Source organism: Mobula hypostoma, chromosome 14 (assembly GCF_963921235.1).
Source record: "Mobula hypostoma chromosome 14, sMobHyp1.1, whole genome shotgun sequence".
NCBI lineage: Eukaryota > Metazoa > Chordata > Chondrichthyes > Myliobatiformes > Myliobatidae > Mobula > Mobula hypostoma.
The window spans coordinates 41,804,826-42,014,413 of record NC_086110.1 but is presented as its reverse complement, the minus strand read 5'-3'; the positions used below and the strand labels follow the sequence as shown (position 1 = coordinate 42,014,413).

At 40.3% G+C, this 209,588-nt stretch overlaps 2 protein-coding genes and 1 long non-coding RNA gene across 5 annotated transcripts; 1 reads left to right on the top strand and 2 right to left on the bottom strand.

Moving 5' to 3' along the window:
* Positions 1-54,038: 54,038 nt before the first annotated feature.
* On the bottom strand, positions 54,039-188,270 carry jph3b (junctophilin 3b). Its single transcript, XM_063067001.1, has 5 exons — positions 187,856-188,270; positions 155,603-156,377; positions 75,713-75,837; positions 60,463-61,346; positions 54,039-54,716 (listed from the first exon to the last, which is right to left on the bottom strand). The coding sequence occupies exons 1-5, from the start codon at positions 188,235-188,237 to the stop codon at positions 54,636-54,638; spliced, it is 2,247 nt and encodes a 748-aa protein (XP_062923071.1). The 5' UTR covers positions 188,238-188,270; the 3' UTR covers positions 54,039-54,635.
* LOC134356228 (uncharacterized) lies at positions 108,197-143,344 on the top strand. Of its 2 annotated transcripts, none has more exons than XR_010020303.1 (3): positions 108,197-108,274; positions 142,748-142,868; positions 143,001-143,344. It is a non-coding gene; the product is annotated as an uncharacterized LOC134356228 (long non-coding RNA). The 2 variants fall into 2 exon arrangements; XR_010020304.1 differs by lacking the exon at positions 108,197-108,274 and adding an exon at positions 139,459-139,543.
* An 8,069-nt stretch (positions 188,271-196,339) lies between the features above and the next one.
* On the bottom strand, positions 196,340-206,005 carry zgc:77439 (uncharacterized protein LOC378987 homolog). Of its 2 annotated transcripts, none has more exons than XM_063067004.1 (4): positions 205,265-206,005; positions 201,205-201,286; positions 198,933-199,072; positions 196,340-198,386 (listed from the first exon to the last, which is right to left on the bottom strand). In XM_063067004.1, the coding sequence occupies exons 1-4, from the start codon at positions 205,474-205,476 to the stop codon at positions 197,567-197,569; spliced, it is 1,254 nt and encodes a 417-aa protein (XP_062923074.1). In that variant the 5' UTR covers positions 205,477-206,005; the 3' UTR covers positions 196,340-197,566. The 2 variants fall into 2 exon arrangements, with proteins under 2 accessions (XP_062923074.1, XP_062923073.1); XM_063067003.1 differs by having other exon boundaries at positions 201,148-201,286; positions 205,265-206,000.
* Positions 206,006-209,588: the final 3,583 nt, after the last annotated feature.

Sequence of the window (209,588 nt, the reverse complement as noted above, 5' to 3'; positions counted from 1 at the left end):
GGCCAAAGTTGATTGGAAAGGGGCACTAGCAGGAAGGACAGCTGAGCAGCAATGGCTGGAGTTTCTGCGAAAAATGAGGAAGTGCAAGACATATATTCCAAATAAGAAAAATTTTCGAATGGAAGAAGAACATTACTGTGGCTGACAAGTGAAGTCAGAGCTAAAGTAAAAGCAAAAGAGAGGGCATACAAGGAAGCCAAAGGTTGTGGGAAGATAGAGGATTGGGAAGCTTTTAAAAACTTGCAGAAGTAAACTAAAAAGGTCATTAGGAAGGCAAAGATGAATTATAAAAGGAAGCCAGTGACTAATATCAAAGAAGATACTAAAAGCTTTTTTAAGGGTAAAAGAGAGTCGAGGGTAGATATAGGACCAATAGGAAATTGTATGAGAGACGCAGAGATGGCAGAGCAACTGAATGTGTATTTTGCTGCAGTCTTCACAGTGGAAGACAGCAGCAGTGTCAGGGAAGAAGTATGTGCAGTGATAATTACTACTGAAAAGGTGCTCAGGAAGCTTAATGGTCTGAGAGTGGATAATTCTCCTGGACGTGGTGGAATGCACCCTTGGGTTCTGAAGTAGCTGCAGAGATTGCGAAGGCATTAACATTGATCTTTCAAGAATCAATAGATTCTGGCATTGTACCGGATGACTGGAAAAATTGCAAATGTTACTCCACTATTTAAGAAGGGTGGGAGGCAGAAGAAAGGAAACTATAGACCTGTTAGCCTAACACCAGTAGCTGGGAAGCTGTTGGAATCAATTGTTAGGGATGAAATTACGGAGAACGTGGAGGCACATGACAAGATAGGTCAAAGCCAGCATGGTTTCCTGAAAGAAAAATCCTGCCTGACAAACTTACTGCAATTTTTTGAGGAAAATACAAGCAGGGTAGACAAAGGAGATGCAGTAGATGTGGTGTACTTGGATTTTCAGAAGGCCTTTGACAAGTTGTCACACATGAGGCTGCTTAGCAAGATAAGAGCCCATGAATTAGAGGGAAGTTACCAGCATAGGTGGAGCATTGGCTGATCGGTAGAAAACAGAGAGTGGGAATAAAGGGATCCTATTTTGGCTGGCTGCCGGTTACCAGTGGACTTCCACAGGGCTCGGTGTTGGGACTGCTGCTTTTTATGATGTATGTAAATGATTTGGACTGGGATTAATGGATTTATGGCTAAATTTGCCAATGAAACAATGATAGGTGGAGGAGCAGGTAGTGTTGAGGAAACAGAGAGCCTGCAGAGAGACTTGGATAGTTTAGGGAAATGGGCAAAGTGGCAAATGAGGTACAATGTTGGCAAGTGTACGGTCATGCACTTTGGTGGAAGAAATAAATGGGCAGACTATTATTTAGATGGGGAGAGAATTCAAAATGTAGAGACGCAAAGGGACTTGGGAGTTCTTGTGCAGGATATCCTAAAGGTTAACCTCCAGGATGAGTCGATGGTGAAGAAGGCAAATGCAATGTTGGCATTCATTTCTAGAGGTATAGACTATAAGAGCAGGGATGTGATATTGAGGCTCTATAAGGCACTCATGAGGCCACACTTGGAGTACTGTGTGCAGTTTTGGGCTCCTTATTTTAGAAAGGATTTACTGACATTGGAGAGGGTTCAGAGAAGATTCACGAGAATGATTCCAGGAATGAAAGGGCTACCGTATGAGGTACGTCTGACAGCTCTTGTATTCCCTAGAGTTCAGGAGAATGAGAGGGGATCTCATAGAAGCATTCTGAATGTTAAAAGGCCTAAACAGTTTAGATATGGCAAAGTCATTTCCCGTGGTAGGGGAGTTTAGGACAAGAGGTCACAACTTCAGGATTGAAGGACATCCATTTAGAACTGAGATAAGGAGAAATTACTTTATTCAGAGGGTGGTAAATCTGTGGAATTTGTTGCCACAAGTGGCTGTGGAGGCCAAGACATTGGGTGCATTTAAAGCAGAGATAGATAGGTTCTTGATGAGCCAGGGCATCAAAGGGTATGGGGAAATGGCAGGGGATTGGGGATGACTGTAAGAATTGGATCAGCCCATGATTGAATGCCGGAGCAGACTTGATGGGCTGAATGGCCTACTTCTGCTCCTATATGTTATGGGCTTATGGACATAACAGAGGAAAGCCACAGCGGTCAGTTCTCTGATTCTATGACTGAGATTTGGGGTGGAGAAGAGGCAAACGGTAGTGATAGAACATTAATTGGTTAGGGAAACAGACAGGAGCTTCTATGGATGAGAACAAGACTCCCAGGTGCCAGAATGAGAGAAATTTTAGTTTGAGTCCACAGCATTCTTAAGGGGGAGGGTGTGCAATCAGAGGTCATGGTCAACATCAGTACCAATGACATAGGGAAAGTGTTGAGGTCTTGCAAAGTGAGTTCAGGGAGTTAGGTGCTAAGTTAAAAGACAGGATCTCCATGGTGGTGATCTCAGGATTGCTACCTGTGCCATGTACTAGTGAGACAAGAACTAGGAAGATAGTGCAGTCTAACATGTGGCAAAGCAGAGGGCACATAAGGGAGGGCTTTAGAGTTTTGGATCATTAGGCTCTCTTGCAGGGTAGGTGGGACCGGTAGAAATGGAAGTTTGCACTTAAGCAGGAGGGGGGATCAATACCCCTGTTGGCAGGTTTGCTAGTGCTGCTCGGAGGGGTTTTAAACTGGAGTTATAGGGGGATGGGAACCAAAATAGCAGGACAGCCAGTGAAGTGGTTGTGGGGAAAGTAGACAGAAATACTGAATCTCCTCTTAGGGAACAAGACAGAGCAGTTGACAGAAGTGTGTGTTGGGGAACACTGGATCTAGTATTTCAAGATAATTATGGAGAAGGATAGGACTAATTCTCAGATTGAGATTCTCAATAGGAGAAAGTCCGATTTTGATTGTTTCAGGAGGGATCTGGCAGACGTGGACTGAGACGGGCTGTTGAGGTGCACTGAGAGTACTGGATATCTGCATAAAAGACAAGGCTAACAGATTTGGGGAACCTTGGTTATCAAGAGATGTTGAGGCCCTGGTAATGAAAAAGGAGGCACATATCCAGCATATGCAATTAAGATATATGAAGTGTTTGAGGAGTAGAACAAATCCAAGAGAACACTTAAGAAAGAAATCAGGAAGGCCAAAGGTGGACAGGAGTTTGCTCTGGTAGCAAGGTGAAACACACTCTCAAGGGTTTCTACAGTGGTGCTAGAAAGTTTGTGAACCCTATAGATTTTCTTTATTTCTGCATAACTATAACTAAAAATGTGATCAGATCTTCATGTAGGTCCTAAAACTAGATAAAGAGAACCCAATTAAGTAACACAAAAACATTATACTTGTTCATTTATTTATTGAGAAAAATGATCCATTACTGCATGTACTTGTTGGAAAAAGTATGTGAACCTCTGGGGTAGTGCCTTCTACAAAAACTATTTGGAGTCGGGTGTTCCTATCTATGAGATGAGATTGGTGCTGTGGGTTGCAGAGGTGCCCTGCCCTACAAAGAAGACACACAAAGTCAGGTTAATGACAGGGCCTGCTTTTCTCAAGAAAGATCTGTTTATGTGCACCATGCCTCAACCCAAACATCTTTCAGAGGACCTTAGAAGAATTGTAGAGATGCATGCAGCTGGAAAAGGCTACCAACGCATTTCTAAAGACCTGAGTGTTCATCAGTCCACAGGAAGAGAAATTGTCTACAAATGGAGGAAACTCAGTACTGTTGCTACTCTCCCTGGGAGTGGGCATCCTGCAAAGATCACACCAAGAATACAACGTACAATGCTGAGTTCATGATTTGGGGCTGATTTGCTGCCTCAGGGCCTGGACAGCTTGGAATTGGTGAGGGAACAATGAACTCAGATTGTATCAAGATACTTTACAGGAGAATGTCAGGGTAGCAGTCCATCACCTGAAGCTTAATAGAAGTTGGATAATCAACAAGACCATGATCCGAAAGACAAAAATAAATCAACGACAGAATGGCTTAAAAAGAAGAAAATCTGTGTTTTGAAATGGTCAAGTCAACAGTAGCACAACAGGCAATTAGTTAAAAATACATTGCCAACCTGGTTCCGTTATTGATAAAGATCAGCAGAGAATCCAGTAAGAATAACCATGTGCGTTTGCTTACATGGTCCATCTGTCCGCTGTTGTGCTAGTAGTGGGTGTGGTGCCAGTCACACAAGCTGCTTTGTTCTGGATGGTGTGACTGGAATGCCACACATCAATGCAAGTGTCAAGATTTCTATCCTGCTGTTGACTTGTGCCTTTAAAGGTGACAGAGAAGCCGTGGGTAGCAGGACGTCTCTTGCCGCAAGATACCCAGCCTCTCAATTACTTCAGTAGCCTGAGTCTTTGGCTACTGGTGACCCCAAGAATATTGATGACGGAGAATGAGTGATGGTAAATCTCTTGATTATTCCGAGCTGGTAGCTAGACTTGCTCTAGTAGTTGATAACGGTCATTGATTGGTACTTTTGTGGCACAAATGTTACTTGTCACTTACCAGCCCATGCCTGAATGCTGTCTTGGCATTGCAGCACACACTCATAGACTGGTTTATTTGCTAAAAGTGTTAAATAGAACTGCAGTCATAAACAGGCATCCCCTTTGGGACCTTATGATGGAAGGAATGACATTAATGAAGCAAGAAGTTGCTCTGAGGAACTCCTATAGTGAACTCTCAGGGAATGGGTGATGAAACACCAAGAACTGCAACCATCATGGCTGGGAGTTGATATCCAGCCATGAGAGTGCTTTCTCCTTAATACCTATTGACTGTTTTATCAGGGCTCAATGCCACACTAGTTTAGTTGCTACCTTAATGTTAAAGGAAGCCACTCCCACATCTTCCCTGAAATTCAACTCTGATCTGTGTTTAGTCAAGGGCTGTGATGTGATCCGGAGACTTATTCACACCCACTCTGGCACTCAGGCTAATGGTGAGTTAGTGCCACTTGAAGGTCCTATCAACACTCACCTAGTGATTGAGAGCAAAGTGATACATAAATATGTTCGACTTGCCCCGCTTCTTGTAAACTGGACGTGGTCAGTCACTTGTCCACAGTGTTGTATCGACCCCACTGTTGCAGGTACATTGCTCTACTTGTAGCTTGTTCCCAAGCACAGGTTTTCAATGCCACAGCTTGGTACATCGCTCAGTTCCACAGCATTTTCCGTATCCACTGCCATCAGACAGATATAATTTACTATGCCCTGGAAAATTAGGTGGAATTGCACACACTAGGCACACAAAAGAAAAGTCTGACTTTTCTGATAATTTGCAGGAGGAGGGGGTGGGTGCAGAGGTGTAACATTGGTTCATGGTGCTTAGGGCGCCCCGATACTCGAAACAACTTCTGTGCAGGCTCCGAGACGCGCGACACAATGCCACCAATAAAGCTACCCCACCCCGCTACCAGGTGAACCGCTGTCTGTAACAGCAGCAGACATGCGCACTCTGCAGAGAGTCAAACCCTAGAAGGCAGCTGACACAGGCGACATCCCAGGTTGAGTACTCAGAGACTGTTCACATCTGGCTGCCATCCCCACTTGCTTCAAATCAGCCACCATCATCCCTGTATCAAAGGACTCTACTAAACAATGGCACTGATCACGAACTCCATTCCTGCCACACTGCACACTCACCAATATGCTTACTGACAGAACCACCTTACAGCATATGCCATGGCGTCTGTCATGCACTCACCCTGACACACCAAGAAAGTGAGGACACTTATGTCAGAGTGCTGTTTCTGGATTTCAGTTCAGCAAGCAACAGTACCATCCCACAAACCCTGATGAACTCCTCAGTCCAAATACACCACTGTGACTTTCTAACCAACTGACCTCAGATAGTCAAGGTGCACAGCTACTCCCCCCTCCCGATCATCCTCAACATGGATGCCCCTGAGGGCTGTGCCTTGAGCCCACTGCTACACACTCTGCTCACACAGAACCGCAAAAAATCACATTGTCCAGTTCGTCAATTACGTGTCAGAGGTGGGGCTCATCACCAACAGCAGTGAGACGGCCTACAGAGAGGAGGTGGAAGAGCTCCAGGCCTGGTGCCGGGCAAATAACCTCTTCCTCAATGTCAACAAGACAAAGGAGATGGTTGTCGACTTCAGAAAGTCCCCGCCACTCACACCCTCTTTATATCAGTGGCACAGCAGTGGAAACCGTGAGCAGTTTTAAACTCCTGGGAGCACATATCTTGAACAATCTCTCATGGTCCCAGAACACATCCTCTACGAGGAGGCTGAAGAGAGCTGGACCGTGCACATCCATACTCACAACCTTCTACAGATGCACAGCTGAGAGCGTGCTAACAAGCTGCATCACTGTGTGGCACAGAAAACAACACTGTGTTGGACAGGAAGGCTCAGCAATGAGTAGTCAAACCTGCCAACACATCCCTGGCTCCACCCTCAAGGGTGTACGTATATAGAGTAAGATGCTGTAAAAATATTCTGAAGGATCTCACTCACCCTAGACTGTTTGTCCCACAAACAGAGAAGTGCCAGGACCAGCAGGCTCAAAAACAGGTACTCCCCCAATCCCAAGCCATCAACACCTCCATCCGTTACCCACCCCACCTCACTCCTTACCACAATGCTTCATCATTTCCTTTCAAAGACACGTTACATACAGATACTCCTGTACCTAGCATCGCTTTATGTACAAACTATCAGTCTATGTATGTCAGCCAATCTTGTGTATTTATATTTATTGCGTTTTTAATGTGTTCTTTGTGCTTTTTATGCTACATTGGATCTAAGTAACAATTATTCCATTCTCCTTTATACTTGTGTGCTGACGAATGACAAACAATCCTGAATTTTGAATGCTCTGATCAATGAAACAACAGTTTATGCCTTCAACAGGAATTCTGCAGATGCTGGAAATTCAAGCAACACACATCAAATTTGCTGGTGAACGCAGCAGGCCAGGCAGCATCTGTAGGAAGAGGTGCAGTCGATGTTTCAGGCCGAGACCCTTCGTCAGGACTAACTGAAGGAAGAGTGAGTAAGGGATTTGAAAGTTGGAGGGGGAGGGGGAGATCCAAAATGATAGGAGAAGACAGGAGGGGGAGGGATAGAGCCGAGAGCTGGACAGGTGATAGGCAAAAGGGGATATGAGAGGATCATGGGACAGGAGGTCCGGGAAGAAAGACAAGGGGGGGGGACCCAGAGGATGGGCAAGAGGTATATTCAGAGGGACAGAGGGAGAAAAAGGAGAGTGAGAGAAAGAATGTGTGCATAAAAATAAGTAACAGATGGGGTACGGGGGGAGGTGGGGCCTTAGCGGAAGTTAGAGAAGTCGATGTTCATGCCATCAGGTTGGAGGCTACCCAGACGGAATATAAGGTGTTGTTCCTCCAACCTGAGTGTGGCTTCATCTTTACAGTAGAGGAGGCCGTGGATAGACATGTCAGAATGGGAATGGGATGTGGAATTAAAATGTGTGGCCACTGGGAGATCCTGCTTTCTCTGGCGGACAGAGCGTAGATGTTCAGCAAAGCTGTCTCCCAGTCTGCGTCGGGTCTCGCCAATATATAAAAGGCCACATCGGGAGCACCGGACGCAGTATATCACCCCAGTCGACTCACAGGTGAAGTGTTGCCTCACCTGGAAGGACTGTTTGGGGCCCTGAATGGTGGTAAGGGAGGAAGTGTAAGGGCATGTGTAGCACTTGTTCCACTTACACGGATAAGTGCCAGGAGGGAGATCAGTGGGGAGGGATGGGGGGGACGAATGGACAAGGGAGTCGCGTAGGGAGCGATCCCTGCGGAAAGCAGAGGTGGGGGGAGGGAAAGATGTGCTTAGTGGGGGGATCCCGTTGGAGGTGGCGGAAGTTACGGAGAATAATATGTTGGACCCGGAGGCTGGTGGGGTGGTAGGTGAGGACCAGGGGAACCCTATTCCTAGTGGGGTGGTGGGAGGATGGAGTGAGAGCAGATGTACGTGAAATGGGGGAGATGCGTTTAAGAGCAGAGTTGATAGTGGAGGAAGGGAAGCCCCTTTCTTTAAAAAAGGAAGACATCTCCCTCGTCCTAGAATGAAAAGCCTCATCCTGAGAGCAGATGTGGCGGAGACGGAGGAATTGCGAGAAGGGGATGGCATTTTTGCAAGAGACAGGGTGAGAAGAGGGATAGTCCAGATAGCTGTGAGAGTCAGTAGGCTTATAGTAGATATCAGTGGATAAGCTGTCTGCAGAGACAGAGACAGAAAGATCTAGAAAGGGGAGGGAGGTGTCAGAAATGGACCAGGTAAACTTGAGGGCAGGGTGAAAGTTGGAGGCAAAGTTAATAAAGTCAACGAGTTCTGCATGCGTGCAGGAAGCAGCGTCAATGCAGTTGTCGATGTAGCGAAGGAAAAGTGGGGGACAGATACCAGAATAGGCACGGAACATAGATTGTTCCACAAACCCAACAAAAAGGCAGGCATAGCTAGGACCCATACGGGTGCCCATAGCTACACCTTTAGTTTGGAGGAAGTGGGAGGAGCCAAAGGAGAAATTATTAAGAGTAAGGACTAATTCCGCTAGACGGAACAGAGTGGTGATAGAGTGGTAGAACTGATTAGGTCTGGAATCCAAAAAGAAGCGTAGAGCTTTGAGACCTTCCTGATGGGGGCTGGAAGTATATAAGGACTAGACATCCATGGTGAAAATAAAGCGGTGGGGGCCAGGGAACTTAAAATCATCGAAAAGTTTAAGAGCGTGAGAAGAGTCACGAACATAGGTAGGAAGGGATTGAACGAGGGGGATCAAACCGTGTCGAGGTATGCAGAAACGAGTTCGGTGGGGCAGGAGCAAGCTGAGACAATAGGTCTGCCAGGACAGGCAGGTTTGTGGATCTTGGGTAGGAGGTAGAAACGGGAAGTGCGAGGTGTGGGTTTATGCCTTCAGCCTTCTTCCAAACATATAGTTGCAACCACCACTACATTGCCTTCTGTAATTTCTGTTGCTCAGTTAGTTCATTGTCTCCCTACACCTTAAAAGTTGCATTCAAGATCATAGAGGTGAAAACAATTATTTGACATGAATGTAAAGAACTTTCAGATGCAGCACCACAGCCTGAAGGCTTCACCACCCACTGAAAAGACAGGTACTTTTGAGTCTTCTAAAGGTAGAGGAGGTGGAGTATGCTTTATAATTCACTCATTGTGGTGCACAGACGTGGCAGTTCTGTCTCAATGCTGCTGACCCGACCTGGAACATCAACAGTCAAATATCTTCCATTTTATCTGCCGAGGGAGTTTCTGGCGTCATCCTGGTAGCGGTGTACATTCCACCCCGGCTAAGCAGGCACCGGAGGAGCTTATCACCGTGATCAGCTGACACCAAACTGCACATCCCAATGCCTGTCCTATCATTGGGGGGCGGGGGCGGATTTCAACCGGGCCAGCTTGTTGATGGCTCTGAACAACTACCATCTATATATCTCCTGTGGAACCAGAGGAGTCAACATGCTGGACCACTGTTATACCACCACCAAGAGCGCCTACCGTGTCATCCCACATGCATGCTTTGGAAAACCCGATCACCTGGCTGTCCTTCTGCTCTCAGCGTACAGGTAGAGACTGAAGACTAAGAAAGAACGGTCGAGGGAGGTGGAGGAGTGCTGACAGTACTGCCTTGAGTCAGCGGACTGGATGATATTCATCTTCAAATCTGAATGAATAAGCTGCAGTTGCAGTCGACTTCATCAAGACCTGTGTGGAAGAGAGAGTGCCTTCGAGAACATCCCGGGCATACCCAAACCAAAATCCGTGGATGAACCAGAGGATTCGCAGTCTGCTGAGGGCTAGATCTGTGGCATTCTAGTTCAGTGATTCAGAACTACAGGTTTCCCCCACCATCTGAAGGTAGAGCGTTCCTATGAAATGGTTCGTAAGCTGGAATGTCATAAAGCGAAGAAGCAATTACCGTTTATTTATATGGGAAAATTTTGTGAGCATTCGCAGACCCAAAAATAACCTACCAAATCATGCCAAATAACACATAAAACCTAAAATAACAGTAACATATAGTAAAAGCAGGAATGATATGATAAATGCACAGCCTATATAAAGTAGAAATACTTTTCCACAATCATTGCCTGCACTGTCCACCATAGCGAAAATCTCACGCAAGCGCTCTCGGCAGAAACACAGCGCAAGCGCTGTTGGCAAAAACACTCTCTCCAGTAAACTATAAACTATGAAGCTGCCAAATCATACCAAATAGCACGCAAAAATACACAGCCTATATAAAGTACAAAAAGTGTATGTACAGTGTATTATCACTTACAGGAATTGGGAAGTCAGCGCAAAGCACACTGATGCTGGTGTGTTAGACTGAGTTGTTGGAGGCTGGGGTGGTGCAGTGGTCCCCACCCTCCGGGCAGCGAACCGATACCGATCCGCGAAGCATGCAGGGGTACAACGGTAGCCGGGAGGTACACAGCACATCTTTAAGAAAAAAGCAGAAATAAACATGCTAATTAATTAGGTGCCACCCAGCATGTAAATGTCAGCCCAGATCAGAGGCGATTGCCGATTGCTTTCTCCAATATAACATAAACTTCAGACATTGTGCTTTTTTGTACTAAGTGTCAACAAAAAAGATTAATGGCATACTAAGTCAGAATTACTGCAAATTTGCTTGCTTTTTAAAAATGTTTAAAATATTAGGTTTCAACAGACTTTTGTACATCTTTAGGTTTAACACCATTAAACTGAGTAAAAGTTATACTTTGTACTTCCTTGTTTGCTATCTAAGGAAATTCTGCAGAATGAATGCTGCTCCATTTGATGACTACCTCAGACGCAGTTCCCTGGATCCTGGTGACCAAAGGCAAAGAGCACAGCAGCTAACTATCTGCGTGGAAGTGCAGAAAGACAAGGATCTATGTTTTAACCTCTGGCCTGTGTCAGAATCTGCTTGTTCTCAGTTCATGGAATCGAAAAGCAAATCAGCCAATGGGGTTTTGGGCATCACAGCAGCAATCCAAGCAACACAGCTCACCTTCTACTTAAACTACAATGATTGGATCACTTAGGACTGGTTAGATATGTACCTTTAGAGCCATGACTACAGGCTATGACCTTAGTACTGGAAGGTGCAGTTGGGGTGGGTAACTCATTATCAACTCATAAAGACACAAATCATCACAAGTCGTACATTTTCTGCAATAAAAGGAATGTATTCCCAGATTGGTTTATACCTGAGTGTTTTGCACAAAGAGAGAAATACATTTATGAGAAACAGAATCTGGTTTAATTTCACTGGCATAAGCTGTGAAATGCATTGTTTTACAGCAGCAGTATAGTGCAATAGACAATAATATAAAAATTATAAATTACAATAAGAAATATATCTTAAAAATAAATTAAATAAATAGTAGGAAAAGAGAGCAAGAAAGAGAAAATATAATGAGGAATCGCAAACATGAGAAAATCTGCAGATGCTGGAAATCCAAGTAACACACACAAAATGCTGGAGGAACTCAGCAGGCCAGGCAGCATCTATGGAAGAAAGTATGTACGACATTTTGGGCTGAAAGTAGAGAGCTATGCACATGGATACATTGTCATGCCCCTCCAGAGGATAGGCATGTAATTAACAATGCATATGTACTGTAGATATTTTTGTTAATTTGCTAGTCAGTGCTGCTGATCTCAGAGTTATTTGACTGTTCTATTCTTGCCTTACTATTTTTTCCACTTTCCTGCCCTTTGTCCCTTCATTCAGAAGAGTTAAGTGGGACAGATTTTTCAATAACACTTTATTACAGATTTCACAAAGCTGTAAGTGCTTCAGCAACTAGTTGATAAGCACAACATGCATGGACATTTCAATGATTGTAAGGCCATCCAGGTAAGAGCCAAGAACAGAGAATGCTTATCAGGGACAGCGAGGTCGTCAGTACTCCCAGTAGGAGCATTTCAAAGAACTTTGAGATGATGTCCTTGACAGAAATGTCCTTAGTTCTGTTCTGCAACATACTACATGATGCAGCCTTGCAGTTGCTATATACTGATGTCGGAAAAAGTCAAATGTCATCTGAAAGCAAAGCTTCTGAAGCACATGGTATCCATTTTCTAAAACAGACTTTCGACACAAATTCACTCATCAGGGAACTTCATCATTATCTTCAAGGAGAGAGAAAGAGAAGAGAAAAGAAAAGAATTATCTGATTGGGATCCCTCTGATCTGGAAAGTCAGAATAAGGGTCCTCAAGTGCCTCTTTTTATTGGTTAACTTGTTTCTGATTTCATATGTCTGGAGGTACAAAGAACACTTTCAAGATAACCACAGAAAAAAACGTAGGGAGCATCATCAACCACTACGTGTGGCATTTATCTAAGTAAAAACCTTCAATTCTATCACTTGGATAGACTTTGGAGAATCTTTCTCAAGTTTTGCTGCCTTCAGTAATTGATTTTCATTCTGTGCACCTGAGGGAACTCAGGATGTGTTCAGTTATGAGGCTGTACCCCCATTCAACACAATTGAATTAACAACTCTGCCAAAGTAAGAAATGAAGGCATATTCTATCGGCCACTTTCTAGAGATTGAGTAGGTGGCACTACTGACCGGATCTGAAGAAAGGGAAAGAAATAGATTGTTGCTATTTGCACTGAGTCCTAATACATATGCACATGGAATTGCCTATTGATAATAAGGTTTGAAATAGGACCATCAAGATTTTGAAGCAAAGCATTATACTAGCTGAAGGACTAGGATAGATAGTTTTAAAGGTTTGGTGGGAATCTAATGTAGACTCGTTGAGGCTGTCATCATGTTCACTGTCAGACAGTGGCTAGCCTAAATAGTGGCTATGGGAGGGACAATTGAAACTTAGGTGCATCTGCACGGGTTCCTATGTATCACTGAATTTCGATTCTGAAAGTAATCAAAGTTCAAACTAAAATTTATTATCAGAGTACATACATGTCACCACATACAACCCTGAGATTCTTTTTCTGCAATCATACTTAGCAAACCTTTAAACTGTAACTGTAAATAAACTGTGCAAATGCAGATAGCAATAAATAATGAGCATGAAATAACAAGTATAACAAAGATTTCAAAGGTTTCAAAGCTACGTTTGACGTCAGAGAAATGTATACAATATACATCCTGAAATGCTTTTTCTTCGCAACCATCCATGAAAACAGAGGAGTGTCCCAAAGAATGAATGACAGTTAAATGTTAGAACCCCAAAGCACCCTCCGCTCCCCTCCCTACCATGCGTAAGTGGCAACAAGCACAATCCCCCCTCCCCCACCAGCAAAAAAACATCACCTCCCACCACAGAGCACTCAAGTGTGCAGCAAAGCATCAGCAAAGACACAGACTTGCAGTACCCCAAAGACTACTTGCTTACCCAGTATTCGACATACCACAGGCTCTCTCTCTCCCTAACAAGGGAGAAAGAGGATTCTCCATTTCACAGCCAGAGGGGAGACATAACAAACAACCCACACACATCAAAGTTGCTGGTGAACGCAGCAGGCCAGGCAGCATCTCTAGGAAGAGGTACAGTCGATGTTTCAGGCCGAGACCCTTTGTCAGGACCTGGCGAAGTATCTCGGCCTGAAACGTCGACTGTACCTCTTCCTAGAGATGCTGCCTGGCCTGCTGCATTCACCAGCAACTTTGATGTGTGTTGCTTGAATTTCCAGCATCTGCAGAATTCCTGTTGTTTGCATAACAAACAACCCGCTGGTTTATGATGTTAAAAGTCCTTTGCGTCGCTTTTCCGAGCTCTGTGCCCAAAGATCTCAAGTCTCTGGGCACACAGCCAAAGATCTTCTGACTCCCACAACACGCCGATCTCCTGCCGGGACACTGACCTTCGGTCCGCCTGCCTCCGGAGCCATGAAATCCCGAAACTCCGAAGGCGAGCTAAGGACAGAGTCATGAAATAAGTGTAGCTATCCCCTTTTGTTCAAGAGCCTGATGGTAGTAACCGTTCTGGAACCTGGTGGTGTGAGTCCTGAGCCACCCTGTACCTTCGACCTGATGGCAACAGCAAGAAAAAAGCATGGTTGGGTGGTGAGGATATTTGATGATGGATGCTGCTTTTCTACAATAACGTTTCGTGTAGATGAGCTCAATAGTTGGGAGGGTTTTACCCGTGATGTACTAGACCAAATCCACTACCTCTTGTAGGATTTTCTGCTTAAAGGCATTGGTGTTCCCTTACCAGGCTGTAATGCAGCAAATCAGCATGCTTTCCACCACACGTCTATAGAAATATGCCAAGGCTTTCGATGAAGTGCTGAACCTCTGCAGACTCCTGAGGAAATAGAGGCACTGTCATGCTTTCTTCGCAATAATATTTCTCATGACATCCAGGAATTTAAAGTTTCTGACCCTCTCCACCTCTGACCCTCCAATGAAAACTGGCTCAAGGACCCTTGGTTTCCCTCTCTTGAAGTTGACAATCAGTTCCTTGGTCTTATTGACATTGTGCAAATGGTTGTTGTTATTACACTACTCAGACAAGTTTTCAGTCTCCTTCCTGTATGCTGATTCATCATATAAGCAAATTTGTATGTAGTGTTGGAGCTGTACTTAGCCACACAGTCGTAGGTGTAAAGTGAGTAGTGCAGGGGGCTAAGCACACATCCCTGTGCTGCGCCTGTGCTGATGGAGATTGTGGAGGAGATGCTTCTGCCAATCTGAACCGACTGGCGTCTACAAGTGAGGATCCAGTTCCACAAGGTGGTATTGAGGCCCAGGTCTTGGAGTTTACTGATTCGTTTTGAGGGGATAATGGTGTTAAATGCCAAGCTGTAATCAATAAAGAGCATCCTGGTGTGTATGCACCTTTGCTGTCCAGGTGTTCCAGGGTTGTGTGAAGAATCAAGGAGATTGCAGACCTGTTGCTTCAGTAGGCGAATTGGAGCAGACCTAAGTTGCAATTCAGACAAGAGCTGATGTGCTTCCATCACCAACTTCTCAAAACACTTCATCACTGTAGATGTAAGTGCCACTGGGCGATAGTCATTTACACAGGTTACCATGCTCTTCTTGGGCACTGATACGATTGAAGCCTGCTTGAAGCACACACACTGCTGGAGCAAGGGGTTGAAGATATCCGTGAATTCACCAGCTAGTCCGCCAGCACAGGTCTTCAGTACTTGGCCAGATACTCTGTCCAGACCGCTTACGCATTCACTCTCTTGAAGGCAACCCACCTTCAATACAGAAAGGTTATTGTGTAAAACAAAATGATTTTGTGTTTTCCTGTGTGGCAGGTTGATAGAGATAGCCTAGGGAAACCTCTATGCCAGGGAGCCCAGTGCCACCTCTGACCACAGTAATGTATACTATCTGTGGGGTGAACAGATGTAAATCCTAGGAAAACCAATTGAAAGAGGGAAAGCTACTTTGACTTGATTGGCAGATCAGGTAAATCACCCAAGAGAAGGATAATTGTTTCAGATTCTTCAGTATGGAGTGATGCTTTCATGGCTGAGAATACCCTTGGGAGTAGGAGCTGTGGAGAAGAAAGTGATGCAGTGGAATTGATGAGTGCAAGGAGCCATCTGTTGTTTCAGATCAAATGTTCCAGTCAATTTAACACTGTTGTCACTCCCAACCTGGTGTAACCTGGTTACAAATCAGTTGATCAAAATAATGGTGGAGGGCCTGTTGCCAGGTTTATGGGAGGAATGAACAATCTGATATTTTTCCACTGCTACACCCTCTGGAATTCTCTCCCTAAATCTCTACTCCTTCCTCTCTAAGTCAAACAAATGTAGAAACATTATGAAGAAGTATATACATGATACATCCAGGAAATTGTAAGGTATATGTTTCATTGGTTTCTAACTTTTTAACTGATATTTTACATAATTCGAAACAGTTCTGGTCTTCAAGTGTATATGGTCTTGGATTAATGAATATTAGCAATAGCAGCAATTTTAACAATAGAACAAAAGACCTGTTGTTAATGTTTGTCTTCTCACCCTTTTGATTTATGACATGAATGCATTTAGCAAAATGCAAGTCTTTTGTTATTATCACTGCCCTTTACAGTTTGCTTTCCATGTGTTCAATACTTTTCATAGAAACATAGAAACATAGAAAATAGGTGCAGGAGTAGGCCATTCGGCCCTTCGAGCCTGCACCGCCATTTATTATGATCATGGCTGATCATCCAACTCAGAACCCTGCACCAGCCTTCCCTCCATACCCGCTGATCCCCGTAGCCACAAGGGCCATATCTAACTCCCTCTTAATTATAGCCAATGAACCGGCCTCAACTGTTTCCCACGGCAGAGAATTCCACAGATTCACCACTCTCTGTGTGAAGAAGTTTTTCCTAATCTTAGTCCTAAAAGGCTTCCCCTTTATCCTCAAACTGTGACCCCTCGTTCTGGATTTCCCCAACATCGGGAACAATCTTCCTGCATCTAGCCTGTCCAATCCCTTTAGGATTTTATACGTTTCAATCAGATACCCCCTCAATCTTCTAAATTCCAACGAGTACAAGCCTAGTTCATCCAGTCTTTCTTCATATGAAAGTCCTGCCATCCCAGGAATTAATCTGGTGAACCTTCTTTGTACTCCCTCTATGGCAAGGATGTCTTTCCTCAGATTAGGGGACCAAAACTGCACACAATACTCCAGGTGTGGTCTCACCAAGGCCTTGTACAACTGCAGTAGTACCTCTCTGCTCCTGTACTCGAATCCTCTCGCTATAAATGCCAGCATACCATTCGCCTTTTTCATCGCCTGCTGTACCTGCATGCCCACTTTCAATGACTGGTGTATAATGACACCCAGGTCTTGTTACACCTCCCCTTTGCCTAATCGGCCACCATTCAGATAATAATCTGTTTTCCTATTTTTGCCACCAAAGTGGATAACTTCACATTTATCCACATTAAATTGCATCTGCCATGAATTTGCCCACTCACCCAACCTATCCAAGTCACCCTGCATCCTCTTAGCATCCTCCTCACAGCTAACACTTCCACCCAGCTTCATGTCATCCGCAAACTTGGAGATGCTGCATTTAATTCCCTCATCCAAGTCATTAATATATATTGTAAACAACTGGGGTCCCAGCACTGAGCCTTGCAGTACCCCACTAGTCACTGCCTGCCATTCTCAAAAGGTCCCGTTTATTCCCACTCTTTGCTTCCTGTCTGCTAACCAATTCTCTATCCACATCAATACCTTACCCCCAATACCGTGTGCTTTAAGTTTGCACACTAATCTCCTGTGTGGGACCTTGTCAAAAGCCTTTTGAAAATCCAAATATACCACATCCACTGGTTCTCCCCTATCCACTCTACTAGTTATATCCTCAAAAAATTCTATGAGATTCGTCACACATGATTTTCCTTTCACAAATCCATGCTGACTTTGTCCGATGATTTCACTGCTTTCCAAATGTGCTGTTATCACATCTTTGATAACTGACTCCAGCAGTTTCCCCACCACCGACGTTAGGCTAACCGGTCTATAATTCCCCGGTTTCTCTCTCCCTCCTTTTTTAAAAAGTGGGGTTACATTAGCCACCCTCCAATCCTCAGGAACTAGTCCAGAATCTAACGAGTTTTGAAAAATTATCACTAATGCATCCACTAGTTCTTGGGCTACTTCCTTAAGCACTCTGGGATGCAGACCATCTGGCCCTGGGGATTTATATGCCTTTAATCCCTTCAATTTACCTAACACCACTTCCCTACTAACATGTATTTCGCTCAGTTCCTCCATCTCACTGGACCCTCTGTCCCCTACTATTTCTGGAAGATTATTTATGTCCTCCTTAGTGAAGACAGAACCAAAGTAATTATTCAATTGGTCAGCCATGTCCTTGCTCCCCATAATCAATTCACCTGTTTCTGTCTGTAGGCGACCTACATTTGTCTTTACCAGTCTTTTCCTTTTTACATATCTATAAAAGCTTTTACAGTCAGTTTTTATGTTCCCTGCTAGTTTTCTCTCATAATCTTTTTTCCCCTTCCTAATTAAGCCCTTTGTCCTCCTCTGCTGGACTCTGAATTTCTCCCAGTCCTCAGGTGAGCCACTTTCTCTGGCTAATTTGTATGCTTCTTCTTTGGAATTGATACTATCCCTAATTTCTCTTGTCAGCCATGGGTGCACTACCTTCCTTGATTTATTCTTTTGCCAAACTGGGATGAACAATTGTTGTAGTTCATCCATGCAATCTTTAAATGCTTGCCATTGCATATCCACCGTCAACCCTTTAAGTGTCATTTGCCAGTCTATCTTAGCTAATTCACGACTCACACCTTCAAAGTTACCCCTCTTTAAGTTCAGAACCTTTTGTTCCATTCCTTGTCTTTTTTATGAGCATTATTTGATGTTTTAATCTTCTGCCAAGATTTGATTTGTTGTAACAAAGTTAAGTAGTAATTTTCAAAATTGATACTTTATTAATGCTTCACTTTTAAGAGCAACTCATTATTTTCTTGCCACACACTTTTGTGGGTTTTCTCGTGCTCTTCTGTCTAGTCTCGCAAATTATGAATGCTGTAGTGATGGATCTCCCCACTGGGGAACGTAACTGATTATTTTCCAACCACTGAATTTGAATACTGAATGTCAAGCATGATCCTTCCACTTGAGATAACACATGTTTCTGTGCCGAATAAGCGAGCTGTGTGATTCAATTGATGCTAAATACAATGGAGCATATAAACCTGAACTGCTACAATCCAAAGCAAATAATCTGTCTAAAGAATGGGGATAATGAAGAGTAAAGATTGTACTCTATATTAAACTGGCTATAGCAAATAAACCAGAACAGACAGAAATTATTATTGTATTTCATTGGTCTTAAAGGAAAGAAATTGTATCTTACTCTGGAGCCTTCAAAATAGACCATGGAGAATGTAATAGAATCACTTTAACCTCAATGCCTGGAAATGTTAAGGTTTTTTTTATGTGCAGGAAATTTATTTGCACTTAATTGCTGATGGTAAGAACTCAAGATGGTGGAAATCTGCAGCAAGACACACAAAATGCTGGAGGAATTCAGCCGGTCAAGCAGCATCTATGGAGAGGAATGAACAGTCAGTGCTTCATCCGGTCCAGTACTGATGAAGGATCTTGGTCCAGAACATCGACTGTTTATCCTTCTCCATAGATCTGCTTGACCTGCTGAGTTTCTCCAACATCTTGTGTGTGTTGCTGCAGGCGTCAAGGACTTGCTTATCAGAGATCAAACCATTTGTGGAATTTGAGAGTCTAGCCTGAGTGAATCATTAATACATGATAGAATTAAGAGTATTTCACCATGTAGAACTGCAAAATTGTCCAGACCAGTGCTATAAATGCTAGATTACCAATACAATGAAATGCTTGCAGTAGAGCATAGATTCAAGGCAGGACAGGAAGCATACAGCCAAGGCTGAGTCAGGTATTTTGGATTGCAATATGAGACCCTGATAAAGAAATGCCCTACATGTGAGAAAAAGCGCAGGAAAAATCATGCCTGTGGTTAGAAGACCACTTCTACAAAGTATACACAGTGAGAAGATCACCAGTTTACAAAGTTGTTAAGATGTACCTTGCTAGGATAAAGGTGGATCATATTCAGAATAGCAGTTGAATAAAATCTACTCAATGCCAAACAAGTTCATTTCCGTGGAAGGAACATCTACTTGATGTAACTGCACCAAGATGTTTGTACAAGAGCAGATGGTAATCTTTCAACTTAACATTGGTAAATATGTTATGTTCACCTGAACCAAGCTTTGAGATGGTGCAGTTAAAACCGACAAGTCATGTGCTATCAATGAGGAGACCACAATGCATCTGGCTGGGAAAGACCCTGATGTTGAATTCAAAGAATCAGATTATCTGTTTCACCATAGTAAGACATACTGTTGTCATACCTATAACTGATAGTGCAGTGCAGCAAATAGTGCTAATAACGTTGGTTTACAATTCCCACGTGAAAATCATACAAATGGGTTTTCTCATGGAAGAGGGAAGTCAAAGATACAAAAAGGTTCAGAAATACAAATAGAGACAAATTAAAGACGCAAAATTCTGCCTTCATTGGAGACAAAGTGAAGATAAAGCGTACATCAGATTGATGCAATACACAGTAGAAATCAGCAGGGATTCTACACACACCATAACTCAGATTATACGAAGTGACAACAGAGGAGAGTGTCCCATTCTGGATGACCAGATCTGAATAGACAGTATGCCAACCCGCGTACCCAGATGACCTTTTGCAATAAATGAATCACACAAAGACTGAGCAGCTTACTTGGGCATTTGTTTATTTGGCATTTTGTTTTTCATCATATGGAAGGGATATAACTGAAGTACCCTATGTTGTAATGGGTCTGCACCCCTTAAGTTGTGTCACATTTGGCCAACCGCTGTCTGCATGAGACTGCAAATGTTTCACTATAGGTAGAAGCAAACTGCTCTGAGAGGGAGTAAAGATACAGTAAAAGCATTGCATTCTCTCTTAGAGCTTTCATTTTGAATAAAGCACACAATGAATTTGATTATTGATTATCATTCAATAACAGTGAATGAATTTGAGGAAGGTAGGAAGACAATTCATAATTTTTTTTGTATTAGAGGTCAATTCTCAGTTGAACTTCAAATACATAAGTGAACATGCAGATTCTTAATGAACGAAGGGGATGAGTCATAGAGAGACACAGCAGAGAAACGAGCTCTTTGATCTACTGAGTCCATGCTAAACAATGAACTACCTATCTATACCAATCCTATACCAATCTCATTCTATAAAGTCTCCAGATTCCATTGTTCACCCACAGACTAGGGGTAATCTGAAGTGGCCAATTAATTTACTAGCCTGCACGTCTTAGGGATGTGGAAAGAAACCAAAGCATCACGGAATTCCATTTGGTCCCATGCAGACAGCCCACAAGGTCAGGATCGAATGCAGCTCTGAAGTGCTCTGAGGCAGCGGCTTTACCAACTTTGCTGCCCAAAAGTGGATGCAAAAATTCTTGGTGTAGCTCTTTAACATTTGTGCCAATTCAAGGCTGCATGCTGTAGATTTACTAATTACTGAGAGCCTTTACCATGAGGTTCTATTATTATCTTTAAAATGGAAGTGGAATGCTTTGTGTCCTAGTAAAAAAAAGTCAGAAAACTTCTCGAAAGGAATAAGATTGAAACTTCAATTAGTTAATTCATCCTCTATACATGCTAAACATGTGCTGATAAAATTTAAAGTAGTACATAGGGCCCATATGTCTAAGGATAAATTAGCTCGTTATTACTCTCATATAAATTCTGTAGTCATAGTCATACTTTATTGATCCCGGGGGAAATTAGTATGTGATAGATGTCACTCTGAGATAGCTTCTTTAAATCATATGTTTTGGTCATGTCCTTTTTTGAAAAAATATTAGAAAGATATCTTTGTTTTATTTCAACGGTTTTGAGTATTGATTTGCGGCAATTTTTGGTTTACCAATGATAGAACCAATTCATCTAACCTCTTCAGCTCGTTGGATGATTGCATTTGTTACATTAATGTCTAGAAGATCCATTTTGCTGAATTGGAAAGAGATTAATCCTCCCACCACATTTCATTGGTTCTCTCAAACTATGTTGTGTTTAAATTTAGAAAAAAATTAGAAGTGTCATTTATGATCCTTCTATTAAATTCGAAAAGACTTGGAGGCCACTTATTCAATACTTCCATATGATGTAATTTGACCTTTTCCAACCCTATTCTATTAATTTCAAATATATGGAGAGAGGAGCAGCGTTAATGACACTAATGGTCCTATTTGACGTAACATAACAGCCCATGTCTTTTTCTTTTATTACTTTAGTTGCTTAGTCTTGTTCAGTTTAGGTTTTTTTTGGGGGGGTATTTTGTGTTTTTTTCTTTTCTTTTTCTATGCTACCTTTACATTTTTTTTCTTATATTATATTCGTATTTTGCAAGACTTTGGGAGGTTTAATATCCGTGTGTTAATTGAGTTTATATTTTTATATGCTAATTATTAATAATGTAATCCCAATAGCTTTGTATTAATATTATGTTATGTTTAACATTTTGTTATCAATAAAAGATTGGAAAAGAAAGAAACTTCCGGTCAATTCATCAGTTTACCGTTGGAAAGGTTCTGATCTTATAAAGTGGAGATTATTTTTAATTCAAAGATAAATTCTGAATTATAAGTAAATGTGTAATACATTATATGCCTTGTGAAATAGTAGTGAAGATGCTTTTTTCTATTGGTTAATCCAAAATTGAGCCTTGTGTGACTATCTTTTAAAAAAAGGAATATGAATTTGTGTTATTATGGAAGTTCTCATTTATCGTGATGCAATATTTCTAACTTTATAGAAATTCATGTGCTCTGTTCATTAAGTAAAGTAAAGGCATCCATTAGTCTTGCGAGACCATGGATCTGCGGCTGGAAAGTCTTCACTCTCCAGGGCACAGGCCTGGGCAAGGTTGTATGGAAGACCAGCAGTTGCCCATGCTGCAAGTCTCCCCTCTCCACGACACCAATGTTGTCCAAGGGAAGGGCATTAGGACACATACAGCTTGGCACCAGTGTCGTCACAGAGCAATGTGTGATTAAGTGCCTTGCTCAAGGACACAACACGTTCCCTCGGCTGGGGCTCAAACTCACGACCTTCAGGTCGTTAGTCCAATGCCTTAACCACTTGGCCACGTGTTCATTATGTTCCCACAATTGTCAAGATTGAATAAGATAGGACTGATATTAAAACACTTTGAAATTTTTGTGGGTTAAGTTTTTGTTGAGTATTGTGATTCTAACATGATGATGGATTATCTAGCTAATCTACAACTGAAGTCTGAAATAATTTTTTCATTTATTGTGGTTTGCATAAGTTGTTTTGTGATTATTGCTTCTCCTCTGATTCCTTCTTGTTGGTCAAAGCCATAGTATTTACTTCATCCTGTTCCTTCCTCTTACATTATTTTATCAAATTAAGCTTCATTTTAACCAAATCTCAACACCATGTATTTCTCAATTGTTCTTTTTTCTTGTCACAGGCCCTTCAGGCTCATTTTCAGACTTCCACCTCCTGCTCTAGTGATCCTTTTTCTACCAAACTGCTTCATTTTTATTTCCTCTAACTTTGTAAGTAGTTATTTCTCAGTTACTGCCCATCATTTTCTGTCCTCACCCTTCATCTCGAGTCCAACCACGGTGCATCTTTTTTTGCATGGTCTTCAAGATACTTAGAGTGGCATGAATTCAATCCTTCCCTCAGCAAGCCCACTGTTTAATATACTCTTCTTGAGTATGTTGTCACTATTCATAGTGCTCACCTTTTCCTTAATAAATGAAGAACATGAAGAGTAGTGTGATCAGCATGAGAATAATAATATTGGGAATGTTGAGATCAAGAAGGTGACGGTTTTGAAGACCGTTATGGTGGATAAGTTCCCAAGGCCTCATTGACTATATCCTAGATTATTGAATGAGATAAAAAAGGAGATTCCCAGATCCTTGACAGATATGTTTGTTTCTTCTCTGACCACAGGCGAAGAAACTGAGGACTGGAGAGTAGTCAGTGGTTAAGTAGGGATAATCCAAGAAACTATAGGTCAGTGAGCCTTGCATTAGTGTTGTAAAAGTTTTTGGAGTGGATTTGTAGGGATAGGATTTAATTACTTTTGGAAAACTATAGGATAGTCAACGCGGCTTAGCTTGTGGCAGATCATGTCTTACAAGCTAGATGGATTTTTTTTGAGGAAGAGATGGAGGTGATCAATGGGCTCAGGGCAGTGGATGTTGTCTATGTGGACATAAGTAAGTGATTTGACACAGTCGAGTATGGTATGCTGTTCCAGTAGGTTAAGATGCAAGGGTAAATTGATAAATTAGATACAAAATTGGCTTAACCATTGAAGACACAATAGTGGCGGAGGGTTTTTATTTAATTTGCAGGTCTGTGACCAGTGGTGTTCCAACGGAATTACTGGTGGGACCTCCATTGTCTATGATATACACAGTATGTAATGACCTGGACAACAATGTAGATGGGCAGTTGGTAAGTTTGCAGAATGCACCAACATTGGTGGAGTTGTGATTAGTGAAGAATATTATCAAAGGATACAGGAGGATACGAATCAGTTGCAGATATGGGCAGAGAAATAGCAGATGGTGTTTAATCTGAGCAAATGTGAGGCATTGCACTTTGGATGGTCAAATATAAGGGGGAAGTATACAGTAAATATCAGGACCCTTCAGAGCATAGATGTAAGGAGGGATCTTGGGGTGCAAGTCTTTAGCTCCCTGAAAGTAGCAAAACAAAAGTGGATAGGGGTGGTAAAGAAGGAATGTGGCATACACTGCCTCACTTTTTTTTATATACAGTATTTCTGTTTTTGCACGCTTTTTAAAATCTATTCAATATACGTAATTGATTTACTTGCTTATTTATTGTTATTATTATCTTTATTTTATTATTTTTCTCTCTGCTAGATTATGTATTGCATTGAACTGCTGCTGCTAAGCTAACAAATTTCACTTCACGTGTTGGTGATAATAAACCTGATTCTGATTCTGCCGTCAGCAGTCAGAGCACTGATATAAAAGTCATGAAATCATGTTGCAGTTACATAAAACTGCGATTAGTCCACATTTGGAGCGTGTTGGGAGCTTCTGGTTGCTCAATAACAGGAAAGATGTGGAGGGTTTGGAGAGAGGGCAGAAGAAGAGTTCCAAGATGCTGCAAGGACTGGGGAGTACTAACTAGAAGGAGAGGTTGAACCATCTTGAATTGTTTTCCAAGAAGCATATGGGAGCCTAAGCAGAGTTTATAAAATCATGAGAAGCACTGTTAAAGTTAAATATTAAAGGGCATAGCTTTAAGGTGAGAGGGGAAAAATAAAAGGAGATGAGCAGGACAAGTATTTTCTTTAGAGTGTGGCAGATTCCTGGCCTTCACTACCAGGGCAGTGGTTGGAGTAGACATTTCAACAGACATATGAACATGAAGGGGATGGAGGAATGTATATCATGTACAGGCAGATGGATCACTTTAATTCCTGTGCTGTACTATGTTTTAAGTTCAGTGTTTAACTCCTTCCAAAGCTTCTACCCTTCAGCATTGAATTAAGCCTAATCATAAATGACATTTGTGACTGTCACAGTATTTCTCCACCTTACGGCCACCTATCTTTCTTCCTACCTTTATTTTACAAAATATTCATTATTGTTATTTAATAATGCATCATTGATTTGTTAATATTGTATTAACTACTTTTTAAAGCACATTCTGATGGTTAGGAAATTGAAGTTCTTGCTAATACAATTAATTAATGACACTGAAGAAATCCATTTCTGAAAGTTATGGACAGGATGTGAATTCAGTTTCAGGCCTTCATCTCTGGGGAAATAACTTAGCCACTTTGTTCTATTCAATATTGGAAGATAGAATAAAGACACTAAATAATTAATTATTTGATAGTTTCTTTCTGGGAAGATCAAAAATGCCAATACCAACTGGGTTAGGATTCAAATTAAGGCCACTTCACTTGGGCTCCCTGGTAGTGTAGTGGTTAGTGTGATGCTATTACAGCTTGTGGCATTCTAGGAAGTTCAATTCTGGCGCTGCCTATATAGTGTCTGTACGTCCTTGCTATGGAATGTATGGATTTTCCGCGGGTGCTCTGGTTACTTTCCACAGTCCAAGGGTGTACTGGTTAGGTTAATTGGTCGTTGTAAACTATCCTGTGATTAGGTTAGGATTAATTGGGTTTGTCATGTCTGCTGGTGACAGAGTGGCTCAAAGGGCCAGAAGGACCAACTTTGCGCTGTATTGCTAAATAAATAAATTTCTTTGCAGCATTCACTCATGAGCCCCAACTGTGCTTCCCTAATATGAGAGTAATGTTGTACATCAATGCTAATAAGAAGTTTTCTTCGTTTCCAACCAACTCACAACTGGCCGTAAAACCTTTTAATATCTGGAAATAAAAAATTTATTTTTCATGTTAATAATTAATAATTATGAATATTCAAAGTAATAAAATTGAAATTGATTCCTTGAGATACTATCTTTTGGTTCAGTTGCTTGGCTTGTTAATGAACTGGAACATTCTGCTAAGAATAAAACTTAAGCAAAGTAATCATCATGCTTGGGAGAATTATCAGTATAATCCTGTGGGATGGACAAGCTCATTAAACAGTGATTATGACCAGGGGCTTGGACTTCCAGAACAGAGAAATACTTCCCCAGGTCAAAGTTAAGTTGCAGGAGAGAAGAACATGAACTGTGGCGCTCAGAATAAACAACAATGTCTGATTATCCAAACACAGCATAGCTTTCAAAATTTGCCAAGAGTACGAGTTTCATAAAAGTGGGTTGAGTTCTTTAATACCTAGATAGAGATGTGTGATCATTTTCTATCCAGTTATCTGATGCAGGATGCCTAGACTTAATGGAATATGATCCTTGTGCACAGTTTTCACTGGAAGATGGGTGTGGCACTGTGTTGCCAAATCTAATCCAGATCCAAATTCTAAGAAATGTATCAAGGAAGGTTAATTGTAATCCTGTGAAACCTCCAGCTCCAAGAAAAACAATAGACTCTAAATTCAATTGATTCAAGCTGCATTTCAATGCATGGCTCAGTTAGTGACTGGACCACCAGAGATGGTATCTTGTCTTTGGTGAAGAATTTGAAAAGGGAAGCAATGATAGGCAGGCAGACTTTTCCAGTTGATGGAGTTACTGCTGAGTTGACATGGGGGAAAATGACTGATCTAGCTGTGGAGAAATCAGTGGGGCAGCCTATTCCGTCTGGTTGAATGGCAGGAAGCAAAATAAAGAGAAAAGTTAGAAATACCTGTTCATTTATTTTGTTTTGTTCACTTTACTCATGAAACTGCAAAGAAAGTAAAATTGGTTAGCTCTGCATCTTAAATATAGTACACATTTGTGGCTGAATGCTTTTGATGTCTTCATTCCAAGTAGAATGATAACATAATCAATCCCAACAAGGATGTGGGGACAATGATGTGCAATTAACCTGGTTCCTTTGGTTCCAATTCAAGGAGATTGTTAACCTTGTTCTGCTACTCATCTTCATGAATACTGTGTGCACCCTTGCAAGAGCCCAAATATAAATGATCCATATCACTTAAATCTTGCTTGCATTTCTCGCTTATAGCTCATAGCTACAGCAATGTTGCCTGGCACTCTACACCCAACCATTACTTGAGTGACATTTGAGACCAGTACTTCATATTTGGTGGACCTTGGTACAAAACGTGGAGGCAGGAGTCCATTCAGAGACACATTTGGAGAGTTGTTGAAAGATATCTGTGGAGATTAATGCCATCAATCAATGTTGTAGGGATTAACACAGGGTACTGAGGTCAATTACAACATTGAAGATATATTTGGATAGGTATATGGAAGGAAGAGGATGGGAGAGGAATGGAGGACTATGGTCCAAGTGCATGTCGATGAGACTAGGCAGAATAATAGTTTGACATGGACTAAATGGTCTGAAGGGTCTGTTTCTTTGTTGTGGTGCTCTGTGACTTTTATGTAAGAAGTTCTTCAACTTTTGTGAAGTTTTTCAATGAACATGATGACTGAAGGGATCTTCAAACACCATCTCCTACCAGTACTAGCCTCAGAGATTGCTCAATGCACTATGACCATTACTCAAACTTCCAATCATCAAAACATTGAATTTCCATTTAGATTTACGCGTTCAACACACCCTCGCAATTAGGACTGCTACAAGACAAACAGCAACATTTTGCAGCTCGATAATATCTTTAACAAGGATATTACTCAATGTGAATACATCTCTCATTAACACATTTTCATCTTCGTCAGTGCTAAGGGTAGGTAAGTTTGTAGGCATCACAAGCAGGGCTTGACAACTTGACAAGCAGGGCTACGTTGCTGAGAAGGTAATGCTTGTTATCACTGATGTGGTCACTACTGAGTTAGTGGCAGAGGAAAAAGAATTTGAAATTAGAGAATCTTGATCAGTAATCCCCCTTTTCACACTCCACTTACACTCATCCCATAATCATTTCTGAGTTTAAAAGATAAAGATGATGTCAGTATGCATCTCTTATATTCACCCCTCCACCATGTCCCTTTCTTCACTTAGCAAATCTACATCAACGGAGCTGTAGTGGAGCGTGTATCAAGCTTCCAATTCCTTGGTGTCCATATTTCCGAGGATCTCACCTGGTCCCTGAACTCCTCCATCCTGATCAAAAAGGTGCAACAGCGCCTTTATTTCCTGCAGAGCATCAAGAAAGCTCACCTCTGTCCCAGGATACTGACGGACTTTTACCGCTGTACCATTGAGAGCATACTCACCAACTGCATCTCAGTGTGATATGGCAATTGTCCCGTCTTGGACCGCAAAGCACTCCAGCGTGTGGTGAAAACTGCCCAGCAGATTATCGGCACCCAATTGCCCACCATTGAGAACATTTACCATAAACGCTGCCTGGGCGGGGCGAAAAGCATTATCAAGGATGCATCTCACCCTAACCATGGACTTTTTACTCTCCTCCCATCCGGTAGGCGCTACAGGAGCCTCCGCTCCCGCACTAGCAGTCACAGGAAGAGCTTCTTCCCTGAGGCTGTGACCCTACTGAACCTCACATCACAGCGCTAAGCAGTATTGCACCCATATTGCACTGTCTCAGTACTTTTATATTTGTGTGCTGTAGCATTTACTTTTTATTCGCAGTTATTTTGTAAATAACACTATTCTTTGCATTTCTGGTCAGATGCTAACTGCATTTCATTGGCTTTGTATCTGTACTTGGCACAATGACAATAAAGTTGAATCTAATCAAATTTAATCTAATCTAGCTGGATGTTGAGAAACAACTAGAAACTGAAGCTTCTTTTAATGTAACAGTTCAGATATTGAGGCTGAGCACAATCTGGATTGTCACCAGGCATGATCCTCTCCTCTGTCTCTGGTATACAATCAGACCCAAGGAACAGCATAACAGCAATGCCAAATGTTCAGAAGGCTCATTCTACTGCAGACCTTAAAGGGATTGCTCAAGGGACAGCAGGTCAATTATTGGCCTGAAATGTTAATTGTCAATCTTTTTCTAGCATCTTTGCTTTATTTCTGGTCTCCAGTATCTGCAGCTTCCCGGTACTTGTTTTTCATTTATTTTCATTTAGGGGTGCCCTTTGTGGATCACCATCAGGCATCTTCCGAGGTTCTGCTGTCAGGAAGTCTGTGTGTGGAGCATGGAAAAATCGAGGAACAACTTTGCACAGAAATTGGAAACTCTTCTTTCCAGCATGGAAGAGGTGGAGAACTCTATGAGCTCATAACGTGACCTCAGATGGTGGATGCCTCAACTTGCATAGTAATATTGGTAGAAATGCAATATGGTGCAACAGAGAGCTTGGAGTTCTTTTCAAGACCACGTGCTCACTCTGCTTGCCAGTCTCTGTGGAAAGATAAAGGATAGTCAGCTATTTTTTTCAGCTGAAAACTTCAGTGAATTCCCTTTTTCAGCAGTGGAGGAAAATAGTCAAATGTTCTGCATGTCTCTAGCTCAAGCCTTAAAATTCTCAACATAGGAAAAATTTTAGTCATCATTAAGGAGTCCATGTGGATTGGTACTTGCTCTTGAACTGTGGTCAAAGACATGTATGTTATTTTGGTGAGAATATGCTTGGGGAGATTCTGACACTTTTCACATGATCATTCTTCAGCTTTATCTTCCAATATGTTCATTTCAAAGAATTGCTCTCGGAAAATCTGGTGGATGTGGCATCTGATTAGGACCTCTTCTCCAGCTCTGCTCATCCTTCTTCTAACAGCTAGCCACTTACTCGCTGATGCAGCTCACCGAGGGAAACTCCTCTTAATGACTGCGGACCAGCTAGTTTGTGCGTTAGTTTAAAGATGAGGCAACATCTTCGAACACCCAGCACATTAGTTATAATGGACCAGCAATTTAAAATAAATCAAGAAAATGGCAAATCATTGTTCAATTTAATTAAAAGCCTGTGGAAGAATTGAGCACCAGTCATCAAATTAATGTTGCAAGATCCTTGAAAAAATTACACGCATATTCTGCACACTTATGCTTGGATCAGGTCATCACTGGAAACGCATGAGGTTACGAACCATTCCTAATTTCCACTGAAAACAGGTGAATTGATTATGGGGAGCAAGGACATGGCAGACCAATTGAATAATTACTTTGGTTCTGTCTTCACTAAGGAGGACATAAATAATCTTCCAGAAATAGTAAGGGACAGAGGGTCCAGTGAGATGGAGGAACTGAGCGAAATACATGTTAGTAGGGAAGTGGTGTTAGGTAAATTGAAGGGATTGAAGGCAGATAAATCCCCAGGGCCAGATGGTCTGCATCCCAGAGTGCTTAAGGAAGTGGCCCAAGAAATAGTGGATGCATTAGTGATAATTTTTCAAAACTCGTTAGATTCTGGACTAGTTCCTGAGGATTGGAGGGTGGCTAATGTAACCCCACTTTTTAAAAAAGGAGGGAGAGAGAAACCGGGGAATTATAGGCCGGTTAGCCTAACGTCGGTGGTGGGGAAACTGCTGGAGTCAGTTATCAAGGATGTGATAACAGCACATTTGGAAAGCGGTGAAATGATCGGACAAAGTCAGCATGGATTTGTGAAAGGAAAATCATGTCTGACGAATCTCATAGAATTTTTTGAGGATGTAACTAGTAGAGTGGATAGGGGAGAACCAGTGGATGTGGTATATTTGGATTTTCAAAAGGCTTTTGACAAGGTCCCACATAGGAGATTAGTGTGCAAACTTAAAGCACACGGTATTGGGGGTAAGGTATTGGTGTGGGTGGAGAATTGGTTAGCAGACAGGAAGCAAAGAGTGGGAATAAACGGGACCTTTTCAGAATGGCAGGCGGTGACTAGTGGGGTACCGCAAGGCTCAGTGCTGGGACCCCAGTTGTTTACAATATATATTAATGACTTGGATGAGGGAATTAAATGCAGCATCTCCAAGTTTGCGGATGACACGAAGCTGGGTGGCAGTGTTAGCAGTGAGGAGGATGCTAAGAGGATGCAGGGTGACTTGGATAGGTTGGGTGAGTGGGCAAACTCATGGCAGATGCAATTTAATGTGGATAAATGTGAAGTTATCCACTTTGGTGGCAAAAATAGGAAAACAGATTATTATCTGAATGGTGGCCGATTAGGAAAAGGGGAGGTGCAACGAGACCTGGGTGTCATTATACACCAGTCATTGAAAGTGGGCATGCAGGTACAGCAGGCGGTGAAAAAGGCGAACGGTATGCTGGCATTTATAGCGAGAGGATTCGAGTACAGGAGCAGGGAGGTACTACTGCAGTTGTACAAGGCCTTGGTGAGACCACACCTGGAGTATTGTGTGCAGTTTTGGTCCCCTAATCTGAGGAAAGACATCTTTGCCATAGAGGGAGTACAAAGAAGGTTCACCAGATTGATTCCTGGGATGGCAGGTCTTTCATATGAAGAAAGACTGGATGAACTGGGCTTGTACTCGTTGGAATTTAGAAGATTGAGGGGGGATCTGATTGAAACGTATAAGATCCTAAAAGGATTGGACAGGCTAGATGCAGGAAGATTGTTCCCGATGTTGGGGAGGTCTAGAACGAGGGGTCACAGTTTGAGGATAGAGGGGAAGCCTTTTAGGACCGAGGTTAGGAAAAACTTCTTCACACAGAGAGTGGTGAATCTGTGGAATTCTCTGCCACAGCAAACTGTTGAGGCCAGTTCATTAGCTATGTTTAAAAGGAAGTTAGATATGGCCCTTGTGGCTACAGGGGTCAGGGGGTATGGAGGGAAGGCTGGGTTCTGAGTTGGATGATCGGCCATGATCATAATAAATGGCGGTGCAGGCTCGAAGGGCCGAATGGCCTACTCCTGCACCTATTTTCTATGTTTCTATGTAAGACGTGGTGAAACATCTATTTGAACTTCTGGTGAAGGTTTTCCCGCAGTGCTGTTGGAGTGGGAGAGTTAGACCAAGTGACCATTAAGGAACAGCAATATATTTCCAGGTCAGGATGATGTGCAACTTTAAGGGGACCTTGCAGATGCATTGTTTCCACGCACCACAAGCCCTTATTCCTCCAGGTGTTAGAAATTGTGGGTTTGTGTGATAGTGTCAGCATAATCTAGGCAAGTGGCTTCTGTGGACTTTGTAGATAGCACATACTGCCATCATTATGTGCAAGTACTGGAGGGAATAGATGTATAGGGTGCAGGTTGATACGGTAGTCAAAAAGATTCCATTGTCCTGAACTGTATAGAGTTCTTGAATACTGTTGGATCTGTAGTCAACCAATTAAGTGGAGAGTATACCATTGCATACCTAACTTGTAATGCCCTGTAGCTGAGATGATAGAACTTCAATATGTGAGCCATCTCTCTTTGTGCAAGGCATGGCTCCATCCATTGGAATGATTCCCCTTTGGTGCTCGTCCATTTTAGTTTTACCAGGCTGTTCCTTGCTGCAATCAGTCAAATGTTGCCTTATTATTCAGGGCAATCAATCTTCACCTAACCTCTAGAATCCAGTGCCTTGGTCCATGTTCAGAGAAAGGCTCAGTCTGGAACTGAGATTATTGGTAAAGGTGAATTGATAGTGTTGGCATTGACACCTTCAATCATTTTACTGATACGTTAGTGTAGACTAATTGGGTAGGAGCTACCTGGATTGGATTTGTCCTACCCTTTACATCTGACCAATTTTCCACATTCCCAGGGAAATGACAGTATTCTAACTAAACTGGAGCAGCTTGGCAAGAGCTATGGCTAATTTTGGAGCGGAGGTCTTCAGGGCTACACCTGGAATACTGTCGGATCAGGTACTCTTCGCTGTATCCTTTGCTCGCAGATATTTGCTGAAGAGAATCTTATAGGGAAATAAATGAGATTGCTGAAAACTGGCTGGAGTGTTGGTGGGGATCTCAGGAAGAAGCTGAGATGGATCATTCTCTTGACATTCTTGGCTGAACATAGTTGCAAAAGTTTCAACCTTGTTTTTAGTTCCCACAAATTGGACTCCATCATTACTGAGGAGAGGATGTCTTTGGAGAATTCTTTAACTTCCATTTTGTTGTCTGGCAATATCAAGTTAATAAGATCGTAAGACTATAAGACATAGGAGCAAATTAGGCCATTCAGCCCATTGAGTCTGCTCTGCCTTTCCAGCATAGCTGACCCTGGATCCCATTCAACCCCATACACCTGCTTTCTCGCCATATCCTTTGATGCCCTGATTGATCAGGAAACGATTAACTTCCACTTTAAATATACACTTGGGCTTGGCCTCCACCACAGTCTGTGGCAGAGCATTCCACAGATTTACTACTCGCTGGCTAAAAAATGTCCTCCTTTCCTCTATTCTAAAGGATCAGTTCTCAATTTTGAGGCTGTGCTCTCTAGTTCTGGTTGCCCCCACCATAGGGAATATCCTTTCCACATCCACCCTATCTAGTCCGTTCAACATTTGGTAGGTTTCAATGAGGTTCCCCCGCATTCTTCTAAATTCCATTGAGTACAGGCCCAAAGCTGCCAAACACGCCTCATATGTTAACCCCTTCATTCCCAGAATCATCCTTGTGAACCTCCTCTGGACTCTCTCCAATGACAACACATCCTTTCTGAGATATGGGGCCCAAAATTGTTGACAATACTCCAAGTGCAGCCTAACTAGTGTCTTATAAAGGCTCAGCATTATCTCTTTGCTTTTATATTCTAAATCCTTTGAAATAAATGCCAACATTGCATTTGCCTTCTTTACCACAGACTCAACCTGTGAATTAACCTTTTGAGAGTCTTGCACAAGGACTCCTAAGTCCCTCTGCACCTCTGATGTTTGAACCTTCTCCCCATTTAGATAATAGTTCGCACTATTGTTCCTTTTGCCAAAATGCATTATCATACATTTCCCAACACTGTATTCCATCTGCCAAATTTTTACCAATTCTTCCAATTTATCTAAGTCCTACTGCAATTGCATTGCTTCCTCAGCACTATCTAGCCCCCCATCTATCTTCGTATCATCCACAAACTCTGCCACAAAGCCATCAATTCCACTATCTAAATCATTGACAAACAATGTGAAAAGCAGCAGTCCCAATACTGAACCCTGAGGAACACCACTAGTCACTGGCAGCCAACCAGAAAAGGCCACTTTTATTCCTACTCACTGCTTCCTGCCTGTCAGCCATTCTGCTATAATAGCTCCCATTAGAAGTTAAATTGATATTGCCAAATGACAAAATGGAAGTTAGAAGTATGTATGTTTAACATCTTTATCAATGTGGTGCTCCGGTGCTTTGGTTATCTTGTTGAACCTGGCAGACATGGCACCAAAAAAAGAAGAATATTATTGATGTGGATGATGTCGAACCTGATGCATTTTTCCAGCACTTTCTAATTGTGATCCTCAAGAGCTGTGTAGTGGTTAGTTCAATTAATGCTAAAAGAAACAAAATACATACCTGCAACAGGTAAATTGAAAAGATCAGATTTTATTTATTTTGGCATGTCCTTCAAGACTTGGCCCAGCTTGGTGAGTTTTGCAGAGTTCCTTTTAACATTATTCTTGTTGGAATCTTTAAGTGTCTATCGCACTCTTTGTCAATGAAGTTTATGAAATTTGTCACAAATGTATCACCTAGTATCATCCTGTGCTTCAGAATAAGCTAGCAAGCTATTTCATCCATGTGAAGAAGGGGAAGAAAACTTAACCAAAAAATTGTTCACTGGAAAATGATGCTGGAGAGGTAGTAATGGGGATCAAGGAAATGGCAGATGAACTGAGTAAGTACTTTGCATTGGTCTTTACTGAGGAAGACATAAGCAGTATGCTGGAAGTTCAAAAGTGTCGGCAGTCAGAAGTGTGTGAAATTGCCATTACTAGGAAGGAGTTTCTTGGGAAACTGAAAGGTCCAGAGACCAGATAGTGTACAACCCAGGGTTCTGAAAGAGGTAGCTGATGAGATTGTGGGGGAATTAGTAACGATCTTTCAAGAATCGTTAGATTCTGGAATGGTTCCAGAAGATCGAAAAATTGCAAATGTCACTCCATGTTTCAAGAAGAGGGAGAGAGAGGCAGAAGAAAGAAAATCATAGGTCAGTCTGACTTCAGTGGTTGGGAAGATGTTGGAGAAGAATGTTAAGGATGTTGTTTCAGAGTACGTGAAGGCACATAATATAGGCTGTACTCAGCATGGTTTCGTCAAGATAAAATCTTGCCTGATAAATCTGTTGGAATTCTTTGAAGGAATAACAAACAGGATAGACAAAGGAGAATTGGTGGATATTGTGTCATTCGATTTTCAAAAGGCCTTTGACAAGGGAACTAGGCAGAAGGCTGAAGAACAGGACCTCAAGGGTGGTGTTCTCAGGACTGCTGCCAGTGCTACGTGACAGTGATGGTAAGAATTGGAGGAGATGGCAGTTGAGTGCGTGGCTGAGGAGTTGGTGCAGGGAGCAGGGTTTTGGCTTTTTGGATCATTGGGATCTCTTCTGGGGAAGGTGGAACCTGTACAGATTGGATGGGTTGCACCTGAACTCAAGGGGGAGCAATATCCTTGCAAGTAGGTTTACTAGCATGGTTCGGGAGGGTTTAAACTAATTTGCGAGGGGGGTGGGACCCAGAGCGATAGAGCAGTGAAAGAAGTGCATGGAGTAGAGCCAGATCTAACATATAGAGAGGCTTTGAGGAAAGAGAAGCAGAATAAACGGTGTAAAGACAGTAAGGTAGAAGGGCTGAAATGTGTGTACCTCAATGCAAGAAGCATCAGGAACAAAGGTGATGAACTGAGAGCTTGGATACATACATAGAATTATGATGTAGTGGCCATTACAGAGACATGGCTGGCACCAGGGCAGGAATGGATTCTCAATATTCCTGGATTTCAGTGCTTTAAAAGGGATAGAGAAGGCGGAAAAAGGGGAGGAGGGGTGGCATTACTGGTCAGGGATACTATTACAGCTACAGAAAGGGTGGGTAATGTAACAGGATCCTCTTTTGAGTCAGTATGGGTGGAAGTCAGGAACAGGAAGGGAGCAGTTACTCTATTGGGGGTATTCTATAGGCCCCCTGGTAGCAGCAGAGATACAGAGGAGCAGATTGGGAGGCAGATTTTGGAAAGGTGCAAAAATAACAGGGTTGTTATCATGGGTGACTTTAACTTCCCTAATATTGATTGGCACTTGATTAGTTCCAAGGGTTTAGATGGGGTAGAGGTTGTTAAGTGTGTCCAGGACGGATTCCTGTCACAGTGTGTGGACAGGCCGACCAGGGGGAATGTCATACTAGATCTAGTACTAGGTAATGAACCGGGTCAGGTCACAGATCTCTCAATGGGTGAGCATCTGGGCGACAGTGACCACCGCTCCCTGGCCTTTAGCATTATCATGGAAAAGGATAGAATCAGAGAGGACAGGAAAATTTTTAATTGAGGAAGGGCAAATTATGAGGCTAAAAGGCTAGAACTTGCGGGTGTGAATTGGGATGATGTTTTTGCAGGGAAATGTACTATGGACATGTGTTCGATGTTTAGAGATTTCTTGCAGTATGTTAGGGGATAAAATTGTCCCGGTGAGGAAGATAAAGAATAGTAGGGTGAAGGAACCATGGGTGACAAGTGAGGTGGAAAGTCTAGTCAGGTGGAAGAAGGCAGCATACATGAGGATTAGGAAGCTGGGATCAGATGGGTCTATTGAGGAATATAGGGAAGCAAGAAAGGAGCTTAAGAAGGGGCTGAGAAGAGCAAGAAGGGGGCATGAGAAGGCCTTGGCGAGTAGGGTAAAGGAAAACCCCAAGGCATTCTTCAATTATGTGAAGAAAAAAAGGATGACAGGAGTGAAGGTAGGACCGATTAGAGATAAAGGTGGGAAGATGTGCCTGGAGGCTGTGGAAGTGAGCGAGGTCCTCAATGAATACTTCTCTTTGGTATTCACCAATGAGAGGGAACTTGATGATGGTGAGGACAATATGAGTGAGGTTGATGTGCTGGAGCATGTTCATATTAAGGGAGAGGAGGTGTTGGAGTTGTTAAAATACATTAGGATGGATAAGTCCCCGGGGCCTGACGGAATATTCTCCAGGTTACTCCATGAGGCAAGGGAAGAGATTGCTGAGCCTCTGGCTAGGATCTTTATGTCCTTGTTATCCACGGGAATGGTACCGGAGGATTGGAGGGAGGTGAACGTTGTCCCCTTGTTCAAAAAAGGTAGTAGGGATAGTCCGGGTAATTATAGACCAGTGAGCCTTACGTCTGTGGTGGGAGAGCTGTTGGAAAAGATTCTTAGAGATAGGATCTATGGGCATTTAGAGAATCATGGTCTGATCAGGGATAGTCAGCATGGCTTTGTGAAGGGCAGATCATGTCTAACAAGCCTCCTCTTTGAGGAGGTGACCAGGCATATAGATGAGGGTAGTGCAGTGGATGTGGTCTATATGGATTTTAGTAAGGCATTTGACAAGGTTCCACATGGTAGGCTTATTCAGAAAGTCAGAAGGCATGGAATCCAGGAAAGTTTGGCCAGGTGGATTCAGAATTGGCTTGCCTGCAGAAGGCAGAGGGTGGTGGTGGAGGGAGTACATTCAGATTGGAGGATTGTGACTAGTGGTGTCCCACAAGGATCTGTTCTGGGACGTCTACTTTTCATGATTTTTATTAATGACCTGGATGTGGGGGTAGAAGGGTGGGTTGGCAAGTTTGCAGACGACACAAAGGTTGGTGGTGTTGTAGATAGTGTAGAGGATTGTCAAAGATTGCAGAGAGACATTAATAGGATGCAGAAGTAGGCGGAGAAGTGGCAGATGGAGTTCAACACGGAGAAGTGTGAGGTGGTACACTTTGGAAGGACAAACTCCAAGGCAGAGTACAAAGTAAATGGCAGGATACTTGGTAGTGTGGAGGAGCAGAGGGATCTCGGAGTACATATCCACAGATCCCTGAAAGTTGCCTCACAGGTAGATAGGGTAGTTAAGGAAGCTTATGGGGTGTTAGCTTTCATAAGTCGAGGGATAGAGTTTAAGAGTTGCGATGTAACGATGCAGCTCTATAAAACTTTGGTTAGGCCACACTTGGAGTACTGTGTCCAGTTCTGGTCGCCTCACTATAGGATGTAGAAGCATTGGAAAGGGTACAGAAGAGATTTACCAGGATACTGCCTGGTTTAGAGAGTATGCATTATGATCAGAGATTAAGGGAGCTAGGGCTTTACTCTTCGGAGAGAAGGAGGATGAGAGGAGACATGATAGAGGTATACAAGATAATAAGAGGAATAGATAGAGTGGATAGCCAGCGCCCCTTCTCCAGGGCACCACTGCTCAATACAAGAGGACATGGCTTTAAGGTAAGGGGTGGGAAGTTCAAGGGGGATATTAGAAGAAGGTTTTTTACTCAGAGAGTGGTTGGTGTGTGGAATGCACTGTCTGAGTCAGTGGTGGAGGCAGATACACTAGTGAAGTTTAAGAGACTACTAGACAGGAATATGTAGGAATTTAAGGTGGGAGCTTATATGGGAGGCAGGGTTTGAGGGTTGGCACAACATTGTGGGCCGAAGAGCTGTACTATTCTATGTTCTAAGTTAAGAGCCTATGGTATTACAGGAAAGATTCTAGCATGGATAAAGCAGTGGCTGATTTACAGAAGGCAATAAGTGGGAATAAATGGAGCCTTTTCTATTTGGCTGCCAGTGTCTAGTGGTGTTCTAGAGGGGTCTGTGTTGGGACCGCCTCTTTTTATGTTATATGTCAATGACTTGGATGACAGAATTGATGGCTTTGTTGCAAAGTTTGTGGATGATACAAAGGTAAATGGAGGGGCAAGTAGGTTTGAGGAAGTCGAGAGGAAGAAGAGCGGATTAGGAGAATGGGTGAACTAAGTGGGAGATGGAATACAGTGTTGGGAAGTGTATGGTCATGCACTTTGATAGAAGAATTAAAAGGGTAGACTATATTCTAAATGGAGAGAAAATTCAAAAATCTAAGGTGCAAAGGGACTTAGGAGTCCTTGTGCAGGATTCCTGAAGGGTTAACTTGCAGGTTGAGTCTGGGTGAGGAAGGCAAATGCAATGTTAGCATTCTTTCAAGAGGACTAGAATATAAAAGCAATGATGTAATGTTGAGCCTTTATAAAGCACTGGTGAGGTCTCACTTGGAGAATTGAGAGCAGTTTAGGGCCCCTTATCTAAGAAAGAATGTGTTGACATTGGAGAGGGTTCAAAGGAGGTTCACAAAAATGATTCCAGGTTTGAAAGGCTGGTTATATGAAGAGCATTTGATGGCTCTGGGCCTCTATTCACTGGAATTCAGAAGAGTGATGTTGAGAGGCCTTGATAGAGTGGATGTGGAGAGAATGTTTCCTATAGTGGGGGAGTCTAAGACCAGAGAACACAGCCTCAGAATAGGGGGGCATTCTTTTAGAACAGAAAAGAGGAGGAATTTCTTTAGCCGGAGTGGTGAATCTGTGGAATTTGTTGCCACAGGTGGCTATGGAGGCCAAGTCTTTAGGTATATTTAAGGCAGGGGTAGATAGAATCTTGATTAGTCAGGGCATGAAGGGATTTGTGGGGGGGGTAAGGCAGGAGATCGGGGTTGAGGAGGAAAATTGGATCAGCATTGATGAAATGGCACGGCAGATTCAATGGACCAAATGGCCTAATTCTGCTCCTATATCTTACAGTGAAGCTGTCCACCACTGGCACACTGCGGCTGTAGTCACAACTATCTGCAAGATGCACCACAGTAACACTCACAACACGCTGGAGGAACTCAGCAAGTCCGGCAGCATCCGCAGAAATGATCAGTCAACGTTTCCGGCTGGAACCCTTCGTCAGGACTGAAGAGGGAAGGGGCAGAGGCCCTATAAAGAAGGTGGGGAGTGGGTGGGAAGGAGAAGGCTGGTAGGTTCCAGGTGAAAAACCAGTAAGGGGAAAGATAAAGGGGTGAGGGATGGGAAGCAGGGAGGGGATAGGCAGGAAAGGTGAAGAAGGAATAGAGGAAAGCACAATGGGTAGTAGAAGGAGGTGGAACCATGACATGAGGGAGGTGATAGGCAGCTGGGGGAGGGGGTAGAGTGAAACTGGGATGGGGGAAGTGATCCTATCACCTCCCTAATTCCCCTCCCCCACTCCTTTATCTTTCCCCTTCCTGGTTTTTCACCTGGAACCTACCAGCCTTCTCCTTCCCACCCTCCCCCCACCTTCTTTATAGGGCCTCTGCCCCTTTCCTCTACAGTCCTGACGAAGGGTTCCAGCCCGAAACATTGACTGATCATTTCCACAGATGCTGCCCGACCTGCTGAGTTCCTCCAGCGTGTTGTGAGTGTTGCTTTGACCCCACCATCTGCAGAGTATTTTGTGTTTAAGATGCACCACAGTGATTCCTCAAGACTTTCTATACAAGCAGGTCATTATGGGATGGGAACATCATTGCTTAAAAGTCACACATCTGCCTGATGTGGAAATGAACCAACATTCCTTTATTGTTGCTAGGTCAAGATCCTAGGACTCTTCTTATCGGCACTGTTATCACACTGACTACAGTGATTCAAGAAGGAAAATCTCCACGATATTCTTCGGGATATTGGTGGATAATCATTAATCTTTGGCATTACCAAAGATGTTCACATCACACAAGTGAATGAAAAAGAAGTGTTGAAGTAGCTCTGCATTAATCTTTCAAAAGATGTCACAGAGCTTTACATCATTGAACAAACCTTCTGAATCTTTTCTGCCCCCATTCCAGCCTAATCACCTGACCAGAACTACTCTCTATTTTTTGTGTGGCAACTACCCAACATCTAGTACAACTGTAACATGAGGTGCTCATCATTATTTTGTTTGAAGATGCTGAACCACAGAATTTACTCTCAACAATTGTATATTTTTGCTTATTTATAAATGAATCCAAAGAAAAAGTTATACTGGTGAAAGTTTCAATAACTATTTTTAAAACTAAATGTAAATTTTAAATGTGGACTCTTTCATATTACAGATTTGTTATTTGGGTTAAACCTAATGTCATTCTTACACTAGGGTGAATAGTGCAAATGTGATACTATTGCAGGTTTTCAATTGTTTCAAGCAATTCAGTAAGATGTGAAGAGAGCTAAATGCACATTCATGAAATCAAACGTTATAAATGTAAGAACAATCTCCGCATCACCTCAACCAGTTACTGATACTGAAGGGATTTAATTGAGTCACAATGTCGTAGATTCAATCATATGCAACATTTGTAAAGCAAGGCATTCTTAATTATTTTTGAGGGAAAACAGATTGAGAAAAAATATGAAAACAAAGACAAAGACCTGATGTAACTTTGAACTATTTCTTTAAAATTAAATCATGAAGAATATAATTTGTAAGTCAACATTCCCTTTTAAAGCATAAAATCTTCACATATTATCAGAGAGTAAACATTTGCTTACATGCAAAAAAACATTTTTTTGTTTGAAAAAAAATGACAAATTCATACCATTGAACTCTACTTTGAGTCACAAAAGGCAACACTTTTTTATCTTAATAGGCAATTTTGTGCTGTCTGAGGCAACTTGTATATTTGAACAAAATTTTAGGTTGCATGTTATCAACTGCAGGAATTTCTGTCATGCAATGTTCAACAAAGTTTAAAATAATACAGAACCGTAGTTGTACATTGGATCTTACTTCCTATTGGAAAACATACAGAAATGAAATTGTATATTTGAAATTCATGATGAATTGAAATCATGATTTTAAAACTGAAGCATCCAGTGTTTTTCAGAGCAAATTTCAAAAGACATAATTTACAAACCATAGATCTGAATTAGGCTGAATTAGAAATCAGTGATATATTAATTATGACAATCAAATTCAGGATGTTTCAAGGAAGTTTGGAAACAAAAATTACATAATTTCCTAAAACAACCAACAAAGAATTTTGATATAAGAATTTTGAATCACTAGAGCAACCTTTGAGATTGACAGGGATTAGGGTTATTGAACCAAATTAATTTGCATTTTACACATTTGTATATTGATAATAAACTGTCACTGCTTTCTGATTGCCAATATAACTAAACAGATGAATAATATTTCTGTACTGTTCAATGATTTACTACAGTTAGCAGTTGAATTCTAACCAAACCAGATGAACGCAAAGTACCTTCTCATAGGCTGATGTGTACAATGTTGCTGCAATAGCTTTTCATGCTCTGTGCAGAGCCACGTCATGCAGACTGTACATTAACTGGCTAGATTACAGTCTATGTACTTCATCAAAGCCCCCAGCACAATATTTGTGAAGTAGATCAATGGTGCTTTCTAGCAGTTTAAAAGCTTCTTGCATTTTAACTTTGTAGATGAATTGTTACATTGATGACACATGCAAAGAAAATCACAGGGTCATAATAATAGTCAATACTTTTACTAAAAATGAAACATGTTTGTATTATCTATTTTCCAAGTTTTCAATTTTTTCCTGCCAAAGTCTTCTTGTTCTAATCTTCATTCAAAAGATCAGGGCCTCCATTAGTTATGGACTTCTCTAAGACTGCAGTTTGGTCAGTTGAAGGCACACTTGAAGTTGGAATAGTTGTATAGAATTAATAAATTGCTCACTTTGCATCAATGGCTGCCAGTCCTGGGTCTGAAACAATAATATTGTAAAAGGAGTGCTGATTTTCAGGTAATACTATCTACTAACCCACAAAGTCAGTCAGTTGATTTCTGCTTTATGGTTTACCAGGTTGTTGTCCGCCAAGTGAAAACACCCATAAAATGCATAGAAGGGTGCAAAGTCAATGGTATAGTCTCCCGATAGGCCCTGATTTTAAGGAACAAGTTGTGGATAGTACAGGTACCTTGATAAAAGTCCAGTTATCAATGAGTAATTGATTATGCTCACATGAAGCACCATAGTTTTTTTCTAGGTTAAAGATGCTATATCAATGTAAATTATTGTTGTTGAACTGTGTCTAGCCTCAACAATGTCTTTGATCAAGATATTTGTAACTATACACAAAAGATTTCACTGCCAGTTACAGAAGTGTGAGATCACATAATTATATTGTACTTCTTTATTGAACCTTTCCATATAGTCTAGATGAAATACCCATTGAGGCTCCAAAAATGATCATCTAATGTTAGTAAAGAGAAGAAGCTTCAATATTTATTGATTTCCCTGGAGCTAAAGATGTGATTCTTAGGAAGAGCAAGATCTCCATTTGGAATTTTAAACCTTGATGTACAGATATAATTTCAATATTTTTTACCGGAACAAAAATGTTACATGTTATATACCCTCTTAGCCCTTTTACTGTGAGTCTGAGTAATTACATTTATATATTTTGCTGAACTTAAATGAGGCAGTAATTGGAAGCCAAAGAACAAAGATGCATTTCCCTGGCCCACAGGTCAACAGCCCCCCCCAAAAAAAACTGGTAACTGAGTCTATATGTGTCTATTCAGTTCAATGGCTCAAGAGAGCAAGAAACTAAATTGTCAAACAAGCAGGACCACTGAAATAAATGGCAAAAATTGCATTTTATGGTACTTTCCAGGGTTTCTCAAAATTTGACTTGTAAAGAGGTGCTGCATTTTTTTAAGTGAGGAAAAATACACAGTATATTATCACTGTGCTCAGACCAATCTGAGATACACCTTTCAAAATTGAGGCACTTATTATAAAAACACCTGGGAAGAAGCCCGGTGGTTTTCCTTCTTTGATGAGTTGCTGGAAACAAATCTTCAAATTCCTCCGGTAAACTCAGAGAATTTTACCACGTCAGAATACATTTCCAAGTATATATATTATTTGGTTGTGATCATTATAGCAGGGAATATAATATCTGGAGCAAAACATTCTGTCCCAAATAAACAATATTTTTCTACTTCTAAAAGAAAAAGTAGAAGACACCAAAACAATGTTTTTTTCTGTAGGTATCTCAGTTAAGCCAAGATCAGGGCTCACTTCCATCATGATTGTCGTTGATTTCAAAAGAGACAGTCAAGGCTAGATGTAAGCAAAAAGTATTGATTAGTTTAAATTTTAGTCTTAAAGGAAAATAATGATCATGGAAAGCTCAAAAATGAAAGGTGATATATTTGGTCATATGCTTGTTTGAATCTTTACAGGATATATCATTGATGTGCAAGACATCTTTAGGGGATGGAATTCAGTCACTGAGCTACTAACAATACTATTTTCAAGGAGCTAGATTAATATAGAAACTCTTCACCTCAAGGTTTAATATTCTCTGTCTATTAGATAGCTACACATCCAATATTTCAATCAGGAACAGTTAGTATATACATGTTTCCACTTATTGAAGGAAATAAATAGAAATATGTTTCCACTTATTCTATGTTATCAATCACTATTGTCGGATCTTTTTCTGTCTTAATGGAAGTTACCAAAAATAACTTTTGGTGATCCAAGATATTGGAATGAAGTACTAATAAAGTAGATATTTAGTTGACGACTCATTCGGTCTTTTGTCACCAGGACCAGCAGACTCACTTCAAAATATTGTTGCATGATTCTAGCGGTGTTAAGTCTGTGTACTTAACTTTAACTTGTCAATAATGGTGGAACAAGTTTTTAAAATTTATTTTGCAAATGCTCACATTTGCACTTTTCAGTGTTTGCTTGGTGTATAGAGCCTAAAAATGCAGTAATTGCTTACCATGTGTTTACTCTGCTGGGGTGCACAAACATTACTTTTAATCATTCAGTCCAGTTGTGCTTTTCTCAATACCCTGATACGTTGGCCTGGAAATTAACTCTGACGCTCAGCTTGAAGAAACTGGCCATTTAGTTAGGCAGAAATCTTATGAAAAAAAAATCAGATTCTCTTGTTTTCAAGTTAATTCTGGTCTTTACAACAAATTTTTTATTAAATTAAAATCTATAAGCAATGTGGTATGAAATAAAAATGGTGAAGTGACCTGAAAGAAACACTTCCTAATTTGTAAAAGGCTACGTAGAGGACACTAAGACATACTTTCTCTGTAGCTCAGTGTGCAAAACCCTGATTTTAAGATACTAGATAAATGGGTAGAAGGATTTTGAAAAGGCCTTAAAGGCCTTAAGGCATCAGACAAAGGAGTATAATATATTTCAAATTAATTATGATCAGCATATTCACAAATCATTCTTTTAAATTTCCAAGAAAATTGCACCTTCAATTCAGTGTGGTAACAATGTTTAAAAAAATCTGCTCTGTAGTTTCAGTTAATGGTTCCTTTCAAAGTAACAACTTCTGGAAGTTACTCTTCATCCTTTTTATTCCTTCTCTCTGTTCCTTGAATGAGTTTAATGAACATGTAAGTAGGAATGAGTAACAAACAAATGAGTAGGTGAAATAATTATATGGGAATATATAGGTGACAACGCAAGGGAGAAAGATTTAGGATTCACTTACAGGTTTAGGTGAAGTGATGTGGAAGCATAAAAATTGCTCTAGATCAGTTGATTATTTTTTAACTGTATATTCAATGTAATATGATTTAAAAGGAAAAGAATGCAGATGCTGTAAATCTGAAATATATCTGCGAGAAACAAACTTGGTACTTCAAGTCAAAGATCTCTCATCAGAACTGAGAAAAGTTAAAAATCAAATATTTTAATTTACGGAGCAAAAGACGTACAGGAGGGGTCAAAAACAATGCCAATATGAGTGGAGATCTAAAGACACAGGGGGTGGGCATTTCTCTTAATCTCTCCATTCCTTCAAGCTCCCCCCCCCACCCTCCTCAAAATATTTATTTGCTGACTTTTCTCAGTTCTGATGAAGAGTCATCAGCCTGAAATATTAAATTTATTTTTCTCTTTGCAGATGTTGCTTGACCTGCTGAGTACAGCATTCTCCGCTAAAGGTCTGTTAGTCACATTCTTATATTCTTCACAAATAACTTAAACAGTTCAGTATAGAATTTGGAAAGGGAAGGTGGTGGTGTTCATTTTCAATATATAAGAAATTCATAAGGCAAAGTAAAATATCTGTTTGCTTTTGAGAATCATGGTATTGCATTGTGAAATTATGGTGCAGAAGTAAGCAATGTGCCTAATTAAATCTATACTAGCTCTTTCTAACAGCAATTCAGTTAGTCTCACTTCCATTTCTGCAATTTTCCCCCCATTAAAATGTTTAACCAGTTTTTGTTAAAGAATACAGTTGTATTCACGATCCTATCAAACAATATATCCCAAATGCTTATCATTCCTTGTGTCGTAAGTTCTTCCTTGTGTTGCCTTTGGTTTTTTTGCGAACCGAAAAATCTGTATCTTCTAGCCATTAAGTATTTACTCACAGAGAGCAACTTTTCTTCATTTATTTTAACCAAAATGTTTTTACTTTTCAGCACATTTTATGAACTCTCTCTCTGCTCTAAACTCAGATTATCCAATCCAACCATATAACTGTAAACCATTGATTGTATCCTATTTAGACAAGTTACTTGGGCAGTTGTGAACAATGAAACTATTTACACTGCTTGCAGTTGTTTTTCTACAAAGGTTAACTCTGGAATTACATATTAGGGTCAGCTACAAAGACAGCACAATAAACTCTTCCTGTGCTAAAGTATCAATTCAAATCAATGGTGACAGTCATATTTACTGTTATAAAATTGTATTACAAGATATCAATGTTTTCAAAGATAAAAATATGGATAGCTGGATTGTTAGGTGGAATTCACACTTCCTCCATTGTTCTACAATGAAATAACGCGTATTTCTATTGACATTTTGTTTAAGGTGCTTTACTGAGTCATCTGAAATTGTTTCATAGAATGATGCACCATCAGAGATAGTGCTTGGTTTTATTTTTGTAGATTATTCTTCTCCTTTCACCATTCCCTCAGTTATACACCTTGCTCTAACCCCATGGCTCAGTCCTTTTTTCTCTTGAGTATACAGTTTCCCTTCCGAAATTATTACTAGCACTCTCTATCCTGTGTTTTAAAACAACTAATCTCTCTTGGTTTTATTATTAATTACTTTAATATGCATCCTCTGGTTATCCGTTGCCTCACCACCTCCATCCTGCAGTAAAGTTTTGAATACCTCTGACAAATGTAGATATACATCTCTACAGTCTGATTGCTCAGACACTACATGACAGATTGTAACTACTCTCTGTATAAAAACGATTCTCCTTGCCTCATCCCTGGGAATCTTTAGCCAATCATTTTAGACATTTCTCCTGTGACCACTTAGATATAAGTTGTGGTCATTCTTGTTATAATATATTTGTATTCCTGTACTTCCCCAACATTGCCAATAACATTTACAAAGCACCGCTAAACTGTTAATTTAGAGACATGGATAGAAGAGTTACATTTGCTCAAATCAGTCAAATTGAAATCTAAAATTAATGATTGATCTAGCAGCAATTGCCATTTATAGAAAAGAGTTCCTAATTTCAACCTTCCTATGCATGAGGAAAATGTTTCCTAACTTTATTTCTATAAGGACTGGTTCTAATTTTTGACTATGCCCCATTGTCCTCATTTCCAAAACTGACTGAAATAGTTTTATTTCTCTATCTAACAAATCTGTTCCTCTCCAATAACTGAAAATATCAACCATATCATACCTTCCAGATTTCAGAGAATGCTGTGTTGGTTTGTACAATCTCTTCTTGTAGATGGAATATAATTGGTAAACAATGATAGTATATCCTCCAACAGAATTTCCTTCATGTGCTATGACAGGAACTGCTCACAGTTTTCTGTATGCAGTCCACCCCAGACATCTGTAGCTGTGGTATACCTGCCCACATAAGCCCTGGATCTCCAGATAGAAAGGCGAGTATTCCATTTGATTTCTTGATTATTTTTTGATAATCATGACATTTTAACAGATGGACCCAAAAGTCTCATTGGCCTTCATTCTTTTCATAATTAAAAAAAAACTCTTATTCTCCCCTTTTTCAACCCACAGAGTAGGACCTCTCATGTTCTTACATTGCAATCCATTCGCTCAATTTATTAATACCTGATTGCAATTATATCCTTTCATCTTCATGGCTTCCAATGTCACACAGCTTTGCACTTTTTGCAAACATAGATATGCAGTATTCAATCGGTTTCTTATTTAGAATGAAGAAATGAACACTATTGGTCAATATTTTCTAGATTACATTACTGATTTTGAAATGACATTAAATACATTTTATGTTTGATTTATTTGGAACATCAATATGTTTTATGATTTATGAGCATGATGCAACTACTGGTATACAGAATGAAAAAATGAAGGGAGAAACTGCACTAAGCATATTCTCAAAGTTTACAAATGGAGATATTACTATGTTGCTAAAAATAGCATTTATAATTTATTAAAGGTTTGCCATTTTAAATCAAATAGGTTATTTATTACTACTGTTCTTTAAATTAAATTTGTAATTTATTCCTTTTATTTAGATCTTATGATAACAACCAGACTATAATTAGGTGGCATTTAACCAGGAAAAATCACTGTGGTGAATCTGAAACTTCACAACACAGGCCGGTGATATTAAACCTGATTATGATTGTCCAACCGCATACCTAACAATCCCAACGGTATTGCGTAATGTAGCCCCATACACTGCACCTCTTACTGATGTACTTATGTAAGTTACTGATTCGGTGATTAGCATTTCCTTCTGATCACAACTAAAACAACTATTAAACATTTGTAGTTTCCCTTACTTTTGAAACAACTGAAATTCTCGCAAACTATAACATCAAAATGAAAATTTGGGACCACAGGCTTTCCCTTTATCAGTGAAATCCAAGACAATTGCCACCTATCATACCTTAATTCATTTTTAAACTGCAAACTTTACAATAACAAAGTTTATGACAGAAACATTAAAAAATATCAAATCCTCACCTAAAATTTCAACACAGGAATGTATTTTTCCCCAGATGAAAAAAATATTTAAAAAAAACTTCCTAGCAGCTTTCACACATTTAAATTGTTCCGTACTATATCAGTGTGCCCTAATGAATTTTTAATAGGCAGGGCTAGCCAAGGTAAAGCTGCACTTTTGAGCTACAGAGAAAATGTGAGATTGGATATTCGCATCTAAATGAAGTAAAATGATTAAAGGGATTCTTTATACCAAGAACAGACTTTTGGTTAAGTTACTTGGGAAGGATATGGAAGTAAATAATGTAGAATTATCAATGAAACATTTCCAAAGGAATTGAAGGATTGGGTTAAAAAGATGGAGTTGAGTTAAACAAAAAGACAATGAGTTAAAAGAGGCAAATTCCATGTCTCTGAAATATTAACATTTCCAAAATGGCCTGAACCTCCAGAGTTTTTTTTACTCCATTAAAATATCTCACAGGAAAGTAAGTCATTACAATGATATATCTTGCAGGATTAACATTTAATCCTTAATATTAATCCTGCAAACTGCAACCTCTATTTTGATAAATTTTTAAGTATAGAAATTTAAGCAAAATCATAAAGGCTAACAATTCTAACTGTAGTCAGTATTGGAAAACATAGTAACCAGGAAAATGGAAAGAAGGAAATATCCATTTGTATCTAAGTTTTTTTTTGTGCATAAAAGCACTCTGCACATGTTGTGAAGTATCTGCACCTATGTCTGGAAGTTCTCCAGCCCACTTGAAAATCAGATTAATGCACAATGCAGGAGGCACACATTAAGTCAGGTAACATCAATGGAGGAAAATAAACAGTCAACAATTCAGGTCCTCTGCTCAGGATTTCCAGCGTTTGCAGAACCTCTTGCGCTGGAAAATGGGATTGGGCTCTTCCTGCGATGATTTACTTAAATGCTGGTGTTGTTTCCCAATCATATTTCTTGCATGTGATAATGGCATCAATTACCATCATATATTTCAAATGAGTTACTGCTTTTTATTTTCACTTTCTCCCCAAAATTACATTACACTTGCAAACAGATGACTCTGACAAACTTTACAGAGTTAGTGTAACTAGGTGTCTCAATCTGTGGTCCTGTCACTGACTCAGGAGCACCACAGAACCAATCAGTCTGCTCCAGGGTGGAGTGGAGCCTCATTCTCCAACCCTGTGCCCTTTAACCCTGCCCCAATTCCTCCCTCACCCACCATAGATTTCACCTGGTACTTTGATATCCTTCCTCCTTTTATTTTCTCCCTTCTCTCTCTACTTTCTATCACAATCTGCATCTGTCCAAACACCCTATCACTACACCCCTTCTCTGGAGAACGTCCCACATAGAGACATAGAAAACCTATGGCACAATACAGGTCCTTCAGCCCACAACGCTGTGCTGAACACGTACTTACTAATTACCTAGGGTTACCCATAGCCCAACCACGAGGAAATCTGCAGATGCTGGAATTTCAGGCAACACACATAAAAGTTGATGGTGAACACAGCAGGCCAGGCAGCATCTCTAGGAAGAAGTACAGTTGACGTTTCGGGCCAAGACCCTTCATCAGGACTAACTGAAAGAAAAGCCTCCACTACACTCTTCTTTCAGTTAGTCTTGACGAAGGGTCTCGGCCCAAAACGTCGACTGTACCTCTTCCTAGAGATGCTGCCTGGCCTGCTGCGTTTACCAGCAACTTTTATGTGTGTTACCCATAGCCCTCTATTTTTCTAAGCTCCATGTACCTATCCAGGAGTCTCTTAAAAGACCCTATTGTATCCGCCTCCGCCACCATCGTCGTCGCCAGCAGCCCATTCCACGCACTCACCACTCTCTGCGTAAAAAACTTACCCCTGACATCTCCTCTGTACCTGCTTCCAAGCACCTTAAAACTGCACTCTCACGTTAGCTATTTCAGCCCTGGGAAAAAGCCTCTGATTATCCACATGATCAATGCCTCTCATCATCTTATACACCTCTATCAGGGCATCTCTCATCCTCTGTCACTGCAAGGAAAAAAGACCAAGTTCACTCAACCTATTCTCATAAGGCATGCATTCACTTACAGAGTTGACCCATTTTCAACCAAAGAGTGTACCAATGTGATAACAACTACAGACTTTGCAAACAGCTGTTATCAATGAATGTGCAAATCTGTTTGTAACACCTTAGAATGGAAGAAGTCTGCAATAATGATTTCTCATAGGAAGGATGTCCCAGTTTAGCAACTTTTTAGTAACAGCAAAGTTGATGTTTGAGCAGAATGTAGTGCCCATCAAGTACATCATAAATGGGTAAAATCCATTTTCCAGGCTACTATGTTTTTGGAAATAGGCAATTATGGGTCAACACTCTGACGATTATTAGCAGGAGAAAGTCAACATGCACTCAAGATTCAGAGAGCCTAACCCTAAATAAACCAAGCCACTTTACAAGTGAGAGTCATTTATATGGCTCAAGCAGTTTTTATCCTGATCTGTTGTTGTTTGTATCTGAGTTGAAGTATTAGAAAACATTTACAAAATATGCATTTTTATCTCAAAGTGGCCAAACTGAAATATTTATAACAGTATCTTATCTCTCTGTTGCTTTTTTTGAAGTACTGTCATGGTTTGTTCGGTGTAGCAAAGCTGATTTACATTTCAAACAGCTTTATTTTAAAAGAAACATTTATGACTGATACTTAATTCTTATGTGCATTGAATAGCAGATCATAACCTATAATTTCTGAAGGTATCACAGAAAATTAAATCAAAGATTTTACTGAGCACAAAATTGGACTTTCCAAAATAAAAATTCAATGTAGGCAAAATAGTTACTTTACACATAATGTCACACTGCTATTATGAGAAGTTTCTAGTTGTTATTTTGTCTCTAGATGTTGGATGGTTTATGTAAATTGTGTGCAATAAAAAAAGGAATACATAATAAGACTGTAAGTAGCACAGTGACCATTTGTATCTATAATGATAGGGCTATTTTGTTTAAATTTTCTAATTTTAGTTTACTCTTTCAGTCATAGACTCAATTTTGTCACAATATTACAAGCCAATTTTTCAATGTTTAAAAGGATAGTGCTTTTGTAAATGGCTAGAGCTGACGTTTGTTTTGCTAAGAAGTGCTATCAATATGAAACCGAAGTAATTAGCCAGTCCAGTGATTAGGTTTCCTTGAATATGGACAACTTGAAGTTGCTCTGCCTTTACTGAGAATTTTGTTTCAATCAATTGAACGTATTTGAGTAGAGAGGCGGACTTAAAAATATTGAAACGATGTGTAGGTTTGGCAGAATGTGATTGTCTATTGATAAATTTGTTTAGTGTGTCTTATGTTAAATATTAATTTCACCAAGTGCTGAGAAGATTATTAATAATTAGGACCCACTTATACATTTGCTGTTAAGCAACCTATTTAAAATAGAGCAAAAGCCCTAAACAAATCACATTAGTGTTGTTCAGTTTTTTGTTTTGGATATAAAATGACTTCCAATTGAGCACAATGGCTAAAAGAGGTAAAGTATACTGTATATTCAAAGATTTATGCATATTTATTTATATTTTGTGAAGTACTGTACTTAAAGCTTTTTTATCAGATACTTTTGTTAATATAATAATGACTCCACATTGCAGACTCTCTATCATTCTCAAACGTCAGATCAATGAACATCAAAATAAATACTTTAAAATAAGCATCAATAAAATAAACTTAAAAAAATCAAATTCTGCCATGCCTACCTGGTGTCCATGGAGAACCCAGTTTCAAAGGACAATTTTTCACACAAATGAAATTCCTTTATGAAAATGAATTTTACATAACTTGATTGGCTTATTAGTTATATCAATATATTTAGTTGATACAGTATATATGAATTAAGGGCTACATAAAATCATGCTTCTTAAATTCCATTTGCCTTAGCTCCTCACAAGCATTAGCTTTAGCTTTGGAGGGATTCAAACACCAGCAAATAAGTGCTGTACCTTTGGAGATGCCCTTTTCAGATGTCATGTTAAGCGTACATTTGCTGCACTAATGTGCCACAAAAATTCCATGGCACATTTGGAAGAAGTAGGAGATTACCCTTGACTTTCTAGACAACATTTATCTGCCAAATAAACTACATTGATTTGACATTTATCTTATTGCTATCTGTCTGCAAATTGTCTATTGTGTTTGCTTGTTTTATATCAGTCAATATACTTCAAAACCATTTTAGGAAATCTTAAGGTCTTAACAAGCAGTATTCAAAGGAAATTATTTTCTCATTTTGACTGTTTATTTTCCCTATGTTCATGGCTGACATTTACATTGTAATCAATTGTGAAAACCGTTGAAATCTATGCAAAATTTATGTTTCAGATTCAGCATTAACATTTGTTGCTACTGGAACAAACTATTGAGATTGAGTGAAGGTGAAGGCTTTGAGGTGCAGTTGTACAGTATTTGTCTTGAAAAGATGGTTTTGACATCCCTTATGCCTTGTTTCAAGCTATTGACAACATTTAGGAACCATTATTTTATGAACAATGAATTACAATAATCGTGTCTTCTATTATTAGGGATCAAGAAGTAATATGTATTTATTAATAATTTACAAATGTGTATTGTGAATGGGCATCAATATTTGACAACTAGCTGTGGGAGACAGTGCACTTAACTACCTGTTTGAATTAATTAAAGCTAAATTTCAATGGGATTCATATTGGATAAAGAAACAATTTCCTTTTTTTGTTGGATTCTCTAATTTCCTAATTATCAAATCTCTGTCTCAAAGGCAAAGTCAAATCTTAATTCCACAGCTTGCCTTATATTTACAAGTTTTTTTTTAAATAACTGTTTCAACATTTCATGTCACTTACAGCTTTGGAAGCAGTCCCACATTGGAGGACCATGAAAAACAATTGAGAAAATATATCTGTTAAAAACTAGATGCAAAAGGCACAAATTCTTGAACTCAGAATTAACTCCTTAAGTGCTGAATTGTTTTTGTGACTTTCAAGATGTGTATATTTTCATGTCAGGAAAATCATTTTCATTAAAATTTAAAATATTGAATATTACAAAATAGAATTATAGAAAAGGTTTCATTTGGAGCAAGGAACATTTCTTCTTTCACATCCTCAGAAAGAGCTGAACAGCCATTTGCAGGGTCTGATTTTTGTTTTGGTGCAGTAATACTAAAGATTAATATATCCTCTCTCACCTTTCAAACTACAGCAGTCTTCAGAAGAATATCTTTTCTAAAAAAAGAACTGATTAAAGTTATTAAATAATTGTATAGGCTTGTAATTGAACCTAATGTTTTTATGGTATAATTACTGTCTTCTTCAGCTCATTTTAATCAAAATATTATGAATGTATCCACAACAATAAACAAGAGAACATTATAGTTTTGAAAATTGACTTGAGTAGACCAAAAGAAAAATACATTAACTACAGCATCTTGAGTACATTCAGAATAAATCCTCATGGATAACCAAATGTTTTTTTTTCATTTCCTTGATGCCAGAACTAAGATAATGTTACCTTCTGGCTAGTTTGTCTACAGTTCTTTTCTTCAAACAATGCATATTAAATCATTGAAGTAATGGGGAAGCATATTTTACCATTCTGTCATGCCACAGAGCTATTTTATTTATGCCATTAACTTTGACTAAAATCCAGTATTCGTATCTAGGAAAGGCAAAATGTGAAGAACTTGACCATGTTCTCAGACTTTTTCATATTGAAGTACATCAGTTTTCTTTTACACAGTTTGTGTTTTCACTTATTTAAGTTGACAAATAGGCATTCAAATAAAAAAGTGAATAAACAAAATGGCGACACCAATGTTTAGCAAAATCACCATAGCAACCAGAATGGGATTGGAGCCCTAAAAGAGAAAAGAAACAAAATTTACACAACATTCAAATTAAGTGCCCAAAGAATGTGTCACAAATAAATATATATACCTGACAAATTTTCCTGTTTCTCAAAAAGGAAATATAGCTTAATTGTAAGTACTATTCATTATGAAGCAAATTTCCTAAATAGTTTTCATCTGTTATCCCATAATTAAATTATCATTTCCATAGAGTTGGAATTTGTCAGCATACGTGCATTTAAACATAACTTTCTGTTCATAATAGTCACTGTTTAAACATTTGCATGATAAATAAAGCAGAGAAAGTTGAAATTACTCTTAGTACAAAAATATGTTAATTCTTCCATAGATCATGCATAATTAATCAGCTATTAATAACAACCCATGTTCCAAGCTTCCTGGCCATATGATCTTGTCCCTGGGACTTCGATTGCTAAGGAAAATGACTTATAACTTTCAATTTGCTGGGAGGAATTTTACCCTCCTTTCTTTATCAAGAAATTCTCTTGAGTGTGCAATACAATTATTTCATAAATGGCAAAGGTGCTTACAATACAGGGATTTAAGGAAAACTCTTAAGTGTCTCTCAAACTCTTAGCCAAAGGCAAGGGCATACTAACATTCTGAAACTCTATCAAAAACAATCTAGAATGTAGTTTTGGATCATTGATTATCACTTTGTGATTTGTTGTTACAATTTACAACAGTGAAATTGTTAAAGTTGGTGGCATTCACGTGCAACAAGATCATCTTCAGGCATCAGCTAATAAGGATAGGTGGTCACAAGTGATAGCTGAAAGACAAACCATACCCCCTTGATACTCAAAGATAATAAAGTCATCCAAAACTTCAAATATCAACATCCCATGAGTAATCAAGGACTGGAAAATTAACTGTGGCAGTTGCACTGTGCCTACAAGATGGACAGAATCTGGACAGATTTTGTTTTCCCTTTCAGCAATCTATGATGCACAAGTCTGGACAGTATTGGAGTATACTTCACATGCCAGAATGAGTGCAACCAGTGTAACTTGTACAATAGTCGAATATCCTGGCGCCATCCAGGACTATTGACCTTTGACAAACACTGCATCCACCACGTTAGGCAACCCCCCCCCCCCCCCACCAGCACAAAGTATCCTGCAGGAACTTGCCAACAGCAGCCCCAAATCCAGTGTCATCCGGTACTCGGTGAAAGGCAGTAGGTGCTAAATATGTTCAAGGTCCCTCATACTGACTTGAAGTACCTCATCACCAATTCTCTGTCACAGATGGATGAAAATCCTGGAGAACCCAACATAATAGTTCTTTAGAAATAATGTCTACAAACTAATTGTACTGCCTCTCGGAGGTAGCTCATTATTTTCTCAATTACAATTACAATGGCCTTAAGAAAGAAAACAAAATGAACGACTTGATCCATTAAGCTTTGGGAGCTAATCTAAAGTCATAGAACCATTCAGCAGGGAAAGATACTTCTCTATTATGCATTAAACAATTTACATTAATCCCATTCTATTCTCCGCAGAAGATCATCAACTCTCTTCAGATTCTACTGCTCACCTATAGAGTTAAGGTACAGTGGCCGGTTAACCCACCAACCAACATATCTCTGGGATATGGATGGGAACACAAAGGAAACCCTTGCAGTCAGAGGGAAGACAAGTAAACTCAACAGAGACCACCAGAAGTCAGAAATGAACTGTGCTGTTGGAGCTGTGAATAAATGGTTCTCATAGCTGTGCCATTGAATCCTACACACTTAATAGTAACCACTGTCAGATCACAAGCACATATAATGTTATGTATAATTAATGTTTTTTAAGTGTATCCTTAATCATTGTTAGGGAATAAAGAACACAGTGTCCACTTTTGGTGGACACACAAGTGAATTCATGTGCCATGCTTTACGGTTGTAATGTATATGATCTTCTAGTATTAAGTAGGAAGCCAAGAATCTATCTTCAGGAGAGAGAAAAAAAATCAGAAACTATATCTGTGCTGTCCTTTTCATCATTTAGTGAGCTTGCAAGGATAGTACACGTGAAGGCTTCAAAACAGATCATCTGCCAAACCCTGCAGTTTGAGAATGATTGAAAGGGCAGGAAGAATTTAAATTTTAAAAAGAAAAGTAATTTAACATGATCATTTAATGAGTTATACACCTGATATATTATTATGCCATTGCAGAAGGATATAAATATCTAAGTGAGAAATCAACCATTGGAACCAATATTTATTGACGTTAGATTTGAGATGATTAAGAATGTTTCAATGTTTCATTATTTTAATTTTTGAGGTAAGAAAACTATGTGTTAACATGTGACTGCAAAAACCTTTGTTTACATCCCTCAACCTGAATAGGATATGAATTCTTATCTGATCAAACTGTGAATTCTGCTGTTAATCATCCCTTGTTAGCTACAGTGAGAACAAAGCAATTGTGCTTGATAATGTGCCACTGATTTAGAGATTAAAAGCTATATACCTTATTCAGGCACAATCCAATGATAATTTATTGTGTCCTACAGGAATTTAGATAAGCAGCTAATGTCAATCAGAGCCTGGATTAATCTGGCCATTTTAGTCTGCCAATGAAAAAGATGTAGGATTTGCCAAAAAATTCTGTATATTCTGACAAATATATACTCCGGAAAGCCAATTTTATGATGTACGTACGTTAGCAATTTTTCTGTACAAAGTAAATGTATTTAGTTTCACGTAACACAGTTCTCTTCTAATACTTCTTAAATACTGAAAGCCTTTAAAGGTATAAGCTGTTGCTAGGTAACTACCCAGAAAGCTGATGATACAGCACTATTTAATGGCTCAGCATATTATAGGCACCACAAATTGTACTGCTCTCTGAAGTGATCTATGTTGAAAAAACAGTTATGTACTTGAGCTGTAGTATGAACTTACTTAAAAATTAGATATGGCTGCTTGTTTGTTCATGCTTAACACAAATAAGTGATGTATCCATTAATGGACAGAAACAGTTAATTTCTAGAAACTAATTATCACCTATCAATTTCATTAAGCTATTTCGCTCAGCAACCGTAATACCATATTTGCATCAGCTACAGTTCATTACTTATCTCTACACAATACTGTAGACGTACCCCAAAAGAATTGTATTGTACTTTCTGCATTTACTTTTTTCAAAGTTCTTTTCCTTCATTTCTTCACACTACCACACAAGGAAAATAAGCAACTTCTCTCTAATTCATTGGTCGGACCTTCTTGTATGGAAAAGGAACTGCAGGTCCACTGTTTTTACTAGAGACTAGGGGATTGATTTAACAGTAATTGTACAAAGTGGATGATTGAAAATTCAAAGCCTGCTTTATAACTCCTATTTTCTTTGAAACTGTAACTGGGCTTCACAACCACTGTGGCCAAAATGCATATTCATGATAATTAAAGCCCTGCAGCTTGCCTCTGATTCTGACTCTGATCCAGTCGTATAACATAGTGCAATCCTCCAGCTGCAAGGAAAGGCACTTCTTTATATTTTGAACATAATTAAATATATAGGATTAATGGTAATCCTAAAGGTTGCATTTCTGTCTTGGCTTTTGCCTGTTATGAGAAGCTTTTCTAGTGGAATTAGTTAATTAAACCAGCAGAATGAAGTAATCCCGTTATATATAAAATTAATTTGACCTGGGAGAAGTGCTATTTCAATGACCCAAAATTTGGCAACATAATAAAATGAACAGAATAACATCAGACTTTGGAAGGACTTAATATTAAATGGGCAACCTCCTGGAAGATGCATTTTAATGCAGAAAAAGTTTTGCAATTTCAGAGAAGTCACAGATTGTGGTGGTATTCTGAAGGACATGCAGGCTCAGGAGGCACATTCCCAAATTCTTGAAGATGACACAGTGGGTTGATGAAGCAATTAAGTATACTACTTGGACTATTGAACACAGACATGGAATAGTAATGGTAAACCTTTACAAATCTCTTGTTAAGTTTCAGCTGGATAGCTGCTCAAAAGCGTTAGTCTGGCTTTCTAGAGAAATTGTATAGGAAGGTCTATCAGAGATAAAAGGGTTCAATTTTGTGAACAGATTGGAAAAAATAGTAATTTTCTCCTGAAGAAAATAAACTTAAAGAGAGCCAGTCTTACAGATGAGTACATTGGACAGCTGCTTATGAGATACAGCACAAAAATTACAGACTCAATGTCCTTTGTCTTCGATAATAAGATTCTAGGGTGCTATGAATATGTATTTGTCAACATTGTTTCCTTTCCTCTATTTTGAAGAAAGAAGAGTAAGATCTGAGGGAGGAGAAAATGACTTGGATATAAAAGGCATTGGACACATTAAAACATACAAACGTTTGTATATTGTCTTTGTAGTACACTTGTAAGGTCAATAAAATGTAACTTGTTTTTCTTTATGTTTGTTACAATTGGTACTGTCACTTTTAAATGATATAACTAAACTATAGGCTGTGGTGTGGTCATTTCATTTTATTACCTGAAATATTTAATAAGTCAATTGACTTTTGTAAGGGTTTTATGAAGAAAATTAGGCAAAGGCTGGTAACTGTTGAGTTCTGAACCAGATGAATGGCTTGGAGAGCTGTTTACAGCTGTATCTATGTTTCCCTATGAAATTAATTATTTAATTAATTATAGTTGATAATTTATTAGAAATTCTTATTTACGAATTAAAAACTATTTCCCATTAGTAGTATCCAGAGAATTCGTGACCTTTTATTAGAACCGACATTCTGCATTTTCTCTTCTAGGTTTCATAAATGAAGAAGATAATGTGAAATAATAACAGGAGAGGATAAATGACCCTTTTGAATCCTCTCTGCCCTTCAATAAGATCATGGCTGATCTGTGCCTCAAGCTAGCTTTGTGCCTTATCCTCATATGCTCTGCTTATTTGTAAATTAGAAACAGAAATGAAAATTCCAAATTTTATATGGTAATTAATTGGATATATTCCCTTAAATTTGTCCAGTGTTCCATTTTGCAGCAACTTTGATGTGAGCATTGTCCCAAAGAAAACTCAAAGGCAAAATGCTTCTTTATATTAAACGTGAAATGTGAAGGTGGTAGAGGGGGATAAAATAGGGTCTTTGAAGAGACTCTTAGATAGGTACATGGAGCTTAGAAAAATCGAGCGCTATGCGGTACGGAAATTCTAGGCAGCTTCTAGAGTAGGTTACATGGTTGGCACAACATTGTGGGCCGAAGGGCCTGTAATGTGCTGCAGATTTTCTATGTGACTGGATTCTTTTTCAGTCAGTGTGTTAACAGATTAATTTTATAATCATTGTGCCTGAAGCACAAAAGGTAGACACATTTTTTTCTCATTTACACTTAACCTGGCAATAAAAGATTAACGCAAATGGACAGAAGGGTATCACTAAGCTCAATTTTTTCTCCCAAATCAGGCCATTTCCTTTACTGGTCACAAGTACTGCTTGCAGCTGTACAGTATTGTGTAACTTACTTTAAAAAAAACTCAAAAGAGCCTTGTTTAAATTTGCTTTTTGGCCATCCCCACAAATTTTGTTACATTAAAATGACTTGTAGACTTTCATTTTTTTTGCAAGTCAGCTGAAAAATAGCTCTGAAGAACTATGATCTGCATACAAAAATGTGCAGCATGAATTGTAAACACCACTGAAATAGACAGGAGATGCTTTTGTGCTCAGGATATGAATCATCAGAAGTAGAAAGTACTTGTTTCTAGTTACATTGGTTAGCTGGCAAATTACTTACTGAATTAGATTTATATTGAACCATTGTTTCTTCTTCAGACTGTGATATATTTATTGACTTTGAGTTTGGTGATGTACTAATGTCATGCCTTGATCGAGACTCCAGCTTTACATTCATTCTCAGGCTCTCCAGCCTCTGGACATTGGGCTCAGAGGGAGACATAAGTATGTAGTTCTCTTTATTTTGCATTGTGGGCTTTAGCCTCTGCACTCCATAGCTAAGGAAATCTGGATGGTAGTCTTCCATCATGTTTCTGGAGCTGAGGCTACTGTAGTGTTGTTCTGAAAATGTGTCTTGTACATAGGAATCCATGCGTTGTAGAGGCTTCATTTCCATTTCATAATTACTAAGTTTTTCTTCATCCTGTTCATGCAGCTGGTTACTTGAATCATGATTATGCAACCGATAGGATGTCCATGAGAAAGTTGGAGACTCTGTCCCTTTTCTGTCAGTGGGTCTGTGATTATATTTGCATTCATTACCTCTTCCCCTGCTCTCCTCAGATATTGAAGCTGTAGTTAAGCTGCTGTTGCCTCTGCTTCCTCCTCTACGATTGCCCGATCGCTGCTTATCGCTCCAGTGAGTAGACCTTGAATATTCGCCCCTTCCTCCTTCCAGCAACACCTGAATGTCTTGTCCTTTGTCACATTCCGTGTTCATCTGTCGAACAAGCCTTGCATTCTTTTTTCTGTACTTTGGTGGTGAGTTGGATGGTGAGGTGGATGAACGGCTTGGCACAGGGCTGAGATCTGGAGTGAGATCTGGAGGAGTTGTTCCTTTCCTGTAGAGCTCTGGACTCTCCTCCAGGGCGGGACTTTCTGAGGAAATTCTGTCTATCTCATTCTCAGCTGAATTCTGGAGTGTTGGCCTTTGATACTCAATTCCTGACGGGAAAAACAAAGATTATAAACTTTAAATGAATACTTAATATGTAAATCACATGCTTCATGTTAACATCTAAATCGCTGAATATCCACGGCACAGTTCCTTCTTGATCTGATTATAAAGGATAATCTCTAACAGCCCCAAGCTGTCATGTGGTACCTCTTAGAAAACATTATCACCTATTAGGTTGAATAAATAGCATTGATATCACATATGATTACTTTCAGATGACAAGTAGCTTTGGCTGAAAATTATCACTATATTTTATACAATGGTGGTAATTTTCTGCAACAACTCAGTCCAATATTCACTGGAAAACAGCAAAATGTGATAAATAAGGTTAACATCTCCCTTATCTCTACAATGCTGGCACCCTATTATTTTATAACCTCTTTCCCTTTTCTAATACATATTTATACAGTTTGCACAAAATAATTTAAAACTTCAGAAATGTTGATTTTTTTCCCACCTGCGTTAAACCAAATTCATTTGTTCTTTCTGTGCTCAGGTATCGCTCTCTTGTAATGAGAAGTCACTCATTCTGTAGTTTTAACTGGGATAAATATCAGAGAATACCTATGAATTGTTCCACAATGATTCAGGGGCCACCTGCTAGTTATGTTGATGTAGGGATTTCTGTATTTGTAATGTCTTCTGACTGCCTGCCTAAAATCGTTTTGCTTTATTGAATACATTCAAACTCTTGAATTAATACCTCATGAAAATATTCAGTAAAAACCAATTAACTTTCAGTTGTATTGTCATCTTCAACATGTTAATTAGGGGCAATTGACAGCCACTGAAAAAAGGAAGGTTTTGTTTTGGATAGCATATGTGAAATACTCCTTCTTGCTCCATATCAATACTACAGATCATTCTGAATTTATTTTATATTAGTAGCGGTGCAGCCTTTGTTCTCATTTTATTATTAATTACTTAATGTCATAAAAACATTAGTTTTGCTAGCAATTAACATGCTGTCCTGCTGAAGGGTCTCAGCCCGAAATGCTGACTGTGTACTCTTTTCCATAGATGCTGCCTGGCCTGCTGAGTTCCTTCAGCATTGTGTGTGTGTGTGTGTGTGTGTGTGTGTGTGTGTGTGTGTGTGTGTGTGTGTGTTGTTTTGCTTACAAGAGATGCTTTTGTCTGGTCTGATTTCAATCAAATTCACTTGAATTCAGAAAATGAAGATGACACAACAGCTTAGAAACCATATGTAAATTTAGCTATGATTATGTAAGATATTACAGTAAAGATATATTGTTCAGTAAAAAATACTTTTCCTTGGAATTTCAATCCATTTCTTGAATGACAATCCAGTGCTTTTTGTTTGATAACCAAAGATATTTTGAAACTAATAGGATCTTTTCTGTGAACTGCAAGTATATGCACTTAGCCAATTTTGGCTCTTGTTCTACAGTATAATCTTCTAAAATGCACTTTTGCTCTTAATAATTGCAAGGAGCCATCATAACTTCACATCGCCTGAGTTAATGGTTTTCATTCATTGTCATCTCAAGCAGAACCTCACCAATTCACAAACTGGCTTTGATTAATCTGAAGTACAGTGTTGTCATGGGTAATATCCATGAGCACTTTATCACAATACCAACACCATACCCTTTTCATATTTATCATATTTATATTGTGGCAGCATTTCTTGTGGAAAATACATTTTTAACATTCACTACCTATTGATTCCACAATCCCTATTCATTGAGGGAAAGAGTCAAAAGAAAAATCCTGAGAACTTTGTTAGGTTATTGTGGCCAGATTTTCATTTGCAATTTGACTTTATTCAGCAGTATTCATGGAAGTGTGTTTAATTATGACAACCACTTCCTCATTTTAGTATCTTGTACAACATACACATTATGTTCTAATGAAAAATATCCTTTATTCCCCTCCAAAGATGCTGCTTGACTTGCTGAGTTCCTCCAGGATTTTGTGTGTGTTGCTCAGAGTTCCAGAATCTCCAGTTCTCTTGTGTTTGATATTTTGTACATTTCTCTTGTACATTGTAATTGAGCTGGTTATCAGAACAGTAGGCGCTTTCTGATCCCTACAGTGCTCAAAACAGTTCTTTGTTTCAATGTCAATCCTTGGAAGAATCCTAATCCATTTATTGTATTCATTCAAGTTGTAGCAAACAACTCACTTCAAAGTTCGAAGTACATTTATTAACAACCTTGATATTTGTCTGCTTACAGGCAGCCACAAAGCAAGAAACCCGGAAGAACACCTGCTTGTCAATCTAATCAACCATTGTGGCAGCAACTCAATGCATAAAAGCATGCAGACATGGTCAAGAGGTTCAGTTGTTGTTCAGACCAAACATCAGAATGGGGAAGAAATGTGATCTAAGTGACTTTGACCATGGACTGATTGTTGGTGCCAGACAGGGTGGTTTGAGTATCTCAGAAACTGCTGATCTCCTGGGATTTTCATGCACAACAGTCTCTGGAGTTTATTGAGAGTTGTACGAAAAACAATAAAATATCCCACAAGTGGCAGTTCTGTGGGTGAAAACGTCTTGTCAACGAGAGAGGTCAGAGAAGAATGACCAGACTGGTTCAAGCCAACAGGAAGATAACAGTAACTCAAATAACCATTTGTTACAACAGTGTGTGCAAAAGAACACACGTCCAATCTCGAGGTGGATGGACAACAGCAGCAGAAGCCCACAAGCATACAATCAGTGGCTACTTTATTAGGTAGAGGATGTAGCTAATAAAGTGGCCACTGAGTGTATGTCACCTTGTTGGATTGGGGTGGGACTTGTTCAGTCCTAAACTACCAGAAAAATGCAGATGCAGGAAATCTGAAATAGAGAGAAGATCTGTTGGAAACACAGGCAGCACCTGTGGAAAGACAAACAGAATTAACCTTTCAGGTTGAAGATCCTATGCTGGAACAAGAGAAACAACTCTCCACCATCGGGCAACTCATTTTTTTGTCTGTATCAGAATGGATCCTTGATTTTATTTTAATTTCTGTTTTTATGTAGTGATGTGGTATTTTAATAGGCCCTTCTGGCCCTTTCAGCTGTAAGTTATTCATTTATGATATTGCCCCAGTATTTTTCAGCATTAGAACAGTCTAACCGGATGGTCATGCCCTGCTATCTGCAACACATCATTGATTGTGTAATCACCTCTAACTGATCCTATTAACCTATCTAATCAGAGGACGTCTACTCCGATAAGTGTTACCCAGTATTTTATGCATTTAGGTATTTCTTGCTATATGTGTTACATTCCGACATGTCTCATTAGCGGGATAGAAGTATGGTCGCATTGTGTATTCCAGGGACCAGCTGATTGAGCTTATGCCGGCCGGTTTAGCGAGCAGACCGGACACCCCTGCTGAAATCTGGAGGAAAGCACACAGAGGACGCAGAGGGGGATCATAAAGTCGAGGAAAGAGGACCGGGTCGAGACAACAGAGACTTATGGAGAAGAGGAGTTCGGTGGGTAATAAAATGGACGAGTTGACGGCACTAGCCAGGAGTCAGAGAACATTTCGGGAGTGCAGTGTTATGTGTTTCACTGGAACGGGGCTGCACAAGGACGTACCCAATCAAAACTTCTCCATGGACAGCTTCCAGACCGTTCGGGCTGACTGGAAGTGCACTGAGAGCAGTAAGCGTAAAGGAGTTGGGGGCTTACTGTTCTGGTTAACAACAGATGGTGCAATCCGGGTCATATTATGATCGAGGACATGTTTGTAGACCAGATATTGAACTTTTTACTGTTGGACTTCGGCCATATTCCACCGAGATACAACACTGGGCGGCACAGGATTTCGTTCCTGCCTGTGGCCATCGAACTTGCAGCTCCTCCCGTGGAGGGTCAGACACCCTGAGCCAATAGGCTGGTCCTGGACTTATTTTCCATCTGGCATAGTTTGCATTTTGTTGTTTGATTGTTTGTGGTTTTTGTATTGCTATATTTATGCTCTATTCTTGGTTGGTGCGGCTGTAACGAAACCCAATTTCCCTCGGGATTAATAAAGTATATCTATCTATCTATCTATCTATCTATGTGCTAGAAGTTTAGGGCTCCCATGCAAATGCTCAAGGACTCACTGGTTGTTCTTTGCCCTCATGGAGTCCAGTAACAAACTCAAGTTTACAGTGAGGAAACTATCTGTTCAACCTGGCATGACCTGGCAGAGAAACAACAGGTTCATTCGTTTTAGTGGAGACTAATAGCTAGAGACACAACATTAGGTATTAGATAATTCAATAATTTTGAATTATTAACTTAAATTATTTAATTGTTTAAATGCACTTGTGTTATTTTTCTAACACTTTTTTTAAAACTTTTCAATATTTTTCATATAATTAATTTTGAATGATTCTGAATGTCAGACATATTCAAAGACACCAACTGGTTTCCCAACCAGTAGAGTTTGGGGCATGATTTACCATTATGTCAATATTTATGGACTGTTGTAATTCTGGCTCGATTCCTTGACAGCCTTAGGCAAGGCTAAGCAGGGCTTTGCCATTCAGTATTGAGACAATTTCAGGCAAAATTGACACTAGCAGAGCCTGAAATTGTCCACATTTGGCATGTAGAAGTAAAACACATAGCTTGCTGCTGCCAGATAGTTCCAGTCTGATGTGTTGCAAAAGTCCTTTCAGAATTTATGGAACATCTCTCTCAAGGCTGCCAGAAGTTACTCTTAGCAACAATTTTATATCTGTCTACATGCTACCTAAACTAAATTTTGCTGCAGCCTGGATATGGAGCTCTCAAATGAGTAAATTGCTTCACCAAACTGGAATAACTTACCATCATAAAGGAACACTTGGGCATCACTTCAATATAAGTGTTGAAGATCATTTTTTAATAATGAATATTCAGGAGTTTGTTAGCACTCTTACTTTATGATGTTTGTCTGTCACTCCCTGGGTGAAAGTGTGCTTGGATGTAGGTTGGGTCAGCACATTATTTAAGTCTACACCATACATATTTGAATGTATTCTAAACTAATTAATGTTTGAACAAATTGTTCATGTTAATCTCCCTTTCAATGAAGATAAGAGGAACTGATGATTACTTCTTTATCCTAACAAAAAAATTCCACTGCCAGAATTATTTTCAAGGATGCATTTATAGACAGGGAATTATACAAGAGAAAGGTGAAATGTGTAAATAAATAATATTGATAGAGTCATAATGGGAAATGTATAACATAAATCTGGTTAGGTTAGATATTCAAACCTTACACTGAAATCTTGAAACAACATATAGAGAAGCATTTGGTAAAAACTTGCTGACTTGGATGATGTGATCGGCAGGTTGCAAGCAACAATCAGTGTTTTCATATATAGTCAGCAATATAATCCAAGTGCTGACACTGAACAATAGATGATCAGTATCTCCATATGACAATAAATAAGGAATTAATTCCTCTGGGACTGTAGAACAGCAGAATCAGAACCAAACTGATGAAGAGCATTTTTGAAAAAGTTTGGTGAAAAATCTGCACAATGTTCATCTTCAGGAGTAACAGCTATGGTAAACAAACACCAGCCAATAACAATCTCCAAAAAAAAGAGAGTCTAACCACCAGAGCCTGACATTCAGTGGCATTGGCTTGGATGAGAGCCATGTCATCAGTATCCTGGAGGTCACCAACAACCACAAATTTAACTAGGTTCCCCAATAAATACAGCAGCTAAAGGGCAGATTAGATACTAAATGCTCAAAAATGGACACCACACAACACTTTCCAAAATCTACCGGGATTATGTCACAAGGATGCGGGAACACTTTAGTGTTGGTTTGGGTAAATAATTATTGTGAACTATTATGAATTGCTTTATATTTAGGCTGGGAAAAATATCACTATTATATCACAACAGAATAAATCTGCACATAGTTAGATGGAATCTAATGGTTTCTTGTTTGGAAAGGTATAATTTTAGGTGGTTTCACTATTAATAATGAAATATTCTTTAGTATTTAGAATTGAATTGCATTAAAATGATTAATCTTTAATTGCTATGGTGTATAGCTTATATTCTTTTAATTGTGTGGTACAGCAGAAGAAAGTGCCTAGTGGCATGATTGTCGATGTTAGGATTAATATATTGGATCATCTCATTAATAGAACTTCATAAAGTGGTGACTATCTGGCCTCTTACCTCTTCCCACCTGTCTATTACCTCCCACTGGCGCCCCTCCCTCGGTCTACTCTTCTCTCCTAACAGATTCCTTCCTCTACCTTTCCCACCCACCTGGCTTCACCTATCACCTTCCAGCTGTCCTCCTTCCAGTTCCCTCATCCTTTCATTCTGGTGTCTTCCCGCTTCCTTTCCAGTCCTGAAGGAGAGTCTCAGCCGAAGACATCAAGGTTAGTTCATTTCCATGGCCTGACCTCCAGCATTATTACATATGCTATTTTAGAGTAATTATTTAGGAAATGGATGTCATGGATGACTGGAATTCCTATCTTGAGCATGTGGTTGTAATAAAAGTTGTTTATACACCATCTTCAAAAATGGAGCTTTTAATTTATGAATTCTGAATTATTATTTTAAAATGTTACAACTTTATGCTTAAGGTTTTTGGCAACTAGAAAAAGAATGACTTGAATTGAGTAACTAAAGATAAAGCACAATTCTCCAGCTTAGTATTAGATTCACAACATGACATTAAGGCCATGTGGTTTTTCACTCTGTGTTGGGTAGAAAGCTTTGAAAATGTTTTTCTCTATCCAGTTTGTTATTTTTTTCCAAGTTTAAGATGTCACATCCTTAAAGATTAACATAAAGTAAAGATTTGTTTTACTTTATAATCCCTTTATTTGGCTTTCTTGTTCTTTTTATTAAAAATAACATAAAATATTTGAAAATACTTAGGTAAACCTGTATTTGATTAAGAAAGAAGACAATTCAGAAAAACTATGAATATTTTTTGTTGTAATATAGTGTGTGACACAGCATTGCAAATTATGTCATAAACCTTGAAAAATACCATGGAATTTTCCTGAAGACAGTGCTCTTTAGATGGTAACCTATGCTTTTGTTTAATGGAGGACAACAAATGGTAAAGAAGAAATGGTAGTTGGCCTTATTTGTTTCATTTCATTATCAGCGATATTTCAAGGGTTATCACTAGCTGGCAAAGCTACTTTCAATTTGGTAAGATCAATTATGCTAATATTTAATTCATGTGTATGTAGAAAAAAACTGGAATAATCCCAGCATAACGTAATTAATGTTCTTAAACATTTCAATGATGCCACAAGTAATGGAGGTTAAATTAATCCTTAAGCATTGTTAAATGTCTCAACAATAAAAGGATAATGACCAGTAAAAGTTCAAATATGAATTTGCATTTGATCTATTAGGCAATAATAATGGACTTTCCCAATGACTTATTTATTTATTTATTTATTTATACATGTATGGATGTATGTCTTTAGAGATGCAGCACAGAGCTGGCCATCATTGCTAGAGGGATTGAATTTAAGAGCAGTGTTATGTTGCAACTGTACAGAGTACTGGTGAGGCCGCACTTGGAGTACAGTATTGCATGCAGTTCTGGTCTCCTTACTTGAGGAAGGATATACTGGCTTTGGAGGTGGTGCAGAGGAGGTTCACCAGGTTGATTCCAGAGATGAGGAGGCTAGACTACGAGGAGAGATTGAGTCACCTGGGACTGTTCTCACTGGAATTCAGAAGAATGAGCGGAGATCTTATGGAAACATGTAAAATTATGAAAGGGATACATAAGATAGAGGCAGGAAAGTTGTTTCCATTGGTAGGAGAGACTAGAACTAGAGGACATAGCTTCAAGATTCAGGGGAGTAGATTTAGGATGGAGATGAGAAGGAGCTGCTTTTCCCAGAGAGTGGTGAATCTGTGGAATTCTCTGCCCAATAAAGCAGTGGAGGCTACCTCAGTAAATATATTTAAGACAAGGTTGGATAGATTTTTGCATAGTAGGGGAATTAAGGGTTATGGTGAAAAGGCAGGTAGGTGGCGATGAGTCCATAGTCAGATCAGCCATGATCTTATCGAATGGCGGAGCAGGTTCAATGGGCCGGATGGCCGACTCCTGCTCTGTTTCTTATGTACTTACGATATTAGGCCCATCTGGCCCACTGAACCCTGCTGCCACAACCCACCAATTTTAACCCTAGCCCAATCACAGAACAATTTATAATGACCAATTAACCTACGTCTTTGGATTGTGGGAGAAAACCAGAGCACCCGGAGGAAACCCACATGCCCACGTGAAGAATGTACAGAACTTCTTACAGAGAATACCGGAATTACACTCTGAACTCTGAAGCCTCAAGCTATAAAGTATTGCTCTAACTGCTACGCTAATGTGGCGCCCCAATTTCAATACTAATACCAATACCAACTTACAAGTGCTAGCTTTCAACATAAAGAATCCTGCAGGATTCATTTTGTCTGCCGTGGGGTTCTATAGAATTTAAATGGGAATTCCAGCTTCAGAAGAAAAACTGTTTTATGGATTATGTTATTGAAATATGTTTCTAATGATGAATTAAAATACACGGAGAAATTTACAACTGTTCATAAAATTTTGAAGCTTCCAACCTTACAATGATGTCTTTGACTTTCTGGGCGTTGGTGTTTACATATTGCAGACATCCCACTCTGCAAAAACTCATTTCGGGGAGGTAGCACCATCAATTTGCGGGAGACTCCCGGAACTTGCGGGAGAGGTGGGATGTCTGCAATAGAATAGCTCCTTAGCAGCTAACCAGCTAGTTTAAATAACGTTAGCTATGCTAATGAATGAATGACACCTGTTAAACTCACCTCAACATGTCTTTTACAGTCTTAACCCATCATGGGCAATAGAAAAGTCACTGTTGCAAACAGTGCAGCGAGCAACACTGTCATTATTTTTGACCCCTATTAGGCAAAGGTACACTTTAGTGTAGTCTGGGGTGACGTATGTTTTATATTTTCTTTTTTTGGAACACTCTGCCACTCTGACTTTTTTTTGGAACCCTCTTGCCCTTGCTCTCGCTCTCTCTCTCGTAGTCACTCTCACTCGTGTTTGCTTTCTTGCTCTCGCTCTTTCTCGCACGTTCTCTCTTGCTCGCTCTCAAAAAATCAATTTCCGGGACATTGTATACAATTTGCAGGCATCAGGGAGCCACTATTAATATGCGGGAGACTCCCAGAACTTCCGGGAGAGGTGGAATGTCTGATATTGGCTGGGTGAGCTTTGAATAGATCGTCAATCAGTAAATTCTTGAAAGATGACAGAAAACAAATGGCAGGTGAACTTATTGAAACACATAAGATTCCAAGGGGACCTGACACAGACAGAGGCTGAGAGGCTGTTTTTTCTGCAGAGGGCGAACCTAAACCTAGGGGATATAGCTTTTAGATAAGAAATAGGCCACTTAAGATTGAATTGGGGAATTTCTTCTCTTAAAGGGTTTGGAATTTTCTGTCCCTGAGAATTGTGATGCTGAGTTATTAAATACACTCAGGACTAAAACCTGTATGTTTTTATCTTAGCCATTTAGTTACCAGTGAAGTATTAAAGAAGCAATTGATGCAAACTCAAGTGGCCTTATAGCCAACAACTATTCCTTGTATTTCTAGCAAAGCTGCTTTGAACCAAACAGCAACTTCTTGACATTTACTGAACTGCTGGCATTTCCCAAGAAAATTCAGTCTATCCGTTTGTAAACGTGAGAATATTTTAAGAATGTGTTCATGTTCAAGAATGTCAAGGAAGAATCTGTTGATATTTTGATTGATAACAGACATGTGGAAAATGTTATCAACAATGGAATTTGTGAGAAACACAAGAACAACATTGTAAATGCGTATGTGACTCATGTTAACAAGAACTTAGAGGGAAAAATGTTGTGAAATATTTGGCAAATGATCACATAAGAAATACCTAGAACACTTGAACAAAGCAATGGAGCATTCTTCATTAGTCATTGTTACTGGATTACAGAGTTGCTTTTGCATTCATGTTATCGAAGTGCAAGTTATACCCACTCCTTTGCTGAATAAACTGAAAAGGAGTAACATTACTAATTTCGGATTCTAATTCTGGAAACAAATGCCATGTACTTATCTAGGTAATGTCACAGAGGAGTAGTACTGCGTCAATATGACTTGAAAGTTATTTATTCTAATTTTGTAGGCTGCATCAACAGTAACCAAACTTAAAGAGAACCGTGAAGAAGTTTATTGACTTCTTATTAATTGCTTAAGAGATCCATTCAGTTCCATAAGCATGACTATCTTGGCTGATTTTATTGTGCTAATTAGGTCCACAAACATGTTAACATCACGCAATTTCTTGTAGATATCCAAGTACCTTTGTTAAGAAAAGTATAAGGAAACAAGAGGAAAGAACGGGGTGACAAAAACAAAAAAGGAAACAGAACTTAAAGGAAATAAACAGGAGGAGGAGGAATTAAAATGAAAATACAGAAGTAGATGAGAAAGGAAATGAAATGGTTCAATGACTGTAAGTATTATAAAATAGCTCATGGGTTGGATATGGTATGTAATTATGATTTAACTACTTACTTAAAGTATTTGACTACATTTCCAAAATAAAACACCAAAAATGTGCAGATACTACCTGACATGATGTGTATATTTTTCAGGTTTCCAACGATCATATTTTTATAATCCAATCACATGAATTAGGAGCAGGGGTCAACCATTCAGTTCCTTGAGCCTTGTCCTCCTTTCAGTAGGACCACGGCTGACTTGATTGTCACCTCAACTCACAATTGCATCTGCCCATGGTAACATTTTGTCTCCTTGCTTATTAATCTATTACTTCACCTTCAAAAATTAAAAAAAAATTTCCACTGCTCTTTAAGGAATAGAGTTTCAAAGAATTATAACCCTCAGAGAAAATATTTTCTCTTTTCTCCGTCTGGGATCCATGGTGACTTGGCCATTTGGATTCAGAATTTGCTTGCTCATAGCGGTCAATAGGTCATATTCTGGCTGGAGGTCCTTGACTAGTGATGTTCCATACTGGGAACTCTGCTATTTGTAATGCATGTAAATGATCTTGATGGGTGAGTTAGTAATTTTGCAGATGGTATAAAGATTGGTGGTGTCATGGACAGAGTAAAACATTGCCATGGGATGCAGCAGGATATAGTGCATTTGCAGATATGGGCGCAGAAAAATTAGATTGAATGTAATCCAGTCGAGTGTGAAGTGCTGAACTTTGGGAGATCCAATGCAGGACCATTAGCAGCACTAATATACAGAGAGTTCTTGGAGTCCAAGTCCATAGCTCCCTGATAGTGGCCCAGCGAGTTGATAGGGTAGTAGAGAAGGTATATCCCATGCTGCCTTTACTGGTTGAGGCAATGAGTTCAAGAGTCATGAATTTATGTTGCAGATTTATAAAGCTCTGGAGTATCATCAACCTATTAAAGATCTGGGGAGTTTGGAGAGGGTGTAGGAGAGATCGACCAGGACTGGTAAGAGATTAATACCTCCTCTTATAGAGATTAAAAGTTCTTCTTGTCCTCAGTCACTACCCCATGAGCCTCTGCATCTAACACATCATTCTCTACAACTTCCACCATCTTCAATGGGACCCTACCACCAAGCACATCTTTACCTTCTCCCTCCCCCACTTTCTACTTTCCACAGGGTTTCGCTCATTCCATGATTTCTTTGTCCATTCGTCCTTCCCCACTAATCTCCCTCCTGGAACTTATCCCTGCACCTGCCCATTCACCTCCTCCCTCACCTCCATTCATGGTCCCACACAGTGCTTCCAGGTGAGGCAACACTTCACCTGCAGATCTGTTGGGGCCACCTATTGTATCCAGTGGTGCTCCCGACACGGCCTCCTCTACATTGGTAAGATCTAGATTGTGAGACTGCTTTGTCGGTTACTTTAATTCCTACCCGAATTCCTGTTCGCGGTCTCCTCTTCTGGCACGATGAGGCCACTCTCAGGGTGGAGGAGCAACACCTCATATTCCATCTAGGTAGCCTCCAACCTGATGGCATGAACATCGATTTCTCCAACTTCTGCTAATTTCCCCCCCTTCCCCTTCTCTCTTCAATTCCCCATTCTGGCCTCTTACCTCTTCTCCTCACCTGCCTATCACCTCCCTGTGGTGTTCCTCCTCCTTCCCTTTCTCCCATGGTCCACTCTCCTCTCCTATCAGATTCCTTCTTCACCAGCTCTTTACCTTTTCCATCTGTCACCTCCCAGTTTCTTACTTCGTCCCCTTCCCCCCTCACCCACCCACTTGGCTTCACCTATCACCTTTATGACTTGTCCTCCTTTCCCTCCCCCAGCCTTCTAATCTGGCATCTTCCCCCTTCCTTTCCAGTCCTCATAAAGGGCTGCGGCTGATAACATTAACTGTTTATTCATTTCCATAGATTCTGGCAGACCTTTATGTTCCTCCAGCATTTAATGTGTTTTGTTCTGGATTTCCGGCATCTGCAGATGTCTTTAAGATTAATAATTTATTCACTTTAGCCAAATCCATTGGGAAAGATGTTCTTTCCGAATTCAGTACTGCTGCTTCAATTAGCCACACGTTCAGCTGCCTAGAGAGCACGTTCAATAGGAGAGATTGGACAAACAAGGGTTGTTTTCCCTGGAGTGGTAGGGGCTAAGAGGAGACATAGCTAGACAGCCAGTGCCCTTTTCCCAGTGTCAAAATGTCTAATAATTGCTTTAAGGTGAGAGGTGGAAGTTCAAAGGAAATTTGCAGAGCATGTTTTAGTACAGTGATTGGTGGGTGTCTGGAAAGCATAGTTAAGGATGCAGATATGATGTAAGAGCTTAAATGGCTCTTAGGTAGGCACGGGGATACACAGTGAGTGGAGGGATATGGACAAGGTGCAGACAGTAGGGATAGCCCATTAGCTTAATTAGTTTGGCACAACATCATGGGCTGAAGTGCCTGTTTCTGTGGTGTTTTCTTCTATATTCCATGTTCTACTTTTAAATGGTGATGCCTTGTTCCAAATTTGCATACAAGGGGGAAGATCCTATCCACATCCATTAGGTTAGGGCTCTCAGGTTCCTTAACATTTGAATCAAGTTACTTCTCATGCTTGTGATCTATAGCAACTACAAGCCTCGCCTATCCAAGACAACTTGACCTTTTTACTTATTAGTGAAACAAATCTCCTTTGCAATGTTTCCAGTGCATATACATCCTTCTGTAAATAAGACCAATACTGAAAAAAAGGACCTAGTTCTTTCCCGGCATTTATGACAAATAAAGTCTTTTTAGGCTTCCAGCCAGGCGCGGGTATCGATTTTAACCTCGATATAGAGTTAAAATTGTTAAAATCAATACCTGTACCCGGCTGGAAACCCAAGAAAAGTTTATAAGACCAATATTTTACACAGAATCTTGTGTGATCTCATCAATGCCAAACGTCACAGAGGCATAACCTCTATACTTTCGTATTCAACTCCCCAACAAACGATCATGTTCTAGCAATAAACAATCAATTTTCCAAAGGTTGACTTTACGACACAGTAACAGCAATGTCAAACATGCAAAAGATAAAAAGTCATTAAGTGTTGCGTTGATGTGACATGTTTATGGTACATTCCAAACATTTACAGCAAAAAAAGATTAAACACTATAATATAGGAAATGTACACTCATTTTATGCTCAATAAGGTCACATAAATACCAATGTGATATTGACCAGATAATCTGCTTCTCTGATAGAGGCTGAGGGAGAAAAATTGACCAGTTCATCTGGTCTTCTTTCAAGTATTGCCATGGCAACATCTTTGTCCATCTGAGAACCTGTGAGACCTTGCTTTGACATTTCATTTTAAAGATAGCTTCAGAGACCGTATAGCAGTCCCTCAGAACTGAATTCTGCGTTCAACTTTTTGAACTTAAGTCCCTGAATAGGATTTGAACCCACTAACACGGAAAAGGGAATGCTATAGACGAGGCACAGGCGGCATTTTTTCATGTATTTTTTTTCCACATTTCTTCTACAGGCCTGCAAATTTCAACTAACGATAAACAAATTAGTTCATATAAACGTGGCTGCTTTTTAAGAATATAAATATCTTGAATGCAAAATGAATATTACCTTCTCTGAGGAATGAAATGTTATTACAAAATCAAGATATACTTTTGATAAAATGTTAAAACAGGCTTCCCATATGTGGCAGTATTATATCATACGATTTTCTCGACACTATTTTCTCGAAATCCCACCTATGTTACTGAACCAACCTTTGAGCATTAAGATTTGCATTGCTTGAAAAGAGTTTGTCTGAATCTGATATCCATTCTCATTGCCACAGCTAATAGCTAACAGACCATTAGTTAGGCCAAGCATCATTAATATACTGACCATTGCCTGGTTGTTGTGTGGACGGGGAGAACTCTTTGGCAGTGATCCTGGCAAGCTGGGCCTCATCCTGAGCTTTTTCAGCAGCTGTATCAGCAAGCTCCGACTTTGACCTGGCATGAGATGTCCTGTAGGGAATGTGAACAATTACAGATCTTTTACAGTCATGACAAACACACCCATCAATTCATAAAATTACAGCACCATTGTGATGAACGTAATACATTACGCATTTGGTTGTAATTCCTCTCATTTCTATCCTCAATATTAAATGAGCTGAGATATCCTACCCATGTAAGAATAAACTACTTTTTAGTTTATTTATTGTAAACATTAAAAGTTGTATTGCAATCACCCACCTTTGTTATGAGATGACCAATTTGATATCTAATTCCTATGTTCAAATTTATCTTGCTGTACTATATTCGATGCACATAATTGGTGATTGAAGGTTTAATTTTATTTTTTTGCCATGTATCTCTTTATCAATAACTCTGTTGATCATTGATATGGAGCAGCATCTCCAAAACCATCACACTGAGCACGGGGCCCCCCAGGGCTGTGTGCTCAGTTCACTGCTGTTCACTCTGCTGACCCACGACTGTGCTGCAACACACAACGCAAATCACATCACCATGTTTGCCGATGACATGACCATGGTAGGTCTCATCAGCAAGAACGATGAGTCAGCATACAGAGAGGAGGTGCAGCAGCTAACGGACTGGTGCAGAGCCAACAACCTGTCTCTGAATGTGAACAAAACAAAAGAATGGTTGTTGACTTCAGGAGAATCTCACCTGGCCCCTCAACACCAGCTCCACAGCCAAGAAAGCCCAGCAGTATCTCTACTTTCTGTGAAGGCTGAGAAAAGTCTATCTCCCACCCCCCATCCTCACCACATTCTACAGAGGTTGTATTGAGAGCATCCCGAGCAGCTGCATCACTGCCTGGTTTGGAAATTGCACCACCTCGGATCACAAGACCCTGCAGCGGATAGTGAGGTCAGCTGAGAAGATCATTGGGGTCTCTGTTCCCGCCATGACATTTATACCACACGCTGCACCCGTAAAGCCAAAAGCATTGTGAAGGATCCCACGCACCCCTCATACAAACTCTTCTCCCTCCTGCCATCTGGCAAAAGGTACCGAAGCATTCGGGCTCTCATGACCAGACTGTGCAACAGTTTCTTCCCCTGACTCCTTAATACCCAGAGTCTAGACTGACATCTACATCATTTATTATCATATTGAAATTGTCCTCTACTGTGCCCATTGTCTTATTATTTATTGTACTGCCCTGCACTATTTTGTGCACTTTATGTAGTCCTGTGTAGGTCTGTAGTCTAGTGTAGTTTTTGTGTAGTTTTACGTAGCCTAGTGTAGCCTTGTGTTGTCTCACTTAGTCTTATGTAGTTTTGTGTTGTTTCATGTAGCACCATGGTCCTGGAGGAACATTGTTTCGTTTTTACTGTGTACTGTACCAGCAGTTTATGGTCGAAATGAGAATAAAATGTGACTTGACTTGACTTGAGTTTTCAGGTTCCTTCCTTTCCATTCCTGATGAAGGGTCTCTGGACTCTGAGATTTCCGGCATCTGCAGAACCTCCTGTGTTTACGATTTGCTTCCTAGTCTAGTTCCAGTCGCTTATTATCCATGGGCCTAAGTCAGTGGTCCCCAACCACCGGGTTGCGGACTGGTACCGGGCCGCGAGGAAACGATATGATTTGGCGGTATGATGAGTCAAAAACAAACATCGCTTGACAGTTTCTTTAGAAGAAGTGGTAGGAGACATAAAAGGCCTAACGATGATGATAACGCAGAGACAGCTGAGGCCAAGACCACAAAAAAAAGAAAGCTTCCTTCAACAGAAAATATGACGAGTCGTACATAAAATATGGCTTTATTGCGACCGGTGACTCGCACGCTCCAAGCCCCCTGTGTGTGACATGTGGAGACATGCTGTCTAATGAGGCAATGAAACCCTCAAAACTGCTTTGGCACCTTGAGTCCAAGCACCCTGCACTTAAAGACAAACCCGTTGAGTTTTTTGAGCGGAAAAAACGTGAGCAAGCGGGACAGAAGCAAGTGCTGAGAACCACCGCCTCCACAAATGCTGCTGCTCTGAGAGCATCGTACTTAGTGGCTATTCGTATTGCCAAGGCTAAGAAATGTCTGTTTGAGCAGCTTTGCGAGGAAATGGATGCAGAGCACAAACGCTTCTCTTACACACTGAAATCAAGTGGCTATCAAGGGGGAGAGCCCTGGCCAGGGTTCTTGAGTTAAGAGAGCAGCTACAGAGATTTCTTTCAGGAAAAAAGACACCACTGGCAGCACACTTCAGTGGCGAGGAGAGGATTGCAAAACTCGCTTATCTGTGTGACATCTTCAACCTGCTCAATGAACTCAATTTGTCACTTCAGGGGAGAATGACAACTGCCTTCAAATTGGCAGATAAAGTGTCTGCTTTCACAGCCAAACTGGAACTGTGGGGACGGCGAGTGGACAGGGGCATATTTGTCATGTTCCCAACATTAGCTGGGATTTTGGGAGAGACTGAGGCTGCACCATCCTTCTCACAGCTGGTGTGCGATCACCTATCTTCGCTGTCAACAGAATTCGAGCGTCACTTCCCAACCACAAATGACCCAAGACGTGCAAAGGAATGGGTCCGTGACCCATTTGTGAATGTCCCCGGTGAATCATCCATGTCAGCACGGGAAGAAGATCAACTCCTCGAGCTTGCAAATGACGGTGGGCTGAAAAGTATGTTTGACATAACATCTCTGCTGGCATTCCAGATCAAAGTCAAGACTGAATATCCTGAGATAGCCATGAAAGCACTGAAAACGTTGCTTCCATTTCCAACATCATATCTCTGTGAAGCAGGATTTTCTGCAATGAATGCAACGAAAACTAAATTGCGGAATAGACTGGACATAAGGAACCCCCTTCGAGTATCGATGTCTCCAATCACCCCTCGATAGCACCGTGTTGTTGCAGGAAAACAAGCCCAGGGCTCCCACTGATTCAGCGATATTGGTGTGTTGCAATGATTTTATATGTTCACACAAGGAAAATATGCGCTGTGTGTTTAATATCCAAACGTTACTTAAAATGTTATGATGCTATTGACTTATAAGTGTCTTATAATTGGCTTTTCACTGTATTCATGCGAGGAAAATATGCACTGTGTGTTTAACGCAGCAGGCCTGCTACGTTCCACCAGCATTTCTTGTGTATGTTGCTTGAATTTCCAGCATCTGCAGATTTCCTTGTGGCTGTGTGTTTAATATTAAATTTGTTAGATAAACACCTTTAGAAACGAAATTGAGTGTATTAGCCACTTATAAGTGACTTATAATTGACTTATCACCTTTATTCCGGTCATGATTAACACCCACCACCCCCCCTTCGGGCGGTCCGCAATATTAAACTGGTCCGCGGTGCAAAAAAGGTTGGGGACCAAGTGATATATGTTAGCTCACTCTTCACCAACACACTCAATTTTAAATTACTCAACTATATTTAAATATCTTCCTATGGTCTAGTTCAAACCTCTTGAGTCCAAAATCACTCTCTAATTCTCTGACTAGCCCTGTTTCTTCAGGTTCATCACAGGCTAACACTCTGTCTCTAAGCTTCACACAAGGGCCCCTCAATAGAATCCTTCGGCCAACCATTCACAAATGCTTCTTCAGAGTTCATCCCTTTCTAATTTGATCAAGAATGGGGTAACAGATGCTCTCACAATTCTTCCAAATATGAAGCAATCCAAGTCCGCCCACACCAAGACCTGGATAACAAGCAGGTTTTTTCCTCCTGATTGTTTCCTTTTGTCCTATCAAGTTTAGTACTGCTTTCTCCACCTTATTCTTGCGAACGATCTTCCCAAATTTCACCTCCTCCCTTCCGCCTCTTAAAAATCTACACATCAGTCGTTTGAAAATTATTCCCTCCATGGAGTAGTATGTTCCCCCTTTACTTCCATTGTGAAGTGCCTGTTATTTGCAACTTTAACAGCTACAGAAGTACAGGTTGATGTTTGTATCACCAGTCAAATGAATTGGAGTTAAGCTTTTCTTTGCTCTTTATCTGAAGAAATTACTAATGTTTTGTTTTAATTTTATACTATCAGTTGGATAAAAGAATGAGGTGTAAAAAGGAATAATGGGAAGAATCTTTTTTTTGCAGGGAGTAAATTAATTTGAATGTTACTACTTGAAGATCAACTTTATTGAATTTTTTAACAAATGCCAGCTGAAATTTCTGTGCTTATTATTTCACCATAAATCATTAATGTTTGCTTAGTAATCACAAAGAGGCAGAGAGGAAAAACCTCAGCTTCAATTTGTGGCAACTGGTAGAATACTGCATCTCCTTTACTCCACTCAAGGAACTAAAATTGCAATAAAATAGCTTATAACCTTTTTCTAAATTGTACTTCAAGAGAGAAAAAAATGCTCATAATTACAATAAACTTCAGAAGCATCCCCAGCAATGCAATAAAAGAATTGATTTTTCCAGTTTCTTGATACTTACCTACTAATCTATACAGATTATTTCTATAATATTTTTATAAAGATCTTTATAAAGATCTGATGAATTATTGGAATAATGTTCATTACTTTTCTGAAAATAAAACACATTACCTAACAGACTAATCATAAACAATGATTTGAAAGAAAATCCAAAAACATTTTGTACTGGAAATCTGAAGTAAAAACAAAATGTGTTCGAAACATTCAGCAGGTTAGTCAGCATCTGTGACAATGAAACAGACTGAAATCCTTTTGTCAGAACTGGGATTTGGAGGACAAGGGATGACCAGGTCTTTAACCTGAAATATTAACTCGTTTCTCTTTACACTGATGTTGATTAACCTGCTGAGAAACCTCCTGAAAATTCTGTTTTTATGGCTGTACTAATATGAGTACAAAGCCTTCTGAAAATATTTAGAATTCACAATCTGAAACAAATAACATAAATATAAAATGCTTTGATGAGGGAGCAGGAAGTGAAGACAATGCTTCAGTAAGTTGTAGGTATCAATTCATATCAATAAAAAGTACTTTCAGAAAAAAATTAAGTGTGTGAGTAACTTAGGATATGTATTAACTGTACAGCAAACCAGAGACAAATACTGCATGTCTGCAACTACTGCAGTCACAGTCCTCCAAAGTGTTTTTTTTTGTAGCTTCTTTATGCTTCTCTGGATCATTTAGTTAGTGACATACAGTAAATGATTACTTTATTATGGAGCTTGAGGAGAAGTGGTCTGCACCCCGGTACCAAGCAGTGAGGATGATCAAGAGCAAGGCAGCAGCTGATGCAGCAGACTATCTGTTTACTTTTAAATGGGGGTGAAGCCTGTGCAAAGTTTTCGTGCCTCTGTGGAGTCTCAGACTACTCCACCCAGGAATGGATTGCTGCTACATGGTACCAGGTTGCTGTTCTGTAAGAGAAGAGGGTTAATGCCTTGGAGCACCATGTCGCCATTAGAGAACACAATGTCTGAATTGATTGTCCTCATTGGCAAAGATCAAAAGGTTTTGATGGCACTTATGCAAACTGGGTTGCAGCAGTCACACACCCTGCTGTATGGAGAGTCTCCTCCCTGACCTTTCCCTCCAAAGCTGGTCCCCCCACATTCCCAACAGCCAGGTAAGTGCAGCCCCTCAGCACAAGACATTGCACAAGCCAGCCAGTCCTTCCAGTACTGAAGTTACTCATCAGCATTCATCATGACCCGTTGCGACCCACCCAAATGAAAGGAAGTGATCTGCCAGCAGTGTATCTGTAATCAGGTGAAAATGATGGCAGTATCTAATACTAGAGTTAAAATACCAGTTGGAAGACTATCCCACAGGGCCAACGCATGGTACATAGTTTAATATCTGTTCGTAATTAATGGTGTTCCTGATCTGTGATTAACGTTCATTAAAATATTTTGTTTAACTCATTCTGACATCACCAATGAATTGGGTGAATGGAGTGACAGGGGAAGCTCCTGAAATATGGAGTGTTGCATATTACAGTTGTCCTTGCTGATGTAAATTTATTGTTCATTTAATAATGTTTCATAACTCCAAAAACGGATTGGAAGAAAATCATGGGAGCCCCTGTGTGCACTTGGTTATACTTCATTTAGTAAGGAGCTCACATATGACATGGTGGCATAATAACATATGCCATTTACATGTACGTACTTCATGTACATACAACCCAGAATGATTATGTAAACAAAGAATGCTTACTCAAACAATATGCTTAAAATATTACTCAGATATTACTGAAGTATTAGAAACAGTACACACCTCCCTGCTTAGCTATAAACTCCAATATGGAAAGTATATTATACAACTACCATATTGATATCCACAGCATAGCAAATTTTAAATGATCCCATTCTGGCATGAAGATTTAATTGCCGTGGAGGATTTCTTACTCTTGTGATAGCGTATCGAAGCAACTGAACCCGATGTTTGGATGACGATTTAAGCACTGGGCCAGATTGAAAAGGTCAGGGTGTCAGGCCCAAGGTGAGGGAGGGCCGGTTCAGCTCGTTACTCTGCAATGTTTGCTCAGCTCTGTGTTGTACTAAGGACACGTGGACCTCTTTCCTGAACATCCGATCTGACTGCTATTTGCTTGCTTTTATTACTTGCATGATTTGCTTTTATTTCTCTCTGCACATTGGGTGTTTGCCAGTCGTCTTTTTTTAATGGGTTCTTTTGGGCTTCTTTGTTTTGTGGCTGCCGGTAAGGAGAAGATTCTCGAGGTTGTAAAATGTATACATTAAATGTACTTTGAACTTTCAACTTGTGACTTTCTTAATGGGGGGGTGGGTCACTCTGCTTGGCAGGTGAGACTTGTGGCTGTGAAACAATCTCAGATCCTGGGGCCTCCTCTGTGGTGGTTGTAGACGTTGATTCTGGGACTGCAGGAAGTGGTTCTGACAGCTCTGGGCACTTTACTTCCCCACCAATTGACTCTGCTCTTGTCAACTGATCGATGTATCGTCTCTAGATGACATCTGACACAATCTCCACTGTGTAGGAGAGTGGCCCAGTTCTGTCCTTAGTCACTTTGTGTTCCCACTTTTGATCACCAGGGCTGCTCATTGAGGAGTGAAACATTGAACCTCCTTGTTTGAGGAGGCCTCAGTTTGTCTCAGCAGTTTGTCCTGTACACTGCATCTGAGATTGGGTTTGAGAAGATCCAAGTGTGAACACAACAAACAGAGTGTGCTGCGTTATGATACATAAGGTGGAGCTTCTGATCCAGCGTCAGTGTAGTGTGTTCTACTGACATCGCTCACAGTGCATTCTTTACATTCTGCACAAATCTTTCCACCAAGCCATTTAAAGCTGGGTGGTGCAGTGTAGATGTAAAATGTCTTATTCCTTTCATTTTCAGGAATGACCGAAACTGTTCCACAATAAACTGTGGTCTGTTGTCACTGATTAAATATTCTGGAACTCCAGTCCTGGAGAAGAGGCTTCTCAACACATGAGCAGTGTGTGAGGCTGTAGAGGAGGCTATTGAGAACACTTCTGGCCACTTTGTAACTGAACCCACTAGTACCAAGAAATTTGTGCCCATGAATGGTCTGGCAAAATCCACATGATACCTCTGCCAGGACAATGCAGGCCATTTCCAGTGATGGAAAGGCACCTTCTGGAGGTGTTGGCATCCCAAACAGTGCATGACAAACTGCTCGATCTGCTGATCTATCCCAGGCCACCAGACAAAGCTTCAAGCCAATGCTTTCATTTTGACCACGTCTAAATGACCGGCATGCAGCGCTTCCAACACTTTAGCCCTCAGCTTGGATAGTACAACTTCCATTTCCTGACATGGAATTGTTATGGGGTAAAGTGAGTCTTTTGGCATATGTGCAAAGTTATCAGCGTCAGGACATGCTACCTTTGATAGTTTTACTTAAATTATGTGCTTTCTTCATATTGTTTATTCTCTGAGCAACAGATTTCCTCACAGCACCCAAGAGGCAAAGGGAATGTGTGCTGTCTTTCTTTGAATGCAACCCATAATTGAGGGTTGATTGAAAGTCTGTGTTGACAATAATTGCATGAAAATCCGGAGACAAATCCAGATAACTAACTGGGTAGAGCACCGTATTTACTTGCACTTATCTGTGTGCCGACGACCCAGTCAAAAGTCAATGTAAACGTAAGTAAAATCACTCATGGTATGGCCTCAAGAGCCAAGTGGAATACTTCAGTGGAACGGCTGGTGTCCCTAGTTGGTTCTTTCTTCATCACTCTGCAACTAACAATACAGACACCAACAATTTGGATTCCCTAGTTTGCATCTGTGTTTGACTGCAATAATGGCAATGGTCTGTAGATTTCATTATCTCCATTTGCCACAATAGTAAAAGTCAAGATGTTGGCAGTCTACTCTGTGTAGCATTTGAAATGGTACTCAGTGTGAGAACATAGATCTGTCACGTTTTTGATAAACTGATTGCTACAATAAGTCTTGTCTCATGGGTCCTTCGGATAAGAGTTTCCACTTGACCCATTGCTGCAGGCTAACAATTGGCTGCGTATTATGACAAGTTGCTCCAATTGCAATGATATTTCTGAGACAGTGGCAAACTTAAAAGTGTTCCTGCCTTGAGCACTACTGAAACCGGGAGTTGTATGGATGGTCGCAAGTATGGTAATCTAATCAGAATTTGTCTGTATGGATCCTTATTGAAACAACACGACTGGACTCTATGATTCCTCCATTTGCTAAAAATTCCGACTGTGTACTTTGCTGTTGATGTCTATATCTATTGGACCTCTCAGTTCAATCTCTGGCTGCTTCAGGTAAAAATAAAGATTTCCTTAATTTCCTGTAGTTTGTTACGGGGGCACAGTTGCCTGGAGAATGCTCTGCCCTTCAGTAGAAGCTGATCTTCTTTATTCAGGCATATCCCTGTTTGATTGAGGAAGGGATAAGACATTCCAAAATGACTGTCGATGAAGTAGGTCAGTCTTCCAGGTGAGGCGACACTTCACCTGTGAGTCGGCTGGGGTGATATACCGCGTCCGGTGCTCCCGATGTGGCCTTCTATATATTGGCGAGGCCCAACGCAGACTGGGAGACCGCTTTGCTGAACACCTACGCTCTGTCCGCCAGAGAAAGCAGGATCTCCCAGTGGCCACACATTTTAATTCCACGTCCAATTCCCATTCTGACATGTCTATCCACGGCCTCCTCTACTGTAAAGATGAAGCCACACTCAGGTTGGAGGAACAACACCTTATATTCCGTCTGGGTAGCCTCCAACCTGATGGCATGAACATTGACTTCTCTAACTTCCGCTAATGCCCCACCTCCCGCTCGTACCCCATCCGTTATTTATTTATATACACACATTCTTTCTCTCACTCTCCTTTTTCTCCCTCTGTCCCTTTGACTATACCCCTTGCCCATCCTGAGGGATTCCCCCCCCCCCTTGTCTTTCTCCCTGGACCTCCTGTCCCATGATCCTCTCGTATCCCTTTTGCCAATCACCTGTCCAGCTCTTGGCTCCACCCCTCCCCCTCCTGTCTTCTCCTATCATTTTGGATCTCCCCCTCCCCTTCCCACTTTCAAATTTCTTACTAACTCTTCCTTCAGTTAGTCCTGACAAAGGGTCTCGGCCTGAAACGTCAACTGTACCTCTTCCTAGAGATGCTGCCTGGCCTCCTGCGTTCACCAGCAACTTTGATGTGTGTTGCAGTCAGCAGTTAACTTGGGTTCTTGGCAAAGGTGTGTAGTACAAGTGCAACCTGGCATTTCCTCCATTAATACTTTGCCATTCAGGTCATTGGCCCAGGAATTGGAGTCCGCACGTGAACTGCTGGACAATCATATTGGCCCTAACATGTCTTATCACAGTCTTTACTGTCATCTGCCAGCTTCCTTCTCTTCTCAATCAACCTTCCTTTTAAAAGTCATAGAACAGGGGTTCCCTACCTGTTATTGGCAAGGCTCCATGGCATAAAACAGGTTGAGGATTCATGTCACAGTCAGAGAACACGACAGCACAGTAACAGCCCTTCCACCCATCTTGCCCTTGCTGAGCTGTTAATTTGTCCCCAGACCATAGGCCTCCATAATCCTCCCATCCATATACCTAACCAAATGTCTCTTAAATGATGAAATTGAGCCTGCATCCACCACCTCTGCCAACAGCTCATTCCAGAGTCTCACCACCTTCTAAGTGAAGAAGTTCCCTCTCATGTTCCACTTAAACATGTCACCTTTCACCCTAATGCATGACTCTAGTTCTAGTCTCAGCTAACCTCAGTGGAAAAAGCCTGCTTGCATTTACCCTATCTATACCCCTCATAAGCTTGTATACCTCTATCAAATCTCCCCTCATTCTCCAAGCTCCATGGAATAAAGTCCTAACCTTTCCCTATAGCTCAGGAGCTCAAGATTCGGCAACATCCTTGTAAACTTTCTCTGTACTCTTTCAATCTTATTGATGTCTTTCCTGTAGGTAAGTGAGCAGAACTGCACAGAGTACTCAATACTTTGATTTACGAAGACTAATTTGCCAGAGCTCTCTTCTCTTCCTTCCATCTTTTCCCATTTTCTTCACTCTGCTTCAAGCTTGCTTCCTCTGAACTCATAACTCTCCAGACTCAGAAGCCTCCGCAACAAAACCTGAACTGCAAACTTCCATCTCCCTTTCCTCCTATCTCACTCCAATTGTTCCTCCATTTCTCTCAGCATTAAGACTCTCCCTCCTTCTCCCATTTTCTCCTCAACCCCTCCTCCCATCCCCTTTTTCATGTTCTATTCCTCTTTCACATTTCATGATCCAACCCCTCACTTTCTTCCTCCATTTCAGTTTCTCTCCTATCCCCTCCCCATTCACTAATCACTGTAGTCGCCTTTCCCTTTCCTTCATATCCCAGTCCAATGCACCCTCCTTTCCCTTACCTTGCTCTACCCTCACCTTTTCAACTCATTTTCCTCTTCCTGCCCCTCTCCACACCTTATCTTTTCCTTCTCATCTTCCTTCTCCCATCCATGCTGTTCATTATCTACTCCCTTAAACAAACTTGACCACACCCTTTTCCACCTAAGCCCCCTTTCCACCTTATTCCTACTCACCTGACTTTCCCCTCTTTCCCTTCCCTTCAGTTACCTCTACTTCACTATCCTTCCACACACACTTTTCCATTTTGCCTACCCAATCCTTCCGATCCCACCCCTTCCACCTCCTCCTTTCTTCCCACACCTCACCATTCTCCAATGTGATCCCTGCACAAACTCTACCACGTGCTAGGAGCGCTCTCTCCAATGCATCCATCTCCACTGTCAAAGCTCAAGCTAAAACTGGATACAGAAGCACATACAGTAATAAATCATATTCAGTTGATATCAGACAATCTTGTCTGAAATTGAAAAATGTAAATCTGCAGGAAAACGTCAGATACAAAAAATTGACCATGTGTAGAGCTTTAGAATGCAGTAATATATAGTTGGTCCATTCAGAAAAATAGCAAATGGAATTAATTTCCGGAGAAGTGTGAGGTAATGCATTAGTGGATGTGCAGAAAGGCAAGGGAATATACAATAAATAGGAGTATGTTAGTGGTGTACAGGAACAAAGGCTCCTTGGAGTATGTGTTGTCAAATTCTCAGTGGTAACATGACAGGTGAACAAAGGTACAAAGGATGCTTATCCTTTTATAGCTGAGGCGTAAAGTAAGAGTAGGAACTATATCCCACATTCTTACCATTTTGCAGGAAAGATGTGTTAATACTAACAGGGGATATGGTGGGGATTTATGAAGATTTACAAAAAAATTACCAAGAATATTGTACCTATGAGGGAAAAAAAGGAATATGCTGGGGTTTACTTTGTTGCAACAGTTCAGTTGTACAAAATCATGAGGCATCTGGACAACGTAAAAAGCAGGATTCTACTTCCCTTAACAGACAAGGCCAAATCCAGATTTAAAATAATTGGAAGGTTAAAGGAAGGCTAGGAAACCCAGAAAGAAGGTGGTAGGGGTGAGGAACTCACTACCTAAAAGCGTGGTAAAAGTAGAAACTCTCATCACATTTGAACAACTTCTGGATATGTACTTGAAGAGCTGTGGCCTGCAAGGCTCTGGAGCTAAAGGCAGGATTAGTCAGAAAAGCATTATGTCCAACACTGATGAAATAAGCCAAATGCGCTGCTTCACATTTTCTGAAGTTTCTAAGGTTAGAAAATGTTTGCCTTGATTGTCAGGCAAAATTCCAGAACTTCAAGGGATTGAGTCAGACTTTGTAAAGGTCACAGAACTGAGGGATCTTCCATTCTGGGTCTAAGAAACCAGAAGAAACAAAGTAACACAATACAAGAAAACAGCAGGAGGAGAAGGCTGTTCACACTTTCAGTCCAGCCCGACCTATGCTGGTCTTCTGCGGCATTTCTCCATAACCACTATCCTTTAATCTAGCCATATGAATCTTCTTCCAACTTAAATAGTTCTATTGACCCAGCACCCACCACCTGCTGGGGCAGAGAATTTCAGGGATCCACCACTCTCTGTGTGAAGAAACTTCTATGTAACTCAGTCTTAAATGACTGACCCCTGATCTGGTACAAGGTTCTGTTTCAAGGAACTGTTTGTAGGCCAAACTGTCATAAGTAAGAAATGAAGAAAAACAGTGTGAGCGAGGCTCATAGAAACGGCTGTAACAGGAGATTAAACGAGTGAGAGAAGGGTGATTGCCAACCAGTCTCGCTGACTCAGTGAGAGAGTGAGTGGGTTTGCTCAGTGTTCCCAGTTCTGCCTGTCTCAACACAACCTTTGGGCTTTGTAGTGGAGTTGCAGGTTGGTGGGGTGGGTTGGGGTTTGGGGGGGAGAGAAGGCACGTGGAAATGCCCTGCTCCCACCCAGCAGAAACACGTAGCAGCTGGCAAATCCAGAGCAGCACACACAAAGTGCTGGGGGATCTCAACAGGTCAGGCAGTATCAATGGAAATAAACAAACATTTTTATTGTTTTGGGCCAAGACCCTTCATCAGGACTGGAAAGGAAGGGGCAAGAGGCCAGAATAAGAAGGTGGGGTGGGGGGAGGGGAGGGAGCACAAACTAGAAGAGGGGAGACAGTGTGGGGAATTGAATAAGAGGGAAGGGGGAAGGTGAAAAATTACTAGCGGCTGGAGAAATAAATGTTCCCGCCATCAGCTCGGAGGCTACCCAGATGGAATATGAAGTGTTGCTCCTCCAACCTGAGACGGGCCTCATCGTGGCATTATAGGGGACCATGGACTGATATGTCAGAATGGGAATGGGGATTGTAATTAAAATAGTTTGCCAGTAGTAAATCCTTTTTTTTGCAGATGGACAAAGGTACTTGACAAATCCATTCCACCGGTGTCCAAACACCCATTCATATATGTGGGGTGTCCATAGGTCGGACATTCATAATCTGGGAGGGACCTGTAAATATGTTTGGGTTTCTAACACTAGAATAAGCATCCCAACATCTACTCCATCAAGCTCCCTTGGTTCATGATATGTATGAATAAGGTCACCCCTTATTCTTCTAAGTTCCAAGGAAAACAGGCACCAAATTATTTAGCTTCTCTTGACAGATAATCTTCTCACCCTGGGAATTGGCCTGGTGAAACTCCTTTGGACAATGCCAATGATACTATACATTTTCTTAGGTAAGGGGACTAAGATTGCACATAGTATTCTATGAGACCACATCAACAACTGCAGTAAAACCTCTCTACTTTTATACTCACTCTTCATAGAAATGCAAGCCAAAATGCCATTTGCTTTCCTGACTACTTGTTGGACCTGTTGTTTTTTGTGATATGTGCACGAGAACACTTGGATCCTTCTGTACTTCACACTCTTGCAGTCTCTCTACCTTTGGAATTCTCTTATCAAAGTGCATGACCTCACACTTCCCCGCATTAAATGCTATTTGCCAGATGTTTGCCCACTTATTTAAACTACAGAATCATAATTTCCTGATTACAACATGCCCTTCCCACCTATTTTTGTACCATCAGCAAATCTGGAATTCTTCTGCCTTTCTTTCCTCTAGGTCATATATATAAACGGTGAACAAGAACTGATCCCTGTATTATTCAGCTAGTTACCTCCTTCCAGCCTGAAAAGGACCCATTTATCCAAACTCTGTTTTCTATGGTACAACCAGTTTTCAATCCCTTCTAACACAGAGAGAAAAACCAGATTTAGATCAGCTGTATATGGATTACCATTTAGAAAAACACAGAAAATGGCATTAACATTCAGAACTATAGAAATAAAAAGATGGCATGATGGCAACTGGGCATATGGGAATACAGTGGATTTATTTAATTGGGCCACCGGTTAATCGGAGCAGCTGCTATTTGGGAACAACTCTTAAAGAACAAAAACTAATCGAGAAACTGGACAGAATTTCCTTTGTTTATTTGAGAAACTGTGCTGGTTAATTGGGACAGGAGACTGTTGCCGAGCAGCTTCTAATTACTATCAGATACATGCATTTGTATAGCTGTTAAAACATTCCACTATGCTTAGAGCGAACAGTTTTTAAATAGTGTTAGTTGCGTGTGCTTGTGTTTAAACAGCAGTGATTTTTGTCACTGATAAGCAGGAAGACAATTCAGAACTGTTTTGCTCACTGTATTTCAAGCATTCAGGCTTGGAGATGCCAAAAACAGCCAGGAGTCAAAGCAAAATGATTTCACTACTTCAAAAAGTTAAGCACTATGAAGAATTTGAAGGTATCAACAATCGTCCTGAAGGTTACAAGGAAAATGAAGATTTGGAGGATACAATTGTTGATTGCATTATATGAAGGCAGTCCATTATCTACGCTACGCTGGCTTTGTTTATTTACAGCCAATCAAAAGAACACAGCATCCTTCATTGAAAACGACAAGGGGTGATTGATAAGTTCGTGGCCTAAGGTAGAAGGAGTCAATTTTAGAAAACCTAGCACATTTATTTTTTGCTACATGTACACACTTAGTCCAGCGGTCATGGAGCATATGGATCCCTTCTTTGTAGATGTTGGCGTCTTAGACCTCCAGAAGTGGTCCACAGCAGGGGTGATTGATAAGTTTGTGGCCTAAGGCAGAAAAAAATGAGTTATTAACTTCAAACTTTCTGCATTTTCAGTCAAAGAATTGAACTGCAAGTGCATGTAACGAGAGCTGTATAACTCATCTCTTTCTACCTTAGACCACGAACATATCAATCAGCCCTACTGTGGACCATCTGGAGGTCCAAGATGCTCTCGTTACATGCACGTGCAGGTTCAACACTTTGAGTGATAATGCAGAAAGTTTGAAGTTAATAACTCATCTCCTTCTACCTTAGGCCACGAACTTATTAATCACCCCTTGTATTAAGAATTCAGTTCTATGGTACTGTCGTAGTATTGGTAGTGTTCTAATTTGTGTTGTATTTCATTTAAATACATAATTTTTTACTCAGTTAAACTGTAGTTTATCTTTTTTATACTTTTTAAACTATTTCCTTGGAACTTCAGCTAATTGGGACAGTACTTTAATTGGGCCAAAATGTGCTAGTCCCGATGTGTCCCAATTAACCGGCATCCACTATAAAAGCAATTTGGGCAATGTTATATCAAGGGAGCTGATTTTTTCATACTTAACCAAGAATGATGCCTTATTGTTGAAACAAATTACTACAAATTCCCATTCATCAGGTTGAAAGACTTGACAGCCACAGTTACCAAAGCAATTCAAATTCTAATTGAGGCTCTTCAAATAGTACCTCACTTGCCATTACAATCTCTTTTTTATTTCCATACTTCTAGCAACCACAGTGTTTTGATATCATTTTCTCAAATAATTCCTGAGAAACTGATGTATGACAATGGAATTCGCTTCATCACTAGATAACTGAGAGAGTTTGCAAAGTGATTTGGCTCATTATTGCAATTTCACCCTCATGCTACCCAAGAGGATAGAGTTTCATACAGACAAGTGTACACATCAAATACATAAACATAAAGACCCAAACCTACATCATTTAAAATTAATGTGAAATCACCCAGCTGAGCTAACACATGGCAGAAAGTATAAATCTGCTGAGCAAAATATATCCTCCACAGAAAGACAAAAGCTCAAAGAAAAGGAAATCACGGAACAAAAACCACATCAATTCATTGTCCGAACTGTGAGAGAACAAGCTATGCATGGACAGGATTACAGTTAAAAAAACTTCAGTGGATTCTGGATTATGAATAGACTTGACACCACAAGTCATATATTATTGACACCACGATGGGACACCGGTTTAGCTGGAACAGTATCTACCTCTCACCTGCAACAGAACTGAGAAAACAATGGATCAACAGCAATATTGTGTCACTCTACAACAGAAGTAACAGGCACCACATCACCAACACAATGCACTATCTCTTTGGAAAGAAAGATGTTTACCTTCAACTCCACAAAAATATAAACAAAACCTCACACCACAACATTATTCTGAATTATGCTGTAAGAGGCATGCCATGTAATATTAAAATTTATTTGGTTTCAAAATAAATAAGTTTAAAGTTTTAGGAAGACCACACATCTGTAGAAATGTGAAAGTCTTTGACATACGAAATCTCCTCAAACACCTAATAAAGCAGAGCCACTGGAGTGCCTTCTTTGTGATGTATCAATGTATACTGTTACATTATTTCACAAAAAAAAGACATCTGAGGTGTTATAGGCACCAGCACACTATTTGTATTTATTTACTTAGAGATACGGCATGAAATAGGTCCTTCAGGCCCTTCGACCTGTGTTGCTGATTTAACCCTAGCCTATTTATGGGCCAATTTACAATGACCAATTAACCTACTAGCCATTTGTCTTTGGACTACAGAAGGAGACCGAAGCAGCCAGCGGAAAACTACACATTCCACAGGGAGGACGAGCAAACTCCTTGTAGGGATTAAACTCCAAACTCTGACGCTCCAAGCTGTAATAGCATTGCACTAACCACTGCGCTACTGTGGAGCCCCATGGATGATGTACAAAGCAAGAAAGGCAAAATAGCCAATCCTCTCTGCAAATTAAAGCAGGGTATCTTCATCATGGTACATAGGGTGGAATTCTGAGGGCCAGAATGACCTTGTCCACTAGTTGCCTGGTGCTTCCGCAGTTATCATTACACTGTGCTTGGATGTGAAGGCTAAGAGGTGTGCAGAAAACTGCAATCCTCACGAATCCTTGAACAGAGACTGATTGACTCATTTTCTTTAACAGGAGACAAAGCTAAACTTCACAGCACAGGATGGTGTGTTGCCTCCCAGCTGCTAGGGTCCAGGTTGTCTCAGACTGATTGCAAAATATTCTCAAGGGCGAGGGTAAGCCGCCAGAGCTCATGGTGCACATTGACACCAATGACGCAGGTAGAAAGAGGGAAGAGGTGTCTGAATCTCTCCCAGTGCCACGTGCTAGTCAGGGCAGGAAGACAATAGCCCAGATGAATGAGTGGCTGAGGAACAGGTGAAAGAGACAGGGTTTCAGGTTCTTGGATCATTGGAATCCCTTCTGGGGTTATCATAACCTGAACAAGAGGGATGGATTGCACTAAAAATGGAAGGGAACCAATATCCCGGCCAGGAGGTCCACTAATGCTACTCAGGACTATTTAAACTAGCTTGGTAGTTTGAAGGGTCTCAGCCTGAAATGTCGACTACTCTTTTCCATAGATGCTGCCTGACCTGCTGAGTTCCTCCAGCAATTTTGTATGTATTACTACTGATTTAGAAAAGCCCAGCCTGTTAACCTTCAAACTTTGGTACAATTGGTGTTCTGCTAATACTCTTGGTACTTGACGTTGCCCCTTCCCTTAGATTCCTTTGTCAGGTTTACCCCTGATCCAACTCATGCAGAACACTGAGCAGGACCCATGGCATAGACCGGTTGGTATATGATTGGATGCGAGGAGTATGGACAACACTGCGGTATTGGTGGCCATAGAGTCGCTACATGCAGAGCTAAATACGATGAAGTCAGACATCTGTCAGAAAATTGAAGAAAAAGTTGCAGAGGTAGCGGTCGCTTTGAGAAGTGAAATTGCTTCGTTGAAAGCGGAAAATGACGCTGCGATTACCGCATTGAAAGCCCAGCTGAATACACAGGATCAAACTCTGAAAGAGATAGCAGAGTCGGCTAACGGAGCTTCGGACATAGTCGTGCAGCTGGAGACCAAGGTGAAACGACTTTGTGGGCAAGTTGAACAACTTTCTGAAAAATGCCTGGATTTAGAGGGACGTTTGAAACGACAGAATCTGAGGATTGTGGGCCTATGAGAGGGAAAGGAAAATGGGCAGAAGACAAGAAATTTCACGGCACAGATGCTGAAAGAAGCTCTAAACCTGGAAGAATCTCCGGCGATAGACCGAGCACATAGAGCACTTCGGACCCGCCCGGGGACGACGAGCTGCCGCAACACCTGATCCTGAGGATCCATTATTGCCATGTATTTGAATATATAATGTAGAAGGCGATAGGTACCAAGAATCTACAATAACAAGGACAAAGGATTCAAATCTTCAGAGACCTTCCATCCACAGTGGCTAAACGACGTGTGGCTTGCACACCGGTCAGAAGGTTCCTGCGGGATAGACCCAGAGTCAAGTTTGGCCTCCTCTATCCTGAGAAGCTACGAGTGACAATTAATGGAACTGAGGCGGTGTTTACAGATCCAGAAGAAGCTCACCGGTGTGCAAAACGTCATTTAGGAAATGCTGAGAAGATACAAGTTCTGCCCCACCGAACTTGTGTCTGCCTAACTGGACTCCATTTTGTCACCCACAGTTCAGTCCCTCCCCACCTACATCCGGGATACATCCCATGCCCTCCACCTCTTCAATAACTTCCAGTTCCCCGGTCCTAACCGCTTCATTTTCACTATGGATGTCCAATCCTTATACACTTCCATTCCCCATCAAGAAGGCCTCAAAGCCCTCCGCTACTTTCTGGACAATAGACCTCACCAGTTCCCCACCACCACCACCCTCTTCCGGTTGGCGGAACTGATACTCATACTTAATAACTTCTCTTTTGGCTCTTCCCACTTTCTTCAGACTAAGGGTGTAGCTATGGGCACTCGTATGGGCCCCAGCTATGCCTGCTTCTTCGCTGGTTATGTGGAACAGACTATGCTCCAAACCTATACTGGTACTGCTCGTCAACTTTTCCTTTGCTACATTGACAACTACATTGGTGCTGCTTCCTGCACCCATGCTGAGCTCGTCAATTTCATCGACTTTACTTCAAACTTCCACCCAGCCCTCAAATTCACTTGGTCCATCTCGGACACTTCTCTCCCCTTTCCTGATGTCTCGGTCTCCATCTCTGGAGACAGACTGTCCACTGACATCTTCTCCAAGTCCACTGACTCTCATAACTACCTTGTCTATACCTCTTCCCACCCCGCCACATGCAAAAATGCCATTCCCTATTCCCAGTTCCTCCGTCTCCACCGCATCTGCTCCCAGATGAGGCATTCCGTTCCAAGACATCTCAAATGTCCTCTTTCTTTAAGGATCATGGTTTCCCTTCTACGGTGATCAATGATGCCCTCACCTGCATCTCCTCCATTTCCCGCACTTCGGCCCTCACTCCATCCTCCCGCCACCACAACAGGGACAGAGTTCCCCTTGTCCTCACCTACCACCCCACCAGCCTCTGGATCCAGCACATTATCCTCCGCAACTTCTGCCACCTTCAACAGGACCCCACCCCTAAGCATATCTTTCCCTCTCCACCCCTCTCCACCTTGCGCAGGGATCGGTCCCTCCGTGACTCCCTGGTCCACACGTCCCTCCCCACGGATCTCCCACCCGGCACTTATCCCTGTAAGCTTAAGTGCTACACCTGTCCCTACACCTCCTCTCTTGCCACCAAACAGTCCTTCCAGGTGAGGCAACACTTCACTTGTGAGTCTGTTGGGGTCATCTATTGCATCCGGTGCTCCCGGTGCGGCCTCCTCTACATCGGTGAAACCCGACGCAGATTGGGGGACCGCTTCGTCGAGCACCTCCGCTCCATCCGCCACAACAGACAGGATCTCCCGGTTGCCACCCACTTCAACTCTGCTTCACATTCCCTTTCGGATATGTCCATACATGGCCTCCTCTACTGCCATGATGAGGCTAAACTCAGGTTGGAGGAGCAACACCTTATATACCGTCTGGGTAATCTCCAGCCCCTTGATATGAACATTGAATTCTCCAACTTCCGGTAATTCCCTCCCCCTCCCTTCCCCCATCCCAGTTTACTCTGCCCCCTCCCCCAGCTGCCTATCACCTCCCTCATGGTTCAGCCTCCTTCTACTACCCATTGTGCGTTCCCCTATTCCTTCTTCACCTTTCCTGCCTATCCCCTCCCCCACCCCTTTATCTTTCCCCTTACTGGTTTTTCACCTGGAACTGACCAGCCTTCTCCTTCCCACCCTCCCCCCCTTCCCTCTTCAGTCCTGACGAAGGGTTTCGGCCCGAAACATTGACTGGTCATTTCCGCGAATGCTGCCTGACCTGCTGAGTTCCTCCAGCGTGTTGTGAGTGTTGCTTTGACCCCAACATCTGCAGAGTATTCTGTGCTGAGAAGTGACTGTGCACAGTGAGAAGAAACCCCTTACAGAATGAAGATGCCCCAAGTAAAACTCCACAGTAGGAAATTGTGAACGTTTCGAACATTAATGAGGCCCTGCCTCTCTAACCCCTGTGGAAAACAGGACTCTGAGTGATATTTGGATTGTACTATGTCAGATTAAGACCCGATGAGTGCACAGACAGTAATAAGAGTTGGTCTAAACTGGTATTGTATGAGGACTATGTTGTTAATGGTGCTAGACTTCCCGGTGCTAGAGTAAGTTATAGCTTTGAGAATCACACTTACGTTAACATCTCGATAATCTCTGTTTGCTAGTTTCTCTTGGTTTTTTCATTCTGATGCCAGATTTGTCTTTGTGACCATCTATATAACAGGGGAGCTACTAAATTGGTTCAGAGAAGTGTTCGAGATCAAGAAGTTATTCCTAAAGTTTTGACTAGGTGTATTTGTGTATGGAGATATGGATTTTTTTGTTGGTTATTTTGAGCTTTCAGGGGTGATGGGGGTTGTGGGGGGAGGGAGGGACAGGGGTAAGGGAGTGCTGTTTAGGATCCATTCATTTCTAATGACTGATAGATTTACAAGGTCCAGAACAGATCAAAAACATGATCATACAGATGTTAAAAACTGAGATGGTAGGAGGTCAGGGAACAAGAAATCATATTACTTTTTGTTCCTGGAATGTAAATGGGATTAATGAGCCAGCGAAAAGGGGTAAAGTGCTGTCTCACCCAAAATCGCTACAGGCCGATGTGATCTTCTTGTAGGAAACACATTTGAAGAATGAAGTTCACTGTAAAATGAGGGGCAAGTGGATAGGCCAAATATATTCTGCAAAGTTTCCAATGTAACCTAGGGGTGTGGCAATAATAAGCTGCAGAAACGTTCCATTTTGTCACCTAACAACAATAGCGGAAGCGGATGGGAGATATGTTATAGTTACTAGGGAAATACAATCTCTGCCAGTTACCTTACTGAATATCTACGGACCAAACTGGGATGACCCGGAATTTTTTAGATGAGTTCTAGGATTGATACCAGAGGTCTCCAGCACTAACCCGATTATTGGAGGGGACTTTAATTTTGTTCTAGAAACATATTTAGACAGATCTTCCAATCAGAAGGCATTACCATCAAAGACAAGGAACCTGCTGAAAACATATATAGACAATATGAATCTGTGTGAGATATGGAGACTATACAACCCAACAGGGAGAGAGTATTCATTCCACTCTAGATTTCATAAAGTATATACTAGGATTGACTATTTCCTCCTTGATGGCAAAATACTGCCACAAGTTGATAACGTAAGATATCATAATATTGTTATCTCAGACCACAGCCCTGTTACTTTTTCACTGGAGCTGGGTGAATCGATGCAAATACATAGAAATTGGAGGTTTAATCCTCAGCTACCTACAAACCCAAAATTTTGTGAGTATTTAGAATCGCAAATTTTATTGTTTTTTGAGACAAATGATAATAGTGAAACACCCCCAGGACTACTATGGGAAACATTTAAAGCTTATGTTAGAGGATGTATAATTTTTTTTTCAGTGTTCCCTAAAGAAACGTAGTAGAGCAGAACAAATAGAACTAGAAGAACAAATATGTAAACTAGGCACGGAGAATGCGCGACAACCATCCGCAGAAAAATACAACAGAATTTCAGCATTAAAATACAAATTTAACCAAATACTCTCAGGAAGGGTGTACAGAGTCTTTATGTTTACAAAACACAATTTCTTTGAATTTGGTGATAGATCGCACAAATTGCTGGCAAGACAGCTACGCAAATTGGAAAGTGATCGGGCCATTCATAAAATTAAATCAGACTCGGGTGCTCCGTTGATGTCACACAAAGACATTAATCAAAGATTCCACGAATCTCAATCTAATGTACCGACAGGGAGCGTGCGTACATTCCCGGACACTTATAGGCTACTTTCACTCAATCTGACGAAGTGTCAGACTTTGGAAGCAGAGATTACAAATGATGAAATAGTAAGAACAATAAGATCCCTGAAAAATGGCAAGAGTCCAGGTTCGAATGGAATAGGTAATGAGTTTTATAAGAAGTTTAGTGACTTATTAGCACCTTATACAGTGGCGTGCAAAAGTTTGGGCACCCTGGTCAAAATTTCTGTTACTGTGAATAGCTAAGCGAGTAAAAGATGAACTGATTTCCAAAAGGCATAAAGTTAAAGATGACACATTTCTTTTAATATTTTAAGCAAGAAAACTTTTTTATTTCCATCTTTTACAGTTTCAAAATAACAAAAAAGGAAAAGGGCCCAAAGCAAAAGTTTGGGCACCCTGCATGGCAGTACTTAGTAACACCCCCTTTAGCAAGTATCACAGCTTGTAAACGCTTTCTGTAGCCAGCTAAGAGTCTTTCAATTCTTGTTTGGGGGATTTTCACCCATTCTTCCTTGCAAAAAGCTTCTAGTTCTGTGAGATTCTTGGGCCGTCTTGCATGCACTGATCTTTTGAAGTCTATCCACAGATTCTCGATAATGTTTAGGTCAGGGGACTGTGCGGGCCATGGCAAAACCTTCATCTTGTCCCTCTTGAAGTAGTCCATTATGGATTTTGAGGTGTGTTTAGGTTCATTATCCTGTTGTGGAAGCCATCCTCTTTTCATCTTCAGCTTTTTTACAGACGGTGTGATGTTTGCTTCCAGAATTTGCTGGTATTTAATTGAATTCATTCTTCCCTCTACCAGTAAATGTTCCCCGTGCCACTGGCTACAACACAAGACCAAAGCATGATCGATCCACCCCTGTGCTTAACAGTTGGAGAGGGGTTCTTTTCATGAAATTCTGCCCCCTTTTTTCTCCAAATATACCTTTGCTCATTGCGGCCAAAAAGTTCTATTTTAACTTCATCAGTCCACAGGACTTGCTTCCAAAATGTATCAGGCTTGTTTAGATGTTCCTTTGAACCTTTTAAATAGAACTTTTTGGCCGCAATGAGCAAAGGTATCAGCGAACTCCTCTTTTATCCCCTCATGTACAGATGGGGCCTTTGATGCATGGTGAGAATTAGGGATATGCAGTGTTGGAGACTTATACATTTTTGCGTCATTTCAGCAGCTCCAGGACAAATTTGGATTGCAAAAATGTCATTTTTTCGGGTATCTCCAGCTAAGACATTATATAAGATCACATCTTTCTGGTTTTGAGATGGCCGAACCTGATAAATCATTTAAGATCATGTTTAGGGACAGAACACACCATCACCTATCTGTATGATGCCATAACAAAACGAGTGTCATACAACAATGGATAATATTAAAAAAGAGTGGGAAAAGGAGTTGGGTACAGAGATAGAGGAGGTTATATGGAATGAGGTTTTGGAGTATGTTAACTCCTGTTCCATCAATGCCAGGCATTGTTTAATACAATTTAAAATCCTACATAGACTACATTACTCAAAAGTAAGGATTCATAAAATATTCCCAAGGGGGCCCCAATGTGTGAGAAATGCAAATCCTTGGAGGCAAATTTGTTACATAGTTATGCTTTATGTCCCAGGATACAAGAGTATTGGAAGCAAATATTTGAGGTCCTATCTAAGGCACTAAAGGTTCAGATAATACCAAACCCCATTTTAATAATTTTTGGAACTTCTGCGAGGTCAAATAAATTCCAGGCTACCCAGCAACAACTCCTGACCTATGGCATACTTAATGGAAAGAAACTCATACTGATGTTCTGGAAAAAGGAGGAAACTCCATCACTCAGACAATGGCTGTCTGCATTAATGGATACTCTGCATCTAGAGAGGATACGATACGTTATCAAGGACAGACTCGAGGAATTTGAAAAACATCTGGCAACCATTACAGTTGTATTTAGAAGAGACCGACAGCTGAACTGAGTGTGGGGGGCAGTAGGACCTAAACAGCACATACGGGAGGGGTGAGGGGAGGGGAGGGCTGGGAAGGGGAAAGGAGACAGGCTGGTAGGGTTTCCTTTGCTTTTTGCTTGTTTACTATACATATGTTCATTTGACTTTCATTATGTTGTTATAAGAAAGAAAAGGAAAAAGAAGCTTTGTACTTTAGGACATTGTCGGTTGTGGTTAAACTGATGTTGCTTCACAATAAAAACATTTGAAACGGTATTTGAATGGATGCAGCTCACTATATTGTAATGTGATGTATAACATGCTCCCACTTCTCTGCCTCTGCTCTCTTATGCTGCTCCGATAAAACTCAAAGGATGGCATGTCATCCTCAAACTAGCACTCTGGACTCACTGAATTCCACCACTTCAGATAACATGGATTATGTTTTCAAGTGTAACCTATTTCTTTCTGAACTAGATACACCGAAAGCAAAACCCTTTATTAAAGCCAATGATTAACTTTGCCGATAAAAAATAATAAATATTACTTCAAGTGGGGGAATTAATATTTACTCACCTAGCGAGCACAGGAGACAACTTCAGTAAAGAAGCTGCCTATGCTGATGGCAGGCATTGGAAGACTGCAGCAACTGTTTTTTCCTCCTTGCTAAGTCCAAGGGAATATTCCTGCCCCTCTACTTCATGATTACTTGAGAAACATTAAGATTCCTTGCTTGGCCACTTCTATCCCATTACATTGCACCCTGATGAAGCTGCTGAAGTATTTCTTTGATGTTAGGGATCATGCCTTAACTTCTCCAAATACAGAAATTCTGTTCGCGGGTGGCAGAGTGGAGGTACGTCTCTACCAAAGGAGGGGTAAGGTGCTCCTTCCCTACTGCTAGCCTGCAGGTCACCCTTGGGCAAGGTGTAGCACCTGCTTAGCACCCCCCCCCCCCGACCCCCAACCCAATCGGGGTCACGTGAAGCCATGGGAGCAGGTGGTGGATGGTCGTGTGAGCAGCTGGTGCATATCACAAGTTCTGGTTATGCGACCACTGACACCAGGCAGACAGTCTCTGAGGAGGATTGATAATGGCTGCGGTCAGCTCTCTTGTAAAGACATTGCCCAGAAGAAGGCAATGGCAAACCACTTCTGTAGAAAAAAATTGACAGAGACCATGATCACCCATGTCATATGACAGAGCACATACAAGCGAATGAATGAACTTTCTGCACGCGGATATCCTATTCAGGTGCACCTTCATCTGGGTAGACACAAGGAAGGTAGAAATAACAAACAGTCAAAATCTTAAGCACATATACCCAACTGTTAAAATTGGGATGAGAAGTTAACTGTTACATTCTCATTCATTGATCATACCCAAATGGAGTTATAAAACAGTAAAGCATTTTGTTGAATGTTTAGGAAAGACAGGATTAGTGGAATGTATATAGAATTTACTGTATATGACCAGAATTTTGGTCCAAACAGTCAATAGCAGCATTTATACAGAAGCCTCATTTCAGTAATTACAGTGAAATTCCCTGTCCTTGTACTATTTGATTGCTTCTCCCTTATCTACTTACAAAACTTCTCCTCAAATCTTTTTCACCTGTACCATCTGAGAAGTCCTCTCTCAATAAAGATCCTCTCTCAATCCTCTCTTAATTCTTTCACTTGATTTGTTAGTGACCATCTTTTGCGAACAAGGCTTCATTCTGGATTTGCTCTCCAAGCCAACACCTCTGTACAGGTCAACCCAAATGTGCCTTTTCATAACATTCAAGTTCGCTATTCATTCCAATGTCATTCAGACACGTTTCAGGTTTTGTGTGTAAACAAGTTACATGCTTAAAAGTATGATGAAGTAACTGTCACAGCTGGCTTCTGCACCAATCAGTCATTTCCTCCAGATCATCGTGACTCAGGCATCAGTACAGATTGTTTAGCCTTGAAGCATTGTGCAATTATCTGGATGCCAGAACTGAAACAATGGCTTCACACGTACACCATCAGTAATCAACATATCAGTGCAGATGAACCAAATCCACATGAAACTGCATAGAGGATGGGAAGATGCAACAGTATCAGAATTAATGCTATAGATGGAGAGAGAGAGAAAAACCAGGAAAAATCTTAACTCTTCATATATTAATGAATGTGCAACACAAATTGAATGGTACAGACAGCAGCCCAGAGAAACTGCAAGAAAGAAAAAAAGTTTGAAAAAAATATTAAACTCCATGATAGCAAATGTTGTTGACAGTTTGATAATAATAAAACAGTGTTTGCAGAATTTCACGTAAAGACCAGAAGATATAGGAGCAGAATTAGGCCATTTGGCCCATCGAGTCTTCTCTGCCATTTTACTGTGGCTGACCCAATTTTCCTCTCAGCCCCAGTCTTCTGTTTCACCTAGTATCCCTTCATGCCCTGACCAATCAAGAATCTATCGACCTCTCCTTAAGTATACATAACGTCTTGGCCTCCACAGCTGCCTGTGACAAAGAATTCCACAGATTCACCACACTGTGGATAAAGGAACTCCTCCTCAACTCCGTTCTAAAAGGACACTCCTCTATTCTGAGGCAGCATCCCCTGGTCTGAGACTCTCCCACCATAAGAAACATCCTTTCTACATCCACTCTACCAAGGCCTTTCACCATTTGATAGGTTTCAATGAGGTCACCCCTCATTCTTCTGACTTCTAGTGAATACAGGCCCAGAGCCATCAAATGCTCTTCATATGACAAGCCATTTGATCCTGGAATAGTTTTTGTGAACCTCCTTTGAACCCTCTCCATTTTCAGCACATGCTTTCTAAGATAAGGGGCCCAAACCTTATCTTAGGAGAGGAGAAGATGGTGGCGCAATGCAGTGCGCAGCCACTCCAGTGAATGATATCTGTTATCTGTCAAGTAAGGTGCCGCGCACAATTCTGATTTGATGGAGGCAGACATGAGAGCACGGAGGAACATCTGGTGAAACTTCTGAAATGCCTGTTTCGCTGCCGCTGCTACTGTGTGATCCGAAATCTCCGGAGGGGAAGGCCCCGAGTCCTCAGCTTTGCTTGTTGCTTGGCAGCCAGGGTTGGGGTCGAAGCGTTCGGCAGAGATGGTGCTCGGTGCTCGGTGTCGGAGGGGCTGGTCAGAGGCTCGAGGTTTTCGGACAGACTCAGAGTCCGCTGCGGACGGGTGCTTACAGGATACTGCATCGGCAAGTTTGCGGCGCTGGAGGCTCATGGCAGAGAGAGTTTCTCCCTTCTACCGTCTGTGTGAGACGTTGGGTATCAGAACTTTGAGACTTACCGTGCCCATGGTCTGCTCTTCATCAAATTATGGTATTGCTTTGCACTGTTGTAACTATACGTTATAATTATGTGGTTTCTGTCAGTTTAGTCTTGGTCTGTCCTGTGTTTCTGTGATATCATACTGGAGGAATATTGTATCATTTCTTAATGCATGCATTTCTAAATGACAATAAACGAGGACTGATTGTCCCCATAATCTAATCTAAAAAAAAACCCGCTCACAATACTCTAAGTGAGCCCTCATCAATGCTTTTAAGGACTTAACAGGATTTCTATGTCCTTTCAGAGCTTCAAAGGTTCATGTTATTGTCAAAGTATGCATGTACAATACAACTCCGATATTCGACTTTATATTCATCCTTTAAATGCCTATCAGTATGCTGTTAGCTGCAATGCAATGTTAATTATTGGTCATTTTCCATTATCCACCAGGGAATTCTTCTCAATTACAATAAATGATTGTACTCCCAATCTATTAAGCGTTGAGCCGTAAGAGATTTCAGAACAATAGCTACACTTGAGAATAATCGAGATTTGAAGCATAGTCTCCAAGGGACACAGAATGAACTCTGTGTCACTTTTCAGCTCGAAAAGCCTGCACCCAGCCACCTCTTCACCGCTCCCCATCCCCCATCCACTGCACCCCACCAGAGCTGATGTGAACCACTTTATCTTAAAACAGCGTGCTTCTAAATCGACACAACACACTGCTCCTTGTGCCTACAGTTCCACGTAATCTCACATGATTACAGAGCCGGTTAAAACCCCAGAATAAGGGGCTAAAGCACCACTGGCTACTTTCATGAGTCGCCTTTTGCCTTTAAGTGCTGGATTACAAGCTAATGTGCCTACCGTTATGACACGGTAAGAACCGAGGAATGCTGGGAAAAAGTAATTTCATACCACGTGGAAGGGTGACTAATGCTTGAATATAAACTATACACTATGTGTAAGAAAGGGTTCAATGACTAAGGTACAGTGAAAACATGGGGTAAAGTGTTGTTTCAGCATTACCTAGATCCTGTTTTAAAAGCTGCCCACTTTGTTAATACATTTTATTTCTTAATTACCTTATCAATATTTTTGCTCTGAAATACTAACTGTTTCCATAATAAAGTTCGATTAATCCTTCTGTACAATCTGAAAGGCTGGTGTTCAAGTGAAAGGAATACACAGCTTCTTGTTGTGGTTTTCATCAACACAAACAAGTTTACTTGGAAAGTTAGTCACTATCATAATGTAAAAAATATAGCAGCCAATCTACATAGAGTAGGGTTCCATAAAGAGATAACCGGCCAGATAATCGATGTTTTAGTGAGATTAGTTGAAGTATAAATATGGGCTAAGACAATAATGACATAGGACAAGAAAATCTGCAGATGCTGAAAATCCAAGCAACACACACACAAAGCTGGATGAATCTAGCAGGCTGGGCAGCATCCATAGAAAAAAGTAAACAGTTGACGTTTTGGGCCGAGACCCAACTTATTACTGACCTCTGAGGTGTGTTATTTCCAACTTTAGATATCTTCAATAATTTGTGCAAGTTACACGGATATCAGGATGAATGGCCTGCCACTCAGAGTCACAATGGTGCAACCAATGTTGAAGCTATTCATGAGCCAAGTTTAAAAAGCCTCCTGTTGAGTCTCAGGGTCAGATTACATCAAAAGTTCTCAGAATTGACACTTTCTTCTTCAGTAGGAAAAATCATTCAAAGGACCAAACTAACCTATGGAGCACTCAAATTACAGTTCAACATTGGTGCACGGCTGACCTTTGTTTCACTTATAAGACACAAAGCAGTTCAATACATTTACTGTATTGCCACAGGTCAGGCTTATTACTGGATTCAAAGTTCAAATGTATTCTCAAAATATATCATATAAAATCTTGACATTCATCTTGCAGGCACTCACAAAACAATGAAATTCAATAGAATTCACTAAAACAAACACACACACACACACACACACACACACACTCACTCACACAAAAGACTGCCACATGTCCAATTTGCAAAAGAGAACAAATTGCGCAATAGTTAAAAAAAAGTAAACAAAAGCACATGGAACATGAACTTCAGAGTCCCCAAAAGTGAGTCCAAGGCTGTGGAGCCCGTTCAGTGCTGGTCAAGTCAAGTTTATTATCATTTAACTATATACATATATATAACGTATATAACCATATAATATAAATGGAAATTCTTCGTAACAGAGTTTGAAGCCTGATGGCTGTAGGAAAATAACTGCTCCCGAACCTGTCGATTCCTGCACCTCCTGCCCAACGGTAGTTGCAGGATGAGAAGGAGACGGTCAAACGCAGGCAGACGGCGCTGAACACCTGTTCATTGTCCACTCGTCCTTGGCGATTGTAATTTTACTCAATGCCTCAACGGGCACAGAGTAATGGAACTGACCATGGTTTGTCTTCCACTCTCATTCCTCAACACAGTGTCCACCCCCAGCGATGGCTGCCCCAGCCGTACCTGCACTCTCCAGAGTCTAGATCGCCGAACCCTCTGGGAGTTTGCAAAAGCACCAGATCACTTAGTCGATCAAGCTAGTGCAAAGCTAAGCTGCTTCATATTGAGTTTAATTTTGTTATTTAAATATGTCCTTAGATCAAGCAGTAAACCAGGAAATGGGGTGTATGGGGTGTCAGAGAGGGTTAGCACTTCTGGTGGGGGAACATGTCGCATCCTTTTCAAGGCTGTTAATCCACCTTTGGTCCCCACCTGGCACTCAGCTCTCACCTGTGGCTCCCCGTAGCTGTTTGCATGCAGCAGCGGCCACACCCCGGGCAAAGGCTTCGACAAGCTGGCTAAACCAGGTGAGGGTAGCCGATGGGTCTCAAACCCTCGGTGAGATAGGGAGTTGCCTATCTCAGCATGTGAAGACAGACTCCGGCAGATTGAGCGGACGAGACCAATGGAAGGTCCAACGGTCAAGAAGGCGGTCTCTGCAAGCGTCGTGGAACATGTAGAGCAGGACAAGACACAGAAGACGTCCTGGTCATCCACTGCGCCTAGTCCCATCTCCAGCCGTCTAGACTCTGTCTTGCCACTGGATCCAGATGGGAATTGGGAAGAGAGAGTGAGGCTGACACTGCGCAACTCTCCCTCTTTTAAATCCAAATCACGTGCTAGTCTCGACACCATCAAATGGTGTCGAGGTCCTCATCTACGTCAACGACGGATGAACACAAACCAGGAAATAAACGGGAGACACAGTGGCATCGCAGTTAGCACATTGCTTTACAGTACCAACAGTCAGTGGTCGGCGTTCAATTCCCGCTGCTCGGGAGTTTGTACGTTTTCCCTGTGACTGTACGGATCTCCTCCAGGTTCTCTGATTTCCTCCCTCATTTCATAGGTGTACGGTTCGGGTTAGTGAATTTTGGGCATGCTGGAAGAGTGGCCACATTTCTGGGCTGCCCAGCACAAGCCTCGCTGACCTGATTTGACACAAACGAATCATTGCACTGTATATTTCGATGTACATGTGACAAATAAATCTAATCTTTAAGTACTTGGCATAGATAAATGGGAAACCAGTATTATCTGGTTTTCCAAATTTCTGCAATGCAACTGTTGCTGACGAGGACACTGCAGTAACATTTCCACAGCAAGCTTATTACATGCAAGCTCTGCAGTTTCATAAGCACCGCATTAATCAATTGTAAAAAAAATGGTTCTTGGGTTTTAAAGGCACAAACAGATGGGGAGGAGATCTCTCCTGGGATCATGTGGTATTTTATTTCTGCTATCATATTACTCTGCTCCCTGCATCATTATCAGTTCATGTTTACCGGCAGGCCTGTGCTGCCACACAGTGCAGGCCAGAAAGTAGTATTGTTTACAGACATCCAGCAACCCGATGATATCCGAATATTGGTTAAATTTCTTTCATCTCTTACAAGTATTATTAAAATAACTTGAATAAGACACATGACAATAAGTGTCAGAAAGCCAAAGACTTTAATGGCTGCTAATGCAACAAATATAAACCAACTATCCAGAGACAATTTGCATTTAGTTCATAGTTCTTTTGGCAGTTAACCTAGAAAACAGACTCAACAAATGAGAAACAAACAAACTGCAGATGCTAGAAATCTAAAATAGAAACAGAAAACGCTGGAAGTACTCAGCAGATTGGGACAAATCTATGGGAAGAGAAACAGAGGTAATGATTCAGGACTGACACTTCATCAGTTCTGTTGATCTTTCTAAATTCCTCAACTAATGTTTGAAAATTATTGTTCCTTGGCTCTGCAATCTCTATTGATATATTAGCAATCATTAAAAATTTAAATAGTTTATTTGGAACAGGAAAACAGGAATGTAAAGTTAGCCCGAAGCACATTAAGATTATTGTTTATTAATGTACAAAATCAGCTTTATTTCTCACTTAACTATTAATAAACAAATTCATAATGTCACAATTCTGGCTTTACCTGATAAACGTCATGCAGTTGTTATGGATTTGCCTCCTAATTCTATTACCAGTTTCTAGTTTATAACCATATACATAATCATTTCGGGTGCATTAGCCATCATAGGTAACTTTTAGTGTTTTTGTTTGTGGGTGATAATCTGTCATTTGAAGCTAATCAGTTGTGCACTTCAATGCCATTTGGATCATATGGCATGAGATCACATATCTATTTTTTCCTTGAATATTCTGTGCTTCACCTCTTTCCATGTATGCTTATCATTAATGATGTTATTTGTGCCACATCAATGATCAAAACAAGTGCAGAAAATTTGAATCAAGTATGTGATATTTTTCATAATTCAGTATAATTTATGGTATATTTTTATAACATAAAGGTTGATTTGAAGTATTAATTTCAAAATACTTACTTAATCCCAAAAGCAATTCAGGAAACAGTTGGGAGAACAAGGCTCTATTATTAAAATAATTGTATAATATAATTTGATATGTGCATGATTAGGCATTATTATTATATATTAAACATTGGAAAAGATGCTATGAATTTTAGCTAGGACTTTAAAGTCTCTTTCCTAATGATTGATTTAATAATTAATTTTCTACCAGGTGGAAAATACTCACTCATAATCACTCATCAGATAGCCATTTGCACATTCACTTAGTTAATTCTGACCATAAACAATGTTCCTATGAATATTAAGCCTGAAAACTTTAAAATAAAGAAAAACACATGGTTCTTACCTCCTGCAGGTTTGCTTAATTTAGTATCCAAATAATATTCTTTGTCTTTCTATGCTCTTTGGGTTTTTGTTTTCTGAATCTATTTAATCTTGGTCTGTAATTATCTGCCTTTATTGTTTCAGCAGATTAACTGCAAAGTAATTCCAGCAGTTCTTCATTAATCATTAAATAAACTAGTGGCAGGGAATGGTCTTGTTTCGGAATATCAAATCATTATGATTCTCACTAGAGTAACTTAGCTGATAACGTGCATGGATGGAGGAAAGGGTTAATAAGGAACGAAATGAGCTGTTCACAACACTGTCTAACGGTAAACATACTATTATGCCGACTATTAAGGCCAAGAAGGCTTCATCATTGATAAGCATTATTCATGAAAAAGAGCGACTGAGCCCAAACAAATTAACTTGGTAAATGTAGTGGGCAGATTATGTCAAATTTTGTCTTGTCTATTTTTATGTCTAAATTTTCTGTTTGGCACATTGACCTTCATAAATCAAAGTATTGAGTATAGGAGTTGGGATGTTATGTTGAAGTTGTACAAGATGGCGGCGAGGCCTAATTTGGAGTACAGTATTGTGTGCAGTTCTGGTCACCTACCTACAGGAGAGAGGTCAATAAAATTGAAAGAGTGAAGAGAAAATTTACAAGGACATTGCCAGGACTTGATGACCTAAGTTTTGGGGAAAGGTAGAATAGATTAGGACATTATTCCCTAGAGTGTCGAAGAATGAGGGGAGATTTGATAGAAGTATGCTAACATATGAGGGGTATAGACAGGGTAAATGCAAGCAGACTTTTTCTGCTGCGATTGGGAGATACTAGAACTAGAGGTCATGGGTTAAGGTTGAAAGATGAAATGTTTAAGGGGAATATGAGGGGGAAATTTTTTCACTTAGAAAGCGGTGCAAGCGTAGAACAAGCTGCCAGCAGAAATACTGGATGTGGGTTTGATTTCAACATTTAAGAGAAATTTGGTTAAGTATATTGGTGGGAGAGGTATGGAGGGTTATGGTCCAGGTTCAGGTCAATGGGACTAGGCAGATAAATAGTTTGGCATGGACTAGATGGGCTGAATGGCCTCTTTCTGTGCTGTAGTGTTCTATGACTCTATGACCATGAATCGTGTCATGGGACAAAATTAATTGCTAATATCATAGATACTCTTGTGTAGAGTTATTATAATATATTAAGAGAACGAAGAACCAAAGAGCTGTTGAAAAGTACCATTGTTCACCATCATTTTAACTTTTTGGGCATTTCCAACAAAAGTTATACGCTCTGTGAGCTGGTGCCCAGTCAGTTCCTCCATTGTCAACACAATGTCCATGAAGTTGCACAGGAAGCTCCCATTTGGCTTCCAATGTTTCAACAGCATCTGATAGAATAAAACAGCATCTGCTTTTATCCACATTACTGATCGTGTTTAGTTCTAAAGTATTGTGTGTTGCTTACAAGGTGCCCCCAGGAAGAAAAACATATAGCAATACTGTATTTAGACTATCGGTTCCCAAACATTTTTGGGTTACTGGCCCCTTGGCTCCCAGACCACATGCCCACTGTCCCTCTCTCCCTTTCCAGCCATTACATTAAAACTATAAAGAATTATGATTTACAATGCACAGTGAAAGAAAATATGAGCTGCAAATTCAAATCAGTGACAAATAATTGCAAAAAATATTCAAATCTATTATTAAATAACAAAATACAAACCACACACATTCAAATTGTTCGTCATTCTCTTTCTAGTCGAGAATTGAGAGCATGATACTTGATTTTATTTATTGCTGTGATAATAGTATCTAATGATCTGTGCAGTTGATCACGGGTTTTTTGCAATAAGATGTTTGTGAATTACACAGTAAATGGTAAATATGTTAGATACAGCTTTTTTCAAGAAATTAGAACCCCACAGTTGCGCACCATCTGTTGCAGAACAAGAATGATGGTGAGTGGAATGTCCTTTTCTTTGAAAAATTGCTCAGCAACACAAAATATTGACTCCCCCTTCATATCCATTTCTAGTCCCTTGCAAATAACAACTATTGAATCATACTTTCATCTTTTATGAAATGGCTTCTACCAAGAAGCAAAGATTTGTTGACTAGCAAATTTGACAAATCCAACTGCTGAGCAAATTCTGATATCCAAGATATGTTGCACAATGTGTCTTCCACATTCTCAGATATTTCATCCATTCGTCTTTGAACCGAGTTATTGCTGAGCAGAATCACTTTAATTCTTTGGTCTGGTGACTTATGCAAAACTGTACTCAAAACCTCTCTTACTGCTGGCAGAATCAGTTCTTCTCCGAATGTATGGGGCTTTCCAGATTTAGCAATGAGCAATGAAATGTATGAAGCATGCAAACATCACTGTTTTGTTGTGAATTGTTGGCAAATATGTATTGAAGTGTTTTCCATTTCTGAAAATGTGTACCAAGTGACTGAAAATAAGCCAAATTTGTGTTTGCAGAATGCATTCTCTTCAAATGTTCAAGAAGCCTGGATGTTTCATTGCCTCATTTGAAAAAACTTTTTCACTCAACAAATACATTGGCTGCTGTTGGTTGCTTGGTGCTGATATAAATCTATATTTCAGACACTCCACACTGTACTACCTACACTTCTTTTACATTTGGTCTGCTTATGCTATTTTCGTTATGGATTAATGCCCATGGGCAATCACCTATTCAACCTCAAGTGATGCGATCAAAAGAGGGGAAGGTTAAGTCATCATAGCTCTGGCAGAACCTAACTACCTGCCTGAAGATACATAAAGTGGGGCAGCAATATCTCAGTTGGGCCATGAGCTAGGGCAAAGTGGTCAAGACCATTTGAAAGGGCATATTCTGAGCTTTACCCCATTGGATGCCATACGCTAATTCACAGGAATTGTATCACTGTGTGATTAGAGTATGGGAATCATACTGGCTAACACTGCATTACAGTAGTGAATGGCAATAACAATTTCTTCAGTTAGATTTCTCACGATATGCCAAATACAGAAGTGTCACATTACTTTTCAATAACTATACGTTTCAAGCAACATCTAAGAGAGCGGTGGGTTAGGAAGAGAAGAGGTGATTACCTGATCGTTGTAATCAATTATGAGGCACTGAGGATCAAATGTTTATAATAAGTAATTAAGTTCTTAAATTAAGCCAGTAATCCCTCAGCTGCACCTCCCCCAACACACACACACCGCGCGACCCTCTTTATCTTTATTGCCCACTTAGAGACTTAGATGTCGCCCACTTTGGGAATCACTGGTCTAACTGGTCCTATTGTTCTGCTCCAGATTATTCTATTATGAGAAGTTGTATGTCACAGAATAGATTTCTGGGGGAATATGTTAAAATACTGTACTTGTGCAAAAATTCATCTTTACTTTGGTATGATAACCGATGGGTGTGAAGGAGGCTTGAGTGTTACAGTATGAGTCCTGTAGAATCTAAGGTTCCTTCATGACCAGTGATATACAGCCAATATACCATGGAAGCACACCCTTCAGCCCAAGCTGTTCATGTTGACCATTTCATATACTGACCACCCGCTGGATGAAAAGATTGCCCTTAGCTTCCAATTAAGTCTCTCTCCTCTCACCCTAAACCTATGCTCTCTAATTATCTCTGCCCCTCATCATTTTATGCATACTGTATATAAGATCACCCTTCATTCCTCATTCTCTTGTGCTGCACAGATAAAGTCTGTTCAGTCCTTCAACACCTGACAACATCTCTGTTGCACTATCTCCATCTTTTTCTATTGGCATCTTTTTCCTATAGATGTGTGATCAAAACTTTGCACAAAATTCCAATGCGGTCTTGCCAGTGTTCTGTACAATTGAAACATGACATCCCAGCTTCTGCATTCATTACCTTGACTGATGAAGACCAGCATGCCATAAGCATTTCTTACCATCCTGTCAATCTGTGACACCACTTTCAGGGAACTATGTACTTCTCTCCTAGGTCTCTCTGTTCTACAACATTTCTCTACCGATTAATGTGAAAGCCTAGAATGTTTGTAGCATTGATGGTATTCAGGAGAAGTCCAGGTAGTATCAAAAGAAGAAGACCTCAACTCTCCATATGATGCATTATCAAGCTTTGTCTGCTTAGCTTCCACAAAGAAAAGACATAAAATTCTTGGTATGTAGTTACTGATGGGAATAAAATGCTGTTACATGTGTGCTAATAAATGGTTATTATACTGTAAACGGATGTGCAGTGTCTAGTCAGAGCCAAAACATAAGGAATAAAATCTTCACGTTTCTAGATTTCCAATACATTCTTACATGCAAATCCAGAATAAATATCGGTGATTGTATAAAGAAAAGTGATCACAACAGAGAATTTTGCTGAATTAAGGTATTGGCTGAATGGCTGCTGTAAGTATCAGTTGCAGAGGAGATGCTGCAGATGCTGTAAACACACAAAAATAAAAGGGTTATCATACAAGGAACATTTAATGGCTCTGGGTCTGTACTCACTGGAATTTAGAAGGATAAGGAGGGATCTCATTGAAACTTTTCGAACGTTGAAAGGCCTAGACAGAGTAGATGTGGAAAGTATGTTTCCCATGGTGGGAGAGTCTAGGACAAGAGCGCACAGCCTCAGGATAGAGGGACCTCCATTTAAAACAGAGATGCAGAGAAATTTCTTTAGCCAGAAGGTGGTGAACTTGTGGAATTTGTTACCACAGGCTGCTGTGGAGGCCAGGTCGTTGGAAGTAATTAAGGCAGAGATTGATAGGTTCTTGACTGAACACTGTATCAAAGGTTACAGGAAGAACCTGGGGAGTGGGGCAGAGGAGGGGAAAAAAGGATCAGCCATGATTGAATGGTGGAGCAGACTCGACAGGCCAAATGGCCTAATTCTGCTCCTATGTCTTATGGTCTTAAAATGCTGGAGAAAATCAGCATGTCAGGCAGCGTTTATGTAGAAAAATAGAGTTGACATTTCAGACTGAGACTCATTATCAGGAGTCAGTATCATTTAACTGTTCTTATACCATAGAACTTAAAGATTCTGCTTATTATAGTCCAAGGCAGCTCAAAATGTATTCTTCAATTCACCCTTGAGAACAATTCCTCACTTTTCTTTAGCTAAAGATACAATAATATTATTAAATAAATCTGCATTTATGTTTCCTGAAATACTCCATAGATTATAGTAAAATTAACCAAAAGCTTATAGACTTATTCTATGATCACAAACACTGAACAGATGGAGAAAACAATACACTTCTTGTAGGCTAACAATAGTCCAGAATCCAAATTGGACCACTATATAAATGTTGTTCCTACAAACAGCAGGTCAGAGACAATTATCCTTTTGTGAGTAACTCAACTCCTGACTCTGCAAAATCAATACAAAGCACCATTCCTCCTTTTATGTACCCAGTTGTTGACCCCAGCTGGGGAGCCTGTAATTTGCATCAATTTCCTTGAGAGGAAATCAATTGGAATTGCTGCTCCTGATTACTGGATGGTAACCCATGCGGGAATGTGGCTTGACTGGGTTCATCAGAATTGATGATGCTATTCTATGTGGGCTTGACAGCAACTAGTGTGAATACTCAATATTACAAAACAAAAATGAGTAGCGATAATACTGGCACTCGTGGAATAATGGCTAAACATGAAGCCACGGGTGGGGAAAATAAATCACGCTTTAAATTAGAGCCTTAGAGTCCTGATGGAGGATCTCAACCCCAAAACGTCTCTGTTAACTCTTTCCCATGGATGCTGCCTGGCCTGCTGAGTTCCTCCAGCATTTTGTGTATGTTACCCTGCTTTAAATTCTTCTGATATGTGCATATTTTGGAAGAAAATAGAATTCTCGCTGGGCTGCTGAAGACACATGATTTTGTGCCTTAAGCTTTGGTACAGGCATCCATCGAACAAAGTAAAAAAAAAGCCCAAATCATCTTGTTCATAAAAAGACACACTACTCTGGCCCATCCCCCTACTCTTAGGTAATTAATAAAATGATTAGTTGTGTCATTGAGAGTCCATTTTCTGACTAACATCCTGCTCAATGTAGATTTTGTTAGGGGCCACTCAGCTCCAGATCTCAAACAAAAAACCCTGATCATATTGTTGGCAAAAATTAAACTGGATTCTGGAGCTGAGATCAAATATGGACAAATGTGGCACCAGGAAGCCTAAACAGAAGCCAATGGGAATGGAAAGAAATTGGCTGCAGATATATTTCACACCAAGGAAGACTGCTACTATTGTTGGGAGTCTGTCATCTCAGCCATAAGCTATCATTGTCTCTTTTTCATGGGGTAATGTTAGAAATGATTTCTTTCCATAAGTTCACAGAAGTTTAGACCATAAGACATAAGAGCAGAAAGCTATTTGGCCCATTGAGTCTGCTCCGACATTCTATCATGGCTGATTTATTATCCCTCTCAACTCCAATTTCTGCCTTCTCTCCATAACCTTTGACTAATCAGGAACCTATCATCTCTGCTTTAAACATACTCAATAACCTAGCCTCTACAGCCACCTGTGGCAATGAATTCCACAGACTCACCACCCAATGGATAAAAAACTTCCTTCTTATCTCTGTTCAAATGGACAACCTTCTCTTTTGACACTGTGCCCTCTGGTCCTAGACTCACACACTATAGAAAACATCCTCTCCACATTCGCTCTGAATAGGCCTTTCAATATTTGTTAGATTTCAATGTGATACCCCCTCATTCTTCTAAATTCCAGTGAGTACAAGCCCAAAGCCATCAAATGCTCCTCATACATTAACCCTTTCATTCCTGGAATAATCCTCAACATTTCTTAGATAAAGGCTCAAAATTGCTCACAATACTACAAGTGTGGTCTGACCAATACCTTATGAAGCTTCAACATCATATCCTTCCTTTTATGTTCTAGTCCTTTCAAAATGAATGCTAAAATTGTATGTGAGTTCCTTACCACTGACTCAACCTGCAAGTTAACGTTAAGGGAATCCTGTACAAAGACTCCCTCTGATTATTAAATTTTCTGCCTATTTAGAAAATAGTCTATGCCTTTATTCCTTCTACCAAACTGCATGACTATACACCATATTCTACCTGCCACTTCTTTGGCCATTCTCTCAATCTCTGCAAGTCCTTCCAACTCCTTGTTTCCTCAACACTATCTGCCTCTCCACCTATCTTTGTATCGTCTGAAAATTTGGTCATAAAGCCATCAATTCTGTCATCCAATTTGTTCACAATGTGAAGTGAAGTGATCCCAATATCAACCCCTGTGGAACACCACTTCTCAGCGGCAGCCAACTAGGAAAGGCCCCTTTATCCCGACACCTTGCCTCCTGTCAATCAGTCGATCTGCTATCCATGTTCGTATATTTCTTGTAATACCATGAGCTCTTACTTTGTTAAGCAGCCTCACCTGTGGTACCTTGCCAAAGGCCTTCTGAAAATGCAAGTACACAACATCCACTGACTCTCCTTTGTCTATTCTGCCTACTGTTTCCTCAAAGAATTGCATCAGGTTTGCAAGGCAAGATTCCCCCTTAAGGAAACCATGCTGACTTGGGCCTACTTTATATCTTGTGCCTCCAAGTACCCTGAAACCTCATCCTCACTAATAGATTCCAACATCTTCAAAACCACTGAATTCTAACTAGCCTATAATTTCCTTTCTTTTGGCTCCCTCTTCATAATGAATGGAGTGACATTCGCAATTTTCCAGTCCTCAGGAATCATGCCAGAATCTAGTGATTCTTGAAAGATCATTACTAACGTCTCCACAATCTCTCCAGCTACCTCTTTCAGAATCCTGGGGTGTAGTCTATCTGGTCCAGGTGACTTATCTGTCTTCAGACCTTTCAGCTTCCCAAGCACCTTCTCCTTAGTCACAGCAATTGTACTCTCGTCTTGACCCCTGACACTCTCAAACTTTTTTGTTATTATTATTATTATTATTACTTTATTGTTGCCAAACAATTCATACTAGAGCGTACAATCATAACAGAGATATTTGATTCTGCACTTAGCACTCCCTGGAGTACAAATCAATAGTAAATATAATAAAAATTTAAATTATAAATCATAAATAGAAAATAGAAAAGGGAAATTAAGGTAGTGCAAAAAAAACCGAGAGGCAGGTCCGGATATTTGGAGGGTACGGCCCAGATCTGGGTCAGGATCCGTTCAGCAGTCTTATCACAGTTGGAAAGAAGCTGTTCTCAAATCTCGCTGTACGACTCTTCAAGCTCCTGAGCCTTCTCCCGGAGGGAAGAGGGACGAAAAGTGTGTTGGCTGGGTGAGTTGTGTCCCTGATTATCCTGGCAGCACTGCTCTGACAGCGTGCGGCGTAAAGTGAGTCCAAGGATGGAAGATTGGTTTGTGTGATGTGCTGGGCTGTGTTGTTTGTGTTCAAAATCTTCTGCAGCTTCTTCCGGTCTTGGACAGGACAACGTCCATACCAGGTTGTGATGCACCCTAGAAGAATGCTTTCTACGGTGCAGCTATAAAAATTCGTGAGGGTTTTAGAGGACAGGCCAAATTTCTTCAGCTTTCTCAGGAAGTAAAGGCACTGGTGGGCCTTCTTGGCAGTGGACTCTGCTTGGTTGGACCAAGTCAGGTCATTTGTGATATTGACCCCAAGGAACTTAAAGCTTTCGACCTGCCGATGTAGATAGGGTCGTGTGGTCCGCTACTCCTTCTGAAGTCAACCAATTCCTTCGTCTTGCTAAGGGATAGGTTATTGTCTTCGCACCATGCCACCAGGTTCTGAATTTTGAACTTCCAGCACACCGCGAGAAGACTGTGCAAAATACTTATTCAGTTCATCTGCCATTTCTTTGTCCATTACTACCTCCCCAGCCTAATTTTCCAGCAGTCCAATATCCACTCTCACCTTTCTTTTACTCTTTACTGTATATATCTGAAAAAAAATTGGTATCCTCTTCAATATTTTTGCTTGCTTGCTTATCTTCATTTTTCATCTTTTCTCTCCTCACAGCTCTTTTAGTTGCCTTTTGTTGGTTTTTAAAAACTTCCCGTTCCTCTACCTTCTCTCTAATTTTTGCTGTATTATATGCCTTCTCTTTGGCTTTCACGCCGTCTTTGACTTCTCTTGTCAGCCACTGCTGCCTCATCCTTTTTTTAGAATAATCCTTCCTTCATCTTGAGGAAGTATCTATCCTGCGCCAGGCTCCAGGGGTTGTGTTGTGTTCTTTGTGTGAGATGTGGGAACTCTGGCAGACCTCCAGCTTCCCGGAGCTGCACCAAGCTGCAGCTTCTCAGAGAATGTGTTAAGGAACTGGAGGTGCAGCTTAATGACCTTCAGCGCATGTGGGAAACTGAGGAGGTGATAGTTGGAACTACAGGGAGGGAACCACCCCTAAATTACAGGAGACAGGCACGTGGGTGAGTGTCCTGAGAGGGAAAGGAAATGGGCAGCCAGTAGAGATTACCCTTGTGGCCGTTCCTCTCAGTGATAAGTATACTGCTTTGGATACTGTTGTGGTAGGGGGGCTACCGGGGAGATCCACAGTGACAGGGCCTCTGGCACTGAGTCTGGCACTGTGACTCAGAAGGGAAGAGGGAGAAGAGGACTGCAGGAGTGAGAAGAGATTCTTTTGCAAGAGGAGTAGATACGAGATTCTGTGGACACAATAGAGACACCCAGATGGTATGCTGCCCCCCAGCTGCCAGGGTCAGGGATGTCTCAGATCGAGTCTATGGCATTCTAAAGGAAGAGGGTGAGCAGCCAGAAGTCTTGGCACCGATGACATCAGTAGGAAAAGCGAGGAGGTCCTGAAGAGACAATTTAGGGAACTAGGTAGAAAGCTGAAAAGCAGGACCTCCAGGTTAATCATCTTTAGATTGCTGCCTGTGCCACGTGCCAGTGAGTGTAAGAACAGGATGATTTGTGCAGGGAGCAAGGTTTCAGATTTCTAGATCATTGAGATCTCTTCTGGAGAAGGTATGACCTGTACAAAAGGGACAGGTTACACCTGAACCGGACGGGGACCAATATCTTTGCAAGCAGGTTTGCTAGAACTGTTGGAAAGGGTTTAAAATAATTTGGAAGGAGGATGGGAAACTGAGTGATACGGTTGAGGATGGGGCGGTTGGTATACAGTAGAGGCAGTGTGTAGTGAGACTATCAGGAAGGACAGGTAGATAATAGGGCAAAGTTGCAATCAGTGTGATCTTTCGAGAATCACTAGATTCTGGAATGGTTCTGGAAGTCTGGAAGATTGCAAATGTCACTCGACTTTTCAAGAAGGGAAAGAGGCAGAAGAAAGGAAACTATAGACCAGTTAGTCTGACCTCAGTGGTTGTGAAGATGCTGGAGTCAATTATTAAGGATGAGGTCTCAGGGTACTTGGAGGCACTTGATAAAATAGGCCGTAGTCAGCATGGTTTCCTTTAGCGAAAATCTTGACTGACAAATCTGTTGAAATCCTTTGAGGAAATAACAAGCAGCTTAGACAAAGGAGAATTGATAGATGTTATGTACTTGGATTTTCAGAAGGTCTTTGAAAGGGTGCCACATATGAGGCTGCTTAGCAAGATAAGACCCCATGATATTACACAAAAGGATAGAGAATTGGCTGATTGGCAGGAGGCAAATAGGCGGAATAAAGGGAGCCTCTTCTGATTGGCAGCCAGTGGGTAGCGGTGTTCCACTGCTTCTTTTTACGTTGTAGGTCAATGATTTGGATGATGGAATTGTTGACTTTGTGGCATAGTTTGTGGACAATACAAAGATAGGTGGAGGAGCAGGTAGTGTTGAGGAAGCAGGAAGGCTGTAGAAGGACTTTGACCGATTGGGAGAAATGGCGAAGAAGTAGCAGGTGGAATATAATGTCAGGAAGTGTTTGGTCATGCACTTTAATAGGAGGAATAAAAGCAGAGACTGTTTTCTAAACTGGAAGAAAATTTAAAAATCCAAGGCACATAGGAACTTGGGAGTCCTCGTGCAGAATTCCCGAAAGATTAACTTATAGGTTGAGTCAGTGATGAGGAAGGCAAATGCAATGTTGGCATTCATTTTGTCTAGAGGACTAGAATATAAAAACAAGGATGTAATGCTGAGGCTTCTTAAGACACTGGTGGGGCCTCACTTGGAGTATTGTGAGCATTTTGGGCCCCTTATCTAAGAATACATGTGCTGATATTGGAGAGAATTCAAAAGAGGCACATGAAAATGATTCCAGGAATGAAAGGCTTATCATTTGAGGACCGTTGGACAGCTCTGGGCCTGTACACACTGAAGTTTAGAATGAGGGAGGATCTCATTAAAACCTATCTAATGTTGAAAAGCCTAGATAGAGTGGATGTAGAGAGGATGTTTCCGATAGCGGGGGATTCTATGACAAGAAGGCACCATCTCAGACAAGAGGGTCGTTCATATACAATGGAGATGGGGAGAAATTTCTTTAGCCAGAAGGTGGTGAATCTGTGGAATTCATTGCCACAGGTGGCTGTGGAGGCCAGGTCATTTGGCATAGTTGAGGCGAAGGTTGATAGATTCTTGATAAGTCAGAGCATGAAAGATTATGGGCTGAAGGCAGGAGAATGGGGTTGAGAGGGAAATCGATCAGCCATAATCAAATGGCAGAGCAGACTTGATGGGTCAAATGGCCAAATTTTGCTTCTACAACTTATGGTCTTATGGCTTTCCGAATTGCCCCCAGAAACTCAAATCATTGCTGTTTTACCATCATCCCTGCCAGTGTCCCCTTCCAATCAACTTTGGTCAGCTCCTCTCTCATGTCTTTTTAATTCACTTTTCTCCACTGTAATACTGATACATCTGACTTTATCTTCTCACTCTCGACCGCAGGGTGAATTCTATCTGATTATGATCACTGCCTCTCAAGAATTCCTTTACCTTAAGCTCCCTAATCAAATCTGGTTCATTACACAACATCAAATCCAGCATTGCCTTCCCCCTAGGGACTCAACCACAAGCTGCTCTAAAAAGCCATCTCGTTCGCATTCTACAAATTCCCTCTCTTGGGATCCAGCACCAACCTGATTTTCCCAAACTACCCGCATATTAAAATGCCCCCATGGCTATTGTAACATCGTCCTTATTAAATGTGCTTTCTATTTCCTATAATATTAAATTTCTTATAAAATGCCTCAAATTATGAAACAACCTGTGATCACATGCAGCAAAACCAGAACGTCTTTCAAGCTTGGGCTGACAAGTACCAAATAATGGCCACTTCCTAGTGAACTTGACTACTTCCCATTTACATTAGTCAGTATCACCCAATATAAACTTCTAATGATGATTCAGAAACTTAACTAGACCGATGCTGTCATTGTACTCTGCAGTGAGTAATGTAACTCCTGGTTCTCCAAAGACAAGGCAGAGGTGTGATGGAAGACTCTGCACTTGCCAGGATAATGCAGCTCCTATCATCACAGGTAATTTGGCAATATACCAAGCAAGGCTTCCTCTTGATTAAATCCTTAAGTTCAAAGTTAAAAGTTAATTTATTATCAAAATACACTACTCTGAGATTCATTTTCTTGCAGATACTCACAGTAGAACAAAGAAATACAACATATTAAATGAAAAGCCACACACAAAGACAACCAATTAATGTGGAGAAGACAAATGGTGTAAATACAAAAAAGTCAATAATAATAATAAATAAATAAACAAACAAACACATAATTCTGAGAGAAGAGTTGTAGAGTTGCTTGAAAATGACTCATTGGTTGTGGAATCTGTCCAGTTTTGAGGTGAGTGAAATTATCTACTCAGGAGCCTGAAGGTTGAACAGCAATGACTGATCCTGAGCCTGGTGCTGGGAGACCTAAGCCTTTTGTACCTCCTTCCTGATGGCAGGAAAGAGAAGAGATCATGGCCTGGATGGTGGGTCCTTAATGATGGTACAGGTATGTGTTCAATCTCAGTGGCCTCTACTTGGTCAACCAAAGGTTTTATTGTTCTTTTTAAGTGTACTTTTTACAGTCGCAAGAACCTGCTGGACATTAAGAACTTTAAGTAATGCATGTCTCCTCCATCAGCAGGTTGCTCATTGGTGGTGAAACTGAAGCTGCTGGACTTGCTGCAGATTGTGCTGCCTCCTGCGACAGAGAGGTGTCGGAGGTGTCAGTGCACAAAGGTGATATGCAGTCTAACGGCGAGTGATCGTCCTAGTCGCTTTTTGTGTGATTGCAAGACCCTGTCGGATGTTGTTCATGTGGAATGCTGCAAGTCTGATTCACCGATTTATTGGTGGATGGCAGGGGCGCTGCGCAGCCTTGGTCGTAGTGAGGACCAGGCCTGAAGCCGTGGTGTCACCTGTTTACAGAGAAACATCGGAGTCAGTGCTCTCCACTGGAGGTGGTGTGCAGCCTACAAGCTGGAGTCAGTGCTGTCCCTCAGTGTTCACTCGGCAGAAGACAAACTATATTGTCTTCAACCGCAGATTTCTGCAAGATTTATGGACTTGTGGTCTTGGACTATATATTGTTTGTGTGACTGTGTTTTATTGATAACTCATATGTGCCTGTGGTGTGTATGACTGTTGGTACTGTGGCCCAGGGTAACGCTGTTTCATTCGACAGTATTCATGTATGGTTGATTGTCAACGGAACTTGAACTGATGGATGCCGCATCTTCATGGCAGTGTTCCTTGTAGATGCGTTCAATGGCGGGGAGGACTTTTCCTGTGATGGACTGGGCTGCATCCGCCGCTTTTTGTAGGCTTTTCCATTCTTGGGCATGGTGTTTCCATACCAGGCAGTGATGCCACCAATCAGAATACTTTCTATTGTGCATCTACAAGGTTTCTAGATGACATGCCAAATCTTCACAAACTTCTACGAAAGTAGAGGTGCTGCTGTGCCTTCTTTGTAATGGCACTTATGTGCTTGATCCTCTGAACTGATAACACCAAGGAATTTAAAGTTACTGACCCTTTTGATCTCTGACCCCTGAACGAGTACTGTCTTAAGGATCTCCAGCTTCTTCCTCCTGTAATCAGCTCTTTGGTTTTGGTGACACTGAGTGAGAGGTTGTGGTTGTGGCAGCAGCTAACTATATTTTCAATCTCCCTAAATGCTGATTCATTACCACCTTTGTTTTGGCCAACAACAGTGGCGTTGTCAGCAAATTTAAAGATGGCAACGGAGCTGCGCTTAGCCTCACAGTCGTAAGTACAAAGCGAGTACAGCAGGGGGATAAGCACCCAACTTTGTGGTGCACCTGTGCTGAAGGTGACTGTGGAGGTGACGTTATTGTCAATCCAAACTGAGTAGGGTTTGCAAGTGAGGAAATCGAGGACCCAGCTGCACAAGGAGGCATCGAGGCTTAGGTCTTGGAGCTTATTGATTAGTTTCGAGGGGGTGATAGAATTGAATGCTGAGCTGTACACAAAGGAAGTGTGTTCTGGTACATGCATCTTTACTGTACAGCTATTCCACGGAGTGAAGAGCCAATGAACGGGCTGTTGGCCTGCTGAAAACAAACTGGAGCAGATCCAAGTCACTCCTCAGGCAGTTGTTGATGTGTCTCATGATCAAGCTCTCAAACCACTTCATCGCAGTGGATATAAGTGCTACCAAATGATAGCCATTGAGGCAATTGTAAACAAGCACCTCCTTCACTACCAGTACAGAGTGGCTTCAATTGCATTGCTGTAGTGAACCAAGACTTCTTCTCAAACTTCTTTTAGGCAGATGCCTGCAAGATGAAGGGACTCGTAACTTTTCCAAAACCACTAAGTTTCTTTCTGAGGGACAGAGTCCTATCACACAGAGATATTCCTTCATCATGGCAAAATCAAAATCAGTCCAAGAAGGCAATTCATTGCAGAGATCTCAGAAACAATTAGGACCGAGCTTTAAAAGTCACCCTTTGTCATGCCTTCATCCCCAAACTAAATAATGAAATGATACACTACCAAAGAACAACGTTCCTTTTTACCACACAAACTTAACCATTGGTGTTTTATAAGCATGGCAAAGTTTACATTGAAACAAGGGGATATTACAGCATAGACTAATTCAATATTTATCCTTTTTTCTTCCAGAAGAGTGAAATGCTATACAGTAATCAAATTTACAACAGTTTTCCATATCCTGTCTACCACTTCCTTAAATCCATTTTCCAATCAAATCTTGAAAACTGATATTGTTTTCACCCTCAGCTTTAATTCCACAGCCTCAGTTTTTCCAGTGAACTAATCTTTCCTGCCTGTCTTCTAATTATCTTGCAATTAATTGTTTCAATTCCTTCTTAATTTCTAAACTGCTAGAAACAGCTGTTTTCTATATTTCCAGCCCTATTCTTTCATAATTTTGAATTATTATCTCCTCACCATTTCTGGTTTACTTTAGTGAAAAAATAATTAAAATCTTTAAATCTTGGCCTGCAGACTTCTTCATATGCAATGTCACCTAATGAAACTGTGTGGCTCTTTATCCTTCAATATCCTTCACATTAGTGCAGAGCCTTATTAAAGTTTCATATCAGCTCATTGGACTTCTTTCTTTTATACTTGAGACAGTTTGTTTAAACCCAGAATACAACTAACTTATTTTAGTGCCTTGTCCAGCTGAGCTGATGTTTGTAATATCCTGTAACCCCCACTCCAAAATTCTGACAGTATTATGCATGACCAAATTTACTTCCATTTAGAGTATAGTTCTGCGATATTATTTTACTAAAGTGTGTTTGGCAAAGAAAAATACAGAATCAGATGACCACAAAATTGTACAAGTTCACAGAAAAATGCATAGAACAATGTTTTGAAAATTTAATGAAATTTGAGCAATTGAACAGTTGTATCTTAAAAAAACTAACTGGTTTTAAACGACACAATATTAAATTGAGTTTTATTATTATGCTTATTGTGAGAGTGATTTTTGAGTTTAGGTCATTTCCATGTAGCAAATGGCTTTGGCTACCAGTCTTCAGTTCCTTGAAAATGTATTGTGGATTTAATTTGGAACAATGCATTCCTAGAAGCTGTGAATCCCAGTGCACAGACCTGCTGGCATCTGTGGGATGGATGCGAATCAGAAGGTGTGAAGTTTGTATGTAGCTTCAAAAGACAGCATTGTCTATACTTCAGACATCCCACCTCTCCCGGAAGCTCCGGGAGTCTCCCGCATATTGATAGCGGTTCCCTGACGCCCACAAATTGTATACAATATCCCGGAAATCAATTTTTTTGAGAGCGAGCAAGTGAGAGGGAGAGAGAGAGAGACAGAGGAAGTGAGTGACAGAGAGAGCATCCTGATTGGTCTCTCTTTGTGCTAAATAGACCTATCAGTTTTCTCTGTGGGCGGGCTTTACAGTTAACCTCTGTCTCTCTTTCATTGTCCATCAGTTCAGTTTAGTGTCCTGCAGTGCCATGGCAGAGTGTTCCAAAAAAAGAAAATATAAAACGTACTTCACCCCAGACTACGCTAAAGTGCACCCCTGCCTAATAGGGGTCAAAAATAATGACAGTGTTGCTCGCTGCACTGTTTGCAACAGTGATTTTTCTATTGCCCATGGTGGGTTAATTGACGGTAAAAGACATGTTGAGGTGAGTTTAACAGGTGTCATTCGTTATTAGCATAGCTAATGTTATTTAAACTAGCTGGCTAGCTGCTAAGGAGCTATTCTATTGATGTCCTATGTGATCAGGCCAAACTCGCTGTAGACTTGCTTAAAGTTGTAATAGAATTTTTTAAATGATTCCATGATAATAAAATTAATATAATATAACATAATTGTGAATCTTGTGAACCTGATGGCTTGCAAAATTAACAAATTCATTGACACAGACTGCTATGAGGTTGAGACTTCCGGCAAAATGCTCAAATCTGCCAAGCAAGCCACATCACAGTACAAGGAAATTTTGCAAAAGAAATAGAAAAGCTATTTGCATTGGCATTGATACTGCTAACAAAATACTCAACAAGGAATATGTGTGTGTAAACAGTTTCAATATGTGATCAAATAAATTGTTGTGTTCTTTCATAATCAAATATCCTGTATAGATACACCCTTGGAGGTTGACGGGGGGGGGGGCGTGATATGGGGTTGCAGGGGGTGGAGGTGGTGGTGCTACCTTCCTGAAATTAGTTTTTTCAGGGTGGGATGTCTGATACTTTGCAAATATAGATTGTCCTTTGTGTCTAGCAAATAAATATCAAACCCCATGTTGGGCCAGCAGACCCTTCCAGCGAAAGCGTCTCTGTATGATGCCTGCTGTACCTTGTTTTGTCAAATAAAGAAGCTGCTTTCTATCTACCTGTAACTTTCTCTGGTGATTTCATTCACCCAACAACACTTATATGATGCTGCACTAATTACCCACAATCTGAAACACAAGTAATAGTGAAAGTGGGACACAGAAATACATAAGGATTTTTGTATGAATTAAGTGATTCTTTATTTTGTACTGAAAAGTACTTTAGTAATATTCCCTCTCATTCCACAGAATGCAATGAGCCAAATCGTTTAATACATTTAAAAATCTTTTCTAGTCTAAAAAACATTATTTATTGTGGATGGTAGATAGTCACCAAATATACTAATGTATGTTTTTGATCATTTACACTCAAAAATTTTGGTACTAATTTTCATCAAGTGAAATTTCTCTAAGAGTTCCAACTAATCAATATATAACCATGAAGACCCATCTGTGGAAAGCATTTAAGAAATAAGAGCAACAGGTGCCCATTCAGGCCCTTATCCCTGCTCCATCATTCAATAAGATCAGGGTTGATCTTTTAGATCAGGACTGATAGTTTACACTAATCCAATGATCCCTTGATTCTGTTAGTATCTAAAAATCAGTCACCTGTCCTGCGTGTACTCAGCACCTGAGCTCCATGGCCGTGTGGGTGATAGATTCCAAAGATTCAATACCCTGTGTGAAGAAATTTCTCCCAGTCTTTGTCTTGAATGACTGACTTGATGTTTTGAGGCTGTAATCTTCTTTCTTAATATAACAGCCAATGGTTACCTCAGCTTTACACCAAATCTCTAAAGCCCTATGAGCATTGTATAGATTTCTTTAAGATCATCTCTTTTACTTCTAAAGTCTAGATGGTATACTGTAAGTCAAGTGTATTTAATTTCTCATCATACAACATGCCTGCCATCCCATGATGAACATCTACTGCACTGTCAAAATAGCCTTCCTCACATAAAAATACCAGACTTTTCAGACCCAGTCCGGCCAGGGTTCTATGTAATTGGAACAAGTTATCTTTGTTCTTAAACCTAGTCCTCTTGCAGTACAACCCAACAAGACTATTTGCTGTCCTAATTCATTGCTGAAGCTGCTCATTAACTGGCAAAGATTGATGTATTCGGTTACCCATGTCTTCCTGAAAACCAACACCATTAGATCTCTCACTTCTTAAAAAAATTCTGTTCTTTTTTAAATCGAAGTGGGTGAGCACTATTTTTGATATTTTTCCATATTCCTTTTGCCACTTCCTTGCCCATTCACATAACTTGTCTTTATCCTCCTGTATACCCCTCACAGACAATACTACAGCCTAGCAGAAAGTCATCAGTACATTTGGATGTATTACATTAATCCCCTCCTCCAATTCATTGACACAGATTGTCAACAGGTAAGACTCCAGCAACAATCCTTGTAGTGTCCCATATGTCAACAGCTTCCCAAACTAAAGTGGCATTTTTGCTGTTTTCTATCCATGAGACAATCCTCAACCCACCCACACAAATACTAGCCCCAATACTGCGCATTCTAATTCTGTTTAACAATCTTTTACATGGGAACTTACCAAATGCCTTCTAAAAAGTCCTAGCACATGACATCAACTGCTTTGCCTATATCTATTTCCTGGTTACAAATTTGTCAAATGTGATCTCACTCTCATTAATCCATGATGAAGCTGCAGAATATTATTGTTGTTTTCAAAGTGCCCATTAATACTTGATAATTGCCATCCTGCTGACGTAAAGCTTGCTTGTCTACAGTTCCCCATTTTCTCTCTCACTCCTTTTTGAATGGTGGTACATTCCAGTCTATGGGAACTGTTGTGGAATGTAAGAAATTTTGGAAGGTGATAACTCACAAGCACTTACTATCACCATAGCCACCAAAATGCTAGGAAACACATCTTCAGGTTCTGGTTTACAATCCCACCAATTTCTCCAACATTCTTTTCCCAAAATACTTCCACCTTCTCATTTTCCATGGACTTGTAATCCTTCCCCATCAGTGCTTTTGTGTCTTAGCTCTGAAGACAGGTTTTTTTTCTACCATTTCCTTATCCCCAATATAATTATTCTGTCTCATTCTGAAAGGGACCCATCTGTATTAATATTTACCTCTTTATTGAAACTCCTGGTTTCCTTGGCTGCGTAAGTCTGGGGAAGACACTCTCCGGTCCCGCCAAACTCATGAGATTGGAATGGCTCTCTCATCCCAAACCCTGGTTTGAGTGCATGCTGTGTAATTTGCCACCCTGTTACAAATCAGTGCCACAAGATAACTGACAGTACAGTTCATACGATTAAAGGAATTACATTTATGAATCTTAACTTAAAGGTTAGTAAAGAAAACAAAAAGAAAAGGGCCCACTTTAGTCAAATGTGCACAAGTTGGAGCTCATCTTGAAACTCGGTCACTCACGCGCCAGGCCTTTGGTCTGTATGAAAGCTCACATCGCCTTCCAAACGTCACTCACAATCCATCTCAAACAAATGGGTCTCCTACGACCGGTTCTCCCCAGCGTCTTCTCTCTCCATCTTCCGCCGAACAAAAGCCCCAAGACCAACCTCAGTGTCCCCCCCCAAACCCCCCCACCAAGTTCCGTCATCCTAATTGGATGGCACACACTCCTCATCATCCCTTATCTTCAACAACAACCCAAACAGGCTGAAAACAGAACAGACTGCTCTTACAGAATTGCTAAATGAAATACCTGCAGCATAACAGTAAAGAGGTGAACCAGGGCATTACATTATAATCTGCAAATCCTCTTGCAACCTGTTTTCATACTTCTCACCACCTACGTAGGATCATAGCGAGATGCAGCATGGAATCAGGTCCACTGGCACACTCAGCTGGCTCCAACCAACAAGTACCCATTTTAAAACTGATCCTACAAATAATACTAACCTTATATTATTCTCCTCATACCCCCATCATTACCCGGCCCTCCAATTCTACCACTAATCTACACAGCAGGGGCAACTTACAGTGGCCAATTAAGCAAGCAACCTGAGCATTTTTGGGATATGGGAGGAAGCCAGAGAACCTGGAAGAAACACAAGTAGTCAGAGGGAGAACATGTGAAATCTTCACAGACAACACCCAAAGTCAGGTTTGAATACGGGTGACTGGAACTATTAGCTGTGCTAAAGTGATGCTCAAATGCCATTGTCATCTTTTGCTGCGTTCTGAACTTTCCCCAATCCTCAAGATTCCTGTTACTTTTGACAACATTTGATCAAATGCCACCTTTGATTTCTCTGAATAGATTACTTTTTTTTCTTCTCCTTTGCCTTTTAGAGAATTAACACCTACACTCAATGACTACTTTATTAGATAGCTCCTGAACATGGCCACTGAGGGTACGTTTGTGGTCTTCTGCTGCTGTAGGCCATCCATGTCAGAGTTCAACATGTTGTGAATTCAGAGAAGCTCTTCTGCACCCACTGTTGCAACGCATGGTTCTTTGAGTTACTGTTGCCTTCCTGTCAGCTTGAACCAGTCTGGCCATTTTCATCTGACCTCTCTCATTAACAACTCATCTTTACTCTCAGGACTGCCGCTCACTGGATGTTTTGTATTTTTTGCACCATTCTCTGCAAACTCTAGAGACTATTATGTGTGAAAATTCTAGATTAGCAGTTTCTGAGATACTCAAACCACCATGCATGGCACCAATAATCACCCCACGGTCAAAGTCATTTAGATCACATTTCTTCTCCAATGTGATGTTTGGTCTGAACAACAAATGGACCTCTTGACCATGTCTGCATCCTTTTATGCATTGAGTTGCTGTCACATGATTGGCTGATTAGATATTTGCATTAACAAGCAGAAGTACAGGTGTGCCTATTAAAGTAGCCACTAAGTGTAGTTTACAAGTTTACTATTTTAAATGTTAAAAGTTTAAAAATTTAAAAGTGCCGTTGCTTGGTTAACATCACATAATATGATTGAATGAAGTGATGTGTCACTTTTTTAAGGTCAAGATCAAGTTTAATTGTCATTCAACCATACATGAATACCCATGAATACAGCCAAACGAAACAGTGTTACTGCGGGGCCAAGGTGCAAAACACAGTACCAAGAGTCTCACACAGCACACAGCACATAAAGCATATACAGCACACACAAGATAGCAGTAAAATACAGTCATACTAAAAAAAATATAGTCCAGTTCCCTGAGTCCAAGAATGTTACGGCAGTCTGCAGTCAAGCACAGTACAGCTTGTCTTTTGCCGAGTGTGGGTGGGGGGGTGGAGGTGCAATACTGACTCCAGCCTCTGGCACTCCGGTGGAGCACCTGGTGGATGCCTCCCCTGAGTGGCTGCAAACAGGCGACATGTCTAGTCCTCACTACAGCCGAGGCCTTGCAGCTCCCCTGCCATTCTCCAATAAACCAGTGAATTGGACTTGCAACGTTCCACGCCACCAATGTCCAACCAGGTCCTGTGGTCACAAGGAAAGTGACTAAGATGTTCACTCGCTGTTAGACTACAAACTGCCTTCGTGCGTGTCGCTATCATACCACAAGTTTTAGATGCATTAAGCAAATAAAAGACATGATTAATTAAAAATAAAACCACGTATCATTTCTTTTTTCAAAATAGTAATTCTGCTGGACTATTTCAGAAGCAGGCTCAAGTATTATCAGTGATACATTGAGTAGATGTTCGAGCCGAATCAGAAACTGAGTAAATTAACCAAGTGGAAGACTGCTTTTTGAGATGGTGAATGCTTCATGCAAGATCTTAATATCTGTCTGCGACTGAATAATCTTCCATTAAGTTCTGGCTAAAATCTCACAGTAATAGCTCTGCTTATCTATTCATCATTCATATTTTTGGGTGGGTAAAATATCAATATTTAAATAACTACCATCTGTTAACTGTAACTATCAATAATTCTTCTGCACAATCACATACAACCTATGAGTAAAAAAAACATTTTATTAATTTTGACAGAAGATAATTTATACTGTATGAAATTTTAAAAATTATCTTCCTTCTGATTAAAACTGACAAATACAAGATAATGAAGAAGGGATAACAAACAAATATTAAAAATCAAAACAATATAGCAAATCAAATCTATGCTGTACATCTGCTTTGCTTCATTATCTTAAAAAGGCTCTTCAAGATGGATGTAGTTGTTTAAACTATACAATTCAGCTGAGACTACCTGTGGAATACCTGTCATAACTGAACCATTTCATTTAAGAAACCTTCTGTAATACTTGCGATAACCTTGTAAGACATTTTATTTCAACATAATTACTAATCTGAGGATTGTAAAAGGATTCCCACTTGTGATCTTGGCATGATTTATATTCCTGGAGGAAGAGGAGCACGGGTGGGTATAAATGAGGGCAGATTTCTCTGACACAGCACTGCTGAAGATTCAGACATTCTGAGCACTATACATCCAGCAAGGTCTAAAGACTTGGGCCACTTTAAACTTTATCATTCCTTAAGGTTTATGCTGATTGTAGTGAACAAACACCCATGTGCATATTGATACTGACAAAGAATGTGATTACAAATCTAAACTTCCATGCCACAAGTTCAGTCTCATTTCTATGAAGCATAGCAGACCTTCATTACACTGCGAGTCAGAATACTATTTCCCTTCTTGCCAGAGCACAGAATGTACGGAATGCGACAGTGATCCCTGGGATCATGTGATGCGAGTGCAATGTCCCAGCAGGACAGGATTGGCTGCTGAGTGATGTAATACTTGATACTCTCACGGAATAGGAATAAGAATTAAGTAAATTGGAATACTCAAAAGAATGTTCTGGTAATTGGGTTAGTCCAAGCCCAGCTTGTGTCATTTGTTAAGTTGAGGCTGTAGTGCTGTGCTTCACAATTAGTAAAGTAGTGTTAGAAATGTAGAAACATAGAAAACCTACAGCACAATACAGGCCCTTCAGCCCACAATGTTGTCCTGAACATGTCCTTACCCTAGAAATTACCAAGGGTTACCCATAGCCCTCTATTTTTCTAAGCTCCATGTCCAGGTGTCTCTTAAAAGACCCTGCTGAAGATTCAGATATTCCCAGCACTATACATCCAGCAAGGTCTAAAGATTTGGGTCGCTTTAAACTTTGTCATTCCTTAAGTTTATGCTGATTGTCGTGGACACAAACACCCATGTGCATAGCTCTGATATTGACAAAGAATGTGATTACAACTCTAAACTCCCATGCCACCACCCAACTCCACCACCGTCACTGGCAGCCCATTCCACGCACTCACCACTCTCTGTGTAAAAAACTTACCCCTGACATCTCCTCTGTACCTACTTCCAAGCACCTTAAAACTGTGTCCTCTGTGGCACCCATTTCAGCCCTGGGAAAAAGTCTCTGACTATCGACACGATCAATGCCTTTCAGCATCTTATACACTTCTATCGGGTCACCTTTCATCCTCCATCGGTCCAAGGAGAAAAGGCCGAGTTCACTCAACCTATTCTCAAAAGGCATGCTCCCCAATCCAGGAAACATCCTTGTAAATCTCCTCTGCACCCTTTCTATGGTTTCCACATCCTTCCTGTAGTGACACAACCAGAACTGAGCACAGTACTCCAAATTGGATCTGACCAGAGTCCTATATAGCTGCAACATTACCTCCCGGCTCCTAAACTCAATCCCACGATTGATGAAGGCCAATGCACCATATGCTTTCTTAACCACAGTCAATCTGTGCAGCAGCTTTGAGTGTCCTATGGACTCGGACCCCAAGATCCCTCTGATCCTCTACACTGCCAAGAGTCTTACCATTAATGCTATATTCTGCCATCATATTTGACCTACCAAAATGAACCACCTCACACTTATCTGGGTTGACTCCATCTACCATCTCTCAGCCCAGTTTTGATAGCGCATCCTATCAATGTCCCACTGTAACCTCTGATAGCCCTCTACACTATCCAGAACACCCCCAGTCTTTGTGCCATCAGCAAATTTACTAACCCATCCCTTCACTACCTTATCCAGGTCATTTATAAAAATCACAAAGAGTAGGGGTCCCAGAACAGATCCCTGAGGCACACCACTGGTCAGCAACCTCCATGCAGAATATGACCCATCTGTAACCACACTTTGCCTTCTGTGGGCAAGCCAGTTCTGGATCCACAAAGCAATGTCCCCTTGGATCCCATGCCTCCTTACTTTCTCAAGAAGCCTTGCATGGGATACCTTATCAAATGCCTTGCTGAAATCCATATACACTACATCTACTGCTCTACCTTCATCAACGTGTTTAGTCACATCCTCAAAAAATTCAATCAGACTCATAAGGCATGACCTGCTCTTGACAAAGCCATGCTGACTATTCCTAATCATATTATGTCTATCCAAATGTTCATAAATCCTGCCTCTCACAATCTTTTCCATCAACTTACCAACCACTGAAGTAAGACTCACTGGTCTATAATTTCCTGGGCTATCTCTACTCCCTTTCTTGAATAAGGGAGCAACATCTGCAACCCTCCAATCCTCTGGAAACTCTCCCATCCCCATTGGTGATGCAAAGATCATCGCCAGAGGCTCAGCAATTTCCTCCCTCAGCTCCCACAGTAGCCTGGGGTATATCTCATCCAGTCCCGGTGACTTATCCAACTTGATGCTTTCCAGCACATCCTCTTTCTTAATGTCTATATGCTCAAGCTTTTCAGTCCGCTGTTAGTCATGATTCATGAGTATGCTGAAGTACCTTAACAATGACACTGCTGCCAAAGTAGATCTTGCCCACATTTAGGGGAAGAGCAAGAACTTTTAGATAACCGAGAAGCAACCTCAATTTACACATTTCATGAGGAAGAATATGTCACCATTATCTGCCAATGGAATTGATATGAGATATTGAACAAAATGCCACCTTGTTCTGAAACTGTAACATTGTCCAACAACATTCTAAGAGCCTGTAACCTCTTACACATTTTTTGTTCCCTTCATCTCACTATTGGTGGCCATACTATTGTCATTAGGTTCTAACATCTTCATTTGTCATGATGACCTCTCCACCATTCTCTTATGAAAATATATTTGTTTGACCAATCCTTCAGTCATTCTTCCTAATTATTATCCATTAGTGTATATACAAATATGTTTCTATATTTTCCCAGGTTAAAGGTACAACATAAATATGTCATATTTTTGTATCACTGTTAGCACTGTTTTTGCAGTAACTACTTTGCCATATTTGATAGCTCCTCCTCTGATATTCCAACCATTACACTCATCCTTTCTCTATTCTAGGCCAACTGCACTTTCCCACACTAACCTTTTAAAAAGTTCAAGCTTGCCCTTTTGCTGTGGATTCTTTTTAATATTTTGCAGCCAATACCAGTATCTGTTCTGGGAGTCACTCAGCCCTTCAGGTTCCAAATTCAAAGTAAATTTATTATCAAAATACAAATATGTTATCATATACTACCTTGAGATTCATTTTCTTGCAGGTTTTTGCAAGAACAAAAATACAATGGAATTTTCTGGGAAAAAAATCTATACATGAACAAAGACCAACAAAACACCAATGTGTGCAAAAGACAAACTGCAAATAAAATGAGTTGTAAAAAATCCTTGAAAGTGAGTCTGTAGTTTGTAGGATCGGTCCAGAGCAGCCGTAAGTGGATTTAGCTGTGCTGGTTCAGCAGCCTGATGACTGTAGGGTAATAACTGTTTCTAAACTTGGTGGTGTGGGATCTAAAGCTTCTATACTTGATAGCAGCCCGAAGATGGCATGGCCTGGATAACAGGGGTCATCAATAATGGATGCTGCTTCCTTATGCAGGACTCTATGTAAATATACTCAGTGGTGGGGAGGGTTTCACTTCTGATGAACTGGAATGTGTTCACTGCTTTCTATAGCCCTTTCTGGTCCTAGGCTTTGGTGTTTCCATACCAGGCTATGATGCACTCTTCACTGTACATCAATTGAATAACAGGCGGAACTCAGGAGGACGATGGTGCCTAATGGCGTCTCCTTTGCTTGCGTCTTCGGAAACAGCTCTATTTCTTTGATATCTCTTTTCTTCCGTTTCAAGGTTCTTTTGAAGATCCTGACCTGGAGTTGCACACTGACTTTGGTTCTTTGCGGAAGTGAGACCGCTCTCAGGGCCTCACGACCAGCCGCTTTTTGATAGGCCAAGGACACGGCCTAGGAGACTAGCGCACCTTCAGGGTGCCGGATTTTCATGGCTCTGGAGACAGGTGGATTCAAGGCCGGTGCCGCCACCTGATGTGTCGTGGGAGTACACGGAAGATCGAAAGCAGCGAGCTGGCTGCTGGCTGTGTGCCCAGAGTCCCGAGTTCTTTGGGCACAGAACTCGGAAAAAGTGATGCAACAGACTTTTAACACCATAAATCAGCGAGCTGTTTTGTTATGTCTCCCCTCTTGCTGTGAAATGGGGACACCTCTTTTTCCTTTATCAGGGAGAGAGAGAGCCTGTGGTATGTTGAATTACCGGGTGAACAAATAGTCTATGGGATACTGCAAGTTTGTGTCTTTATTGATGCTTTGCTGCACGCTTGAGTGCTCGGTTGGGGGGGCGGGGGTGTCATTGCTGCTGCTTATGCATGGGAGGGGGAACTGAGGGGGCTTTGGAGTTCTAACATTTAACTGTCATTCATTATTCGGGGCACTGCTCTGTTTTCGGGGATGTTTGCGAAGAAAAAGAATCTCAGGATGTATATTGTATACATTTCTCTAACATTAAGTGTATCTACTGAAGTTTGTCAAGTTGTTGGTGAGATGTATATTTATTATCAAAAGTATTTATACTATATACAACCTTGAAATCTGTCTCTTTACAGACAGCCACAAAACAAAGAACCACAATAGAATCCATTAAAAAAAAAGACCATCAAACAACCATTGCGCAGAAAAAAGAATACAAATTGAGCAAACAATGAAAAGAAGCAAATAACATTCAGAACAGAAGTTTGTGAAGCCAGTCACAGCCGATCCAGGAACCTGTTAGTTGTAGACCACAGCCTCAGTTCAGGCCCGAGACAAGGAAGAGATCCCAATGATCTAGAAATCTGAAACCCTGCCCCCTGCACCAATTCCTCAGCCATGCATTCATCTGCCAACTCACCCTTTACTGGCATGTGGTACAGGCAGCATATCCAGAGACTACTATCCTGGAAGTCCCGCTTTACATCTTCCAACTTAACTCTCTGTATTCACCTTCAGGACTTCCTTCCTTTTCCTACTTGTATTATCAATACCAATTTGCTCCTCAGCTTCTAGCTACACACCCGCCTCTTTTAGAATTCTGTGGACCCGATCCGAAACATCCATGACTCTAGCACCTGGGAGGCAAAATACCATCCGGGTGTCTTTTTCACACCCACAGAATCTCCTGTCTGCTCCTCTAACTATGGAAATAAATTAAAATATAGAATTTCCGTTTTCTCACTATGGCACGTCTCTCTGGATGCTACACACATTAGTACTAGTAATTGCTAATTTATACAGGGAGTGGTGGTGCAAAATAAATGCCATCTCATTAACTGTACATTTTACATTTCATTTTGCCTTCTGCAATGGAATTAGATATCACAGAATTTGTTAATGGGAAGTGATCTGTAACACCCATTTTGCACCATTAGGTCAATTTCTAACAATACATTCTTAGAAATACAGTATTTTCCATTGCTTTGTTCTGGTGCATTTGTAATTGGCATTTTCCAAAGCACTATGCATATATAGCTATGATCTAACAGCTAAATACATAGTAGTTTAACATTAACAAAATGCTGTTTCTGAAGGTCACTGAGAATTGCTTAATAACTTATTTTGTATTGTGAAATATTACACAATCAATCTTTATAACTGAATTACATATATTAGAATAATCTGCTTCTGCATTTGAGCTTGCTTTAATCGTGTTTCACTTCTGACAGCTGGGTGTAGCTCTGTCTCTGCAGTCTCTTGTCCCATGGGTCTTTTGAAGCTGAGCTCGCTGATCATGTCTCCAGCATAGATTTGCATCACTGATCTTTACAAACTCAGGAAGCCATTATTAAAATAGGCAGCATGAGTGGCTTACCCCTAATCGGTACATTCGTGTTTGAGTAGCAGTAAGTGAGGAAGTTAACCACTAATTACTTTTGATTAACTATCCAATCAGATTGTTGCCGCAAAATCATTAATTTCATAAGCCTGTTCCCTCTACCAATCATTTAAATTTAATCTACATTGGTCTCCAATCACCCATTTTATCCAATCAATAAAGTGTGAGCAAATTTTAAATGATTTCCAAGACCAGTGAATTCAAATTTAATAATAGCTAACTAGAGAAGGTCAGTGCTGTAAAAATGATGAGTAAAGTTAATGTCTAAAGTCAGAGTAGGGATAAACATGGGTGTGATCCTCACTCTGTTCTGTTCCCGATGTGAAATACGGACTCAGTGCCAGTGAGAAGCTGTAATGCATCTCTACAATGGCAATAGGAAGATAAAAGTGCCAATTCCTACTTGGGAAACATTTGGTCAGAAATAAGGCACAGCTGGCAGCATCCTTAAACAAAAGTTGAAATTAAAACTTATCTTTATAAATCTTATAGAACAAACATTCTTGTAACTCGGTTAGTACCTTAAATATGAGAACAACATTTTGTTGAAAATCCTATAATTTTCTATGTTTATCACACATTAATCTGTCGATACTTTAAAAGGAATTAATAAACCCAACGTCAATTGCCTTTGATAGAATTTATTGTACAAATTCTGATGAAATCAAAATATGTTTTTCCTCATGAGTTAAAATTTTCTAATTTTGTATTTTGCTAAATTTACTTTATGTCCTTCAGCATTGTTTTATATTTATTTAATATTCCCTACTGAAAACAAGCTGATTTATAGATATTGTGAACCAAGCAATAAAATCTCTCAAAATCATTCTAATATAGACAGTTACGTTTTTCCTAAAGATATCGTTTCCCAACTACCCTTTACACTGAGGCAGTGCTTATAATACCTTAACACTGGAAGTAGTCCTTCCATTTTCAAGAAAGGCTCTTAGAAAATCAAGTAGGAAGGTCAGGCTGCCAGAAACCCTGGAACAATATAGACGCATTGGTCTTGTACATCTTTGGAAAGCGTTTCACCAAAAGGCAGCGGGTTTAACCTCTGATTTACCAAAAATATTACCCAGAATAAAAATAGTTTCCTCCAGAGCAAATCATCTGATCAATATCGATTATTGCAACAATGGATTACGGTCACACTCCCTACAAAGACTTAGCCCTGTGTAGAGTAGAAGTGCTGGTGATGGCTGAATCCTGAACTGGTCCCTCCACGTTTTGCAACGTTCCACTAGAAAGCTCACATTATTCCTGGTACTGATATTGCGTTATCAGTTTTATTGATTACCCAGGGTTCTTTGCCTATCTCTTTAGTCACTTGAGCTGAACGTACTTTCAAATTTTAACTCTATTCCGTTTAATGGAACTGAATTCTGGAAGGGCTGTACAATGAACTGAGAATAAATTTAACCTTCTGTTTTCAATAATGGCCTCAGAGTGATTCAATGCATATTGTGCATAACTGAAGTAAAGGGATTCAGACATAAGCTGTTGAATTAATCCCATTTCATGTTGGTGGAGATGCATATCAGCAAAGAGAAGGAAAAGAAATTGGAAATCACAATTGTCAGGTCTTATTTGATCCAGTTACTGTAGATTGTCATCTCTGTTGCAGAGTAACTCCACAAAATATGTTGTTTGGTTTTATAGTTTATTTTAAAATTTCTTTCACGAAGAAATGATCATTTGCCTAAAGTGCAATTTTCAGTTTAATAAATGTAATCCTTTACAGCACTTTTTGCTGTTAGGCATAAATAATTTCCATTATCTTTTCACTAAAATAAAGCAATCTTATACTGCCAAAATCACACGTTTTCTGCATTGCTGACAAATTCTTGCTGTGAACACTTGGAGGATGCACATGCCACATTTAATGTTCTGTACAATTCAGTGGATGGGACAATGCTGGCCTCAGGCATCTATATATCACCTAGTATTTCCCTTTGTCACAAGCTACAATATCTGCGATTTGACGGCACAGTATGTCAAACCCATGTAGAACCTGCCAATATAAGTAAAGCACAAGAATAGAATACAACAGTTTTTTCTTATGTGTTTAGAAAGGAGCTGAGTTACAGAGAGTAAAATAAAAATATCAAATAATAGGAATACAGAAAATAGAAATAAAATTAAAGTAAAATAAAAATTGCAAATATTAGAAATATAATAGAAAATTGAATCAATTAAAAGGTCAAATGTTAGAAATACTATAGAGAAAATGAAGCAGACAGGAAACACTTACATCAGAATCAGAAAGGAAATACCAAATTATATTTTAATTTTTTACCCTTTACCAGAAAGTGGGAGATGGCTTGAAGAAATAATACATGTAAGGTCTAATGTCACATCTTGACTTTTGCTATGACCAGCAGGTCAGTATTTCTCAGGTACAATGCTGGGAATCAAATGCATACACAATATTGGTCAAAGTTCAACAACATTTCCATTTCATGTTCCAGTGTTAGACTCCCCACAGAGACTCATGCTTGCAATTCCTCTCCCAAATAATCCCAGTCAGGAACTGCAATCCCCATTCAGTTGAATGAGATTTGCAATTTTGCAGGTGAGAATACACTAAATTAATCTTTTTTAACTTATTTATATTTGCTTCAATGGTTTTAATTATTTTAAAGTTTTTTCATTGACTTACAACAAAATATACCTCTTATGTTGTTTATTTCATTTTTACTGCTTCTGAATGACAAAGAAAGCACTAAATCCTGAGCACAATCTCCTCTTCTACAAAGAGACTCCACATCATGAGAGTGTGGAACAAGATGCTAGCTCAAGTGGTACGTGCCAGCTCCAGTTCAATGTTTAAGAGAATTCAGATAGGAACATGAATGGTAGGGGCATGGAGGGCTATGATCCCGGTGCAGGTCGATGGGAGTAGGCAGTTTAAATGGCTCGGCACAGACTAGATGGACTGAAGGGTCTGTTTCTGTGCTGTTCTTGACTATGACTCAATATGAAACAAAACTAATAAACAGAGTCGAGGTACAGATCATTCAAGATCTACACAGCAGAATGATTTGAGGAGATAGGTAAGTTATGTTCTTTATTCCTGTAAAAGTATAAGAAACAGGAGCAGAAGTAATTAATTCAATCAGATCATGGCTGATCTGCTTACATTCCATCACCCCCTCCCCTCCTTTTTCATACCCTGTATCTCCCCCATAGCCAAAAAATGTACCTTAAAATTCCATAAACTCAATTATTCATCCCCAAAGCTCTCTGGAGTAAAGAATTCTGAAATCATGTCACTTGCTGAGTCAACTCTTCATTTCTGAAGTTGTGCTGCCTATGTCAATAAGGAAAATGTCCTCTTCGCATTGTGATGGATATTCTCTGTCCTGGACAGGTAATCTCATGTTTTACAAAGCTGACTTTCTGAAGGCATCAGCTGCCACTTGTAAGATCAAACAGATGAAAGTAAACGTCCAATTAATATTTTTTATTAAACCTCTGGTCATAAACAAGGACCATTCTTCTGTCCTTAAAAAATAATGGCAAGCTAGCTTGAAGTTAAAACAAGGCATTGTCTATGGAGCAGCTTTTTAGATACTAACTGTGGATAGCAGACGCGATCTCACTGCACTTGGTTTATTACTGTTCGAGAGTGCAGTAAAAGACAATTGGTTATTTAATTTAACTTGTTTCAAAACAGACAAGCTTACTAAGTTGTCTTAGTTCAAAGAAGCTTGCAGACCAGATGGAACTAAACATTTAACATATCAATAACTGATCTATTAATATTAGGTTTATATACTCAGAGGAGTTAGCTCAACAGCATTAATTGTGAACTGTGAATATTAAGCTGAGGACTATGCTTCCAAAGAGGCTTTTAGACCTTCTGTGCTAAAAGGGCATCTGAGGAAATATCATAAAGGTATGAAGTCACCCAAGTGGGGGGAAAAAAGTATAAATGTAGAGACCAGTTCTGGCTTATTAGGAATGGGGTTAGCAACATCAAGAAGCTATGGAAGAAACAAAGGGTGAACTACAACCCATTCCTCTAGTTTCAACTTCTAAAACAGATGATTTGTTGGTCACAAACAACAGGAATTCTGCAGATGCTGGAAATTCAAGCAACACACATCAAAGTTGCTAGTGAACGCAGCAGGCCAGGCAGCATCTCCAGGAAGAGGTACAATCGACGTTTCGGGCCGAGACCCTTCGTCAGGACTAACTGAAGGAAGAGTTAGTAAGAGATTTGAAAGTGGGAGGGGGAGGGGGAGATCCAAAATGATAGGAGAAGACAGGAGGGGGAGGGATGGAGCCAAGAGCTGGACAGGTGATTGGCAAAAGGGATATGAGAGGATCATGGGACAGGAGGTCTGGGAAGAAAGACAAGTGGGGGGGGGGATCCCAGAGGATGGGCAAGGGGTATAGTCAGAGGGACAGAGGGAGAAAAAGGAGAGTGAGAAAAAGAATCTGTGTATAAAAATAAATAACGGATGGGGTATGAGGGGGAGGTGGGGCATTAGCGGAAGATAGAGAAGTCAGTGTTCATACCATCAGGTTGGAGGCCACCCAGACGGAATATAAGGTGTTGTTCCTCCAACCTGAGTGTGGCTTCATCTTTACAGTAGAGGAGGCTGTAGATAGACATGTCAGAATGGGAATGGGATGTACCCAGACCTGATGGACTCCGAACATCACAGTTTATACTAGATCCCAATAATGTAGCAATGATTTGTGCTTGGAGACAACAGATTGATAGAAACCAAGCAGCCAAGTGGCAACCACATGCCTTAGGTCGTAGAACTTGGTGACTTCCATCTTAGTGACTTGCATTGGGATATTGCGTATTCCTTCCAGGCACACGTGACGTGAGCTAGCGCACACACCAGGAAACACTGGGGGTACTAATGGAGCCTGGAGAACAGATGCATGAGACTGATTGATTGATTGATGTGCGTGTGTGTGTGTGTGTGTGTGTGTGTGTGTGTGTCTCTGTGTGTGCACACACATGTGCATGTGTGTGTTCTCCAGAATTACTAAGAAGATTGACTATAGCCAGTTAAAGAAGAATACCGTTACAGGCTCCTGTACAGACAGATGCTGCTGCTTCCCCAGTACAAACTCCTCATCAAGTTTCTGGACCTTTGACTATCTGGAGTTTGCAGGGAATATGCGAAATGCCTCTAGCTGATTCTGAAGGAGCTACTTCAAAATGCCGGGATGTTCCAGGCCTTCTACGTCATACTCCCCAACATATTAAGCAATTCATATTAATATTATTTCCCAGAGCCTTGGCACAACCTCCACATGAGTGTGGGAATCCATTTCAGGTATATGTGTGGATTTATAAGGGTGGAGGTGTACGCAGAGGATTTCATACTGGATTGAGTAAAGAAGTCGAAAGCCAGGGCTTATAAAAGCAGAGATCAAATGTCAAAGGCCTACTGGGGCCTAGTTCATTCTGTAATGCAACTCCTTTCTCCTAGTGAAAACCTCTGCACCATGTGTAGAATAGCCCTTAATCAATACCCGATACATGAACAATTTCAGGTTGTTGAAGGGATCCTGCACACCCACATGGTGGTAGCAGGATTACTGCTCGTTCCCACACAAGGGCAAAGCTAGTAAAACAGCATAAATATTGTTTTGTTGACATAAGTTATCTAGGCTGGCATGGGAACCCTTAACTCTTCACTGTTTCCTGGAGTGCTTTTTTTCTGAGGTTTTTCACTCTTCTATTATAATTTAGGTTGACTGCATCATGATAATTTAGTGATTTTGTATTCTTATCCACCTACTGTAGAAGAGAAATTGGCGATGTCCTCACTAGCTTGAATCTTTATGTATGAGAGAGAATGGAATGGAATGAAGAAGAATGCAGGAACAGTAGTTATCAGCTGCCTGTTATTTATGAACATTTTCAGGTGACAAAAATTTGCATTAAAGTTCAGAAAATTAAATCATAAATCTGCCCCACCCCACCCCTTTGACAAAAACATGTCGAAGCTTCTGTTGCAAATTTTAATTCCAATATTTCTCTTTTTAATTTCCCCCAGAATGTAGAACTGATATGCTCCATCCACAAGAAAAGGACTATTTTAACCTTTTTCGTTCGTGTGCAGAGACTTCAAAACTTTTGTGGGCTTGATTTACAATTGGAATCTCAGCATTGCATAATCGTATTACCAGAGAGAGAGGTTTTCAATCAATAACATAGTTAATCTTATTGCAATGATGCAAAAGGTTGTCACTGCTGGAACTTTACCTGGGACTGGGGTCTTCTAAACTAGTTGCTGTGAACACAGATTGTTTTGGAGAGAATGCAATGTACTGTATATAAGATTTAAGAGTTTCACTTTTGAGCATGTAATTTTTTTATTGAAAGTATAATTAAACTTGAAATAAATGTATGGCAAACACAAAACAAAGACATTTTTGATAATTAAGCTGTGGTATTATTGGCTTCTTATTTGAAATTCTGTACAATACAGTAGTCTGATCTTTATTATAAACTATTTATAAAATCCCAACAATCTACCCTGGAATGCATAATGTTAAAATTATTGGTGATATTAATACAGGAGTAGGTTTATGTTTAAAATGACCTAGAAGCCACTCGAAACATCACAAATGAAGAACCAGGCATCACTTCCACACTTTACAAAAATTTCCGTCATCCACTCTGCTACAGTAGCAGCAGCAGGGTTTATTTCTTCAAAGCATTGTATTCTGTGACTTGCGAAATGTTAGCTTTGAAAGGCAAATATCTGTTAATAAAATACAACAATGCTAGCACAAAATTTTAACATAGCTAAAAGTAATAAGTCTCTCTCTGCCCAAATAATGTGGAATAATTTGATGAAATGTTGACACTCATATATGATGGGTTATAATTGCACAAAAATACATATAAAATGAATTCAAGATTTGTAATCTAAAATGTTTATTAGTCTCATTTAAGTTATAAATTGACCAATGTTAAGATACAAGGTTAACAACTGACGTATCCCAAGATACCACACATTGTTCTAAATACAAGTTTCATTCTTTATGATTACCAAGGACCACCACGGTGGAATTGCAGTTGGCACAAAGCTATTACAACTTGGGGCACTGGATTTCGGAGTTCATTTCTGGCACCATCTGTAAGGATTTTGTATGTTTTCCCCATGACTGCATGGGTTTCCTCTGCATGCTCTGGTTTCCTCCCACAGTCCAAAGACATACTGGTCAGAAGGTTAATTGGTCATAGTAAATCGTCCTGTGATTAGGCTAGTGTTAACTAGCTGGGTTGTTAGGCAGTGCGTCTCAGTGGGCCGGAAGAGCCTGTTCCGTGCTGTATCTCTAAATAAAAATAAGTAAAAGATGAATCCCCATGAACTGTGCCTTTCTACCCAGTTTCTATTTGCAATCATTGACTGGATCGTCTCCTCTATTGGGTTCAGACATAAAGTATTCCTCCAAATGAGGTCTTTGGGCCTTGTGCTACGGCAGCTGAACGGGTTTCTGTTGTCTACATTCACACCTAATTCCAAAACTGGAAATTCTGGTTCCACTGTATGAAAATTCAGTCATTTCGTGAGCCTGACACCTTGTTCAATGCAATTTTTGCACACAGAAAACTGCCACCTCGGGATGAACTTGGCTAGATTTGTCCTGAGGCTAACATGGGAGAGCGTGTTGTAAGGAACTATCAGCTTTAATAGCACTCCAGCAGTTGTACATTTTCTGTGCACATGGGGAGAAGATTCAACCCAATACCGTGGAGTGATGGGTGAACAGAGAAAAATTCCTTTGAAAGGAGGTGTTAGGATCTGGGTCATCAGCACAAACGAGACTAGTGAATGTGGTTATAGTAAAGGTGTCATCGAGAACTAGGGGGTGATGTGGTGGCAAGCAAGGATGGATCATGATTTCCTGGGCATGACCAGAGAGACCACGTCCAGGGCCAGATGGTTTGAGGCCACTGTAGTATTCAAAAAGGAGAAGTACACGTGTAATGACATCGTTTCTGATGTGTGAACTGTGTCTGGTCTGCGAATGGATACCCAGAACGGGAAGCAGCCAATTTAATTTTCAGAGTGAAGCAACCTGGAAATAATTATCATGTCACAGAGATGAGAAGAATCAATTTTCAATTGAATAATGCTGAGTAAAGTAGTCATTGAATTTCTAGCCACTGCTTTTCAGCTAGCATCTTTTCCTTCTAGTTTCACTAATTGTTATTTTTGTTCATGGTTGATTAAAGTAACTTATTCTTCAGTATCACACACAAAATGCTGGAGGAACTCAGCAAGTCAGGCATCATCTATAGAGGGGAATAAACAGTTAATTATTCTGTTGAAGGGTCTCAGCCTTATTCCCTTCTATAGATGCTGCCTGACTTGCTGAGTTCCTCCAGCATTTTATGAGTATTACTCAAGATGTTCAACATTCGCAGCATCTCTTGTGTTTATTCTCTAGTATTATCTCCAAGTGTCAAATGTAAAAAAAATCACTTCATTTCTCCAAAAACAAACATGATTCCCTTTGGATGCTGCATTAATACTAAAGCTATACTTTTTGTTTCCCCACAATAACAGAAACATAAGAAGTACAGTGGTCTTATCTTTATTCTAAAGTGATGTTAAAATTCATTCTGAAGCCACAAAGAATCAAATGATTCAGCTTTAAATTCAATTTTGTGTGCAATCTATTCAGCAGAAAACCAATTTCAGTTTCTGCAGATCAGCTTGATCAACACAACACACAGATCCATCTTTACTGGTACGAGGTGCAGACATTTAAAAAGGTCTTCCTTTAGAGCTACTGATCTGCAGGAAATGTGGGGTATGAAGGAATTGATGGTACTGTTTGGAGACAGCCCTCTTTAACAGCACAGATCTATAAAGTAGTCTGCAATTTAGTAAGTGAACATTTACAGAGTTTTAGTTGATAACATCCATTTGCAGAACACTTAGAAAACAAATATTAAAATGTCTACATCTTTAGAAGTGTTACCTTTAGAAAAAGTCTAAAGTATTTTACACTATTTGGTTTTTAAGAAAAAGCAGTAATCTCAGCCACCAGGATGTTAAGCATTGTGTGAATAAGGCTCAAAATCTCCAAATATTGTTTTATTATGAAAAAGCATAGTTTAGTACAATGAATATTCACAGGCAGTATACATTTTTCTCATCAAAAGCACTAAGCATAAAATTGCCTGAACAGATTAGCTCAGGCTCCATGGAATAAAGAATAAACTTATTGCCGTTCTTGTAAATGGAATCATACTACACAGGAGCCCAATCAGTCAATCATGTTCATACCAGCAATTTGAAAGTGCTATCAATTACTTTCACTTTACTTTCTCTGTACACCTGCCATTATTTTCCTTTTGACAATATATCCAAGTTGTATTAATACTGAGCCTCCTTCCACTTTCCTTTCACATTGTGCATTCCAAATCACAATAATTATTTTTTTGTATATAAATTTTAATTTCCTCTCTAATACATCAATGTCATTAGTCATGAACCATGCTAGCAATGGAAACAGCAGATTCTTATTATGCAGTGGAAATTCAGTTACGCTCAAAGCCCCAGGAGCTGGACACTACTAAACTGCGCATCATAAGAAAAAGCTTCTCCTTCATGTGCTGCACCAGTGCAGAATGCAAAGAAAACTAGAGAAATCCAGGGAATCATTCAGGTCCCAGGAGGGAGGTTCGCAGCGGACAAGCACTGTAGATTATAAGATAGGAGATAGTAGACAACTGGAATTCGCTGGTAATTATCACATTTTGCTCATTGTTGTAATTGGTAGTCAGGGTTAGTTTCATACTATAGAAATGAGGATAGTGGGGTAGAGGGAAGTGTGAGGGAAACTCTAAACAGGAAGTAATAAGTAAAAAAAAGTTAATTAAAGGGGTTCCACCTGCATCAGGTTCTGAATTCCAAACTGGAGCCTGCTCAGCCAAACCTCTTAGATTGTGTAGCCCCAAAGCAAGCAGCATTCCAAAAACACAACAGACTACTTTTTAGATTAGATTAGATTCAACTTTATTGTCATTGTGCCGAGTACAGATACAAAGCCAATGAAATGCAGTTAGCATCTGACCAGAAATGCAAAAAATAGTGTTAGTTACAAAATAACTGCAAATAAAAAAAGTGCTACAGCACACAAATATAAAAGTGCTGAGACAGTACAATACGGATGCAATACTGCTCAGTGTTGTGATGAGAGGTTCAGCAGGGTCACAGCCTCAGGGAAGAAGCTCTTCCTGTGCCTGTTGATGCAGGAGCGGAGGCTCCTATAGCACCTACCGGATGGGAGGAGAGTAAAACGTCCATGGTTAGGGTGAGATGCATCCCTGATAATGCTTTTCGCCCTGCCCAGGCAGTGTTTATGGTAGATGTTCTCAATGGTGGGCAATTGGGTGCCGATAATCTGCTGATTTTCCAATCAATGTAACTAAAGCTCCAAACACACTAGGAATAATGTCTTCAGACACATATCTAACTTGGAAAACAAATGTACAAATGTACCCAGTAAGGTTTCAGAAAATAAATCCATTTAGAAATCATGAACTCTGGGAATTACTGATTTTTACATCCATTGTGTGGTAAAGGAAATGCCATTCACCCACATTTCTAGGCAATTGGGTTTTTGCTTATCAAAGAGATTCCAAAACTCATTGACTCTTTTAGATTCAAATTCTAACTTTTTAATTTAAGTTGCTTTGCTCTAAACAGTATTTATAGTGTAATAATGGTCCAGATGTTTATTCAGCCGAGGCACTGTTTAGTAATCCTAAATAATTGATAAAGGTTGTTAAATCTCAACGAGGATATTCCTCAGGGAGACCATTGAAAGAAGCAATAAAAGCTTAAAAAGAAAAGGAATATTATCTACCTTATTTACCTTGTTACTTCCACAGACAATGAAGGTCATTTCATCATTGAGAACCTGGCCAACAGATTTTTTAAAAATTGGACAGCCAACATAGCCAGCAGATCCAGTTCATTTTCAGGGCAGAACCTCATTAACTAGTGACTTGCATGCTCTAAACAGGCCTCCCTAGCTCAAAGCTGCTGTAACATGAGGGCACCCTGGAACTGAAAGAACAATTGTGGAAGGCATATTGCTTGGAGAGGTATGCAATAGTGGAGGTTAGAGGCCGTGGAACTAAGCAGAACATAAAATTAAAAGAAATTGAAGCAGGAGTCAGAATTCTGTCCCTCATTCCTATTCAATCTCTTAATGAGATCAGGGTCAATCTCTGGCTCAGCAACTTGTTCTTATACTAATCCTATATTGCATTTGCTCCCTGTTCCCAACCACATATTCTTAGATTCCTTTAATTTTTCAAAAATATATTTAAATCTGTTGAATATTTTTGGTACCTGAGGTTTGACAACCCAGTCGGCTAATGAATTCCAAAGATTCATCCCCTCTGTGTAAAGAAATATCTTCTCATTTCTGACCTACATCAATGATTTAGAGGAAGACATTGTGAATAACATCAGCAAGTTTGCTGATAATACTAAGCTGGGTGGCAGCGTGACATGTGATGAGGATGTTAGGAGTATTCAAGGTGACTTGGATAGGCTGGGTGAGTGGGCAGAAACTTGGCAGATGGCGTTTAATGTGAATAAGTGTGAGGTTATTCACTTTGGGAGCAAGAACAGGAAGGCAGATTATTATCTAAACGGTGTGGAGTTAGGTAGGGGAGAAATACAAAGAGATCTAGGAGTACTTGTTCATCAGTCTCTGAAGGTGAATGAGCAAGTGCAGCAGGCAGTGAAGAAGGCTAATGGAATGTTGGCCTTTATTACAAAGGGAATCGAGTACAAGAGCAAGGAAATCCTTTTGCATTTGTACAGGGCCCTGGTGAGACCACACCTGGAGTATTGTGTGCAGTTTTGGTCTCCAGGGTTAAGGAAGGACATCCTGGCTGTGGAGGAGGTGCAGCGTAGGTTCACTAGGTTAATTCCTGGGATGTCCGGACTGTCTTACGCAGAGAGGTTAGAGAGACCGGGCTTGTACACGCTGGAATTAAGGAGATTGAGGGGGGATCTGATTGAGACATATAAGATTATTAAGGGATTGGACAAGATAGAGGCAGGAAGTATGTTCCAGGTGCTGGAACAGTCCAGTACCAGAGAGCATGGTTTAAGAATAAGGGGTAGGTCATTTAGGACAGAGTTGAGGAGGAACTTCTTCTCCCAGAGAGTTGTGGAGGTGTGGAACGCACTGCCTCAGAAGGCAGTGGAGGCCAATTCTCTGGATGCTTTCAAGAAGGAGCTAGATAGGTATCTTATGGATAGGGGAATCAAGGGTTATGGGGACAAGGCAGGAACCGGGTATTGATAGTAGATGATCAGCCATGATCTCAGAATGGCGGTGCAGGCTCGAAGGGCCGAATGGTCTACTTCTGCACCTATTGTCCATTATCTATTACCTGAATGGTTTTGAAACTGTCACTCCAGCTCTAGATATTCCCACTGGGAAAAACATCAAAACTTGTGATCTTATGATACTGTACAACATATTTCATTCTTCTGAGGTCAAGAGAGTATAGGCCCAGTCTGCTTAATCTGTCCTCACATGGAAAACCATGCTGTACTCCAGGAGCCAGTGGAGATACCACAGAAAAATTACAGTTAAGAATGATGCAATCGACGATGTAAGCGATACCAGAACAACATACTAAGGTCATGTTATGGTACCATAATGGTTAAGAAATGATTACAGCCATGTGGACTATTGAGCCAAAGGTATGAGTTCAACTCCCACCATGGCAGCTGGATAGATTCAAATAAATAAATAGATCTGGAAATATTTACATCATCATGAAACTTCCCATCTGGTTCACTAATGTCCTTCAGGAAAGGGAATCTGCTGCCCTTACCTGGTCTGGTCCAGACACACCCATATGACTGATCCACAACTGCCTCCTCAGTACAGAGAAAATTAAAATAAATAATGATGTTGCTTTCGACAGCTCTACCTACCTCTGGTGAGTGAGTACGTTTTACAGAGGTTATTCCCGGTGGCTTTGCTAGGATGCTCTGGGAAAATGGGTGAGTGGTGAAAGTAATGACATATTTAAGGGCAGAACAAAGGGGTGAAGTGGCACTTTGAGAAAGTGGTTGATGGAAATTGTTTAAAAAGTGATCTTGGGTATGTTTATCAGATTCAGTTTTTGTTTCCCATCAGTTTCCCTGCCCACTCCCCCACCACGTCCTTCAAATCTGAAGAAATGTAGCCCAATGGGAAATACGAGAGAGTTAATAGGCAACCTCTGTGGGTGAGTGTGTGGCAGGTCACATGATTGTTCATAGAGTCCTCTGATTAATTCCTTTACAAATGTTACCTGGAGCTGTTTCTGACACTCCTTCTTGTCTACCATTTAGTTAAAATCTTTCACTTTACAATTTAACAGGAGAAGAAAATGTGACCAGCAGGGAATAGTCTGAAATTCAGCAGTGTGGATGTGAAAGTCAAGAAATAGCTGGACCAACTGATGAGACACTGTTGTTCAAATGCACTTGAGAAATTGCTGTTCAGAAAATTCAAACAATGGCAGCCAGAGTGCACAATGACAACCTCCTCCCTCCCCTCCCGTTGTGTCCTACTTCTTCGCTCTTTCCTCTCATACTCTTGTTCCAGAGACAGCCCCACCAGATTGTCAATGATCGGAATGAAACTGCTTTAGCCGCAGTCATAAGCAGCACAGCTCTAATGTAACTTTATCAGTAAACAAAACTAACAGAATGCAGAAAATTATTAACAAACATATCCAGAGATAACCCAGTTGCTTAAAAAAGCAAAGCAGCAATTGATGAATGTGGATCAGTGTTTTAAGCTGTATCACTGAAGGATCACTGCAAGAGTCGGGGTTTTGGGTAGCACTGCCTTATAAGAACATAAGGAAATAGGAGCAGTAATGGGTCACTTGGTGCCTCATACCTGCTCCACAAGTCAATGTGATCACGGCAGATTATCGCCAGTCTTTATCTCCTCTACTGTGCCAATTACAGAGAGACGTCAATTCAAAGTTCAAAGTTCAAAGTAAATTTATTATCAAAGTACATATATGTCACCATATACAACCCTGAGATTCGTTTTCTTGCAGGCATACTCAATAAATCCATAGAATAATAACCATAACAGAATCAATGAAAGGGCGCAACATGATCTTTCAAAACAACTATCTTCTTCCTCGTCAGCTTTCCTCAGTCTAGCCTCCACAACCCCACAGGACCGATATAAATGTCTGCAAATTGTAACTGTGTGTCCAGATGTCAGATTCTCCCATTTGCAGAAACACTTTGACATACACCCTGTCATGCGCGCTTAGCATCATATATATTTCATTAAGATGATCCCTTGTTTTCTAGAAAAGAATTCTTATAAAAAGATTGGAACATTACCATTTCACATAAGATTCAGCACAAATGAAGATGCCTCCAAAGTGTGACGAACATACAAAGGAAGCTGCACTTCTGCATCCAGATGAGTGAGTACGTGTGCACCACCCACCATGATTTGTATTTATATTTGTGATTCGTTAAGTTCAACTTTGTTAGCTATAAAGCACTCCTGAGGAATACCAAGGCTGTTAAAAGAGTTTTAAGAATATGTCAATCAAATTGCTTTACTTTCTCTTCCAGCCCGTCGTGCTATTTATGCTCTACTTTCTGGCACTGAAACATTTCAAGGATAAAATGATGAAAATGTTGGAAAGATTGAAAGGGCAGGCAGCATCATTAGAAAGGGACACAAAGTTCATGTCTTCCTCAGAACTGGGAGAGAAAGAAAATTTATTGAGAAGTAGGCAGAAGGATGGATTGGACAAAAAACATGTTCCTGATTGGACGAGGCCAGGGTTGCCATGGGGATAAACTGTGGACAGCATCAGGTCAATGGGGAAGTTAGACAAGAAAGAGGGACAGGAAGAGGGTCGGTAAGGGGTTAAGATGGTAGATTACCAGCAGACGTGATAAAGAAAGCAGGTTTGCTGAATTCATCTGCTGATTCTGGAGGACTACAGGGTGATGAGATGTGGTTCCTCAATTTTATATTGAGCACTGATGAAGGGCATTCTACTCTTTCTCTTTCCACAGACGCTGCCTGACCTGCTGAGTGTTGCCAGCATTTACTGCTTTCATTTCAGATTTCTACTTTCTGCGGTCTTTTAATTTTCACACATGAAAGCTGATAAAAGGAAGTGACAACTGAACACCTAGTAAATAATAATAAGATTAGCGAGAATCAACACAGATTTATAAAGAGAAATCACATTTGACAAATCTGTTAAATATTTTTCAGCTTATAATCCACAGAATAAATGAGGGTAAACCAATTGATCTGGCATATTTGGAAGAGATTATTAAAATGATTGTGCTAGTATGAGGCACAATCTACCAGCATGGATTAAGAGAGCCCCTGACAAGAAGCTGTCATAATAACACACTGTTTCAGCTGGGTCCTGAAGACAATACCCTGCCTCCAGACACTAGCACCTGTTAGATTACAAAATGATCCGAGTTCAAGTCTATAAAGATGTCCACATCAACAGGCCCATGACAGGCTGAAGCACCTTCAATAACTCCAAAAGACTGAGGTAGGGTAAATACTGAAAGGCTTTTATTCGCTGTACAATACGACTTCCATGCTGAGTGTCTGCCCCCCGGACTGAGTGGGGGGGGGGGGCAAGGCGAAATCACCTTTATTCAGGATCTGTGGGAGGAGCCACAGGGGCAGTCAGCAGAGGGGCGTGTCCAGACAGGTAACCCAGTTACAACATATATATGGTTTACCACACAGGCACTGTTCAAATTTGGCCTTGCCACTGCCAAATCTGTTATCTCAATCAACCTGGCTGCAAAACAACAGCTTCAAAAGAAACTTTGCTGCAAGAAAATCAATGCTGTATACCTCGAGGACCCCACAAAGGAAAATGCTTTTCAAACAGTAACTTGCAGATAACTAGATGACTCCCAAACAAGAGAAGCTGTGAAGCATCCACAGCATCTGGACTGCATAGAGATATCTGTGATATCCCGGTTTGAAGGATGTTTTGAGTGCTTACAAAGAACTGTATGATAGAAAAATGCGTGAACCTTCCAGTGTGCTCGCTGTCTTCCCGATTCTGGTAAGTGAAACTACTCTGTACATATATTATTTCTACTTTATATAGACTGTGTATTTATCATATCATTCCTGCTTTTACTATATGTTATTGTTATTTTAGGTTTTATGGGTTATTTGGTATGATTTGGTAGGTTATTTTTCGGGTCTGGGAATGCTCAAAAATTTTTCCCATATAAGTGAACAGTAATTGCTTCTTCACCTTACACCATTTTGGCTTACGAAAGGTTTCATAGGAATGCTCTACTTTCGGATAGTGGGGGAAACCTGTACCCTGTTTTCTGTGGCTTCACAACAGATGCATTCACAGTGCAGATTCCGAAGTCAACCAAGGCTGCATCTTCAACAACACAACTTCTTATAGCTGCAGTTTTGCACCTCATTGTTATCCACAGTGAACTTTCCACTGGAGTGGAGCTAATCTACAGGACAAACAGGAAATTGTTCAACCTAATATGGTCTCACTTCCTAAAGTCATTAACTACAAGATTATTCATAACTACATAGAAGACCACTTCAGCCCATCGGCTCTGCCACTAATTTGTCTATCTAAATATCAATCAGTTAAATAAACGTCCATTCTGTCTTATCATTTTCCCTCTTCTGATCATAATTGGAGCTATACTCCTATGACTGGTGTTTGTGTGTTCTGTCCCTCCTGACTTTTTTACCCTGCACTAAAACCCCATTCTTTCAATAACCCCTCACAGTGCCATCCCCCAACCTCACCCACTGCATTTCATTAACTTATCTAGAGGCCTAGTTATTTTATTCAGTTTTTTGGTTCTTTCTTCTAGCAAAGTTCAAGTAATGCCATTCTAATGGAACCAGTGTTAGTATTAATGCCCATGACGTAAAACATTTTGCTCCTATAACAATCTTTAAAGCATACATTCAAATCACTAGTCCAGAGTTCTGCTTTGTGGTTCTGCTTTTTTAATTTAGATGCTAGTTGCTTTACTCCATCAGTGGAATCTTCCTGTTAATTCTCTCTGTGTTGTTGGCTCTCACACAGACAACCACAACTTGATCTCTCCAATCCAATTTCCTCTCCAGCCCCAAGGGAATGTTCTTAAATTTAGCTCCAGGTGGACAAAGCAGCTTTTTGGACATTCTCACAGTTGTACATGACAGTATCTATTCCCTAGTCATATTGTCCTTACTCTTTTTCACTCTACCAGACGGAATGCCCCTCTGCACCACAGTCAGTACATTCACTCATTCTGTTATTATTCTCACAGGCTGTAAGGATTTTGTATGTGCTGGACAAGTTCAAAACTCCTTCCAGTTTCACTAATAGTCACAATCTCTGCATGATCAATTCTGCAGTAATAATTCTAAGAGGTATGATCGCCTCTTGAAACCAAATGTTCAGATATCTTTCTTAGTGCATTGCAGTATCAGAATTTTGGACTCCAGGTACTTCCTGTAGATTTGATTGTTATGGACATCATTAGGTTAGAGAAAGCAGCTTTTGATGAATAAAGCAAACTCACCTGCATTATTCTGTGCTAAAGCATCAAGAAATATTTTCTTCATTGGTAAAGACAGTGACCCAGTCCGCATGAAGTAAGATTTCAAGTGTTCTAATTAGGAGCCTGATAAAATACTTAATATTTCTAGTCCCTAAGTAGAAACTTGTGTTGAGATTTAATCTGTAACATCACTTACTGTTTTGGCTTCTTTTTACCAGTAGTTTAACCTCTTAGCAAACATTAGTGATTGAGGTGAAAATTGGTGAATGAGACATACAAATGATTGTTATTTACATAAACCAATGGGGGGAAAACATGTCAGCTTCAAGCTGAATAATAATCAAATGCACATAAATCATTAAGGTCATATTAGTTTCAGAATTCAGCTGGGGCTGAGGTTAAGGGCATAAAGAGCAAATGTATTTGATTTTATTTCCCTGATTCCAGAGAGGATCATTAGCAGCTGAATGTAAAATTACAATTTATTTCAGAAGTTGAGAAAAAGTTAAACTCCAGATGTTGCTAGGACAGGTAGTGTTAATCTTTTCTGAACTTTACCTCTCCTATCAGTTTGTGTTCCTTTTTGTTATCTTTTGCCAAAATCCTTCTGTTATCCTGAAATACTGAAATGTTGCTGTTGCCTCTCTCTACTTTCCAATATTACTAACTGCATTCTTCATTCCAAATCTCAGAGTCTCAGACTAACTCCCTTGGCATTTTCTTCCCCTTCTGAACCCATCCAGGGAAAATGAAGTGGTCTAGTACCACGTGGTCAATTTTACATTAACTATGGGTTCAAGGGCCAGCTTGGCCATCATCTACTCCACCTTCATGACTGTCAGAATTTAGAATCCATGTAGCATCATTTCTAATCAACTATTTATATTGTACACTAAGTCTTGATAGATATATTTTGTGCACAATCCCTTCAACTAAAGATGCCCATTTCTTTGCCATCAATGTTCATATTGTCTACATGAACTTATATTTATCAAAGGTTATTGCAAATTCCACTATTTGAAATGAATGAACAGCCAGCTTCCTACCTGGATGCAGAAATCTCAGCTTTCTGTTTGGCAATAGCTGCAGCCCGTTCAGCTGCTTCCACTGCCCTATCCACTTTCTCTCGAATCTTACTTGTCCGTAGAGGAATCAGGTTCTTCCTCTTCCCACTCACCAATACATTTTGTTTATATTTTCCCTCTTCTTTTGTTCCATCTGGAAAGGTTGTACATCCATAACCATGTCTCTTGTTGCTGAGCCATTCCCCTTCGAATTTCAGGCCATCAGATCGGTGGCTTAACCCAAAGCCGGAGCGTTTGTCATTCTTCCATTCTCCCACATACACTTCTGTTGTCGTTGCGTCTATGTCGTCTTCAATGACAGACAAATCTGTTTCCCCTTCACCAAAACTAATTGTGGAGTTGATGTCACTGGCCGTGGAGCTGACTGTACTCATTCCAGCTTCACTTCGGAATGAGCTCTGCTTGCTTCTTTGGCTGGCCAAGGAACTTTTGGATTCGGATTTCCGGAGTTTCAGCCCACTCAAAAGGGATCTGCGAAAGATTCCCTTTTTTTTGTTTTTGGCTGTAAGTAGATCATTGTCACTATGCATAGTGAGAACAAAGCCCCCCCTTGACCCTGCAGGGCTGCCAGCTGGAGTGTCTGGGTGCATTGCTGTACCATTACTGTGTTCACTTCTTAGAGAGTTAATAGAAGTTCTAAGAGGAGACCTGATAACAGCAGCCATCCCATAGGGAACACTTTGACGCACACCATACCCATGTCGCATTCCTCCAACCCATTGACCTTGGTAGGTACCTGTAACAGAGAAGACATAGTGTAAATGTTAAACAAATAACCTTCACTTTCAAAGAGGAATACATCCAAATAAACTGAATATTTTAGTTTGATAAAATATTATAAATACTGCCCATCCCAATTTTGAAAGGAAAAGCTTCTTCCTTTCAACTAAGTCGAAACTTTACACAATGGAAATGAACTTGGAAGAGCTCAAAGATACCTGATGTCATATGACGAAACATTGAACAAACTATAGGTTTCTAACCATTGTTCAGAAGATTGATTGAAAAATGTATGATCTTAAGGGGTCATGACAGGGGTGATTGTGGAAAGGATGAATCCTCTTGTGGAATGATCTAAACCTTGGTGTCACTCTTAAAAATAATCCATATAAGACAAAAAGATAACAGACTTTCTTTCTCTCGGAGGGTTGTGAGTCTTTGGAATTCTCTTCTTCAAATGTCAGTGAATATTTTTATGACAGAGTTTAATAAAATTCTGATAAGAAAAGGAGTGAAAGTTAACCAGGGTTTTGGAAGTGCTGAGTGAGGTTACAGTCTGAATGGCTGAGCAGGCTTGATAAACCTACTCTTGTTCTTAATTTCGATGTCAGATTATTTGTAAGCAAACAAAAACAGTGAACGGAAAATACTGGAAATGTAAAACAAAACAGAGAACTGTAAAGTAAGAAACGATGTTGAAAATACTGAATACATCTTGTAGCATTCGGCAGGGAAAAACAGAGTTGATTTTTCAGTTTGATAACCTTAATCAAAACTTGTATCAGAGAAATATGAAACTTACAGCAAGTCATCCAGGGAAATCAAAAACTTATTTTGTCTTTGTTTATATACAGATGTCTCACTTTACAATATGATTTTAAAATGGAATGTGGTTTAGGCTAAAAGTAAAACAGAAAATGTTGGAAATATTCAACCAGTCAAATAACATTAATGTAGGGAGAGAGAGTTAAGTTTTTGGTGCTAATTTAAAAGTTTGAAAACTTGGTTAATCAATTGGAAAAATGTAATACCATCCAGGCTATTGTTTGGACAACAGATTCAACAGACACTGCAAATCTTGAGCAACACACACACAAAATGCTAGAGGAACTGAACAAGTCAGGCAGTATCTATGGAGGGGAATAAAGAGTTGACCTTTTGAGAAGGACCTTGGCCCAAAATGTCAAAGTAAATTTATTATCAAAATATATATACATCCTTATATACTACCTTGAGATTCATTTTCTGAGAACATGAGAACTGAGAACATGAATTGTAGAGTCCTTGAAAGTGAGTCTGTAGGTTGTGGAGTCAGTTCAGAGTTGAGGTGAGTGAAGTTATCCATGCTGGTTTAGGAACTTGACAGCTGAAGGGTAATAACTGTCTGCAGTAATAATTTACCACAATTTACTTCAGAAAAGGTGTTATTAGTAATGCTTTTAGTCGAATTTCTTGCCTTTCGAACTACCAGTAAGGCGTGGTATGCCTTCAGTAGCAACATCTTAAACCAGAAGTGATTCTCAATACTTGCAATTTTCTTTATATTATTTTATTTTTCTCCTCTTAGTTCCATATAATATTTTCCAGTTTATTGTGGTATAAAGTTTTCCTCACTTAAAAATCATTTAAATACTGCGAACGCTAGAAGTGTGGAGACTACTGGAAACATTCAACCGTCCAGGCAGCAGCTGCGGAAAGAGAAACAGATTTGACGTTTCAAATCCAAATTCTCCATCAGAATTGGGGAAAAATGAAAAAAACATGTCTTCAGTAGCTGTGAGGGTGGGAGAGGGATTGGTAGGACAAAAGGAGTATCTCGGATAGGGTGAGATGAACTTAGTTAATATGGCAGTTAGAAAAGATTCTGTTTCTTTGTCCATGTTACATATTGCTAACATAATCCAATTAAATTATTGCATTTCCAATCAGCAATACATAACACACAGAAACATAATCTTTTCTAAATATCACATTAACTCATTTGATCTCACCCATCAGAGATATTCCATTTGTTATACTCATTCGTTTTCCACTTCTCCATAACTGAAAACTAACTTGTTATTTCTTTTCCATTCCCAATTCTATAAATTGGTTTTGGAGCTGGAACATTAACTGGCTGTGCCACTATTCCCAACGTATAGACAGACACTAAAGGCCACGGCACCAGTGTTAACGACTGAAGAGGATGGTCAAGGCAGGTGGAGGAGCACCTACAAGGATAGCTTCGAGTCAGTAGACCGGACAATATTCAGGGATTCATCTTCAAGTCTGAACAAATACACCACAGTTGTCACCAACTTCATTAAAACCTGTGTGGATGAGTGTGTGCCTTTAAGAACATACCAGACATACCCAAACCAAAAGCCATGGATGAACCTAGAGATTCATAGTCCGCTGAGAGCTAGGTCTGTGGCATTCAAGACTGGTGATCCAGACAACAAGTCCAGGTACAACCTACAGAAGGCTATTTTAAGAGCAAAAAGAAACAATTTCATTTGAAGTTAGAGACAGAATCGGATGCACATCAGCTCTGGAAGGGTTTGCAAGCCATTACTTCCTACAAAGTGAAACCCTAACATCATAAATGGCTGTCATGCTTCACTCACAGATGAGCTAAATGTCTTTTATACGTGCTTTGAAGGGGAGAATGAAACCACACCTGTGTGAATCCCTGCAGCATCTGGTGACCCTGTAATCTCTGTCTCGGAGGCCAAAGGGTCAGGCAATGATGGTGCACCTGGTAGGGCACTGACAACCTGTCCCAACCAACTGGCAAGAGTGTTCAAGGACATCTTCAATCTCTCACTGCTGCATCCAGAGGTTCCATCTGCTTCAAAAGGGTGACAATCATGCCAGTGCCCAAGAAGAGCAGGGTGAACTGTCTCAATGACTATCGGCCAGTGGCACTCATATCTACTGTGATGAAGTGCTTGAGAGGTTGATCAAAGCCAGAATCAACTCCTGCCTAAGCAAGGACCTGGACCCACTGTAATTTGCCTATCACCACAATAGGTTTACATTGGATATCATCTCACTCCACTTTGGATCACCTGGATGACAGCAATATCTACTTCAGGCTGCTGTTTATTTATTACAGCTTGACGTTCAAGACCATCGTACCCTCAGCCCTAATCAACAAGCTCCAAAACCTGGGCCTCTGTGCCTCCTTCTGCAATTGGATACTTGACTTCCTCCTCAGGGGACAATAGTCAGTGTCGATCAGAAATAACATCTCCTCCTTGCTGACAATCCTCCAGGATGTGTGCTTGGCCCACTGCTCTACTCTCTCTACACAACAACTACGTGGCGAAGCACAGCTCACACACCCTCTATAAATTTGCTAATGACAGAACTATTGTTGACAGAATTTCAAATGGTGACAAGGAAGTGTACAGGAGTGAGCTAGATCAGCTGGGTGGGTGGTGTCAAAACAACAACCTTGCACTCATCATTAGTAAGACCAAGGAATTGATGGTGAATGTCAGGAAGGAGAAGTCGAGGGAACACAGACCAATCTCCACTGAGGGATCAGCAGTGGAAAGGGTGCGCAGTTTCAAGTTCCTGGGCATCGACATCTCTGAAGATCTATCCTTTGCCCAACATATTGATGCAGTTATAAAGAAGACATGACAACAGCTATATTTCATTAGGAGTTTGAGAATATTTAGTACATCAGCAAAAACATTCATAAATTTCTACAGATGTACTGCGGAGAGCACTCTAACTGGTTGCATCACTGTCTGGTATGGAGAAGCAACTGCACAGGATCAGACAAAGCTGCAAACTCAACCAGCTCCATCATGGGCACTAGCCTGCCCAGCATTGAGAACATCTTCAAAAGGCAATGCCTCAAAAAGGTGGCATCTTTCATTAAGGACCCCCTGTCACCCAGGAGTCCTGATGAAGGGTTTCAGCCCGAAACGTCGACTGTTTATTCATTTCCAAAGATGCCCCTGACCTGCTGAGTTCCTTCAGCATTTTGTGTGCTTTGCCTTGGGTTTCCAGCGTCTGCAGATTTTCTCTTGTTTGTGATCCTAACCCGTGCCATGTTTTAGGGTCAACATACAGACCAACTTAATTCTTAGAGCTAAAAACTCTCTAAATCTGTCAAATATCAGTGCTCCAAAAATCTTCAGCTGGACTCCACCAGGTGATTGAAACCTCCACACTGACCCTTCAGGAGTTTAAGATTAATCAATCAGGATATTTGGGAGACAACCTAGTCAATGTGGCTATTTTTCTGGTGCTTATAACTTGATGGCTGCCTGAAATGTACACAAGTCTGTTGCTCCATAGCCTGCAAACATCACCAGCTCAGAGCTCTGGTTATGTTGTAGTCATCATCTTTCCTTTAAGCACGGTTTCCCATTCTGGGGTCGACAGACCCCTCCATTAATGGTAGGGGACCATGGCATAAATAAAGTTTGGGAACCCCTGCTTTAAAGGTAGTTAGATAAACCTGGTATTTATACAACTACCATCAAAGTTGCTGGTGAACGCAGCAGGCCAGGCAGCATCCCTAGGAAGAGGTGCTGCCTGACCTGCTGCGTTCACCAGCGACTTTGATGTGTGTTGCTTGAATTTCCAGCATCTGCAGAATTCCTGTTGTTTGCATTTATACAACTCTCAACTTTGAAAATTCTTTGCCACCACCCTTCTGATGTTGATTGTCATGTTTGTGGGGGATGGAAACTCCCCACAGAGTGGGACACAGGAAATTTCTAGGCTGTGTAGAGAAACTATATTTGTTTAAACTGCTGTGATAATTAACTTTGCTGTTCTCAAACACCAGATGTTCCTTTAGCTATCTGTAACTCAAGGAGAGGTATGTGCTAAGGGGACTACCAGGCACTTTCAGCATTTAAGCAAACAATTATATTGATTTAGCATAATTTCCATTTACTTGCCAGCTTTATGAGGATACACATGTGATGAAAATATAAATATCAATTGCTTCAAGTGCAACTGGAATTTCTTCAATCTTCCACATTAGTTTAAACATAACTTCAATCATTTTGGGCCTAAGCTTCACACATAAACTGCTCATGACCCCTGTTTAAAATAATGATTAGTGTAAGTTTTTTATCCATTCTGACCTTTGTGGTGCTTTAAGAAGGGTCAAATTTGGACATTCGATACTGGTTCGATACAACTTTTTATTCATGTTCAGAGTTTTTAAATCAAGATGGGGAACTAGACAATCATATTAAAAAGATACAGATTTGGTGATATACCTATTAAAAACTGCATTAAGAAAACTGTAACAGTTTATTACAAAGAGACTAAAAGAAACAAATCCACTTTATTATGCCAACATATTGTTCTGTTTCAATCTGTTAGCATTTTTGTAATTATTCAGATTGATTTTAGCACAAAAAACATAAATTGTAATCTTATTTTCTAACTTCTAACTCAATTTGCATCCAATTTCCTGATTATAGCCGAAGTGACTTTTCTTAGATCATTTTACTTTTTGTTTTTGGAAAAAGAATCTACTTACAAGAATCAGAAATAAATAGTTTGAGAGACTTGATTGAATTTGTTTTTCAATGCATTACTTGGATTGAATAAAAACGGGAAAAGGCAGACAAGCAAAATTATTATTGGTAATCTATTTTGATAAGTTTATGAACTCTAATAGCTTCAATAAAATGCTGATTGACTGGTTCTGGGGTTTACGTACATTTATGAGAGGTAACATTCCTAACCATGAACTATGAATGACAGCTATCATTGATTGCACTGCATTTAGTCTGGACGATATTTAAACTGATGTGCTGACTGTTAATGTTCTTTGCTGAACATTAAATTTTATCTAACTGCTGGCAAATGCTGATTATACGTAGATAATACTTTTCTAAACCCAGACTCTTTTGAAAGTACATTGGATTTGAAGTCAGGTTCAGAAAATTAACATTTACAAAAGACAACAGGGGTGATCAGTACCATTCAGAAACTCCATGCATTTAGATCCTTTACAACATGACATGGTTCCAGGAATCCAGGTAGGCCTGATGGACCCAAAAGCAAGAAAACTTCAACAGCTTGCAGCTCAGCTGTAAAAGCTGAGCACTGGTCACAAACGTCTTAAAAATTCAAAAATAAGCAACTACAACTTTCCTAACAACTTTTTTGATGCCAGAGGGAGTACCTTGTAGGGAAAGAAGAGTTAATGAATTCTCTTTTCAGGAAGTGAATTGCGTTTTACTCTTTGGTGAAAATTTATTCCAAGGTGGCTGTCGGATTTGCTGTTAAATTAATCATCTACAATGCACTTCACACCTTGGGTGGCACAGAGATGCAGCTAATAGAGCTGCTACCTCACCCCTTCAGCAGCTGGGGCTCAATCCAGACCACGGGTGCTGTCTGAGTGGAGTTTCCACATTCTCCCAATGACTGTGTAGGTCTCACCCAGGCACTCTATTTGCACCCCCCCCCCCCAACATTACAAAGATATGTGGCTTGGTAGGTTATTTGGATACTGTAAGTTGTCCCTAGTAGGAAGTGTAGGAATTTTGGGGAAGTTCATAAGAACATGGAGAGAATTAAAATGGGGTGAGTGGATGGGGCAACTGTAACGAAAATCAGTTTCCCTCAGGATCAATAAAGTATGACTATGACTATCACTAGTATAGATGGGAACTTGATTGTCAGAATGGACATGGGCTGAAGGGTCTGTGTCTGTTCTACACGACTTGTGGTTCAGTTTTATAGCAGGTTTTAAATCTGTATTGTCAGTATATCTATGGTGGATGAATGACAGTAACTTCCAGGACAAGGTAATGCTCACAATTATTTCAACCCAGGCACCTCTGATAGCAAGGCAACGATGGGGCTTACTTACCCAGCTTTGGTTTTACTTGTGTTTGATGAGGTTTCCAGAGGATTATGAAATACTAGGTGGATACAAATCACACTCCTGCAATCATCACTAAGAACATAATTAATTACAGCAAACCAGCAGATTTATGAGAGGAGAGTCATGTTTACCAATTTGACAGAATATTTTGATGAGGTAACATCCCGGAATAAGAAGGCACAGCAGCATCTCCACTTCCTGAGGAGGTTGAGGCAAGCAAGGCTCCCCTTCCCTATCTGAACTGAATTTTACCGGAGCACCATTCAGAGCGTCCTGACATGCTGTATCTCCATCTGGTATGGGAGCAGCAGAGCATTGGACTGGAAGTCCCTATAAAGGGCTGTGAGAATGGCCAAGAGGATCACAGGGGTCTCCTTTCCATCCATCGGGGACCTTTATCATGAGTCCTGCATCCACACGGTCCTTTGAATTATTAAGGATCCCACCCATCCATCCAGCACCCTCTTTGACATTCTACCATCGGGCAAGAGATTCTGGTGCATAAAGACAAGAATATCAGGAAGGGAAGCAGCTACTTCCCTCAGGCCATTAGGCTTCTGAACTCCCTGCCACACTGTATTCAAAGTGTCACTGGATAACTTGCACAGTACCCTACAATATTTAGTTTATGCACTTTATTTGTGCATAATTCATTTGTAGACTTAATTCTTCCTTTCCTGTTATTGTGTTATATGTGTGTTATGTGTACTACTGTGCTTTAACCCTGGTCCAGAGAAACATTGCTTCATTTGGTGGTATACATGTATATAATTAAGCAACAATAAACTTGACTAGATATAGAGTTGATGAGAATAATGCAGTCAATGCAGTATATAGACTTCCAAAAGGTTTCTGATGAATCCTGACGAAGGGTTTCAGCCCAAAAAATTGACTGTTTATTTCCCTCCAACTTTTGCCTGACCTACTGAGTTCCTCCACAGTTTGTGTGTTTTGCCTTTGATGAGGTTTATCAGCAACATTGAAGCTCATGGAATAAAAAGATCATCGAATGCATTAACACAAAGTTGCCTAAGTAACAAATGGTCATGGTGAATGATCGTTCCTCCAATAGAAGAAGGTGGATAGTGGCATTCCCCAAGGATCTGTGTTAGGGCCATTGCTTCTTAAGGTCTTCGTTTAATGATCTAGACTTGAGAGAGCAAGCTATAATTTCTAAATTTGTGGATGATGCAAAACAGTTATATCATAAACTGCAAAAATGATAGTGGTAGAATGCAATTAGATAAAAACAGGTTGCTGGAATGGGCAGATACATGGCAGATGAAGTTTAAAGTGAAGTGACGCATTTCAGTGAAAAAAATTATATAAGGCCATATAAAATGAAGGATATTGTTCCAAAAAAAAACATGCAGGAGCTGAAGGACCTGGAGGTATCTATGCAAAAATCATTGAAAATGACAGAGCACTTGGTGAAAGTGATCAAGAAGACATACTGGACAGTATCCGAAAAAGCAAGAAGCTTAAAAGAGGGAAGTCATGCAGGTGTGTTACAAAGTACTGGTCTAGCCTCAGCTGGAATATCATGTTCAAATCTGGTCAGCAAGTTAGAGGAAGGATGTGACAATATTAGAGAGGACCCAGTAAAGATTTATGAGAATGATCTCTGAAATGAGGGACTACAATTACAATGATAGGTTAGAAGGGGTGGAGCTGCTTTCTTCAGAGAAAAGGAAGGGGATTTGATAGAAGTGCTGTATGTAAAATAACAAGGGTAGGAACAGATTAGGTAGTGAGAGCCCATTCCTCCTTCTGGAGATGTGAAAGATTAGAAGTCATATTAAAATATAAAGAGGAAATGAATTAATGTGGAATGAGGAAAAACTCCATGAGGTATAAAAATGTGGATGCACTGCAGAGAGACATGATGCAGACAGATTACACTGCGGTGGGGACAGATTACACTGTGGTGGAGACAGATTACACTGTGGTGGGGACAGATTACACTGCGGTGGAGACGGATTTAACTACGGTGGAGACAGACTACACAGCGGTGGGGATAGATTACACTGTGGTAGAGACAGATTACACTGTGGTGGGGACAGATTACACTGTGGTGGAAACAGATTACACTACGGTGGGGACAGATTACACTGCAGTGGAGACAGATTATACTGCGGTGGGGACAGATTACACTGCGGTGGGGACAGATTACACTGTGGTGGAAACAGATTACACTACGGTGGGGACAGATTACACTGTGGTAGGGACAGATTACACTGTGGTGGGGACAGATTATACTGTGGTAGAGAGATTACACTGTGGTGGGGACAGATTACACTGTGGTAGAGACAGATTACACTGTGGTGGGGACAGATTATACTGTGGTGGAGACAGATTACACTGCGGTAGGGACAGATTACACTGCGGTAGGGACAGATTACACTGTGGTGGGGACAGATTATACTGCAGTGGAGACAGATTATACTGTGGTGGAGACAGATTACACAGCGGTGGGGGCAGATTACACTGTGGTAGAGACAGATTACACTGTGGTGGGGACAGATTACACTGTGGTAGAGACAGATTACACTGCAGTGGGGACAGATTACACTGTGGTAGAGACAGATTACACTGTGGTGGGGACAGATTACACTGTGGTAGAGACAGATTACACTGCAGTGGGGACAGATTACACTGTGGTGGGGACAGATTACACTGTGGTGGGGACAGATTATACTGTGGTAGAGACAGATTACACTGCGGTAGAGACAGATTATACTGTGGTGGGGACAGATTATACTGTGGTGGAGACAGATTACACTGTGGTAGAGACAGATTATACTGCGGTGGAGACAGATTATACTGTGGTGGAGACAGATTACACAGCGGTAGGGGCAGATTACACTGCAGTGGGGACAGATTACACTGTGGTAGAGACAGATTACACTGTGGTGGGGACAGATTATACTGTGGTAGGGACAGATTACACTGTGGTGGGGACAGATTATACTGTGGTAGAGAGATTAAACTGTGGTGGGGACAGATTACACTGTGGTAGAGATGGATTACACTGCGGTGGAAATGGATTTCACTACGGTGGAGACAGACTACACAGCGGTGGGGATAGATTACGCTGCGGTGGGGACAAATTACACTGTGACAGAGACAGATTACACTCTGGTGTTTAAAATGAGATTCGATGAAGATATGGTGAAAAGAAATTAACAAACCTGTAGTGAAAACAGCCAGGGCTTGGAAGTAACATATTACTGGTAGAGAGCTAGTATTGGTTTGTCGGGCCTAATGGACTCCTACTGTGCCTTAATCATTCCATAATTGTGCAGTATGAGACAGGAACAGGAGTAGGCCACATGGCCACTTGAGTCTACTTTTTCATTCATTAATGTAGTGGCTGAGCTGATCTTCTTTCCCATCTGTTCCCACAAACCTTGATTCTTCTGTGCACTAAAACATGACTCAGGCTTGAATGTATTCATGATTCAGCATCTACAGCTCTCAAAGCTAGAGAATCCAATAGATTCATGACACCTCCAAGAGAAGAAATTCTTCCTCAATTCTGTCTTACATGAGTGCCCCTTCTTCTGTAAGGGTCTGGATTCCCCTTTGAGGAAATACCCTGTCCACACTTATCTCATAAATTCCTCCCAGAATCTTCCATGTTTCAATAAATCACATCTCAGAGAGTATAGATATAATCCACTTAACCTTTCCACATAACAGAATACTTTCATTCCAACTATTGACATATTTGAATTTTCTCTGAACTTCCTCCAGTGAAGGTATATATCTCCTTAAATAAGGAGACCAAATCTCCACATAATACTCCAGGTGTGGTCTCATCAATGCCTCTACAGCTGTGGCTGCACTTTCAGTGTTCAGGTGTCAAGTGTTGCAGGATAAAAATGTCATGAAATAAGACATTACAGAAATAAGCTAAAGATGAACTGAGCTGAGGACGACTGCAGCATTTCCAAATCACACAGGCTGCTGGTTGCTGCTTTTGGTGCCCTGGTGGCAACATGTGTTTGTGTGTTCAACCATGGTTCGAATGCAGTGGAAGTCAGCCACTGCTGCAAATCCCAGCAGTCTCTCCTCTTGACGTCAGTGGGGAAAGTTAAGCACTAATTGGCTTTGGCAAACAGGGTATTAGTGACCTGCTTAATGCAGCTGGTGCACTTCATCCTTCATCCATACACAGTGCAATGCAACATGGAATAAGCAAAGGAAGTTTACAGCCACTAGTGTAGAAAGACCCTGGAGTCCAACAAACAATAGGTTGCAGGAGTCTTTGGAATTCTACTCCAGCTAGCCTGGCAAAGCACAGCCTCCTGATGCACCATTCCTCGAATAGAGCCAGCTATGTGATTGTTGGCTTTAGTTTCTATGGCAGGGGTTCCCAACTCTTTTTACGCCATGGACCAATACCATTAAGCAATGGGGCCACGCACCCCAGGCTGCGAACCCCTGTTCTATGGCATGGTGTAATATCTTACAAAAGGCTTCACTCAAGAAGCTCAACTGTCGGTTACTGAAACTACTTTGTTTAACTGAGGTCACTAGTATTTTTCCTCCACTTTCTCTTCCATGCAATGGAACCCAACAGAATCAACTACGACAAGCAATAGAATGGATTTGCAGGGTCCAAAATAAAATTCAGAAATGCAATCTGGAAGCAGGGCCCTCTTTTGACGTCCAAACATTACATTAGTGTGCACCTGCCTGCACTAATTTCACTTAAAACTATTCAAGAGGGACCCACTTAAATGCGCCTTAAAACATTACGGAGTTAGAATATATATTAAATGGCAGAAACTGAACATGTGGAAAGAGAAACAGAAAATACTTGGAACCTCAGCAGATCAGACAGTATCCATGAAATGAGAAACAGAATTAATATTTCAAGTCCAAGACACACTTCCTCTGAACTGTGTTGATTTTAGCAGGGCAATGGGACATAGTCAGTGGCCCAGACTGAAAGAAATAGCAAGCTACCTTAAGGTACAGTATAGACTTCAATATTGAGTCGAGGAGGCTGCATGGTTCCCGGACAGAAGGTGAGTAGTTTCTCATGCTTGCATTGTAACAGTGTAGGAGGCCACAGATTGAATCGTCAGAGGAGGAGTGGGATGTGGAAATGAAGTGACAGGCAGACAAAAGCTCCGAGTCAGTCCTGCTAATTGCACAAAGCTGTAAAGTGATCTCCCTATCTGCATTTGGTTTCTACAATGAAGAGGAGGCCACAATGTGAACACTAAATGCAGTACACTGGATTGGAAGAAATGCAAGTGAATAGCTGCTTCACCGAGTTATGTTTTTGGAAAGAGGTGAAAGGGTAGGTGTTGTGTCTCCTGTAGTCATATAGGAAAGCACCATATAACCGTGTGTGGTTGTTGGGGCTGAAAGAGAAGGCCAGTTAGTCAGAGGGAATGATCTCTTCAAATCGCTGCCTGGTGGTAGAATCTTGTTGGAGCTAGCAGAAACTGCAAAGATATCCTCTAAGAGAAACTAAACACAGATTGGTTGGTTCTTTGTACAGCCATCTGAATGTACATGAAGAATTACTCACCCAGAGAGGATGAAATCTGGAACTCACTCCCTGTGGGAATGGTGGATGAACGTACTCTTGCAACATTTAAAGACTATATGGATAAGCACTTGAAGTGAGATGGCATAGAAGGTTAAAGGCTGAATGCTGGAAAATGAATTTAGTGTGGATATGTAGTTGACATCTGGCACAGACACAGTGGGATTAAGGGTCTATATCCATGCTCTATATTCCATGACACTACAAACATAAACTAGTTACAAAAGTTTTTAGAATAGCTTGTGAAGGAAAAGATTGGCTGAAATCCTTCGGAAAAAGCCATAGGTTGTGGCGGAGAACCGCCTTACTAAGATGTCCACCAGAAAGTTTGGTCTTCAGCTGGTATACGTACTACTACTTTTGTGAATATAATTAACGTGCTTAATTATTCTCGATAAATCCTTTGGAAAAGAAGTCTGACATGTGGAACCTACCAGATACGGGTAGACATATTTTAGTATTATTAGGTTTCTCAAACAGTTGACTATCAATCTGCATGTCATTGAGAATCTCAACTTCTGTTCAATTTTATAAAATTTAATTTGCAATTATATAAAACCTGAAGTCTTTGTGAGAAAATCTCGCGAACAGAAAAAGAAATGGGCGTGGCTTTACAGGAAAACTGATCAACCATCAGCTTTGACTGTTCTGTTGTTGCAAAATAATAAAATTGTGGCATAGATAAGCCTACTTGGTGCGTTCAGTCTATGCTGGACAAAATATACCTGTTTTGGTTACTCCCATTTCCCAGCTTTCTATCCATAGCAACACTCACAACATGCTGGAGGAACTCAGCAGGTTGGGCAGCATCTGTGGAAATGAACAGTCAACGTTTCGGGCTGAGACCCTTCATCAGGACTGAAGGGGGGGGCACAGGCCCTCTAAAGAAGGTGGGGGGAGGGTGGGAAGGAGAAGGCTGGGAAAACCAGTAAGGGGAAAGATGAAGGGGTGGGGGAGGGGAAGCGGGGGGGGATAGGCAGGAAGGGTGAAGAAGGAATAGGGAAAAAGCACAATGGGTAGTAGAAGGAGGCAGAACCAAGAGGGAAGTGATTGGCAGCTGGAGGAGGGGGCAGAGTGAAACTGGGATGGGGGAAGGGAGGGAGGGAATTACTGGAAGTTGGAGAATTCAAAGTTCATGCCCAGGGGCTGGAACGTTGACTGTTCGTTTCCATGGATGCTGCCCGACTGCTGAGTTCCTCCAGCGTGTTGTGAGTGTTGCTTTGACCCCAGCATCTGCAGAGTATTTTGTGCTCTATCCATAGCAATCATCCAGACATCCTCTAAAGAGGATGATGGTATTTGCCTCCGCCGCCCTTTCAGGTGAAGAATTCCAACCTCCTTTCTTTCATTCCTCTCAAATTCTTCTATTAATTCACTTAAATCCTTGATTTCTGGTTCTCAATTTTTCTACCAGGAAAATTAGATTCCTCCTGTACACTGTCTGGATCCTTTATAATTTCACACATCTAAATTAAGTCCATTTTTCCAAAGGTGGTTCATTCAAGGTAAAAAAAAAGGATAGACTTATTGTAATGACAAGTGAGCACATAAAATAAGAATGAAGACTGATCCCCTCCATTTAATCAAGGTGATTCTGGTTGATCCAGCACTATCTTCCCACCAATATGCTTGCTTAATACGGACAATCTTTAATCTAAGAAAAATGTTTAGACTCTAATTGGTAGTAATACAATTTGATGCAACAAACAAACTGCTAGAAGACCCAGCGGTCAAGCTGCATCTGTGGGAGGAAAATAATTACCAACAATGGGACAATGTGTCAAATGACATGCATGGTGAATTTTCAGTAATAAATGGATCTGTTGTAGAGGTAATAATTAGTTGTTAGAATCTGTTGTACAAAGCCCCTTGGAAACTGGAACACCTTATACTTCAAAGACAACTTGCGATATACTTGGTTGAGCTGTCTGGAGAAAGTACGAGTGGCACTCTAATTATTTAATTGGACTATCTAAAATTACAGGAATAAAACTGCACAGCAATTCAGTATATATATTTTTTCTGGACATTGTTAATTTTACACACGTATATGACGTGTGTTGAAATTTAAACCTGTCTTTCGAGGATCTGTTCAAAATTTTTCCCAGCTCTCGGCCACAGTCCTTTGTTCATTCACTGAACCAGCCCGCCTCAACCAGTTGCTTCTAGCCTTCAGTTACCTCGTTGCTTCGTCGAGTTAAGTATCTGTTCTCTCTTGTTTCATGGCCCCTCGTGGCTTGTTATTTTGCAGTTTATTATTTAAGTTATCGCTCACTGCTAAATCGTCTCCACTGCTCTGTGTTTGGGCCGAGCCTCCTCTACATTTCCAGACGGGATGGGTGAACCAATGATTGACCCAGCAGAGTATGCTCGCCGAAAGGACGTCGTCCAATTCCAAAGCAGCAGAATACTATTGACCATCTGCTCACCAATCTCAACCACCTCTGTGTCTTAATACAGCAACCCCACACAGTCAACTTCCTCCCTTGGAACCCTGGATTCTGGTGCCCGAAAACTTCGATGGATCACCAGCCTAATGCTGCAACTTCCTGTCCCAGTACATCTTACACTTTGAGCTCTGTATTCTGGACTGAGCCAAGATTACCTACGTCATGTCTCCCCTGACTGGGTGAGCTCTGACCTGGGTCGCCGCTAACTGGGACGATAAAAGCTGCAAGATGGTGCAGGTGAAACACGGCTATGTGTTCCGGGTAGTTTACAAACTTCTAAATATACTTCTGAACAATGTTCCCTCTAATTTTTAGTAGTCAGTGTGTGCAAAAATCTTATGTTGTGCAAATTCTTTTCCTGTGACAAAAGTATGTGCGCACTGAATGCACACATGGCACAGTTTATGTAGGTTTACAAAATATTTGACATAAAACTGCACAGAATAACAACAAAATAACATACATATTTAAGTCACTCAGTTATTTTTTCTCTCTCCTGTCTTTGGCATTTACCCATTCTTTGTAAACTCTATCTAGCCTATTAGAACTTCCATCCAGTTGATAGCTTTTGATTCTCATTAACATATCCAAATGACATTCACCTAAACGGTTTCTCAGCTTGATTTTGAGTTGATTCATTAGGCTAAAACCTCGTTCACAGTCCGCACTAGACGCAAGAAAGTTTCCCCCAATGTCCATCAACTGTGCAAGGTCACAAAACTGTTCATTTTGAAGTACAAATGCCACCATTTGAGCAAAGTTTGAAATCAGTTTGGATTTAATTTTTTTCTTCCACGGAAAATTTGAAATCATTAAACTGTCTAACTATTACAGTATTTTCAGCTAGAAAATCATGATACTTTAGACATAAGGCATTAACTTGTTCATTGCCAAATGTGAAGTCACAATCTGCAATTGCGGAGAAATCACAAACTGACCATTCTTGTACCTCAGCTTCAGGAAACCTTTCTTCTAAATGAACACAAAGACTATTTATAAAAGTCAACAGTGAACTTGTATCTACTGTGACGTTTTCCTCACGTTGTTGGATTAGCAAAACTTTAACTTTGTTACTCCATGAAACATTGTCTCCCAGATACTGCTTTCTTATCTTGTTAATTTTGCCTCGCGCAAAATGTAGTGAATCAATCAGTGTCAGGCCACTCTTTTGCAGAATCTTGTACAGTGCAGCCAGTTAATCAAAGACATCAATTAAAACCTGTAAAGCTACTTTGTATGTGATGTTTATCAATTTCTTGTGACAGTATTTAGCCAACTAACTAGTTAACAGAAACATTTAGCTAAAAGATTACTTTCAATAAGCATAATTATTAATTACTACATTATTTTAGGTAACTAACCTTTTGTGCGCTGGTTGAAAAACGTGTGCGCGCACATGTGCACAGCTTGGAGGGAACATAGCTTCTGAAGTACTCTCACTGTAATCTGCAGCCTGTAATTTCCTTTTATGTAACATACTTTTGAATTGTTTAACAAACGAGTGATTTCACGATCTGCTGAAGTACAACGGATTTAACTCTCAAGCATGCAGGTATGGCACCTTTAAGTGGACAAATGGCCAAAAGAGAGAGAAGAGGATAGGACTCCAAGCCAGACTACTCAAAGGGGTATGAAACTTCCCCTACATCGTATCTTGTTAGCAAATGTACAGTCACTGGAGAACAAGACTGAGGACTTAAGGCTGTATCGGAGGGAACTGAGGAATTGCTACATTCTGTATTTCACAGAGAGATGGCTTACTCTGGACTTGCCAGATTTGGCAATCAGACCCGAGGGCTTCTCGATACATAGGACGGACTGGACTGCTGATTCAGAGAAGAGAAAGGGTGGGGGTCGGTAATTCATGATAAACTCTTTGTGGTGCTCAACTGCAGCAGCCTTTTCACACTCTCATTCCACCAACTTGGAACATCTAATGATTAAGTGCTGACAGTTCTCCTCTGTGATCCTGACCACAGTTTATATACCACCAATGGCCAATGTTAAGCAGACACTCGAAGTACTGAGCACTGCCATCAGCAAACATGAAACAGCCTACCCCGACACCTTTAAAATCATTGTTGAGGCATCAATCAGGCTTGTTTGAAGAAATCTTTACCCAATTGTCATCAACATATAACCTGAAGCACCAGGGGTCCCAACACACTCGCACTGCTATACTACGATTACAATTGCCTACTGTTTTATGACTAGACCACACTTTGGGAAATCTGATCACTTGGCTGTCCTCTGCCTACCTACATACAAGCAGAGGTTAAACAGCAAGGCTCCAGAAGTAAGGACAACAGAAATGTGGTTGCAGGAGGCAGAGGAGTGGCAACTGCATTGCTTCAAGGCAATGGACTTCGCCGTGATCAAGGACTGACCAGAGGATCTGAACAAATACACCACAGTGGTCACGAACTTTATAAAAACCATCATAGATGAGTGTGTCCCCACAAAATCACTAAGAGTCTTCCACAACCACAAGCCCTCGATGAACCATGAGATCGACAGTCCGATGAGGGACAGATCAGTGGATTCAGATCTGGCAACCAAGCAAAATGCAAGAGGTCCAGGTACAATCTCTGTAAAGCCATCTCACATACGAAGTGGCAGTTCCTGACTAAACCTGAATCACTGAAGAATGTTCAGCTGCTGTGACAGGGCTTGAATGCTATCATCTACTACATAGTGAAACAAAGCAACACAGGTGATGTCTAGGTTTCACTCTCAGATAAGCTCAATGCCCACTTTTATGTTCACTTTGACCATTAAAACATGGAAGCAATAGCCCCCAATGGTCATGTGATTTGTCTCTGACAGCATTCTTCAACAGCTTGAACCCATGGAAAGCATCTGGCCCAGATGGGGTACCTGGTCAAGGCTGAAATCTTTAACCTCTTGCTTTGGCAGTCTGAAGTACCCACCTGCTTCAAGCAAGTTTTAATTATACAGTACCACAGTAGAACTTGGTAATCTTCCCCCATGATTGATATCCAGTAGCACTTACATCTTACTGTGATAAAGTGTTTTGAGAGGCTGGTGATGAAACATAATAACTCCTGTCTGAGAAGAGACTTGAATTTGCTCCAATTTTCCTTCCATCATAACACATGCCATTTCATTGGCTCTTCACTCAACCCTGGAACACCTGGACAGTGAAGATGCATATTTCATTGACTACTGCTCGGCATTCAATACTATCATCCCCTCAAAACTAATCAATAAGGTTCAAGACCTAGGCTTCAATACCTCGTTGTGCAACTGGATCCTCGATTTCCTCATTTGCAGATGCCAGTCAGTTCGGACAGGCTACAACATCTCCTCCATAATCTTCATCAGCACAGGTGCACCATAAGGCTGTGTGCTTAGCCCCTTGCTCTACTCACTTTATACCGATGACAATGAGGATAAGTACAACTCCAATGCCATATTTAGGTTTGCTGATGACACCACTGTCGTTGGTTGAATCAAAGGTGGTGATGAATCAGCATATAGGAAGGAGATTAAAAATCTGGCTGAGTGGTGCCACAATGACAGCAGGACCAAGGAGCTGAATATTGACTTCAGGAGAAGGGAACCATTGGCCTGTGAGCCAGTCCTCATCAGGCGATCAGAGGTGGAGATGGTCAGCAACTTTTAATATTTCTGTATTATCATTTCAAAGGATCTGTCCTGGGTCCAGCACTTAAGTACCATTATGAAGAAAGCACAGCACTGCTTCTACTTTCTTAGAAGTTTGCAAAGATTTGGCACGTCATCCAAAACTTTGACAAACTTCAAAAGATGTGCGGCGGAGAGTATATTGACTGTCTGCATCACAGTCTGGTGTGGAAACACTAAAGCCCTTGAACAGAAAAACCTACAGAAAGTAGTGGATATAGCCCAGGGTGTCACAGATAAAGCCCTCCCACAATTAAGTACATCTACACGGACCACTATCGCAGGAAAGCAGCATCCATAATCAAGGACACCAACACTCAGGCTACGCTCCTTCTCAGTACTTCCATCAGGAAGAAGGTACAGGAGCCTCAGGACTCACACCACCAAGTTGAGGAACAGTTGTTACGTCTCAACCACCATGGTCTTGAACCAGAGGGGATAACTTCACTCACCCATCACTGAATTGTTCCCACAACCTAACGACACATTTTCAGGGACTCTTCATTTCATGCTCTCGATATTTATTTCTTCTTATTATTAGTATTTATTTTTCAGCTCAAGATGGTAAAACACGAGGTACAGGCATAACCAAGCACACTCATTTCACAATTGCTAGGAACTTTCGGACTATTATAGTGGTGTTTAGTATTGTGGCTTTCTGGAGATTTACATAAATATTGCTGTGTAAGCCTAATTGTTTAAGGCTAGTAACTTTGGGATGATGCAAGTTGTAGATATTACTTTTGAGACAATGTATATCCTGTTCATGTTCCATAGTCTTTCAACTTCCTCTTATAATTCAGCATATTTCCGGAGTTTTTCCAAATTGATTTCTGTGTGTTGTGTGTGTGTTTGGAATGTTACATCTATTAAGTTGTTCTTGTTTATCCTCTAATATTATATCCAGACAGTTATTATGGATTGTCCTATCTGTAATAATGGATCAGCCATCATATAATTGGTAGGATTCTGACTCTAAAACTAGATCAGGTTTGTACTTATGGTAAGGTATGTTGTCTTTTATGAGCTTGTAGTTTAAAACAAGATTTTGGTGACTGGTATTTGCCACTTGATTGTGCCGGTGGAAGTAAGGAATTAAACTGCTGCAGGGTCCTATAATGTGTTGGATTGTTTCTGGTTTGTCTTGGCATTTTCTGCATTTATTGTCTTGAATTTGCATGTCTTTTATCATGTATTTTTGATATTTTATTGTGTTAACCACCTGGTCCTGTCTTGCCACAAGGAACCCCTTCTGTTTCTTGGAAGAGTTCTCCAGCCAGGTATTCAAAACTTTCTTTGTCAGATCGTGGGGATATCTTCCATTGGTTAATTATTTCTTCTGTAGTGATAATTTCTTTATTTTTCTGGGTTGTGTTTAGTATTTTTCCGTTTTGTGTTCATTCAAGTTTAGTAGTGTGTACATCTTAGAATTGCACATGCGTGCTGAAACCTTTTTTGTTGACAAAAATACGTCTGTATATCCTTAGAAATTTTATCTGAGTGTTGTGTAATTTTTTTAACTTCTCTTCTTCCTTCTGTCCTAGACAGTGTTAATCTGTGTTTGAGTATGCATTGTGTACTCTAAAATTTGTCATTTAGTTCCTACTTTTCCTTGTAAATTTTACAGATCAGTTTCAGACCAAGATATTATGCCAAAAGAATACGTTAAACGTGTATAGCAAAAGTCTTTATTGTCTTTGTTATACTTTTACTATTGAGCTCTGTTTGACAGATTTTCTTAAGCCTTGAAGTAAATTCTGTTGAAAGCTTTCCCTTTATCAGACTATGATCTATTTTCTTTGCAAGGTTCCTCGGTGTCTTGGATGGTCTATGCACATGAGCATCAGGGAGAATAGAATCAGGTTTAATATCATTGGCATAAGTCATGAAATTTGTTGTCTTTGCAGCAGCAGTACAATGCAATACATAATAATAGGGAAAAGGTGTGAATTACAGTAAGTATATATGTAAAATCATTAAATTAACTAAATAGTGCAAAAATAGAAATTAAAAAGTAGTGAAGTAGTGGTCATGGGTTCAATGTCCAACCAGAAATTGGATGGCAGAGGGGAAGAAGCTGTTGCTGAATCATTGAGTGTGTGCCTTCAGGCTTCTGTGCCTCCTCCCTGATGGTAGCAATGAGAAAAAGGCATGACCTGGGTGATGGTGGTCCTTAATGATGGATGCTTCCTTTTTGAAGCATCGCTCCTTGAAGATGTCCTGGACACGATGGAGGCTAGTGCCCGTGGTGGAACTGACTAAGTTTACAACTCTCTGTATCACAAGTTCATCCAATTCCTCCTTATCAATTCACCCAACACTCCTCTCATCTTGGCCCTCCACTCACTCTACCTGGTCATCTAGTTCAGTGCTGAGTTGTGCCCACCTAACAGACCACCTGCCTGGGACCTCAGCTGACTTCACCCTGTAAATCCATGGCAAATGAGAAAATTCTCGACCTCACCAAACCCCCACAAGGGTACCGTTACTGTGCCATCACCTTCAGTAAAAGTGAAGTGAGCACCTTGCTTCCTCACAAACCATACAACATGGTTATCGATGTCGTCCCAGGCTCCAGCCCTCCCGTGGTCATCTGTTCTCACCTCCCCTCCTGAGACCCAAGCCATAAATGACTGCATCACCAAAGCACAACAGCACAGCTTCATTCAACCATCCCAGTTCCCAGTTCTGCAGGATTCTTCTTTGTCAAAGAAAAAGTAAGGAGGTCTTTGTCCCTACATTGACTACTATGGACTCAGCAAGATTACAATTAAGAAACGCTACCCAGTCCCCTTGATGGATAGTGTATTGGCAAGACTCTGCAGGGCCCAGATCAATGGAGCGTGTACAACCTGATCTGCATCCACCAGGGAGATGAGTGGAAGACGGTGTTCATAACACCCACTGTCACAAAGAATATTTAGTGATACCTTTTGGACTTTCCAACAGTCCAGCATTTTCCAAGCCCTCAATAACAAGATCCACCCAGAAATGCTACACACGTATGTGTTCTTCTACATTGGCGATACCCTCACCATTTCCAAGGACCCCCAAGACCATGTGTGTCATATCTATTCAGTCCTTTAGTGTCTCCTCGAAAACCAGCTGTACTGCGTTAGAAAAACGCTAATTCCTCAGCCCAATCCTTCCTGGGTTACATCCTTTTACTCCAATTCATAACCATGGACCCATGTAAAGTGCAAGCCATCGTTGAATAGCCACAACTGTGTTTCCTCAAACAGTCACAGCACTTCTTGGGCTCTCCAACTTTTACTGCCGTTTCATCAGGAACTACAGCCAAATTGCCACTCCTCCTATCCTCCTCACCGAATCTCCTACCTCACATATAACCTGGTCTGCTGCAGGGACCACACTTCCGAGGAGCTCGAAAGGTGCTTCACCACTGCTCACATTCCCTGCCTTCTAGACCTTTTGTGATAGAGGTGAACGCATATGACGTGAGTGCCAGGGCTATCTTCACCAAGGAAGCTATACTCTTGTGCTTTCTTCTCATGCAAGTTCAACTCTACACAGTGCCATCATGGGAGTCAGGGAGCTACTCATCATTAAATAGTCTGGGAGGTATGGACACATTGGCTTGGAAAAATCTGAACCCTCACCAGAATCACATATCCATACAACAGACCTGCCAACTTAACCCATGTCAGGCGTGCCAGGCCCTCTTCTTCAAGCAATTCAACTTCATCTCCTACCAACCTGGTCCAAGAACACTAAGGCAGACACCCTGTCGGGACAGTTCAACCAGGCCGACATGAAGATCGACCCTCAGCCCATCATTCCATCCTCACAGATCGTTGCCCCAATCACCTGGCATCTTGACAGCCAAATCTGCTCTGGCCAACACATCTGACGAGTACATGCCAGAGGCCATGCGTTCTGAGGCACTCTCGTGGACCCATTCTGGTCATCCAGGTGCAAGACAGGCTTGGGTTTTCTGCGACACCGAATCTAGTGGCCCACCATAATCACAGATGTATGTTAAATTTGTCACTGTCTGCCCTTAATGTGCCTCATCCAATTCTTCCAACCAGCAGCCCTCTGGGCTCTTGCGGCCCCTACTAGTCCCCTGACACCCATGGTCCCACATCGCCATGGATTTCTTCATGGGTTTGCCACTTTCTGATGGGGCCATGCTGAACATGACTGTGGAGCATCAGTTCTCCAAGGTGGCCTACTTCATTGCCCTCCCCAAACTTCTGTTGTCCACTGAGACAGCAGACCTGGTTCTCCAACTTGTAGTTCACCTCCGTGGTTTCCCTCAGGACACTGTGTTGGACCAAGGGCCACAATTCCTCTCCTACTTCTAGCAAACCTTCTGCTTCATCCTCCGCACCACAGTGAGTTTGTCTTCTGACTGACAGTCAATCAGAAAGAGCCAATCAGCTAGTGGAAAAGTTTCTGCAATGCTCCGCTGCCTCTCACCCTCCTGCATGGAAGACGTATCTGCTCTGGACTAAACTGTCCCGCAATCTACACACCTCCTCTGCCCTTTGAAGTGCTTCACGGCTACTCCGTGGAGGAACCAGCAGCGGAGGTTCCGTCCACCAGGACACTGGTTCACCAATGCCAGAATGTTTGGAAAGGAGCACAGGGGACCATCCTAGCTGCTAACCATGCCTACTGCCACCAGGATGAATGCCATTGGCACCCAGCCAGACTACTCCAGTCTGGGGACTGCGTCTGGCTGTCCACCCAAGAACTGTCCCTGTGCATTGTTTCCCGCAAGCTCTCGCCCCGGTTCGTTGGTCCCTTTATGATTACACATTGCATCAACCCAGTCACTTACTGCATCCAGCTGCCACCATTCCTCAGGATCACTCTATGTGTCCTGCCTCCAGTCCATGGCCCATGGACCACTCAACCCCACCTAAGCATGCACCTCTGGAACCAAGGGTCCAATGCACACAGTTTGCCGGCTGATGGATTCCCATCATCGTGAAGAGGGTGTGCAGTACCTGGTCAACTGGAAAGGACACAGCTTGGAGGAAGGTCTTGGGTGCCACTCAGTTTCATTTTGGATCCATTGCTCATCAAGTAGTTCAACTGGACCCACTCGGATCATCCTGGGCCATTGGGTGCCAGCCTGAGAAGGGGAGGTGCTGTCAGCCCCACACAAGCAGGCACCTCCCAGTCTCCACCCAGCTAATAGAAATCACCTGCAACCTATTCAAACTCAGCTCTCAGCCACAGTCCTTTGTTCACTCATTGAACCAGCCAGCTTCAGCCAGTTATTCCTAGACTTTACTTACCTTGTTGCCTTGTGGTGTTAAGTATCTGTTCTCAATTGTTTTGTGGCCACTTGTGGCTTGTTATTTAGTAATTTGTTAATAAAAGTTATCACTCACCACTAAATCATCTATGTTATTCTGCATTTGGGTCAAGCCTCCCCCACATTTCATGACAACTACAATAATAATGATATGATTTAAAAAATCCAAGTTAGATATCAAAAGATTTGCATGAATGCCATGTGATGATACAAAAGTTGGTGCTGAATTATAATGTTAAAACAACATACTGTTTATTGAGGCTACTCGTACTCAAAGATATGTAAGCTTGACTCAGTGTAGAATACTACATTTAATCTTGATTAAAGTACTCTCCTTTGGGCTGATAAGGAAAAATATCAACCTGAATAACAAAAATGTAAATAGGCCCTAGACTTGATTTCTAGCAGTTGGTTTCCGACTTCACTACGCAAGCATTAAATATTGTTTCATCAAAATGCAGAGAGGAAACTCTGACTCAACACTTCATATGCCACTATGGAACTAATTGTTCTTCCACTTAAATTAATTGGGGAAAATATCAGACAGGCTAGAAGAAGCAATAGCAAATACCCCAAATTAGTTCTGTCTGTGTTCTCTATGGGCGACGCCTGACAATCAGGCAATAAGGACAAAAATCAATCTCATCTGCCACATTCAAAGCCCTTCACAGCCAAATATCCTCTGGAAACTACTGTTTAAATTCAAATATACTTTCAAATATGTAGATTATCCATTGGCCAGACCAACAGAAATCAAACAATTCATCCTTAAAGCCTACCACAACAAACAGACATCACCATAAAATGAAGGAAGCAAATCAATTTGTCAAAATATATAAAGTGAAATTGGTCACTCATTCTCAATTCTTCCCACAATCATAAATTTCCACATATGGCTGGAACTTACTGCCCCTATAAAAACCAAAATAGAGCATGGGGTAAACCAGATTGCCCCTCTAAAAGGCTGATTTTGGGAAAAAAAAAGAAAATTATAACCTCCATTTGAAATTAGAGCTTCAAAGTATTCCTTTCAATAAACACATGAAGCAATAAACAGCTTGTTGTATTATTGGTTGATATCCAGAAGATCCTCCTCCATCACATCTGTTAGTTGTAGATAGAAACAGTGCTGTTTTCTTCCTTTGTATTATCTCCTTAATCAATTATATAAATAGTCAAAGTGCTAAGATTTGGTGATTTTGATTCTGCAATCCATTTCTTTACTAACAGGCAGGAATGGAATTAAAAATGTATGGTATGTATTGAGGTTTTAGTTGGTTGGAATAAAAATATCTGAAGAATTAGGAATATTTCTATGATAATACTTGCTATCAGGATTCTGATAGTAAATTGATAGATTTAGTAATAAGCAAAAGTTATAAACCATATTTTTTCAAGATTTATTTCAAAAATAAGGCTTTTTTTTTTAAGTTTAGTACATAACTATTTGATCTTTCTTTGTGTCTCCAAACAGTGAACTACAATCATTAAAACTTCCCAAATATTCTTAAAAATCTAGCACTGATATTTCCTTTGTTCATACAATTCTGGAAATGTCCCTTTACAGTGTAAGGGGTTTCTTCTTTTATGTTACTGCATAGGCTAATCAAAATGGCTTCTTTGTTATGTTAACTGCTGAGAAAGTTCTCTCGCTAGCAGCTTGTTTGGGTTATAGAGGGAGTTGTATTCAGTTGCTAACCAATTGGGATAGATGTTATTCTTTCTTGTGTGTCTGTAAGCTATTGTGATGCGCGGGTTTTTGGGCAGAAGGCGCAATGGAGAGAGAGAGAGTGGACGCGATGCTGCGGGCTGGCCGATGGGGCGGATCCCAAGCCGGAGTCCGAGGTCCAGGGTCTTCGACGAGGGGAGGAGACGAAGACAGACTTGTGTGGAGCATCTGGTCGACCACCTTGGTTGGTACCAGGCAGCGGGTCGAGGTGGTCAGAGGGGATCGAATGGTGAAAAGAAGATCATTACTAGAGCTCCAACTGTTTGTGCATGAAGAGGTTGAACTTTGATAAGTTTGGCGCCTTTTACTTTCCTTTTATATTTTATCTCAATGAATTACATAGTTCCAGTAATATCTATAAATTGTAATCATTTATTGGCATATGGTGTATTGTCTGTTATTTGGCAGGGTGGGGTACATCACACAGCATCCACACCCAGTTTGACGGGGCTGAAGGCTGCTTCCCCTAGACGACAGCGAGTTGAGCAAGCCTGAGGCTTACCGGGGGGCTACAACAGCACGTCAGATTACCTTTCAGCTAAAGGTTGTAGAATCTTGAATGAAATCATAGCATTGTGCACATTATAATGCATCTTTCAGCTGACCATATCCTCAGCAACCTTTTTCCTTATCTACACTAATTACATTTGTCTGCACTAGGTCTGTATCCTTAAGTGCCTTTCTAAATGCTTCTTCAACATTGTGATCGTATTTAACTTTACTACTTTGTACCACTCTTTGTAAAAGAAATCTTTCCCCTTAAGTTCTCTTTAAAACTCCTTCCTCTCATCTTAAACCTATGTCTTCTTGTTTTTGATATCCATATAATGCAAAAAATATCAATCCATCCTTATCAATGACTCATATAATTTTATCTACCTCTATCAGATTACTCTCAGTCTCTAAGCCTTGCCTATTTAAGTACCTGTGCAAAATCCTCTTAAACATGGATTGTTTACTATTTTACTACTTCCTCTGGCAGTGAGTTACAAGAATCGATCATTCTCTGTAACATAAATGTTTTCCCCTCAGATCCCCTTTAAAGCTCCTTGCTTTTATTTTAAATCCTCTGTTATTTGATACCAACATCATGAGAAAATGATTTTGCCTATCAATGACTCATATAATTCTATATACCTCTATCAGGTCACCTTTGACCTTCTTTGGTCCAATGATCATATCTTGTATAATAATATATATATAGCCGGCAAAACTTGAAATACTGTAGCTGTATTTGATTTTCTTGTATCTGCAGACTTTGCCACACACCAGCACCTTTGATTTCTACAACAAACAAAATAATCCAGTTATCCCAACCATGGTCTGAAGAATACATTAACATTGTCTGTGATACTCACTGAACATTCATATAGCAAACATTAAAAGAACGTAAGAAGTAACACCAAGGCCATTTGGCCCTCAGTACTGTTCAACAAGAATTTGGTTGGTTTTCCCGTTTAATGTGATTTTTTGCCCTTTCCCTTCATCATTTGATTGCCCTAATATTCAGAAAACTATCAGTCTCCGTTTTGAAATCTGCCACACTCCAGGGTAGATTTTTTTCAAGATTCACTGCTTTGTAACTTGTTCACATTCCCACAGTTCCATTCCACCGGCAAACTTTGAAAAGTTCCCTCGGCCAAATGTTGACATAGATTGTGAATAGCAGCACACACAAAATGCTGAGGAACTCAGCAGGCCAGGCAGCATCTATGGAAAAGAGTAAACAGTCGACGTTTCAGGCCGAGACCCTTCATTAGGACGTCAGAGACAAACATCATCATATTTGTGACAGATTGTGAGTAGTTGAGGCTCACACTGTCACTTAGGTTCCTGTTTTATTCTCTTTCTTAAATAGACGGGTCGCATCTGCAGGAATTATTCCGGAAGTACAGATTTTTGGAAGATGGTAACATTATCTCTACAACCTTTGAAACTCTATAATGTATATCATCATCTCCTTGGTATTTAAAGCGTTTTCAGGATCATTATCTCTACTAGTTTTCTTTAACGAATACTAATTTCTTTTCATTTCCTTTTTGATACTAGTACTTGCACTCCAGTACTTCTCGGAGCATTTTTGTCTCTTCTTCCATGAAGCCAGGCACAAAGTACTTGTTCATGCTGATAAATCGTTTTTTCTTTCTAGCCATAATCATGTTTGGTGATGCTCAGTGGTGACATTCAATCAGAATGAAAACTCAATGTGTTGGATGTCAAGCTGCCAAGCTGACATTTTTGTAGGTCATCCAAGGGGTGTAGACAGACACACTCAAGACACTCCTTGGATCCAGACATCAAAATCAAACTGCCCAGAAGGTATATTGTGTAGGTTATATGGGGATCAAGAACAGCAGCAACCAAAACCAAGATTAATTCCTGCTTCTTCAGAACCTACATTTTGCTTACATTTGGCTGAATTTGTGATCTCCATCACCCAATAAATTGGTTCAAGTATTGTCATCTCTGCTCCAACCAATTCTCACCAACCATGGCAATCAGAGTTCTATTATGTTATGAAATCCTACCTTTCATATTACTTGGGAGGGTATGTGGGGCACAAGGAGATGGGGTCTGGTGTTGCCTAGCCAGGTGGCCAAGATCATTATTGAGCTGCCTACTCAATGGTTGGTAAGATCCTACCTTTAGATAATTTTGTCCAATTAGTGGCTGGCAAATGTAATGAAAGTAGATCCCCATATCTTCATTTTGGCCACCATCAGCTAACATCATCATCAGAAATACTTGTTCAAATGTAGATGTTAATTATTGTTTCAAAAGTGCAATAAAGTAGGAGTATTAAATTTAATAAGATTTTTGTGCAGAAGTATTTTTGGAATGAAGACATACATATTTAAGTAGTTTTGGATTTTAAAAATGTTTTCTGATTATTATTAGATTAGATATTCTGATTAGATTTCCCCAGGTACCTGTATCATGATTTTCATAATTATAGCCCTTTAAATGAACCACAACTTGAGGAAATGTTACAAATAATCATCTTAATTTCATGTTCCATGTTTATGTTTTCTAGCTATTTAATGTTTCTAATTGCAAACTTTTCAACTATTTTTGCTTTTGTTTTATGCTTCATGTTTTGGAGTTGTATTCCAGTACAATTGCTATAAAATAAGGTTATCTTCAAGTGAAACAATGTTAAAAATTTATATTCCAAGTATTTGTGAAAAAACTTTACAAACATCTGTCTCTGTACAATGGCTAAATTGCTTCATGGCAAGGTATTCACAAGATCTTTCAGTTATATGCAAGGCATTTTGTCCCACGTTTATTGTAGGAATTTCTTTCAATATTTCAACAATTTTGTATGCACTTAACATTACAGTGGGTTGTTTTAAATAAAATGAAGAAAGCACTAAATGTGTAAAAAAAATCAATAGCAAATTAATTTTAATATTTTTGCTGCAATGGTTTGATTCTTTTCGTTTATTTACCATATTTCCCGCAGTGTTCCTTTATAAATGGTGCAGTTAGTGTCCCCAGTTCATATTTAAAGGATTGTTACAGCCTGTTAAATACAATATTTTTCTACTTCTGCAGTCCATTCATATAAACTTACCTGATTATTAAAATTTAAAACCTAGGTTCCTTAAGTGGAATAACATAAACCTTAATATCAATTGCAAGATTCAAGGTTGTGACAGGTTTCATTACTTGAAAATTGTTTAAGTCTGGTTTCATATCAGTGCAAACTGACACAATATGATTGCACATTTTAAGGGCTTTTCATCATTATTACATGGTGCACAAGACATTTATGTAAATATATATTATCTTATCTTCATCTTTTAAAAAGGGTCATTTATCTCTTCAAGGGTAGCAGTATGATCCATAAGAGTAACGTGATGATATAGCAAACACAAGAGTTCTCTGCGTGGGGCTTGCACGCTTTCCCTGTGACTGGGGGTTCCCATGTGTGCTCCGACTTTCTTTTCATACCCTGAAGTATGGTCTGGGTAGTCTGACAGATGCCTATTGTAAATTTCCACTGGTATATGTGGAGGCAGGAGAATCGTGGGAATTGATCATCTATGTGAAGGACTATAGATTATAGAAAAATAAGGGGAAGAGTTGCCATGCTCAGAGCCAGCACAGACTTGATGGGCTGAATGTCTTTTTACCTGGAATGGAGTAATTCAAGTCACATTGTAAGAATATAAAACTTAAATTGTCTTCCACTTCTCCAGTTCACAATGATGTGGCAGGTGGGTGAGTATTCCAGAGATGGCGGAAAATAACTGCATTAATTTGTTGACATTCTTACTGCCGGCTCCGTGAACCGAACGCCAAAAACGCAAGTGTTTGAAAATAAGTACAGCCTTTTTAATTTTGAAGAAGCTTCTTCGTAGTTCAATTTAAGGTGACATTTTAAAATGCCAGAATGCTAGTTTTCCAATGTATTACAGATGCAAACGGACATCCGACATCCTTTCGGTTTAATTCGGATTTGCTTTTTATCATATCAACTTCCGCTTCCATCCCACTTTAGGTAATTTAAAATGTAATACCATGTAATCGGAGCAATCTAAGCATACAGTATTGTTTCCGGTACGTTATAAATTAATAATATCATATTTGAATAAACTATTACTATTATCACCCCAACGTGATTATCAACGTACTACCCAAAGATCCTCTAAATCTGTGGCATTATCTCTGCAATTCCGTGCTTTGTTAATCGATATTATTTGTCGGTAAAGAATCGTTCTCTTAAAGGGTTCCAGCCCATTTTTTTTCGTCTGGTCATTCCCTACCCCTTCCGTGTTACACATAGATATTTGGTCTCAGTGACTTTATTGTAATCACCACCATAGGACTGAAATCATAAATTAGTCCCATGCAGAGTTAAAGCAGACCCGATTGCTTCGCAATAAAATTTGGTGCATGCTGTTCTTCGGTTGCAGTTGAACACAAGCTTCACAATGTTTGAAAACCGCATTTTATCCCACAATGCGGAAAAGTTTTGTACGATGGCCAAGACTAGACAAGCGAGTTTATTTGAATAACCTGAAAGCTTCGATACAATAATTACATGATTTCTGCTAAGTCAGCAGACCTGGATATTAACTTGCAAACATTGCCTAGTCATCACGAGCCTATCATGAAACCTTCGCGGTTAAATAACACGGCCTCTTCTTATTCCTTCTTATGGAATGGTTGCCATGTTCGTTATTGATCTACATTTTTTGCCTATTCATGTTTATAGCTTTGTGCACATCTAAAACCATATTTTCTTTAGAATAATTGGCTTTATGATTCATAGAAAACCCATCACTCATTCACACCTGCCAGTGCAGATAAATATTATTTGTTCACATATCCTTACAGAATGCCTTGTTGCTGGCATTGCATCGCATGTACTGTTTACAATAATAGATTTTATTTCATATATTTATGCAGTATGTCTTTCATTTGGGCGTCTAATTAAAAGGCTTGAAAGTTTTCTCTAGTTGTCGTAATTGCCTGTTTTAGACGCAGACTTTCAAACTAACAAGGATAAAACCTGTATCCTTGGCTGCACTTTTTAACTGTAGTGTAATTTAGATATTTGCTTTTGGTTGCTTTTTATCTTCACTTCTAATTGGTCTTGTATTAATTTCATTTCCATTATGGTTATGCATTTGTGGTTTGGACGTTGAAACAAGTTCTTCAGTTTCACAAATCATTGATACCGACTGATAAAGGAAATCTCCCGCATTCTTATCTTAGAATTTCTGCTTTAGACTGACAGATTGGTAATTTATTACTAAACTACAAATTATAGGAAACATGTTTCTCCTGGGATTCCCTTCGGTAACTAACTCCAATTATTAACTTTGTGGCTATTTTACTATTAATACATATCTCAATCGCGCCTCTTTAGTTCGCAAAAAAAAGTCACCGTTTGAATAAGCAGTTTTAAGTTTCTTCTCCTACCTCCATCTCTATAGGTCTCTGTTCCGTATCCATCTTGTAGCCCATTGTTCCAGGTCCCCTCATACTTGGCTCCGCTGCCAATGCTCTCCCGGACCCCATATCGTCCTTTGAATCCATGGCACCATTCTCCTTTGTAGACCCACTTTCCCTTGCTTTCCACTCCAATACCATGTCTCTTTCCCTGCGCCCATGTCCCCTGGTAAGTATTACCACTTGGCCAGGTATATACACCCACCACCTCGAAACCATGGCTCCAAGATCCCGCGTATTCTCCTTGCCCCTTCGGGCCGGTGCAGATGCCGTGTCCATGAGCCTTGCCATCTTCCCAACCTCCACAATACGACCCTCCATCATCAAAATCGAACCTGCCACCCCTGGACATGCATGAAATGAGGATCACAATTCAGAGCAAGAAGGCGTTTGGACTACTAAATCGGACAAAACAAAAACAAACAAGAAAGAAAAAAAAGACAAGCAACGCCTTCAACAAACGTGACGGGTCCACTAAAAATTAACCAACGGTTGGTTACTAGCAAAATCCAGTCATCTGGGATTCGACCGTCTTCGATAATTATTCAGAAATGCTGGCATATTTATGAGGAAATCTTCTAAAGAATCGACGATATTCAGTTGGTTAGGATTACGCCTTTTGGCACAGCAATGCGTCTCTACACCTCAACAGAAAAACAACAGACCTGATGTTTTTTTCCAATCTTGCACCATTGCTCTTATGCTGGAGGGAGGATGCTTGTGTTTTCTGAGCAGTCTGGAGTGGATGTTGCTGAATCAAGGATTGCGGAGATGCACTCTCTCCCGCTCCTGAGTCCTGACGGCTCTGTTTATAAAACCCCGTTAAAGGGAACAGGTCTCCTCGCAACCCTTCTCGATAAATTGAAGGCGCAGGAACTTGCGTAACATTCATGCACTCTTAGAGAATCCCATTGCTCGGATCTGTTACTGCTGTAGAGACCAGGCTAATCTCTCAACACTCGGATATTTCAAAGCCACGCCGAGCCTTCAGAAAATGATCAGCGCCAGCTAGCTATGTCGAAAATGGGGCTCTTGTGATCATTTACATCGGAAATTTGGTATTATACTTAAATCTTGTATCAATGGTTTATTTTTATGTGTGTGTATATATATATATATATATATATATATATACACACACACATACATAACGTGAAAATGTTATTTTGAAATAAGCTAGTCTAGCTTTACATTTAATATTTAGTATTTTTGTCGTCGAATTGATACACATTTTGTTATTCTACAGCTGGACGTTCACTGCCTTCGCATCAATTAGAAGGGAGGGTCCAATAAACGAAAAGATGTTATTTATTGTAACACTGTGGGTACAATCACCAACTGATACAATTGATGTTGAGAACGGCAGGTTGCATTTGTGGATACAGTACCATAATATTTCCGCTCAGTTCTTTTAATGACTGATATACACGTCGATAGCATAAACAAGTTCCGAATGCATTGTATGTGTGTGGATTTGCACGTTGCTAAATGATGCATTAATCAATAAGGACAACGCGGCCTTGAGGCAGAATAAGATTATTCTAGTTGGCCGGCTGTTTGGCTGTTACATTACCTGTAAATTATAATTTTCGTCCGGAGCTATTCTGGTTTAGTGTTTTTTTTTGGGGGGGTGACATTAGCGTTAGTCAAAAAATGTGTTCGTGGTGTGTCGCCTGAAACTCGAGGTCTAATTAGGTCTACTGTCTCCCTTCCGGCCTGTTGTCAGCAAATCATATTGGCTTAAAATAACCACTTTTCCTTAGAAATGTTAACCCACAGTCATCTATATTTAACCTCTTTTTCCCTTTTTTGTATTAATATTGTGCAATTTGTCCTTGCGTGTATATTTAAAAAGCTTATCAAATTCGATGTGCTGGCAACCATCCAAGTTGATTGTTAGTCTGTTTTGTAGAGATAGAGGTAAAGTGTAAACGGGAGACACACCATCTGGGCACCCGTTTTCTTTACAAATGACAGAAAGTTAATTTTGAACAACTTTAGAACACAATAAAAGTCTTTAAACAAAAAAAAAACAAGCAGAAAATGTTGGAAATAACCAGTCAGTCAGGCCACACCTGTGGGAAGAGATACAGAGTTCAGTATTTAAGGTAGAGACCCTTCCTCGGAACCCAGAGTCAAAAACAGCAGGGAGGATGGTATGACTACAGGAATAAGCTGCAAACAAGGTTACCTGGTCAGTAAGTGAGAAAATGGAAGGATATGGAAGTTGCAAAATGTAGAGCAGGAAGACATACCCAGTGAGTCAGGCTAGGCATGCAATTCATTCTGAGAACAGAAGCAAGCTGTTGAAATAAAACAAATAGAGGGATGATTGACACAGACAGAAACTTCAAGTTACCTTTAAGTTGTACAATTCAAAACTGCATCCAGAAGGAAGATGAGGTGCCACTCCTAAAAATTGTATTGGCTTCACTCTGACAGGACAGGAGGCCACAGACCAATAGATCAGAGTGGAAGTGGGATGGAGAACTACAGTGGCAGGCAATGACAGGAAGCTGAAGGTCACTACTCTAGATGGAACACAGGTGTTCCGCAAAGTTACTGCCCAATCTGCATTCCGTCATTGTGAACATCGAATACAGCAAACTAAATTAGAAGTGCAAGTGAATTGCTGCTTCACCTGTAAAGACTGGGTCACTGGATGGTGCAAAGGAAAGAGGTGAGAAGACTTTGATTTGTACTGCCTGTATTTGCAAAGTGCCTTATAAAGGGGTGGCCAATGGGAATGGAAGAGAAAACCAGGAAGTCATGAAGGGAATGGTTGTGCAAAATACTGAGGAGGAAAAAGGAAAATATTTGATGGTGGAATCTCTTTAAAGGTGACGGTAAAGTGCAGAGAATGAACTGTTGAATGTGAAGGCTAGTGGGATGAAAGGTGTTGACAAGGGGAAATCTATCCTGGCTGCTAAGGAATTGAGAATAGAAATGGATAAAATGTGGTCAAGGACTTTGTTAACAATGGAGAGCTGTGGTTCGAAACAAAAACTATTTCTGTATGGGAAGTTCAATCATTGGAGTAAATATGATGGAGATGGAGGAAATGGGACTTTTGTACAGTCCTTACAGGCAGGGTAGTATTAAGAGCATATAAAACAGCTGTAGGAGTCAGTAAGTTTGTAATGGATGTTGAAAGTTCACCTTTCTCCTGAGACATAGACAGTGAGATCAAGAAAAGGGGAATAGTCATAGCTTAACCATGTGAAGGGAGAGAGCAGAATGGAAACTGGCAAGAAAAGTAATGAAATTGAAGGGTAATACATAACTTCAGGAGACACACCAATGCAACTGTAAATGCATCAGGAAAAGAGTTTCATCACCTATACCACAAAAAGACAGGTAGAGTTTTGGCCCACATGAGCGCCCACAGCTTCAACTCTGATCTTGAGCAAGTGAGTGGAGTTGAAAAAATTATTCAAGGTGAAGTAATTACTTCCATTTTAACAAAATAAATTATTCCTTTAATGTGCATGAGATTCAGAGAAGTGGCAGAATTAACAGACAAACAGGTTACAGTTTGTTTTTAATGAAATTGCACCATCTAAATCTTCCTGAGAATAATGTAATTCTTGTTCCAGGTACTACAGAACATATTGTCTGCAGTCAACAATTGTCCCTTCTGGTTGGCAGAAATCAAATAGCAATAAAGTTCTAGTTTCAGATACAAGATTAAGAGTCCATGATTATTAGAAGATGCTGGTGAATGCCACTTACAAACATTAACTGAATAAATGAACATAGCTGGCCCTACAGCTATAATGATGAATCCCAACCCAACTAGTTGAAATGCTTATTTGTCAGAAGCCTTGTGAATTTCTGAGTGCCCAAAAGCAACCATCGAGAGGTAACTTACTACAGCATATACAGATTATAATTAAATAATAAGAAAAACTAATTTTCACTTTTTCACCACAAGAAATAATACTAAGTCTAAGGATATTATCCTCCAACACAATAGTCCTATTCCATTCTGATGATTAATCAAAGGTAAGTCATGCAGTATATAGATAATGTTATTGAATACCAGCTTAGGCACTTTGATAGTGATAGTAAACAGAATATACAGTTGAAGTCAGAAGTTTACATACACCTTAGCCAAATACATTTAAACTTAGTTTTTCACAATTCCTGACATTTAATCGTAGAAAACATTCCCTGTCTTAGGTCAGTTAGGATCACTACTTTACTTTAAGAATGTGAAATGTCAGAATAATAGTAGAGAGAATATAACAATAACCATATAACAATTAGAGCACGGAAACAGGCCATCTCGGCCCTTCTAGTCCGTGCCGAACGCTTACTCTCACCCAGTCCCATCTACCTGCACTCATCCCATAACCCTCCATTCCTTTCCTGTCCATATACCTATCCAATTTTTTTTAAATGACAATATCGAACCTGCCTCAACCACTTCTGCTGGAAACTACATGTCAGCATTCTACTGACATGTCTCCTGTGTGCCCCAAAAGCATCGACCACCATGGTCAATGAGCTCAGGTTTCACCTTTTCTGTGCCAAAAAAGGTGAAATTGAATGATTTATTTCAGCTTTTATTTCTTTCATCACTTTCCAAGTGGGTCAGAAGTTTACATACACTTTGTTAGTATTTGGTAGCATTGCCTTTAAATTGTTTAACTTGGGTCAAACATTTTGGGTAGCCTTCCACAAGCTTCTTACAGTAAGTTGCTGGAATTTTGTTCCATTCTTTCAGACAGAACTGGTATAACTGAATCAGGTTTGTAGGCCTCCTTGCTCGCACACGCTTTTTCAGTTCCACCCAAAAATTTTCCATCGGATTGAGGTCAGGGCTTTGTGATGGCCACTCCAATACCTTGACTTTGTTGTCCTTAAGCAATTTTTCCACAACTTTGGAGGTATGCTTGGGGTCATTGTCCATTTGGAAGACCCTTTTGCGACCGAGCTTTAACTTCATGGCTGATGTCTTGAGATGTTGCTTCAATATATCCACATAATTTTCCTTCCTCATGATGCCATCTATTTTGTGAAGTGCACCAGTCCCCCCTGCAGCAAAGCACCCCCACAACATGATGCTGTCACCCCCATGCTTCATGGTTGGGATGGTGTTCTTCAGCTTGCAAGCCTCACCCTTTTTCCTCCAAACATAACGATGGTCATTATGGCCATACAGTTCAATTTTTGTTTCATCAGACCAGAGGACATTTCTCCAAAAAGATCTTTGTCCCCATGTGTACTTGCAAACTGCAGTCTGGCTTTTTTATGGCGGTTTTGGAGCAGTGGCTTCTTCCTTGCTGAGCAGCCTTTCAGGTTATATCGATATAGGACTCATTTCATTGTGGCTAAAGATACTTGTCTACCTGTTTCCTCCAGCATCTTCACAAGGTCCTTTGCTGTTGTTCCGGGATTGATTTGCACTTTTCGCGCCAAGGTGCGTTCATCTCTAGGAGACAGAATGCGTCTCCTTCCTGAGCAATATGACGGCTACATGGTCCCACGGTGTTTATACTTGCGTACTATTGTTCGTACAGATGAACGTGGTACCTTCAGGCATTTGGAAATTGCTCTCAAGGATGAACCAGACTTGACATCATTTTCTGACCTCAATCCAATAGAAAATCTATGGGCAGAACTGAAAAAGCGTGTGCGAGCAAGGAGGCCTACAAACCTGACTCAGTTACATCAGCTCTGGCTGGAGGAATGGAACAAAATTCCAGCAACTTACTGTGAGAAGCTTGTGGAAAGCTACCCAAAACGTTTGACCCAAGTTATACAATTTAAAGGCAATGCTACCAAATACTAACAAAGTGTATGTAAACTTCTGACCCACTGGGAAAGTGATGAAAGAAATAAAAGCTGAAATAAATCGTTCTCTCTACTATTATTCAGGCATTTCACATTCTTAAAATAGTGATCCTAACTGACCTAAGACAGGGAATGTTTTCTAGGATTAAATGTCAGGAATTGTGAAAAACTGAGTTTAAATGTATTTGGTTGAGGTGTATGTAAACTTCTGACTTCAACTGTAGCTTCTGTAAAATATTTTATTTGTCAATTTATTTGTGGTAATATTACTTCATGTGTTGTGTGTGAGTTACGTGTTCAGAGGAACGTTATTTTGTTACTGTCTACCAATATTTTTTAACGTAAATCTACTAATTCCCATGGATAAGTTGACTATACCTCTTTCCACCCTGTCTCCTGTTCCTTCATCTCCACCACATCTGTTCCTAGGATAAGGCTTTCCTTTCCAGGACCTCAAAGATGTCCTCCTTTCCCTTCCTCCACCTCCTCCATTTCCCAGACATCTGCACTCACCCCATCTTCCCGCTGCCTTAACAGGGATAGAGTTCCTCTTGTCTTCACCTACCACCCCAAGAGCCTCCACATCCAATACATGAAGATGCACATTCATCATTTTAAAAACAGCTGCTTCCCTTTCTGCCATCAGATTTCCAGTGTCCATGAATACTACCTCACTATTTTGCTCCCTTTTCGCACTAATTTATTTTTTATATATTCTTATTGTAATTTTATGTATTGCACTGTACTGCTGCCCAAAGCAAATTTCATAAACCTCATTTCATAAAGTGTTAATAAACCTCATTCGCATTATGTCATGAAATTGGGAGGTGTTGTTGATGGTGAAGAAAGTTATTATAGATTACAGGAGGATCTTGATCAGTTGGATAGACTGAAGCTTTTGAACATGGGCCATGGAGTAGCAAATGGATTTCAATATAGTTAAGTGTCAGATGATGCACTTTTAAGTCACACTAGTCTCGGATTTGACCTATGAATGGTAGAGCACTGGGGAGTAATGAAACACAGGCCCTCAGAGTACAATTACAGAGTTCATTGAAAGCAGTGTGGCAGGTAGACATGGTGATGAAGAAGGCATCAGTCAGTGACACGGATCACAGTCCGTGACACAGATCTGTTAGGGCACTGAGTATTGTCGTTAGGACATTTTGTTGCAGTTATATAAGCCATTGGTGACACTACACTTTGGAGTTCTCTGTAATTTTTTTGGAGGAAAACTGGAAAGAATGCAGAAAAAAATATTAAAATGTTGCCAGACTAGGCATTTCTGTAAGGTTACTGCTCATTCTCCTATGTTCCAAAGAATAAGGCACCAGCCAGGCCTGAGGTATAGGGAGAGATTGGCCTGGCTAGGGCTTTATTCCTTGGAACGTAGGAGAATGAGCAGCAACCTTAGAGAAATGTTTAAAATTCGAGAGGTATAGATAAGGTAGATGGCAACAGTCTTTTCCAGAGTAGGGGAGTCCAAAATTAGGGGGCACAAGTTTTGGATGAGGGGAAAAGATTTACAAGGAACCTAAGGAGCAACTTTTTATATACCTCTATAAGGTCACTCCTTAAGCCTTCTACTCTCCATGGAAAAAAGCTTTAGTTTATCCAGTCTCTCCTCTTAACTCAAGCCCTCCAGCTTAGGAACATCCTTGTACTTTTTTTCATTTAAGTTCAAGTTTGAGTTTATTGTCATTCACTAGCATGCATGCACAGTGAGATTGAGAAATCAGATCTCCTTCTTGATGGTAGCAATGAGAAGAGGGCATATCCTGAGTGACAGGAGTCCTTAAAGGAAGATGCCACCTTTTTAAGGCATCACCTTTTGAAGTGTCCTTGATGCTGGGGAGACTCGTGCGTAAGATGGAGCTGGCTGAGTTTACAACTCTCTGCAGCTTTTTCTGATCCTGTGCACTGGTCCCTCCATACCAGATGGTGATGCAGCCAGTTAGGATGCTCTCCATGGTACATCTGTAGAAATTTGCTAGTGTCTTTGGTGACATACCAAATCTTTTCAAGCTCCTAATGAAATATAGTGTCATTGGTGAATTTATAAATGGTGTTTGAGTTGTGCTTAGCCACACAGCCATGAGTTAAGACAGAGTAGAGCAGTGGGTGAAACACATATCCTTGAGGTGTTCCCTTACTGGCTGTCAGCAAGGAGGAGATGTTATTTGCGATCTGCACTGGCTGTGATCTCTCGATGAGGAGGTCAAGGAGAAAGATATGGAGGACCAGATTTGAAAGCTTGTTAATTAGTACTGATGGGTTGATTCATTTGATTACTGATCAATTTTTGTTCATTTGCATCCAAATTATTTATACAACCAACAAATAACAGGAGTCCCTGACCCCTGCAGCACACTACCAGTGACCATTCTGATATAAACTGCAACCACCAGCTGTTAATAATGTTAGCTTTAGTTTTGTAGAAGCAGATTTTAGATATTTTTCCATCGAGTTGAGAGAAAACTTAATGAACAGATTACTTTGCCACACTCAAGCCATTCCAAGCAAGATCTCTAACTTCTCTAGACACATTATTTTCCTGGCTTCTTAACATGGCTTAATGTCTAGTGCTGGGAAACAAATTAGGAAGGAAAAGATAGATAAGTAAGACATAGAACAAAAATAACTTTATATTTGGCATTTTATTACACCAGTAATTCTTGTTGTGTGAAGCTGTTTTATTGATTTTTGAAATAGCTGCATAACATGAATTTCCGGTACCTTTTTACACTCATGGAAGGTGGACTACTATAAATAATAGTGATTCTAAAACACTCATTCTACTAAATGCCTCAGTTTATCATATTCATCATTAAATTCAGTGGTACCAAAAGTACACAAATTCTTTTAAAATGACAAGTTTATCAATCTATGTTATTGTTACAGATTTGTTCTTGATGTTCATAAAACTATTAATACTTCATCCAAATCATTTCGAGAAATGATTACTAATGTAATAGTGTACATTACACATTACATTTCATACCTTGATTTTGTATCTGAAGTGGAATATCCAGTTCCTTTACAGTGTAGGAAATAAAACAAGTATGGTCCATTCTTTCAACCAAGGTACAACTTAATTTGCACCTCTAAATTTGTAAAAGCAACATTTTAGGTAATACATAAATCAAAAGAAAATAGATGATCCCAACGTACGTAGTAATTAAAGGTTTTAAAGTATGATGGTGCTGGTTTACAGAAATATTTATCAGCGTACGGATTGATGCTAACAACATAGCATATAAACCACAGCACAGAATGACTCTTCACTTCAATCCAATGGATTTTTTAAAGCTTTGTTTACTTTTACTTCATAGGACAGTGAATTTAATGTAAGACTGATTACTGTTGTTATAATATGATCTAAAGAAAATAGGATTGCTTGGCTACTTTCAGAATTGTTATCTGTGCCCTTAGTTAACAAAACATAATTCCTTCATGTTAGTATTTTTCCAACAACAATAACAAGCAAATAGCTTTGTTTAAGCAAAAGAGAAACAACTTGATGCAATTCTATAAATCATGATTTTTAGTGCAGAAATTCAAAGATCTTATCTACATTGTTACAACAATAATTTACATTTGCATACACATTTTCCAGTTATAAAGCTATTGTATATTTGATTAACTGAACAAGTCAGTTTTTATTGTACTGTGGAGAGAAATATTGGATAGGAAGGATGATACACATGTAAGAGGAAATGCCTAATTTTCTAATGTACTGAAGTTAACAGTAATTTGACTGAGCCCCTTTATAAATTTTATCTTCCCTTCTCAATCTTTGCTTCACCCACCTTAATTACAAATTAAGTGTGTGTAGCAAGGCTTCTGCAGAATGGATCAAACTTTGGTAAGTTAAGGACACAGTCAATTTTTAAATGGTTCTGAGTTCACCTTTATCCATGTATCAGGGCCTACTATCTCATAGTTATATTTCTTATAATTGCACAGATCTTGTTGTCTTATTTTCTTGTTTGCCTCATAAAGGTCTTTTATAACAGGTAATAAAGGGGCACATTTGGCTAAAAGGGCCAACTCATCATTATAATCCCACTGAAGACTATCTAATTTATGAAAGTGTTTGTGAGAAATTCCATTTTGCAAAGAGGATTTGTATTCCTGTTCCGTGGCTGCATCCATATCAGATTTAGATGGTAATTTGTACGTACCATCTAATGTTGCTAAAGCAAATAAGACCTGATAGTGAAACAAAGGAAAAGGGCAAACAGTTTTACATAAACCAATAAAAAGGAGAGTTGGAAAAGTGGTGTGTACAATATGCTTGTAAAGTGGGGTAACTCTATGATCTTTGATATTTAAGCACACGTCCGTGGCAAGGAAAGGAAAAGAGTAGTTGTAACCAGTGCAAAACATGAATACATCTGCAGGATATTCCATTCCATCATTACAAATCACACCAGTACGCGAAAATCTGTTCACACCTCTGACTAACAGGCAATTTGGAGGCAAGTGTGAGAACGTAAATGAATGTTTATGTAACAAGACGACTTGCTTGGCAACTGAGCACAACTCCATAGCAATGTCAATCCCAGACGGACCAGCACCAAGCAGAACCAAGTTCTTCCCTACAAAAGGTTCAGCAGACCTGTACTCATGACTGTGCATTGTCTGTCCTTTGAAATTCTCAATTTCAGGAATGTGTGGGATACAAGGATCAGAATAGTGGCTAAAAATACAAAATGAAAACATACTAAAAACTTATGAACTATTACTTTCTAATGATAGATCTCAACATTCATTTATAAAATCTTGTTAATTAAATTTTAGATATGTCTTTGGTGTAATCCAGTGTTCAAATGATTTCTGAGTTGCTTTCTTATTGCAAATTTTGTAATTAAGGGAATCATAGTCTGGAATTTGTAGTTAATAGCAATGAAATGAGACTTGCTACCTATGCCTACAACTGAGATTTTGTTTGGATTTGAGTGACATTTTAAATAAGTTAGTAAGCCTTTCCAGAATAGCACCCTCCACCTGGACTAGCAGCACCTTAACATAAAACGATGTTTTTAATTTTTCAATTTCTGACAATTAAGTTCTGAAAGAATTAAACTCTATGACTGAAAAATTAATTGTTATGTGTCAGATATTGTTCAGAAATTTACTTCTGCTGAATTCATCAATTCTACATTATCTGCCATGTTTAGGGATTATTACAAGGCATCATTATTATAATCACAATAATTAAAACAATTAAAAGTCATAGGCTCACCCATTACAGACAATAACTGAATCAAATCTCTCAATACTACGGCTGTGAGTCTTCAGATTCAAAGATGTTACTTCCCATGAACTCTGAGCAGCTCCAGTAGGTTCAGATACAGGATTCACTAGTTCAACATATGTGAGAAACTGTGAAAAGATGCACCAAATATTCACACACATATTTTGTAGATGAAAGTACCATTTTATTTGTTTAAATCACTGTCCAGTAAATTTTATCCTGCTAATCCTTTGGATTCAAACGTAAAGGAACAGAAGCAGGACTGGACCAGTATGCTCTGCCTACTCACACTCAGTCATGGCTAGCCCTTTACCTTTACATTATTACCTCAATATTCCTTGATTCTTTCAATATCTGAATACGTATTGAACTCCGTCTTGCATATACTCACCAACAAATGCTTCACTGCCCTGTTGGATGATAAATTCCAAAGATTCACCCTCCCTAAGTGATGAAACTTCTTACCACCTTTGTTCTGGTTGGCCAGTCCCTTACATGAGAATGTGACCCAGTCGGCAGAAACATCAATTATGCATTTACCCCATCAAGCCCCAGTAAGAACTGCTCTTTTGTTTTCTCCTAGAACCATGGAAATGTACTGTTTGTTCAAGAGATGGGAGAGAATGCTGTGGAGTGAAAATACCAAAATTAAGTGAAGAATGAAAACACTATTAAAATATCCTGCTGAAACAGCTATCAGGACTGCTGCACAAGACCAAGACCACTGGAGCCACAAGTTCTCTTCACCAACGGTGCAAGACCAACACCAGATTGTTATTCTGTACCACGTTTGCTGCATGGGCGCACTGAATTTGCCAAATACTTATTCTCAAGAGGGAGAAGAAATCACAGTCACCTTTTCTTAATTGATTCAGGAATAAATAACTAGAATGATTTACTTGCTACTTCTAGTCACAGTGAATGCTATGAAAAACAATGGAAATGGGAGGGAAAAGCACAAGGCCATCTAGTCCCATGAGTCAGTTAAAACAGCAGATTGGTACCTTAATTCACACTGATCAACAGGAAAAAAAACCTTTTGTGTCAATGTGAAAACAGGTCAAAACTATGTGAAAACCTACCCACTTAGGTTTCAGGATCCATAATATCCCTGTCCAACAAAAGTCACCTAAAAATTATTTACTTTAGAATGATTTTTACCCTCATTGTTGAATTAATATTGCCACTGGACCCTAAGGGGAGAATGTTTACCTCCCTTCTAGTGGGAATCTGAGAAAAATACCAATATGATTCTTGGTGGTCAGCTGTTTTGAACTGTGAGAACAGTCTTTGAAAATCATACAGGCAGCCAAAATTGATCCCATCCACAAAATGTGAAAAACATTTTATGGTCGAGTACACCATGCCTCTAAACTGGCAAAAACTTTATCGAACTCTTAAATCTTTTATAAACATTCTAGCTAAGATTTTTAAAAAATTGAACCTTTTCAAAAATGTAAAAAAATGAAAGCCAAAAACTTAACTGCTCAAACTACTCTTAAAAATTTTAAACATAAGGAACTCTACAAATCTGCAAGTCACTATAAATATAGTATTTTGAAAATTTGAAAAGAATATTTTTAACACAAAAACCATCTGGAAGATTTTTTTTAAATGCCAAACTCTCAGATCTTATTTTCTGGTAAGTTGATAATATCAATGATGGTCAATTAGGTTATGTTTAGACTCCCTTATCAAACAATATAATGAGCACAAGAGATCAACTTACTACCATGCAACAAATCATTGATAACATCTTCCAGATTCGTCTGTTAATACATGGAAATCCTAAAGCTGTTGAACTTTTGAAGTATAATGACTTCAACTTTGTACAGTTTCATAATCATTACAGTATTCTGCAAAACCCAGTACTGTTAAATAATAAAAACATAAACACGAGGAAATCTGCAGATGCTGGAATTTCAAGCAACACACATAAAAGTTGCTGGTGAACGCAGCAGGCCAGGCAGCAGGTCCTGACGAAGGATCTCAGCCCAAAACGTCAACTGTACCTCTTCCTAGAGATGCTGCCTAGTCTGCTGCGTTCACCGGCAACATTTATGTGTGTTGCTGTTAAATAATAAACGTGGCTTTATCAATAATATTATCAAAATAAAAGATAAACATCCTTCTCAATAGGAATTTTTATGAAAAGTTCAGAACTGTAAATGATGTGTTCATTCTTTTTACACCTTACATATACCTTTATGTGCGGCTGAATTTCAAAGCGATTAGTATATTTTTCCAGATATGCTCTCACATCAGTGTGATGAATGAAAGAAGGGGGGCCAACTTCAAATGGAAAATCTGGGAATCCCATGACTTCTTTTGGAAGATTTGTCCTAAAGGATAAATAAAAGAGAAAACAAAAACAAAATACAACTTTCCAAATCAAATAGATTGAGGCAACAAGTGAGATTTGGTGTCAAAATAATAAGCTGATATTATGCGTGTCAATTTCAAACCTTTTATAGCTAGTAAGAAATCAGAATCAGGTTTATTATCACAGCATGTGTTGTGAAATTTGTTAACTTAGCAGCAGTAGTTCAATGCCATACATAATATGGAAGAAAAAGTAAGTAAATCAATTACAGTATATGTATATTGAATAGCTTAACAATCGTGCAACAACAGAAATAATATATATTAAATAGTGAGGTAGTGTTCATGGGTTCAATGCCTGTTGAGGAATCATCTGGTAGAGGCGAAGAAGCTGTTCCTGAATCGCTGAGTGTGTGCCTTCAGGCTTCTGTACCTCCTACCTGATGTTAATAATGAGAAAAGGGCATGCCCTGGGTGCTGGGGATCCTTAATAATGGATGATGCCTTTTTGAGACACTGCTCCTTGAAGGTGTCCTGAGTACTTTGTAGGCTAGTACCCAAGATGGAGCTGACTAAATTTACGGCCCTCTGCAGCTTCTTTCGCTCCTGTGTAGTAGCCCCCCCCCCCCGCAAACTAGACAGTGATGCAGCCTGTTTTGAGTGTTTTTGTTGACATACCAAATCTCTTCAAACTCCTAATGAAGTATAGTCCCTGTCTTGCCTTCTTTATAACTGCATCAATATGTTGGGACCAGGTTAGGTCCTCAGAGATCTTGACACCCAGGAACTTGAAACTGCTCACTCTCTCCACTTCTGGTCCTTCTATGAGGATTGATATGTTTTCCTTTGTCTTACCCTTCCTGAAGTCCGCAGTCAGCTTTCATCTTACTGACATTGAGTGCAAGGTTGTTGCTGAGACACCACTCTACTAGTTGGTATATCTCACTCTTCTCTGTGGATTGTCAACTTGTTGTGGTGGAATCCTGAGAGCAATGCCGTCTGGAGCTATGCTCCTGGTAGGGTCACCCATGGCAGTAAGGTCGAGGGTGAGGTCCCTGACAAAGAACAAACCAACCAAGACCGCAACGGTGGAACAGCCAGATGAAGGCTGCAACAAATCCATCAGCTCCAATCGTCGTGGTATCCATGGCATTGGAATCAGTTGGTTGATTTGTGAAGTATCGTGTGCTTCTTGGAGTGCAACATCAAGTACACATTAAACAAATACACGCACAGGCATCTTCACTCTGTACGAAACGAAGACTATCATCCTCGACCTCGAGGGATAGCCACGACGATATCTCACTCTTGTACACCCTCTCGTCTCCATCTGAGATTCTACCAACAATGGTTGTATCAGCAGCAAATTTATAGATGGTATTTGAGCTATACCTAGCCACACAGTCATGAGTATAGACACTGCTTTTTGCTTATACTGCTTATTGATAATAATTTGTATGAATACTGCATATGATTTTCCAGTCACTTAAATGTCAGAAAAATAAACAGTGTACAGTACTTACATTCCTCAGCAGGAGCAAAAAGATTAAACATCATGATGATTGAACCTCAGTAAATCTCTACTATTAACAATTACAATCTGATCCCAGTGGTAGATAAGCGATCATACTGATTAAGCTAAAGATTAAAAGTCATTGGTAAAGAAACACACAGGAGGTAAAAATTATCTGATAGTGAGTTGTTCCAAAATGCAAAGAAATGGAAAAGCACCCTCCTTCATATAAACATAGTCGTTAAATACTTCAGCTGAAAGAAAAAGTACATCTACAAAGAGCATGATATAAAGAATAAATGCCTAACATTTTAAGCCAAATGACCCACTTATGAATTGTATCATCCTACATTGCATGTAGAAAAGAAGCTGAAAATATAATTATATTTTTCTTCTTACCCCAATCTTATTTTTCATTCCGTAGTTCCCAGTAAGTCTTACTCCCTCCTTTTCTATAGAGCCAGCTCTCGGCAATGGCTCTCTGCACCAGTTTTTTTTCTTACTAACTGCAGTCATCTGTTTACCATTTTGGAATTGTATTTTGTTTTCCTCATATGTTGTATTGTGTAGTTGTTGTAGCCAAACCCCGCAAATGGGGCAGAAAATGTATTTTTCTACCGCCATCTGTTTCCTTCAATTTTTATTGCCTTTATATTTTCCAGGTGAAAGGCAGAGTGAGTGCAAATTATAGACCAACTAAAATGCAAAAATCAAAGATCAGTTAGTGACTTGCCAACTTTGACAAACCTAAAATACTGTAAATATTTTCTATCTGAACAGTACTTTACATGTCACAGGACTCGGCATCAGTCAGATAACATTTGGTGTTGAGCCCCAGGAAAGTGCAGATGAACCAATCCCCTTTGCACATACGTAGCTCGTCCATAGCGAGAGTTAAGTGCACCAAGTTCCTGGGAGGTCATATCATGGATGACCACAGTTGGGTCCCTCAATACCACCTCCCTGAATAAGAAGGCCAGCAGCACTTCCACTTCCTGAGGAAATTGAGGCAACTGAGGCTCCCCACCACCACCTTAAATGAATTTTACAGGCACACCTTTGACAGCGTCCTGACAAGCTGTACCTCCATCTGGTATGGGAGCAGCAGGGCATCGGACTGGAAGTCCCTATAAAGAACTGTGAGAATGGCCAAGAGGATCATGGGGGTCTCCCCATCATCCATCGGGGACTTTTATCAGGAGCACTGCATATGCAGGACCCTTAGTATTATCAAGGATCCCACCCATCCACCCGACATCCTCTTTAGTTTTCTACCATTATGCAGGAAATTCCAATGCATAAAGACAAGAATGGTCAGGATGGGAAACAGCTACTTCCCTCAGGCCATTAAGCTTCTGAACTCCCTACCTCTCTCCCCATGGGTCCCAAGTTCTCCCTTAACTTCAGCCATTTGTTCTCACTAGGATTTCTTAGGCTTCTTTTATTTTACATAATATAGCATTTGTTGCTGGGTTCTCCCACAAAAAAATTTCCAAATAGTTATATGCCTTTTTTTTTAATGATGTTGCACTGCTGGAGGTTTTCCTTTTCCTTATCAACATCCTTATTTTTTTTTACTGCAGTCTTGATCCTACCTGAAAACCCAAAGTTTATGCCCCCTCCACCCTTTCTTTATTTCAAAATATAATTTTGTGGGCAAGGCCAAATTGTTCATTATTTATCGTGAAGGGCTATGGACATGGCATCAAAGGTTACTGGGAGAAGGCCAGGAACTGGGGTTGAGGAGATGATTTTAAAAAAAGGATCAGACATGATTGAATGGTGGAACAAACTAGATGGGCCAGATGGCCTAATTCTGCTCCTAGATCTTATGGTCTGGGGGCAGGTCAATGGGACTAGACAAAATAATAGTGTGTACTGACTAGATGGGCCTGTTTCTCTTCTAACTATATCATAAATCGACAAACAAGAGGGATCGGGGTTAAGTGGACCATTTTCTCTCTGGCAAACATAACTAGATGGAAACAGTAATATCAGTAATTTACAGTTTGTTTTCGTTAAAGGGGCCAAGTATATTGTATCCAGATCTGCCATTGATATAAATATTGGTGTGAAACGAACTGTTAAGACAACAGTCTTCTAAGCATTATACATAAATTAAGTGAATAAGAAAAATAGCATTCAGGCTTTAATTTTGTAGTAAAGTATGAAGCCGTCCATCTTGGAAGAAAGGACAGAGAAAAAGTGTAATTTAAGTAGTGTACATCACAGCAAACCAGTCTGCACTACTGTGCAAACTTCTGCCGCATTTATGAATGGAAAAAAATATAGTAGTTCGAAAATATCCTTTCGTTTGTTACAAATACAGCCCCTCAAAGCAATCTTACTTCAGCTTCAATGCCTTCGAATCCGGGCAAATATTACGTAATAGAAAACAGAAGGTGAATTATTTGCATTCACGTAAGATCTACAGAATCGTGTTCTACATTATCAGTCTGATGATAAGGCATGTGATGTACAGTACCTTAGGTCTCTGTACATGCTGGAATGTATAGGCAGACCGTGGTCGTCATTGCCCGTTCTCTCCGTGTAAACCCAAGTACCTCCAACACAATCAGACTGCTCATATACCACCGGAGGGGCGAAGATGTGCGGCTTGGCCAGAAGGTGACGAGCGGCACAGAGTCCACTTGCCCCTGCTCCGATTACAGCTACTTTCAGCTGACAGGCTCTCATTATTCGTGCTTTTTTTGCAAAAAAAAACTTTGCAACAAACACAAAATGCTGGATGAACTCAGCAGGCCAAGCAGCATCTACGGAACAAAAGCACAGTCGATGTTTTAAGCCGAAACCCTACAGCAGGACCGGAGGAAAAAAAAGATGAGAAGTAAATTTAGAAGATGAACTTTGCCCATCTTTAGGTCCTTTCCTCGTCAAGCGTATTTGTCCATTGCGCTGCCTGCTGCCAGGTTATTTAAATCAATGGCATATTGTATAACGTTCTCTCTGTTCCGGTAAAAATAGATCTCACACTGAAGAAATTATTTAATAAATTAAGTGCTACAACTGAAAGCACATTTCCTTCAAATGTCTTCTGGCTCCAACAGAGTTAAGTATGTCTGCTATGCTAATCGTCGCCGCCAATCGGTTGTTGTTAATTGGAAATTGAAAGCGTCGTCCCCTGCTGTCAATCTTTAGTGGGCGTTACCAGAAGAAAATGGACAATATTTCGAAAATTTAAAAAATAAATCCTTGTATTTCATGCAATCTTCTTTAAAATTCCATGTATTCACTCACCAGCTCCGAGTGCCTGACTAATTAGAATTTGCAATGACTTTATCCCCGAAGGAACCTGATCATATTACTGCTGACGGATGCGTAGACACCGGTGACCCCTTGGCACAATATTCTCCAGGCAGGTGATAGTCGAGAGTATGCATTTCACAGTTGTTAAGCTTTTTTAACCAAGGTTACTAGACGACTTCACTTGACTTGCCTTTTCTGGCTTGAGCCTAGGCTGAAATATATAAATTACTGCTCCGTTTCGGTTCAAGTCTTAATCTATAGAACATAAAAACAGAAATCTACAGCACATTACAGGCCCTTCGGCCCACAATGTTGTGCCGACCATGTAACCTACTCTAGAAACTTCCTAGAATTTCCCTTCTGCATAGCCCTCTATTTTTCTAAGCTCCATGTACCTAAGAGTCTCTTAAAAGACCCTATTGTATCCGCCTCTACTACTGTCCCCAGCAGTGCATTCCATGCACCCACCACTCTCTGTGTGAAAAACTTACCTCTGACATACCCTTTGTACCTACTTCCAAGCACCTTAAAACCCTCTTAAGTACCCTCTTGTGTTAGCCATTTCAGACCCGGGAAAAAGTCTCTGACCATCCGGACGATCAATGCCGCTCATCATCGTATATACCTCTATCAGGTCACCCCTCAGTCTCCATCTCTCCAAGGAGAAAAGGTCAAGTTCATAGAACATAGAACTGTACAGCACAGGACAGGCCCTTCGGCCCACAATGTTGGGCCAAACCAGCTGAAAAGCAAATCAAAAACACCCAAACACTAATCCTTCCTGCCTGCATCCCTCCATCTTCCTTACATCCAAGTACCTATCCAAATGCCTCTTAAAAGCCTCTAATGTATTTGCCTCTGCCAACACACCTGGAGGAGAATTCCAGGCACAATTCTCTGAGTAATAAAACCTACCCCTCACATCCCCTTTGAACCTGCCCCCACTCAATGTACATTATGGGGAAAAGGCATGTAGGTGGAGATGAGTCCATGGCCAGATCAGCCATGATCATATTGAATGGTAGAGCATACTTGACAGGCCAGGTGGCCTACTTCTGCTCCTATTTCTTATGTTCTTGTATTCTGGTACAAGACACTTCAAACTGGGAATAAGATACTCCCTGTCTACTCTATCTATGTCTCTCATAATCCTGTAAACCTCTATCAGATCTCTGCCGCTCCAGTGAAAACAACCAAAGTTTATCCAGTATCTCATGATAGCATAAACTAGACAACATACTGGTAAACCCCTTCTGCACTGTTTCCAAAGCCTTGAAAGACCATTTGCCTATTATGTCCATTTCAATATGCCATTGATACAAGAGGTTTGAAATTTCCTTAAAATATTCCTATTCACAATTTATTTTTAGTAAACAAAGTACAAATCTTTTACATTTATACAAAGAAAACTGCTGGAGGATACAATAACTGATTTGTTCTCTGCTTTCCTTCATTGTCACCCAGAACCTGGTGAGCCAAGGACAGGAATGTTCCCACAGGTGGGAGTTCACCACTAAAGTACCATTAACTATCTCAGTGTGTCTGCTTCTTCATTCATCATTCAACGTTATAGGATCCCTGCTTCTTAAGTTGTTTACTCAACCTATTCTTATAAGGCATGCTCTCCAATGCAGGTAACATCCTTGTAAATCTCCTCTGTGCTCTCTTTCTCTCTATAGTATCCACATCCTTCCTGCAGTGAGGTTACCAGAACTGAACACAGTACTCTAAGTGGAGTCTAACTAAGGTCTTCTAAAGCTGTAACATGACCTCACAGTTCTTGAACTCAAACCCAGAGCTGATGAAGGCCAACTCAACATACACCTTCTTAACAATACTGTCAACCTGCATAGCAGCTCTGAGTGTCCTATGGACACAAACCCCAAGATCTCACTAATCCTCCACACTGCCAAGAGTCTTACAATTAATATTATATTTTGTCTTCAAATGTCTCACTGAAATCCATATACACTACATCCACTGCTCACCTTCAGCAATGTGTTTTGTTACATCCTCAAAGAATTCAGTCAGATTCATAAGTCATGACTTGCCCTTGCCAAAGCCATGCTGACTATCCCTAATCAGATTATGTCTCTCTAAATGTTCATAAATCCTGCCTCTCAGTATCTTCTCCAACAACTTGCCCATCACTGAAGTAAGACTCAATGGTCTATAACTTCTTGTGTTATCTCTACTCCCTTTCTTGAACAAGGGAACAACATTTGCAACCTTCCAATCCTCTGGCACTCCTCCCATCCCTATTGATGATGCAAAGATCACCAGAGGCTCAGCAATCTCCTCCCTCACTTCCCACATTAGCCTGGGGTATATCTCGTCCAGTCCCTACAATTTATCTAACTTAATACTTTTCAAAAACTCCAGCACATCTTCTTTCTTAATGTCTATATGCTCCAGCGTTTCAGTCTGCTGTAAGTCATCCCCAAAATTGCCAAGGTCCTTTTCACCGGTGAATACTGAAGCAAAGTATTCTTTCATTACCTCCACTATCTCCTCTGACTCCATGCACATGTTTCCACTCTTGCTCCTGATTGGTCCTATTCTCACACGGCTCATCCTCTTGCTTTTCACATACTTGTAGAATGCCTTGGGGTTTTCCTTAATCTGCTCACCAAGGCCTTCTCATAGCCCCTTCTAGCTCTCCTAATTTCATTCTTGAATTCCTTCCTGGCACCCTTGTAATTTTCTAGAGCTCTAACAGTACCTAGTTTCTTGAACATTTCGTAAGCTTTTCTTTTCTTCTAAACTAGATTTTCTACATCCTTTGTACACCATGGTTCTTTTACACTACCATCCTCTTCGTGCCTCAATGGAACATACCAATGCAGAACACCATGCAAATGTTCCCTGAACAATTGCCACATTTCTGCCGTGCATTTTCCTGAGAACATCCGCTCCCAATTTATGTTTCCAAGTTCCTGCCTAATAGCATCATATTTCCCCCTACTCCAATTAAATGTTTTCCCAAATTGTTTACTCCTATCTTTCTCCAATGCCACCGTAAAGGAGATAGAATTCTGGTCACTACTTCCAAAATGCTCTCTCACTGAAAGATCTGACACCTAATCAGGTTCATTTCCCAATACTGTACCAGATCAAATATAGCCTCTCCTCTAGTTGACTTTTCTACATATTGCGTCGGGAAACCTTCCTGAACATACCTATCAAGCTCCACCGCATCTAAACCCCTTGCTCTAAAGAGATGCCAGTCAATACTAGGAAAGTTAAAATTACCCATCACAACAACCCTATTATTATTGCACCGTTCCGGAATCTGCCTCCCTATTTACTCCTCAATACTTCTGTTACTATTGGGGGCGGGGGGAATCTATAAAAAACACCAGTGGAGTTATTGCCTCCTTCCTGTTCCTGATTTCCACCCACAATGACTCAGTAGACAATCCTGCCCCTGAGACATCCAAGTCTCTGTAATGGCCTCAACATCATAGGTCCATGTATTGATTCACGCTCTAAGTTCATCCTCCTTGCTTATGATACTCCTTGCATTAAAACAGACACATCTC

Coding starts and splice junctions, on each gene's coding strand:
- jph3b (XM_063067001.1), bottom strand. CDS start 188,237: ATGTCCAGGGGTGGCAGGTTCGATTTTGATGATGGAGGGTCGTATTGT. Junction 75,838..155,602: donor GCTGAGATTTCTGCATCCAG/GTAGGAAGCTGG, acceptor CATTCCCTACAG/GACATCTCATGCCAGGTCAA. Junction 54,717..60,462: donor TTCAATATAAATCTAATTCA/GTAAGTAATTTG, acceptor TTTCTCTTTTAG/GGCTCCAATCCCATTCTGGT.
- zgc:77439 (XM_063067003.1), bottom strand. CDS start 205,476: ATGAGAGCCTGTCAGCTGAAAGTAGCTGTAATCGGAGCAGGGGCAAGT. Junction 199,073..201,147: donor AAATTCAGCCGCACATAAAG/GTATATGTAAGG, acceptor ATCTTTTCACAG/TTTCTCACATATGTTGAACT. Junction 198,387..198,932: donor TCAGTTATTGTCTGTAATGG/GTGAGCCTATGA, acceptor TTGTATTTTTAG/CCACTATTCTGATCCTTGTA.